Raw genomic sequence first — 288,358 nt, forward strand, 5'->3', positions numbered from 1 at the left:
AAACAAGCATGTGGTCAGCCACAATTTCAACGCCAACTTAATGTATTACATTTACATCAGCAACATTCATGTGAAACTAGAATGTATGATCAAGTTCGTAGGTCAACTGAGGCTCTTCAGTGAGGGGGTTGGATGAGAGCTCCGCAGACCTCGGCAGAACTCCACAGAGCCCCAAGGCTGCTAGTGGGGGAGGAAGGAGTCAGCTCTAATGCAATATTTAAAATCCAGACCTTGTGAATGCCCTGACGCCATAAAAAAGAACAGTCCCATCGTATCATCGTCCACGATGACTCATACTATCCATGCATTCTCTTGACATTCTCTGTGAGGCTGGAGGCCGGCGTTGACAAACACGCATGCGGTGACATGGAGGAATACACAATGATGCACAGTTTGAACAACAAAACACACGATAGAAGCCTGGCAGTGACTGGAAATGGAACAGTTTGGAGAGTAGTAGTAGTTGGTGAAGACTAAGGCTGCATGGATCTGAGACCAAGATAAAATTAAGACTCTGAGGGTTTGAGACTGATTTAAGACTAAGTCGATGCCAAGTCAAGACTAAGACTGTAACGAAGCCAAGAGCCAGTGAAAAACAAGGGTTTGAAGGGTTGAGACCAAGTTCAGACCACAAATTTCAAAGTTTTAACTGAATTAAGACAAGAACAAAGACTGGTTTATTCCCAGACCGCCATCTACATTTGGAGGGGTTGAGATTGAGTCAATACTAAGACCAAGGAATGTTGAGACCAAGTCAAGATCAAGTCTTTGAGGAAGTTGACACCGATTCAAGACCAAGACCTAAACATATTGAGACTAGACCAAGATTTTGATGTGTTGAGCCAGAGTCAAGACTAAGACCAAGACAGGTTGAGACCAAGACTCTAAAAAGGTGAGACCAAGTCAAGAGTAAGACCAAGGCAGGTAAAGACAAAGTCTTTGAGGGTTTGAGACTACATCAAGTCTAAAACAAAGGCAGGTTGAGTCTGAGCAAGACCAAGAACAAGGCAGGTTAAGACCAAGTCAAGACCAAGATCAGGTTTAGGCTCATATGATGATCATATGATTACACTTGTAGCATTCTACAAAATGTCATGAAGGCTGTGATAGCTACAGTATGTTCACTTCCTGTATTTGTAATGGCCAGGCGTCCCAATACCTCTGCCCATGTAGTGCAATCTGTGTTGTTTAGAAGCAGGGTCATTTGACATTTTTTTAGAAAGTGCAGCAGCAAGCTTTCCGCACCAGTTTTAGCAGTACTGCGAGAGGTCCCATCACGCCCAGAAATAGCAGCCTGCATGTTTTGTGAGAACTGATATTTTTAGCATTTCCCGTGCTGAAAATGGCTGTTTTGTGGCTTTATCCTCTGCGACAAGTTGCTCTCTTTATGGAAGCAGTAATCACAGCGGTTCCCTGCTGGTTTTCACCATGCTGGCAGCAAACCCCGGAACGGCATCGTCACACGGACTAACAGATGCGACTAAAAACTGAGGCTAATTAAAAATGGTGACAGTATATTTAGCAGTGCTCCAATATAAACAACATTGGCTGATGAGGCAGTGGCGTGTACGCTCAAGCGATCAATCGAGCCAAGTGGGGGAAATTCTCATCATTACAGAAATTACAGCTTTTCTGCTCAATCAGGCAGCATCTCATTTTGGGAAGGACAAAAAAAAAAAGCCTGTGGGGAGGCCGCTGTGCAGTGTTATCATGTGGCGGCTATAAATTGTGACTGTTGCCACAGGACTCTGAAAATCAACTTTACAAGAATAACTGTTGATAATAAAAGTTGGGAAGATGCCAGGTTATGTTAGGTGACACTTTGAGGAGTTGAATCCAAGACCAAGGCAGCTTGAGACCAATTCGAGACCAGTTGCCTCATTTATCAAAGAGTGCGTAGAACAGGTTCTAAGTTTGTTCGTCGGGCTGGAATTTAGAATGTGTGTAAGTACAAAGGAATCTGTATTTATCAAAAAAGGTGACACCTGTCATGTGCACACCAGTAAGTAATGTGTGTTGATAAATTCCACCTGTTCTAAACTGCCATGTTCGTGCACATTCACCTCATTTGCATTCAGAAACACCTCCAATTGACCATAAACTGTACGGTAGCAGCAATCCCTTTAAGAATGCGAGGACGGTCTACTTCCCTCTCCGAAATAATGGCAACGAGGACGGAGAAACATTGAGGTACTTGAGGAATAGGCCAAAAAAATACTGTTTGGAGCAATTAATGCAAGTGTTACCAAGAAAAGGGAAAAAAAAACAAAAAACGACTGCTGTTAATTCTGTTGGATCAGAGAAAAAGAGCAATCATGGAAATAAAAAAATAAATGGTTTGACTTCAAACGCAATGCAAAAAAACATCTTATCTTTAATTAACTGAAAGAGGACAAGCAAGTTATACTGAACAAAAATATAAAGGCATTTTTCGTGAGCTGGACTCAAAAGATCTAAAACTTTTTCTACATACACAAAAGGCCATTTCCCTCGAATACGGTTCATAAATCTGTCTAAATCTGTGTTAGTGAGCATTTCTAATTTGTCGAGATAATCCATCCTACCTCACAGGTGTGGCATATCAGGATGCTGATTAGACAGCATGCTTATTGCACAGGTGTGCCTTCGGCTGGCCACAATAAAAGGCCACAGTGAAATGTGTAGTTTTGCTTTATTGTGGGGGTCTGGGGTGTCAGAGAACCAGTCAGTATCTGGTGGGACCACCATTTGCCTCACGCTGTGCAACACATCTCCTTCGCATAGAGTTGATCATGTTGTTCATTGTGGCATGCGGAATGTTGGTCCACTCCTCTTCAATGGCTGTGCAAAGTTGCTGGATATTGGCAGGAACTGGAACACGCTTTCGTATACGCCGATCCAGAACATCTCAAACATCCTCAATGGGCGACATGTCCGGGGAGCATGCTGGCTATGCAAGAACTGCGATGTTTTCAGCTTCCAGGAATTGTGTACAGATCCTTGCAACACAGGGCTGTGCATTATCATGCTGCAACATGATGATGGTGATGGTCGTGGATGAATGGCACAAGAATGAGCCTCAGCATCACGTCACGATATCTCTGTGCATTCAAAATGCCATCAATAAAATGCACCATAACATACGCCTGCCATACCATAACCCCACCCCCACCATGGGCCACTCGATACACAACGTTGACATCAGCAAACCGCTCACCCGCACGACGCCACACACGTTGTCTGCCATCTGCCCTGAACAGTGAAAACCGGGATTCATCCGTGAAGAGAACACCTCTCCAACGTGCCAGACGCCATCAAATGTGAGCATTCGCCCACTCAAGTCGGTTACGACGACGAACTGCAGTCAGGACGTGACCCCAACGAGGACGATTGGTTGGGGAGATATCTCCGCAACAGTCTCCTGGAGACTAGCAGTGTTGCCATGGAGTCGCGATGAAATCGAACATGTTCAGTCTCAACCCCTCAATGTCTTGGTCTCAACTTTTACCCACCTAATCTCCGAACAAGAGCAAAAAATCATCCTGCAGTCTTGACAAGCCCGAGATGATTTGTGTTCTCGTTGGGAGATTGCGAGAGCAAAGGTCGAATAATGACACTGAGTTTCCTTCAGCCCTTTGAGTGGCGTAACATGCCGAATCAAGCTCCATTTGAGTGCATTACAGAGAAGAAAAAGAGAATTGATGCTCTTCATTTTGCGAGCTTTATGTCCATAATTTCTATTCTCCGTCCTGTCGACTTGTCCATACACAGCATCTCATATCTCACATGGCCTTGGCCAGTGCCGGCCATCTCAGCCTTGGAGGTTAGTCATAACTTGCAAAAGATATCTGGCAAAAGAAAATAGAACATTGCGGCTCACTTTTACGAACGCGCAAAAACAATAACCTAAACACTTCAATGAAATATCACTCAATATAAATCATGATAATGGTTGTGAAAAGCTCTTCCGTGATGTGTTAAAACCAACATTACATTGGTGTTCTCTGGAACAAAAATTTACATTTACTACACTAACCGGAAGTTTAAAAAGGCTGTTGTTTTTTCCATTTGTTTACATGACAACGGTATTTTGGGGATGGAAAATATTAGGTCTCAAAGTGGAAGTTTTAAACAAATCTAACTGTTGTGACAATGATGTTGGGTGACAACTTTTTTTTTGATAAAACCATTAAATGAAAGCCATATAAACAATGTCGTTTATTCCACTTGTGCAATGATAACAGTGTTATGAAGCTGCCGTGTAAACACGTAGATCACGTAGCCTCGAGTTGCAACATCCGCCTCGAATCAAATGTCAAGCTTGCATCTAGCGTACCTCCGAGCGTTTTTCATGGCCTCCTTTTAAGTTCAAAGTGGGTTTCGCCCCGCCTCCCCATGCCTTCATCTCCTTTTGGGTCGGACCAGATGTGACCTGCACGGCAGAAGTGCTGAGCGAGGGCACCTTTCCTGGCAAATGGAAAGAGTTATGGTCTACTACGTGGAACACAAAGAGACAGAACACCTTGGAAAGGGACTCGGATCCAAGTCTGAAATCTGGTGTACAGAAGGACCTATTTTAAAATTCTTATTATGATTAAAACTGTGTGTGGGCAAAGGAAACAACTCCAGCAAAGGTCTTGTGGCTCCCTCCTGAAACTCATTTTCACCATGAAGACGTTTGTGCCACGACCCCTTGATTAACACAAATTCACATTTTGCAGATTATACACAATGCAATACCCTCAGGCACTTTAGAACAGTACCATCAACTGGTGTTTTTTTTTTTTTCATATTCCCCCCAAAAGTCACAAAACCCCTCGAGCAGAGTTGGCTTATCCCCTTTACTCATCAAAATCAAGACGCAGGTCAGAAGTAAACCCGTGTTTTGTCATGCAAATCTACAAATTAAACATTGTGAAAAATAGTGTCGAAAGTCAGACGGTTAGCTCTGCGGCATTCATGGCACATCAGTCGCATGCCATCGAGAAACAAGAAAGTGTTGAACGTTGGTGTCAGAAGTGGGACGGTTAGCTGTGAAGCATTCTGAGACCAGGATTGTTTAAGTATATCATGTAGTTGTTGAGGTCAGAATAATTACAAATTATTTTTTTGAGAAAAAATATATATAATTATAAAAATATAATTTTGCAGTAATGTTATATTATACAGGTTGTACATTACCATTCATTATTTAGTGAAGAACGTCTTTCAAGAAAGGCAATAACTATCCAGCCATCCATTTTCAACACCGCTTATCCTGGTTAGGGTCACGGGGCGATGGAGCCTATCCCAGCTGATTCGTGCAAAAGGTGGACTACACCCTGAACTGGTCGCCAGTAAGTCACATGGCACATATAGACACAGACAACCATTCGCACCCACATTCACACCGTCACTGAGTGGAAACTGAACCCACCCTGCCTGCACCAAAGTCAGAGTGTACCACTACACCATCAGTGACCTGCAGTAACTAGTCTGCTTATTATTTCTTTGTACGATGGCGTCACCTTCTGGTACCCACGTGCAACGGGGTCACTATTCCAAGCAGTGGCACATAAGTGACTCTGGGGTGCGCTGCTGTTTAAGGACAAATGTGAGCCCATCCTAGTTCTGTTTTTATTTTGCGTTCATGCAGAAGCCAGTGGATGGAATTTGGACTAGTGAAAGGAGAAAAGACAGGATGCAGGGAGTGGTGCTTTGAATCGAATCAATTTTAATGCCAAACATTGGGGAGGCGGATGGGTGTTGACATTGTTTGTGAACTTCCTTAAATGTTTTTGTGATTGATGCAAAACCAGCTCGTTTCCCATCAACGCTGGGATTTCGTCATGTGTGTCAAGTCTCTTTCGAGTCAAGACAAAAAACCAAAAGGAAGGATGAATGAAGCAAATAAATGTGTGTGGTTTTTTTTTTTTTTTTTTACAAAAGTCTCATGGATTATGACACCATAGAGCCTCTGTCACACTAATTAGCTTGCAGTTCGTAGTTTTGGAAGTCACCAATCCCAAAAGGCCTACTAATCTGACATGCTACAGATGCCCTTACGGTAAAGCATCCCACTTCTGACACTATTTGTCAAGGAATTCAACATACAGTAAATATGAACCTGGGTTTCTTGCTCTTGGTCAGAAAAATAACTGTAAACTGACCACGCTCAATGTTCCGGTAGCCAGATAATTACAGTACAGCCCACTTCTGACATAATTTGTCACGTACCCTGGCCCTAAGATTTCAACCCAGGTTTACTCAGTTGAATACTTGTACGCTGACTACAACATTGCAGAGCACGGCAAAATAACGTGGACAATGACAGTGACGGCTACTCTGTCACAAATTATGATACCCGAACCGGATTAGCAATGCAGAAAATAAACAACGTGTTGGCGAAGCTACTTATAGGAAGACGAGCAGTCAACATCAGACTTTGCATAAGCTTTTGCCAGCAGGATCCGTGATTGCTGTCGGATTTACGACGGTGACCCAGCATGAATTGGGGATCTAAAAACAAATGGAGATGCGACACCATCCTGGTATAAAGATGTGTACATCCTCCCTGACCACATGTCTGTCAACAGACACACGCGGCATCTTTTTGACAGCTGAGGTGACTATTTGAGGATTTTCTTCTGACACAGCAGCTGGATAGTGTCCATCTTTCGCTCTCGCTCAACTGCAGCATCCTCTCGGCTATCACAAATATCACAGCTCTAATGAAGGCCTGTGTAGCAAGTAAAGGTCTTGCACAGTCCTGAGGATAGTATTAGCTTGGACCAGGGGTGTTCTTTTAGTAGTTCTTTAAGTTCTTCTGATAATAAATTTAAAACAAGCCCCGCATCAGAAGGTTACAAAAAATATATATAAACTGGTTAGAATGTCAGCCTCACAGTTCTGAGGAGCGTGGTTCAATCCCCGGCCCCGCCTGTGTGGAGTTTGCATGTTCTCCCCGTGCCTGCGTGGGTTTTCTCCGGGCACTCCGTTTTCCCCCCCACATCCCAAAAAAATGCATTAATTGGGGACTCTAAATTGCCCGTAGGTGTGAATGTGAGTGACAATGGTTGTTTGTTTGTACGTGCCCTGCGATTGGCTGGCAACCAGTTCAGGGTGTACCCCGCCTCCTGCCCGATGATAGCTGGGATAGGCTCCAGCACGCCTGCGACCCTGGAGAGGAGAAGCGGCTCAGAAAATGGATGGATGGATGGAAGATATCACAGTACTTTAAAAACGTGAAATAAAATGAAAAAAGTTGAATATTACAAGATGTGAAACTTTGTATTTGAAATTATTTTTCTTTTGTAATGTAAAAATAGTTTCAAAAATTGTCAAATTATGTTTTTATTTAAAATTGATGAAATATAAAAAAAATAAACATTGATTGATACAAGATCACACAATCTTTTAAATTAAAAAACTACATACATTTTTAATTTTACAAGATGTACCATATTAATAACTTTTTGCTATGTCATATGTATGTTTTTTTTTTTTTTTTTTTTTAATGTCTCCTACACTGCTTATAAATAGTTACGGATAGTCAGATTTTGGGTGAAATTGCAGAATAAACCAAAAATGCACTCTAAGTTACCTACTACAGGTGAACTTCATTTAACTGTCACTAAACTTGACTGCACTGTTCAATGTTTCAGTACTTTTCGCACAACTTGTTGTTCTCTAACTTAGCAGCACAGCAGTTTTTATTTTTTATTTTTATTTCCAAGGATGTCATCTTCTATGCCTTTTAGTGAGTGACTCATCCAGGCCCTCTGTATATCTTTTGCCACCTGATGATGACACTGTGACTGTCTAAGCTCAGTGGCCACTTCCCACTGAGCACATCCTGTTTGAAGCCTCGAAATGCCGAGGTACTTTTGATCAATTGTTAGCTGTCGTCTTGGTATCGTGATCTCAAAATGTGAACTTGTGAAATTTATTGGCCCATTCATGGATGAAATGTCTGTTGTGAATTTTGCCATTCAGCTCCTTATTAGAGAAGAGCAAGTTGTGCAAAAAGTACTGAAACATTCAACAGTTGGATGTTCAGGTCAGAGAAAAAGTATATTTTATGTTCATTATGGAAACCAAACATCCCAAACCTTTTGAGAGTAGTCTATGTTTTAACTGCTCAGCACTTCTTGACCAACAGTCATTTGGGTTGGTTTAAGTAAGGTTATGAGCCCCCCCGCCCTCATCTTTCCATTTTTCTATATTTGGCCCTTGATGGAAAACATCTTGGACATCCCTGTCTTAGGTGAAGGTGCTTATTTTCACAATAACAGCAATACAGCACAGCATAGGTCATGCTCACAATTGGCGCTTCTTGGTCATGTTCATGCTAGCTACAAGCTATTATGCATTTAGCTATGTTATTTACATTAGCATCTGCTTGGTAAATTGAATTTGTTTATGGAACACATTTCCTGTTCTACAGTTATCATCACACACGTCCTCTTTGTCTTTGTAATCCTCCTATTTCCTGGTCTGTGAAGCTCCTTTGATGTGTAATTCATTTTGATCGTGACGGATAAAGAGCCAATCCTTAACGCTAACGAAACTACAAAGCACAAACAGGGCTATGAAAAACGGTAATGCAATAAGGAGCGGCGAAGACAAATGACCGCCTCCTACAAAGTTGACTGGATACCACCTCAAATGTACGCATGGTGAAAACAACTGATAAACCTTCTTTGATATAGAGTGCTGACTGCTGAGTCATGTTTAGTCATAAATCCCAGTGTTGAAAGGCCACTCCTAAAAGCCTAAACGAACAGTAAAAAGTCTCAAAAAAAGCAAATACATATACGTTCCTGCAGCCTCAAGTGACCATGGTGACCTTGTCTGGACCGAAATGAATTAATTCTCTAAACATATGCATCCACATTCCTGTAGCGGCTTTCGTGAATAACGATGCTGGCGTTTAGGTCATTTGGGTGCTTTGAAATAATTTGGATCGCTGAGTGCAAAAGGATTTGCTCAGGCCGAGGTTAAATGAACCAGTATTGAAGAGGGATTTTTATTTGATCTAAGGTTAAATTGGGATGCTTTACGACTAACATAGTAATCGCAAGAAAGTCCCACACAGAGAAAAATGAATGGACTGTCATGCCTTTTGACTGGCAGTATCTTAATTGAATTGTGCGAAATATTACATTTAATAAGGTTAATAGAGTTTACCGTCAAACCACCTACAATGTTTATAATGGTTTACACCAGACTACTATAACACTTTGGGAATCACCACCTTATGAAGACCAACGATGCGTTTTGGACTCTCAAAAGGATATTTGGTCTCTTCAATCTAGAGGCCGTAAGCTGTACATGTGAAGACTTTGAATAGAGGAGTCTGCATAGCCAATAAAACAATTTGGAATGTTCTGGAAAAGAAAGAAACTACTGGTGTATTGAGCAACAGACATGGAACAGGTTGGCCAAGGCTATCAACAGCAGTTGATGACAGAAACATTGTGAGAGTTGTGAAGAAACACTCAAAGACAACAGTCATTGACAACACTGCCAACCTCCACAGGGCAGGGGTCAGGGTATCAAAATCCACTGTTCGAAGAAGACTTATACAGGCCATACCACAAGATGAAAACCACTCATCAGCAAAAAGATTTTGCAAAGAAGTAGAGAAATGAGCCACAAAGGTTTTGGAACAAAGTTTTATGGACTGATGAGACCAAGATGAATCTCTACCAAAGTGATGGAAAGGCCAAAGTATGTCGAAAGAAAGTATCTACATTTGATCCAAAACACACACGCTCATCTGTGAAGCATGGTAGAGGTAATGTCATGGCTTGGGCTTGCATAGCCGCTTCTGGAACGGGCTCACTAGTCTTTATTGTTGATGTAACTCATGATGGTAACAGCAGAATGAATTCTGAAGTCTACAAAACCATTTTGTCTGGCAATTTACAGAAAAATGTATCCAAACTAATCAGGGAGATGCTTCATCATGCAACAAGACAATGACCCAAAACACACTGCCAACACAACAAAGGACTTCATCAGGAGGAAAAGTGGAAGGTCTTAGACTGGCCAAGTCAATCACCGGACCTTAACACAATAGAGCATTTTACCTCCTGAAGAGGAGAGGAGGGGAGAAACCCCCAGAAACAAACAAGATCTGAATGAGGCTGCAGTAAAGGCCTGGAAAAGCATTTCAAATGAAGACTGCAACAGTCTGGTGAAGTCAATGGGTCGCAGGCTTGATGCAGTTATTGCAAGTAAGGGTTATGCCACCAGATATCAAATGTTATTTACTTTAAGATAATTTAATAATGTCTGTTCCAATACTTTTGCTCACTTGAAAAGTGGGTGGCTTCCAACAAAAGGTGCTCTGTCCCAAGTTGTTGAACACATCTAGATGTAAATACCATGAAATAAAAGCTGGGATTCTGAACTTTTGTCGCATATTCATCTTTTGATCTGAAACCCAAATATCTTCAATATACAACAAAAACAAAGGATTTGACCTTGCCGTTCCAATACTTTTGGAGGGGACAGTAGATATCTGCAACACATATCCAGTCTAGCTGTAAAATGTTAAGCGGGCCTTGCCCTACCCACAGACTGTACTTTTGCCGAGGTCTGGTTTATTCAGTCGCTTCCTCGCACGAGACAAACCCGCTAATTTCAGCCACACAAGAAGTTGGCTGCGTAAGGTGACCTTGAATTCTTGATCATTGTGCCTTTTGATGGATTGATGTCGCAGTAAAAATTCCTGGGAATTTTTTTAAATTGTGAAAAATATGAATGAAGAAAGTCCCATTTTAACTGACTGAAAGCTAGTGTATTTGATGCGCTCAAGTGATCAAAGAGATCACATGAGAGTCATGAGGTTCTAGTTCTCTCATAGGCCCGACAACTTAAACCTCCATGCCGGTCGGCGTCGCTGTCTGACGGCTACCGTCCTCCCTCCCTCCAAGGCTTTGAAGGTTGAACGAGGCAAAACACAACTGGAGCAGTCGGCGGCGACCTGGCGCAACAAGCCTGGAAAGAAGCGACCGACGCGACCCACTCCAAGGCGGTCTGCATCGCGGCTCACCCTTCCCTGAACTGACCCCGCCAAGGTCCTCCTCCTCCTCCGTGGGTGTAGGAGACGGGGGAATTACCACCGCACACGGACACTGACTAGCAAACCCATTTGAAAAAGTTAGCGTTTACTCGGCGATGAGACAAAATGCGGCGCGGTTGTTTCGCGGCTACACGTCAAGGTCAGAATCTGAGTGACGACGACGACGCCGCCGCTTCGCGAGCGACTTTGTCCGGAAGGGGACGGAGAGGAGGCGCGGAGGGGGATGCCGCTGCGTTTCGTTTGTCTCCAGCATCAACGATGACACATTTCCCCGGAGAGGACGTCCGCGCTTGCTGCTAAGTCACGCGGACTAAACTTGTTTAAAAGCCCGAAGAAACACCGGAGACTCGTTCTGACTTTTGAAATTGTCGTTCGTGTATTGTTTTACGAACCTCCTTCTGTTACCGCGACGTTTCCTGTTTCCACCCTTCCACGGCCCTAGGCTGCTCACCTGGCGAGCCAAGACTCTCAACACCGGCTAGCTAAGCGAATAAACCTCCCCTGGTTCCACGCGTTTAGACACGGTAGGTTCATGTGGCGAAGTTCGAACCAACAAACGGTCCAACTTGCTTGAACTTTAAACGAGCACCCCCCCGACCCACAAAAAAAATGTGCCCGCGAAAAGGCTCGCGTCACCCGGGCGGCTTCGGGAGCAGCTTGCCGGAGCGAGGGCTCCTCGTGCTGCTGCTGCTGGTGCTCCTGCAGGGTTCCGTGCTGCCTCTCGGAGCCGCCAGCTCACCGGACGTGGGCCACCGAGACGAGTCGGACGTTCACGTCGTGGCGGAGGAGAAGCACAACTTCACCAAGAAACCCTTCCCGGTCCTCAGCTTCGAGTACAAACACATCCAGACTCCCTTCGAGATCTCCTTATGGGTCCTGCTGGCTTCGCTGATGAAATTAGGTGAGTTGTTTTTGTGTGTTTGGCATTCATGTTTGTGTTCAGTAGTCACATGGCGAGCTGTCATAAAAGGTAGGTACACTTTTACAATAAGATCTAATGCAGCTATTAAAAAAACACACAGATGATATGCTCATTAATTATTCATTGAGTTACAGTGGTATAGAAACTGCACTGCATCATACTTGTTGACCTGACTAAGATATAAAAGGCTCAACTGCTGTCTTTATGATGCAGTATAGTTCCACATTGCTAAAATAACACAAGAAACTCTTCTAGTAACCTTGTATTATGTTGAAAAATAATTACATTGATTATGTTGCGGGTCATTTTGACCTGTACTGTGTAAATCCAGTCAAAACAGTAAAAAAAACCCGGGTTAAACCAAGTAACAACTTTATTTTAGATTGTGTAAACATTTAGAAAAGAGATATGCAATACATGTTTAATTCCAACACTATATTTAAGAACGATTTTAGTTAAAGTTTTTCCCTCTTTACAAACATTTGTTTGTTTCATTTAACTTGCCCATTTTCTCAGATTTTCAATGTTCTACATTTTAAATGTTCTCCACATGATGGACAGAATGTATCTGTGTGCTTTCTGCAGATGTAATTCTTGCATTTCACACAAGTAATACTTGTTTTACTGTCCTCTCGGGACGGACAGACCTGGCATCTTTTCCGTTTCTTTACACCTGTATCCACTGGATCCATTGCAGGTTGGTTGGATGACTTGAGCTTGACCTTTTCAATGACAGCTGCAGCTGCTGGGGATCGAGCTGGCCTGGCTCGGCTCTGGATCTTGGGAATGACGAGTGCTTTGCCGGGTTCTTCCAGGAAAAGCCGACGTCGGTGTAATTTTCCGGCATTCCATCGCTGGTTGATTTCAGTCCGCAGGACATGCGCATTGTAAGCAGACACATCCACAATGTTGTAGAAAATCACCAAGGGCCAACGGGCAGTCTTGCACTGGCAGCTGTATGTTGCTGTGACTTTGTCCAGATTGTCAACTCCTCCTTTGGTGGAGTTGTAGTCTAGGATCATTTGTGGCTTCATGTCTTATCTTGTGCTCACAGATCCATCTGTGTGCATTATGCTCATTACAAGAACATTCTTGTTTCTCTTTGGGCAGTATGAAACAACTGTTGCTTTTTCAGTGAAGACAAATATTGAGGAATGCAGAAGTCTGCCCTTCATCTTCAGAATTTCACTGGGAAGTTCTGGCTTATTTCTTCTGACTGTTCCTAACATAGTCAGCTTTCTCTTCTGAAGTTCATCTCCAAGGCGGTAGGATGTAAAGAAGTTGTCACATGTGATGTTATGACCTTGCAGCCCTTCACTCATCTCCAGCACCACACTCATCCCCTGATTCTTCTCAGATACTGCTCCAGTTAGCTTTCCAGTGAACACTTGCATATTCCATGCATAGCTAGATTTTGCATCACAGGCTGCCCATATTTTGATGCCATACTTGTCAGGCTTGTTCGGCATGTACTGTCGGAAAGGACAGCACCCCCTGAATGGAACAAGGCGCTCATCTACGGTAACATGGGGACCAGGATTGTACAACAAAGGTTTGACCCATTTATCCCATACATCTCTGATCGCAGTTAGTTTGTCTCTTTCACGTCGACCAGCTCTGGTGTCGCGGTTGTCAAATTGGATCACACGAGAGATCATGAGAAATGTCTCCAGAGAGATTGTTGCTCGAAAAATTGGCCTTCCATTCTCTTCATTCCATAGACTTGCAGTTGCTTCTCCCTTTGACCTGTACACTCCAGCTAATACCAGAATTCCAATGTACGCATGCAAGTCAGTCTGATCCAGTGGCTTCCATTTCTCTTGAAATACACGCCTCCCTTCCAAGTTGGTCATGTCCAATATAATCCTCTCTATTGGTGGGGATATGAAGAGCTGAAATGCTGATTGCATACCATCAACTCGTGTGATAGCAAATCTTGTAGGACCAGGAGTCATTTTGATGACATTGGAAGATGACAGTCTGCCTCGGCTTTGGTGTGGTGATGTTGACCATTTTATATGACCATCTTTAGATGCCCATGTCCCATCTGTGGATGATGATTGCTGCATTCCTTGATTTTCATCTGATGGCAAGACAACGGCATCCTCCTCCTCGTAGGAAAATTGACAATCTGGATCATCAATAACATTGTCCTCTGTCTCTGAAACATCCTCTGTCTCTGAAATATCTTCCTCTGCATCACTATCACAGTTCAAAATCTGTGATAAAGCTTGTTGAGATGTAAAACTTATGGAGCTAAGTTTTGGTGCGTTCGTCAAAGAGTTTACACGAGAACAATAACAAGGACAAGGGAGAGAAAGTTCCTCCTCAACACACACCTGGGTCTCTGGGTCTGAATGGCTACTCAGAGGAAATCTAAATAAAGTACATAAAAATACATGTTTAGTTTGGATCTGAACAGCTACTTTCCCCACATTAAAGTGTGCACAAAATGACCGCAACATCATCTTTGTATACAAACTCTGCACAGACATTCCACTACACATCAGGTTGTTCAGATTTTGCACACTAGTTCAAGACCCTAGATGAGGAAAAGTCACAAAATTTCATGAAGAAAAAAAAAAGGATAACCAGTACTTTGGCCAACACAAAAACTGAAATGGGTCAAATTGACCCACAACATAATACAAGGGTTAATGTGTTTTGTTCTATGCATTTTTCTTGTTTTAAAAAACAGCATTAATTTTTGGGCACCACCACTTTCCCTCCTCGCACATACCAACTCGCTCCACTTGCAAAGCCGCTCTAAGTAAACCATTTGATTGGCTGAGTCGGGTCACATGGGATAAGTTACAATGCACAAGGAAAAAGTTACAATGCACATGGAAAGCTGTCACAAAGTTGCACATGTTGAATTACAGCAGGGCAGTATGGTGGTCTCGAGGTTCGTCCCTTTTATACCCTTATCACCTAAAGCTTCAATGGTATCTTTTTGCAGCATAGGATGGTGTTTGAGGAGCATGTCTGCACCACAGTTCTGAGGCTCTGTGTTCCAATTTTGGCCCCCGCCGTTCCAGTGTGGAGGTTGTGTGTTCTCCTCCTGGTACTCCAGCTTCCTCCCACATTGCAAAAACATGCATGATCGCTTCCTTGAAGACTAAATTGTCCCGAGGTGTTAGTGTGAATACTTCTGCTCATATGGAACACATTTAGAAAGGAACTGAATTAATGGAACAGCTTAAACTACTTTTTCAGCATCTTCATGTGTTAAAAGATGACATTGTGTTAACAGGTAACTTTATAGACTTTTATAAAGCTGCTGAATCAGCGTTTTAATTGGCCGAGCCGTGTCATGTGGGATGAGTTATGATGCACAACAAAAGCTATCGCTAATACTGCCGTAATTCCACTAAACGTGCGCATGTTAAATTACAACTGCCTCACAGTTCTGGGTTTGAATCTCAGGTCTGGGCTTCCTCAGTGGAGTTTTCTTGTTCTCCCCTTGCTCGCATGGGTTTTCTTTGGGTATTCCAGCTTCCTCCCATGTTATAAAAACTAGGCTTTACACGATCAGGATTTTTGGGGCCAGTGAATCAGCAAGTTTAAAAAAACGATAACCGATCTGATCACGAGATGGAGGAATGTGTCTATTTAAATGACCTGTTCATTTACTGTATATACTTGTGTACTTAATTGCTAAAAAAAATTATATTTACAATAAATAATGTATCTTTGTTCCTCTATTTATGCCAGTGAGGGATGCTGACAGACAGAACAAATGAATGGTCTTCTATTAGATGGCAGGAAGTAAATACAGTAATTCATGTGTCCACTTTTGGTGACATTTTTGTTTGTTGGTGTGCCGTGAGATTTTTCACTTGTAAAATATTTTCCTTGGTTCCATAAAGGTTGGAAATCACTGCTCTCGTCACATCGTGTATTCTAATCAGTCAGGTCAAACCAACATTACATGACAGAAATAATGGGTGCTAACTTACTGTAATTAAATTACTTTATTTTGAATTAAATGACTTCACTCACGGTGGTCGACTGGTTAGAGCATCTGCATCACAGTTCTGAGGACCGGGTTTCGAATCCCGGCCCCGCCTGTGTGGAGTTTGTATGTTCTCCCCGTGCCTGCATGGGTTTTCTCCGGGCACTACGGTTTCCTCCCACATCCCAAAAAACATGCATGGTAGGTTGATTGAATACTCAAAATTGCCCGTAGGTGTGAATGTGAGTGCGACTGGTTGGTTGTTTAAATGTGCCCTGCGATTGGCTGGCAACCAGTTCAGTGTGTACCCCGCCTCCTGCCCAAAGATAGCTGGGATAGGCTCCAGCACTTCCGCAATCCTTGTGAGGATAAGCGGCTTGGAAAATGGATGGCCGGATGGACTTCACCCACACCGAAACTTTAGAGGATGATTCGACAGAACGGCGGCATGTTTACGTACAACCGTTAGCGCTAGCACTAGCTTGCTAGGCTACATAACGTTTTTGTTGCCTGCTTGCGAGCCCTATCATATTAAAAGTACGTGAACATGCCTCAAGCAAGCCTTAAACGAACGTCCTCTCCTGTCCTGAGCACTGGTGACCACCAACACACGGTTTTCCCCATTTTGTCCTTATAATACAAAGTCGATGCACTCCACTCTTGTTGTCGTCTCCACGGTAACGAGTGTATCCTGTCGCATTTGAGTTGACAAGATAAAGCCCAATGATCTTAAAAAACGGGATGTGGTGGTATTGGAATACAAGATTTTATTGCAGTAGTCTGACGTCGTGCAATCTTGAAAGGGCAAATTTGTCTTGTCGTCTGATCCGGCGGGCATTACGTGTTGTCTGTTCCACACTTCCAATGTGTTTTTTTTGTTTTTTTTATAAAATAACTTTATTGGCCGTCAGATATTTACAGGACTACGCCAGAAGATACGCGACAAGGCTAAAAATAAAACTAGCTTTTGGTTTCAAATATACTGTGCACGATGGCGACGCGGAGTAAATGTCTTTTGCGGAGCTGATCAATGATTGGCGAATTATGACATTAAAGCCGATCCACATAAAATGCTAATTATCGGCGTAAAGTTGAATAAAAACATCCATGTTAGGGGCTTTGAAGACAAAATTGTTGGAGCTGTGAATGTGAGTGTAGATGCTTGTTTGTCTACATGTTCCGTGCAATTCGCCGGCGACCAGTCCAGGGTGTAGCCCGCATCTCTCACCACACGTCAGCTGAGGGCAAGAGCTATAGGAAATGTATGGATGGGTATTACGAGGGTTGATGGTCTGGGTCTGTTGTCCGCCAATTGAGGACAATGCGGTCTAGGTTGCGGTTTGAATCACAATCACATGCTGGAAAGAGAGTAGAATGGCTTATCCAGAAGCAGCACAATGCTGATAATTCACCCAGATAAAGCACATCTTTGCTGAATGCAATGTTACTCAGATAACAAGCCTGTCGCAACTCTTTGTTTACTGATGCCAAGATTGGACTTGACAGATAAACTGACGGAAAAGGCCAAACTGTTAAGCTTCATTGAATTTGCTGAGTTCAGTTGTTCTCTCAAGAGGTTAAAATCTTTATTGATGATTGCTGGTGACATGGAGAGGACTCCTCTGTGCTTTTACAGTTCAGCAGAGTGATGACTAAGCAGCCTTTATGCGGTCTTGGGATGACTGAGAGCAACAGTTTGACTTAATATCACAGCAGTAACAATAATAATAATACTGTTACCTCAGGTCCGCTAGAATTTGCCTCAAATAAAGTTACGCGTGGTCCTTCCGTCATTGTCCTAAATAGAGATGCAACGATATGAAAATATCTTTTGCGATTATTGTGACCAAAAATATCACAGTTGCTCAAGGAAATGTAAACAAAACAATCACAGATATGTGCACCTTAAGCACTGTAACACGCCTACGCACTTTTCATTTGTTAACAATTGTAAACTATGGCAACCAAAATACATTTTAATGCACGCAAGATCCGTAAATACTGTAAGTTACAGCAGAGCACGTGACGTCGATCTCTTGGTTGGTCACAAGAATGTAAACAGATTTGCTTTATGGCCTAGTGAGTGAATAAACGACACAAATAAACAAAATGGAGCAAAACAAGTATTTATTGATAACTGTAATAATTAACTGGATAATCTAGCACAGTGATTCCAAACCAGTTTGCTGAGGGACTTTAGGCTACGTTCACAATGCAGGGCCTGATGCCCAATTTTTTAAAGTCAAGTCAGATCTTCTTATGTAGTCATTGAAATTAAAAAACAAATGTGACTTCTACTGTGAACGAAATGTTTCTGTGAAGTGACACACATACGCACAAAATGTTACATTGTGCATGCACACAAACACGAGGTGGTGTGTTTTTACGGAATTAAATATGGCCCCGCGTGTAGGTCGCAATTGTGGCAATTTCAAGGATTTGTGCTTGAACTGACTGGTCCCCGGCTATACATTTATCAGTTCTAAACCATATTCTTTTCACCACTGACTGTTTTCTGCTCCTTTGTCCGCCTTTGCTTGTCATGAGTGTCTGTTTTGTCAAACAATTTAGAAGTTTTTTTGGCTTTTTCATGACATATAGGTCGGATGAGTGCGACCTGAGCATCCAGACTGTACTCATATGTCAACATACAAAAAGAGGCCTGCGTCTGACTTGGAAAAAATAAATAAATTGTACTGTTTACATTGACATCAAAAAGTCAGATACATGTCACATTGGGCAAAAATGGAATTGACCTGCAGTGTGAACATAGCCTTAATGTGCTATGAGAGGTCATCGTGTGTGCCAAGAGAAATTATCCAATTTCACTTAACTGATGTGAAAATTATTGTTTGTTTTTCTATTTATACCAGCAACGTATCATGACAACATGAACAATTAAATGCTCTTCCACTAGATGGCAGAAGGTACAATTAAACCTGTGTATCCACATGTTGTCATTCATACAACAGAATAAAAACTTTTTTGTTCCTCTAAACAGGTAAAGATTTCACTCTTAAGTAAATCTGAGATTGAGATTTTTTAAGCATACTTTTTGTGAATTTTTGATGGTAGTGTGCTGTGGGCTTTTTGAAGTGTAAAATATGTGCCTTGGGTAAATAAAGGTTGGGAAAAATTAATCTAGCAGGCTACAACACACCAGCACTTTTAAAGCACAACTCAATTACAAAACAAGACACTAGCATACCAAACTGAAGACGTATCCTTTAAGAAAGGGTCTAATCTGTTAATATCCCACCTGTTGATATGATGAATTTCAAGCATATCAATAATGTCTCTCTTTATCCTGTTAGTTGACTATGCTATTGCTAATAACACGCTGCGTCACAGTGTCTGAAGACGAGCCGGCGACAGAGCTGTTTACTCTGAGACTCTATTAACAATATAAAATGCTAACTGTTAGAATTTGTTTTCAGTTTTATAAGTAAACTGTTTCATCCCTAATCCTAAATACGGGATATGCGCAACCAACTTCTGCATCTGCACTTTTGTAGAATATCATAACACCCCATTAAACAACACATTCATGTAAATGCTGATGCTGTTCCACTCACGGGCTGTTGGTGACGGTAGCGTGCAATACGATTTTTACAAATACAATACCACGCACACCAATCTTTTTTCAGTCGCTCCCATCCGCTGGATCTGGCGGGCCACTGCGCTGTGTGACCGCAATGTAAGCGGACTGTATTCGATTCAAATGAAATTCAAACACCGTAATGTCATAGATAACAGTAACCAAAGAGAAGGCATATAGTTGTTGACAAGATGGTGGACGCAGAAGGCTGGAAGAGACACCAGTGTGACTGTAGACTGACTGACTGGTGGCCGTAAGCCTCCAATTAACCCAGGAAGGCAGGAAAATGGGATGCAGGTAATTGAATGTGGCTGCTTCACTGCTCGGCCAGGTCCCCGTGTCGGCGCCTGATGGACCCCTCATCTCTTACGTGGCTTGAATGCGCCATCCACAGTCCATTTATCTCCTTGGCCACCCCTGTCTGTCTGTCTGCACATAAACAGATATAATATATAATTCCCAATCTCTTTAGCTAACCTCATTTCCACTTGCTGCAGCTCCAGTAAATTACAATTGTATGACAAATGCCACAAAAGAACTTTAGATACTAAATCATCAAAGTGCCTGTGTGTATTGTTCAGTTTTGTGCCACTCTGTTTTGCTGTAATCATATCCAGTTGATACCAGAACATTATCTAAATGACCACCTCCTCCTTTTTTTGTCTTAAATTATTAATAAACGTACACAACTAATGAGTAACATTATCGCCGGCCATATAATATGCCCTATCATGACATCAAATATCTAACAGAATACAGATAACATTGAAAGCATTTGAAAAATACCCTTCTTCTGTTCTTGTCTGACATATTTCTTTTCTGTTATATGTGGACGTTACAATTAACCTTAAGAATGTCTTATTTATATGTTAATAATGACACTATGCTTTTAGCTGCTGACATTATAATTACGTGGAATCTTGGCTGGTTTGTATTCCAAGCATCACTAGAATTTGAATGTTAAATGCTGAGATGCTATCGCCAAGCCAAAAAGGCTTTAGACTCGAAAAAAATGAACTGCTGGTCAATACAATACAGCTCTCATTCAAAATCCCCAGATAGTACTTAAATATACCCACGGGGAGGGGGGGAGGTGCTGTATGATCAAGGATAACAACAAATCAAAGAAATCAATGTGGAAATCAGATTAGATGCTTGGTAAGGGCTTTGAGGCAAGAACACATGATCATTGAAACATTATTGCTCCTCCCCATGGTCTCATCTTTGATCTTCTTGCATCGCTCACAAGAAAAAGTAAAACATTTTCTAGTATGTGTTTGGGAAACCCCAGACAAATCACACCTTTTGTTCTTTTGTCTTTTAAAAATGTGTGGAAGAATAATATCAGACAAGTTGAAGATGAATTGGCCCTCACACACCTGTGCCAGTAGTTTTATGGCATGTCATCAAACTTTGCCGCCACCATCTGCCCACATGCAAAGACAGAAAATCACCCATCCGTCCAGTGTATATTGTTAAAATTTAGTAGCAATGATACCAAATCTCTAGGGCAAGTTTGTCTTTGAAGGAGCCCTGGAAATTACCAAAAAGACATGTCCACCAAATTTCATGTTGCTATGTGGAACTGCCTTCTGGGGTAGATATTTAAAACACTTCCATACGGCCTATGGAAAAACCCCTGAATATCCCCCTTGGCTTCCACTCACATAAACGTACTGTAGCTCAAAGACTAATAATGTTTTGCGTAAGAGGACCTTGACCCGGAAGCTCTCGCTAAGTTAAATGATTACTGCTGTTGTGGTTGAGTCCAAAGTTAAATGACTATTGGCAGACCCATCATCGTTATCCTATATTTTGTAGCATTGTTATCTCTTTAACATATGTGGGAAAGATTCCAGGTTAACCATTTAAAGCCTCACCCTTGGCAACGCGCAAGTCGATTTAGATGTGCTACTTATATTTGAGATTAATCTTTTTTATTTATTTTTTTATTTTTTATTTTTTATTTTTATGAAACAATGTCTAGAAGTGAGATTACATTATTTAGGTTTAGAATGGTGTTCTTATGCTGCTGCTATCAAAAGTCCTTAGAATGGTGTTCTTATGCTGCTGTTATCAAAAGTCCATAGCTGCAGTTTTATGCCGAGTGTTTAGTGTTTACTGTAGTATCAGGGATCATCATCTATTAATATGCCAGCTGTTTAGCCATTATTCTGCAATGCAAACCAATGCCATTGTTTTGCAACTTCAGGAGCAAAATGGTACCTATCAACCAAAAACTCACCCCTTAACAAAACATATTTGACACACGGTCGGTCATGTTCAGAGCTACTCTTTGAAGCACGGTCGATCGGGCTCAGAGCTATTATTTTACAAATTGTTTATAGAGCTACACAGATGGTCTTTGTCGGTCATGTTCAGAGCTACTCTTTGAAACATGGTCATTTCATGTTCAAACCATCTTTTTGAGACAGCCGGTCATTTTCAGAGATGCTCTTTGACACATTTGTTCATGTTCAGAGCTATTTTTTGAAACATGGTTGGTCATGTTCAGAGCTACTCTTTGACTCATGGTTGGTCATGTTCAGAGGTACTCTTTGAATCATGGTCGGTCATGTTATGAGATTTGACACATGGTCAATCATGTTCAGAGCTACACGTTGACACATGGTCTTTGGTCGTCAGAGGTACCGTGACACTCAGTGCTATTCTTTTGACACAGTCGATCATGTTTAGGGCTACTCTTTGACACACTGTCATGTCATATTCAAAGCTACTCTTTGGCACTGTTGGTCATGCTCAGAGAGGCTCTTTGACGCTCAGTCGGTCATATTCAGAGCAACTGTAATACATGCCAAATCAGAGGTACTCTTTGAGTCATGGTTGTTCTTGTCCAGAGCTACTCTTTGACACAGTCATGTTCAGAGCTACTCTTTGACACATGGTTAGTCAGCTTCGGGGTTACATTTTAACACGGTCAGTTGTGTTCAGAGCTACTCTTTGACATATGGTCGGTTGTGTTCAGAGCTGCTTTTTGACACAGATTACTCATTCATGTTCAGTGCTACTTTTTGACATAGTCATGTTTAGAGCTACTCTTGGACACATGGTCGATCATCTTCAGAGTTATATTTTGACACGTAGTCTTTGTTGGTCATATTCAGAGCTCCTTGAGATTCAGTGCTACTCTTTGACACATGGTCGGTCATAGTCAGGGCTACTCTGACATTTAGAGCTATTCTTTGACATGTGGTTGGTCATGTTCAAAGATGTGTTCATGTCCAGAAAATGCGTTTATTGTTTGCATCACCAAAGAGTCTGTGTATGTGTTGAGCTTCCAAGGCGATTCAGCCTGCCAGTAGTGTGCAATTAATCACCTAGCAACCAGACATGGCTCCTGACCTTCTGTGCAGTGCATTGCTTAATGGATGAGCCGTTACCCTTTGGTTGGTTGTAATAACCTCGCTGCTTGAAGGCTCCCAGGAGGGAGTGAGGGCCAAGGACACTAGCGTGGCGGTCATTAACAAGCAGCAGCCAGGAATGACGAGTGAAGTTGGGGAATGTGACCACCTACGTTCTACACTTACCAAGAGACACTTGAGACCGTTCCTTCATGTGTGTTGTTGTACACTGCAACTTATTCAGTCTCCTGTGTTGTGCTCTATAGCCCATGTCAAATGAAGGCCAGTGTTTGAGTCATGCAGGAGAGATGAAACAATGTGTCATCTGTCAGCCCTCAGCTTCGTTTTGGCCGCCGACTGAGATTCCTGGAGGGTTTTAGGAAAATTCCCAAAGGTTTTTTTTTCCCGGTGAGCTTGCATAGTCTTGTCTTTGTTAGGCAGCCATAAATTAAAATTTGTTACTTAATGTTTAATTCCTAAATCCAGCACTGATAGCGCTAATGCTGGAAGCAGTGTGGTTAATGAGTTTCTTTATCCAGTGGGGACTACTCTGTGTTGTCCACAAGGACTCCACCACCGTGTATCATTTCATTGTTTGCATTGTGAGGTTCTTTGTGTGCGCTTGTATTATCAACATTTTGCTTAGCAGTATTACTTAGTGGTTTCTGCTTGGGTTAGTTATGTGGGCTAGGCTAACCATTCAAAGCATTTGTATTCAATAGGAGATGAGATCAACTGCAAGAACAGTGAATCATTTAGCCATCAGTTTTCTAAATTGCTTAACCTCATTAGTTTGGAGCTTCAGTCAGTATACCAGTTGACTTTGGACGAGAGGTGGGGTACACCTTTGATTGGACAACCATTCACACTCACATTCTGAGTTTGGTCCGCATATCTGGCAGTAAGTTTCCGATGAGGCTTGGACTCCGCCAAGGCTGCCCTTTCTCACCGATTCTGTTCATAACCTTTATGGGCAGAATTTCAAGGCGCAGCCGAGGCATAGAGGGGGTCCAGTTTGGTGGCCTCAATATTGCATCTCTGCTTTTTTTCAGATGATGTAGTTCTGTTGGCTTCATCAAGCCATGAGCTCCAACTCTCACTGGAGCAGTTCGCAGCCGAGTGTGAGGCGGCTGGGATGAGAATCAGCACCTCCAAATCTGAGACCATGGTTCTCAGTCGGAAAAGGGTGGCGTGCCCTCTCCAGGTCGGGGATGAGATCATACCCCAAGTGGAGGAGTTCAAGTATCTTGGGGTCTTGTTCACGAGTGAGGGAAGAATGGAACGGGTGATTGACAGGCGGATCAGTGCAGCGTTTGCAGTGATGCGGACTTTGTATCGGTCCGTTGTGGTAAAGAAGTAGCTAAGCCGAAAGGCGAAGCTCTCCATTTACCGATCTATGTTCCTACCCTCACCTATGGTCACGAGCTGTAGGACCGAAAGAACACGATCCCGGATACAAGCGGCCAAAATGAGTTTCCTCCGCAGAGTGTCCGGGCTCTCCCTTAGAGATAGGGTGAGAAGCTCGGTCATCCGGGAGGTTCTCAGAGTAGATCCGCTGCTCCTCCTCATTGAGAGGAGCCAGATGAGGTGGCTGGGGCATCTGATTCGGATGCCTCCCGGACGCTTCCCCGATGAGGTGTTCAGAATCAGAATCATCTTTATTTGCCAAGTATGTCCAAAAAACACACAAGGAATTTGTCTCCGGTAGTTGGAGCCGATCTAGTACGACAACAGACAGTCAATTGACAGAGAACACTTTTGAGACATAAAGACATTGACAAAAAAAAAAAAAAAACAGTCACTGAGCAGTAAAGCTAGTTATCTGGTAATGCCGGTACTTTTTTTTTTTTTTTTTGACAATTGTGCAAAAAGATGCCGAAAAAGGAGTCCTCTAGCACTTAGAACAGTTCGAATGACTAATATTGCAATAGTCCGGTGCAATGACCATTGTGCAAAGGGCGCCGAGACTTGGAGTGTATGCGGTTTAAAGTGACGAGTAGTGCGATAATCTGGGACAATGTTGGTTGTGCAAATGTTGCAGATACTCCTCAATCAGTGTGCAAATGGAGCAGATACTACTCTGGCATGAGTGGCCAGTATTGGTCAACAACAGTCCCACCGGGAGGAGACCCCGGGGACGACCCAGGACGCGCTGGAGAGACTACGTCTTTCGGCTGACCTGGGAAGGCCTCGGGATCCCCCCGTAAGAGCTGGATGAAGTGGCTTAGGGAGAGGGAAGTCTGGGCCTCCCTGCTAAAGCTACTGCCCCGCGACCCGACCTCGGATAAGCGGTAGAAAATGAATGGATGGATGGATGGATGCTTTGATTCCAAGTGACAATGCGTATGTTTATGCTGGATGTTTATGTTTAGCCTGGGGTACATTATTCTTTAGTCTCTTAAAAGGCCACGATAAGGTTTGGTCTAAGCTCCACAAAAGCACAGAGACATTCTTTTGATGCTCGCTGATTTGAAGGTAGGTACAGGACTTGTGGGATATACTGACACCTCGGCAGTTAGAGCTCTGTAGATGTATAGATATCGTTGTGTTTTGCATGTGGAACTACTGTTTTGATAATGGTTGTAGCTGTACATCTTTGCGTTTAGAATTGCATGACTCAAAATACTACTGCCGTCATATTCACATAGTGACTTCCAAATACGCATACCCGTCGCTTTTAATTCTACCATTACAGTGGGCTTTCAATGCCACTCTATTGAGGCCCATTTTTTGCATCATGACTCAGGGCTTTGACGTCTCCCTTGCCAAAGTAACTTGGTACTAGTTCATTATACTTAATAACACTCAGAGGAATATCTTTCCATCAGGCATCGTGAGCCTCTTTGTCTTCATTTTCCAAGATCACACTGCAAGACTTTGAAATTCAGCAACATCAGAACACGTAGACTTAAATCAATGAGATCTGTTACTAGCAATCCTCGGGGTGCCTGCTGTTAAAATACGTGCCTAATGGCTATAACAAAAACATTATGCAATGTACTTTTTTTAAAAACATTTTTAATAGTCCATATTTCTTTTAAAAGCAGCTAAAATGCATGTTGTGAGGCCACTCCCAGTTGTTTGTTTTCATGGATTTTGCAGGGAAAAGTTCACTTTGTCCTGACAAGTGTGTGTGCCAATTTGCTCTTCTGACTGAAGTCATAAAGATCCTTCCCATCAATCACTTCCTCAATATGAGTAATAAACAATTTGTATTCAAACATGCAGTTTTTAGTCGCTATCAATATATTTCATTGTGCTAATGTGCTTATAGTATTTCCCTATAGTAGCGGTGACTCAACTTTTGCGTACAGTGGGAGGTGACTAGCTGTGTCGTCACAACATTCTTGTTTTTTTTCTTCTCTTGGCACAACTTCCCTCTTGGCTTAACTTGCTCTGTTTGCAGATCTTTTGTTTCCTTTTATAGAAGAGAATCATATTTCACATGTAACAGGCTAAATAAACAAAGCCCCCTGATCAATGTGCTAATACTAGAAAGCTGAGACTAAAGATTGGCTTGTAATTACACTGCAGGTTTCCAATTGAGATTTAGTGCCCCTGTCTGGTTTTAATTTACAAGTGCTTTCAAATGACCCATTTTCAATAACCCGAAACAATGATTTATTTGGCTTGGACTGACTATTCACTGCGTTTGTTTAGATACAGGCAACCTCCACCTTACTCACGCTTGTTTTCCTTTTTAATTAATCCACTGTAGTTTTCATTTTGTGCAGAATATCACTTGTATAGTAAGGCTTGGGGGTTGAATCGATAGCGACGCATCGACTTTATTAATCCACAATGAGTCAGTTAATTGTCAATCACATGTTCTGGCGTTAACATCACGGACACCTCACATAAAGCAAAATAAAGCAACAGGTGGTCGGTCCGTGCAGCAAACTAGTAGCGGTGCCTCAAGCGTGTGGAAATCTGTTACTGAAAATTAGGACGGTCACTTGTGAAATATGTCAAGTAAAACAAAAGCACAAGTGCTATGCATGCTCATCTGAAAAGGCATCCGCTAACTCTAGCTAAAGCACAGCCTAAATCTCTCATCAGCTGTGAATTAGTAAATTCACCAAATGCCCTCCCGTAACAGAAAAAAGACATAATATACTGCAGCGCAGGGCGTCACTTGGTTTTATAGATAGGAGGGGCTTAGCCCCCAGGAGATGCACAGGATATGAGCGAACGTAGCATTCAACCACAAACTTCAAAAACAGCTACTGTAAATAAGACTGAGATTGTTTTTCAATTGCTTTAACAAAGATTCAATACCGATACTGTGTGAAGCTTTTAGACCACCATTAGATCCATCTAGGGCTGTCACTATCGAGTCTTTTTAGAATTTATTCTCCTATTTGATTATGGTCGAATCATCTAAAACCCCAATTCCAATGAAGTTGAGACGTTGTGTTAAACATAAATAAAAACAGAATACAATGATTTGCAAATCATATTCAACCTATATTTAATTGAATACACTACAAAGAAAAGCTATTTAATGTTCAAACTGATTAACTATTGTTTATAGCAAATAATCATTAACTTAGAATTGTATGGCTGCAACACGTTCCCAAAAAGCTGGGACAGGTGGCAAAAAAGACTGAGAAAATTGAGGAATGCTCATCAAATCAGAATCAGAATCATCTTTATTTGCCAAGTATGTCCAAAACACACAAGGAATTTGTCTCCGGTAGTTGGAGCCGCTCTAGTACAACAGACAGTCAATTTACAGAACACTTTGGAGACATAAAGACATTGACAAAAAACAATTGTGCAAAAAGATGAAGAGTCCTCTAGCACTTAGAGCAGTTCGAATGACTAATATTCCAATAGTCCGGTGCAATGACCATTGTGCAAAGGGCGCTGAGACTTCAAGGAGTGTATGCGGTTTAAAGTGACGACGAACTCAAGTCAAAAAATTGCCATCTTATTGTAATGGAATTATAGGTTAGGTGTTTAAGAAGACTTGTTTGGAACATCCCACAGGTGAACAAGCTAATTGGGAACAAGTGGGTGCCATTATTGGGTATAAAAGGAGCTTCCCTGAATTGGAGATTCACTCCACTCCACTCGTTGCCTGTATTAATGACACCTGTTTGAACTCGTTATCAGCATAAAAGACACCTGTCCACAACCTCAAATAGTCACACTCCAAACTCCACTATGGCCAATACCAAAGATCTGTCAAAGGACACCAGAAACAAAATTTTAGACCTGCACCAGGCTGGGAAAACTCAGTCTACAATAGGTAAGCAGCTTGGTATGAAGAAATCAACTGTGGGAGCAATTATTAGAAAATGGAAGACATACACTGATAATCTCCCTCGATCTAGGGCTCCACGCAAGATCTCACCACGTCGGGTCAAAATGATCACAAGAACGGTAAGCAAAAATCCCAGAACCACACGGTGACATCGTGAATGAGTGCAGAGAGCTGGGACCAAAGTAACAAAGGCAACCATCAGTAACACACTAAACCGCCAGGGACTCAAATTCTGCAGTGCCAGACATGTCCCCCTGCTTAAGCCAGTACATGTCCAGGCCCGTCTGAAGTTTTCTAGGGAGCATTTGGATGATCCAGAAGAGGATTGGGAGAATGTCATATGGTCAGATGAAACCAAAATAGAACATTTTGGTAAAAACTCAACTTGTCATGTTTGGAGGAGAAAGAATGCTGAGTTGCATCCAAAGAACACCATACCTACTGTGAAGCATTGGGGGTGGAAACATCATGTTTTTGGGCTGTTTTCCTGCAAAGGGACCAGGACGACTGATCCGTGTAAAGGAAAGAATAAATGGGGCCATGTATCTTGAGATTTTGAGTGAAAACCTCCTTCCATAAGCAAGGGCATTGAAGATGAAACGTCGCTGGTTCTTTCAGCATGACAATGATCCCAAACACACTGCCTGGGCAACAAGGGAGTGGCTCCGTAAGAAGCATTTCAAGGTCCTGGAGTGGCCTAGCCAGTCTCCAGATCTCAACCCCAGATAAATCTTTGGAGGGAGTTGAAAGTCTGTGTTGCCCAGCGACAGCCCCACTACCCCGCCTCTCGCTCGATGTCCGCTGAGATTGGCGCCAGCACACCTGCAACCCTCGTGAGGATAAGCGGTTAAGAAAATGGATGGATGGAGGAAGTTAATGTGGTGAGCATGTCACTTACGCCACACTCAATTGCTTGTTTAGCAGAGTTTGAGTCGACTCCTCAGATGGATCTGTAGTTTGTCTGGTCACTGTGGTTTGGTACCCGGTCCAAGTGCTGAAAGGGTTTTGCTGGTCGCCGTGACAACCAGTCACCTTTTAATGTAATGAGCCAGTTCCCCATAGATGCTGACATTGAGTTATTTGTAGCTAAATGCCGGTTAGCCTCCAGTAAAGATCAGTGTTGAAGTACCTTTAGAATAGACAGTCATGCTTATGATAGCTTTAGGGATTACTTGTGTAATTCCCATACCACGCATCAGATTGCATAGGAAAACACATATAGTTCCTCTTATCAAAGGCTGTCTTTCAGTGCAGCTGTCTGCTCAGTTGGCGGTGCACTCTGTGTAAGAACTATGAAAAGACAATCCTCGGCCACTGACATGTTCATTTCGGAAATTCCAGTTGTGCGTTCCCGCCACAGACATTGAATTGTTGGGCTTGCACGCTCGAACAGTAATAGCGTTGTCTCTGAGATGTAAATATAAACAGCTCCCTCCCCCGACCTCAGACTGCTTGTATTCCCATTAAACCATTCCTCATGTCTTGCTTGGCCTCACTGTACTACGAAGTGCACTTGTAATGTGGGCATTGATGCAATGTAGTCCTTGTCCAAAACTAGAATGGCACTAGCCAAGGTCTGAACTATCTTAATATGGATCACAAGGACATTGTACATTCTTAAGATACTCCCCAACAAATTGGCTTGATTTTGTCATTTAGCTTTCATTGAGAATATATGCTTGAATGGAATCCTAGAATCATAATCCAAGGGCATATCTCACCACAATTTTTGGCTTCACAGAAACTGCCCCCCAAAGGCACTTTTATCAACGTTGTAAAATGTATACATGTTCTGGAGCAAGGCTGACTGACTATTGATAAATATTTAATGTACCACCTTGTGTGGTATTTTGTCTTGCATTATTCATATTTGCGTTATCTTGTGGATCACCCCTGGACCACGTGCAGTATATATATTTTTTGTTAGCATTTGGTATTTGTCTTCCCCCCCCCCCTTTTTGTTTATATTCTGCATTTAAAACCTATAATGAAAACATACGTTACAAAAAATATAGAAAAATTTTTTTTTTTTCTAAAAATCTGGCCTCAAAATGTTTTTGGAGTAAATGATGAAAAATGGTTCTGTAAAAAAAAAAAGCATACGTGTTAGGTAGGTAATAATCAATTATCCCACTAATTGATTGATAGAAATTAAGTCGATTGTGTATATAATTGACTGGCCAATAACTTCTTCAATCAACTGAGGCAAGATGGGAGTGCACTACTCGAACAAAATGAAACATGCTAAGGCCTGCTTCCACATTGTGGCAGCTCCTGGTGTTGAAACAGGAGTCCAGAACAATCAGAGTGATTCTACCGTTTTGCATAATAATAATAGTCAGTAACGTAGATGCCGATAGTCTAGGAAAGACTTTGACTATGAGATTGACGTCGCTTTCTCTTTTAAGTCCTTTGTTCCTCTCTTGCGTTGGTTCCAGTTGTCCTGTTTCCTCATTGTGTGGTTTGATTGTGTAACTTTTAGCACTGGAGTGATGGTGTCTATATGAAACTAATTTCCTTCCTTCCCCCATAACCCAAAATTTGGAAAATAAAGAGAATCAAAGCTGAAAGCAATGATGAACGGGCTTTGGCACCCCCTTTTTCACGGTGAGCAATGGCTGTGAGACACCGCTGGGTGACAGTATTGCTGTGTAAGCAACCTCCCGTTCCCTTTCTGTTAGTTTGTCAGGCTTCGTTAAAAGCGTGAGTAGATTTACTTTACTGTGGTTTTGTTATACAGTAATCACCGCATATTCTTGGGTCACTATTCCCCAATTTATCTCGTCACATTTTTTCCTATCCCTACCTATTCGCTGACAAGCTCGCCCATTTTGCTCTTTGCTCTTTCTGAAACTGAAAACTATAAATAGGAATTAGTGTCAAAGAAGTATGCTCAAGTGATACATCTCTGAGAGATGCACTCTATCTGAGAGAAAAGTGTTGAACGTTGGAGAGGAGTTAAGTATAGCTTGGGTTGTTCGTGAAAGTTAGTCTTCTTCACAAGTGCATGATGTCGCACACTTGGGTTGTATTTTTTTAAGGCAAATAATGGGTTATCTATTTATTTTTAAGAGTAAAATGTGTTTGAAAGGATATTAAACTATTTCAGTTCATAGCTCATAATTAAAAAAATTTAACTAAGTTCACTGGTCCAAAACCGAACGAGTTCAAAACAGGCTATTACCCTCAAAATACTCTTATTTCATTTCCCCATTGTTGCCGCCCATTCAGTCCACACTAGAAGCTAGCTACAGCTTTCAACCTACAATCTCAAAAACATGACGCAAAGCTTGTTGCTTGAATGAAGTTTTTTAAAATGAGGAATTAAAACAAAAACATGACTTTTGTCCTTAATGTGCCAGTAAAAACACGCAGAACAGTATGACAGCAACGATGGTGAAAGGACATTGATAACTTTCTATTCCTTGCTGCTCTGGCTGACTATCCATCCATTTTATTTGACCGCTTGCTTGTCCTCACTAGGGTCGCGGGCTGCTGGAGCCTATCCCAGCTATCTTCGGGCGCTGGCTGACTATATTAACAAAATAATTGATCTATTCTAATATTACAAAACAGAATGAATTCCATATTATCAACAGTGTGATCGTGCAGTGTTTTGAATAAAGCATTCTGATACAAATGCAGTGAAACCTCAATAAAACCAACCCTGATATAATGAATATCTGATAAAACGGACCGTCGAGACTGAACAGTGTGTCTGAAAATAGTTTCTATTTGTCACTTAAACTGCTGTTGACAAAGTCTGTTAGTTCCAGAATTGGCTGCTGTTATTTACTGGCACTGTGGCGCAACGCAGGCAGAGAATCAGACTGAAGTATTTCCGGGTCACAGGTGTACAATATGATTAGATCAAATTCCAAAAGAGGTGCCTCCCCTGCCTATGTGGCGGCCATGTTGAATGTGGTGCATTGACGTGGCGGCCATGGTTGATGGCTATATCTATTGTCTCTTGTACGTAGAGCACTGGCAGAGAGACAGTGACATGGCGGCAGTGTTAACTCTGAGGAATACAAAACAAGTCTCTGGAGTCCGGAACATGCTATTCTTGGTACAGTAACATTTTTGTTTTTGTCAAGCCGCTTGCCTTTGGCAACTGATTTGGAACTAGGAACCACACTAATTCCTCGCGGCTCATAAAAGCAATTCGCCTATGATGAGTACTGTGCGTCAACAATGTCACCATGACCAAGCACACGGGCATGATAAGTTTGGTTAAATGTGTAACTTTCAAACATTTTCAAGCTTTTTGTGTTTCACAAAAATTTCATACTGTACTCAGCGTTTTAGGCCAGCGAAAAAAAGCTACAAAAAATATATTTTTTTTACTGTACAGTAATATGGGTGCATATGACTTCAAAAAAAGTGCTTCATTGGATCGGACAATCAGCTATATCGGATGACCACCCCATGAGCATGTACTATCACTCAAGGTTTTATGATCGCGATAAGAGTACCTATAAAAATAGGTTTAACACCGTTTGGGAAAGTCAACAAATGGAAAGCCATTGCTGCAAAGTGACGAGACGAGCAAGCTCAGCAGGAATTGGGCCCAATCCATGTGACGTAAAACACTACCTCGCTTGCTCGCACAAACAAATCAACCGTCAAGTAAAACAAGCTGCTAGCTAAAGATGATTGAACAGCAGCAGGGCGGGGCTAGCTATCAAAACAATGCAAATGTAAGCTCGAGTTTCAGGGGAGTGTTATTAACGCCACTATTTTCTTCACTCTAAAGTTGGCGGCTAAACTGCAGTGTTAATAATATGAAAAAAAAGACGTGTGAAACCTAAAATTATTATTCATTATTCATAAAACGATAAGCAAATGTGTCGGCTGTGCCATATGGTATGTAAAATATGACCCTGACAACCACCAGATAAAAGATTATTTCATTACTTGGAACGCAGTCAAAATTGAATTTGTTTGGAATGAGGAGAAGATTTGGATATTTTCCTTTCCTTTCTCTCACTTCATTTTAGAAATCTAAATCATCGAGTTGTCACGCCGCTTTGTCAGGTTTGTCAATGAAACATGTTTTGGAATCAGTTTTCATAAAGTGATAGTGTCACAATGTGTCACACGCTTCATCTCCTCTTGACAACCTTGGGCTTGCCGAGCAGGGCATGTTATAAAGCTTTGAGCCACGTGAAAGGGGAGCACAAAGTGTTTGCCTGTTCCTGCAAGCAATGACTCTTCACAACATTGGTTGGTTTGAAATCGTAGTGTAAGGAAATGCACACACATTTGTAATTCTAATTTTCAAAGAATTACTTGATATTAATGTCTTAGGGCAATGATTCTCAGTGTGGTCTCCCCTCTAGTGGTGTGTGACAGAATTACTGCTCAAGTACAATTGGGTTGTATTTAGCTTTCTAATACAATGCATTTCCATGTAATCTTTAAGAACTGTTTGTTTTCAAATTTACTGTATTTAGGTACATTTTTATTTAACTTATGTGCAATTGATTATAATAAAACCACTATTCAAGTAAATTTATTTTACTTTCCTAAGTGCAGTGCTAACAATGAAACTGTGTATAATGTTACATTAACTTAAAATAATAATAAATATACTTTTTATGGGTAAAACCATTCCATGTCATGCAAACGAGCCACTACTGATGACCGAACGAGGGCAAAATAAAAAATAAAGATTAACTCGTGGACCCAGTAGCATTTCTTCACCAAGTCACTGACTTACACGTGTCGATTTGTAGTGGATCTGTGTATGTGGCACATGCACGGACGCAGTGCCAGAGACAAAATACCCTTTTGTCCTCAATACTACTTACTACCTGGCGTAACTACTCGCATTCAGTATTTTATTTTTAATTTCTCACTTTTTTTAAAGCCTGTTGAAGCACGTCATGAAAAGCGCAACAAAATACAAAGAAAAGGGGGAAAAAACATTCATGACAACTGTAACAACAAACAACTCTCCCATAACTGTAATAAGAAATGACTGTTGCTCCTAGCTTTGTCTTTCTCATGTTCTTATTTGTTTAATAGACTTTGTTTTGAGGCTGCCGTTACTTTTGGAATAAGTGTCACATAAAGCCAAAGAAAAAGCACCTTCAATTCTTTGAGGCGGTACCCTAAAGTCTCAGACGTTGTGACTTCTGAGGACCTATTTTTGGGTGAATTCTGATTTGTACGACTTGAGAGGTGCTCCATTCTAACTCATTCACTGCCAGCCTTCCCAGTTAACAAGGATATTTGACTTCTAAAGCCGTCAGTGGCAGTGAATGTGTTAATTTAAGCATTATATTGTGAAGTGAGTCAATTTTGCTATTATACCATGCTTATTAACTCCACCTTTTGCACAGATTTTTTTTTTATTCCGCTTTTCTGAGTTTCTGCAATGGCTTGACAGTTGCAGCGTTACAGCACCACCTGTTACTTAATCAAGCCTTTGACAACCTGTGAATACATTTTCAACTAGTGTAAATTAATGTTGTGTTTTACAACTACCTGTGTACATGTGGAAATCACATTCATTAGTTCCCATGGGCTTCCACCGAGAAAACTAAATGGCCTTTTTGAGGGCTTTCCAATACTACTCAAAAACAAATTTTGCAGGTCTGTTCATGCTGGTAAACATTTACCACTTTTTAGGGTTTGTGCGCATCAACCCCCCTCGCTCAGTAGCCCCCTTTTGAATTTTTGCATTTGTTAGACCTACAAAAAAAGTTTCAAGAATCCATACCATAAAACACACAGGAAGTCTTCCATTTTGGTTTGAATTTTAGGTTCATTTTGGCCATTTCAGGAGGTCCTTGAAAGAAAAGCTTTTTGTCCCATTACTACCAAATTTGAAATAATCTTACTACACAGATGGAGAATGCTATCTTGCCAATAATTAGTTTTTGTCATTGCGAATGGCAGAGTATTACAAAGTTTGACAACTTACCATAAAACAAAAAACTGATTTTTAAATTTTTTTAAATCAGCCCCAGAAACCAGTTTCACACAGCAACATGACTTTCAGTAGGCCTGTCTATCATGAGCAGACCCACAGAAAAGTTTCAATAACCCATGTCATAAAAGGTACACAAAGGCTCCCATTTTGGTTTGAAGCGTCCGTTTTAGGGTCATTTTGGCAATTTCTAGTGGTCCTTCAAAGATTAACTTGTCCCAGAGATTTAGTCCGACTGCTACCAATTTAGAAATATACAGTACTAAATACAAACACCGCTGTCTTTTCCCAATCTCCTCAGGTTTTCACCTCATTCCTCGCCTCCCTGGGATCGTGCCCGAAAGCTGCCTGCTTATTCTGGTGGGCCTGTTGGTGGGCGGACTTATCAAACTGGCCGGCCAAAAGGTGCCGCCAGTGCTGGACTCAAACTTGTTCTTCTTCTGCCTGCTGCCGCCCATCATCCTGGATGCCGGCTACTTCCTGCCCATCCGCCCCTTCATGGAGAACCTGGGCACCATCTTGATGTTTGCTGTGGTGGGCACGCTATGGAACGCCTTCTTTATCGGCGGTCTGCTGTATGCCGTGTGCCAGATCCAGCCCAACAATCCATCGGACCTGCACTCGCTGGAGCTGCTGCCCTGTCTGCTGTTTGGCTCCATCATCTCGGCCGTGGATCCCGTGGCTGTGCTGGCCGTCTTTGAGGAGATACACATCAACGAGCTGCTGCACATCCTGGTGTTTGGTGAATCACTGCTCAACGACGCTGTCACTGTGGTGAGTAATTTCAATCGATAAAGGCTTATTTCTACTTCTAACCTTCATAGAGCATTTTTGGACCAGATTTTAATGGTGATAGATGACCACAACACACCTTTTGGGGGACCAAGACCCGTTGCGAATAGTGAAAAAAATGCAAGTACCGGTAATTGCTGATACAAATAGTTTAAACCCTAAATAATAGCCCAAACTTTGATCCCACAACATATTGTTTTAATCTCATTTTCCAACAATTAACCTTACAGAGTATTTAATTCCGAAAAAATGCACTGGTAGTGCGCATGCATGTCGCCTTCGCAACCTGTAAACATATGACCTGTCAAGCAAAAACGAGACCGCCGTCGTTTGATAGCTTGAGCTTTTTAATAAACACTCAGCAGTGAAAACATACACATGGGGTGAAGACTGCAACCTCTGCTAACAACTTTGGTTAAATCTAGCTTCTCCCTGACATATAAAGAGCCTAGAAGAGTTAAAATGTATCACTTAAACATACTTCCTACTTTCCGATTACCAAGGGATTTAGGGCCATCTTGTGGAAAAAGCTAAGGATAGGCTCCACAGAAAGGAAAGGGGGAAAAAAAAATAAAAAACGCGAGTAGGTGTATTTGTGAATAAAAACCACAAATAGGTGGGGTTCAAAATAATTCTATTTCAAACCTTCCCAAAAATTCATAGTGGTAGATGTCAACAATGCATCTTTTGGATTTTTCTCATGAGTTCCAATTTTCCAAGAGGGCAAAAGTAAAGTGGAAAGTTGAAGCACTTCTTGATTTTCCAATAGGAAATGTAAAATAATCTGGCAGCTCTTTTGGGGTATTTTCAAAGGAGCTATGTTTTGCGTTTTTTCACAAATGAAAACAGTTAGGTGTCTTAACATGTCTGACACCCTGGTTGAAATCATTTGGTTTTATTTGATGGTTCTGTCTCATGCCCCCTGTATTGTGAGGCCAAGAAGTTGGATACTTGTTGAGCCATGTCTAAAAAAAAAAGCGAGTACGAACTGTGAAGCGCACGCGGGCCCCACCCAATGACATCATCGATTGTATTTTCATTCATGGAGGCTGAACTTCACCACTGCCAAATTACACTCTAGCGGATCAATGTATGTGGTGCATGCAGCAGACACATCACCAAACATAAATATTGATGTTGACAACTTTGCGGAACGTTTCGAGTAAATCGGTTTTACGACAAGGCTATTTGCTAATTGGTGCAACAATTGCAGGCAGCTCTGCTTACCTTTTTGCCGTCACATTGCTCTTTCATTAAGACAATGGCTGGAGCTAGAGGATTGCGCTTTTTAAGTAAAGTTTTTAGGGCAAGTCACGTTTGAAACATCAGTCATTTTGACGTGTGGACTTGGAGAACCCCTCGGAACGTCGGCCCATCCGAGTTTATTGGATATTTTTAACTGAAACTTGTCAGCCGATCGGAGAAGGGATTACCGAGTAGCTGACAAAAAGAAGGGTTCAAGGAGATTTGTTAAAAAATAATGACGCTATTCTGTTTTACTCAAATTAGAAGTTTATTTTACCAGATTTTCTCAAGGCCATATCACACAAACACGTTCCCCAAAAAGGATTTTTGTTTTTTCCCCCCACACAAAAAAAAAATATTTTTCCTGACCCCAACATCTAATTTTCAAAATTATTGCATAGTACTCAGGTTGACGTGGTCATTCCAACCAGACTCAGCATTTTGACAGATTGTCATTTTTGGGAAATCTTGTCGTATTGCCAATTTGATGCTCGCAAACCTGTCAATCTCAGGATACAATCTCAGTTTCACTGCACAATTAGAGTGGCATCCCTAACATAGAAGGAAATACAGCATCATCCATCCTTCAAAAATATTTAGAGATGCAAACTATTTTCATTCTTGCCTTGTAGGTGCTGTACCACCTTTTCGAGGAGTACTCTGGCGTGGGCACAGTGACGGTGCTAGACGGGGTGCTGGGTGTCATCTCTTTCTTCGTGGTGGCGCTGGGTGGCATACTGGTGGGCGCCATATATGGCATCCTGGCGGCCTTCACCTCACGCTTCACCTCGCACACGCGTGTCATCGAGCCGCTCTTTGTCTTCGTGTACAGCTATATGGCTTACCTGTCGGCCGAGATGTTCCACCTGTCGGGCATCATGGCGTAAGTGTGGCGTCTGTTAAAAAGAAATCCAGTTTGACATATGATCCCTTTAATATTGCCTAATGTTTTGGCAACTGTGTTCATGCCATTGGTGCACTGCTGGACCCTGCGTGAGTTACTTCATGTAGGTTGCATTTGCAGCACATACTTGTGAAATGCGAAAAACATTGTTTACAGTATATCTCATCAACTTGATTACTTACTCCACATCCGTCCACTTACTATCTCCAATAAGTAACAACTTGTGCAATAGTGTTTGTTTTTTAACTCATACAGATTTTGTTTCAGCAAGGATAATTGACACATTTTCAAAAACAAAAACATTTTAAATGTTTTTGATATACATTAAACATGCCCACTTCAAAAATAGTACTATGTATTTATTGTATTTTATTCAGTGTTTTTATTTTTGCATTTTTTGGGAGTGGTGTTGCTAAAGTAACAATCTTCTGCTCAGGGTCAAATTGACCCACTGACTTAACATCAAGTCTCATGAGTATTTGTATGAACAAAATGACAAAACAAAAAACAAGAACACGACTTGTGTATCTGTGAGTCTCCATGTTTAGAGTGAATCAATTTCAACCCAGAGGCCTATTTAAACCGTGGGTCAATTTGACCCGGGTTGTTTTTAATGACGCAAACAGAAACGGAGACGGGGTGTGGTGGGAGGGAGTCAATAAATATTGTTCATTTTATTATTAACTCAATTACTCTTGTTCTTCACCTCTCACGAGTCATGTTCACAAATTTTTCATTTTAAAACGCATAGTGACATAAAATGAAATAAAATACATTATACATGACATTTTTACATTTATTTTTATGGAGAGATGTTGACAAATTAATGACACCACTTTTGTTCACGGTCAAATTGAACCGCTGACTTAAAAATCAGTAATAATAATAAGTTTGAGTCATCCAGTGCCTTTCAAGGGACCTAAGGAGACAAATCATGAAGGTGTACAAACCGTATGAATAAAATACCCAATAACAAAATAAAAGCTGAGCAATAGGAACATGTGTGTCTATGAATGTCCCCATTTAAAACGGGTCTATTGCACCCGCAATATAACTCGAGCCTTCTAAGGCTGGAGGATTTAGTCAGAAGCAGGAAGGTGTAGGTATGATAGACAGTCTCCCCCGGGATGTCACGGCCAATGCTTGATACTCTGCTCCAAGGGCATTCTTAGCCTCTCATCCCTATTGCACCACCTGGATTTCTCACAGTGTTTTCATCTGTTTAGAATGGGACAAGTTATCAACGTAAATCCTCTGCTTTCTTTCCTGCGCTCAAATGAAGGCGAGCAGCTGTAGAGGTGTATTAGAGGATGCTTTGATGGCTTTTATTCTTTTGACATAGTACAACGGTAGACTCAAACAGAGAAGTGGTTAGCAGCAGACGAGAACGGGCTTGCGAAATAGCATGTTGTGGAACTCGAGATGGGTAACCAGAGCCCTCGGGACAACATGTATTTATTATAGCGGCAGGAGGTGTTCCCCTCCTGTAGGTAAATTAGAGGACAGCCACGAGAGGAATATAGATAAATACATACTAGAAAGGTATTTCCACTTAGCTCCCTTAGGAATTGAATTGGAATTCACCATAATGCTTCTTAATACACCCCAGTGGAGCATAGCAATCCCCACATACCATTGGTTTTACACAATATGGCATTGTTATACTCCATAGTCTCCACTTTAAAGCACTGCTCCACTTTCTGCTTCTCGAGGATACATAGCTAGAAATGACAAAAATAAGCACATATCCTGACCTTAGCTGAGCTGTGCCTTAACTCTGGATTCGGCAGTATGATACTCTGCAGTCTCCACTTTGCTGCAGTGCTCAGTTTTCTTGCTGCCCTTTTCTTGCTGCCCTCAGAAAATATTTTTTTCATGACACTCTGCTACCTCCAGGTTGATTGCGTGTGGGGCGGTGATGCGGCCATATGTGGAGGCCAACATCTCCCACAAGTCGCACACAACCATCAAGTACTTCCTGAAGATGTGGAGCAGCGTGAGCGAGACACTCATCTTCATCTTCCTTGGCGTGGCCACCGTGGATGGCAAGCACAACTGGAACTGGACCTTCGTCACCGTCACTGTCGTCCTGTGCCTGGTAGCGCGGGTCATAGGTAGGTTGGCTTTTCATTGTTTTAAAGGGGGCATATTATGGAAAGTTTACTTTCTAATGGTTTGGATACAAATAGTTGGAAGGCCTGCCCACCCATTAAGGACAAAATTAAACAACCAAGGACATCTTTTGTTATTTGCCTGTTTTTGAAAATGCCTGTGAGTGAACTGTTCTGAATTGAAATGTCATAATTTGGCCAATTTACATAATACGACTCATGACTTGGCAGCTAAACTGGGTGAAGATCTGCAACTTTCAAACGTCATCCAGACTACACTGTCTGAAAAACTTTAAAGGCCAAATAAATGTTAAATTCAGTTGTAGGAGGGTATTTGTGTGTGGTGAGGTGTCTACTGCATGCGCCACATACACAGATGCGCTACACTGGTGAGTGAGACCGGACAGCTCCCTCAAAACAGGCTAATTTCAGCTAGAATCAAAACATAAGGTGTAAAATAAATCTTTTATCGTCCTATTTCTGAAAATGTGTCTGTAACCGAGCCCTTCTGCACTTCCGTCCCACTTTTACGAAACAGTGTGGCTCAATTACCCGGGCTTGAGACTGCGACCAAATTGGTTGACTATGTGACCTTTTTTTCAGCTTGTGCGATTAAAAATTTCATCTTGTCGCAGTTTTAATGGTGGAAAGTCAATTTTTTTACACTGCAGTCTCTCCTCCTGTATGCTCCTGAGAGAGAGAGAGAGAGAGAGAGAGAGAGAGAGAGTGAGAATGAGCGAGAGAGAGAGAGAGAGAGAGAGCGATAGAGAGAGATTATGTTTATAGCATGATATGTTCAAAGTTAAAAAGCCCAGACTCTATTAAAGAGGATTGTCTAGGAAAACAAACTATAATTAAAATGAAGTGCATTAATTGCAGTAGTAATGATTTATCCATGTTCTGTTTGGGGCTATGAATTTTAAATCAGTACATTTAAAAATTTTTGTTATTGCTAGTAAATACATTGCATAATAGTGTGACACACAATATATCAACCTTTCTCCTAATAATCATGTCAACGAACTCCTGAGATTTTCCTGTCATAGTCCCAACATTCAAAGTCTACATTCAGTTCTAGGCTCTGTGCGTTCCTCGTTTCTTTCTGCCGAAGAACCCGCTTTCCACCTCTTCTTCTTCGACTTTGACCCACAGTAGCTGAATTTTCAGCTGCAGGTTGACAGCGCCGGTGGCGGACGTTGTTAACCCGGGCCACGACCGATCTGTTATGGAATTCTTTGGATGAACGCTCATATTTGTTTGGCAAAGGTTTAAGCCGGATGCGTTTCCTGACGCAACCCTCTGCATTTATCCGGGCTTGGGACCAGCCTACAGCTTGCACTGGCTTGTGCCCCCCATAGGGCTGCATTCCCTCTAAGTCGAACAAATGATTAAATAAAAGCCTTTGTTTTGTTTTGTCTTTTTTTAATGTTTATTTTTTTATGAATTGACCTGTTTTGTCTGCCACTACTTGTTACAGACAAACATTTTGTTCATAGTAAAATATTTTGCAAATGTATTGTCACTCTTACTGTTTATTTAATACAAAACCATAGGATGCCATGGTCATGCTGTGCCTCCTCAAGAACGGTGCAAACAAACTGAAAAAGTTAGTCGCACCAGTGCCACTAGTGCAAAAGTTAGTGTACAGCCCTGAATTACTGTTCATAATATCGTCCTTCCATATAGAGTTTCTCCTCCTACGACTTGTGCTAAGATCCAGAGCTACTTTCAAGCAACTACTGTGTACTGTCTGAAACACTATCATGCAAAGGTACTATCATGTAGAAACAGGTGCAACCCCCCTGCTATGACATCATCACAAAAAGGTGTGCAGAGCTGCATTGTTTTGTTGGATTCACAGATTAGCGTTAGCTAACAGCGCTAGCGTCCTACAAGTGGCACATACTTGATTGCTTGGTAAAGTTGTGACTTGGTAGCTCAGCGAAGATCCAGAGCCATTTTCAAGTGACAACACTTCTGAAAAATTATCATGCAGAAGGCACCCACATCAACAGTTTTAGGTTCTGATAAGCGGCACATATGGCTAGGTGAAGTTGTTGACGTGGTGTGGTATATTTGAGTTTGCCGTGCACTACATACACACAGCGTAGTGCATGAAGTGCTTCCTCCTTAAGTGAAAATGCTTTTGTTGTCTGAATGTGCCCTCACTTTTTTTTTTCCAATTTGGGCTCATCTCTCGCAAGTAGATGCGGCTGTAGTCGGGGCTCCACCCTTGGTCATCATGCCAACAAAAGCAAAACTCGCCATTGGTCCAGCAGTGAATGTGGTGGGGAATACAGTCGCTCACTTAGACCCCTTAAAAGAGGCTAATTTTAGCCAGACGAGAAATGGGGTGAACTATAATTCTTGATCTTAGGGGTATTATGACAAACAAAAGTCAAACATCTGTCATCACAATGCCAAGGAAGTGTTTTAAATGGTGTAATAAAGCCATAATATGTCTCCCTTGAAGTTCTTGGCGAGCAACACATTTCATCCATGCTAAAGGGAGATGAATCTGTGTGAGCGCATAATGGTAATGAGGTGCTAAAAGGCCTCATTATGTGACCGAGTGTGACTGGAAGCAATGCTGAGTATTTCCTCTGCGACTCAGGGACGTTCTACTTCCTTTTGGCGGAGGATTCTGGAGGCGGGACGTGCAAGCATGATTAGGCGTGTTGCATCACGCCGGCGTATGTTACCTGACTGACAACACAGTGAGTCAGTAATTTCGCTGAGTCATTAGTTTGTTAGGGTGGTAAAATACCCTAAATTACCAGGTGTGACTTTCATTCTGAGGGGAAAACACACAAAAAACCTCGTGTGAATGTATTGGTCATCTATTGGGAACTCCCTACATTTATTTTTTTTATACCCCAACCAGGAACAAACAAATGTAATATTTGTTTAAAAAACAAAACTACATAAAGAAGAAGGAACAGTTGGCACCCATATTTTTCATAATGCCAATTACCACCACCTACAGGGCCGGAGTGGTCCAACATCTACTGGCTATTGGCAAAAAACAAGCACAGTACTGAACCATTTTAATATCTGGTCACCTGGCATAATTACACTGTCTCCACTTTGCAGCAGCGCTCTGTTGCTGCCCTCAGTCTCCTCATAAACACAGATTTGGATGAGTAGATTTTTCATCGCTGTGTAATACAATTTGAGGATATATGATGAGAAGTAAAACTATAAACACACATGCTAACAGTATCTTAGCTGTTGCTGAGCCCTCAACGCCCGTTTTCTTGCTGCCCTCAGTCTCCTCAAATGAAATGTAAATATCGAGCATGAAAAAAATGCATGATACCATCGTTCTCCACTGTTGTTATTCTTAGTATGTCTGGTTCTGAATGACGCCTTCATTGCAGTGTTGTTTTCAGTATTATCGTTAACTGATCATTCCAACGTTTGTTTTGTGTTCTTCACAGGTGTGGTGGGGCTGACGTACATCATTAACAAGTTCCGCATCGTCAAGCTTACCACCAAAGACCAGTTCATCGTGGCCTACGGAGGCCTGCGCGGGGCCATCGCCTTCTCCCTAGGCTTCCTGCTGGAAGAGAAACACTTCCCTTTGAGGAACATGTTCCTCACCGCCATCATCATCGTCATCTTCTTCACCGTCTTCGTGCAGGTAGACATGAAGACGTGTGAGTAATCCTGACAAAAATAGCTCGGTTAAACTGTGGCGAGAGGTTCGGGTTTGAATTTCAGACAAAATGACAGGGGCTTAAATAAAATTCATGAGTTTGCTTCCCTTAGCTCACAGGTATCTTTATGTGGCAATTGAAAGCTTGCCACAATTTTCCCTTTCTTTTCTCTGGTCAACACTCGTTATCATAAATAATAATACTAATCAAATGCGTGGCAAATATTTAATATGATGGGTCAGTTATTAGTGTTCCCACACAAAGCGTATTTGGTAAGGAACAAGAAGTGTTAACTGCCTCGTGCTCTAACCACACACCTAGTCCGTAAACAAACACAGTGCTGCTTAGCTTCTGGGCAACAGATGTCTGGCAAGCCAAAAGTTGTTTTTATTAGAATAGTACAAACACAACTTCCAGCGGCACTTAAACAGCCTCTCGGGCTTTCTTAAATAGAGCTCGCAAGCAATGACAAATCATTTATTAGCAATTTTATGGACTGATCATTCAGACTGTTACAGTTGTAATTGTCTGAATCGATTGTTTCCTTAAAAAGATTTACTATTGACGTTTCACTTTTGTCATGGTCTGTTTTGGTTTGGGTTGTGTTTAGTTTTGTTCCATGTTTTCCAGTGTTCCGTGTTAGTTGTGTGCTCATTTAGTTATGTCCACCTGTTCTCGTCCAACCTTCTGCCTTGTGTCGACCAATCAGCTCGCTCCAGCCACTCTTGTCTTGTCCAGGTGTTCCTCGTTGTCTCGTCAATCTGTTTGTATTTAGTTCCCTGGTTTCTATCACTTCTTGTTTGTTCATTGTCAATGTGGCATATCATTGTCAGGTGTCATTGTCCCTATCTGTTCCAAGTCTTACGCACCAGTCATAGTTTGCTTCCAGTTTTTTATATTCAAGTGTTTCTTTGTTACTTTGGTTTGGTTGTTATCTGTTGTGGGACTTCGTTTAGTTTTGCTTTATCCATGTTCCTTGTTTGCCCCTTTTTGGAGATTAAATATTATTTTTTGAGACTCCTGCACTCCTGCCTTGCCTCCCTGCTTCCCTGAACGTGGGTCCCCCACGTTTTTGCCTTGCCTTCCTCGCCTTCAACAACCCCAACCGTGACAACTTTTCTTTTTTTAAATAACCGCTTTGAGTTGTTAAACTGCATTTTAATGTCATTAAATCTGTCCCTCTTCACACAAAAGATATGCAGTTTGTTCCCAACCGAACCTTGAATTTAAAAACCAAGGTACGTTCCGAAGTTTTTTTTTTTTTTTTTTTTTTTTTTTTTTCTCCCTCTCCCTGTACCGTTGCATCCGGAGTGATAATACTTTTGTGGTTTTACCATTAGAAGCAGCCTCTTTAATGCAACCCTAATTACTTTGTGGCCCAAGGTGAAAACAAGGTAAACATTCCTTCCTTAGAATACTGCATCGGAGGCCATTTTACCTTGATTCCTTTAAAGGTCCTGTATTTTGGCTATTTGGAGGAGCTCCATAGAGGAACTCTCTTAACATGGACTTAGTATAAAAGTGTCAATTTCATTTAAAAAAAACAAACATTTTTGTCATGAGAGTGTCCAGAAAAGGCCCCTCTGACATCAACTTCTGTTTGGTCCAGTTTTGTATCCGCTTTGTCCATATATGGCTAAGACCGCCCCCTTTCCTCTGATTGGTTGCCTCCGTGTAGAAGACCCACTTGTGAGAGGACATGTGTTTATGTTGACAGTGCTCGCTCGGGAGCGGAAAGACGGAGATCTTCGCTAGTGACGAATTCGAATGACCTGATTTCAGGCCTCTTGGCAGAAAAATGTCTGAAACTCAGGAATGCGTTGATGATTTAAATTCATATTTCACATATTTATTGAGGCACCATAGAGACAACATTGCATCCCAAAAACTAGAAAAAGTTGGTTTGGCAAAATCAGGCCTCTTGGCAGAAAAATGTATGAAACTCAGGAATGCGTTGATGATTTAAATTCATATTTCACATATTTATTGAGGCACCATAGAGACAACATTGCATCCCAAAAACTAGAAAAAGTTGGTTTGGCAAAATAGGTCCCCTTTAGGTGTTGGCTGACTTACTGACTCCACTTGTAAGGTACACCCCTCACTTGTTGTTGAAGAAACAATGCGTGTTTAATATCCTCACCATGTAAGTTTAGTTTGCTTAGGCTAATGGATGTTATAATGCACTCCAGGCTCTTCTACTTAACCTGACAGCCAGTTTAATCAGCTCACTGATGTGACAGAAGACAGCAGATAAACGCCATCCAAATGGGTTCATCCATCAGTTTGATAGACAAAATGATTGCTCTGGCGTAACCATTCTAAGTTTGCTTTAGTTTTTGTTTGTAGCATAATGTGAATCAGTGATTGAAAACAAAGGGTAACTTCCTTTTGGTTGGTCTCATCTCAGGGTATGACCATCAAGCCTCTGGTGGACCTGCTGGCAGTGAAGAAGAAACAGGAGGCCAAGCGCTCCATCAATGAGGAGATCCACACTCAGGTACATCTACAGTAAAGAACTCTTTATACTCCCGCGGTCGCACGGCCAACAACGCCCGCATTGCATCACATGACTGACGAATTGCCCCGCACGGCTCCTCTGTGTAGCTTGCCGCGCATCCGACAACGTTGAACGCCACGGAGATCATCTCTCGCGATTGGTCCTTTTTAGTCACATGCTGTGATGACGTACCAGCGTGCCCATTGGTTCTACATACCATCTACGTCGCCAGCCTTCTCGATCGATTTTGCAGCATAATTAAACTTATCATCTGGTCATCTAGTTCCATTTGTTCTGTCGTGGTCGCCATTGTTGTTGCTTTGTTACTGAAAGGAAAGTAAAAATGGCTACTGGAAGTAGCAAAAAAGAAATGCAAAGGAAACTCCACCCTGTGGTGTCCTAACCAATACCAGCCGTAGCGACACCGCCGACTTGGAGGAGAACTGCAGCACACTTTCAAAACAGCGCGCGTGGGTTGCGCTCAGGTATAAAGGCCAACTACGCGTGAGACAGCCGCAGTGACATCAGCGCGGTCGTCGTCCGCGTGAGTGTTAAGAAGGCTTAAGGGTGAGGGTCAATGAACACAGCATGTGAGATTACGTACTGTACCGGGATGGACGTGGGTATGCGTCATAACGAGTGGATCTAAAATGGTCCATTTGGTGTTAGATAAACAATTTTTACAATCAGGAGCGTCATTATGCTCGAAACACAGGTTGAACTGACAAAAAATAACTAGTAAATAGAATCTTAATATGAGCTATGATAATCTAATGGAATCTATACAAAGGTAGATGTATGCTTTTATTAAAAAGTATATTATTTCCGACAGGCCGAATTTGGTTATTGTATTACTGATGCTTTAAAAGGCATGAACTGTTTAACACTTGACATGAACATTTTTCATAAGGTCAAAAATTGTAATTATACAGCACGGCGGTCACATGGTTCATCTATCTGCCTCACAAGCAGGAGATCCAGGTTCAAAGAGCTGCATGAACACATTCAATGTGGAGTTTTCATTTCTTCCCCTGCTTGCGTGGGTTTTCTCCAGGTACTATGACTTCCTCCCATATTCCAAACACATGTAAACTTCTCGAAAGAAAGTAAAAGTGTGTGTGAATGCTTATGTCTGTATATGCCCTTCGAATGGCTGATGACCGGTCCAGAGTGTACCCCGCCCCCCACCCCCAAAGTCAGCTGAGATAGGCTCCAGTTAAAATGGATGGATGTAAAATGTATAATTAAAAATGTCCCCTCAGGCAAAAAAAAAAAAAAAAAAAAAAAAAAAAAAAAAGCGCTTCCTAGTTTCTGGCTTGGGTCGTCAAATTTAGAGCACTGTACCCCTTACAGGTATTTTGTGGTACTTATGTCCATTTACACCTTCATTTCAGGAAGTACTTCATATTTCGACAGACGGTTGCTTAAGCTTTTTTTTTTTTTTTTAAAAGCAAAATACCTTGTTGCGACTTGTCTAATACAACCTGAACACACTCCTCCTCTCCACTGTTTTTGGCATATAAATAATTGTGTGCGTGACCGCATTTTGTAGCATGAGTCACACACACACGCAGGCACACACTCACACAGGCACACACACACACACACTCACACACGTACGTTTACAAGGAGTCACCCTTGCTTTCCCTTAACCAAAATAAGAGCTTTACTTGCACATGCATGAGAGCTGCACTGCTGCAAGGCAGTCTGTCAATAATGCAAACTGAAAATTCCATCTTGACACTAATAAAACATGTCACAATGACGACAACAGAGTACCACTTTTATTCACTACACACAGCGCTCACTATTTTAGAGAGACCCGTTTGAGAAGACGAGACATAACCGTTGGTTGTCTAGTGACAGTAATTTCTATTTTGATGTGTTAAAGTCTTAGCAACAGTCAGAGAGCCTCAACTGCGAGCTGAGCAACAAACAAGATGGCGCCTCCCTGTGTGGATGCCTCGGTTACGCAGCTCTCTAGTATTGTTTTTGTTTTTGTGTTTTTCGTTCGTCTTTGGAGACATTACACGACTCACTTACACAAGGGGAGACTTGCTAACTATCAAGGAGGCTACTCCGGACTTTCTTTCACCAACTTTCGCAAATCCGCTCAGTTTTTTCCCTGAGTTACTCACCGGAGCAGCAACCGCGGTCTTTGGCGCATGGAAACGAAGGCGGCGCCACAGAGGCAAGCGAGCCGGCATCTAGGTGAAGCTCCGCAAGAGAGGATACAGATTGCCGTTTCCGTCGAGCCACCTCGCGAATTTATGCTCCCTACCCAACAAAATGGACGAGCTTCATCTTCTGATAAAGACCAGTAACGACTTCGGACGTTCCGCCGCCATGTGCTATACGAAGACTTGGCTTTGTGAGGCTGTACCCGATGGCACCGTCATGCTTCCCGGCTTCCATCTTCACCGGGGAGACCGCGACATGGAATCATCGGGGAAAACAAAAGGCGGTGGGATATCCTTCTATATCAACGAAAAATGGTGTACGGACGTCACTGAGCTCAGCACATACCACAGCCCGCATTTAGAGTCGCTGTTTTTTAACTGTAAGCCATTCTACTCGCCTCGTGAATTCGCATCATTCATTCTCGCTGGTGTCTACATTCCGCCTCAAGCTAACACGAACGCCGCACTTCTAATGCTCGCCGAACAAGTAAACGAAATTGGGGAAAAAAAACACCCGGACTCACCCCTCATTATTCTCGGGGACTTTAACAAAGCTAAACTCAACCATGAACTCCCTGAATACAAGCAATACATTGACTGTCCTACCAGGGAAAATAACATTTTAGACCACTGCTATACTACGCTAAATAACACATAATGTGCCAAACCTTGTGGTGCACTCGGCTCGTCTGATCACTGCTTAATTCACATCATACCGACCTACAGGCAAGAACTTAAATGCGTGAAGCCTACAGTGAAAACAGTGACAAAGTGGACCAATGAAGCAACAAAGCAAAGATAGAACTTCACAGCTGTTTAGACTGCACAGACTGGAATGTCTTTGAAAATTCAGCTGGCAGCCTGGATGAATATACGGGCACTCACATCCTGTATTAGTTTCTGTCAAGATGTGTGTGTCCCAACAAAGTCGCACATTCAATAACAACAAGACGTGGTTCACTGCCAAACCTAAGCAACTTCGCCAAGCTAAGGAAGGCGCATATCAGAGAGGGCCCTGTATAATCGAGCTAGAAACCAGCTGACTAAAGAAATTAACATTGCAAAGAGAAACTATGCAGCAAAGTTGGAAAAACAATTTAGCGCTAACGACTCTAAATCAGTCTCGCATGTATTCCAATCGCTGACCAATTACAAGCGACGATCACCCCAAGCTGAGAACAATAGCACACGAGCCAACGACTTGAATACCTTCTACTGTAGATTTGAAAAGGACACTTTCAAACCCCACACCCACCCAGCCGCACCACTGACCACAATCACACCACACACAGACTTCTGCGTTAACCATCCACGAACAGGATGTGAGACGCAAAGCGGCAGGCCCAGACCATGTGTCCCCATCCTGGCTCAAAGTCTGCACGGACTCCAGTCTTCACACAGATCTTCAATAGATTTCTGGAACTGTGCAAAGTACCATCCTGTTTCAAACGCTCCACCATCATTCCAGAGGGGAGACCGCCTCATCCACACGCAGCATCAGCACTGGGGCACCCGAAGGTTGTGTCCTCTCTCTGTTGGTCTTCTTTCTCTACACAAACGACTGCACCTGAACACACCCGGCTGTCACTGAAGTTGGCAGATGACACATTGTCATCGGCCTCATCAAAGACTGTGACTAGTCTGCATATCGACAGGAAGTGGCGTGCCTGGAGCTGCGGTGCGGCCGACACAACCTGGAGCTGAACACGCTCAAGACTGTAGAGATGATCGTGGACTTCAGGAGTCATCTTTCGTTACAGCTGCCCCTCACTCTGTCCAGCTGCCTTGTGTCAACCGTCGAGACCTTCAAGTTCCTGGGAATTACAGTCTCTCAGGACCTGAAGTGGGCGATAAACATCAACTCCGTCCTCAAAAAGACCCATCAGAGCATGTACTTTCTGCGTCTTCTGAGAAAGCACGGCCTGCCACAGGAGCTGCTGAGGCAGTTCTACACAGCGGTCATCGAATCAGTCCTGTGTTCTTCCATCACAGTCTGGTTTGGTGCTGCTACAAAAAAGGACAAACTCCGACTGCAACGGACAATCAAAACTGCTGAAATGATTGTCGGTACTCCCCTACCCACCCTTGAGGACTTGCATGCTGTCAGAACTAAGACAAGAGCATGCAAAATACTCTCGGACCCTCCACATCCCGGTCACCAGCTCTTCCTGTCTTTATGTCTCAAAAGTGTTCTGTCAATTGACTGACTGTTGTCGTACTAGAGCGGCTCCATCGACTGGAGACAAATCCCTTGTGTGCTTTTTGGTCATGCTTGGCAAATAAAGATGATTCTGATTCTGAAAAAAAAAACACGCAAAATGGGCACGTGTTGCCGGTTGCATTGTTCCCATAATGGCTCCAGACAGCTTATACACTGTCTTCCAAATTATGATTTAAGTTGAAAAAGCATTATTGTTCTAGCTTTTCTGGAATTTTTTTTTTTTCTTCATTATTATTTTTTATTAAATTTTTTTAACATATTGTTTCTCCTCTCTTTAGAGCACTGATATCAATCACAGGCAAGTTTGATAATTAGTTCCCTGCTGAGCCTAATTAAAGGAAAATTACTTTCGGGGAATGTTGAAAATGAGGATATTCTTCACGATTAAGTGAGTCACAGTTTTAGGCATATTAAGGAAAAGGGATATTTTTTTCCTGATGACATGCATGCAATAGTCCAATGCCTCGCAAAAGGAGTGAAAACACTGGACAAGAAAACTGAGAACGCAAAAGATTTAGTTTTGACAAAGGCTAATTAAGGAAAATTTTACTGACAAAGAAGCACATTCACAGCAATGGCCAATTTAGTCTTCAATGAACTTTGCATGCATGTTTGTGGAAAATGGGAGGAAGCCAGAGTACCCAGAAAAAAACCATGCAAACTGCACAAGCTGAGATTCGAACCCCAAACCTTAGGACTGTGAGGCAGACTTGCTGAACCACTTGTCACCGTGCTCTCCAAACATCATCTCATGCTTCAAAAATATACCGTTGAATATTTTGCTGCTAAGTATAAACAGAAGAATACTAATGGTGTCGCCGCCATCATTCCCTGACCTCAACCCTTTTGAGAACTGCTGGGAGGCCAGTCCTATAAATTGAAATGATTGACGGAATCATTCTAAAATTTCCATAACAGTGGAAGATTTTTTTTCTCATAGGATGGTCTTGTTTTCTTCACATTTAGTTCCTTGATCACCTCCTGACCGGCATTGAGGACATCTGTGGACATTATGGACATCATCACTGGAAGGACAAGTATGCTTTTCAATCATTTAATGGACATTCAAAAACATCTATACACAAATGGTAGGTCCGGTGTCTACAGCATATTGACAAGAAATGGCATCCCTTTCCCTCTCCTTCCAGGCTAAACCGCTTCAACAAGAAGTACGTGAAGAAGTGCCTGATCGCCGGCGAGCGCTCCAAGGAGCCTCAGCTCATCGCCTTCTACCACAAGTTAGAGATGAAGCACGCCATCGAGCTGGTGGAGAGTGGAGGCGGCGTCAAACTGCCCTCTGCCATACCCTCCACCGTCTCCATGCAGTGAGTACAAAGTCGTTGGCCATAGATCAGACGCATCCTGGAAAAATAGCCCCTGACACCAGTTTCACCAATCAATACAAAATTGGGTGGATGTCATCATAACAAGATGCACAAAAAAAGTCCCAAGGACCTCAGTTTGAAATTGAACAGGAAGTCGTCCACTTTGTTTTATTTAGCAGCCCCTTTGAGCGAATTCCAGGGATTGTACTTTGACAAACTCCTTCTAGTGAACTCGCCCAAATGAGCCCAATGATTGAAGTATCCTAGAGCAGTTGTTCTCAAACGTTTTACACCAAGTACCACATAAACAAAAAAACTGAGCTCTATAAGTACCACCATAATGACCATATTAAAATACAGTAGGGTAGCAAGCCCAAGTGTTCATCAAAAACTAGAGCATTTTTTTTAATTCCTGAAAAGTATATTTTATAAGCCGCTGTAACATGCAGGGTTTGAACATTAACACTGTGTTTAAATATGGGAAAATATTTTTTGACAGTGAGGATGAGCGGCACGGAAAATGGATAATAGCTTAAAAACAAGCAATTCGTAAGGACTGAATGCTACTGTGTTGGACTAAAAAGTTAAATACAACTGAACTGTAAAGGGAGTGATTATTTGGCGTACCACCAGAGGAAGCCTGGATACCACTAGTTTTACTAGTACCACACTTTTAGAAGCACTGTCCTAGCGAAATGGTTGATGCAAAATTGCAAGAATTTTGCCCAAGTTATTGGATTTAGCAGGCATCAAAACTGTAGAACACATAGAAAAGTGTGGCAAAGAGAACAAGATAGATCATCAAAGACTCAAACAGTCAATAAAAAAAATTTAAAAAAAGTTGTTTATTCTTCTGGGCAATCACGGCCCTCATGGGTCACAAAGTGTTACTACTGCGTGGCTGCAAGTTCCAACGGTGTGATAAAGTTGCACATTGCTCCCCAGCTGCTCCTTGTGAGCAGTTGAATCATTTTTCACTGACTGAACGTAAAAGTTTAATGGATGAGTCTATTCGACCATCGCGTTGCGGTCGATAACACAAGATCCTACGCCGCCAAAAGTGAGAATTATGAGCTAACATTCAGTGGGATGATTGTGTGACGCCATGTGTTTCTTACTCGCATCTCAGAAACATCCAGCCCAAGAAGCCGCCACCCGCCAAGCCCAAGGAGCGTGCTTTGCCTCAGCTATCCAAAAGCCGGGAGGAGGAGATCCGCAAGATCCTCCGGAGCAACCTCCAGAAGACTAGGCAAAGGGTAACGCTACTCTTACTTTGTCTTTATCATCCCTGAAAGATGGAGTGTTTTCTTCCTGCTGTCATTTAATGATCAAACTCCGGGAAAAGCAGTGTATTTTAAGATTCATCCAATTTTCTATTCCTCAGCTGCGCTCCTACAACCGGCACACCCTGTTGGTTGATCCGTACGAAGACAACTTGAGTGAATTCCTCCTCAAGAAGCAGAAGATGATTACACTGGATAAGAAGGTATGCCGAGGTTCCCTTTTTTTCCATTCATATGGGACTGCCCAGAACACTGTCCTCAACCCCAACGAAACTCCTCTGGGATAAAAATTCCAGCAATTTATAGAAAGTCTTCCTCGAAAAGTGAAAGCTGTTGGTGAGATTGTATAGGCCTAATTAGTGGTCAAATGGTGTGGCAATGCTTTTGTCTGTAACACACTGTTGAAATTAGGCTTAAAAAGTGGGGGAAAGGGTAATGAAATGAGAAATAGATTACTTAATTTAAGCAAAATGGTGTGAAACGTAACGTAAACATTTGATTTGGCAAGATTTCTTCAAACAAGTAAAAATAGCTAACCTCAAACACTGCCAATTATGTCTTTAAGATAGTGTATATCTATAACTATGGATTTCTAGTATTTCTTATATTTAAGCTAATTTTAAACATAACCAATAATTAAATCTCAGTAACAAGTTAGAATACCTTAAGATTTGTAACGAAAAAACAAACTACTTGAAGCAAGTGAAATGCTCTTTCACAAAAACCGCCCAGTAAGGATTTTTTGGGGCAGCGGAGCAAGCATATGTTGCCTAGATTTGAGATATTTAATCTTGTATTAGATATCAGTTTTTTTAGCGAATGTATCATTTTTTTGATGGTGTAGCAGTTAACAAATATTGGCTCTTTTACACAGAGATCCCGAAAAATTGTCGCATCAGATCGCCTTTCACATAGAACCCAACACCCCGTATCTGCATTTTTCACTCAGAAAGGGGCTACTTAACTAAAGCCTCTTTTAAATAGAGATCTTGCAAAATAGCCACAACAGAGTGTCTTACAGAAAACCCAGCAAAGACAGGCTATATATCTCAAAGGCAGGTAAATTCCCAGGTTGACTTCAACCCTTCGGTCCGTATCGGTACCTTTAATACACCGAAACCATACAGCAAAATAAGCTGAATTGGAACTGTAACAGAAACACTGGGATTTATCCACCTGTACCTTTAACGCAGAACCCTTGCAATTGTGTGTCCTGTCACGCAGCAATACGGTATCCTGCAATGTCAATTCAAGCATTTGGTGCAACTGCGACAATTTAAACTTCACACCCGTCTGGCATTGCAGAATGCCTTAACACACAGGCAGCGGGTCGGCTTTATCCCCTCATTCCGTGTTGATCCTGTTTACGGTGAATCCTCACAATTCGCAGGGAAAAGGGAGTACCCTGTCGCTAATAGTGTAAACCCATGAGTAACACACCATGAATTATACCCAACGACACCACCAGGATTCCACCAGGTGGCGCCAAGATGATTTATTTTTGTTTTTGTTTTTATTTTTATTTTTTTAGTTTTTTTGCTTTGGCCCAAGCAAAAAAGAAGTGATTTTCAGTAAATAATAGAGGATAGATTAATGCAAAAAATTGGTGTTTTTGAAAATTCATGACATCTGAGCCGCGAATATTTGGGCTTCACTGTAAATAGAACAGTGAAAATGCTGGCTTTTCTAGGCAGTGTTAAAAAAAAGAAGGGGGAGGCTTAAGTTGTGTTGACCGTAGAATTTTGATCCACACAGAGGGCCAAGATATTAATACGAATGTACTAATGTCCTTGTCTTTTTCCAGATCCAAAACATGAATAACTACCTGACTGTGCCTGCCGCTCCCCCCGACTCGCCGACCCTGCGCAGAGCCAGACTGGCCTCAGGTAAACACATCCATCTGTGCCCCCCTAAACGCAGTGTAAACACTCCCGCTTTACCGCGCCGCTACGCGCACACAGGGAGCATTCACACGCACATACCTTTTGTTTGCTTTATGGTCACACAGCAATATTAATAATAATCTCTGCCACCACAACTTTGTATACCACGCAAGGTATTTCCCCCCCCGCTGATAGAACTATGTTTGCATGTAGCGGCCGCCATGTAAACCAGAGTGTGGTCTCATTTTTTTAGGCAGAGAAAATGATTTCAAACCCGCTCGGCAGCAGAAAGCGGACACCGTCGGTCCAGGTATGTGGCCAGAGGAGTGACGATAATAACCCCTCCTGATGCAACTAGTCACCATCACCAGAGCCCTAACACGCATGCCTCACATGTGCTGCTAGTTAACTACCCAATTAGTTTGTTTCATACTTTGAAATTATCCCTAATTTACAATCCCTGCATTGTGCATTGTTTTTTTTCTTTTTCTTAATGGTTTTGTTGATCTGGTTTTTGTCCTACACAGAGAATGTGTTCATCTTTCGTGCGCACACCGATGGAATGACTGTCCCCACGCACACGAGTATTTAAAAATAAATAAATAATTCAAATGAATCCTGGGCCGCATAAATGGTTTTAGTCCACATGGATCGTTTTGTTTTGTTTTTTAAACAGAGAATCAGGTTGTCTGCTAGCCCCTGGAAAAAGTGACATAATGACAACGTTGAAATGGAACTTAACAATTAAACACAAAAACTTGTTGTGCGTTTTGGAAATGTATTATGCAGTGGTGCCTTGAGACACGAGTGACCTGCTTTTAGAGATAGCGATAGAGAATGTCTGTTGTCGTACTAGAGCGGCTCCAACAACTGTTTTTTGGACATACTTGGCAAATGTAGATGATTCTGATTCTGAGATACGAGCCGGCATATAGGCTTTTTTATTTTTGCTTTGATTTGTGAGCATAATTTGAGATACAAGTGCTCACTTCACAACAAGCAGCAATTTGGTATTGTGAGCAAATCTTTCAAAAAGAAGCTTCAAGCTGTTTAAAGCCTCTCTGAGTTAAAGTTCATTGCCAAACTCAACATAAAACAAAGAAAATTACACGTTTGTGTTTAAAAGCAACCACATAGCTTTGCTTCACTGTGGATAAGTCCGTCAAGCTTAATGCTGACAAATAATGCAAAACGCCATCGACGGGCTAACGTATAGCATCGGTGTTGTGGTGTTATAACCCTTTGAGCAATGAATATTTGAACACAAACTGTGGAGCAGCAAGTAGACAAATATAATATGTTTTTGGGGGGTGAGGCTGGAACAGACTAATGGTATTTCTCTTCATTCCAACAGGGAAAGATGATTAGAGATGAGTGTTTTGAGTTGTGAGGGTGGTCACAGAATGATGTTAACGCCACTGTACAAAAGAAATTGATTGTTTTTTTTGAGTGAAACCATTAAAACACATAACCATATCAACATAATTAACAAATACGAAAAATAAAGAAAAAGAGCACACTGTACTGAGCCACATAAGATCCAAAACAGAGCTGCCAAATGTTACGGAATGGCCATATTTTGTTACGGAAATCACTGAACCTTGACTCATTATGGCCATAACACTGATTTTTCCGGATATTGGGGAAAAAACAAATCTGCATCTGAGATTATCGGCGTGTCCACATTGAACAGTTGCTTGTTGCACACTATTTTATTACGCCCCCGGCTGCCAAGCTGCGGGGCTAAAGTTCTCTTTGCATCCGGTGTCGACGCATTGTTCACATTATTACAACTATTTGTGGTATTAGGGGACCAACTGACATAAACCACTTGACCGTAACATTTAACAACTATACAACGGCGCTAGACGCGCTGGGAAATCCTCTGAGAGTAAGCCGCAATGTTTTAACGATGACATCATAGTTGACATCGTCATAGCGGCTTGCTATCAAAGGATGTCCCAGTGTGCCATTGTATACTTGTTAAAATGCTGTTTTAAGTAAATTAGTTCCCTAATCCCATAAATAGCTGTAATAATGTCAATGTTAATCAAGTTTATGTGTGTTTATTCCCCCTCTGCAGTTTTTGTTGTGCGTCTTAACAATTATATCTATATATTTTTTTATTGTTATCTGGCACCAGGAGTGAACATGTTATCCGGGCACATGACTTCTCTCGCTTTCGTGGCACAAGCCTGATGTGCCAATGGTCATGTGGGAGGTGGAAAATACTTCCATTAAGCTGCAGTGTTAAAATTAAACAATAGGGTGTGCCACTATATTAAATACATTAGAAGAACAAGTAAACCTTAGTATTAATAATATTACTGATTAAAAGTGAGTAGAAAAACAAACTAGGAGAGGATCACTGCTAACATTAATTGCATCTAAATACAGTATATAAATGTTTAGGGGCGGCACGGTGGACGACTGGTTAGAGCGTCAGCCTCACAGTTCTGAGGACCCGGGTTCAATCCCTGTGTGGAGTTTGCATGTTCTCCCTGTGCCTGCGTGGGTTTTCTCCGGGCACTCCGGTTTCCTCCCACATCCCAAAAACATGCATTAATTGGAGACTCTAAATTGCCCATAGGTGTGACTGTGAGTGCGACTGGTTGTTTGTTTGTATGTGCCCTGCGATTGGCTGGCAACCAGTTCAGGGTGTACCCCGCCTCCTGCCCGATGACAGCTGGGATAGGCTCCAGCACGCCCGCGACCCTAGTGAGGAGAAGCGGCTCAGAAAATGGATGGATGGATGGAAATGGTTAGGGAGTCATGGGTACGCATTTACATAGAGGGGTTTACCTGATTTTTAGAATCTATTTTGGGAGCGCGCATTATACAGGAGAAATTAAAGTAAATGCTTTTTATTAAAAAAAAATAATAAAAAAACTAGCTTTCTGTGTGGACCCCAAAAGACTAAAAAGGATTGAAAGATGACATTAAAAAAATACTCGTTTGTGTGGACATGCTTTGAGAAATGGCGCCCCCATCGACAAGTGTTTCTTTGCCATTTTAACACTCTTGCACCCCCGCAGACCCCCAAGCCTACAGCATGAAGCCAGCGTTGGACAGCGTTCCCACCATCCAGGTGGACCTGGCCTCCCCCCAGTCACCTGACTCGGTCAACATGTTGGACGAGTTCCAGCAAGCTGGCCAGGCGGCGGCGGAAGTGGAGGAGGGTGAGGAGGATGGTGGTCTGAAGATGAAGCCGCCCGCCAGGGCCAACGAGCACCACAAGGCGGGTGAGATTGACCCCAGCACCAGAGAGAAGCTGATGAGGTACCTGAGTGACCCCGGGCCCCACGCAGAGGATGAAGACGAACCCTTCCTGCCTTAAAAAAGTTGTCATATGGAGGAAGGTGCGTGCTTCAATGCTCAAGCCGAATCGCCAAAAATTGTGAGCTGAAAAAAAAAAAAAAAAAAAAAAAAAAAAAAAAAAAAGAGCCATTAGTCCTTTTGTCGTCATCACTCTTTACTTTTAAGAGACACAGTCACGGTTACTAGACATTCAGGAATGAACTATGCATTACCAAAGGGACTGTTTGTAGTTCTTTTAGATGATTACTTTTTGTGTATAATATCAATGGGCGAGATTCTCAGCTGGTCCCAAATCGAACGTAATCGCACTCATTCTGTCGCTTGAAATCACACAGGACCTCTTGCCACATATTTTTGCCTTATTTTGTGTCACTCGGTGCATTATTTTTTTTTTTTCAGCACTGGCTTTTAATTTCAGGGATCGCCAAAGTATTTCAGATGGTATTAAGGAGTATTATGGTCACACATGAAGGAAAGTAATATATACGACGAGAATAAAGGAGCAATCTTGAAAATTATACATATGAGAAAAGATTTCTTTTGAGACTCAAGTTGTATTTTTTGGGGGGGAGAAAAAATAGCAACTTGGTGAGAACAGTAAGATTTTATCAAGAATAAGGTCATTTTAAAAAAAAATAAAACTGTTGAAAATAGAGCAAGGCATGTTAAAATAAGACGTGTTAAATTGCGACTTCAATCACGCAATTACCATATAATTATTTTCCCTTGAAAAAAGTAATACTATTCTTTGTAATTTGACTCCTTTTTTGCAATAAAAACTTTTTATCGAAAAATAATACAACTTGTGAACCCCAGCTATTCACGCATTGAACAGCCCCTGCAGCAAATTGTGAAAATCCATAAGTAATTGCGTCTAGACGCCACAAGATGGCAGCAAAGCACTTAAAGCAGAGACCATCATAGAGCATCAACACCATGCATCTAGTATGTACTCAATCAATCATCAACCTATGTTACATAAAGAGTGATATTTCATAGTTACGTTCAACACAAACCACCTTCACATGAGGCTTGTCATTAGTATTAGTTACCATACTCTGCTAAATAACATGCTAGCACAGACAGACACGACATAACACATGGGAAACGGTTACACTTCACACAAACGCTGTTACGTCATTCAACTCACTTTGTTCTGTATTTCCATATAAATGTTAAGGAATACAGGCAAGTGGTAACGGCAAAGTAGACTACCCAGGCTATTAGTATTAGGTGCATTGGAAGAGAAGCTAAAACATACATTCACTTTTGATGGAGCACGAGGTGCATTCAAGGACCGCCAACAAAACAAGAACATCAAATGAAAACAAAAAAAAGCAAGCCCCCCCAAGTATTCTAGTACAACCTCAATTCCAATGAAGTTGGGACGTTGTTAAAAATAAATAAAAACAAATCATGTTCAACCTATATTTATTTGAATACACTACAAAGACAAGCTATTTAATGTTCAAACTGATAAACTTAATTGTTTTTAGCAAATAATCATTAACTCAGAATTTTATGGTTGCAACACATTCCAAAAAAGCTGGGACACGTGGCACTGCATCAAAAACCGACATCAATGTGTAATGGATATCACCACATGGGCTCAGCAACACTTCAGAACACCAATTTCAGTAAATACAGTTCGGCGCTACATCCGTAAGTGCAACTTGAAACTCTACTATGCAAAGCAAAAGCCATTTACCAACAACACCCAGAAACGCCACCGGCTTCTCTGGGCCCGAGCTCATCTAAGATGGACTGATGCAAAGTGGAAAAGTGTTCTGTGGTCCGACGAATCCACATTTCAAATTGTTTTTGGAAATTGTGGACGTCGTGTCGTGAGGAAAAGAACCAATCCGGACTGTTATGGACGCAAAGTTCAAAAGCCAGCGTCTGTGATAGTATGGGGCTGTTTTAGTGCCAATGGCATGGGTAACTTACACATCTGTGAAGGCTGCCATTAATGCTGAAAGGTACATACAGGTTTTGGAGAAACAATGCTGCCATCCAAGGAACGTCTTTTTCATGGACGCTCCTGCTTATTTCAGAAAGACAATGCCAAACCACATTCTGCACCTGTTACAACAGTTTGCCTTCGTATTAAAAGAGTGCGGGTACTAGAGTGGCCTGCCTACAGTCCAGACGTGTCTCCCTTTGAAAATGTGTGGCGCATTATGAATTGTAAACTACAACAACGGAGACCTCGGACTGTTAACAGCTGAAGCTTTACATCAAGCAAGAATAGGAAAGAATTCCACCTACAAAGCTTCAACAATTAGTGTCCTCAGTGTCCAAACCTTTATTGACTGTTGTTAAAAAAAAGGTGATGTAACAGTGGTAAACATGACCCTATCCCAGCTTTTTTGGAACGTGTTGCAGCCATAAAATTCTAAGTTAATGATTATTTGCTAAAAACAATCAAGTTTATCAGTTTGAACATTAAATATCTTGTCTTTGTAGTGTTTTCAATTAAATATAGGTTGAACATGATTTGTAAATCATTGTATTCTGTTTTTATTTGTTTAACACAACGTCCCAACCTCATTCGAATTGGGGTTATAAGATTGTGCCTTTTTTCCTCCTTAAAAGTATTTTCTTTAAATATGAATAAGTTTTTATCTAGAATAAATAAGATACGAAAATAAGGTTAAGATATTTATTTTGTCATTCAGGTCAAGTCAGGCGTTTTTTTTTTATCTTGGAAAATATTTTTATTCTTGAAAGATGCCAGTTCTGTCAAATATATATATGTGTGTGTGTGATATATTTATTCATCTTCAGTGTGGCCCTAATACTCCTTCACAGGTTTATACTCCATGGTGGGATACTGTTTAAAGTTGGACGTTTTTTTTCTCGCTACCATTTTAGCAGGATGTTGTTTAAAAACTCCTCACTTTCCGAATTTCACAGAGGGGCAAAAACAACGAATGTTCTGATGTCATCCATTGTGCGCCTTTTTTTTTAATTTAATTTTTTTTATGGCCCCTCTGACGTTAAATATGTGTATTTAATGTTGAAAGTAGCTCCCTTTATAAGTCACTCCAGCAAAGCTAAACAATCAACGCTCGCTGTATTAAAAGTGGACACGCACATTTTCTTTGCTCGCTCTTCATCACTGTGCAACGGGATAATGACTTGAACGGGAATCCGTGCTTTGAAGACTGTCTGGTCTGCACGGCTAAATAATTAATACAGTTCATCATAAAGGGGTAGAAGAAGTGTGTGAAAAATATGTATGTTAATTCTATTTATGAACCCTTTAAGATGACATTAACATGCAAAACGCTGAGGTGACCTGATATCAAATGGGGACATTAATGAGTGCATGTTTTATTGGTGTAAGAAGTTCCTTTGCACATGGTCGTTATACAAAGGAGTACTTAGGGCTACACTGAAAAGAGGGGGAAAAATACCACCAGAAAATATAGTCAAAATATTACAAGTCTATTTTTGAGTAAAACGTTGTGATTAAAAACAAAAAAAAATGCTTATAATGTCACAAGAAAAAGTTAACATTATTCTCGCCGTTACAACTTCATTCTTGTTACATTATGGCTTCTTTCTCAAAGTATTGCTATATACTAACATTATTCCTGAACCAAAAAAATATTTTTTTTGTAATATTATGACTGATTAATTCTATACAATTATGAAATTTGTGTCCTCATAACAGTATGACTTTTTTTTTTTTTTTGAGAAAAAGACTATCTCAAAACAGCGACATTTAGAATTCTGAACATTAAAACTGTAATATCAAGTGTAGTTTCATATTGTCTTGTCATGTCATTAGGATTTAGTCTCATTTTATTATGACTTTGTTTTATATCACCAAAATATTCTGGGGAAAAAGGTTATTGTCCTAACATTGCGACAATATGATCATTGAAAAAACATGAAAATAGAACCTTTTGTTTGTGGGAACGTTATAATAATCTAAAAATGTTATTCCCTAGTCTTTTTCTCAACTCTTACAACATTACTACTACTACAATACAACTATGTTCTCGTAACATTACACCTTTTTCTCAAGAAAAATGGGACTTACCTATGAATACTGACTCTCGAAATGTTATGACTTTATTCTGATAATTATACAACTTTTTTTTAAAAATAATAACGATATTTTTTCAGACAAAAAGTGCATCTTTATTCACTGAACATTAGTTTTTTTCTCATAACATTACAATTTTATTCTTGTAACATTAGGACTTTTTTCTGAACAAAAAAAGGCCTTGTCTTGTTCACAGCAGGAAGTCTTTTATCAAAATACTTTTTCTCATAAAAATGACATTTTGGGGGGACAATTGAGCTATATACAACTTTATTCTCTGAACATTCCAACTTTTTTTCCCTCTTAATTATGACTTTTCTCCAAATTATTGACTTTATTATCGCTACTTTTTTCTTGTGCGTTTAGTGTAATTTCAGTGTGGCCCTACTTCTCGTTTACATTGCAAAAATAATTTTTTTTTTTTTTTACATCATATCAGCGGACGATTAACAACCTCCTTTGTCTGTGTACTGTTGCGTCAAACAAGTGCCAGTTAGAAAGGTAACGCAACCCCTGACGTAGACGTGTAAGCGCAATCCTATGCTAAATTCACTTGATATTTTTCCAAAGTGTCTTTATTTCACGATGACAAAAGGGATATTTTGGTAGCAGAACACATATTTCCAGGCCAACATTCGGCTCCTGCGAGGCAAATGTTTGGTTTCGAAAGCCATAGAGCATGTACAGAGAACGATATTTCATCCTCTTTTGTCATCTAGTTTATGTTTTTAACTTTTCGACTTTATGGAATGTGGACTTCATTCAGCAGCTCACCAGCATTTTTACTACCGCTTTTTCTGTGTGTTTAAAAACATTTATGTGCTTTTCTATTATTTGCCTTTTGATTTATTGAATGTCCATCGCTGCTTTAAACGCACGTATCAGTCTCCAAAGTACATTTTTTACTTTGCATACATATCTGCATTGTAATAATACATATATTGTGCTTGACATCTCATGTTTACATTGCTCTAAAGGCTTAATTTAATGTTTATTCATTCAGAATACAATGTATAGCTAGTTCATGCTGGGAATACAATTAAAGATCTTGAAGGTTCTTTAGCTGACATTGGAGTTACAAATTCAACTGGATCCTCGTCATGTAGTTTAATCTTGACGATAACAACATGATTTTATTTATGGTTGCTTTCACACTAACACGCTTGACTACGATTTAATCCAAAACTTGTTCAATTCTCCCTAGGAATTTTTTTTTTCTTTCCCTCGTAAATTGTGAAAACGCAAACCAAAGCCCCCTTAAATCAATTTCTCAGATTATTACGACTTGAAAATAAAATTCTAATTACCATCTTTTCCTGTATTTAAAAAAAAAAAAACAAAAAAGCCTTAGCTTTGTGATTTCTTGGAAGTAAAATTGCTACTTTATCATCATGACATTTTCTTCTTTTTCACGTCTGTTCAAATAGTTTTCTCAACAAAAAATACAGCATTTTTGTATTATTACCACTTATTCTTGTAGCTTTGCCTTTTCCCCTCATTTCTGTTGTAATTTTGACATTTTCGCTACTTTCCTCTGGGGGGGAAAAAAAGAAAAACTTTATCATGGGTTGAAAACACTTAACGGCTTAACTTTTGAATATTCTGACCTGATAATAATATTTTGTCTTTCTTTCACGTAACAGTACTGTTATTAATACGTTATTTTTGCCATTTCGACTTTTTCCATTGACTTAGTCAAAATCGACAGCTTTATCTTGATGGAGAAAATGCAGCTTTATTCTAGGATACCTATTAATTCTCTGTTAAATTGTAAATTACAATTTTCTCAACCCAAAAATAGATTTGTATTCAATTACCACGTTATTTTTTTAACACTGAACCTTAATATTAACGACTTTACTCCAACTTTACTCCTTGTAATATACTTACTTTTTTCAAGTAGCTTTTTTCATTTTTTTTGGACTTATCATTTACTCATACAAAATGGACTTCAGACTAGATTTTTTTTTTGTTTTTGTTTCCTCCTCCTCTCTTCTTCCCTCCCCCTCTTCACTTTTGACTGTGTGAAAGGAAACCAAATCCAGGGGGGGGGGGCTTATTTTATCAGACCATTTGGACTAGAGAAAACCAAATATATTCAAGTAGGTGAAAATTAAATGCATATATTTGATAATAGTATAGTAGTCAGTTACATGCAGTATGACTTCACCCACCCAAAGACTTGATTTTACACACCCCTCAAGTTACCTCGCAGCGCTCCCAACGATGCATCCTTTCTCTTTGCCGTACTAGTTTCACGACTCCACCACGAGCACTTTAACGGCGCAGAAAGAACCTTTATCTCCAAACGACGTCAGCCAGAGCAATAAGTCGTGTTCACATCACTTCATGACTGGTCTTAAAAACAAGGGTGGTTTTAGCGGGAGCCTTTTCCACCCACTAGGAAAGCTGTTCTAAACTCATGATATACTGTACTTACTACTACTAATACTTGTCTTTAAAAGGTTGTTTTGACGGCATTTCCTGTGTGAAAATTATTATTTTTGATATACGTTAAATGGAAAAATGTACATATACAAATATATAATGTGTGTATTAAAAATGTATAGTTCTAATGTATATAAAAATAATAATAATTAAGCGTGTACTTCCCTGATGATTTGTTTTGTTATGATTTTGTTATTTCCATTCCTGTATGAACAATCGCTGTCGAACTAACACCTAACAAAATATATACCAAAATAAAGGTTTACATTCTAACCCTGCTGTCACCGTGCCGTCATTTTATGATGTTTGGATCTTTTATTTGTCTAACACAAATGAAAAACAAAAGACAAAACAGCTATTTTTTTGTTTGTTTGTTTTTTTTACTACATTGTACACTGCAAACCTGCAAAACCTTACCTTGGGAATTATTTATTTCTAGTCAAAACATCTTACTGTATTTATTTTTGAGGCTGTTTAGACTTTTTCAAAATATTAAGCAAGACAAAAAAGATGTTTTCAAATACAAGATCTTATTTTAAGAATCTTATCAAGTCAATTCATACTTATTCCATTAGTGGATGTTATGACTTAAAGGACAAAAGCTATTGTTTTCAAATATTGTTGTATACTTGTTGAGGTCGTTTTTCCAGTGTACTCAATTGTCATACCATTACAATTTATTGTCGTAAAAGTACAACTTCGTCTCAATATTAAGACTTTATTACATTTTTTCATTACATTACAATTTTATTGTTGCAACCTTACAACTTTATTCTCCTAACATTTCCAATTTGATTGGTGTGAAACCATAATTGTATTGTCCTAACTTTAAAGGACTTAGTTCTTGTAACATTCCGACTTTTGCTTGTAACATTGCAACTTTCTTCTCCTAACATTCTGATTTTATTGACGTCGCATTCCAACTTGCTCTCGTAATATTACCAGTTTATTCTCGTAACAATAAAACTGTTCTCAAAAGTATATGACCTTTTTCTGGTGGTAATGTGATTTTACTGGAGTAAGTTTACAATTTATTGTAAAATTACGATTTTATTGTAAGATTGCAACTTGTAACTTTGTCGTAACCTTGACTAATTGTTATTTTTTTTTAACTTTACAACTTAATTCTAGTAATGTTCCGATTTTGTTGTTGTGACATTTTGAATCTTTCTCAAAGCATCACAAATTTGTTCTCCGAACATTCTGATGCTATTGTCATAATGTAAGGACATTTTTTCCTCATAATATTCCAACTTAATTCTTGTAACGTTATGACTTAATTATGAAAGTATTAAAAAAAAAAAATTTTGGTAATATAATTCCATAATGGTAACATTACAACTTTGTTCAAATAATTTTATTTTTGTTGTCATAACATAAATGTTTGTATTATTGCAGCTTTTCATACGTTAATCTTGTAACAATACAAATGTGCTGTAACATTACTATGTCAAAAAATTACGACTATCTTAACAACGCAGCTTCTTTTTCATATTTCTTTATTATTGCCACCTAAGCATCTTTTGTATAACATTGTGACTATTCTCATAACATTACAATTTTATTGTTGTTAGCTTAAAACTTCTCCAAACATTATCACTACTAAAAGCTTTTTTTTTTTCCTTGCAACTTTAGTCTTGTAACATGACTAAAATAGACAAATTTGCTGTGATTTTCACAAAACTTATCGTAACATTACAATTTCAGTGTAATGTGAATTTTTTTCTTGTATTACAGTTATGACTTTCATCTTGCAACGTTATGATTTTATTTTCCTAACCTTAACAAATTTTTTCTTGCAACTTCACAACTTTATTTTGGTAAGATTACAACTTAAATCACATATTATGACTCTTGTTACATGAGTACTTTTTTCATAACATTATAAATTATGAAACAACACTTTATTCTAAAACCCTTCATTTATTTTCCGAACATTACATTTTCTTTAAATTTACAGAATAAATTATTTTTCTTTTATGACTATATAACACAGCTGCTTAAAAAATACTATAATGAATCATATTATAAATATTTCTGTTAAATGTTGCATTGAACTTTTGTCTTTGATTTCCTATAGAATGTCAAATTGCCTTGTGCATGTCAGTGCTAAAGTAAGAAAACATCCCATGCCTCCCAAAAAGCAAACATTTCGATGACGATGTTTTTCGGCACTTGACACATTTTCCAATTGCATTTGTGGAGTGTAATAACTGATTGTTTTGCCTCATTGAATGTTTTGTCAGTGCTGCCAAAAGAGCTTAGCGAGGAAACGGCTTCCATTGGAGTCTAATCCAAACTCCCAATGACTTGTATTGTGTTTCTTAACTGGCTTGGCAAACACTCCACATAAATAATATTGTTTGCAATGGATATGATTACGCCTCACAATGTGGATCATGCAAATGTGTTGCATTGCTTTCTATCAGACCCTCTGGGTGGCATATTGAGGAGTTCAATAACTTCTGTACTGCAATCATAAAAAAGAAATAATAATAAATCATAGGTCTACCTATAAAAGGGGCTGCATTAAACTGTCAACACGGTGGTGCAGTAAATGGACTCTTGTTTATGTGACTTCCACTTAAAGATTTTTTTCCTTAATTTTCAACCTTGGAGGACAGAAGATCGTTTTCCTTCCCTTGCAATGCCCATAACAAGCCTGCAGATGGCGATGTGTGGCCACGATAAAAACAGTTCCCTGCTTTAAATCGAGGACGAAAAGCAAAGCGGCGTGTTTAATCAGCGTGTGTCATTGGCCTCCAATTGCGTTTGTTTGATGGCCTGTTTGCTGTTGCATCCACTCTCATTTACATGCACCACGGAATCCTCCAAGTACGCCACTGATTGATGGCTTTTTAGAAGTCTTGTATGCACTATTGGAAGGAATGTTTTTCTGTACCTAAAACAAGGTATATTGCTATTCTATTGCACTGTGAGATGCATGGAGAATAGAGGATAACCCGTACTCACTGCCAGCCTTGTATAAAGTACTGAAGTAAAGGTACAGGTCACGGGAAATTTAATTCATCTTGTCAAATATTATTTGTGTAAAAGTCTTAAAATATCTGACATTTGCTCTACGGAAGTATAAAAGGTCAATTTCTGCTGTCACGTGTATTTATTAGAAGTAAAAGTACAGTGGTGTCTTGAGATATGAGTTGAGTTCCGTGACCACGCTCGTAGCTCAAAACACTCATCTCGCAACTCATCTTTCTCCATCGAAGTAAATGGAAATGCGTTCCAGCCTCCCGTAAAAACCTCACATTTTTTGTACAGTAATGTTTTTAATATAGAAAATCACATTCTACCAGTCATCAGCAACTCATCTACGAATAATGTAGATATGCGCATCTGTTATAAAAATGGACAGTGTGCCGACCACTGGGTTAGAAGATGTTGCGTTCAAGTACAATGTGTAAATAATAATAGTGAAATACATAATAATTAATGATTATAAACAAATAATTGGTAAATAATAATTAAATTATAAAAGCAATTTCAAAGTGAGTGATTTTCATTTAATTACATAATTATAATAATTTAGTTAAACTAAAGAATTTTATGTATTTTACATAGACATTTGACCTCATCTACAAATAACCTGACCCGTGTATCTGTTATAAAAATTGACCGTTTTTCCGACCACTGGGTTTAGAAGAATGAAAATATTAGTAACAGTAAAAACATTTACATATACACTATAACAATTTTATTGACTTTATTTACCCATTTTATTTTAAAATAATAAATACAATTTAAAATTGAGTGTCTTGGTTTTATTTTAAGTAATTACAATTGAATTAAAAAATATATATATATATTTTTTTAACTTCATCATGAATGACCTGGCCCATTTGTCAGATTCAAATATAAAATGCGGTCCCTTGAGTGAAGAATTTGCCTTTCTCTGCTTTGAAGTGTTTCTTTTGGGAGCGATGTGTAAAACCCGGTGCTCCCGGCTCCTCTGGTTTACTATCGCGTGCTAATGTACAGCAGAAACCAGGGCCCCGCAGGGAATATTATTGATCTTCCTCCTCCTCCCTTTTTAATGCGAGCATGTTTGCAGAGCCGACTAATGGCGAGCCGACTTTAGAACAGTAGATCGTGGAGTGAAAGTCAAGGAACAAAAAAAAAAAAAAATCAAGCATCACATAAAACGGAGGCCTCCCGGTGGACTGTGCATCCTTCTTGGCCCCCGTATGTGTCCTGCTAATAAACTAGCCTGCTGTTACACACGATCAGTTGCGCCACCATGTCTACACGTGGACGCCATGTTGTCAACATTCGGATTAGGCGCAAGGATGACCGGAATTATGGATTGTGGATGTCTGCATTAAAGCTGTAGTGTGTTATTGTGAAGGACGGACTTTGGGGCAGGGGGGGTGCAGGCTCAAATTCTTGTCTTGTCTGGCATTAGGTGCACTCAAGCAGGAGTTCCTGGGATCCATAAAATAACATATTACAAACTAACATATGTTATATATTGTCATTTTAAAGAGTGCATCCCTAACGGGCGGACAAATAAAACGCTAACCAATTGAGCCACTGAGAACTGGAGTGGGGTACCTCATTTTTGTCATTTTACAGGAGAGCGATTTAAAGATTTATGGCTGCAATAAAATCTGTAGGATTTCTATTTCAGTGATTTATATGACAATGGTTACTTCTTTTGAATAGTTGTTTTTACAGAAATTGTGGTTTTGCTCAGATCTGAGGATTTTCCCAAATAGAATTATTTTGGACTTGGATCATATGGCTTGCACTTTTACCCTCAACTGAAATACTGTCATCATCATTACTTTCATACATTGGATCATCTATGTAGCCTGAAAGAAAAAAAAAATAGGGGTCTAAGTCCTCATTGCACTGGCGCCCAGGCTAAAACACTACTTACTTTCTGAGTCTTCTATCAATCTCTGAATTTCATGTTCAAGAGGTAAAGTATGGTTTCCTGGGCTTTGCCGTCTTTGGATTGGGAGTTGGCCCCGTGTTGCACTGATACATCAGGAAAAGTGCCGAGTGCAATCAAAGACTGCCTAGCTGTTAAAATTGGAACTAAACCTTGTTTTAGACAAGTATTCATCTGGAAGGGAAGCCTTTTCTCTAATCATCGCTGCATTTCATTTCAAAATGGCACAAATGGAGCGAGCACTCTTTAGTTCTCAGTGGCTCAGTTACTACCGTAGCTTCTGGCTGATTAAAAGATCTACAAATAAATATACAATCCGTGGATGAATAGTCCCCCCCCCCAAGAACAAATGGCATATTTTTAAAAAGTATTTAGTCACATTTTTTAAAGAGAATAAATTCATCTTTTTCAGACTGAAAGACACACAATTACAAGGATAAAGTTGTTTTTGGAAATCTATTGTTAAAATTGAACTTTTTCCCTTGTTAAATTTGGGCTTTAATATAATATTGTGACTTTATCTTACAAAAATACGACTATTTCTGTCAGATTATGACTGTTCATCGTAATACGTCTTTGTTCTTGTCCGTATTACGACGTTTTCCCCTTGAAAACAAATCTGACTTTATTCTCATACCATGAACACTTTTTTGTCTATAAAGAATACAACTTTTTTTAAATCATAACCAGGAATTATTTCTAAAAAATGGGCAACTTTTCAGGGATACACAATGGTTTCTTTGTTTAAGTGGCATTAGCATTAAGAGGGGGTCCTTGGAAAAAAAAATTCAACTATAAGGGGTCCCTGGACCATTAAAAACCTGCACTAAAGTCTTGAACGGATGCACCTGCTAGTTGCTACATGAATACAGGAAGTGCAAATGTGGACATTAAAACCAGTTATGATAATATTAAGAAAATCATGTGCACCTGACGATTACCAAAGCAACTTTCACTCTTGTTGTCTGGGTTTTATACTGTACATTTGCCACCATTCGCAGGGATAGGGACAGAGCCTTCCCTTGTAGAATGAAAAACTGTGAATAATAGACACTAACTACAGCGTTTTTCATTATAATTGCCTATATTAACAATTTTAACTGTAAATGCACCAAAGCTCTTTAGTTCCCATTGGGTAAACACACAGCGGTCCTCGAAAAGCTCCCACTCCCTTGGTAAAGTTCCTGCACTTTCAAGAGTCCGGGAACCTTTGGGACCTGGTCTGCAGACCTCCAATATGTCCAATTGGAACCTCTTATTTCCAGGAAGTACCAAGAATGAAAGGCGCCTCGAAATGGAACTGCAGCCCCTTTTCACAAGACTTAACCACACACACAAAGTCTGTGAATAAGTAATAATATCAAAATAGTTGCAGGTGCCCTCAGGGGGCTTCTGGTGAAGCAAAACAACAGTTTGTAGCCGCACGCCAACAGTCATTGAAGAGCGTTTTCCGTCCTTGTGACCAGCTGAAGGCTGTGTGACTAATGGATTTACACTAATGTGACATAATGAACATTTGTTTCGAGGAAGAAAGTCTCCCTCACAGTTCAGGATTCTGGGTTTGAATCCCGCTTTGGGAAGCAGGAAAGCTAGTCAGGAAAAGGGCCAACAAGGTAGGTCGGAACGGGACAAAGGAATCGGTGATAGAAAGCATTCAGGTTACGTCTGCCTCAAAGTTCTCGGTTCTGTGTTTGAATCCCGGCTCGGGAAGCAAGAAAGTAGCTAATGAGGGAGATTTAAGGAAGAAAAAGGACAAAAAAAGTAGGTCATGGGGAAAAGTGAATCAATTACAAGTGAAAAGGAAGGAATGGGGGGGAAAAAAACAATAGTCAATGTTATTATTATTATTATTTTTACTTAGTAAGTTTTTGACTCAGGCAAATATAATTGTTTTGATTGGGATCAAATGAAAATGTAAGGTTACATAAGTATAAATTAATTTAGCTATTAGAAGATAGTAATTTCTTTAAAGTTGGTCTAACCAGTGTATTTTATATATATATATATATATATATATATATATATATATATAGTTAGACCCTAGATTCTTTTGCAGTTCATCGACACACACTTGTTTATTTGAAGGTGTTGTATTTGTATGTCTTCCTTCTTCCAGCATAAAAGCATATCTCTCTCTCTCTCCCTCCCTCTCCCCCCCCCCCTCTCTCTCCCTCTCCCTCTCTCTTCCTCTCTCTTCCTCTCTCCCTCCCTCCCTCCCTCCCTCCCTCCCTCCCTCCCTCCCTCCAGCGGTGAAGGGAATGTGGATGCTCCGGAACCCGAATCAGAACCCTCCTCCGCCTCCTCTTCTTCCCCCGGCTGTGTTGTGATAAGCCGCTGCGTGGATCCATCAAAGGCATCCGAGCATCCCACTGGATCACTGAGTAAAGGAGGAGTAAGGGTGGGCTTCAATCCCCCTCTTCACTCGCGCTCTCTCTCCTTCTTCTGCTGCCCCAGCACCTGAGTTTGTGCAGTGTTTTTGCTCCACATCCTCCAGGCGAACCTCAGCGGCGCGAGAGAGCCGAGCGAGGCGCGGCTGAAGCGGCTACGAGCAACGGCGTGTCCCCCGCCCCACAGAGACCCTGTGGAGGGGTTTGGATATTTTCCCTTTTTTGTCGTCGTTGTTGTTGTTGTTGTTTATCGAGTCGGATAAGTTACGGTGGGACTTAAAATGCAGGCTTTCTTCCGTAATTTTCTCCGTTCCGTACCATCTGCCTATCGGCTCGCCGCGGCGTGCTGACGCCGGAGAAGGAGGGCGAAGAGCGGCTTGGCGACGAGGAGGAGGCGCCCCCCCCCCCCCCCCCCCCCACCCCTTTCCGTGAGCTCTGATGCTACAGCTGGATTCATGTCATCGTGGAGGGATTATACACCGATGAGAGTTTGTTATTGATAATTGTGCGTGTGTGTGTTTTTGTGTGCGTGTGTGTGCATCATGCATCTGCACACAACTTTGTCCACGTCTTCTCTGGTTCTGTTTTCTTAAGACAAGAGAGACAGAAGCTTGCAAGAAACAAACAAACAAACAAACAAACAAACAACAACAACAACAACAACAAAAACGCCGGTAGCATGCACCAGAGACGCTGCAGCCCGTCACTAAAGAGAGCCCGGGGTGGTGGGCTTGTGTTGCCAGCTCATTGCTAAAAAAGCTCAAGTGTTGCCTGGAAGCCAGGCCTTGTGCACAACCAACCAGCTGTGTGGTGAGAAAGAAAGAGGGAAAAAAACAAACATCTGAAGACTCCCAAACAGAAGAAGAACAAGTTGAACCAGATGGTGTTCCGAAAGTTGCCCGGCGTGTCTGCGTCAGGCATGGGGCTGCGTCTGTCGCAGAAGTTCGTCTTCTTGCTCTTCCTGTCAGGCCTGGTGACCCTTTGCTTCGGGGCGCTCTTCTTTCTGCCCGACTCGGTGAGGCTGAAGCGCATCTTCCTGTCCAGGAGCGAGAGCCAGCCGGCGACAGCGGCGGGTTCCGGCATGGCGGAAAACGATGCAGGTGAGCGCCCCAAGCGGCCCCGAGAGCAGGAGCCCCCGCGGGGGGTGACCTCCACCAAGGGGGAGAGCGGAGTCGTCGTGGCGGTCGGCGGCGGGACGGGCGGCCGGGGCGGCGGCGGAGGAGGAGGCATCGCCAGGTTTAAGGGTCTCGCCCGAAAGATGCCCCCGTCCTACGACGCCACCGAGGAACGTCTGGCCGGCGAGAAGGCGCAGGAGGACCAAACCCCGGGGTCAGAGAAAGCTTCCTTGCCCGACTCGGGCGCCGCCTTCGCCTACAAGAAGTTCCGCAGGTGTCTGCTGAAGCCGCCCCTCGGGAAGGATGGCGGCAAGCCCGGCGACCCCGAGACCAACGAGCGGCGGGAGAAAGTCAAAGAGGTGAGAGCCGATGTTTTGTGTGTTCACGCCATCGGACGGGTTTCTCTCCATGAGTTGTCAAAACAACACAGCAGATAACAGAATTAGTAATTACGATCCTGTCAAGGCGGAGGACGTTCTGTACGTCTTTTGTGGACTCTGTGGGCCACCAAAGACTAAGCGATCCGCTGCCAATTCCTGTTGCGCATCCAATAACGGAGCTGCAAGAGAGACGATAACCGTCCCCAAATGATCACAAACAGCATGTGACCAACCTCCCAAGGATAAAACATCCCAGATTGCTATTTTTTTTTGGAGGGGGGGGGGGGGGGGGGGGGGGATCATTAATGTCTTATACTTAAAAGTGACATTTAATTCTTCCCACTAAATAATTGCTAACAGTGAAGTAAAATAAAAATTGAAAGCAGCTGAATGCTTCTACCTTTCGAGCAGTGGCCGGCAGCCATGTATCGCTCCAGGGACCAAATCCAGATATCAGGTACCCGATATCCCCCCAGGTTCCATTTTGGGACCCTTGACATTTATGGATGTGTAATATACTGTACAATGAGTCCCTCAAAGGTTCCACTTTAGTACACCTGACGTTACACTTGTACAGCTAGGGAACACACCTTTTACTATTTTTGGAAAAGATACAAATGCTTGCCTTAGAGTGCAGTACTTAGTCGTGTGTGGTACATCGGAGTACAATGCACCTTGAGGAAGCTTGTAGTGTACCTCACTCACATCAGTGGGCAGTGGCAAAGGTGCAAACTGTTACCAATACTCAACCCTAGGGCCTCGATTTGTGGTGATTGTTTGCCAAAACAGCCCCCCTACCGTACCCCTCTTAACAAAGGTGAACACTCACGTATGCTTTTAGGGGTACTCCCCCTCAATGGTTCCACTTTGGTACCCCTGGGAGCATACCTTTGACCTTTTGGGCCGTGCAACAGGTACAAATGGTTACCTTGTTGTCCAGTAATTGGTAATTGGACCTGTAGGGAACACGGGTGTGTAATGTACCGTGACGGACCCCGATTGTACCTTTGTTTCTGACACCAAAAAGTATGCTTTTAGGCATTAATAAAAAGTACAAATGGTTTCCTGTAATTAACTCTGTGGTTTAAATTTTTGCCAATCCACTATATGTGGAAGGTCACTTGACCAACCTGGAACACGGAATATCTGACTTCCTGTGCATGCATTGCTAACGATCGTAACTAGGATTGATTACATGACTGTTTTGAAACCGATCTTGCTAAAATGTTTGTTTTCTTTATGGCTGTTGTCTTCGGACAAAGTTAAATACATGTACTGTATATCATTTATTTATACAAATATGACCTCACGCACGTAAACATGAAGCTCAAACAGCGTCTGTAGTTATCGTTGATGGCTCTGTGGTGACATCTTTTGTTTAAAAAAAAAAAAAAAAAAGACACTGTAGATGTTTAAACTTCCTACAGGTGTTTTGATACGGTCCCGTTCCCCACTGGGCCTCGGAAAAGGTACAAATGATTACCTTGGGGGCCACATCGGTCTGTAGTGTACATTGAGGCACCTCGATTGCATCCCTGTTTTTGTCACCCAAAATACTTTTGTCATTGGGCACGAGGAAAAAAGCAATAACCAAGACTTTCCCCTGTGGATAGGCGTTGGGTTTGTTGTACCCTTAGACACAGAAAGGGAGCCCTACTTGTACCATTTTGAGCCCTGGAAAAGGTACAAATGATTACTGGGCGTAGATGGTACCCAGAGGGGCGGAACAGGACCCCGAATGACTCCACATCTGTACCTACTCAAGGCCGAGCGAGGGGCTGGTGGGGGGCGGTTTCACGGGGCGGAGGGAGGGTACTAGTTTGAAGGGCAGCCATTGGCTGCCGTGCAGCCTTGTGACTTGGCTAAAAGCCGGCTTTCTCTGCCTGACACCCTCTCCCGCCGCGACACATGCCTCTCTAGCCCAACGGGGACGGGGCAGCGTGATAGCGGAGGTGTCGGCGGATGGCAATGGTCCCCGGACCCCTTCTCGCGTGCGCCGACCTCTCGGTGACTCAGAGCTTCTCCTTTGCACATAAAATGTCAGCGTGACTTTGCCCGTTAAGCTGAGCTCTGCGCAAGTTTTTCGTTCAGCCGCCGGCTCTGGTCATCTGAGGCTAAAGTGATTTTTCTACCCCTGCACTTCTGTTGCCAATTACATTTTTTGTTTTTTGGAGTGATTTCAGCCCCTTTTCGAAGACACTCTGCTTGCTTACTTGCGCAACTTTCTGTAGTGTTTTCCCTTCTGTCTGTCCTGATTCTCTTTTTTGGTTGTCTCTTTGAGGGCTTTGCCACAATTAAAAACTCACTCAACAACGTGAAATTTGGTAGGCATGTCGATCATGAGTAGACTCACAAAAAGTGTCAAGAAGCCATGCCCCAAAAACACAAAGGAAGTCTGCCATGTTTGTTTGAAGCAGTCATTTTCTCATTTCCAGGGCTCCTACAAAAAGGGAACTCGTCCTCCAGATTTACTCCCAAAGAGCCTGCTTTACCTTTGTGAGCATATCTAACATGAACACACCCACAAAATAAAGTCATGAAGCCATGCCTGAAAAAACAAGACCAAACATGAAAATTCTGCAATTTTAGTTTGAATCTGCCATTTTCGGGCTATTTTGGTCATTACCAGAGGTCCTTCAAAACGGCAACACGTCCTAGAGATTGTGTCCAATTGCTACTAAATTTGAAATGGACAGATAGCAGATGCTAAAATGTCAACTGTTTTATATATCGCCATTGCGTGATGGCAGAGCATGCCAGTGTAATTTGATGAGTCACTGTAAAAACAAGAAGTTGTAATGCCTCCACTCTAAAATTCAGCTCCCAAAACCTGTTTCACTAATCAATATGAAATTTGGTAGGCATGTCTATCATGAGTACACCCACAAAAACGTATCAAGTAGCCGTGCCCGAAAAAAACACAGGAAGTCTGCCATTTTGATTTGAATCTGACATCGACGAGGAACACCCTTTTTATTTAAACTAGTGCTATGTACGGGTCTTCTTTGTTTCTTGTACATCCAGTTTTACATTTGCCGCTAAGACATTAGGAAGGATTCTCACACTATTGGCTGCCACCAGTTAGTAAGCAGCCCCAACGCTTTCCTCCTCCATGTGTGAAACAAGGGACATTAATGGCCAGCTCACACAAAGTGACCGCCCGCCGCCAGCTACCCCAGGGGGATAACGGGCCGCCGCTGCCAAGCGACTATTGTGCAGTTTGCACGTTATTTGCTCAAAAACCGGATGAAGATAAGTTTAAAAAAAATAATAATAATTTCCTGTTCCTATTGATAGTCCTGTGATGCCCAAAAATACAGAAGTACGTTGAAGGTTGAAATTTTGCCTGAATGTGTCTGCCAAAGTTGAAGCAGTTTTTTGTGAACAAACAATTGAGTAAAAGCTGCGACCTTAGCTTCCCGCGCTTGCCTTAGTTTGTCATTTGTCATGAAAATTTTAAAAAGTTTTATGTGAGTTTTTACATGACATTTGTAGTTGATTTTGTGTGACATTAACATATTCAAAAATGTGGGCCATTAAATTTTAATGGTTTAATATAGGAGTGCTTTCTTGAAACGTTCCCTGTACAAGCCTTCAGGCCCTCATTGTCCTGCGACGGTGTGTTGGAAACACACACACAGACTGAAATGTACAAAAACACAGAAATACAAAGTGTGTTGGTACACATTACATTATACATTTATTTTAAAATTTAAAAAATCCCATTATTTTCTAGAGATAAATTGATGTATTTTTAATGTATTACTCATTTTATTTTTATTTTCATTTTATTGATATTTTTATTTATTTTACTTATTTATGTTTGTATATATTAACAGATATCTCTATTAATAAAGCAATAACTTAAAAATGATGTATTCATTTAGTACATTGTTTTATTTATTCTTCTTTTAATGTATTGATCTTGATAAATATAGTTGATATTTTATTATAGTTTTATAATATATTTAATATAGTTAATAAACACATTGGATATTAATAAAATACATTTATAAATGTTATCATTTTATATATTTTATATGTAGCTCTATACTAAAAAAATAAATTCAAACTAATCCGATATAGTTGAAGTGGTGTTGTTATAATCGTCCACTTCACTTGGCCTCATTTTTTATTTTTTTTTTATGATTTACTTCACATGCAACACTCTGGAGGAGGTCAAAGTGTAACCCAAACAATATCAACAGAGATAAGGTGGCCATAACTTGAAAACTACAGTCTTAAACATCCCCCTTAAACAGTCGGAATAACCAGCCAGGACACTTTTTTTTTTTAACACTGTGATCACCCTGTAACCCTCGTTCCCCACGCTCCCGCTGAGCCGGAACACATATTGCCGCTCATCTTCTTTTTTCTTTTCTCACCCTGGCTGTGCAAATGTCAAGACGTCTCAGAGGGCACCCGCCTTGTTCTTTCTTGCCTGGGCCACAACTGGGGGGGATTGGGGGTCTTTGCAACCTGTCATGCCGTCCACAGCTGCCTCACAAGAAGAAATTGACCATTAAATCTTGTTTCTGTGTGCAATTAATGCGTCTCTTTACACCTCACGGTCATGTGTGCACATATTCACGCCTGAGATTAATAACATTAGCAGTATGTGGTGTCAAGTGGAATGCAAATTGTTGATATTAAGGTGTAATAACAATCGATTTTGTGGAATTGATTGTTGATGAATAATGTCTTGGAATTCAAGGATGTAACTCAACTAGTTTTCTGTCTAAAGAAGCAGAAACCGTTGACGGGAAGCTGCTACATGCCAGTGTTTTTCTGCTTAATGCCATACTGGTATAGAAACAGGAGTTCAGAACATTCCGAGAGCACTTAAAGATGAACAATAATCGCACAAAAATAGAAGTCAATAATTAATTTTCCCTTTTAAGGCCATCAACGAAAGTTGACCTCACATGAAATGACTGATAAAGGAATGGTCTTAGCATTAGCATTAGCTAGCTTGCGTTGCAGTTCAGTTTTTGTATTTATTATTCTCATTAGCATAGAGACTAGCTTGAAGGCCTCGCTGTGGGAAAAAGACAATTCTCAACTCCACCTATAGGAAAAATGTAATGGGATGCCATTTAAAGTTGTATTTGAATTTCCACTTGTCAGCACAATGGAAATTGTCGAATTGATCGTCAAATTGTCAATGCATTAATCCGTTAGTTATCATTAAAATTTTTAGCATGTACGACAGTAAGAAAAGTGCAACTGAATGCCACTTCAAGTTGGAATTTCTATTCATCTGCACAACGGAAATTGTCAAATTATCACTCAATCAATAAGGTGATTTCCAAACTATTGGAAATAATGCAATAAGATGTTACTTTAGTCATAATTTATATTGGTCTACACAAAGGAAAAACTGAGCACCAAATTGCCAGTCAATTAATTAGTTAATTTTCTTTGTCGGGCACCCGCCTCTAGGAAAAATGAAATGGAATGCCACTTCAAGTCAGAATTAGTATTTGTCAAAACAATGGAAATCATCAAGCTGCGTCTCAAAATGTCAGCAAATGAATCAGTTAATTGTAATTTTCTCAAGCACTTGAAATATTTATTTGATATTACTTTAAATTGCAGAAAACGCTAAGACAGTTGTGTTTTTCCCTTGTTTTAAATGTTCTGAACTCCTGCTTCCACGCTCACGTCACTATTAATCCCTCCTGTAGTTCTGCCTTGGCGGAGGTCTAATGTCGATGAAGCCCTTAGCTGACGCCAAATTAGAATCAAAATCAGAATCATCTTTATTTTGCCAAGTATGTCCAAAAACACACAAGGAATTTGTCTCCGGTAGTTGGAGCCGCTCTAGTACGACAACAGACAGTCAATTGACAGAGAATACTTTTGAGACATAAAGACATTGAGAAAAACACTGAGCAATAAATGCATATAATCTAATCTAATATCATATAATATAATAAATACATCGTTGGAGCATAATCGTTCCCACAAGTAAAGTCCTCTTTCATTTTCCAAATGTGACTCATCAAATTAGTGCTGAGTAAAGAAGAAAGATGAAGTGGATACTTGTTATTTTTGTTGTTTTTTTTTTTATGGCGTCGTGTGCTAATCAGTATGTGTAGGTGGAAATATGTAGGGGAGGGGGAAAGAGGACACAGTTGGATAAACATTTGTCTGTTCTTTCAAGCAAACATGTGCTGTACAGCACCGAGTAACCTGCACGTACGCAAATAAATGGATTCAGGTTGTTTGTTTACACAGTGCAGATCCGAAAAGACCCCAAAGGCCAAAATGGTCACTCTGTGTCCTACATTAAGACATTTTTCCCTGTTTTTCTATTTCCAATGTTCCCTTTTTTAGATTTTCATATGTATTATATATTTAATTTGTATATTTTTAACATTCATTTTAATATTATATATGTATTTATTCATATTGTTAATTTGTTTTCAACAAGAATGTATTTATGTATATATATATATATATATATATCATATGTTTTAATTTTAATTAATTATTTAAAATTACTTTTTAAAAATTTTAATTTTTGTATTTATTTGTATTTTAAAATTATTGAATGAATTGCGTTATCTTTGTTTTTAGTTGTTTTTGTATTCATTTACTTTTCATATTATTTTTGTATTATTTTAAAAACAGTTAATTACTATTTTGTCTTGACAATTTATCATTGCGATTATTATTATTATTATTTTTGTAGAATACAAAAAGTAGTATCTTCGGCAGCAGCCCTGCACAAAGAACTTGTTTGGCTGATGAAGCGCTATCTTGGCATAGCGGCCCGTTTCCTGAGGCGTTTGTTGTTGGGTGACATTGGGACAGGAAGAGGAAGTACGTGGGTGTGGGCTGACATCTTTTTTGAAATTTTATTTTGGCTATACAGCACTTTTCACCCCAACCAGCCCGCTCTCTTCGCCATACAGAACTAATTTCAAAACATTTTTACCCCATGGGAAAGAGTGCAACATGAATTAATCCTGTTTAAATTTCAACGTTCCTAACAGCTATACAAGTATAGAAGAGAAGTTAACCACTCAATAATAAGACTAACATGAAGTAAAACTACTCAACCTTTTGTAGACAACATTTTTGTTGTCCTTTTCATCTGCCATTACCCTTTCAACTATGTGCTATGTATGTTAGCATCTGCTTACTAAACTTAGTTTGTGTTTTTATTTTTTAGAATCAGAGAGAAGAATAAGAAATTGAAGACACAATACAATATACCATAAATACAAAAAAATATAGGGCGGCACGGTGACAGACTGGTTAGCACATCTGCTTCTCAGTTCTGAGCAAGAACTACGGTGACCTTAAGGGTACAGAATTGCTACTTAAATGGATTTTAAAAAACAAAATGCATTAGTTTGTGAAATGTTTTCATTTCAAAATTTATGTAAATATGTTAATATGGGCGGCACGGTGGACGACTGGTTAGAACGTCTGCCTCACAGTTCTGAGGACCGGGGTTCATTCCTCGGCCCCGCCTGTGTGGAGTTTGCATGTTCTCCCCGTGCCTGCGTGGGTTTTCTCCGGGTACTCCGGTTTCCTCCCACATCCCAAAACATGCATGGTGGGTTGATTGAAGACTCTAAAAATTGCCCGTAGGTGTGAATGTGAGTGCGAATGGTTGTTTGTTTATATGTGCTCTGCGATTGGCTGGTAACTAGTTCAGGGTGTACCCCGCCTCTCGCCCGAAGATAGCTGGGATGGCCTTCAGTACGTCCGCCACCCTAGTGAGGATAAGTCGTTTGGTAAATGGATGGATGGACCAAAAATATTGTCTTTATACGTTTTTTTATTTTTTATTTTATTATTAGACTATATATTTAATTCATTCTATTGCTCATGTTGTACTGAGCAGCTGAACACTTTCCCATGTCGCAGTTCCCCTGACAACCTAGGAACCTCAAGAAACCCTATATCCTGTTCTATGGTTCTCGTGATACTTTTCTTCTTTGCCATTCCTTCTTATGATGGCAGTACCTTAAAAAAAAGCCAAAGAAAAAGCAAAATTCAGGAGCTTTTATTAAGTTTTAATTGACATTTGAAGCATATTTAGCCAGAAAATGTTCCCAGAAAATCAAAATTGTACTACTTTAGGTTGCGTTTTGCTTTGTTTTGGGTTTTTGTTGCACATGCTCAGATTGATGGCTCATAAAATGTCTGGCAAAGTCAACTTTATCTGCAATATGAAAAACACATTGGTGTTTTTATTTTTACGTCTTCCACATCGTTTGGGTTGTTGTAAGCATTGCGTCACGTAAGCAGCTCGCAGCCTTTTCCTGGTGACGAGGCCTGGTAAACAGATTGCAGATGTTCTTCCATTTGTTTCCCCCCAACAATAAAATCTTTTTTTCCCCCCCCTCAAACTTCTCATTTAAAATCCGGCCTCAGCAGTTTGTTTCGCAACTTGCAGCCTCCCTCCTATTTGGGATTCCAGCCTGAGGACTTTTTTTGCGTAATTCCCCAGTAAAAAAAGGAAGGAAAGTCTTTTACAAGGCTTATATAGGTGCAGCTCGGATTTCATCACCAAGACTCCCCCCATCCCCGCCACACTGTGATGTTGCAATAAGTTCCACGCAAAAGCCAATTTCTCGAGAGGGGGTGTCTCTTGCTGACATAATGGGGTCATTGTGAGGAGACCACCTAATCCCCCCCACCGCACCTCTATGTCTGAAGGCTCTCCATGACGCTCTAAAACAACATGTTTGATTGTGTTCCATCCTCTCTGCTAAGATGAAGCCTAAAATATGTTTCATCCATCCATCCATTTTCCTCCGCTTATCCGAGATCGGGTCGCGGGGGCAGCAGTTTCTTTTTTTTAATTTATTTATTTTTTTAATATACACTTTTCAGTTTTGTAGACTATGCAAGCAGGGCATGGCATCACGCTTGTGCGCAGCCTAGAACCGAGGAGAGAAGTCCCGAGTCGGCATCTTGGAAGTTCTCGGAGATGACGGGAGATAAAATATGCACAAGTTTAAAAAAAAAAAAACAACAAAGCCAAAAAGCTTTATTAACTGGAGCATGTGTTCCTAATAACGAGTCTCACGAACCTAATAATGTGTCCCGTGAGTCACCCAAGCATCCGATTGGATCGATGGTTAATCAACAGTTTGCACATACTCATTAATCGTGTTTAAAGACCTCGCGACACCGACCAATCGTGTCCTTTTTCTGCCACCGGTGCGACTATCTGCCATCTGACCTTGGAAGAAGAAATCTTTACGGGACACTAATGAGTGGCCAGCGCCACCATTTGATTAGCCGCCTAATTGCTGTAATAATGAGCAAATACACCCAGTGATGACTGAAACTCCCTTTATAAGCGCTCGGCTAATGAATGGCTATTAGCTCGCTGGTGCTGAAAAAGAAGGAAAAGTGGGGGGGAAGTGTGGGGGAAAGGGGAGAAACTCTGAGCTGTGTGGCTTGGTTTTGCGGTGACCACATTAAAGATAGTCAAAGGCCTAGCAAAATTGTCACGGTCTGATGTCACAACGCTGTTATCATAAAGTCCAATGACCTGCCATGGCCTGGCAGCTTACTCGAGTGTCGCCTAGAATCAGAGAAAGTCCCAAGCCTTTGTAAAAAACAAAACAAAACAAAACAAAACAAGGGTGACCACATTAAAATAAGGTGTTATCTGATGTGGTTGAAATGTTAACCAACAGCATGCTCAAGCACGGCCTAGAACCCAGGATAGAAGTCAAAGCCAACGTTCGAAACGGTTTTGTCCTTGGTTGTAGGTTAATGACTTGAGAAAAGTGTTGTGGTCTGATGTCACAACACAGCAATCATACGGATCAGTGGATATGGACGCGGTTGCATGGTCAAGCGCAGCCTTGAACCCAAGAGAGAAGTCGAGAGGCAGCGTTAGTGCATTCCAAGGGGAAAGAAAAACAATCAAGGGGGATCACATACAGTAAAAGGCAAAAAAAACAAAACATACCAGGGCATAATAGTATGCTCGAATACGGCCTAGAACACAAAAGAGAAGTTGAGAGCCTGCGTTAGTGCGTTATTTAAAGAAAGAAATAAGAATGACCACCTTTAAGTTTAAAAAACAAAACAAAAAAGGAGAAGATCCTAAGAAAAAGAGCTACCAGGGCATGGCAGCATTCTAGACATGACCTAGAACCCAAGAGAGAATCCAGATACAATGTGTTCTAAGGGGCTTGTAAAGGGGATTCGTCTTCCATTATAGGTGTAACACTTAACTAAAGTGCTGCAGTCTGAAGTCAAAATACAGTAATCATACAGACTAGTGGTCAACCAGGACCTGGTATCATGCTTGGCATTTTGGAAGTCTGCCTAGAAAAAAAACAAGAGACAAGTCCAGAGTCTACATTCTATAAAGGGTTCTTCCTTGATTGTAGGTCAATGGCTTAACAAAAGTGTTGTGGTTTGATGCACAACACAGTGATCATACGGACCAGTGGCCATGGCCCCGGTAGCATGCTCAAGCGTAGCCTAGAACCCCAGAGAGAATTTGAGAGACAGCGTTAGTGTATTCCAAAAGGGAAAAAAACAACAACAGCAAACAAACAAGGACAATCACATACAGTCAAAGGCAAACACAAGGCACATAAAAAAATGCTACTGGGCATAGCAGTAGGCTCCAGCACAGCCTAGAGCCCAAGAGAGAAGCTCCGAGCTAGTGGTCAAAACTCAAAGACTTAACAAAAGTGTTGTGGTCTGATGTCACAATTCAGTAGTCATACGGACTAGTGGTCTACCAGGACCTGGCATTGTACTCGAGTGCCGCTTAGAACCCAGGAGACGGGTCTAAAGTGAATCTTCCAAAGAAAATCAAGAAGTACAGATATTGTGCTAGAAGTGCAAGTGAGAACCAGGCTAGCCCCCCATGTCCCCTCGCCCCCTTTAGGCCCACTCTTACCCATTGAACACAGCCATGCATGTTGTTTTCTGACCAATTAGGCATCCATAAAAGCAGAGCGGTCCGGACCCGCCGGCTGGGGGTACTCGCAGTGTGTGCTGCTTGCATCTAGGCCAACTTCTTCCTCGCCTCTCTCTTTTGTTGACGGGGGCCGCAGACAGGGGGGGTGAAGTAGTGGGGCGAGTGGGAGTCAGTATTTTTTGCTAACATTCATTGTAAAACAGCGAGAAATAAAGGACACCTTGCTAGGGTATATGGCAGCATGCTCGAGCGCGGCCTTGAACCCAAGCGAGAAATCCAGAGTCGGCATTAGGTCGTTCTAAAAGTGTTCATTTTCCATTGTAGGTCAAAGACAAAGTGTTGCGTTGTGATGTCACAGCCTTGAAAAAAAAAAGTCAGGGGTTTAGAGCCAGCGTTAGTGCATTCTGAAGAAAAAAATGAACGAACAAGCGTGACCACATTAAGATGAAAAAGGTAAAAACAAAAATGAACAGTAACACACTACCAGGGCATGGCAGTATGCTCGAGTGCAGCCTAGAACTTAACAGGGAACCCCAGATCCATCGTTCAGTGCATTCTGCAAAAAAAGAAACAGACACGGGTGATCACATTAAAGGTGGTTAAAGGCAAAAACTAAAAAAGAGAACTCTACCTGGCCATGGCAACATGCTCAAGCATGGCCTGGAACCTGAGAGAGATTCAGGGCCAGCGTTGTGCATTCTAAAAAATCAGCAATTAAGGATGACCACATTAAAGGTGAACATGCAAAGCGAAAAAAGACTTTTGTAAAAGAACACGCGACCAGGAAGTGGCAGCATGCTTGAGCGTGGCCTAGAACCAGAGAGAGAGAGAGAGAGAGCGAGAGAGCGAGAGAGAGAGAGAGTGATCCAGAGCCAGTGTTAGTGCACTATCAAGAAAAAACTAACAAGGGTGACACCATTAAAGGTGGGGAAAAAAAGCAACAAAAAAAGGATACATTTTAAAGGCGCACAGCAGCATGCTTGAGTGTGTTCTAGATCCCAAGAGATAACTCCAGACCCAGTGATTGTGTGCTCAAAGGACTTCTTTCTAATGTCACAACACAGTCCATCCTACAGACCGCTACTGTATATTTAAGGGAAATACTCCACAGTCTCCGCTTCACTGCAGCGCTTCCGTTTTCTCGCTGCCCTTAAGCTCCTCAAGGATAAAGTTTGCCTCGTGTGCTTGTTAGCTTCATGCGTTCAATGCGGCACGGGTTTTGCAGTTTGAACGTGTGTAATGACACAGTTTCACAACAGGAAGTGGGTGGTTTCGGGCAGGAATTCAAGTGTCACAAGGCATCAGAGGCGATGTTTCATTTAAGCAGATGTCAGAGCCGCTCAACTTCTTGCCATATGCGAGTCTTTCTGGGCTAAATTGGATTATTATTATTTTTTTTTATTGTTTGCATGTCGATGCGTTGTTTCTGTGGAATAATGAAGCCACTGGTAACCAGACAAAACTTTTCTCAACATTCGGTACTGTGGTTAGATTAAATAGCTTAAAAAGCGATAAATACAATTCATTTATATTTGATTCTGCTGTCAAAAATATTTGTTCCAATATAGTAATAATATGTGTGTGTGTGTGTGTGTGTATGTATATATATATATATATATATATATATATATATATCAGAGATAGAAAATATATTTTCCTCTAGTTTGTTAATCTGGAATTTAAATAAATATATAATTGTATACATTTGCATTGGTTAAAAAAAACAACCTTCCCCAAAACTTCTGACATTTATTTTGCCTTAAATCAGATAAGCAGTCATAGTTTGTTAATCAATTATAATTGTAAATTTTAAAATGTCCAAATATAAAAATTTATAAAAAATAGATAAAATATCTGATTAAATATGAACTTCACCAGCAAAAATAGTGTATTTGCTTCTGATATATTTTATTAATTCATTAAAATTATATATAAACAAATTAAAAACCAATCATCCATTGACTTAACTGCCAAAAGTGTCAATGAATCAACTTGCAGATGCAACCTGAAATGTGCACTAACCTGCAGGATGCGCGGGCTCTCTCTGCGTCTTGGCTTTGTGTTCAAAGTGGTCCACATGAGAGTCATGCAAATGATCCAATTAGACGTTTTACATGTTAAGCGGAGCCATCCGTCTTGGCGGTAGGAGAGGACCTCCCCCCGAAACATGCCAGTCAGGTGGGCCAGAAGCTGCGCTATAATGAGCTCTTCTGGACTGAAATGTATCTCCACTAATAACCTATAGAGCAGAACCAGGTCAGGGTTTTCATTTTTCAGGAAAACGATCAAGAAACCCTCAGTATGTTCTCTTACAATGGAAAAGTTGAGAATGCTTTGGTACAGTATATTTTTGCTCTTTTCGAAGGTAAAATGACAATTGATGTGTTATCCAGAGAGGTTGGAGGGAAATTAAATGGTCCCTGAAAAAGGGTGCCTTCTAAACCAGAAGCTTTTCAGTGTTCAAGCTAAACGCCTGGAAAAACATACAATTTCAAGCACATACTGGCGCGTGTCTTCATGTGACTACCATGTTATTCATATGCCTGGGTTATGGGGGTGGGTGGCAAAACAGAAGCCAGCTTTTTTTCTTTTTTAGCAAAAACATATGTACAGAGATTTCTGGCACATATTGGCTATGTCTCATAATTGCCTCCTGTATTCCTCATAAAACATATACGGGGTTGGGTGGTAATACGGAAGGACGCGTTTTCTTACAAAGAAAACAACATTTAAAGCCTTGGCAAATATTTGCAAACATCCATGTAGGCATTTCTGACACAGAGGCTACTTGCCAGTCATGTGTGTGACAACAATCTGTTAACTGTTATTCATACTGTATGCCAAGGCTACAGCCTAAGGTGGCAGGATGGGAAGGAAAACCTTATCTTACAAAGATTAGCATTCAAGCCTGGCAAATTATTATTATTTTTTTTGCAAAAACATACATCCAGGAATATGTGGCACATAATTGGAATGTCCTACATGTGACAACAATCTCTTGTAGTTTTTATAGGGCATATGTGGTACAATGGAAAGAAGAAAGGAAGCCTATTCTTCGAAAGAACACATTCAATCCCAGCAAAATGTTTGCCAAAACATGCTTGCAGAAATTTATGGCTTGTACTGGCTCTGTCCTACATGTGACAACAGTCTCCTGTAGTTTTCATGTGGGGTAGAATGGCAAGTCAAAACAAAGCCTTTTCTTATGGAAGAAAAACATTCAAGCCCAGTACAATGTTTACCAAATCATGCATGCAGAGATTTCTGGCACGTACTGGCTATGGCCTACATATGACAACAAAACATATGTTTTTTTTTTTTTAAGTTTGTCTACAGTTCTGCAAAGACCATGCAGAAATTTCTGGCATATGCTGCATTTACCTGTTGAAAGAGGCTGCGTTTAGCTTGTTAGCCAAAATGCTAAATGTTATGTTACTATCCATGGTGCAAGATCAATCTGAACCCAAACAAAGGCTGTTTTACAGTTTTTTTTACTGTGAAGTCTGAAGAATTCGCATGGTAGTTGTTCGAAAAAAAGGTCACGTTTGTTATCTGTGAACCAAAGGCAGCGCGATAGATCGCGGTTATCGACGCATGCGTCGGGCCCCCGAGGCATCGGATATCGATAGGTTTGGCCTGGTGGCTAACCGACGGCAGGTCCCGACTTGTGTGTAGCCGCGGCGGCTAAACGCTTAGCTACTTTAGCTAATTCGACAATGTCACATGCCGAGATAGAGGAGATATAATGTAGTGTAATGATTCAGCGTTTCAGCGCGGTCGCCTCAGTGTTCTCCATTAACGCAGCAGTGAGCATGCTTTGAAGAGCTGGATGCAGCAGAATAGGGAGGCGGTAGCTAACAGATGTGTGCAATTAAGTGTGTACTCGTGTCAGTGTGCATGTGTGTTGTTTGTCTACCACGCGGGAGTTTAGAACTTTAGATCGTCTGCTGACTGGAGTCATTGAAACCTTATAGAGGGGATACAAAATGTACATGGCCCTGTTAAAGTATCAAGATTCGGTTTTTTCCCCACCTTTAAAGTCTTCTAAGACCAGTCTGTGTCCAACCTGTGACAACAATCTCCCATGTTCTTCATATGTCTGGGCTACAGGGTAAGGTAGAAAGATTGAAGGAAGACTTTTTCTGGTGAAGAAAAACATCCAAGCCCTACATGTGACAACAGTCTCCTAAATTTTAAACTGGTAAAACAATCAGTGGTACTGCTATAATGATTAACATCCATTTCATCCAAATAGCCAAAAACATACATGAATCAGTGGTAGTGGCTGTGTCCTACACGTGACAACAATCTACCAGAAGTGGAGTAATACATTCTTACTGAGGAGTAAGAGCTCCATGAAAGGAAGCTATAAGAATTTTCTTTACAAAGACATACAAGAAAGAATTTCTAGCACATACTGGCTGTGACCTACATGTTATAACAAACTCCCTGTATTCTTCATATTTCCGTAGCTAGAGTATTGTGGCAAGATGGAAGAAGGACGTTTCTTACCAAGAAAAACAGAAGCATTAACATGCATGCAGTAATTTCTGACAGACAGGCTCAGTCCTACATGTAACAACAATTTCCTGTATTCATATGTTTGGGTGACAGGATAAGGTGGCAAATGGAAAGGAAGAAGCTATTTTCTTATGATATGATAGAATGGCAAAACAGACATCTTAAAAACAGCCAAACCCAGTCAAAGTTTGAGTAAAAAAACACATGCAGGAATTTCTTGCGTGTACTGGCAGTCTCCTGATTTATTATTATTCTAAAATCATACGGTGTATAGCTATCTTTAGGTAGGTTTTGTTCTGTCTCTATCTGGATTACGGGTTACCCCGGCAACAGCCCTTCAGACAGTCTGAGAAGAATGTGGCCGCCAGGCTGCGATGCGACTCCAGCGCTTTGGAAGCGGCACGCTGGCTGGCATGAATTCGAATGCCGTTTGCTGTCACCGAGCCAACTCCGCCGTCATCCGCGTTGGCCCGCCGTCCTCTGCCAATGGCAGCTCGTCTCCATCAAGAGCCCTCACTCTCTCTCTCTCTCTCTGTCTCTCTCTCTCTCTCTCTCTCTCTCTCTCTCGTTTGTTTTGATCGAAGCTTTCTCTTTTCTGCTTTGTTAGCTTCCTTTGGCTCACTGCGCTCACTTGTGTGTGAAAAGTAACAACACAGGTCCAGCTGCTGGGCAAACAAGATAAACAAAAAAACCTTTTGCATATGCTAAAAATCTCTTCAATGTGCCCAACATGTGACAGCAATCTCCTGTATTCTTCATATGCTGAGGGTCTGAGTTAGGGTAGCAAGAAGGAAGAAAGCCTTTTCTTATGAAGAAATAGACCCTAGCCCGCTAAGTACATGTGACAACAATCTCTCGTTTTTTTTTGCTTTTAATTTATATCTACGAATTTGAATCATGTTGACTAAATTAAAAACCCATTCTGATTGAATGATGAGAAGAAATCTAATCAGAGATGCTGCAAAGGATCCTACAGCAGCATGAAACGAGTTGCAGGAATTTCTGGCACATAACGGCTGTGCCCACATGTGGCAGCAATCTCCTGTATGCTTCATATACCCACGCTACAGGGTCGGGTGGCAAGACGGAATTAAGCCTTTTTCTCTAAAGAAAAACATCCAAGCCCTGTAATTTTTTTCTCCAAAACTCTACGTGCAGGAATTTCTGGTATGTACTGGCTGGGTCATACATGTGACAACAATCTCTCACATGCTTCATAAGCCTGGGCTACGTGGTAGGGTAGCAATCCTGAAAGAAGCCTTGTCTCCCACAGAAAAGAAAAAACAAAATCCTCACCTGCTAAATACTGCCTTGTTCTATGTCGTTGTGACAACAATCTCCTGTATTTTTCATGTTTGGTTGACAGAATAGGGTGGCAAAATGGAAGCATTTTTCCAGCTAAAGTTTTGCAAATAGATACATGCAGCAATTTCTGCAAATGTTGATTTTGACTGGAATGTGAACCTTTTGGCTCTTTATTTGTATTGCTCAAATAATAAGTGCATTTTGCAGAATACAAAAAAGTAAATCTCACCCCTCAAGAGTTTCATGTGACTTCCTGAAATGTCACATGTATTGCTCGTATAATACCAAGCAGCCTTAACCTATGTTGCAATGTGTTATGTTTTTGGTTCTGCTGTGTGGTGGCCTTACTGTTATTCCTGCAGGGGTTTTTGACCGCCAGATAAACTTACGTGCAACTAAAATAAGGCAGTTGGTTACCCCTGCCCACACACACAGAGGAGTGTAAAGGTCACATGATTAACCCTGATCAGATGAGCTGAGTGTGATATTAGCTCTGATGATTCAATTCTTGCGTGCATGGAAAAGCTCCTCGGTTTCCTTTTTTTTTTTTTAAAACCTCACGCGGCTTGACATTTCAAAGTTTGGCGTCCTTAAATATCTCCGTGTCTCTGCGTTACTGCCATGGCACGAGGGTCAAAACGTGTAAGACTCAGTAAAGCGCCGACCTCACTCGAGGCAAACAAGTGTACATCTTCATAGATGGGGATCTGACACATAATGGCTTAGTCCTACATGTGAAAAGTTTGTCAACAATCTCCTGTGTTCATATTCCCATGCTACGAGTAGGGTGGCAAGACAGAAGTATTTTTCTTACTGACTGAGTGAATAGAAGAAGCAGGGATGCTTTCAGCAGCCTGAAAATAGGTGCAGGAATTTATGGCAAGTAATGGCTCTGTCTACATGTAACAATAATCTCCTGTAAACTTCTTCTATTCCCGGGTTATGAGGTAGGATAGCAATTTTTTTGGAAGGAAAACATCCACTCTCACATTAACACTGTAGGGCCAGGAGGAGGTAAAGATTTCTTGGATCCTGTACCTTCAGGCATTTTTTTTTTTTTTTTTTTTTGTTAGGCAGAGGCTTGAAGTAAGTAAGTAAATTAAAAAGGATTTATTTCAGTAAGTGTGTGAATCGTGCTGAGTGAGCGGCTTTATGAGGAGTCTCACTTGAAAATATTGAGATGAATAGGATATGAACACGCCTACAAAATAGGCCTCTTGCGCCCAGTAAGGAACAGGAAGCACCATTACTAATTTGCAGTTCCAGAGGTGGCGGCACGGTGCTTAGACCGGTTAGAACATCTGCCTCACAGTTCTGAGGACCGGCGTTCAACACAGGCTCCACACAGGACCCGCCTGTGTGGAGTTTGCATGTTCTCCCCGTGCCTGCGTTGGTTTTTTCCGGTACTCCTGTTTCCTCCCACATCCCAGAAACATGCATGGTAGGTTGATTGAAGACTCTAAATTGACCGTAGGTGTGAATGTGAGTGTGAATGGTTGTTTGTTTATATGTGCCCTGTGATTGTCTGGCAACCAGTTCAGGGTGTACCCCACCACTCGCCCGAAGATAGCTGGGATAGGCTCCAGCACGCCCGCGACCCTTGTGAGGAGAAGCGGAACGGAAGATGAATGAATGAATGAGTTCCAGAGGTTTTGCGGTAGTTCACACATCGTTTGCAGCTTTTTCTAGTGTAATTGTTCACATTCAATTCCCCAAAGTTGAATAAAAAAAAAATTGTGGATGTGTTATGTTTTAACATTTTACATGACATTAGTTCTTGTCCTTTGTGTGGCAACAGTCTTCCCATATTCTTCATACGCTTTGGTTCACGGGGTGTAGTAGTAGTGTGGCAAGACGGAAGGAAACCCTTTCTTACCAATGCAAACGTCTGAGCGTCTGAAAAGACAGCCAATGAAGTTAGTCAGTTATGTGACTTTAGTGGTTGTGTCCTTACACATGACAACAATCTCCTGTTCGTTTCATGTGTTTAATAGGTTTTTGCAAAGAAAAACATCAAAGCCAAAAATGTCACTGAAAAAAAACAGGCCAATGACAGCACAGTCAGACAGATTTACTTGACTTTAGTGGCTTGTGTCCGATGCGTGACAAGAATCTCCCCATTTCTTCATACGCCTTGGTTCACGGGGTGCAGTGGCAAGACTGAAAGAAACCTGTAGAAACAATACAAACATTCAAGCATCACTAAAAAGTTGACCGGAAACCTATTCTTATGATTATACAAAACCAAAAGTCCTGGCTGTGTCCTACATGTGACAACAATCTCCCATATTATTCATATGCTTGGGCTGTGGACAACAATCTCTCATGTCTAATATGCGTTTACAAAAAAACAACAACATATTTTTCATCACTGTAAAACCACCCAATGATGGTGTAGTCAAAACGTTTTTATATGACTTTTCTGGCAGTGTCCTACGTATGACAACAATCTCCCATTCTTTTTCGTCGAGGTAGGGAATCCTTTAATTGTAAATAAAAACATCAACCATTACGAGTTAAGTCCCATATGTAAAAACAATTTCCCGTTTCTAAAAAGTCAAATGATTTTTTTTTCAGCACTATAAAACCACCCAAGAAAATACCGTCGGACAGATTAGAAACCCAAGCTACAGAGACGGGAGTAATATATGCTGACTGTAAGTGATATTATTATGAGTTCTGGATGGATTTGTTTTTGTTTTTTTGTTTTTGACAAATTGAGTTGTGATATGGATAGATTGTGAGCGGGTGTTCACATATGAGGGCGTTATCTTGGGGGGTGGTCGGAGTGGTTCGTTGTTAAGATTCCCCTACATCATCATGGCCTACGTGAATAATTCATGAGCAGGCAACACGATGGAGAGAGTGTACGCTCCTCACCGATCCAATTGCACACGTCTCGCTTTGGATTTCGCATCACCGCCTCGTCGGTTCTTCCCGACTCGTCCTTCTCCTCTTCTCTTCCACCCTGTCTGTCCTTCTCCATATCGCTCTCTTGCCTCGCCGCTTTCATCCGCCCTACGTCTTGTTCGCACTCACCGGAGCATATTGGAAAAAACGCAAAGGAGACGGATCGTTTTCTTTCATGTCAACCCGACTCGCGTCATTCGGCCCCGGACAAAAGCAGACGGACGGCCCAGGCGAGGTTGCGCTGTTAAGATTGCAGATTAGAGGCCTACGCTGACTCATTCTCTAATGTTGTAATGTGGACCTTTATCATCTCGCCATGTGCAACACGTCTGGTTAAAAGGTGGCAAAAACGAGCTGTGTTGCTTTAAAGGCCACGTTACTTTCCATTTTCATGATCTCAGGACATTTTACCATTTTGAACACGAATGAGGTGTTTTGTACTGAATTCAACTTTTTAATACTCAAATTTTAGGAGTGAGGAAAAATCTCCATTCATTTATTACTGGATAGTGCTTGTGCTCATTAGGGTGACGGGTGAGCTGGAGCCTATACCAGCTGACTTCGGGCAAGAAGCACGGTACACCCTGGACTGGTGGCCAGCCAATCGCAGGGCACACATTGTATAGACAAACAAGCGTTCACTCTCACATTCACACCTAAGGACAATTTAGTCTTCTATGAACCGGTTTGTGGAATGTGGCCGCAAGCTGGAATAGCCAGAGAAAGAAAACAAGCAAGGAGTGACCAAGCAAACTTCATACATTAACGCAAGAGCTCAGATACAAAGTGGGGGAAAAATAAATAAAAATGGAGCAATTAAGGTTCTGTAATGCCCTCGCATGCGGGCAAGGAGAGACGTTTATTGAACGGAACAAATATTCAAATACACATAATAAATGACAACATTTGCAAGGAGGAGACGCCGACTCTGAAATAACCAGCAAACCCGACTAACTTCAGTACCTGATGTCACTCTCTAGGCCACACCCCTTAACCCATTCACTGCCATGAACGTTTGAACTTGTCAACTGGAATTCAATCTTTTTCTGCCACCGAATATATATTTGTCAAGTACATTTTTCAACATGAAGGTGTGGAAGAGGATCTTTCCCAGCTTGTCTGTGAAATTCAAGCTTCTACATAACTGTAATGACAAATAAATGCCAGTAGATGACAGAGTTGCATTGCTTTAGATTTGAAATCAGCACTGCTTTTGAATCAAAAATTAAGATTAGGGGTGAATTTTGGCTTGTCACGTGGATTATGAGGGAGGGAAAGGCCAACACGTTGGAATTCAGACACATTTAGGCACCTCACACTCGAACAGAGTATGTATATTTATGGTAGAAACAAGTAATTTGTTGTGTTTGTGTTGCAATCGTAAGAAACGATGATGCACTTCATGGAGTCAATGTCAAACGGCATGTAAAAAAATCCACTGATATTCAGCTCGAACCATGCGGTGAGTCAGCATCGCTCGTGGTGCGTTTCTCAGTTGTATATCTGTAAATAAATTATTTTGCCATCAAAAGCCCTTTCTTAGTCTTGGTTTTGTTTTATTACTTATGGTGTTACAAAAGCAAAAATAATATCAGTGTCAAAGTCACTGTTCTACATGTCATGTTTCTTTTCACAAAAACACTCGTTTCTCACCAAAAGCAGAGAATGTTTTTTGTTTTTTTTGTTTTTGTCGAAACCATCCCATGTTCTACTGCTGATTACCGGTACTAAAGAACGGAAAAAGCTAGAATCAAATGTGTTTTCACGGTGAAAGAAAAGAGTCTACTCTTTCTTTTGGTGCGTTCGGTGCTTATATTGGCACAGAACACAATATTCTGTGGGTCTTGAATGAGCAGTCAAAATGCTCTAAAACGTCTGACAGTCAGTAGTAGCACACGGTCAGTAGTAGGCAACAGTCAGTAGTAGCAGCAGTTAAAGCAACTTTCAATAGCTTGTCATCGCATCTCCATTGTGTTGTGTCGGATATCGCGTGCACAACGACTTGCCGCAGACAGCGAGCTGCTGATCAATAAGCGCTTAGTAGGCTAACACTCCCACGCTGCTGCTAAAAGAAACGCTGAAGAAAAAAGAAAACAAAAGGGCCAAATGGAGGACGAGTCGTTGCCAAAGGCTTTATCTCCTATCGAAATATCCCAAAGTAGCAACTCTCACAACTGCTATCTTCCTGCACACGGGCTCCTTAGGCTGACCTGCCAACATCTTAAGCCGACCACACTGTTTTCTGTTGTTTTCATTCAATTAGGCCTCTGATAAAAGTTTGTCATCTTCTTTTTGGAGGCCTCAACATGCCCGAAAGCTCACCAGTTTTTGCAACTGCGTGTATCCTGGGTAAAAAAGAAAAAAAAAAGTATTTTAGCGGTCGTCATCATGACCCTCTAAAAGTCACTTAGTGGGACCCATGTGTGAAGTTAAACTAGACTGCAGCCGTTTTGTACAAATTCCAGGGCTCGCACTTTGACAAACAGCTACCAGGGAAGGGAATTCGTCCAAATGAGCCCCAATCAGAAGTGGGTATCCTAGACAGATGGTGGCCGGTCGAGGGCAAAGACTTTTTTTTTTTTTCTTTTCTCTATGCCATTAAATGTGGCCAGAGCATGGCTTCAAAGTTGGATGACTTTGCAGATTTTTTTCCGGAATGTTAAAAAATGAAAAAACAGCCCTCAACACCTGTTTGACAGATCGACAAGAACTTGGGTGGACATTTCCATCATAGCAGGACACCTTGAAAAAGTCTCAACAACTCATGACTAAAATTGAAAAGGAAGTATGTAATTTTTTTGGGGTCGGCTTCTAAGGCTTTGGTGAACCCCAACATGGCAATTTGCTCTTATGAGCTCCAATCGGAAGCATCCTAGAAAGATGGGTGATGCTAACTTGCATAGCTTTTTTGCCTATGCCATCTAATGTGGGCTGGGCAGTGTCAAAGTTTGATCATTTCTTTCCCAAAAAGTATAAATAAAAAAAAATAAAAAATAAATAAATAAAGTAAGGTCAGACACCAGTTTGGCCGGTCAACATGAATTTAGTTGGACGTCTATTATGACGTGCATGAAAACATCTCAAGAACGCACGATGAAGATGCACATTTTTGTTTCAAGTAGCCATTTTGGGTGAATACTTTTGCTTTGACGAACTCCTATGAGCAAAGAGTAGTGATGTCTCCATTACAGAGAGCAGAAAAAAGCCTAAACAACGTTTTTCAACAAAAGCTATTCAATTGGAAGTTGCATTTTTTCCCGGGTTTCCAATCATAATTCACGATGAGAAACAGCTAACATCTACAGAAGAAGATCATTTTGTTAATGTAAACAGCAGGAGTGTCGTGATTAGGATGCAAAAGTACGTCTGGCAGCGCGCGTGTTTGCACAGGTTAAAAAAAATCAAAAAAAATCCAAATAATAAAAAAAAATTAAAGTCTGCACATATGTCTTGGATGCAGTTTTAGCTTGAGGAGAGTCACCTCAAAGTGTTGAGGTCAGGAACGCGCTGCAGGGAAAAAGGGTGATCTTGTAGCTGCACTGGTAGTGGAATTCAGGAAAAAGACATATGGGGCATAAACAAGACTGTTACCGTGGCAACCGCTGCTCGGTATGTGCCCCTGACAAAAGAGGGAGCTTTATATGCAGATGAACCAGGACAGCAATATAGTCGTTATCCAACACAGAAGGGAAAATACAATTTTAGTTTGTGTCAAGATTTTGATTTTAAACTCCAGTTTCACCTGACATGAATAGTACGTACCGGTCACATTGTCCAATATTGGGCCAAAAATGCCAAATTAGTATTGGCACGATACCAAAATTGTGACTAAACTACTATACCCGCATAATGTACCTCGATACACGTACTGAAACGAAAACTTCAGTAAAACAGTGTAATAATAGCAGACAAAACAACTTCAAATTATTTTTAATTTTTGATCTGTTCAAAATAATAGGATACTAATTAGGATACTCTATAAAATAAAATACAAACCGTACTTTTTAAACATTTTAAAATCTTTTTGCACAAAACATTGAACACTCTTAAAAAGTATTGAACATTTGAAATATATATTTTATGTTTTATTTGCAGAGATACGGTTTTACATGTGTATAGAGTATGCAATATATAGGTAAATATATGTTCGATTATATACCCGCAGGAGCGTGACAACTTGTAGGCATTTTTTGTCTGTACTATATGTCTGTTCTTGCCCGTATGCCGAAAATGCCGCTGCCCACTTTATACACAGAGTTAGAGAGTAGCTGCATTAAAAAAAAAAAAAATATTTTTTTAAATTGATTTACTTATTTTTAATACCAGTACTGAATGTACCGCGGTACTTTTTTAGTACCGGTACACTGTGCAACCCTTTTCCAAATAAAGGCCTCCCCCTCCCTCATCTGCATTTGAGTAAAAAAAAAAACACCACCAGCGGTGATAAAAGGATAAGAGGTTTAAGGTCTGCTGAGCTCCCAGCCAAGCGAGAAAAGAAAAATCACTGTTTTGTTCATTTTTACTATTCAGTAGCACTTTGGCTTTCATATTATCACATGTACGTGACATAACAACTAATTTCTCTCATTCCGACTCAAACATTTCCTAGCTCGAAAAAAAAACACATCAGCTAACTCTTACTTAACAACATAAATAGTGACTTATGATTAAAATGTGGCCAAAATGAGAACTGGTAATGATAACAGTGTGTTTGTATTGAGTGGTTGAAGTTAAGAAATGTGCCACTGCGACATATTCTGGTTCACGCCAAGTACTTACGTCTTATCACTTGATGGCAACGTATTTCTCTGTGCAGGTAGAGCGTTCAGAGGCCAGCCAAGGAGAGGTGGGAGTGATTAGGTGATGGGGCAAACCATTTTTTAAAAAATAGGGAGCTGCTTGCTTTTTTTTCGGTCTCACATATTTGTGCTTTTGATACGGCGACCGACTCATCAAACGACCTGAAAGTGGAAGGAACTGGTCTTGTCTTTCTCATGTCTGGTGGCAGGAAACAGGAAGTTGAGTCAGCATGGTCAGCACCATCGCTCGTTTATCAGGGTCGGAGTTCGCCTCGCAGTAGCACCCATCCAAAACAAAAACAATACAAGGATCAGGAGTTTCCCACCGCCTGTTATTGACGCTGCAAAAATGCTTTGGAAAGTGTCCACTCAGCCCTTCCTAGTGGTTGTCCCACCCCCCAACATCGTCCCCCAGGTCTTCTTTTATTGGACAACACGGAAAGCGATGGAGATTTATGAGTCATGTGTCGGCGTGGAGAAACATTCCGCATTTCTTAGCTAAAGGCGACCTGTAAGTCACTACTCCTTAAATCTGTAATCGTTCATCACTCCAATCTCTCTCTCTCTCTCTCTCTCTCTCTCTCTCTCTCTCTCTCCTTCACTCTCTGTGTCTCTCTCGTCGACCTCATAAAGAGGCAGGCTTGATAACCTTGCACACGTTTAATAGAGTTCCAGTTACTCTTTGTCCAGAAAATTGTGTCCACTCTCAACTTGAGGCCGTCTTGTAAAGTGATAAGAAAGTTCGGTCAACACAATATAGTGCGGCACGCAAGAGGTTATTACCTCCGCCGAAGGGGCTGCTGTTAGTTTGGGTTTTAGTTTGCAGGATTATAAACGCGATTGCAAAAAAAAAAAAAAAAAAAAGGGCTTGACCCATTTGTACAAAACGTTGCACAGGGAATACATTTTTGTATATTTTTTCCATAGTTTGTTCACTATTTAATAAGTGGCAATGCACAGACATCCGTAAAGGCTGGATCAATTTCATACTAATATTTACCACCAAGTTTGGTCAGAAATTAAAACAATTCAACAGGAAAAGTTCAGTTTTACAAGATATCTGCGTGATTTGTTTTTTAATGTTGCTGGATCTCTGTGATATTTTTGCAAATTATGCACAATCTGTGTTAAAAGTATTATTTATTTATTATATATTTTTTTTATTCTCTGTTTTTTTTTTTTTTTTTTCAAATTACCTAGGATATCTGTGTGAATTTTATAAAATTCTCCTACTGGCAAATATTTTTTCAATTTTGGGGAGTCTGTGTAAAAGGTTTTCTTAATTTTTTTTTTCATGATCCCTGAGTCAAAATATGCTCTTTTCATTTTGCAAGATCTCTGCAAGATGTTTTGCAGGGTCTCTATGTAATATGTAAAAAAAAAAGTAAAAAAAAAAAGGTTTCGGATCACTGTGTGATAAAATTTCCCCCCAGGATTTCTGAAAGTTCATTTTAAAAATGATTTTCAATTTTACAGGATCTCTGTATGAAAGTATATTCTTTACAACATTGGCCTCTGCTGGATACTGATTGGTCCACTCAATCGTGACCAGATGCCTACAGGCAGTAACAGTAATAATGTTCGTGCAGATTGCAGGAGCAATGCAAAGAAAAATAAATGGAGGGAAAGCCGTAAAAGACAAGTGGTGTAGCTTCCTTGCAGGCGTGTCGGTTAAAAGCATGTGTCATGCTCTCCTCTCCAGGCATTACAGACTGATCGTATCGTGAGCGCGGGGAAAGCAGGAAAAGACGCGTCTGCCCCGACTTGTTTGATTGTGGAGCGTTTTCATGAGTCAGCGCTCTAAGACATTGTTCACCTTCTCAGCACAAGAAAGACCATGACTCAGCAACACGCGCTCGCACATTCGCTCACACAGGGGGCCCAATTTGGTCTGATCACCGCCACAAATGTTTCGGCGGCGGCGTGAATCAATACGACAATTTTCGGCCGTCGCCGGGCTGACACTCAGGTTATTTACTCAGGTGGGATGCGGATGAGATTGTTGGTCGATACCTAATCCTTCCTTGAAATGCAACCCTTCATGCTTTCACTACCTCACTTTCGCTCTTAAAAGGCAGTCAAAATGGATGATTACCTCCACCAAGCACAGAGTTAGTGACTGGATTGCGAAGCTACTGCACGGGCGATTTTCACGCAACTTTGTAGAGTGGTGCCAAATGTACCAAGGGAGAGTCGTTTTTCCATTTTGCCCACGCCCCGTGATGCAAATGGTTTAGTCCTAACCGTGAATAATTAGTTTCAATTCTGTAGGATCTCTGCATGACAATACTTCCTTGCCATTATGCGGAATCTGTTTGAAACCTTAAATGCAATCTTTCTGAATCTCTGTGAAAGTTAAACGTTTTTCATGTAGGATTTAAACCCTACCCCAGAACGCAAATGGATTAGACCCATCCTTTAACGAAGAAGTAGCCTGCTAATTTATGATGAGCTAATTTCTTTCTTTCCTTTTTTTTTTTTTTGTCCTGTTCGGCTGTCAAGCAGAATGGAAGATCTGTATCCGTTTTATGCAGTTTTGCTGTGTCATAGTGGAGTTTTTAAGCTTCCGCTGTGGTTTCTTAGTATTATAATTGAAGTTTATTGAGAATCAGAGTCGAACAGAACACATTTTCGAGGGGAAAGAGAGAAACGAAGACAAAAGACAAAGCACTAATTGTAAACAGGATGAGAAAAGTAAGTCATTACATGATCTACACCAATGAGACATTAAATATGAGGGTTGCATGGGGCTGGAGCGCTAAACCCTGTGAGGGAAGGACAGGACAAGCTAGAACAGGACAAGGGTCGTGAACTCGGCTGTACAACTGAAGTGTGGTGGGATTGATTATGTAAATTATAAAAGTCTATAGGACGAGAGTATGAGTGAGGGGATACACAAGCAATTTGCATATTCATGAGTTATTTGTCGCAGTAAGTGAGTGACCCCACACCCAGTGAAAGAGTCCCAGAGGTGTGCGCCTGCGGAAACATGCAAGTGAATTGACACCGTTTCGCATGCACAAAGACTGACAGAAGTGTCGTGTAATTGCTGTGCCCGCACCGCGGAGGCTGAGGACCCCACCCAATCAATCGAGGGGCGGGATCGGGCCCAGGGGTCCACTTGAGAGCAGCCCAGTGGACGGACATTAAACATCTGAGAACCATTTGGGCAAACATTCCCTTGATCAACAATGGGGAAAATTGATTGACTTAACAGAATGGGAGAATTTCTCTGATTGTTCTGATTTCCTGCTTCCATGTTATATATTGAGCATTATAATGCTGCCACGGAGGAGTTAGCAAAGCTTATGTAACCCAAAGTTGTTGCCTTCTTTTGACAGCAAATTTCAGATACATAGCTATTCCTGGAAGTTTCCGCCATCCCGGAATTTTAAAACCCCTCCTGTCAACTTAACTTGATGTCAACGGTCCTTTCAACTTTGGATTTGCGTTGACGTATCCTGGCAATTGTCCGAGTCACCGTATGTCAGCCTTTCCAACCTCCTGGCAGATGATTTGGTAGCACCCGATGTCAGCACAGTTTACGCCGGATTGACTGCCACACCCACGCTGAAGCACCGTTGTCATCTCCGTTGCAATTACGACGGCAAAGTGGCCCATTTGCTTCCCGGCCGGAATGACTGACAGCCGGGACGGGGATGAGGAAGTCGGGTGCCTTCGCTTCTTCCGGCGACATGCCAGCGCAGCTAAATTGGCTAATGGATGTTGTCAGTCCATTTTTATGAAGTGGTGCACGGCTGGCCCCGTGAGCTGAGGTGGGCGAACAGATGTTATGCGCATGCAGCCAGATGCTCTCACATGAACTCCACTGTTATTTCTGACCTCTGTGCTAACACCCACCCCCTCCCTCCATTTCATACAGTGGTAATTGCAAGTCAGGAGCGTACGACTGACCCAAATATATTGGCTGAGGCACTCACTGGGACCGACTGATTGATTTGATTGGTTAATCAATGGCGATTTATTTCTGGGCCGATACAACCGTTCTTTACTCGAATTCAAGTCAGAAAATGATGAAAATACACACTTGAAAAGCTGGAATTAGAGGCTTTCCAGTTGTTTTTCGCAAAAGATGACAACATTAAACGACAGCTACGGTTTTGTTCCCACTTTAAAGGACATAAAAACCTACGTGAGTATGTGTAATTTCACCGGAGAGCAGCAATGCGCTTAGCCCGCGTCTACCAGTCGTGGTGCCCGATTCTTCTTTGTCATCTCCTGAAAGCAGGCCTGCTAACCTTGCTAAAACGTTATCAGAATGTTATGAAACATTCCCTGCCAGCAGAGTTCCCCATATGCCAACCATTTTAGAGCGTTTTGACTGACCTTTCAAGAGTTTTGTGTTCTGTGACAATATAAGCATTGAAATGATCATAGAGTAAACTTTCTTCTTTCACCTGGAAAAATTGCCCCTCCATTCCCCCTCTGTGAAACTGCACTCACACACAGCAAGACGGCTGAGATGGCCGTTGTGAAATGGGCTTTCGGTAAATGTTTACGCTGCAGCAGCCATGAGACTCTTATTCTGCTTGTTTATGCCTCTGGCCGTCGAGCATCTCATCAGCAGCCTGAGCCGTTTGATAAAGTCCATTGTCTTCCTATTTGTGGCCAAATCGTGGCATTTGGATGGACACGGGCGGAAGGACGCGACAAGCTGTTAAAACAGCCGAGTCTCTGCGAGAGGAAAGATAAACACGAGACGGGGCCGAGATGACGAGGCCGCTCCGTCTTTAAAGAGCCGCCGTCGCCCGCCTTTGTGTCCTCTCGGAGACGTCTCCCTGCGGCGTGAACGCGCTCGTTACGACCCGACACCGTTTTCTCGTCTGCGCCTGTCAGCGTCCAATCGACAGAGCTGACAAAGATGGTCTTTGTTTTACTGTCTGCTCAGAGAGGAGTGGAGGGGGTACCAGGGGGGCTTACATAGCCAAACAAAAAAAGCAGGGTCACTTCAGCATGGGCCTGACACTGCAACCCACATATTAGAGCAACGGACTATGGGAAATATCACAGGGAGTAGAAAGAGGAGTGTTGAAGTCCACAAGCCTCACATCACTGCTGCTTTTGTTGCGACCAACCCCCTAGCGAGCAACATTTAGCTTTAGCTCTTATTTGTGGTGGTTGCAGGGCAGCAGATGGCACTAGCGGGCTTAAGCCCCTTTCTCACTGCCTGTCAAAGCTGACTTTTCCCGTGTCGCTGGGGTGTTGAAGTCCACCCACAAAGTTTCTGGATTCTGAAGTAGATTCACAGGTGGGTTGGCAGCTGTCTGAAAGGGGCTTTCAGCTATTTATTTATTTTTATCGTGTTTTTCAATTGTTGCTTTCGTGTGTGAAAGGCGCTGCTAGCTGTTGCAGATGACCTGTAAATGCTCCAACTTCTGAGGTAATATCGGAGGCATTACAGAGGCGGCAAAGGGGCTTCACACCCCCTTTTTCTCAGCTTTTTTATATGTTGCCTTTCTGTGTGAAAGATGGAATGGGGTTTTCAAGTTAAGTATTCACTGATTTTATTACAATTAAGTACAATTTAAGTACAATACAGCCCCACATGGCGGCACGGTGGACGACTGGTTAGGGCGTCAGCCTCACAGTTCTGAGGACCGGGGTTCAATCCCCGGCCCCACCTGTGTGGAGTTTGCATGTTCTCCCCGTGCCTGCGTGGGTTTTCTGCGGGCACTCCGGTTTCCTCCCACATCCCAAAAACATGCATGGTAGGTTCATTGAAGACTCTAAATTGCCCGTAGCTGTGCATGTGAGTGCGAATGGTTGTTTGTTTATTTGTGCCCTGCGATTGGCTGGCAACCAGTTCAGGGTGTACCTGAACTGTACCTGAACTGGTGAACTCCTGCCCAATGATAGCTGCGATAGGCTCCAGCACACCCTCGTGAGGAGAAGCGGCTCAGAAAATGGATGGATGGATGGATGGACAGCCCCGCATACTTGCGGTTCGACATTTACAAATTCCTCTGTTCCTGGAGGAACATATCCCATTATTTGCAGAAATCCCTGCTTATTTGCAGTTTAATTTTTTTTAGTTTTTTAGTACACGCATGCCTGCTCGTCAGGTTCCCCGATGCAGAACTTCACCCTGGACTGTTCTCCAGTCATTCGTAAAGGAATAGTAATCAATCCCATGGCACTACACTGCGAATTGCCCACTATCAGCACATTCTGTCCAACCGCTCTCATCCCTTCATTGTGGCTGCCGGTCATGTTTGGCTAACGTGACGACCGGTCGCTAAAAGGAGAGTCTACCACGGCGGCTCTTGGCAGGATTTACAGGCGGACGCGGGGGTAAATGTGTGAATGAGTCCGTCTGGAGGACTTTCAGTTAAGCCCTTTCCACTAGGCCAGTGGCTATTAGTCTGGATGTGTTTTGTTTGTTCTCCTCTTTTTGGCCCCTGGGTACTGAACACCAAAGCCACAGATAGGAGCAAACATTTCGCCTTAATAAAGGTGGTGGCGCAATATCACTGGAAGATGATAGCACTTAGTCACAATGCTCTCATCCACTACGGTGCCTGTTTGCTGGGTATTTTGGTCTTGCTGTGATATGCTGTGATGTACAGTCTTGGATACAGTGCAGTAAACAATATACCCTACGTACAGTAGTTAATTAAATTCTATTAAGAAAATGGATAAAGGTGTGGGGAGGAATTTATTTTCACTGTTTCGAGTTGTCATGACATTAACGGAAACCATTTTATTTTATTTGTTATTTAATGAATTTTATACATTTATTTAATTTTTTTGCTCTTCGAGTAAAGTAAATGAAGAATCCAAATGCAAAAGCCGTCAATCGCCATTTACGCGAAAATAGAGAGCGATTGTAGTTCTAGTACTCTCCCCTGTTATTATTTTTTTTATTCACAAAGCATATTACTTATCATTATCAACGTGATTTTGTAGTTATATGAAAATGTTGGACTTCTTTGTTTTTGATTTTGCGATTAAATGAAAGACCTGTTTGCAAGACCTTTTCAATAAAAGTAGGTTTTATCCAAATTTGCCCTTTAATTGCGTAATACATACTAATTTACCATTAATCTGTAAACAGTAATTAAAAAAAAGAACAAATTCATTTTAATCAATGCATGAAAAATTCAAATGCGGATTGAAAGATTACTACTGGATTTTTTTTGTCTTCTGCTATTTTAAATTCTTCAATTGTTTTATTTGATTTTCACTTATTTTATTATTCTTTGCTTGATGCAATTTTGAATGTTTAAATGATCTTATTTTAATCATGTTTTTAAAATTGTTTCATTTCAAATTAAATGTATTTATGTATAATTTTGCCACCTAAGCAGAGTAAATGCAGATTGACAGGATTTTGTAATGTTTTGCCTAATGCTATTTAAATGTTTTCATGTTTTCATTCTTTCAATTTATAGTTATTTTTACATTTTAATTTGTATTTTCATATAATTTGTATTAATGGTATATCTTTTTTAAATTTCATTATGTTATTAGTACAATCATTTTGGAAATTATGGTTTTTATTTTTTTCCCATCCATGGAAAGTAAATGCAGATTGACAGAAGTTATTTTAAATTTTTTTATTATTGATTTAATTTAATCAATTTATCTTAAATTCTGATTGACGGGCTGTTATTGTCTTTTCTCTTGACAGGCCTGTAAGGGCATTGAGAAGGTGATTACATGATCATTTCCGTTGTGTATTTTGGAGCATTTGTTGTTAAAATAGGCTTTTTTGAGGACGCTTGTGGGGGCGGGATGTGACAAGTTTCACGTTGACAATAGGCATATACACGGTTAAGCCTTAGCTGCTCCTTTTTACGTGTTTCAAGATGGAATGCGTTGTAATTAAGGGGCTGGATTGGTGGATGTTTGCACAACATGAATATTGATGAGCGTGGAAAATAACACGGGCGGCAGTTCATTTAGTAAAGCGTCATGGCAATTCATTAAAATGTGATATCAGTAGGGGCGCTCGCTGCGTGAAACAGCTCACGGAGGAGTGCTCTTTTATTTTTATTTTTAGATACAATCTGCTTGTCATGCGCACCCAAACGTTGCTCATTCTCCTGATTAAAAGAAACGGGTCACTGCTCTTGAAATTCCCACGGTGCTCAACGCTAACTCGCTCTTCATTTTGTCTGATGCCTTTGATTCTGATGTGCACTCATCAAGTGCGATTAAAGTGAATCAAATTTTGAAACTGTTTCCCAAAGGAAATTATGGAGGTAATCCGTTACAGTGGCAAACCGTCGCCCATCTGAAAACATTGATTATATAAGCAAAATTTCACATTCCAAACTGTCCCTGGAGATATTAAATGGAAAAAAAACCCATCAAGAACACAAAAATCTTTGTTTTGATTTTGCTTTTTTGTTTTCGAGAAAAAAAGCTAAAGAAATGTCACCCGCTCAATACAAATAAACGCCACCCTCAAATAGTTAGGTACATTATAGGGTTGACTGTGGAGCTGATTTGAACTCTGATGCTAGCCAAAACAGCACCACTTAAACAGTCTCTCAAAAAGTCACAACAGGCTGAAGAAAAAGCACAAATACTAACGTAGATTCAATCTTTCGATGCTCGCTAAACTGAGGCTCAAATTCAACGGCAATAATGTGTTTTCCTCAAATTATGCTGGTCCCTTTAATAGATGCTCTGCCCCAATTAGTTACCAAGTCATCTATTTCACAATAATCACCACTTCCGAATCAACGACTCCCCTTTTCCTTCAAGAAAAAAATAAATCTCAGATCATAGATGCGTGGTTGGCTGTGAGTGTGTGCATAAAAAAGGTCAGAGTTAACAGCTAGTGTGTGGACTAGGGTTTCGGGCTGATGTGGCCGCTTTAGAGTGCCTCATTGTCGGCCATGAGTGCGTGCATGTCGCGGAGAGATCGTGGAAGAGCAAGGGTAAAACAAAAAAGTTTGATGTGACAGCTAGCGTGTGGGATGGGGCTCATGGCCACTTTAGAGCGCCTCGTTGTTGCAGCGTGGGAAAGCCCCGTGACAACCCAGTGGGATGCATTCTAGCCACCGGGAGGATTTAAGCCGATATACTTTCACAGCTCAAACATGTAGTTGTGAGTAGACATAAGAATGATTCTAGACAAAGTAGCATCCATTTTTCCATATTTGTCAATTAATTTTTTGACCGCTATTTGATTTACAGTTGGCAGTTGAGCACCCGATTTTGAAGCCTTGTTTTATATGCAGTACTTAGCGATTCTTCCTTTTTTATTTTATTTTTTTATCATTCAAATTGGCGGCACGGTGGACGACTGGTTAGAGTGTCTGCCTCACAGTTCTGAGGAGCGGGGTTCAATCCCCGGTCCCGCCTGTGTGGAGTTTGCATGTTCTCCCCGTGCCTGCATCGGTTTTCTCCTGGCACTCCGGAGAAACATCCTCCCACATCCCAAAAACATGCATTAAATGGAGACTCTAAATTGCCCGTAGGTGTGACTGTGAGTGCGAATGGTTGTTTGTTTGTATGTGCCCTGCGATTGGCTGGCAACCAGTTCAGGGTGTACCCCGCCTCCTGCCCGATGATAGCTGCGATAGGCTGCAGCACGCCCGCGACCCTAGTGAGGAGAAGCGGCTCAGAAAATGGATGGATGGATGGATCATTCAAATTTGGAAGGGTTGTTAACACTCTTATGGTGTGTCATTTAGAAGACGCATTTACACATTTTGACTGTACAGGGACTTTAAGGCTAAGGGGTTAGGATTGAGTGGTTAACGGTTAGGCTTTATGGTTTCAGGCCTCTTTATACTCCCGCGCTCGCGCGGCCGCATCGCATCACGTGACCGACCGGCCCCTCTGCGTAGCTTGACGCGCATACGGCAAAAATTCTTGCTGCGTGTCAAACGCCGCGGAGATCATCTCTCGTGATTGGTCCGTTTTAGTCACATGCAGTGATGACGTAGTCAGCGTGCCCCTTGGTTCTACATACCATCTACGTTGCTGCCTTCTCGATTTTTCCAGCGTAATTAAACGTATCATCTGGTCATCTCGGTCAATTTGTTCTGTCACGGTCGCCATTGTTGTTGCTTTGTTCCTTGTTACTGAAAGGAAAGTAAAAAACGACCACTGGCCAATGGCCAAAAAAATTAAGAGGCAACTCCATCCTGTGGTGTCCTAGCCAATATCAGCCGTCGCGACACCCCGACTTGGAGGTGAACTGCAGTACATTTTCAAAACTGCGCGCGTGTGGGTTGCGCTCGAGTATAAAGGCAAAATACGCGCGGGACAGCCGCAGTGACGTCAGCACGGTTGCCGTCCGCGCGAGTATAAAGAAGCCTTTAGGGTTGCGTTTCCGGTTGTGGTTAGGTGTTAGGAGCAGTACCATCACTGAATTAACACCTCCCACTATCACTTGTCCTTGAAGAACACAAACTAATAGCATGTAGCTGCACCTCCCACACATATGGCCACACACATGGGCTGGCTGCTCACCACAATTAAGTGCAGCCTGCAGCCTCGCCTAACCAACTGCTCTAATCCCCTGCATGCCCCCCCACTCACAACATAAAACATGACGAACGGCAGAGGCCTTTCTCTTCATTACCTGGGCCCACATCAAACATATTGACTGATAAGAAAGGTGTTACGACGCACTCGCTTATCGACAGCCTTAACTGTCCACATCGAGCGTCTGTGCTATCGTGTTTGATCCCCGACAAATTGCAGATGCCGTTGATCGCTGCACTTTTGAACCCCCCGCCCGCCTACCTACTCTGTGGTGGTGGGCGGCTGCGGAGATTATCCGACAGACAGCGCAGATGATAGCGTTATGTTGCTGCACGATGCGCTCGTTTGCATCCAAATCTTCATGACTGTCAAATGTGTCCCCACGCTCGCTCCCAGGTTGCACGGTGTCTGTTTTCAACTTTTCTGACCCACAACACAACAATAGGGTTAAATTTGTCACTGAAACAAGAACCCTGCAACCTAGATGTTGAAAATTTCCTTGTTGTTTATCAGACATCATGGTGTATAATTAATTTTTTGGAAGTCATGTAGGCCACGTTTGCTATCGCTGGCGGAGGTTTTGGGCCCAGACATCGTAGCCAAATGCAGAAGTTGTCGCTTACGCTTTCAACCTCCTTGAACTTTTGTCTACGGGGGTGCAGTTTCATTATCGTTTGGCCATTTCATTTCCTGGAAGTTGTACCTTGTTATGCGTAAAAAAGCCTGCTCGGGCTTGTTGGCTGCTTTTCTGCTTTCCCTTCTTTTTTCCAAGCGTGATGCATGGAGCTTGTCAAAGACTAGAGTGAAGGGGAGGGAGTTGGAAATAGAAAAGATGGTCGAGATAACCTCAAGTTCAATCTGTGCTTCAAGATGTGGCGGATTAAGGAAAATAGAAGAAGAAGGAGAAGAGTTCCAGACGCTGACATTTGGTTTATCTTTGGCCTCTTTTGTTGTCGTTCAGCACTCCTTCTGAGACGAGAACTAATTCAAGCTGCAAGCGGTGATGAACCCGGCCCTGCGCCGCCTTTCCATGGCGAATCCTCCAAATGTTTAGCGAACGTCGAGGTCACCCACATTAGATTTAAAAAAAAAGCTCCAGCATTTAGCGCCATCCATCTGACTTCTTCTGATTGTGTCTCATTCCAGCAATTTCCGGAGGGCACCGGTGTCAAACTCAAGGCCCATAGCTGTTCCTCTGCTCAATGAACAGGCGAGACATTTTCAGATGGCTGCCTCACTTAATTTGCAGATTGATGCCACCACCAGACTCTGTGTGCAGTCATTTAACGTAGTGACAACTATGTACAAATCAACAAAATATCAGTTCCAAGATCAGAATGAAAGACAGTGAAGCATTCTCTTGTTTTTTAGAAGCACAAAGAAAATTACGTCGTTCTGCTTGACAAGGGAGCTAATCTAAGATTCAAAATTTCAGCTCTGTTTCTTCTTTCTGGAGCTTTGGCTTGGTTTGCCTTGAGATCCAGGACTTTTGGGTGTTTTTTTTTGTTTTTGTTAAAATAGGTCAGTTATGTAAATGTTTTTGTTGTGTCCTGAAGCTTTCTTTCCAAAGGCTCAGATCAGTAATAATAGTATTAGTCGTCGTAGTAGTAGTAGTAGTAGTAGTAGTAGTAGTCAGAGTACTTTCTTCCTAGCTTGAAAGTGTAGCTGTGTAAAAATGGAGTACATCATTGCAGTGTGTCTACTTCATGTTGCTTAGTAAATGCGTTTGTTATTTTCATTTCAGGAGAAAATATTTACAGAAATTGGAATGTTCCTTTACTTGAAACAGAAATTACAAGCATATAATTTCAGTCAATGTCTTACTATAAATTGAAAAATAGTTGTTTACGATGCACCGACAGCCCGGGTCAGATCCCGAGAAAGAACCACTTTCCTGAAGGCGTCTGTCTCCCTTCAGCGCTTCATCTCATTAAATGGACTCTTATGCTGTTTTAATTAACATTGTTCAGCACCATACTATGTGTGAAATGTTGCAGACTCGGCATCCTGGAAGTGGGATCCCCCCATCTGTGGTCCCTTCTCAAGGTTTCTTCTTTTTCCTCGAATGGGGTTTGGAGTTTTTCCTTGCCCGTTTGGGCAGTGAGTTAAGGGGACGTCGCCGATATTTGTCAACTGTGGGCCTGTGAAGCTCTTTTGTGATTAAGGGCTATACAAATAAACTTGACTTGATCTGACGACTATATTTGGTCTATAACAATATATAAAACAATCAATTGCCTCAGACAAGTTTCCGTCTGAATTTCGTGTTGATTATCTTAACTAATATTAGGTCCAATTGACTGAGCTCTGCGGGGGTCATATTCGGGACCACTCAAATACATCCACTTTCACCAAGATAAATTTGCTTGCAATAAACACAGCATGCTGGGACTCGCCAAAAGGCCATTCATTTGTTGGGAGAACTGCAATAAAAACGACTCCAAGAAGTGTTGAATAAATGTCAACACCACATTTACTGCTCACATTTTCTGCAGTTTTTATCAGAGGAATGACGCATAATCTTGTCTAATTGCGCCTAATCTACCGCATGCAGTTTACTCGACAGAAGCTATTTGTGACCGTCTCCAGGCCACGCGGTTAATGCGATGCTCCTTGTGTAATATTGCTCTCGTTTTATCCTGAGCCTTCATCACTTCCCCATGTTAATATTTTATAGTGCAAATGCATTCAAGGGAAGGAAGGCAGTAGATTTACATATTTGCATTGATATTCTATTCCCCTGGAAGCAATCTATCTTTTCTCTTGACTTAATTGTGTGACGTCTCTAAGGTATCAGTGTAAGTATGATGCGCTTTGGGTTGAGGTTAAAACTATTCATTAGGGCCTGAGCACCAGGCAGTGTTTATTATTATTGTTACGATTAACACAATCACACATTTGTGTGTATCTTTATGAAAGACAGTTTCACCGACTGAAAGGTTGTAAAAAGAAATGTGTCCATTTACAATAATAGGAGCCATTTCCATACTGTTTTGGGCCGGTCCCTATTCCACTTCCAGATAGTACCAGTATAGAGACTAGTGAATTCACAAGGAATTCAATGCATCAGACGCAAAGACAGTAAAAAACAGCAAATCCAACAGAAAGAAAACAAGCATCTCCTACGTTTAGTTTAAATTTAATTCAAGAAGAGACTAAGGTTAGCAAGGAAAACTGAGCGCTGCAGCAAAGCGCAGACTGCGTCCAGCGCAAAGGCACAGCTAAGCTAACATTAGTTTGTTTATTTTAGTTATACGAGATCAGGTAAATCTTCAAACACCCCTCTACAAAGGTACCTAAGTGTATTTTTGTAAATCGCATAGTTATGGTTGAATATTTTGGAACATATTAAAATGCAATATAATCCATGCAAAACGTAAGTGGACTGTACCGCTTGGGGGAATCGCAGCATTACTCTTGTGACTCCAATAGCTCTGATTGAATCACATGTCCGCAACATAGCCAAACCCGAGCTATGACCGCTAACATATTGTAGCAGGATCCGCAACCAGACATAACGAAAGGCTAATTGTAATTAGCAGGTTAGCCGGTTCGATGAATGGCTGTTGTTGGTCACAGTCGCACTTTCCTGTGGGGAAAGTCTGAGGGTAACCACTCTGGAGGCATCATCAGCATACAGGAACAATGAGAAAATGAGCGTGTGTGCGCGCGAGCATATTTTCCTTGCATCACTCATTCTGTCTTGTGTGTGTGTTTATGTGTGTACTACTTCACTCCTTCCTCGAAAACCCTCCAGGGTGTCAAGTTCATCCCTTTTCTTAAAATCAATTACAGAGAACGTAGTTATTATTATCAGAGGTGGTTGCAATCACACAATAGAAACTGTGCACTTAGCTTAGCTTAAGGAGAAGTAAACAGCTATCCTTGGGTAAGATTATTTGAGCATGAAATGGTTTCAGAAACACAAATTGAGACCAAAGCATTACAATACAGTACAGTTATCGAGCTACTGAATAGGGCTGCTAACAAATTGGAGGGGGAAAAAAAAACATGTTGCTGCATCCGGCACAGGCTGTCTTCAACTTACTTCTCGGTTCATTGAGGATGACGAGCAGACAGATCCATCGATCCATCCATTTTCTATGCCGCTTATCCTGTTCCGGGTCGCTGGGTCACGCTGCCTGCGCTGTAAGTTGAATGTAACAGACGGAAGCAACACAATTCCTAAATGTGCACCTTTATCCATATCATTACCAAAACTGTAATGTATTGATTGGAGGCTCTCGTCATAACCACAACTAAAACGATGTCAAACCTTTGTCTAGATCTGGATAAAGGAAGGGGGTGGGGGCGTCGTTTTAAAAAAGGATGTCCAGACTTGTCTTATGCTCAAGTTCCACCAGTGGCACACCGAGGCAGACGTACTGTAGGCCCCTCCAGCATGTACTAAATCTGCCTTCAGGCATCCTCCTGCTTCAGACGTACCCACAACAACAAACCGAAGCAGCAGAGGTCTAGGAGACATCCATTATGAATAGACGCCATGCTTTCAGCAACGTGGAACTCAACTTTTTTAATTATCCCGTGCAGTGATCCCGAAATTTCCATCCACGCACACGGCAATAACAACAACAACAACAACAATCTGCCAGCATGCTGCTGTGTTTACCCCAAACAACAACCTCTGCTCCATTTTTTGCTCGGCTTAGCATGTTCTCGGCGGCAGGTTATGCTTCATATTTGTTGGAAATATACAATACTGTGGAAAACCCATAGGCTGTGTTGTTTTCACGACTGTAGCAGGATTACGCTTGGGCCAAGGACCCCTTGAATGTTGTGGTTAGGATACTAGAGCTTATTTTCCTTGTTTGTGGGTATCAATGGAACTGTCCATCTCGTAGGATCAAGATGGTACAGTCTGTCTGTTCTAACATGAAGGTGGCTCGGTTATGTTCCGGGGCTTGATTTGCTGCTTTTGGCACAGGGTATTTTGATGCACAGGGATGTCTTGATGATTGCTTTTTTTCGTCCAACACAGGGTGTATTGAGGCTCAAGTAACACTCCTAGAGTTTACACTAATCACAAAAGTTGGGCATACTTGGCCTTCAGGTGACATTTCAGAATGAACCTAAAATGCATCAACCAATACATTTCCTGGTTCAATTACAATTGATATTGAAAGTCCTCTTCGTCATGTTCTTCACGTTATGACATAATGAGACCGAGACGACACCTAACAGTTGATCAACAGTCCCTCGCCATTGCAAGGCATCAAACGGGATGTTCTCAGAGGGAAGAGGCCACTGAGCTTCGAGTTGTAAAGAGTCATTAGCAGGGTGCAACCCTGACACAGAGAGACTAGAAGAGTCACAGAAAAGCATAGAAGTGGACATCAGTGCAAAATTATTTGTCAAGGCATGTACAAGACCTTAGTGAAGGTCAGATTAAGTACACCTATAAAGCTTATAGTGCACTTTAGGTTCATCCTGAAATTTCATCCCAAAGCCCAATATCCCCAACTTTTTGTGAGTAGTGAACAGTATATAGTGTGAAGTAACACCAGCATCGTCTGTGTTATTGCCCTTAGGAAGGACTTGATGAAGTGTCTTCTTAGGCGAACGTGGCAAGTCTTTAACCTGGACCTAGGTGATGAACCGTGATGCACTAAAGCAACTCCTTGCACCCCCCCCCCCCCCCCCCCCCCCACACACACGACTATCACTATCGACTGCTCGGTCTCAACTCAAGTCCTCCTTAGCGAGGCCGTGCTGACCCAACACACATTCACACCCTCGCCCTCTGCACCTCCCTCCGCCATAAAGAGCCCCCCGACTCGAGCAGTCTATTCCCTTGATGGATACGGTATTGACTTTACGGCCTCTTGCTCTGTCTGCACGAGAGCCGACATGGTTGGTTTCTCGCATTTGGAGGAAGTTAGCTAAAGCAGATGGATGGGAGCAGGCATCCATAACTCTCATTTGGTGTCTGTGGCCCCGGAAGTTTTATGGCCGCCGGTTTGATGGGATGCTGAGGTGGGAGGTAGGGGGGGGGGTACTCAAAAATCCAGCATTCACGTTTTAATGTGTCAGCCGAGGATGAGGAACAGCTGGATAAATATAACGTTTCTGGCTCCCAAAATTTGGAATGGAGATGCGATTAGTTGGAATCAAACTTTAATGATGCCCCAAAGCAGTTTGGATGATGCTAACTAGTGCAGCCAGAACCTTTGCTTGTTTTAAACTTGGTTTTGTGGACGATTTCCTGGGAACACACACCTGTCGAAACCTGTCTCCTTCCTCGGGATTTCTGTCCATCACGGCAAGAATGCTATTCATTTTGGAAAATAACCTGGTGTTCTTTTATAACAGTGGTGTCAAACTCAAGACCCCACCCACTATGTCACGGCATGGCCCACGAGGGACCGGAAATGAGGGTGCAACTTTGGACCTTTTTTTCCAGTTCAGGTCGCACTCCAGTTTTGTGTTTCGGTGCGGTTTGCTGTCCCTCCGCTATCTTTGAATTGCAGTTCATTTCTATTTTGCAAGGCGATGAGAGGAACAATCATGTTGATTATTCAACGTCATGGTCCTACCGTGCTCAAGCACACCTCTTAAGGTAATCACTTTCCTGACTTTGTGTCATATTTCTAGCCATTGTGTGTGTTTGTATTTTGCAAGATGGCTGGAAGAGCTACTGCCTTGATTATGCAGCAGGAAATTGTTCTGTGCCTGAGCACGGCAGGGATGGCTCACACTCCATGCCGATTTTAGGTGTGGGTTAAAACTCGTTGCAACTTTGAACTGGTTTCGTGAAAATGTAGGCCTTCCACCGTTTTTTATCGGTCCTTGCTTTGGCACAGTTCCACCTTCCTACCCTGTTTATGGATACATAACAATCTTCACTTTCAGAAGTAAAACGACAGCAATCTGTACTAAGATAACAATCTTTAAAGCAGTTCTTGCTCGAGGTACACTAATGTGACGTTTACAAATCAGACCATAACATCGAGTGGAAAGTGAAACAAACCAGTTCTGCTTGTGAAACTGAATCCTTTATTCACAGGGATGTTATGAAGAGAAAGGTTACTATTTTAGTGGGGCTGAACTTTAGACACCCCTGATTTATAGGGAACTGTGCTGTACTTGAGCGTGGCAGAGATTTAGAAGTATAAGGAGTTGCTGCTGTTTGAAATGCTCCTTTTAGGTTAACATGACGTTTTAATACTGAGTATTTGCTTGTGTGAGCCTGCCGGCGCGTCCACACCCACTGTTCGACTATCAACACTGCTTACCTGCCCGTCACGCAACTGATAACTTTGCAGAGCCTGCTTCACTTTTTAGCTTGCCAAAACTTCCCCCGTGTGCGCTTTGTAACACCCTTTAATTGACTCATTTGTCTAAATAGCAGTGTGTCCCCTTTAACGATATTGATGGAAGCCGGCCGAGGAGGCACAGGCTGGGCATTTGCTTTTTGATTTTTTGTGCGGCTCACACCAACTCTTAATGGTCTTATTGGATCAATTAGAGGGCCATTCTCTAAAGGCGCTCGGTAACTCATGATTTGGACAGCCTTCATCAGCTTATTGGACTCGTTAATAGGTTTAGTCAACCTGCCTGTGTGTGTGTGTGTGCGCACGCGCGTTTGTGTGTTTATAATACTTATTTATTTTGTGAGAGAGGGGTGGTCAATGATCAATACACATTTAAAGTTGTTATAGGTGTGAAAATGTTTCCTTTTAAGTGGCATGCAGGAAGGAAACACTTGCCTGGATTGGTGTTTTTCAATGATATTTGTCCGTTTGGTCCACTACTTTTTTTTTATTGCTTTCCCGTGTGTATTTTCAGCTGAATACAGAGTAGTGATTCAATTGCCAATTTATTTGTGTAAATAATTTTAACATAGCGAAGGTTTGTAGTAATTTCTTTACTTTTAGTTTGATCTCTAGCTCTCCTATGTGATGCAAAGTCTCTCTCCAAGTTAGTCTCTCCAAAACGTTCTTTTGCAAAGTTCAACCTGCTGAATCATCCGTCTGTAACAAATTTAGACCTTAATACTAAGCTAACACGTGATAAATGTTGAAATAATTAGTTTCACGCCAAAATGTTCATAAAATGGTTGTAGCCCTAATTGCGTTAACATGTCAATGTTGATTTCTATATAACGTTAATATTATTCTAATTGCAATGTATTTTTGCCTTCATGTCTTGGTGTTTGATATTAATGTATCACTGTTATTCTGAAATTAAAATACGAGGATTTATCATGAAGTATACATTTTCTTTATTTAGTCCTCTGAAGATCACATGGTAAATAATGTGACTGAGAACCTTAGCTTTTCTATTTAATGAGTTTCTTTTTCTGCTCAGGGGTCACTGAGCGGCAGTTCGACATGAGCGAGCGAGGGGATGCATGTTTCATCATTGTTTGCACTGTCGAGGCTTATCTCCCTCTGTTAAAAAGCCTGGTGTGTCGGCGTGCAACGCTGCAAACAAGATGAGACCAATTCAAAAACGGAGCTCATTTATTGCGTGCCAACTCCCACTCGCCTCCCCCGTGACTTGACGTAGCGCCTTGAGAATTAGCACCGTTTTGGAGTTATTGCATACATTTTCTCTGCTCTTCCCATTCGTTGTTGTTTTGATTTAAAAGTGCCCCGGAGTCAGTGTGTGTACTCAAGCAAAAGTACAGTCGCTCATTCGTGTGAAGAAGGTGTTATTAAAAGCCACTGGATGCGTAGTGTGATGTCTCTGCATGTTTGTGCGGTGCTAAAGCGCCTTCGACGGCGCGGCGGGATCAAGGCGCTTTTCGGTTTCCTACGTTCTTTTGTACCGCGGATTCCGGAGCGGTGACTCACATTTCTTTTATCTTCCGTATGTTGGAAATGTGGCCAGCTAGGATCCAGACACTTTTGGGGATCTTGAGATTTCCAAATGGGTGCTGTTTCCAGGCCTGGAAGGCATCTTTTGTCATCATTTAAAAGTTCAGACAAACGAGCGAGATAGAAGGGAAGAAGAAAGCAAAGAGGAGGAGGGAGGAAGGAAGGGTCCCATGCATGTTCACAATTCATTTGGCTCATCTTCCCGCACCCGCAGAGGGCCACAGAGGCTAGTCCGACCTGCTTGTACCCTGTGCGATGCGAATGAAAGTAGACATGAACACCCAGCATGGACATTTTGGATCTGTTGGGAGGCAAAATAGCCTCATTTCCCCCCAAGCGGTTTGGTTTACTTTGATACAGTATGTACTTTTTGACTTGTTTCATGGCAAAGAGTCCCGAAATATCAGACCTTTCCTACTTTTCAGCATGCTTGTGCTGTCGTAGTTAATTAGTAGTAGTCAATTAATCGTTGTGTTACTTACAACTAGGACTCTAACTAATGATTATTTTAATGATTATTTTATCGATTAATCTGTCGATTATTTTTCGATTAATCAATGAATCTGATAAAAAAAATTAAAATTGCTTTCCATCCCTTAATTGAAAAAAAACGACATTATTTCAAATGGACAATGCAGAAAATGCACAAACCTATTGATTATGACTGAGTTACTGGTTTCGTGCGTAACATGTCAGAAAATAGGCAAAAATGTTGATGATTGTTTTCCAAAGTAAAAGCAGATGCTTGCAAAAGTCTTATTTTGATTAAACACAAAGATAATCAGTCTACCTTCATGGAGAACAACAGAAATCTGACCATATTTACTGTTGAGAGTCTGAAATTTGAGGATTTAGACAATTTTAAGTTAAACAAAGTCTCTAAAGTATTACTAGAATATCAATATAGTCGATTAATTTTATAATCGATTTATTTGTCAGTTAAATGTTGCACCTTTATGTTGTACCAACGGCATTCTGAAGGTCCCTATTGTTGTCCTTTGTTTGCTGCGTGGCCTTCCTTTTCCTTTGTTTGAACTAATCCACTGTGTCAAGCACCCTATGGTGTCATCACCTACATACGTTGTTTGTATAGCACAACCTACTGTACAATAGAAGGGCCAGCTAAAAGTGTAGCACGAGGTGAATGATGATAACCGCAGGCTTCTTTTATTTACCGCCTCACGAATGCTTCCCCGCGCCTTATTTTTGCGCTAATGTGCAACTGGCTAATGTAACACGCGTGCGTGGACGCAGCCCTTTTGAGAACACGGATGTATTGAGACTCCTTTCCCGTCATCCATGTCGCGCTCATTCGTCCGCGTTGACTATACAAACTCTCTCTGTTTACCCGGCGCCCTTCTGGACTGTAAATTCCAAACAGCTTTCATACGGTCCAGTACGTGCCGCCAGCAAAACTGAGAGAATGCCCAGGCTGTGTGCGTTGTAGCGGGTGGACGGAAATAGCCGCCGAAAGGTCAGCGCTAGCGTGCAAGGCGGAAAAAAATGGCTTTTTTTATGTTGTTACTCGTTTGTTTTGCTATAATTGTGTTGAGACGTAGTAGCAGTGGTAGTTAATCAAGTGGATGCGCCATTACCCTTCACCCAGAAGAAAATGCCTTGATGGAAAAAACTGATTCATCTGGAGCATATGCCCAAGTGCTTTGTTATTAGTGCTTATCAATTTGAGGTTTTGTGTGCGGAACATTTTGGTTGCATTTTTATTAGGAAGAAATTCCCATTTTGTGTGTTTATTGAACTAGTCCGTAGAGTAAAAAGTCCACGCCACGCTTGGTCAAGCACGATATAGGTGTAACATGATGTGATCACATCTCTCCATTATTAATCGAGGCCTCAAGCTGTTTGTTGCCACAGTTCAACACTACTGTCAAACTGAACATAAAACGAAGGGAATTACATGTTGTGCATTTAAAACGACCACTTCGGTTTACCGTATGATAGTCCATTTACAAACAATGCAAAAATGCCATGAACGGGCTAACAAATTGCATTGGTGTCACAGTTTTATAACTCTTTAAACAACGGATAGTTGAAAATAAATGATGGAACAACACATAGACAAATAATATAACAATACCCACAGGCAAATATTCTGTATTCTCTGTGAAGAACAAGTAATATAACTACTTCTTGCTGAGGTGTGACCGTCCCCCTGTATATCTATAATGCTCCCAAGTGGCCAAGGCGCACACATCAGCACAATGTCCATCGAATTAAAGCAACATGCGTGCTTGCAATGCACGTTCATATAATAACTGTGATCGCTACTCTTACCAGTAATTAATGACAATCACCAGCTTGCACATTCAAAATCATTTGTGAAGCTCTGCAAGTTAAATGTGGGAATTGAGGGAATATGAGAATTGGACAAAATAACACTCTAGAATATTGTGCTTTATAAAAACGAAGTAATAACATAATTAAATGGAATGTGCAGTTTGTGCATCATGATTTATTCATTGTGGCTCCGTTGGGTTGCAGGACTTGATCGGGGGGGGGGGGGGGGGGGGTAAGTATAATACGGTCATGCAGACACAAATAAAGAAGAGTTTCACACCACATAGATGCTAGTCGTTTAGTCCGTTTATGATGTTTTGTATTGTTTGTTAGCATCAAGCTATGCAGACTTATTATTATTATTCACTGTCTCTACCAAACTGCCGCTAGTTGTGAAGTGAGTCAAGTTGAGTTCACTGCCACAATACTGTGCTTGCATCTCAATTTTGTATTTTTTTTTTGCAAGTCAAAGCAAGAAAAGGTATCTTGAAAAACTCAGTCGGGTTACTTGTTTCTCGAGGAGGCACCACTGTACTGTAGTTCCTTGTCATTTATTCATAATAACCGCCTCCTTGCACCATAGAAATAAACAATGACTAGAACGAATCCAGAGTCTAAAAATAAACCACAGCACTGCTTGTTCCCATATAGGCACATGCGCAGTCAATCAATGTATGCATCAGATGATTATGCTTACGCCTGTTGCAATAATTACTATATCGACTTATTATTCAATAAATAAAATGGATAACGATAGTTTTTCTGGGCTGAATAAATGGTCATTGCTGTGGTTAGCCGACAGAGTTGGACGGCTTTGTCATTAGCCGCTACTGGGCTCATGGAACTTGATAAAAACAACTTATAAGTAGTTAAAAACAAGATGTCCGTCGCACACGAGCTCCGTCGGGAACCGCCATATTTACGCCGTGGGTAAACAATGACATCGCCACACTTTTACGTCCAGACGAAGCCTCCGAAGACAGAGCTTGTCCCGACGATTCTGAATGACATCTACACGGCAAATATTTACTTCTGATCTGTTTGCCAAAAAGAATATTCCACCCCTGTGAAACTGAGTGAAATTCCATTTGGATTCGGCCTGTTTATTCCGATTGAGGTGTTTATGCATTTTCATGTGGTTTGACCGATATAAACCGATTATAATTGGAATAGAAGGCTCCGTGTAAACCAGGCTAGTCTTGCAGCTCTTTATTCTTGAGTTCAGACACAGGCGGATCCATATCACAGAGTAAAGAAAAACTATTTCATAGGGAAACATGAAAGGAAATTATAATAATAACAACAATAATGATTTAAAAGCAAAAAAAATAAAATATGATAATAATAGAAAATAATAAGAGCGGGCTTTATTTTTCATGATTTCAGAGGCATTAAAAAAACAACTAACAATTTTGGGAAACAATATCGTCTTAGAATTGTTTTTATCGTGACAGGCCTAATTATGCAGTTCCACATTGTACCAGTTATTAATAATAACCATCAACTTGCGCAATAGAAATTAGCAGAACAATTCCAAATGATCCATAGATCCATGGCGTCAAATAAAAACGTCCAATGCGCGCACATGGTCGTACGCAATGTACGTGTCACGTGATTATGCGACCTCTCGCTAGTTATTTATGACCTGCTCCTTGCATAAAAGAAATTCACAGAAAGAGTAGAAATAATCCTCAGTGTCTGAGATAATCAATCTGCTCTAGAAAGAAAACCTCGCTTTGTCTCATGTAATGACGTATATCTGTGTGTCTGTGTGTGTGTGTATAAGCTTGTCGCCATGTGACTGTGTTAGTGTGTCGCCAGAAGCTCATTCTGTTGCGACATTTAGGCATATTCTTGCGGTGGCAGTGGTCAAAGCAAAAACATGTGCTGGCTTGATTCGCATGTTGCTCGACGAGTACCAATCGCCCTCCTTTTAATCCGCACGGGCCCATCTGGTGTACGCATTTGTGTGTGTGTGTGTGTGTGTGTGTGTGTGTGTGCCACACTGCCCTCATTCAAAACTCTCCCTCCATATTTCCTTAAATCCTCCCAGCTTGCTGTTTGACATTGGCCTCCCTCCCTCGCTCTCGCCCCCTTGTGACATTTTCATCAAGCCACACTTTTATTGTCTCTTAAGCCGCCCTCTCTCTTTATTACACTTGTCCCTCTTTGACCTCCCTTTTCATCCTCGCTAAGAAGGTCGCCGTAGGCTGAACGACCCCCGGGTGTCCCTCGTAACCCTCTGGTGCCATCACATACTATCCCATCGTGGCAAAGCATATTTCACATATGTTCACTCAAAGAAGGTATTAGGGAAGGGACAAGAAAGGTAACTGCCTCACGCTCGAGCCACACGTAAACAATTTGAAATAGCATCAGGCTAATTTTAAATCAAAGCGGAGCAATAACAAACGCGATTGTGATTAGCATAGCATATCATAATAATTGATACTGTTCAAACTGTTACTCTACTAGAATAAAATAGAATGCCTTTTAGTGTCACTATACTCATGTACAGTGAGATTCAAAGCAGCTCCTTCTCCAGTGCAGACATGTATGTAAAATATAAAAGAAAAGAAAAAATATAACAAAAATGAAAAACATAAAATAACAACAACAAAGACAAAAAAAAGAAATAAAGAATAGAATTGTGGTCTCAGTACACTGAATATTGCACAGTAGATGGATAAAGGAACCATGTGGTCTGTGTTGTTGTTTCCTTGAAAAGAAGACACACTATTAAATTTTCACTTTTCTAAAAAGAAAAGATTGCTATAGATGGTTATACTGTGTATTATTAAATATTTATTCTGTAATGTACTGTACATTTTGAGCAGCACATTGATGGTGTGGCTGGCACATCGGGCTCACAGATGTGAAGTTCTGGGTTGGTATCTCTGTTCGGGGCTGCCCGTATGGGGTTTGCATTTTCTCCCGGTGCTTTTTTGCGTTTTCTCTGGGTATTCCAGCTTCTTCCCACAATTGTAAAAAAAATTATTTGAGATTTATTGAAGTCTCTAAATCAGGGGTTTCAAACTCATTGTAGTTCAGGGGTCACATACAAGCCGAATTTGATGTCAAAGGGGTCGGCCCGCTAAAATTATACCATACTTAATATAACAACAAGGGACACAATTTTTAAACATTTTCCTTTTGTTTTTAATGTTGAACAAAACAAGTACATTACAAAAGTCTTCAGATTTAAGGACATTTTAAAAATCATTTTACAAAACAACCTCAGATGTCTTTTGCTTCAGTTTGTCACCTACATGTGTGCAAATAAGGCACAAAACAGGTATTTGGAACTGAAAAAATAGTATTGCACTTTAAAATGGAATCCATTTAGGAAGATCGAGGAATTATTGTCATTTCATTTTCCACATGAGCATAATAATTCTCCAAATCATCCATAGTCCCCACCACCACAATGTCTTATGTATTTTTTTCCCTTTCAAACTCATCCTGTGGACTGGACTGTACACCCGAGCAGTCTTGGCCCACGGGCCATATGTTTGACACACCTGCACCCATTGGTGCGAATGCTCGTGTGCCATGCGATCAACTGGCGACCAGTCCTCGGTGTATCCCACTTCTCTTACCACAAGTCAGCTGGGAGAGGCTCCAGCTCAGAAATAAATCTAGAAATCTAGTACTTGAGAATTGACTGCTAGCAGGTTTCAGATGTTTTCTTTTTTATTTTATGTGCTTTGCATTTTTTCTGAGTTCATTTTACGCAATATGAACTGAACTAGGATCTTAAAACCAAGTTATGTGCCGAATTACGATTTATGCCTTAGTCTTCCACCCCGACTAAGAACTGATTCTAATACCAAATTTCCCGCAAATAGTGTCTGGGCATGGACATACGTTTACTCAACTGCAGATGGAGGTGAGGTATCAATTATGGAGTTTCCGCAGATCCTTAACAGGTTTACATTGGATTTTCTAAATGTCAGGCCTTAATTATTAGGCGTGTAACGCTATTAAAAAATAATCATCGGTACATACCTTGGTTTTAAGGCCATGGTTCGGTTCACATTGTGTTCGGTAAGGGAACAAAATATACAACCACAAACCTTTCATAGCATAACAGCTCAAAACATAAATAGTTTGTCTTCATCTTAGGTAATGAACAATGCAGACAAGTGCAACAGCCTGAGGGAACAAAACTACTCCAAAGTGTCTTTCCCAAAGACAATAACTCCTTTGAGAAGCTAGTGACATGACACTTAACTCACTGCTGCAGGTTTATTTATGCTACATATTAAAGGGTTAACTGTATGCCAAAAATCACGGTTTCAAAATCATGGTTCAGTTCACATTGGCTAAATCCAAAACTTTCAAATTCCAAAACATGTAATCTTTTCTTTTTAGAAAAATGCAGCATGAATAGTTTGTCTTCTTTTAAGAAAATGAAAAATTGCAACACGAACAGGTTGAATAACAGACTGCATTGTTATGGTATAAAAACACCATTCATTGTCATTTGTTATTGCTTTGGCAATCAGACGTGTAAACAAGTTTGACGTACAACCAAAAGCATGTTGGTAGCCAGAGGCTGAGCAGCACTGTATTCGATTACGGCATAGACGTGTGACGAAAGCGCCATGGAATTACACTTGCTGTCCTTCATCAAATGTTTTCTATGTGGGACCTCAATACGAAGGAGTGCTTTCCGACGGAGGGTGGGGAGATTACGGACTGATTCATATGTCAAGGGGGATGAGGTTAATAGATCTCGGAGGGCCGACAAAGGAGGAGAGGCAATAGCCGTAAAGTAAAACAGTGGGATTATCCAGATTTAATGGAGCAAATCAAGCATCCCACGGTGTGGCAATCCGCTTCGTGTCCACCGCATAGATTTCCATCACAATGATGTGCAGCGGGGTCATCTCGGACAAGTGGTTCAGGCCTTGAACATGCTCGTATACCATGTCGTTTTAATGGCATGCACTGTAGCTGCTGATGCACGTTATGAAGTGATGCAGTGGAAGCGCCACAATCCCTTCTGGGGCACTTTGTTTGCCATCTTGATATCGTCCATATCTTCAAAACGGGTCCCTTTCATGAAATCACACAAAGCCAGGTTAGGGGTGTAGCGTGGTTGCTCCGGCATGGCGACGTTCAGGAACTGTCAGATGCTCAGGCCTTTTGGCATCTTATAACTTTGCCAGTGTCTTTTCTTTTTTAAAAAAAAAAAAAATATATTCTGCATATGCGTGAACTTAAATCAGACATTCTAAATTCACCGTGTTAAAATATCGTCATCGAAGCAGCGGGCTACTTTACTACAGGGAGAAAAATGTTGGATTTTAAAATTATTTTAAAGAACAGCACACATAATTTATCTTTGAAAAAGAAGGTAGAAGCAGGTCACTTATTAAATATTCATCAACCGAATATTTTCTTTTCCTACCCCCGCGGCAACAAGGTTGTAATTTAAGGCTGGAACTGATTAAATGTAAGATTAGAATAAATTTTATAACCCTAATTGTTCCAGTAGCTGACATTTAAAAAATGTATTAGAATGCCCCACTATTTTAATTAACTAACCCTAACCCTATTAAAAAAAGTTTTTTTCCCAAACAAATTCAAGCTAAATAATATTTATATCAGCATCAACCTAAACAAGAAAATGACTGGATGTTGCAGTTATTATCTTACTATACGATTTTGTTTAGTTCTCCAAAGCTACGCCTCCAAAACTTTTAGCTAAATTATTCTGTTTCATGAAACAAATGTAGTTGGATTGTTTTTTTCTTTTAATGTATATAAACAAAATGTGCCGGCACAGTGAGCGACTGGTTATCACATCTGCCTCACAGTTCTGGTGACCGGGATTCAAATCCCGGCGCCGCCTGTGTGGAGTTTGCATGTTCTCCCCGTGAATGCGTAGGTTTTCTCCGGGCACTCCGGTTTCCTCCCACATCCCAAAAACATGCGTGGTAGGTTGAGTGGAGACTCTAACTTGCCCGTCGGTGTGAATGTGAGTGTGAACGGTTGTTTGTTTCCATGTGCCCTGCGATTGGCTGGCGACCGGTTGAGGTTGAAAATTGAATTTTTATTTATTCTTTTTTTTTTACCCAACCGTACAATAAAAAAAATAATTAATAATTTAAAAAATATTTATTAAAGAGTTAGTGTGAGAATTATTTTTAAATATTTCAAATAGATGATTAAAACATAACAAAAATCAAGCTCCTTTAATATTGTTATATGTGTGGCTATCTAATAAACCCAAGCTATCAACTAAAATTTTATTTCAAACCAATTAGTGATGTTAGCTGTTACCCATTTTAAAGCACCAGTAAGTAAAAACGTTTTGGTGCTCTGATGCTCCTTCCAGTGGTGAATGGTAACAAAGACATAATAAACGCTACCTTATCATAAAACATTTATTCTTAAAAGTGATAATAGTCTCGTAAGCATTGACGCTATGACAACCAAATGTTCTAGAAAGACCTCGGTTGCCATGGCAACAACAAAATCCTCTTCTTTTATTACAAGTCACTTTTTAAGGTCATATTCCAACATAATGCTGAATCATGAAGTATATATCTTTCTTTCTATCTTCTATCATTTTAACATTGTTGTTTCTCGGCGGATTTATGCGACCGGCCATCGATCACAGAGGACAGGCCTCTCTCGTCCTTCAGGCCGCGATGACTATCACGTGTAAACCAACCTGAAAAGGATAGTTACGCAACGAGACGCCTCCTTGATGAATGCCGCGCCGCGCGTTAATAAGCCAAAGTAGCCTGCTGACCTCCTTTCCTTTCGTCAATATGTGACTCTGCTCTGTCTGACGGGAGGCCTTTTTATTTGTGTGTGTCTGGGTGTGTGTTTGTTAATTTGTGTGGATAGTAGAGTGGGAGTTCTGCATGTTTTACACCAGGAGTCATTGCAATCAACAGCCAGGTTGATTACGTGGTGTTAGAATCAAGGATTCCCAGACTACCAGGGGCTAAAGCTATAATCTTTTTAGGAAAGGGCTACATCAATAGTTTGTCGTATTCTTAGGAAACAAAGTGCAACAGTAACAGTTTGAACAGTCTGAATTGTTGCGCAATTCAGCACCACTCTGTTAGTTTACGGAGTTGACGTTATACTTGACCTTCCTGATCTTCTTGGCTACGGTGGCTCGAAAAGTAAAAAAATGCTTGAGAAAAAAAAAAAAAAAAAAAAAAAACTAGTCCATGAAAGGCAGCACGGTGACCGACTGGTTAGAGCGTCAGCCTCACAGTTCTGAGGACCCGGGTTCAATCCCCGGCCCCGCCTGTGTGGAGTTTGCATGTTCTCCCCGTGCCTGCGTGGGTTTTCTCCGGGCACTCCGGTTTCCTCCCACATCCCGATTGTCTGGCAACCAGTTCAGGGTGTACCCCGCCTCCTGCCCGATGATAGCTGGGAAAGGCTCCAGCACGCCCGCGACCCTAGTGAGGAGAAGCGGCTCAGAAAATGGATGGATGGAAGGATAGTCCACGAAATATCTACAAAACAAAACAAAACGTATTTGACTATACCCGTGTGACAAATTGATGACACAGACTCAATTTGTAGACAAGAAAGGACTACGGCAGCTCGAACGTTGCTCTATCACAATATCATTGTTCGGAAAATATCGCAATGATATCACAAGTTACTGTGCGATTCGCACCTCGAGTAAACAGCCCCTGAAAGGATTTACGATGTTTGACGGTGTGTTGACGGTGTTCTGACATGTTTTCCTATCCTCGGCAAAGCTTTGAGTCCCATAACAAATTCTCGTCCCGTCGCCTTCCAAACGAGGATCCGCGCAAGCGTGTCCGCCAATTACCGCTTTCCTCCGACGCCCCTTCATTTTGTCACCTGGAAAGTGTGTGTTATGAAACTGAGCTCAGCATTTTCACCACCAAACAGCTGCTCGGGGAGGAAGGTCCTGGATAAATTTCCCAGGTGTCTCTGTGTTTCCCGATGCAGAGCGACCGTGCACCCCCACCAATCCTCAATTCTCAGCACTCTCTTTAATTAGCGGCCTCTATAATTGTCTTTGTTTTACTCGCCCAAAACATTTTTCCTAACCTTTTTTTTGTTGTTGTTGAAAATAATTTTGCGTAGGTGTGAATGTGAGTGCCTGCGGCACGGTGATCGACTGGTTAGAGCGTCAGCCTCACTGTTCTGAGGACCGGGGTTCAATCCCCGGCCCCGCCTGTGTGGAGTTTGCATGCTCTCCCCGTGCCTGCGTGGGTTTTCTCCGGGCACTCCGGTTTCCTCCCACATCCCAAAAACATACATGCTAGGTTTATTGACAACTCTAAATTGCCCGTAGGTGTGAATGTGAGTGTGAATGGTTGTTTGTTTCTATGTGCCCTGCGATTGGCTGGCGACCAGTTCAGGGTGTTGCCCGAAGATAGCTGAGATAGGCTTCAGCACGCCTGCGACCCTACTGAGGATAAGCGGTACGGAAAATGGATGGATGGATGTTAGTATGAAATCAATACTTCTTAATGACACAGACTGAACTCGAAGATGAGTAACAACTATGGTGTTCCTACAAGTCCAAAATAGGTCTCGAAATTGATTTTATGTCAAAATTCATATATAATATGACAATGAGTTCCCAAAGGTTTTGATCAATATGAGCTAGAGCTACAGTGGCCCTTAAACTGCAAAATTATTCCTCAAGTTGATCTAAAAAAGATTTTGTTAGTTTAGGTAAAATACATTATTTAACATTTTTATGAATATGCTCATTTGACTGTTTGATATATATATATATAACTACACAGATTACATAAGTAAGAAAAATGGGGGCCCAAAAGGTCCAGAATTGGTCTTTTAATTGATAAAAAAAAAAGCTAAATTAGTTCATGAATCACTTTATTTCGAATAATTTTTGAATATTCTAATTTGACAACACACTATTGTTTATTAAACAAGTTCCCAACAGTTTTGACTACACAAATAAGAACTATGGTGGCCCTAAAGGTAGAAATCATCAAATTTTAGAACAGCCATGATTTAAAAATATGTGCCATCATGACAATAAAAAAAAACAAAGCGTCATGTTAATCAGTCGGTGACCATAAATAACAAACAAGCGGATTCCAAGTTTAGAAACACTTGACTTCGGAAGTAAAGTTTTCTGCAATCCATTTAACAACAAAACAAAGTCATCATCTTGACCTTGTTTGACCATCTTGCCATTTACGTGTTGTTCAAGGATTTTGGGAGCACATTAACGTCACAGTGTGTCTACACAACAGGGTGGCCCCATGATGAATGGACTCTGTGTGCATTCGATGCCATTAACGAGCACAAAAAGCAGCCTGCTGACCTCATTTTTTGCACTGCTGAGGTTCCTAATGAACATCTGACCCTCTGTACGCTTTTTTTTTTTTTTTTTATGCCACCTCACATTGCATTGGAACGGATTGGTTGCATACTTTGTGTTTAGTTGAGTCTTCAAGATGCTTGTTGTCGTCCTTGGTTTGCCGCCTTGACTGATGAAGACGGAAATAATTCTAAGTCGGGAGTAGCAGGGGTCAATGAACCAGTGCAGTCTGTGATGGGATCAGCCTGGTGGGTTGGCTGTATTTTGGCATGCTACAATACGTCACCTGTGTCACAGGATGTGATTGAAAAAGCTTCTGATTCAGTTCTGTGCGTGTGTCGTCGTGAAAGATGGCCGGCAAGGGAGAAGGCCGTGCAGATTTACCGAGGGGGGAAATCAATACGGTGATTGAATGACTGACTGTCATCTCGGCCTGTCCCTCCCGAAGGTGGAATCACCGGGGCGGAAAAAAGTAGCGTGCTATCGCAGGTTATAAATCCCAATCGCTCTCCTCTGTATTCACCACGTGTTTGGTATGCAAACAACCCTTACAACCAGCTTCAGATTTCTTTAAAGTCAGTGTGGGGTGTGGCTTTGAGGTTTTGGTTGCTTTGAGTAGCTTTTTCAGTATGAAGAGATGCAAAATTGCAGCATTATTTAACTTCCCAATGGAGTGAGGAGAAATGTATGGAAATTAATGCTGCTTGGCAATGAAAATAATTGAACTTACCAGAATTATTTTTTTTTTTAATGTAAGATAATTTACAGAAAAAATGTGAACATAATTCACAGTAATTAAATGGACTATACAATTATATCATTGAATTTACAGGAATTAAATGGAATAAAACTCAATAAAGGCATTTACAGGGAAAAAAGTGAATAGAAATGTGATTAAAGGAATTTACAAAAACGAGATGGAATACAAATGTCAATATAGTGGATTTTACAGCAACTAAATGGAATTCAAATGTAATAATAATTGATTGATTTAAATGAAGGCGGCACGGTGGTCGACTTGTTAAGCACATCTACCTCACAGTTCTGAGAACCAGGGTTCAAATACCGGCCCCGCCTGTGTGGAGTTTGCGTGTTCTCCCCGTTCCTGCGTGGGTTTTTTCCGGGCACTCCAGGTTTCCTCCCACATCCCAAAAACAGGCATGGTAGGTGGACTGGAAACTCGGTTCGGGTGTACACCCCGAACCGAGTTTCCAGCCAATCGCAGGGCACATGCTCTTAAAAACAAGAACATTGTCTGCGACCCTGAGGTTTTACGGCAGGCTGTTTCACAAACGCGGGCCATAGAACTGAAGCCCAGAAGATAGCTGGGATAGGCTCCAGCAGCCCGCGACCCTTGTGAGGATTAGCGGTAAAAGACAATAGATGGATGCATATATGGATTTAATTGAACATATGAACACAGAACAGAAAATTCTTTAAAATAATACAAAAAAAGAAAATTGAAACAATTGAAAGAAAGGAAAAGAACACACATTTACAGGAATCTGTGGCACTAAAAAAATTTGAATAGAAGAGAATTAATAAGAATTAATAGGAATAAAAATGTTACTTCAGCAATTTACAGGGATGAATTGGATTTTTCAACTTTATATTCGTGAATTAACTGGAGTAAAAACTGAATATAAAGGAAATTACAGGAATGGATGGGACCCAAAAAAAAAAAAAATGGGCTTGGTTTAAATTTAAACTATGAATAAAAGGGAATTTACAGGTATGAATGTCAATTTTTAAAAATGCATTATAACGGAATAAATGTTACGGTGCCTGTTTGAATGATCGGTGTGAAATAGGAGCACTTCGTCGCAGGTCTTAAATCCCACCGAGATGGTGACCATGAGTGGTGGTGTTCAATATTATTTGTGGAAGAGCTGCAATCAGATCTCTTTTAATCCACTCACACTGGACACTTGAATAAGGACCCCTCCATCTCACAATCTCTTGCTGATGTGGTTACCGGGGAAACCTTCCTGTAGCTTTCCATAGATCACACGTGTCTGTGTCAGCAGTGACCGCCGCTCCCTCGGGGAGGGTGGGGAGGATGCATGCGGAGGTCGTCACATTTCGTTGACATTTCCCAGCTGGTGGTCGCCACATCTTGTTTTTGTCAGTTTCAAGGTACAGACGCTGATGAAGGAGAAACATTAATATAATATTAACTCATCCTATTCAAGGTCTCAAATATTTGCCATTAAATGTTTGAATAAGTAAACATTTTGCATAGAAAATGATATACAGGTAACTGTTGTTTATAGCAGAACTTGTAAAATGTGTAGTGAACCTTATTTTTTAACAATGATTTTTTTTGGTGGTATCGTAATCATTACACATTTCTCAGAAAAAAGCTGCTGATGAATCCACCCCTCATGCCACATTTCGTGTTTAATGGCAAGCCATTAAACTTTGCTGCCATGCGCTACCCACATGCATCAACAAAACATCCAAGTCCTTGCAATTTGGTGTCACCCATATGTCAGTATTTGAAGTTCAAATTTGGGAGCAATCAGACAAAATCTCTCGCAGGAGTTCTTTGTAGGACCCCTGGAAAAAAACATAACAACCCTAAAATCACAGCTTCAAACCAAAATTGAAGGCTTTTTGTCTCTTTCCAGGCAGGGATTCTCGGGACTATTTTGTGGGTCTATTCAAGCTAGACCTGCCGACCAAATTTCATGTTCCTAAGGGAAACTTTGCTGACTCATCTCATCGACACAACACCGGTCTACGACCAGGCACATACAGTGTCTGCTTTCATTCTAGAAGGGCACACAAAGCAATTAGCAATAACTGTGTTATTTTCCTGCCATCACAGAGCAATGTTTTTTTACGACCCCCCCCAGGAAGCTATCTAAAGTGGCAGAGGTGACCCCCCCCCCTCCCCCCCTCAGTGACAGGGGGAGGCATTTACGCCTTAAGAAACCCTTCAGCTTGCAGCGTCCCACCAGCCATAAAGAGGCAAACATACGTGTACGTCTGAGGGCATGGCGGTGAGCACTAAAAGGATGAAACGTGTGTTGCATGCAGGACATTTATTTGGCGGCGTTTATGACACTAAAGAGACGCCTGAGGTGTTTGCTAATCACAGCAGGGGATGAAGGTGATCGCACTAGTTTATGCAAGGGTCTTTAAAACAACATTGCACGCCACTAAACTGTCACATTGGCCTTCATGGATAACCCACATCATGCCATCTTTCTTCTTGGAGTCTGCTTTAACGTGTCAGGAATGCTGCCATTTATTCACTGCATATGTTTAATATGCAAACTCGTGCCACTGCCTGGCTTCAAATTCAGTATGGGGGCGCAGGGCTTTGAGGGTGTGTTGCTTTGATTTAGTCAAATTTAAACTGGATTGACGGGATTATTTCTATCTTTTTCTTGTTTTCTTTCGTACAAGGTGGCAGTTATTAATTTCTGGAACGAGTGGTAAAAACACATGAATCATATGACAAGAACATTAAGCTTTTGTATGTGCCTGCCTGTATGTGACCATGTGTGCATTGGAGTTCAATCAATCAATCAATCAAAGTATTTGTAAGTTCTTTTCGTGCAAAAAAATAAAAATAAATAAATAAACAACACAAAGGGGTTTACATAAATCAGAATTTAAAAAAATAATATCAACCTGTTGCTTGTCCTCAAGGACACAGACACACATGTACACACATACAGCTTAAAAATACTACCGTAATGACCTAATAACCTGAGGCTTAGTACAGAACATTCAGGAGAGGAAACACCATCCCAGGGAGCTGTTGCACCAGTACTGGACCTTAGTCTGCGGCAACAGGTCACCGGAATGGGGCCCCCGGTGCAGCCGTGAAGCGAGAGCTTTCACCTACGGCGAATGGGGACCCCAAGAGGCAGGACCACGACCACGGCCCATCACAGCTCCCAGTTCAGAGGGCTCCGTCTGAGGAAGCACTGGAAACAGTAAAATATTAGTAAAGGATGTTCATCAAACCTAAAAATATATAGACTGAAATGTTAAAACATTAAATAACAAACCTAAAAATATAAAAGCAGGTTAAGTTAATATACAATAAATATTAATGAAAGAATGAAGAAAAATAAATAAATAAATGCTAAAATATAAGTAAGTAAGATGTAGGTGTAAAACTACTAAATTAAAAAGGTGGGTCTTGAGCTTGCTCTTAAAAACAAGAACATGGTCTGCGACCCTGAGCTTTTACGGCAGGCTGTTTCACAAACGCGGGCCATAGAACTGAAACGCTGCCTCACCGTGAGTGCGTTTCCTGACGAGGGTTGACTAAAAGGCCAGAGACCTGGAGGACCTCATTCCTCGTGACGGTTCGTATGGTAAAAGGAGTTCTGAGAAATAGGAAGGCCCAAGACAATGAAGACATTTAAAGACCTAAAGAGAACCTTAAAATCAAGCCTGAAACACACGGAGAGCCAATGCTCCCGCCTTCTGGTCTTCGCCAGGACGTGCTGCCGAATTCTATAGTAATTGTACACTTGAAATACTCTTTTTGAGAAGACTAGAAAGCAGGGCAATACAGTAATTATTCAGATTACTGATAAAGGTATGCATTATTATTGACCTTAGAGAGCAAAGGGCGGACTGCGGCTGTATTCTTCAATTGATAAAATCCTTTTATTCAATTATTATTTTGAATGTGAGGGATGAAAGTTAGCTCAGAGTCTAAAATTACACCCAGTTGTTTCATTTGTGGGGTGGAATTTAAAGATAGTTCCCGTACTTTGGTTAAAGGTTTTCTCTCTGGGCTTCAGGACTGATGACTAAAACTTCAGTCTTCAGCCATCCATCATTTGTTGTCTAAAATACAGTTTAAAAAAAAAAAAAAAAGCATCCCCTGGACTGGTGTCATCAGGAGACACAGAGATTACAGCTGCGCATCGTCAGCGTAGCTACGGAAGTTCACTCAGTGACTCCTAATGACAATGCCAAGAGGGAGCATGTACAAATTGAAGAATAAAGGGCCTAAAATGTAACCCTGAGGCACACCATGTTACTTCATAGATTTTCGAGCAGTATGTATCCAAGCTTACCATAAAGGTTCTCTCAGTGAGGTAGGGCAAAAGTTATTTGACATGATTATTTCTTATCTTTTGATTTATTTGTACTATGCAGAGTGGCTGTTAACATGAATAATTGTCCCTGACTTTTAGATGTGGATTATTTCTATTCATTTGTATGACTTGTCTCCGTTACACACGATACACTGATTGTCGATTATTTCTTTACTAACTTATTTCTTTAGTTTTCTATTGTGCAAGTTCGCGGTTAGTTACTACTTATCAACCATGTTTTTTTTTTTTGTTCATTCGCATCAGGCCTGCAGGTTTGGAAGAAAGAGTTGAGCTAAAAGATTGAATTTCTCTTTGTCTGTGACATTTATTCCTTGCTGCACTGCAGAGTTTTGCTGTGTCGTCGGTTGAGGTTCAGGATGGCGCCTCTGTCATTATGTTGCTAAGGACACCTCTGCAGGGTGAAATATGTTTCTTGCATTTGAGATTTTTTTTCTTTTCATCTCTGTGTTTTCTCAAGTACCACCCAACAACCTCACTCTCTGTCTCTGTCACTCTCTCTCTCTCGCTCTCTCTCTCTCTCTCTCGATATATATATATCCCTTTTTTCGTATAAAGTGTCTGAAGGATTCTCAGCGAGGGCACAAAAGCACACAGAATGAAACATTGGACAAGTAAATCAATAGAGAAATGTGCTTAGAAAATGCCAGTCTCTTGGGTCGCAAACGTGCTGTTCATGTGTGTAGATTGCATTGGAAATAAACACCTACCAGGAATCAAACAACTGTTGTAGGACCATGTTCTACTACATGTTATGTTTTAATGCTATCAAAGAGGTTGTTCGACTTTGTGTGCGGACTAAACAGCAAATGATCAGAATCAGAATCATCTTTATTTGCCAAGTATGTCCAAAAAACACACAAGGAATTTGTCTCCGGAAGTTGGAGCCGCTCAAGTACGACAACAGTCAATTGACAGAGAACACTTTTGAGACATAAAGACATTGAGAAAAACAGTCACTGAGCAATAAAGGGTTGCTCATTTTAAAAAAAGAAAATGTAATAATTTATCAGTTTATAGATCAGGACTGAGCTTTAACTTTGTAAACTTTTGCTTTGGAGGCCATTAGACAGTGCAGGTGTACCTAATGTTGAGTCCTGTGAGTATAATATCTTTCCAATGTATTGCACGCTTTCACATGCATGACCCATGGGAACATGCTTTTGTCCATACCAGCAGAGCCAGGGCATAAATCTCAAGCAATGTAGTCACCTGCCGGCAAGATTGCCCTCCATTTGCCAGAATGCTTCATTCTTTCTCACTTACACTATACTGTGGCACCCTGTAGGCGTGATCACAATAGCCGCATCGATGGCTGTGATATATTTTTTTTCTTGAGGCTTATCAGCTTTTTGCAGGAATACAACGCCGGGAAGAAAGGATGACAGATACGTCCCATATGAGAATTGACAATTTTGTAAGAAGAAGAAGGCGACGGTGGGGTGTTGCTGACAACAAGTTTTCAAGCTTTAGTCACCTAAACTATGTTATTCAACCACACTGAACTCAAACTCAACATGAGGACTACGTATTTAGATTAGCCATTGACATTGTCATAGTTTTCCCTAATAAGCCATGGGAAAAAATAGCGATCAATTTATGAATATTAAGTCAAGTGGTATCTTGAAGTTCGTTTTTCTTTGGTGCCCTAAAGTTCAAGCAAAGACTGTCATCGTAACTGTCATTTTAGCCAGCAGCAGGGTGTATTCAGGCTTTTTGTTGCTTTTCGCGACACTTTCTAAAAGGATAACGGTTTGTCAGAGTTAGCCTTAAGGGCAGAAAAGACTCCGGTGGTGTCCAGGTTTAGAGCTGTTATAGGCTTTATTTTGGTAGTTTTCTACTTCCCGTTTCTGTTCCATTGTCGTTGGCTTGAAAGGACTCTCATCCAGACTCAGAATTGGCTAGCTTTTTGTTGACAAACGACTTAGATATAGATCATCACGTCCGTGATGTTCGGCAAGATTTAAAATTGTACGTTCTTTTTTTTTTCAGCTGCTTCGTCATGCAGAATGGAGGATCTGTATACCTTTTTATGCCGGAGCAGTTTTTCTGTTACAGTTTTATACACTGCCTCTGTGGTTATTTGTATTATCACGGATATTTATTGAAAATTGCGTTCGGACAGAACAAGCGTTGAGAAGGGACAGACAGAGACAAAAGAGAGGACAAAGAGAAAAACAAGTAAATACAGGAAACTAGTTGTAGTTAAAAAAAAAACATACGACAACTACATCGTTACCGTGGAGTTGGGTTTTATGCTTAACAGTAGTGCTACACCGTGAAAGTGAGGGATAAGACCATATAGAATAGGACAGGAAAGGACGGGGACAGACAGGATGCGAGCAGAAGAGGCCAGGGGTGGTATTTTACACTGCTGATGTTTGTGGACATGTCCTACATGTGACAACAATCTGCTGTATTCTGCATTGTGGGCTACAGGGTAGGGTTAGATTAGTGGTCCCTTTTCTTTTGGAGTTCTATGACTGTTCAGTAATACAGGTTCAGGATAAACTTGTGCATGGAGTCCTAGTTAAATAAACCACAGACCTTTATGGGGTGTTACCTCTAGATATACATCCTTAAAAAAATAAAAATACAAAAATAAAAATACCAACAAAATCAACACAAAAAATAGGGAATTTAAAATAATCTATTTGCTTGAACAATTTACATATTCAAAATAGAGAATGATGTTGTTGGGAGGAATGAGAGCTTTAAACGATTTGATTCATGCTTACAAGCACGATCGCATACTGGAGGGCAAAAGTTCATATTGCAGAAAGAGGAAATGTGCGGAGTCCTCTAAGAGTCTATGCGCTTGTTTGACCGCACTCTCTTGAAATACAAAAGGAACAGATGTATTTGTTTCTATTCTGATCACAACTTTCCCCACCTTTTCAATTTTTTTTGTAATTGTAAAAACCCGGATTTTAGACAATATCTAATCAATCTATCGAATCTAAAATGCCAACAATAACACTGTGAACACAATGACATCGAATAATCTCAGTTGGCAGATTAAATACAATCAAACACAATTTTGCACGCAAAAAGTGAAAGTGCTCACTTTCAACTTCAGTAAATGATCTATTTGACCTGTTTTGCCAAATGCAGGCGTTCATTGTGCATATGCCCTATTGGCTAGAACATGGATGAATCCTTCATAGACCATTAACGAAATAGACGGACAAATGATGGCAATCCAGGCCTTCTTGTTCAACATTTGTGACTTCCGACTCCAATTTGTAGAAACTTCTCACAGAAGAGTGGAAGCTCTGATTCTTCAATTTTCACCTCTGATCGGTGTTTTGTCCTTTATAGTAGAAGGCTTACCAAGGAAACCGACCAACAGGAGATGAAACAATCGGGAAGGAAATTGGAGCTTGGGGGGGGGGGGGGACGTCAGGGGAATCCAAAGCGAAAACGAAAAGCGGACACGCGCAACGAGGACAAAAAGGAACAGGAAGCAGGACAAAGCGAAACACTCAAACAATTGTCGTGTTAAAAAAGGCAAGGCGGACCCCTCTCCTCGTCTCTATGGGTCTTCTTTAATAGCGTTGCCCGGTAAAGCAAGAGCCTGCAATTTCTAACTTATTCGGGCCGCGCTCCCAGGATGCATTTTAGGGGCTAAAATGGATTGAAACTCAGGCACAGGAAGCTTTTCCTCGACGTCGAATGGATTTAGCGTCTGTTGGGGGAACTGGGCAAGAAAAGGCGATGGATTTTCTGTGCCGTAAAAGTTGTGATTCTTTTACAGTCATCATTTAAAATCGCATTAGTCGTGTCCTCTTTTATTGTTAACTCAAAGGGTTCCTTAATAGCGCCATCCTTAAAAACCGAGACACTTTTTCAGCGTCAGGCAGGCTGAATTAGCAGCCAATCAAATATTTCCTTGGTTTGTCTGTGGTCAAGTCCGTCCATGCAGGAAAAAAAGCTAAAGAAGCATTTTATGATGTTAACTTTGACAAGAGGGAGTTTCAATTAAAGTGATGGCACTCAAACCCGGGCTTACAAATAAGACAGGTCTCCGTTGACTCGCCTTTCAGGTTCAAATGGAATTCGGCGGATGCTCGGTGATCTCAGGAATCAGTTATTAGAAAGTAGAGTCCCAGAGTGGCTTCTATTGCTGTGAGATAGTAGGTACCACAGAGTCTTGAAGGTGATTGGTTTTTGGGACCTTCACAGTAAGGAAAGAGTCAGCCTTGTAGTTTTCAGATTTTTATTGACGACAGTATCAAATGTGTTTGTAGCCCCTTTCCACACCCCCTTCCTAGCAATTCCGCTCATCAAAAATGTAACAGACAGCGAGTGGTTAGCAAGTCAGCCTCACAGCTTGGAGGGTTTGGGGTTCAAATCTTGACTCCGGCCTGCCTATGTGGAGTTTCTCTGTTTTCCTCTTACTTGTCTGGGCTTTCTCTGTTTTCCTTCCGCATTCCCCCCCCAAAAAAGTAATCTTTCCAATATTGTGGTATTCTTCCCATTACTGGCCTAAATATATACAAATAATTATTTGTTTGCATAGTTGTTAATGAGTTTGTGGAGAACAAACTTAACTAACTCATCAGTGGACACCCGCTCCGCTCTATGCAAACTTTGTAGGTAGACAAACAAGCGAGTCCATTGCTCAAGCATTAAAAAAAAAAAAAAAAAAAACGGGCTCTTTTCCCTGACTTCGGACTTTGCGAATTTCATTAAAGTGACAGAACGGTGCTGTCAAACAGCTGCGACAGGTTGACTGATGTCCTCTGTCGCTTCAAAGGTGACGAATAGGAAATTTAAGGAAACTTTCCTCCACCTGTGTCCACACAGCTCAGCAAAAAAAAAACTAAACAATGTGATCTTCCAGTTTTATATTCGTGGCATCTAAAAGTGATAATAAATGTAAGAAGAAGGGTTCCTTCAAGAGGATATTGCTTCTTATCTGTGCTTGCAAAAGGCTCCATTATCAAATTAGACTTCTGATTTGTTTTGTTGGTTTTTGTGCTTCAAACAAAGGGAAGTAGTTTGTTTAGAAGATGAGAAATTGTGACAACCTGAGGCACGTTCACACCAAGTGGTTCAGTTCGGTTTGGTTTGCCACATTCAGAAATCCTGGTCAGAGATGGTAATAAGTAACAAAGTACAAATATTTTGTTACTGTGCTTAACTCGATTTTTTTTTAGGTATCTACTGATTTGGTGAATGAGTTGTCAGCCTCTCAGTACAAGTACTATCCAAGTTAATAAAGGAGGGAGAGTGCAGTGATTTTATTTTAATTGTTTTTATTGTGCCTCGTTTTCAAAACTGGTAATGTATATAATTGACACCAAAAGTTTATTTTCACTTTAATTTTGTACTGAACTACATCTCAGTTCTTTTTTTTTTTTTTTTTTTTTTTTACACATTTAAACACACACAATTGTCACTTGCAGTTAGGGAGATCGCTATGCCTACACCCCGGAAATGCATCTTCCCTTCAAATGGTCTGCTGGTCTGGCTGCTTTAGACTGCCTTGTTGTCAGTCATAAGTGTGCGCATCCCTTGCAGAGAAAGGCGGAATAGCGAGATTAAAAAAAATTATTTTAAGTCAGACTCGACAGCCAGTGTGTCGACAGGGGCTTGGCGTTGACATGGCCGTTTTAGAGCGCCTCGTTGTTGCGGGGTGGAAAAGCCCTGTGACGACCTGGTGGGATATATTTTAGCCACTGGATGATTTAAGCGATATATTTTTGTAGTTTAAACGTAATCTGTTGGCATAAGGAAGATACCTTTATCTTCTGATCTAGCATCTTTCTTGAGCATCCATTTTCCCAGGTTTTAGTGGTGGTTACATTTGACAGGTGAGCGGGGCGTGGTTTCAGCATGGTTTCAGCAAATTCAGCAGACACGCCATCAGTGTCGGAGAGTGGAGAGAGCGACTTGATTTTTCACAATTTTGAAGCGTCCTTTTATATACTATGCGATTTTATTCAGAAATCAGGAATCGTTTATTGCCATGTTATATACATAATAGGAATTTGTTTTTGCAATGTAAGGGTTGTGTATACATACTTACTGTACGTCATAAAAATATAGTGCAGACAAAATGTGACAGTAATAACAACAATTCGTGTAATACTGTAAGTGCAAGTGCCAAAGTGGAGTTGGGTTGATTAATCATTCAAATTTGGCAGCGTTATTATCAACACTTTGTGGCGTGTCAAATTTAGAGACATTTTCACTTTCAGGTGAATCAGAACTTTACTTTTTTTTTTTTTTACAGTATCTGTACAGCTAATTAAGTACAGGGTGTGAGTAATTTTGTCACTTTTGGTAGGTGAATCGCAATATAGTCAGGGAACTCTGTATTTGCACCTTACACTATATAAAAAATAATAAATATACTATATACTGTATATGAGTAATGGGCAGTCAAAGAACGAGCATGTTTTTTCTGGACACTGTGTAATTGCTCCGTGTGTTTGAAAGACTGAAAAGGACCAAAAGGTGCACTAAGATTTGGACAGGCGAGTTTACTGCAGCATGTTGCTGAGTCAGAATGGCCTTCAGAGACCCACTCAGTGCTGTTGTGGGTTGATCGGTCAGGAAATAGCAGGTAGAGTCCGAGTACGGGGAATGGAAGGCGACACGGGTGGGTAAGTTCGTAGCCGCAATAGTTGGGCAAAGCTGATTGTTTCCTTCCTGCAGAGCTATTTTGACAGTACCCCAGCATGATTTATAGTCTTACCATCCACCCTCGGATAAAAGGGGCCTGTCTGGCTTGAAGCAAACATAACAAGCGCATTACAGAATGTTCCGGCGATTGTCAAGTGCATGAGGGCTTGATAAATATTCATGCAGCACCCCTCGTTCCAGTGGTAAGAGTTGACCCAGGAAGTCAACGACTCAATGAAATGCTCGTGCCCCTTGCGCAAAGTGATGCCTTGAACTTTCACAAACTGATTTATTTGATTTTTTTTGTTTTGTTTTTCGTGATTTATTTTCTCATTGATTTATGTTCTCATGCAGTTATTCATAGTAGATACAAAAAAATAATAATTGGGAGCTGTTGTGCAAACATGTTTATATCACAATCTAAAACAGTTCTGATGTCTTAAAAACATGACTGTGACATACATTTATCAAAAAACTAATAAAAAGGATTACCGGTAAGAATTCCAGTACACCTTTCACCAGGGTTGGCCAAACTTTTGTGTAAAAAAAAAAAATATATATATATATATATATATGAAAATTAAGATGTGTATGTAAACATATGCATTTTTAAAAAAATAATAATGACAAAAAAATAAATATACCAGACTATAGACCTATCCAGTAACTGTCGGCCATTCCAGAATGACCGTCAACCTAACCAGACTGAAACTCATTATGTAAATTAGCCAAATTGTGATGTCATGTTCAGAGCGGCTTGGTCACTGACACATTTTCAGAAATATGCTGATAGTAAAAGATATAATTTCACACTTGATGGGTGGGCATGCTCTCCAGAGACCTAACTATCTGTGTAGAAGACATTTTTAAAAAGTAAATTTTCATCATATGTATCCCCTTTAACGCTGATAAACTCCATCGTTGGGCGTTAAGCACGTAAGATGTGTTTTAATTAGATGTCCAGAAAAATGCACACTGTAGTAATTTTGCTCTCCTGGGAGTGTGTGAGTGTTTGTGTGGGAGCCCAGCTGTCAGTATCATGCTGACTGTACACCAGCACAGATTCCCACACTGATTGCTTTGGTCATTAGCAAGAAGCAGAGAGTGCGAATCATCCAGACTGTTCGAGCAACAAAACGTGTGAAATTCATCAACATCTTTTATTATTTGATGCAATTCTTTATATTCTGACCTAACAGGATTCCTCTGGGAATATTGCGCTATATTGAGTGTTGCTGTTGGGAAGATGAACAAACTAACTGATTGTGTATTCTTCGGGTGACACTGATGGTGCGAATCTTTTCAAATTTGAAGGCTGTGTCAAGATAAAAGTTGTCTATAATATGAAGGATTGGAGGACGTGGCACTTGCGGATTGAGTGGCTGTGATGTTTCCTAAAAATGGAACTCTGGAGCCACGCTGACTTTGGCAGGATAGGAGAGGGCCAAAGCTGAGATAAATGTGCCCGCCCGCCGTGTCGTTTCTAACCTTGACTGGAGAACAGCCACGTTTACTGAATACCAAAATCATAGTCATACTCATTTCTCATATTTGGAATTCAATGATGGCTCAAAATGGAGCGGTAAAAGATTTAACATTTACAGCTAATTCTTCACAGTTCTACCAAAGTAATAATTTTTCTGCATTCAGTGATGTTTGATGTGCTTTATGTTCAAGATGACTCTTTAAATAATAAAGGAAAGTCTGACCTTTTCTTAAAGCACCAGGATCCATTCTGACTCTGGATGTCCAGTGACCATTCCAGACACATCTAGATTGACTGGTTATCAATCCAGACTCACTGGCAACCAATTTAGACAAACAGACGACAGTCCAAAAATTGACTGGCCACCAGTCAAAATGGACTGCCAACCAACACAGACTCAATGATGAGCTTTCCAGATTAACTGGAAACCAATGCAGACTCATTGCATATTTATTCACTGACTGGCGACCAATCGAGACTGACTGGTGACTAATCCAGACTAACTGGTGACCTATCCATCCTACCTGGAGACTGTTCCATACTGCATGTCGATAATCCAAGTTGACTAACGACCTTTATCCTGGCCAGTGACCTTTTCAGACTCATTGGCGAACAATCCAGAAACACTGGTGACCACTGACTGGGAACCAGTCGACACTGCTTAGTGACTATCCATCCATCCATCCATTGTCAACACCGCTTATCCTGGTTAGGGTCGCGGGGCGCTGGAGCCTATCCCAGCTGACTTCGGGCGAAAGGCGGACTACACCCTGAACTGGTCGCCAGTCAGTAGCAGGGCACATATAGACACGGACAACCATTCGCACTCACATTCACACCGTCACTGAGTGGGAACTGATCCCACGCTGCCCGCACCAAAGTCAGGCGAGTGCACCACTACACCATCAGTGACTTGCTTAGTGACTAATACAGAGTAATTTGATACCAATCCATATTGACAGCTGACCAATCTAGATTCATTATTGACCAGTCCAGACTGAATGAAGATTAATCGAGACTGACTGGTGACTATTCCAGACTCACAAATTGCGTTCTCGTTCATAAAATTTCATGTGAGAAATCCCGAGTTTCTCTGCAATGCCCATCGCTATTAGAGACTGGCTGGCTGCACTCCTGAGCAACATTAATCGTCCTTTGACTTAATTCATTTGCAATGCTGCTTTGATGCGTTGTCTTTCATCTGGAGATCGCCGGTCCGTGACTTCCTTCGGTTTGAGTTTGTGATGATTCATTTTAATGACCGCCACTATGTTCTCTTATTGATCCACTGCAGGCCCGAGCAGCCAATTAGTTTGAGCGCAGCGCTGTCGGGTCACCTCTGCGGCGGTTAGTGGTGATGATCCTCACCCGCCCTCACTATGATCTGCTATCCTGCAGTGGTCGGAAGTAACAGAGTACAAATACTTTGTTTCTGTCCTTAAGTAGATGTTCCAGATATCTGTACTTTCCTTCAGTATGTATTTTTTGACTACTTTTTACTTGTACTCCCTACATTTGAGAACAATATATTTACTTTCTACTGTTTACTTTGTTAAAATAGACTCGTTACATCTTTCAACCTCCGCAGATATGATACAACGTAAATAGAGAGAGATGAAGTTAACTGTAGTTGAGATCTTGTTTGATTGAGATCTTGGCGACTTATAAGGCGAAATGTGAAAGAAGGAGAATTAATGACCATGACGTGACAGATTCGGATACACAAGATGTTCCCCATCCATGGCCTAATTTAAGAGAATTGTTTGAAGTTATTGGTTTAAAGAATGATTCCTAATTGGCAAACAAGACAGACATCGATTCCATGCTCACGGGAAACCATTCAACTGACTGGTGACCAGCAATGCTGACTGAATGGCAACTATTGTAGACCAACTCGGGGCCAATCAAGACTAACTGAAAGAAATCCAGAGCGACTGCCGACCATTTAGACTCAACGCTTGACAATCCAGATTGACCGGGGACCAGATCCAGACTCAGTGGCAACCAATCCACACTAAGTTTCACCCAGTCCAGATGGCCTGACAACCATTTCAGACTCACCATTAGTAACAAATCCAAAATGGACTGGTGACCAATTCAGACTGCACCTTGTCAAAATAGGCTTGTTACTTTTTTCGGTCTTCACAGATGATAACACAACTAAATATGACAAACACAGTGAGATAAAGTCAACCACGATTGAGAATTTGATTGATTGTGATCTTGAGGGCTTACAAGGTGGAATGGCGAACCAGGTAGCATTAACAACCATGACACAACAGATTTGGAGAAGCAAAATATACCTCACCCATGGCCTTATTTAAGAGAATTGTTTGACGTTACCGACATCAAGAATGATGGTTATGCGTGAGCTTCTGGCATTTAAAAATTATCTTTCAAATCTCCAAAAACAAGTAACGCAAAAGTGTATTTTTTCAGTTCTTATCATGAGCTAATTTAGCATCTTTTTGTCAGTCAGCTAGGTTAGCAAAGCTATGGGAACACATTTGTTTTGGCACAAAAGCTTTTTTTCCCCCCTCTCAATACAAGCACTATGAAAGTTAGAAGGAAGCTTGTGTCAAGTTATTAAAACAGATACTATATACAATTGACAGTAAAACGTCATCTTTACACTTTTTTTTACTTTTAACTTACTTCAAACTTTTAGAGTATTTTTGTATTTCTACTTAGAGAATGGGAGTAGTTTTGGCACTTATTATTACTGTATTATTTTCTCACCCAAAGACGATCAAATGCCTAGCCCTAATAATGATCGATTTCATTTGCTGCTGCAGTCTTCTCTGTGATGTGCACTCGGTAAGGACCTTCAAAGAAAGAACAAGATTTCTGACTTTTTTTTTCTAATCAGTTCTTTGGTTTCTGTTTTTAAAGCTGCCAGAAAGCTTGAAGACAGGCTGAGGATATATAAAAAGAGAAATTTGACATTGTGGTGTTCTTTGATTGGGTGAAGCAGAACATTGTGTCGGGACGCCGTCACACTCGCTTATGTTCTTTTGTCCCCATCTGGCATCTCCCGCAGATGAGGTTATGAGGTTGTGGTTTCATCTCAGTCTAGTTAGTTCGTATGATTATAAAAAAGAAAGAAGAACAAGCATTGCCTTTTTTGTTTCAAATTTTTCTTAAGATCATCATAAACTGCAAATTAAGAAGCTGATTTGAGCTCAGTTTCAAGTTTCATCGTGTGATATTTGTCACATAGTTTATTAGGGGGTAAATGAGAAGTTATTGGCAGAAGATGAAGATCTGATCCATACAGTATGATTCCAGACTGACTGGTGACCAATTCAGACTCACTGGCGACAAATCCTGTATTTCTGACAACCACTCTTGACGGACTTGTCACCAGTCCATATTGACGGGCGACAAAAACAAATTGACTGCTGACTATTCCAGACCCATTGGTGACCATTCCAGAGTGACTGAGGAACGATCCAGACTAACTGCAACAAATCCAGATTGACCACAGGCCATTTCCAGGCTCACTGATGACTGACTGGGAGAAAAAAAAAAAAATCGAATAACTGCTAAATCAACTTAGAAAATAGGTTGACACAAAATTTCTGCCTCAAAGCTCCGCCAGGACCCTAAAAGAAAAATTTCTGGAACCCCGAACCATGTTTGTGCCAACAGAACCCATGTTTCACATGGACATTTATTGCAGTGTTGGGCCACTGATAAAGTTTTCCAAAAACGTCTGTAAGTGATTTTTGAGACTGTTAAATGTGTAATGAGTGAGCTGAATGGTAGTTAGCATTTTCTTGACCTAAAATGGTAATCGTTAGCGCACTAATGCTAATCATGATTGCTAACCATCTAGCGTTTAGCATTTTGCTGTCAAATTCTGTAGTCCAAATTTATACCATACCCTGTACCAACATATGCAGTTGAAGGATTGAAGTCCATCCCTCTTAAATAGGAATAAAATGCATGTTAGTAGTGGGAAAAAAAAAAAAAAAATTTTATTTGTATTTTTTATTTTTAGTGATAGTGGGGAGGGGGCGATTATTATTTGATTAAGCGATCAATAATCAATAGGAGAATCGATTCTGAAAAGATTCGATAGTGACAGCTCTACTGGCGACCAATCCATACTTAGTGCCAACAAATCCAAATTGACTGACGGCCTATCCACACTCATGGCCAACCAGTCCACACTGATCTGGATTTACAGCCAACTCACTCCAGGGTTCGGTTCAGTCAGTCTTGGGATGTTTTGAAGTGACGAACCATGAAATATTCCTGCGGTGAGGCGCACACCGCAAGTAATAAAGCATCACTCACCCGGTGTGTCGATGACGATCGGCATCACCGATTGTATAATTTTGACAGCAACGGAAGATTAGAAACGGTTCAAAACTGATCTCCCATCTTGTGTGGACCAATTAAGTGTTGTCTTTAATCAAGTAATTTCGAGTGAAGTTTTTAATGGCTTCGGGATGAATGTCAGTCCTACTTTATTTCAGAATGCGGCATAATTGCACGCTTGTCCTCTGCCACATTGATCAATAAACTATCATTCCTGTCGCCTGGAGCTCGACAAATTTAATTACATGTACGCTTCGTCATTTTGCTGACGTGCGTGTGTACGTCTTTGCTTTGCAGATGATGAAATTTGCCTGGGACAACTACAAGCAGTATGCCTGGGGCAAGAATGAGCTTAGGCCTTTAACCAAGAACGGGCATATTGGCAACATGTTTGGTAAGTGTTCCTTTTTATTTTATTTTTATTTTTTTACCTGTCCTGTTCAGCTGCATCGCCATGCAGAATGATGGATCTGTATGCCTTTTGTGCTGGAACAGTTCTGCTGCGCAACAGGGGAGTTTAAAATATTTCCTCTGCTTTTTATTATTATTTTTGAATCATTCTGATGTTTATTGAAATTGCAGCCAGACAGGAAAGGGTTTTAGGGAACAGACCGAGGGACGGAACGGACAAGGGAGATAGGGGTGTGAAACACAGCAGACCAATAGTTAGACAGTCTAGATATTTGACTACAAGTAATGTTACAAAGTCAAATGGTGTTCTTATTTGTGGACGGGAGGGACACCAGGTGAGGACATAAAACAACTAACCAATACGACAAGATAAGAGAGGACAGAAAAGGGCAGGGCAGGATGTGGGAAATGAGCAAGGCAGTGCTACTGATGAGTGGTACAGTGGGATTTTTTCACTTTTAGAATGTCTAAACACCTGTAAGAACCTGTGAGTTGATATCTTACCACAACCTGTGTTATTGGTAGTGGTCCCAGCTCAAGCAATTCAAGCCTATACTCTAGGGTGTCTATGGAACTTGATCACCATATCACATGCATGTCAACTAGAGTACGGAGTTGCTGTGCCAGTAACTTTTTTTTTTTTTTTTTTTTTTTTTTTTTTTTTTAAGTGTGGAATGATCTTTTTCAGAATGTGTTTTCACTCACACTCACTAATTTCACTCACACTCACTAACATTCTCAAAAGAGAGCTCATGTCACAGCAATTCCAATGAGACGGACTGAGAAGACTGACACGCAAAATAGATCTTTAGTAGCTTTTAGACCAACACTGAAAGTAAAAGAAATTAAGAGGAATTTAAAACTTATCAAATAACAATGTTATTTGACTTTTTATTTATTATTGACTTAGTTTTTTCTTTTAGCGCTCTTAATAAATACAAATATAGGACTGATCCTTTGCTAGATTGAGACTTAAAGTTATTTAAAAAAAAAAAGGAAAACAAATGGGGCAAAATCTAACATATATATTTTGCATGTTTCATGTTCAAGGTTTAAATAAATAAATAAATAAATCAACCGCAGCCTGTACACAATTTAGTGTCAATTTATTGACACTGATCTTGTAGAAATTTAGTAGGAGATATGCAAATAAAATGAAGCACAATTAGGGCAATGCTACAATATCTTTGGGGGGGTTGGGGTGGGACCATGGGGGGCAGTTAAATAAAATTTAAAAGAAATTAAAAATAATATTTTTTAATGAAAAATATCAACATTTTCCACTGCAGCTAAGGATTTAGTATGTTATATATGAAAAACTAAAAAGACCAATCAATTTGGATGAAAAAAACAAAAAGAAATGAAAAGAAGAAAAAAAAATAATTTTAGCGCTTAAATTAATAAAGTAATAATAATTTAAAAAAGGAATTTATTTTGTTCCAAATGTTGTAATGGGATTCAGTGGGATTCATAGTGGAAGTTGAGTTGTCAGAAGAAAACCAAGTGAGGGGCCGAATCGGTGAGAAATCCCTCTATAATAAAAATCATATAAGATGGTAGTAAGATTCTTGAAACCTGGAGTCTTTTTGTCATTTTGGCAGGATTCTGATGCTAGAAAGCATTTACCTCGGGTAAATATACGATTGGAATATTTTGGTAATGCAGTGGACCATCAAAACAACTTAAAACGTTATTGGATTTGAGTTATGTTGAAACCTTTGAAAACAGCTCTTAAGACGTAGGTTACCATACCCGTCGAAACAGAATTTTTTTTTTTCCTAAAACAGGTCTCGAAGAAGAGGTTACCATATAAATCTCAACAATGAAAATCTGTTTTGAAAACAGATCCAAATACCAAGGTTATACCATTTTAACACCGAAAAACGCTTTTTGATGAGATGAGTATGCACCCTGTTTAAAGAATTCCTCATTTTTGAACAGTGGAGAATACCATAACTGTCTAAACCCTGAAAAATGCAGCTACTTTAAAAATGGGTCTCAATATGGAGGTCACCATACTCATCTAAGGCTATGAAACCCGTCGAAACATTGAATAACGCATCTTTTTGGGAATAGCTCTAAGAGTAGATGTTGCCATACCCGTCTAAACACTGTAAAAAGCAGCTTTTTCTTTTAAATGTTTATAAATGTGGAGCATGTCACAACCAGGACCAGGAAGCTTTTCTTGCTAAGACACTCTAAAGGTCTTTGGCCAAACATAGGCATTTGTTTTTGTACCAAACAAATAATTGAAAATGGCTCTAAATAATTGTTTTTTAACACCAACAAAAGAGGCAAGCGGAAATCGAAAGCAATTAAATTAGCCTCATAGAGTTTTTACATTCTTGCCTTGTTTATGTATTCATAAATTGACTGATCGATGGATGTCTTATTTTGAATGTACGAAAACAATTTCACTTTTGATGGGGCCAAAGGTTTCACTTCTTGTCTTCTAGCTGCTAATTGTCTCAGTCGACAACGTGCTAAGCAGCAATAAAGTCAGAATTGCGCATCTATCCACCCTCAGAACAATGTGTATTTCCATAAGCTGTTGTTATATATCTGAATAATGCATCTTTTTAAAAACGCATCTTAACAGCAGAGGTTACATACTCGTTTTTACACTGTTATTACATATTCTTTTCAAAAACAGGTTTCAAAGGGGGAGGTTATTACACCATTCTACAATCAAAATGCATAGTTTTAAAAAATGGGTCTACTGGCGGCGGTAATACGAATACTAAATACTGTAAATGCATTTTTTTTCCAAACAGGTTTAATAGCAGAGGTTACCAAACCTGTCTGAATACTAAAATCTTTTTAAAAATGGGTCTCAAAACAGACGTTACCTTGCCCATCTAAAAACTGAAAATGCATCTTTTCGAAAATAGGTTGAAAAGTCGAAAAAGTGGATTTATCATAACCATCTAAACACTGAAAATGTAATGTTTTAACACAGGTCTAGTGGCAAAGTTAACCAAACCTGCCTAAATACTGAAAAGTGCTGATTGTTTTCTTTTTTTCTATAACGGCTGTAAAAATGGAGGTCATTATACCCATCTAAACGATTGAAAGCCACAACTTTTTGGAAATGGGTCTAAAAGTTCTGGCTGCCAAACTCATCACAACACTGAAACGCATCATTTCAAAAATAGATCTAAAAGTGGATTTACTGTACCATACTAAACTACACACTGAAAATATCTTTTTTAAACACAGGTTGAGTAGTGGTTACCAAACCTGCCTGAATACTCACAAATGCATCTTTTCTAAAATGTGTTCAAAAGCTTCGGTTAACATACCATTTTCAACACTGAACAAGTTTTTTTTTCTAAAAATCTAAAAAAGAGATTGTCATACGCATCCAATTGTTTAAATAATCGTTTGTTTTTTAAAATGGTTCTAAAAGTGAAGGTTACCAAACTCACCCAAACACTGGAAATGCCTCGTTTCGAAAATGGTTCTAAATGCAGATTTACCAAATTTGTCTAAATACTGAAAATGTATTGTTTTTAACATAGGTTTAGTAGCAAAGTTAACCAAACCTGCCTAATGACTGAAAAGTGCCTCTTTTTTAAAATGAGTCTAAAATATTAAGTTACGATACCCTTGCCCACAGTGAAAAACTTTTTTTTTTCCTAAAACTGGTATAAAAGTGGAATTTATCATAGCCATGTAAACAATTTAAAAACACATATTTTTGAAAATGGTTCTAAAAGCAAAGGTTACTCAACGCATCCGAACACTGACACCGCATCGTTTCAAAACTGCATCTAAAAGTGTAGGTTATCATACCCGTGTGAACATTGAAAAACAAATTTTTGGACAAAAAGGTACAAAAGCTGTGGGTTCCATGATCATCAAGACCCTGAAAAACATCGTTTTCAAAAACGCATCTAAACAAATCGTAAGATCAAAGTTTTCACCTCTCATCTTTTAGCTGCGAATTGCTTTCATTGACAAAGCGTTAATCAGCAATAAAAGCAAAATCCATCCACCATCAAAACAGTATGTGCACTTGCATAAGCAAATGACTTTTTTTGCACTTTCCCGCTTGTTGTCGTGTCCCCGAGAAGCGAGCGACAGATCCAAGAAAGGCCATCATACTACTTAGCAAATGTCACATTGAAGGCGGCGGAAGTTGGGGGGACATTGTGGCAAGTCAGGCATAAAATATGCTCCTGTGTTTTTAAATGTAATCCTCGAGAGTAAACACGCAAGCGGGATGATTGGATTCCACGAGGAGCCACAGAAGGCTGTCGATACGCAGATAAAGACGCCGAGAACATTCGCGCCTCAAAAGAGAAAAAGAAAAAAGATGTTCGCCGCAGCCTGTCGAGCCTCAACCTTGTCTTCTTCTCGCACGACTTCCTCTTTCCATTGCTTTGCGATGTAACGCTCCGGGCCCAATCTTGTTATCCTCCCTCGGAACAAAAAAAAACGTAAGAATACGTTGACTATTTTGAATACATTTTATCTTTGTAGCGTATTAAATATTAAGTTGTGCTTCAGGCACCTCCAAAGAGGAAAGGAGGTTTAGGTTAGCAGTGGAACGTTGGGTGTAGGGACAGTTGCCCTGTGTGCCAAATTTTTAGGACTGCAAAATTTCAAAAGTAAAAAAAAAACAATAAAAAACTGTTTAGGGCAATATAAAAGTTTAAATGCACACCTTGATGACTTTCTTTTCTTCTGAAAAACATGCCTAACAACTGAGTTTATCATACCCGTCTGAACAATGAAAAATCCATCTTTTAAAAAGAGAAAAGAATAACGTATCATTTTCAATGACGAGCCTGAAAAAAACTTACCACATCCTAAAACGGTTCTGAAAGTGGAGGTTACCCTATACAGCCTAACACGAAAAAAAATAACGCAGCTTCTAACAAACAGGTCTAAAAGTGGAGGTTACTATACCCCTCTAAACAATGAAATGTATCATTTTCGAAACTGTGGGTAACCATACCTTGTACAAACACATTTAAGTGAAATTAAAACTTGCAATACCAGTCCTCATTTAAATGATTGGCGGGGCACCAATGGCGATGAGGTCATGTTGTACGAGGATTTATACCCGTACAAAAATCTAATCAGTATGTTTACCGTGTACGCTGAGCTCTGACGGTCATTTCTTTATATTTAACTTTCATTCCGCATAAAGACCATAGAGGTCATGTTTTAATCTGTTTCTGATGGATTGTCTGTCTGTACGTCGGTGGGATTATGAACGGAAAAACAAACAGATCAATTTTAAAATGAGTTTTGGAGGAACGGTGAATTTTAAATACATTGAATTAGAGATGTAAAAAATTAACAGACTCATCAAATAAATCAACAATTATTTTGATAATTGATTAATTGTTTTAGCTTGTCCAAATCCTTTGATTTCAGCCTTTCAACAGTAAATCTCTGAATTCTGTAGTTCTTCATGAAATCAGTGATTATCTTTGTTTTTAATCAAAATAAGACATTTGTCGACCATGATTGGTATTTTTACCCATTTTCTGACATGTTACTATGAATAACCTGGAGCCTAATTGACATGTATTTGACCCTGAAGCAACCTCAACTAGTAGCCATTCGCATTAATCAGTGCTCAAAAAGTAGCTCTCAGTTTGTAAAAGGTTGGTGAGTACAAATCACTCCCTCTTGTGTGATATTGATTAATTGTTGCTTACTTGATTTTGTTTAATCATTCGTACCAAATTAACAACAATAATCGGTTAATAAAAAGTTATTGGAATTTTTTAAATAAACTTCTATGCGAAATATTTTTTATCTGATTATTCGATTACTCAATAGAATAATCGACAGCATACTGGACTCTAAAAATATTTGATCATGACAGATCGGGAGTTTTCATGTCACTTTCTTAGGTATACTGCCTATAAGCTTGAGGTATGGTGACCCAAAAGGGTAAAAATTCTCAAAAGCTGACTTGTTTCTGGATAACTAAAGCATTTATTTGACGTGAAGTAGTTCATAGCCATCCAGGGACCAGATCAGTTTGGATTTGCAACTGTCAGTGTGTTCACTCAATTGTGAAATTTAGCATTCACCGCTGCGTACCTTCAGCTTGTGTTTTTTTTTTTTTTAGCATTCGTCACTGGAGCCCAATACACGCAAAGTGCTGTTTGCATACAAAAGCAGTTCGGCGGAACATTAGCAAAAGCGGGACAGTCTGTTGCTCTTGGGTGCCTTTGCTGCACTTTTCTCAGTTACCAGCCTGGGAAACATCTTGCCAATTAATCCCTCAAGTCAACTCTTCGCTGAAGTCGGGATTTCATTGTTTTTTTTTTCCTTGCTAAGCTACAACAACAACACTGGTGGACTCGAGAGTCGACAACTTCACACTTTTAGACACTTTTAGACACCAGGTGCCTCATGTACAAAGACTTGCGTGGATTTCCTACTAAAACATGGCGTACGCTCAAATCCAGAAAACGTCGTACGCACAAAAATATCCAGATGTATGAAACTCTGCGTGCTCATGAATCCAAGCACATTTCCTTCGTACATTCCAATCATCGTGGAAATGAGCGCACATGTTGGAGTAGCCGACTCCTCCCTAGCCACACCCACATTTGAATATGCAAATCAAATTTATATGAGCCCTGCACCTGAGATCCCAATCTCTGCATGATCAAAAAAAAAGGAAAATGAGCAAGGTAATGAAGAAAAATAATTTTTCTGAATGTGTTGTTGCTTAATGAAGTGGAGGTGGGCAAGGACTCGGAATTCACTTAACCAGTGTCTTTAATGAATCCCTGATATTTGTGAGGACACCTATTAATTAATCAAGGCGATCATTTATGCCACCTATGCCATCCATCCATCCATTTTCTGAGCCGCTTCTCCTCACTAAGGTCGCAGGCGTGCTGGAGCCTATCCCAGCTATCATAGGGCAGGAGGCGGGGTACACCCTGAACTGGTTGCCAGCCAATCGCAGGGCACATACAAACAAACAACCGTTCGCACTCACATTCATACCTACGGGCAATTTAGAGTCTCCAATTAATGCATGTTTTTGGGATGTGGGAGGAAACCGGAGTGCCCGGAGAAAACCCACGCAGGCACGGGGAGAACATGCAAACTCCACACAGGCGGGGCCGGGGATTGAACCCGGGTCCACAGAACTGTGTGGCTGACGCTCTAACCAGTCGTCCACCGTGCCGCGCCACCTATGCCACCATTACTAAATACCATACATACAACTTTTACAAATGAACCTTTATCTCATAGGGCTGTGTGTAGGTTACTGTATGAACACATTTGTTGTGAGTTATGAAAATACATGGTATTTACCTTGGTGGTAATCAGTCACCCACATGTGCTCCCACCACCCCTGAGAGAACAGCGTCACCCATGATCGCAGCGATTCTCTCCTCGAATTCCTCCGCCTGTTTTGGGCACACTTTGGCAGTGGGCAGCAGTCCTCCGCTTCACATCCACCTCAATGTCTGACCACTTTCTTTTTTTTCTGACCCCACAGCACTGACAGCCACACACATGCTGTCCGATTCACTCGTCTTTCGTGTGTTGTTAACACCCGAGGACAGCGTGCCAAAGAGGATTTTCTTGCGCGCCTCCACTTCACCTCAACTTCACGTTCAGAAAAATTATTTTTCCTCACTGCCTTGCTCATTTTCTTTTTTTTCTGATCGTGCAGAGATTTGGATCTCAGGTGTAGGGTCAGTTTAAAAATTATTTGCATATTTAAATGTGGGCACGGACAGGGAGGGGGTCTGCTACTCAAACGTACATTCAATTCTATGTTGATTGGGATGTACGTAGGAAATGTGCTTGGATTCATGCGTACGCACAGATTCATACATCTAGATATTTTTGTGCTTACGACGTCTTCTAGATTTGAGCGTACGCCATGTTTCAGTAGGTAATCTTTGTACAAATCTTTGTCTTTGTACATGAGGCCCCAGGACTCCTCATAGTCGCTGGCCCAGAAAACTAATTTCTGTTTTGCTATCGCAGCATGCTTAAAAATGCAAACCGGAGTTTCTTTTTCAATGTGTTTCTGGAACTAAATCACCAATGGGATAGCGTCCACATTGTAGCTCCGTTTTGGTGGCAAACAGTATAATCCCGGCCCCGCCTTTGTGGAATGTGAGTGCGACGAGTTCAGGGTGTACCCCGCCTCTCGCCTGAAGTTAGCTGGGATAGGCTCCAGCACGCCCGCGACCCTAGAGAGGATAAGCGGTACAGGAAATGGATGGATGGATGGATGGATACTTCTGGTCTAGTCTAATAGTGGAGGTTACCATCTACAGTACAGTATGTCCAAACACTGCAAAATGGATCTTTTTGAAAACAGGTGAAAAAAGTAGAGGTTCTTAAAAGGGTCGAAAAGCAGAGTTTATCATACCCATCTAATCACTGACAATGACATTGTTAAACAAGACTAAAAGCAGAGGTTACCATCAGGGTTGTCGAACTCGGGGGGGAAAAAAGGGAGAACTGTCCCAGGGCCCTGGACATTTTGGGGGCCCCTGGTTGTCTGGTAAGGGGCCCAAAGCCCTCCCTCCCCGACGACAAATAATATCTGTAAGAAAAAGTACATCCACACCCCCTAATATCTGTAAGGAAAAGTAAATATTTAATAAAATATTTTTAAATATGGTAGGTTGATTGAATACTCTAAATTGCCCTTAGGTGTGAATGTGAGTGTATATGGTTGATTGTTTGCATGTGCCCTGTGATTGGCTGGTGACCAGTTCAGGGTCTACTAACACACTAACACAGCCACATACCATTGCAGATGCTGGCTTTTGAACTTTGCATCCATAACAGTCCGGATGTTTTTTTTTCCTCTTTGGCCCGGAAGACACGACATCCACAATTGCCAAAAATAATTTGAAATGTGGACTCGTCGGACCACAGAACACTTTTCCACTTTTCATCAGTCCATCTTAGATGAGCTCGGGCCCAGACAACCCGACGGCGTTTCTGGGCTTTGTTGATAAATGGCTTTTGCTTTGCATAGTAGAGTTTCAAGTTGCACTTATGGCTGTAGCGCCGAACTGTATTTGTAGTTATATAATTGGAGAACCTAAATTTCCCATGGGTTTAGTGTTTAAGGTTAGGGCTTAGGGTTAGTTACAATCAATAGTTAATTATCAAATCTGAATTGTTATTCCCTACCCTTAACCCCTTGTCATGGTTAAATTATGGTTTAGGGCAAGGGATTATTAGGGCTAGTATTGAGACTTTGGGATAAGGCTCAACCCTAGGGTCACCTATGACCTTTTTATCCCCCACCCAGACTCTCCCATCTCTTGTGCATATATCCCCTTCTTCCTTCTTTTGACATGGTCCATTTCCTGTCCTTTTCACAGGCACTTGTTCATGCTATCCCTTGTCCCTGGTCCTCTTTTGAAGAGAGATGCCTAAAAGGATCCGAGATCTGTTCATTCTTGTGTCTATGTCATTACCCTCCTGGCAAATAACATATTAACCCGAGTCCAGCAGATGGCAGGGCCAATGTTTGCGATTGTGAGGAGGAAGAAAAAAATAGAACACTGCAATCTGCCACATAGCTGCCCCCTCCCACACTAGTGAGATTTACTGTGCAAAATGATGAGAGGGTTCGGGGGCCACATGCTGCTGAGACCTACTTCCATACACGGAGAGATTCTCATCGGATCATTAAAGAGCAGCAGGGCAACATTTTGCTGAGGCATCTCCTCGAATACAAAATCAGAAACTGCACTAGTGAACCCTTCACCTTTTCCCCCCGTAGCGTGCCTGGTGACCGTTTAAAAGCAAACGTTTATTGGCCATTCCCAAGGGCTCTTCACAAACTGCCTGATAGCTGCTCTTAGATGATGGAGTGCAAGGTAGTGGAAGAGGGGATGACTGGGGATTGTGACTGAGCACAGATCGATGGTCCAAATGATGAAGTCCCCCCACCCACACACACACTCAACAGTACTTATTATTTTAGTCATCTCTAGCTTGTTCCAAGTTGTTGAAGTGTAAGTAAAATACTGTAAATACTTAAGAGCAAATAGCATTGCAGGATTAAGGCAAATGAAGTACAGTGGACCCCTGCATACTCGCAGTCTGCCACTCCTGGATTCACTTATTTCTGATTTATTAATTCAGGGATTATTTTTATTTTCTTCCCCTTTTTTTCATATTTCTTTTTTGGGGGAACCAATCCCAAAAACACTGATTTGCAGTTTATCCCCGTTTATTCAAGAAATTTGGGGGTTTGACAATTTAATATATATTCTTTTAATGCAATTATAATGGCATCAATTATCCATGGTCACTACATTTTTTTTCAGTTCTGGGTAACCTTGCCTAGTTTTTTTTCTCAACCGCTGTAAGTTCACCACATATCTTAGTTTGTACCATTTCAAGCTATTCATTGGACTTCAACTACTTGACTTTCAATTTAAAAAATAAAAAACTGGAAAAAAATGGCGTGTTCTAAAACTGTTGACCGGTCAAAAGGCACACTCTCCAGACTTCAACTTTAAACTGGTCAAAACAGTGAAAGCAACACAGTGCCACAGAGTTATGGGAACTTCCACAACAGAGTTGGGAAGAATTGAAGAATATTTTATTTCCATTTTAGAGCTAATGTTCGGCTGTTATATATGACCAGAGTGGCTACTTTAATGAGTCAAAGATTTAGAATACATTTTTGTTTGTAGACTGATTCCATGATATCCTTTGTAACTTTAATAGTTTTTGTTCTGTGCTTTCATCCATCCATTCATTCTCAACACCGCTTATCCTGTTCAGAGTCGCGGGGTGCTGGAGCCTGTCCCAGCTGACTTTGGGCGAAAGGCGGACTACAGCCTGAACTGGTCGCCAGTCAGTCACAGGGCACATATAGACACGCACAAACACACATTCACACCGTCACTGAGTGGGAACTGAACCCACGCTGCCCGCACCAAAGTCAGGCGAGTGCACCACTACACTCTGTGCTTTCATTTCAGAGTAAAATGAGAAATTGAACTGCAAAAAATCCAATTTAAAAAAAGCAGGAAATTTTAGGGCATTCTAAAACTTTTGACTGATAGTGTACGTGTTGTGTTTTACAACATTTAACTATATGTATCATGTTGAATGTAATGTGCCAAAATGTGTGCGACAAATGAACGCTACGAGTCATTTACGTTATAGTAATTGAATGTGACCTTTCTTTTCCTTCACCTACATGACACGTCCCCTCCTCTATGGGTTTTGACTTGTGAGGGCGTACAATCCAATACTTGGTGAATTCTGCTTCACAGTGACAGTGTAAGACCCCCCCGCATCAAATAAATTGAACACGAGGTCGCTATGAATGCTTAGCCCGGCCGCCGAGATAACGCCATTTGCCAACACCATATCAGAGCGAAGCTGTTTTCCATATTTAAATTGGGGAAGATGTGCGATCCAATTAGAGCAAAGCTTATTTACATGATGAGAAATCCATCCGTTTTAACAGCCATGCTTAAAAAGACCAACTCGACTTTCTGGAACATTTTCAACCTAAATTATCTTGCAAACCCAATAAAAGGACATCCATCCATACATCCATTTTTCATACCGCTTTGACTCAAAATTGCCCGTAGGTGTGAATGTGAGTGTAAAAGCTCCAGCACGCCTGTGACCTTAGTGAGGATAAGCGGTAAAGAAAATGGATGGATGGATGGATGGATGGATGTTTCGTATACTGTCCTATTGTATCCTATATTGTAACCTATACTACCCTGCCATATTCTGTCCTATCCCATCATATCTTGTCCAGTTGTATCCTTTCCTATTCTATTGTACCTTATCCTATTATACTGTATCGTAACGTAGTGTTTCGTATCTTCTCCCATCTTGTCCTATTGCATCATATCGATCTTACCCGTTGTTTCTTATCCTATCATATCCAGCCTTACCCTGCCCTAAAGTATCATGTCCTATGGTACACTGGTATTGTAACCTAACATACCCTGTCCCTATCACAACATCTTATCCCATCATAACCTTTACTGTCTTTGCCCTATTGTATCATATTGTAGATCGTATCTTATTTCTTATCATACCCTGTCATATCCTATTGTATTCTATCCTAACATATCATTATCCTATCTTATAGTAGTGTGCCCTATCGTACTTTATCCTATCATAGCGTTTCATATCTTTTCCTGCCCTAGTTTGTCCTATAGTATCATACCATATCGTGTCTGTCATACTTATTGTATTGTACCCTGTACTGCTGTATTATATCGTATCCTACCGAACCCTGTTCTATCGTATCTTATCACATGGTGTCATATCATAGCCCGTCCTTCTGAAATTATATCCTATCGAACTGTATCATATCCTGTCCTATCGTATCATATTATGCCATACCCTGTTCTATATTATCATATCGTACTCTGTCCTACCATGTCAAATCGGATATTGTCCTACTGTATTATTTCAATCGTATATTATCATACCATGCTATATATCTAGTCCTATTGTATCGCAAGTTACACTAGTTGCTCCCATAATTCCATTGTCTTGAAAAAGGCTTATAATTAACATCACTAAATTTAATCTGAGAAAAACTCATCTATCCATCCATTTTCAACACCGCTTACCCTGGTTAGTGTTGCGGGGCACTGGAGCCTAGCCCAGATGACTTCGAGCGAAAGGCGGACTACACCCTGAACTGGTTGCCAGTCAGTCGCTGAGCACATATAGACGCGGACAACCATTCGCACTCACATTCACACCGTCACTGAGTGGGAACTGAACCCACGCTGCCTGCAACAAAGTCAGGCGAGTGTACCACTACACCATCAGTGACCTGAAAAAAAAACCGAATACTGTTCTTCGGGCGGCACCATCCAGTGTCGAAAGTAAGTACAACGCAGGCAAGCTCAAGCTTAAGATTCTGATACGGGCTGTGAATAATTTCACTTTTAGCTACGGGAAACCACCCACCTGGTGTAAATCATTGCTCAGTATGTGTTAATCATTATTCCAATCATCATCCAGTGTTGAATATATACCATAAAAAATATACAAAATCAGCACTTTCTGCTTGACAACTTAACAAGGCAATTTTAAGAGGGTATGAATGAGCTCTCTGTATGGTGTGCACGCACCAGATAGCCATTTGTCACTGAAATGCAGGTTGCTATGGAGACAGATGATCTCTTGCACACAATGACAGAGGAGCCCATGGGATATAAAAATGGATGGCCCATCGACGGAGAGCGGGCATATGGTAACGAGCCTTTCGCTCCGCCGGCGGACTGTAATGCGGCATGCCGCCTTGATAGGCAACATTTGTGAGGCGCTTCCTTTCAAGCTGCTGGTGAGAGATGGTCGCCACTACCTCACTGTTCTCGCAAACCTTCATGGCGGGCCCCTAAAAACTGGGAGCCAGGCCCATTGAGAAGTAATTGCCAAGGAGGTGGAGGTGGGTGGTGGGAGTCAAACCTATGGCACTGAAGGCGGCAAAGATGGCAGAATGTAATTGCTGGTGGACGAGGTTGCCAGTTGAATGCTTTTAATATGAATATTTATCATGAAAACCTTTTACAGAATATTAGTGTTGTAGAGAACCAAGTGCAAGTCTTCACTAAGGTTTCTAGACCAAGGTAAGACCAATAATTTGAGGCACAGTACTAAGACAAAGTTCATTCCAAGACTTTTAGGCATCCAGACCAAAATGTTGAGGTGTTAAAGGTCCTATGCCATCAGATTTTCAATTATTTTTTTTAATTTATTTTTTTTATATATAATCTTTGATGTCCTTTGGCAGCACGGTGGCCGACTGGTTACCACATCTGCGGACTTGGCTTCAAATCCGGCCTCATCTGTGTGGAGTTTGTATGTCCTCCCCGTGCCTGCGTGCGTTTTCTCCGGGCACTCCAGTTTCCTCCCACATCCCAAAAACATGCATGGTATCTTAATTGAAGACTCTAAATTGCCTGTAGGTGTGAAAAGTTGTTTGACTTCAGTCACGGGGAGAACATGCAAACTCCACACAGGCGGGGCTGGGATTCGAACCCTGGTCCTCAGAACTATGAGGCAGATGTGCTAACCAGTCGTCACCGTGCCGCCACATATGAAACAATCTGACAAAATATGATACACTAAGATAGGATAGAGTAGGAAGAAGATGCATTGCAATTTAATTGGTTAAATAAAAGGTGACTTTTTCATTAAGCGGCTGTCGTTGGCAAACATTTGGATGTCTGATTTACCGCTTACTCCTTTAATTGGAAAAACTGGCAACGTGAAGCAAGTCACAGACTAAAAGAATACCAATGTGGAGCTGTCGTTCGTTATCACCGCCACCAAATTTGTCCTCTTTCTTTCTGGGATTACAGCAAGTCCCCCTCAGGGGAACATGGGCCCGTCATCAAGCCTCTGCGAAGGGATTATAGCCAAAATGATGAAAATCTAGTTGCTAAATGTATGACGAAGCTGTTGGATTATTGGGGGGGGGGGATTTTGCTCCATTTTACTGTAACGCTTCCATGGCAGGCTGATGTCAACGAGGGTGAGGGTCAAATGGACTCAAACCACTTGATGTTTTTCCTTTGACGGCCTTAAATCCCATGTTTGCATAATCTGATCAATGATCAGTCTGCAGTGACGTTATCCGGCGGGGAGATTCGCAAGAGCGGTGACGTCACGACGACCTGAGACATGTCGTCGTAATCAGTGTTTGGCAGCTTTAATCACCAGCGTTTCCTGCCAAGCGCTTAAGCTGGTGGCGGTTTTAGCCGATTATTAATATACTCAACTTTATTTAGAGTTGCTTCAGTGCACCCGGTCACATTCGGTCACATCCGTCCCAGTCACATCTGTTCATCTTTTTATTCATCACGTTTTTGACTACAATCTTAACACTAGTCATTTCTGGTTAATAATAATTTATCCTAACTCAACATTCACTCATTTAGAATGTTTTTAAAAAAATAATAATGATATATATGGTACGATAGGATATGATAGGTACAATAGTTATAAGATAGGACAACATATTTCAGGAAATTGTACAATATGTTGGGATAGAATACAATTGGTTCGATAGATACGATGATACAATACAATAGGACAGCGTACGATAGGACAGCGTACGATAGAATGGATACGATAGGATAGGGTACGATAAAGATAAAATAAGATAAGATAAAATCGCACAGGATATGACATGGTACAATAGGATACCATCAAGTCAGTAAATATGATATGATGAGGGGGTAATCCTATCCCATCATATCATAAAGTATACAATTGTGGTTGAACCGATCAGTCACCAAGTCGACTTTGAAGTTGACTGCTATTATTTCGTTTGACGTCATTTGCCCTGAGTCCAAAACAAGTCCAGAAAACGGATGCTCCTCACCATGATACTCCTCATTTCCAATTTTTGCTGTACTTCCTTCTCTCGACATTACTCCTCTCGTCAGTTCACCGAAGGGATTTCAGGCTCCCGGGTGCAGGGTTCGCTCACTTGTTAGTTTAGGCAATTTAAGGAAGCTTTAACCATGTGTTTGCCCCATGGTGGTTGGCTGACCGCACTTTGAGAAAGGGGTTGATTAGTTATGCAGCAGTGCACAAATTTTAAATTGTAAATATTGCCGACAATCAGGTTAATTTAATCACGATCAAAAGGTGATTTATGTGCAGCTCCATCCATTTGGTCAATTTCCAGTTGACTTTCGATTCACGTCTGCAGCTGTCGCCCGACAATAATGCTCTTTGGAAGAACGAAATGTCAGGGCAACAGGGCGACACAATCTTGGTTGTAGCGGAGAATAGGGGTTAGCCTCACTAGCTTTGAGGGATCGTCTCTAAGTCTTAAAATGTTCATACCAATGGGAGGACGGTGCTGGCGGCGGGGGACAAGAGCAATGGAGCAACGTGAACTCCATCTTTGGCACCAAGATGTTATGTCCGGTAATGCAGGACAACATCTGTTCTAATTTTTTCTGCGCTAGCATTTTAGCAAAACAATACCACACCTCAAGACTCTTGTCCGACCGCTGTCATCCAGTCAAAAACTCAGTGTTCATCCATCCTCTGCGCTTGGTAGGGTTTTTTTTGTTGGGTTTGAGAAGACAGCCCCCAAAGAACTCATTTCGACTCATGAGTACTGCGAAATTGTGAATTATTTAAGGTTTTGTGATTGTGTCTGGGCAAACGTTTCCAGGCGAGTTAATTTGGAGGTACATTGTAAAGGATGCTAAGTGACTCAGTTCTGATACAACTGCTGTCATGGCGACATGCTCATGCTCATTTTGTGTTTCCGTCCTGTTTCATCAAGTTTTATGTTTGCAAATATTCTCAACAGACTGTAGGCACTTACATCCTGGTGAAACCTTATAGCTGGTAGGGTAACCAACAAAAAATCTCAAGAAGCCATGCCTGGAAATATGGAGGAAGTCTGCCATTGTTGTTTGAAGTGGACAATTTATGGTCATTTTCCCTTTTTGCTGGGATCCTTCAAAGGCAAACTCCATTTTGAATTGTTTTTTTAAATGCTACCAAATTTGAAATAATTGCACTATGGGTGATGCAGAATTGTGAACAAAAACTCCTTGTGGCTCCTGTCTGACCAGTGTCATCACCTAAAGCTTTGTCAGATTTAGCTCTTAATATTCAGTCCTATGTATTTTCCTTAATAATAGTCTTAAGATAATATACACTGTTTTTTCTATTTGACAACTTAGTCTGTTTCTCTTAGAATTGTCATAGTCTGGCGAGTCACTGCACACCCACCGAGTACGAATGTGTTTGATTCCTGGAGCAAAGACTTGACCGCCTGACCTCAGCAGTCCTGCCGTGTCTCAATCCCCTTCCCTTTATTGCCGCGCGCTATGTTTTGCCAGCGTAACAATTCCAAGTCGGGCGTCCGCGGCGGAAAAAGGCGGGAAGAGGGAAAGGCGGTGGCAGAATTACAGGGCGAAGCTGCGTGAAATGAATTCCTTTTATCCTGCCAGGCTTGGAGGAACTTTTGCACCTCGGTCGACAGTCGGAGCCGCACTTGATGAAGTGAGGGGGAAGGTGGGGTTAGGTAGGTCACGGGTGATACCAACTCCCCCCAAGCGCCTTAGAAGGGAAGGAGGGTGATGCCGCAATCAAACGAGGAGCGCTTGCCGCCGTGGAATTGGGTTCATGTGATGCTGAGCGGTGCGGACAAGTGTTTCTTAGTAGGCTAACCGACATTCCTCAAGGCGATAATACGAAATATTTTTGATTTCTTATGCAATTGAGTGTGAAAATGAGGCGAAGGGGATCCGGGGCTGTAGCTTTCCATGTTCTGACTAAATTGAATCTCAAGCTACTTGCTAAAATTGAATCGGGAATGTTAGAAAGTGAATCCTGAGAATATGTGAAGACTGAATGAATCTTGATGGTCTCTCATGTCCATAAAGTTTGTTTCTTACCTTGGTAGAGGGCCTTCATTGAAGTATCTTGTCACTATCCTTACGCCAAATATATCATCACTTTGAAGGTTTTTCACACTCAAAAATTCAACAGATTTTGCATCTTGGTGAAAAAATAAGTTTGGAAGGGATTGCAGGAATGATTACCTCTCAAAGTGACTTGTCGCGGCCCCTTTATTCCACTTATCAACGTGAAATTTGTTTGGCATGTCTCTCACAAGTAGACACAAAAAAGTCTCTCGAACCCATGCTGTAAAACAAAGAGGAAGTCTGCCATTTTAAGGTTATTACACCTATTTCCAGGGGTCCTTTAAATACGAAATTTCCATAAAGAGTTTGTCAAATGGTACAAATTTGTACTAGATGGCTGGATGACACTCAATTGTAAAGGTATTGAATTTTTGTCACGGTGAAGGCGGAACATTGTAGGAAAATTTAAAATACCCTTTTAAAGTATTTTCCCATAATTAAAACTCACCAAATTTCGCAGGCGACGTCATCTTGGTGAAAATTTATGACTGGTCTGGTCAGGTAGCAAGGCCAGATTTTAAAAAATTATTAATAATTTTAGCCCCCAAAGACAGTTTCACCTTGCAACATGAAATTTGGTGGGTATGATTATCACGAGTGGTCACATTAAAAAAAAAAAAAAAAGTCTCAAGAAGCCAAGCCTGAAAAGACACAGTAAGTCTGCAATTTTGGTTTGAAGCTGCCGTTTTGGGTCCACTTCGTGTTTTTCCAAGGTCTTTCAAAGATGATCTAGAAGATCTAATTGCTACCAGGTTTCAACCACGTATAGTAGACAGATGGGTGACACTAAAGCATTTTAGTTTTAGTCATTGTGTGTGGGTGCAGGATGTAAGTGAAATTTGATGACTCACCATGAAATTCACCAATAATTGCAGGCGCATTCATCCTGGTGCGAATTTTCTTAATAATTTTGATAAGGATTCCTAGCAACCTCTGCATTAAAAAAAATGAAAAAATGAAATATGAAATGTGGTCGGTATGTCTATTATGAGTAGACCCACAAAAAGGTCTGAAGAAACTATGCCCATAAAGAAACTATGCCCTCCAAAGTTCAATTGAGTTGAACATCTCACTGGAGGCGACGTCGCAGTGACTGCCGAGACTGATCAGTCACAGCAACTCCGGCGATCAGGTGACCAAAATATTCCTTGAGCTCTCACCGGGATGATTTTGTTGAGACTCTCCTGACAAGGTGACAACCAATTCACCCGGAAGTCCCAACAGTCCGTGTATGCGTGTTTTCAAATACGGACATGGAAAGTTAATATTGATTGATTGACTGTTAGCTATGCAGAGAGCGAAGCATTGGATTCCTAGTGTAATTTATTAATTAATAATAATGAATTGCAAACTTGTTCAGCATTTTTTTTATTATTTTTTTTTTATTTACACAAATGGGCCCTAATTCATATATAATTTCCAATACACACAGCCATCTTTTATCAAAACATAAGTACAGCCTGGAATTCAGCAAATGCAGGATGACTTATGTATACAATAGGTTAGCCTGTCTAATGTCAACAAAGCCACAACAAGCACACCAGCCGTGCACACACACCCCCGGACTGCAGGCTGGCCGAGTGACTCGGCCAGACATAGTGACTCTGGCTCATACTGCAAAATGTTTTGATGCATGCGCGAATCGTCGACCACACTGGAATCTGGTGCTCTTTGCACTGCGCACACCAGCTCTATGTGCAGCTCTGTGTATTTTAGTCTCAGGGACATCTTGGAGACATGCTGGAGACTTGAAAAAGTCTCCAGTTCTCCAATGAAATGTCACTGGTCATCGGGGACAATTCCCCGGTGACCAGGCTAGTCTCCAGGAGACGCAACCAGCGGAGACTCGAGTCGCCATCAGGTCACCAACTAGTCTCCAGGCCAGTGAGCTTGGCCCTGAACAACACTTGGAATTTGGGGAAAATTCCTCCCAATTCCACATAGCAACATGAAATTAGGTAATCATATCTATCATGAGTAGAGCCACAAAGAAGTCTCAAGAACCCATGAATAAAAAGAACAAGGAAGTCTGTTATTTTGCTTTGAATATTCCATTTTAGGGTCATTTCGTGTAATGTATAGTACTTTGAAGGCTTGCTGCCGCCTTTCAGTCTTTTTAGCCTAATCAGATCTTCCGCTTTTACCTCCTGTCAGATTTTGCTGCTCAACAAAGCATCAGTTGCATGCTGACCATCGCTTCCCCGCCGTCTCCCACCGCAACGGAGTGTGTGTGTGATCGATGCACGGGAGGCTTATGGATAGCGGGGAGGACGCGAGCGCTCAATAACACTGTGTAATCTCATCGGAGAAACTGTCATATAGCCATCCTGACATGCTCGCCGCACTTTCCCAGGGCGTCAAATTAGACGATTCGATTGAGGTGCGCCGACTCTGGAACGCCAACTCAAATCAAGTCCGGGGCGTTTTGCATTTGGTATTAGCCTTTGATTAAGTTAATGTGTGCAAGACGCTCTTCGGTGTTTGATCACGTATCGATCCGCGGTAAAAGCTCCCGGTCAGGGACCAGTTCAGCGTCAGCTTACTTCTGCAGGTCGCTGATGAAACCGCAATCAAAAGTGCGAGTAGAGATAAAGCAGATAATACATTGTAAAAGGCTTGACTGGAAATATGACTCTAATCACTCAGTATATCTTTCTGCATCGTGTCACCACTCATTTAAACACAAATTGCCATGAAATCAATGACTGTGATTGAAGTACAAGTCTTTTGGACAAATCCATGTGGTTCGCTCACTCTGAGCACCAGGCGGTGTGAAAGCCCTCTTGGAATTGTGTTTAAAATTGGTGTTCCCAACAATTCATTGCCTTTTCAGGGGGCTTCAACATACCCAAAAATTTACTAATTTTGTTAATCCAGATCAAATTTGATGCACCCATCGCCAACATTACACCGGAAACTCGGGTCGGAGTTAAAGAAGAAGAATAAAAAATTAGACCTTGACACCAGTTTCACGTCTTTCATAACATGCCACACAAAAAAGTCTTAATGACTCATGCCTGAAATTGAAACGGTAGTTGGCAGTTTGGGTATTAACCGTGGGCGAGTTCCAGGGCACATACTTGATGAACTCCTAAAAGGGAATTCACCCAAATGAGCCCCATCGGAAGTAGGTAAGCTAGACAGTTGGCTATAGCTCATTTGTGAAGCTTTTTTGCCTACACCATCTAATGTGGGCGGCGATTGTTGTCAAAGTGTGATGATCCTTTGATGATTCTCACAAAGTTCTAAAATATTTGCCCTCGAACATCAGTTTCACATATCAGCACGACTTTAGGTTGACATGTCTTTTAAAACAGGACGCACAAAAATGTCTCAAGGACCATGACTGACATTTTTGCTAATTTCACTAACAGTTGTTTTCAGGTCTTTCTTTACTGCTCTCATAAATGTTTCTGTCATCAGCTAGCATTGATGTATACCTGTATGACATCTGTTACACCAGCGGTCTGTATCTTCTAGAGAACATTCCAAATGGTTGTTTTGGGTTAGGGTTCTGATTGATTTGACTTGTTTGTCACCCATCGACAGCTCTTTGGTGTTAATGTTGGTTACACCATAAGTGTAGATGTAGTCGTCACAGACATAACAAAACTCTGAAAATGAGTAGGCTACCTCCATTTTTATAATTGTGCGGGAGCGAGATTTAAAGTTTTATAGCTGCAAAAAAAGATGAGGGGATTTATATGTCGGTGATTTATATAGCAATGATTACTTCTTCTAGATATATGTTAAGACAGAGATTGTGTTTTTTGTCAGATTTGGGCATTTTTTTTACTGTAATGGACCTTATATGTCAAAATTGGAACTAAACCTTGATTTAGACCATTATTCATCAGAGAAAAAAAAAATATTTTCTTTATTCATTTCTGCCCATAACTTTAAAAATGACAAAAATGGACAGTCCACTTTAGTTCCGAGTAGCTGAAATGTAAAAAATTAAATGGCCTACGGCTCCAATATTTTTGGAATGTAGTCTGTCGCCATCTTGACTGATGAACACAATGACATTCCTCACTCTCACTCGCAGTTTTCCCAATTGATCTTCTTAATCCCACCACCGCCATAGTGGTTTGTTTTTTTTATCCACCCTCCGAAACAGCCCCACGTGTCCTGAATAGCAAGCAGCTAGCCCTCGCTAACGCCACACTGACTCATCAATGCACTAACCCCGCACCCATGGTGCCAGACAGCATTAGCGCTAACAAGACACCCATTGCCCCCGCCATTGATAATTGGATGGCGGTTACCACTGGCAACAATGATGAGTGCAAATCCAGACATCTGCATCAATTAGCATCACCCGCAACACCAAAATGTACGACTTACCTCACCAAGGCATCCAATACATGAAGATCCCGTATGTCAATGTGCAAATTTCATTTTAACATTTCCAGACACTTCGTTAGGTAATCCTGCACAATCAGGACTCGAGGCGTATCAAAGATGATAATGTTCTGTTTTGAGAGGTACTCACTCAACTATATATTTATGATGCTTGTACCAAGGTCGCGTAGGCCTTTAAAACCCCTGAATGTTTCCATTACACTCAAAGGCAGACATATTGGTACAGCTCTTTTCATGACCTCCGTCAAGCACCAAATGGGGGCTGGCGGAAATGCTGCTCCAAATCTTTTGTTTTAGCTGTATTTCCAAATATATATATTTTTTACATTCATTTTTTGAGGTTTTTTTTGTTTTTTTAAATTGATAAATTTACAGTATATTCCCTTTTCAGTGTTGTATAATGGTATTAAAGTTTTAGGTGTATTCATTTTTATTTCATTTTATGTATTTTACACAATTTTAAACAGGATTTTTATTTAATTTAATTTGTTCATTGCTTTTATTATTTAAAATATTTTCTTTTCTTATTTTTCAATTGAATTTCCTTTTATTGATTACAATTATTTGAATATAATTTTTTTTATTACATTTTATATTGATATCATTTTCATTTATTTTAAATTGTATTATTCTGTTCACACAGAGGAATTTATGCCCTTCTTTCTCCTCCATTTTATTATTTTGTATTCATTTATATTTTTGTTTACTGTATTTGAAATTATTCATTATTATGTTTTAATATGAAATATTGATAGAGCAATGAGGATAAGCGGTAAAGATGATGGATGGTTTCTTACATTTTTAAAACATAATTTAAACAACTACTACACTATAATTTACTTTCAAGTTAAAGTATATTATTTATTGCAAAATGTAAAATTATATAGTTATGATTTAATAACTTTTTTTCATTATTGTGTTAACTTGAGTTTAGCCATACTATGATATACTACTAGAGCAATCTGCCCCCTTCCTTGGCAGAGGTCTGCGCTCTGAGAGCCATTCTTGTATTGGATGTCTGTATGTTGTGGGTGTGTACCCGATGTTGTGGCCTGCGAGTACTGTATATCGTTACTTAACCTTACATACTGTATGCTTGTTAAGTGTTAATTTTCCACCACAGATAGCAGTTTGCATCTAGGCTAAAAAAATTTGAATTTGGTCTGATGTGACCAAAGCACCTTTTTCCACATTTGCGGTGTCCTCTCCGTGACTTGTGGCAAACTGCAAACTGGACTTATTATGCTTTTCTTTTAACAATGGCTTTCTGATTGCCATGCTTTCATAAAGGCCGGTTTTGTGGAGTGCATAACTTAGTCATACCGTGAACAGATTCTCCCACTTGAGTTGTGGATTTCTTCAGCTCTTACAGAGTGACCATGGCCATCTTGGCTGCTTCTCTGACCAGTGTTCTCCCTGCTCAGTGTCAGTTTGGTTGGACGGCTGTGTCTTGGTAGATTTGCACTAGGGCTGCACGATATTGGTAAAAAAAAAAAATGACATTGCAATTTTTTTTTTCTTTTAAACCTGCAATATATTGCAATGTCAAATAATACAGGATCAGTGTCGGGAAAGTTCATTTTCTTCGCGAACGAGTTCAAAGTTCAGTTCATCATTCCCAAAATGAACTGTTTCAGTTCATAGTTCATAATTGAAAATTTTGAACTAATTTCACCGGTCCAAAAACAAACTAGTTCATAGTTCTTGAGTTCCTTGGGCTTCATGATGCTGTTGTTCAGCTTGTGTCCTCTATCGAACCACTGAGGCCTTCACAGAATGGGTGTACTGAGAGTAAATGGACTCTATTAACTAATTAGGTGACTTCTGAAGGCAGTTTATTGCACTGGATTGTGTTTAGGGCAATCAGAGTACAGAAAGCTGAATACAAATGAACACCACACTTTTCAGTTGCTCAGTGACTCTCCGTAATGTGTTTTTATGTTTTTATGTCGCAAAAGTATTTTCTGTCAAATGGCTGTTTGTTGTCATTCTAGAGCGGCTCCAATTATCGGAGACAAATTCCTTGTGTTTTTCACATACTTGGCAAATAAAGATGATTGTGATTTTATATATATATATATATATATATATATATATATATATGTCAATTAAATGTTTTATAAAAAATTATATTTAATTCAATTCTTAAAAGAAAGTAAAAAATATATTAAATTGCGATTTAATTAAAATGTTGAATGTTGAATGAATGTAGAAAATATCTTTCAAAATGTCCATCCATTCATCCATTTTCTGAGCCGCTTCTCCTCACTAGGGTCGCGGGCGTGCTGGAGCCTATCCCAGCTGTCGGGGTACACTCTGAACTGGTTGCCAGCCAATCGCAGGGCACATAGAAACAAACAACCATTCACACTCACAGTCATGCCTAAGGGCAATTTAGAGTCTCCAATTAATGCATGTTTTTGGGATGTGGGAGGAAACCGGAGTGCCCGGAGAAAACCCACACAGGCACGGGGAGAACATGCAAACTCCACCCAGGTGGGGCCGGGGATTGAACCCGGGTCCTCAGAACTGTGAGGCTGACGCTCCAACCAGTCGTGCACCGTGCCGCCTCTTTCAAAATGTAATTTAGTTTATTTCTAGCAAGTAAAATGTTTGTTTCATTTTAAATGAAGTAAATAAAAATGTAAATGTAATAATGTCTGCGATTGCCTGGCAACCAGTACCCCGCCTCCTGCCTGATGACAGCTGGGATAGGCTCCAGCACGCCCGCGACCCTAGTGAGGAGAAGCGGCTCAGAAAATGGATGGATGGATGGATGTAATAATGTGATTGTGTATATAATTGACATTAAAAAATTTTTTTTTAATGAGGTTTTAATTGAGATAAATGAAATAAAATATATTTTAAAATAAAAACTTGAAAATTCTATTTTATTTATTTTTGTAATTAATAAAATGAACAAATCTTTTTTTTAAACTATTCATGGTAATATAACATACTTTACATAATACATACATGATATCGTACTTAAATAAAAATACCTATCAGAATGTAATTTAATTAAAATATAAAAGATCCAAATACAGACTCTTCAAATATTTATTTAACTTAGTTCATTTTTATTTCCTTGAATTTTGTAAACTGTGGCTGTATTAAGCAGGAACTGGTAATCCCTGATTCAGCTCAGGAGTGGGTCAAATTATTAGGAACAACCAACCAACCACTGCAAAATGACCCCAATAATAAACATGATGTAATGTAAATGCTGAAAATAAAATAAAACACTAGTCACAAATATAACACACGGCATCCTTAAAAGAAGGGATCAGGGAGGGTGTATGTAGCCTTGCATGTTTATTACAGCGCTTGTAAATTTACCAGAGCAAACATTTATTAGCCTGGCTCAGTCCCATGAGCTCTGTCCATTTGTGTCAAAGGGCTGCAGAAAGAAAGAAAAAGAAAAAGAAATGCGCTATTGGCTCACATGGGCGCCCGGAGAACAAACATTGATGGATTGATCTGGTCTGTCTGTCCTGGCGCTCATCAATATTCTTCACTTTAGGATTTTTTTTTCCTCCTCATATATAATTTCCCACACGTCTTCCTGTTAGTGCCTCGGGTGGCCCCAAAGTGCTCAATAAGCAAATAATCACCTGGACAACAAAAAAGAAGCAACGTTAAATAGAACCTTGCAAGTCACCCTCTGCGTAATAAGACTCAAATGAAGTCAAATGACCAGTTCACTGATTGCATGGCTTGTACGGTGTCACAGTAACTCAACTCAAAATTTATTTCTAGAGCACATTAACTGTAGCTGTAACCAAGTAAACTTAGAAAAAAATAAATGTAAAAAAAAGAGTTTTTTAAAAATTAAAACACAAAATATATTTTAGATACATTTATCAATATTCCGATCATTTTTACCTTCAAGGTACTCAAAGCACTTTCACACTCTCTCCTCATTCTCATCCTCTTGTTTAAGGACACTTGGAGATGGTCCAAATGATAAAGCACCTGCACAGACAGCTCGTTGATTATTATTATTAAGAGAAATTTACGTTAAGTTGCTTTGACTCTTCCTCCCTAACACGTGACTTTTGAGCAATGACGACCTGGTATATTTTATTGATTCGTATACAGATGTGACTGTCTTGCACAACAGCATTAGCCAGCTGCGGCGCTGTCGGTTATAAATCCCGCCGAGGCGACACTTCGTCACTTTGTCTCGTGCGTTTCCAGGTGGCCTGAGGGGAGCATCCATCATCGACTCGCTGGACACACTCTACATTATGGGACTGTTGGACGAGTACAACGACGCTAAAGAGTGGGTTAGGAGCAGCCTGGACCTAACCTCGGTGAGACTGCCACTTTTACTTTTTTTCACGTTTATGGTCACTGAAACAACATCTAACCCTAATCATGCTCAATTTGCTGCGTCAACCCAAAATGGCAGAGTTCCTGTTCAGTTTCCAGGACGGGTCCTTGAGACTTTTCTAAGAATCTTTTTATGACAGACTCACTTTTGCATTGTTTGGTGAAACTGGTGCCGGGGGCTACTTTTTCTAACCACTGTGCTCATGATGGGGCCACCATGAGCCAAGTTGTAGTGGCCCTGTCAGAACCGGTACTGGCCCCAATTTCAATGATTATTTCATATTTCACAAATTTATACTGTATGATTTAAGCCTTAAAAATATATTACTTCCATGTACTTAGTTGTTTGCATGTAAAAAAGCAAGAACGTGTTGATTTCATCGTACAGTCGTCTTTTGGTATATCGCTTTTTGTGGGTTCAGTGCATTGCAGATTTTTTTTGTTGCAGACATCGCAGCTTTTATTCGCGATATGACGGAATTTTTCTGTGATTATTTTTCCTCACAGACTGTTACTGCTGACTTGCGTAGCAAAAAAAGTGCGTGCCAGGAGGAAAGCGTGCTACAAAGACAGATTGTCTGCATGATGGTTTTATATATATATATATAATACAAAAAATGCTTGGTTGCTACTTTGTGGATTTTGTCTATTGCTGGAGTGGTCTGGAACATAACCCCCGCGATAAACGTGGGTTTACTGTATTTATGTATCCGTCAGTCTGTAAAGTATGTAGTAGCCCGTCACAGTGCCATACTAGCACAGGGCCATCGGGCCACCATTCATGTCGGACCCTGCTAATGTTCCGAAAATCATCAAAATTCGACGCCATGCTCCACGCACATTAGATGGCATAGACAACAATGAAACACATCTTCACTCGGATAAACACGCTTGCAAACTTCATGTTTATTCACACAGTGTTTACTTGCGCTACTGCCTCTAAATGAGCTCGTCAACATGACACTGTGAGCAGGAACAGGAACAACAAGGTAAATAAAACAAAAAACAATGTTTTGCCTTGCTGTTCCTTCCACTGGCTGCGCTCACAAAGCATTCCAAGAGGATGATGTCATCAGTATCGTGTTCTCTTCTCGAGTTTTGTTTTCATCCTCATATCACAAGGCTTCGCTGTAACTCAGATCAACACAAATGATAGCCTCAAAAATGAAAGCCCATCGATTTTTTTTTTCTTCTCCACCTTGCCGCACTTTATTATAAAGTCCATTAATAAGCATTGCCCTTTCTAGGGTTATTTTTTGTCGATAGTGTGTCAAGCTCCCGTTTACCCACATCGCTCAATAAGAACCTTCCGAATAGAATTATTGTCTTTTCTTTAAATTAGTAGCTATAAAGGCTGATTAGATAAAAACATATTTTAATTTAATTAATTCTATTTAGTTAAATACAGGCGGCACGATGGATGACTGGTTAGCACATCTGCCTCACAGTTCTGAGGACCGGGGTTCAAATCCCGGCCCCCCCTGTGTGGAGGTTGCATGTTCTCCCCGTACCATCGTGGGTTTTCTCCGGGTACGCCAGTTTCCTCCCACATCCCAAAAACATGCACGGTAGGTTGATTGAAGACCCTAAATTGTCCGTAGGTGTGAATGTGAGTGTGAATGCTTGGTTGTTTATATGTACCCTGCGATTGGCTGGTAACCAGTTCAGGGTGTACCCCGCCTCCTGCCCGCAGTTAGCTAGGATAGGCTCCAGCATACCCGTGACGCAAGTGAGGATAAGCGGTGTAGATAATGGATAAATGGATAGTTAAATACAATTAAAATGTACAAAATAAATTTAGAAGGTAAAATCTTAACATTGTGATTTAATTCAGTTTTTAATTAATTGACATAAACAAAAAAACACATCAAAATGATGACTTTACTATTAAAATATGTATTCATAAAATGAGAGCTCTTGAAAATATGAGTTCATTATTTTTTTAATTAAAGAAAAATATTTGCATGAAAAAATACAAATGAATGAGATGCTGCCAAATATAATGATCTTTATGCGTCCTTCTTCGAAATCAGTAGGTAAAAAAAAGTTCAAATGTAATTAGAAAAATAAAAATAAAACCTATTTCAATTTAATGCAATTATCTTTTTTTCCAATAGAATTAAAATGTACAAAATAATTAAAATCACTGATGGTGTAGTGGTACACTCACATGGAGGGTTAATTGAAGACTCTAAATTGTCCGTATGTTTGTATGTAAGTACGAATGGTTGTTTGTCTATACATACTGCATGTGCCCATCGATTGGCTGGCGACCAGTCCAGGGTGTACCCGTCTCGCGGCCAAAGATAGCTGGGATAGGCTCCAGCATGCCCTTAACCCTAGTGAGGATAAGCGGTACGGAAAATGGATGGATGGATCAAATTTAAGAAACAATTTAGTCCGCAGATATCTAATCTACATAAATGTAATAATTTCATGATATTAAGAACATTTTTTTACATATAATTACAAGTAGTAATTACAGTAGTAAGTATCATGCCGACAAAATTAAAAGGTGAAAGATAAATGAAATTCCAAATTTCACAGTGTTTCTTAAATGTGTAAATGTGATGTTATCATATTTTTTTATTCAAAAAATAAACTTCCTCTCAGTGTGTATGTGACACAGATTTTACTCATGATGCTGTCACTGCGTTGACACACACATTATTAATAATCATGTGTTCATGCTTTATTGTCAATTCTATGCTGACAAGGCTGACAAGTGACGTTCTTCCACTCTCTCTCGGCAGAATGGCGAAGCGTCGCTCTTTGAGGTGAACATCCGTTACGTCGGCGGGCTGCTGTCGGCGTACTATCTGACGGGAGAGGAGGTAAGATGAATAGATGTCTAACGGTGTTATCCCGCCACAGCTCTCCCCCGCACGGCGACATCCACTTCTTCCTTTTTCCAGTCCAAAGTTTGATGGATGAAAAGACTTCCTGGGAAGTGTGTGACAGTACAGTACAAGTGTGTGTGTGCACTTGTGTAAAAAGATGAACTTAGCTTTTTTCTTTTTACAAATGCTTATACGTATGTCAGGTGAAGTGGATTTAGTGGCATCTATCTGGTGTTATATCACGTTTGAGCTGGCAGTGGAAAATGAATGGAGTGTGGTTCCACAGGCTAGAAAGGTTAGCACAATATATCTGTAATTAAAGTAAAGCAAAGTAAAAGGTAAGTCGCAAAAAATGTCATAAATTTGACACATCACAGAAAACAATCTTGTTAACAAGCCGGACAAATTAGAATGAATAAACAAATCAAAAGTACGTGAAATCAGGCTTCAAAATGGTCAGAAATTGAGACATTCTTTCAGCTTCCAGACGCCGTGGGCGTGTCATTAAATGCTCTAAAAACCCCGCCTTTCCAGAACTTTCAGCTCTCAATCGTGCCTTCTTTTCTAAGTCGGGGGAGGAGAATTCCCAGTGACGCACATTGCACACGCTCTCTCTCTGAGAGGCTTTCAGTGGAAACAAGGCTGCCTCTGAGCCCCACGCTGGGACAATTTTCCCTCCGTTACCTCGGTTGAAATTCAGCTGTTAATCGCGCTGCTGTGGCTGCCGAAGGTTGCGCCGAAGGAGAAGCGTGAGGCTGACGGCCCTAGCACCGTACCTCCGGCGGCTACTCTAGCTGCTGGCAAGCCAACAAGCGGCCGCCGGGGCGGCGGATCCCGTCCGCTTCCCCACTGCCTCGCTATGCGTCGCGTGTGTCGTCACACCACAGCAGATAAACTGTAGCCCAAATAACTCAAAACGCATTACACTTCGGGGAAGATGCATTTTCTTTTTAGTTTTAGGCATAGGTTGATGGCTAATTGCATGCTATACTGGTGGCAATGGGTCACGTTATTATGAATAAGGAAGTGGCAATTACGTTGAAGGGCCAATGCATGGAATAAGGGTGATTGTTGTTTATAGTGGGGGATGGAACTCATGACAGAAAATATATGCCAGCCTGGCCCTGTCACAGGGCTAGTTTTTAGCCCCGCCCAAAAAAAATCCAGCCATCTGAGATGGTAAAAGAGTTTAAAGCTATATCTCAACCATTCACTCCAAAATTGTTCTGTCTTTGCACGTTTTCAGCACTTACCTATAATATACTTTATGTATTTAGCAAAAAAAAAAAAAAAAAAGACTAACCTGGGGCTTTAAGTACTAATACCAAATACCATACAAGCTCCAACACGTGGAAAATGTGTGACATGGATGGAGTAAGGTTCCCCAGGCTGGCAAAGTTAGCATACATACGTGAACATTATGTTGACAATAACAAATTACTAAAATGAAATATCATATACCTATACCGTAACTTCACAACACAGACAAATTAATTTGGCATGAACAAAGCGCTAATACAAATGACTGCCCGGAAAAACCACACGCAGGCACGGGGAGAACATGCAAACTCCACACAGTGGGGGCCGCGGATTGAACCCCGGTCCTCAGAACTGTGAGGCAGACGTTCTTACCAGTCTTCCACTGTGTTGCCAGGTTGACAATAACAAAGTACTAATACAAATCACCGTATTAGTTCCAAAAATGTATGTAGTGAGGTTCCCCAGGCTAGCACCATGAGTATAAATTTGTCTACATTTTGCCGATGAAAACAACGTACTAATATAAAACACAGAAATACCACACAGTATATAGCTTTGCAACACGGACAAGCGGGAAAATAATGGATTGAGGTTACCCGAACAAACCTTCATTACCCGTGAAGAGTGGTTAGAGGTCAGTGAGGCACCATAATGATCATCTCCCTGCAGCAAAGATCCCCCAACCCCAACACTCTCTCTGCTCCCACCCCCACACTGTAGGTGGACTATTTTCCAAAGCGACCACATGCTACAGCTGTGCATGAGCTAATGGAGAGAGCGCCCGCCGAAGTCTCCAATGGCTTTAATGGAAATTGATTTGAAATGTGAATATGTGTACCATCTAGCAAAATACGGTTGACGTAACCCATATTCACAGATTCCTTTCTAGTGCATTCACACATAATATATTGTAACACAGCGAAGGCAAAGAATCAATAACATACTTAGCTACAACAGACATTTGAGCAAGGAATGGAGTAACGTTTTCCACGCTAGCAAATTTAGCATAACATTTCATTTTATTCATAAATTTATGAATTCAACATACTATATTTTAAAAAGTATTCAAACAAAATACTATACTGCCAAATCATACATAATTAGGAAATGGAATGAGGCTCTCTAAGCTGTCAAAGTTAGCCTATTTCATACCATGAGAGCTGGTTTCACATATTGACATGTGCAGGCTGGCGAAGTTATTATTGAATGTCCTGGGAGGTGCCTTCACATGCTCATGTGTTAACATCAACAATAATTAATATAAGCAGTGGAATGGACTTGGTTTTTGACCATTAGATGAAAGGTTAATAGAGTGAAGTTCCCCTGTCTGCCAAACTCAGTATATTCAATAGCCTGGAAACTGCTTTTACATTGACATCCTAATATTTGTCAACAAGAAAGGACTTAGAGAATCAGTAGAAGGGACTTACCTTGTTTGTTGACCATTAGATGGAAAAATAATGGAGTGAGGTTCCTCAATCTGACAACTTTATGTATTCAATAGACTGGGAACTGCTTTTACATTAACAAGCTAATATTTCATAACGGGAGTCAGTAGACTACATTTTTATGACTGTTAGCTGGAAAATGAATGGAGTGAGATTCCTCAGGCTGACAAAGGTAGCCTGTGTATTCATTTCCACTGAGTGTGTGACGAGTGTGTTGACATATTTTATTTTTGACTCATGTTCATTTGTTTGACAGTTGTCTTGTCAGGATTTAATTTTAGCTCAGCACCTCAGGCTATTTCTATTGTTAAAAAAGGCATATATTGAGTGTGAAGAGGAAAGAGTGAAACCAAATACATGTCTTTCCTCATTGATACAAGTTCCCATGTCCCGGTGCAGCTAGTTATCTCGCTGTAAGCGTGTCATCTTTACAGATCGTCATTCGCATGGTTTCGCATCAATAACCTCTAATGCAGCTACCTGATTCCCACTCGACCATTCCTCCCGTTATTCTGCACCGACGCCCGATTGATGATCATGAACATGAACACTGACATATGGAGGTTACTTTAACGTCCTGCGGTTATGATGCTGACTGCAAAATTGATAAGGATTTGACATCATTCTCTGTTGTCGGGAACTATTTCAAATGAGAATTGCTCAAATGGTACCATGCTAACAGTTGGTATTTGAACACATGGCAAAATAGCAACTTGGGTACAAAAATCCATACGGCAGCTCGATAAGGATTTAAGCATCTGGGTTATTTTTACATAATTTGATCGATAAAGGTAAAGATGTACCCCATTGAATTTCATTTTGAAAATCAATTTATTTTACTGATATAACTCTGTGAATTATTGGTATTTGTTATCATTCAAGAGGTAATAATTTGTTCTAAGTTTAGAAAATGTTCTAAAGTCAATGAATTCATTTTCATGATTTGTAACATGTTTTCTGAAGAATTACATTTTTTGAGATACAGTGGAGCCTCGATAAAATGGACCCCGATATAACGGATTTCGGATTAAATGGACTGTCAGGACTGAGCAATGTGTCCAAAATTAGTTTCCACTTGTGACTTAAAATTGCATGCAGAAAATGGTAAAAATAATAACAAATTAAATTGACATGAACAAAGTGCTAATACAAATGACTGAAAAAACAAATGTCTTTACATGATATGGAAACATGGAATAATTGGAGTTAGGCTTAGAGCTAAATGAGGTTGACAATATCCATCCATTTTCTGAGCCGCTTCTCCTCACAAGGGTCGCGGGAGTGCTGGAGCCTATCCCAGCCATCATCGGGCAGGAGGCGGGGCACACCCTAAACTGGTTGCCAGCCAATCGCAGGGCACACATAAACAAACAATTTGCACTCACATTCACACCATGGGCAATTTAGAGTCTTCAATTAACCTACAACGCATGTTTTTGGGATGTTGGGAGGAAACCGGAGTGCCCGGAGAAAACCCACGCAGGCACGGGGAGAACATGCAAACTCCACACAGGTGCGGCCGGGGATAGAACCCCGGTCCTCAGAACTGTGAGGCAGACGATCCCAGAAAATGGGACTGATGTATTTCCAGGTCACAGATATACAATAGGACTAGATCCATCCATCCATCCATTTTCTGAGCCGCTTCTCCTCATTAGGGTCGCGAGCGTGCTGGAGCCTATCCCAGCTATCATCGGGCAGGAGGCGGGGTACCCCCTGAACTGGTTGCCAGCCAATCGCAGGACACATATAAACAAACTACCAGTTGCACTCACAGTCACACCTACGGGCAATTTAGAGTTGTCAATTAACCTATCATGCATGTTTTTGGGATGTGGGAGGAAACCGGAGTGCCCTGAGCAAACCCACACAGGCATGGAGAGAACATGCAAACTCCACACAGGCGGGGCCGGGGATTGAACCCCGGTCCTCAGAACTGTGAGGCGGACGCTCTAACCAGTCGGCCGCCATGACTAGATCCAATTCGAAAAATTCCAATTCCTACCATGCCTACGTGGCGGCCATGTTGAATGTGGGGTATTGACATGGCGGCCATGTGATGCTACTTATATCTATCGTCTAATTTACATAGAGCAGAGAGAGCGTCTTTAGAGTATGGAACATGCTATTTTTGGTAGAGTAACAGGTTTTCCTTTTTTTTTTGTCAAGCCGTTCGCCTTTGGCGACAGATTTGGAATTAGGAAGCGCGCTAATTCCTCGCGGCTCATGAAAGCGAGTACTGTACGTCAACAATTTCACCATAACCAAGCCAACTAGCATGGTAAATTTGGATGATTTTAATTCTTACCCTGTATTTAGGTACTATTTGAATGACAATTGATAAAATGCTAACATGGCAAGCTACGCAAGGTAACAGGTGGGGCTACAACCGTTAAGCTAAAAATGTTTTTGTGGCTAAATAAAACATGGATTTTTTTTGTAAACTTTGATTTAAAATTTTGTTATTTTGACTAATTTCCCAAGAGTTGTTGGGTTTCCATCCGCATACTTTTCCGTACTTCAATGGCATTTTGAACACGCCGATGTTTACAGAGAGTAGACTCATGGCTGTTGACGTCTGTCAGCTGTCAGTCATGCAGGCGTGCACGCGAGCTCCATGTTTTATTTATACTCAACAGGAAGACTGACAACTTCTTATTTTTCTTGTTGATGTTGGTCTATCCAGTGACGTAAAGCCAATCCAGAGTAGTTACAGTCGCTCTTTATAAAAAACAAACAAAAAAATGGCACTCCGTTTGGCATTTATTTATTTAAACTGATTTGGGGAATGATATTGAGCCTTATTAATGGTTTACTAAAAATGTTTTATATTTTGCCCTAGGCGGCACGGTGATCGACTGGTTAGCACATCTGCTTCACAGTTCTGAGGACCGGGGTTCAAATCCCGGCCTCGCCTGTGTGGAGTTTGCATGTTCTCCCCATGCCTGCATGGGTTTTCTCCAGGTACTTACTCCCAAAAGCACGCGTGGTAGGTTGATTGGTGACTCTAAATTTTCCCATAGGTGTGAATCTTGTGAGCTCAATGAAAAAATAAATGATTCATTTGTTGTATGAATAATTATTTTAAGTATCATTAACTAAATAACGGCACGGTGATCGACTGGTTAGCGCGTCTGCCTCACAGTTCTGAGGACCGGGGTTCAATCCCCGGCCCCGCCTGTGTGGAGTTTGCATGTTCTCCCCGTGCCTGTGTGGGTTTTCTCCGGGCACTCCAGTTTCCTCCCACATCCCAAAAACATGCAAGTTAGGTTAATTGACAACTCTAAATTGCCAGTAGGTGTGTATGTGAATGTGAATGGTTGTTTGTCTATATGTCAGAATCAGAATCATCTTTATTTGCCAAGTATGTCCAAAAAACACACAAGGAATTTGTCTCCGGTAGTTGGAGCCGCTCTAGTACGACAACAGACAGTCAATTTACAGAACACTTTGGAGACAGAAAGACGTTCACAAAAAGGACAAAAGGGAAGAAAAACGCCTTGACGCCACAAGGCTGCCATCATGAAGAGCTCTCTAATGAGTTCCTGCAATTGATTTGTTTGTCCCCACTCAAAGGCATCACACCTTTCATCAGTCTCACTTCAGGATTTCAATTGTGGCAGACTCATTTGAGCAGTAGCCAGAGCTTAGACAAAGAACAGACTTGAAAAGAAGCAGGTGACAACAGAACACTAGAAATTGAGATGTTTATTGTTATTATAATTATTTTTTTAGGCCTGGAGCAACTTGTAGTATGTTTGCATTTCATCAATTCTCATTTCAAATCGCGCCCATTCCATCTGCCTCAGTGCTTTATTTACTCATGTTGCTATCTTATAGTTTGCATGTTAGCATTCTACTTATATCAGTAGGTTCTAGCACACACTGAAAACAGCAAATCTGTGTCGTTGTCGTGAAATAATTGCAAAAGTGTTTTGAAGGAGGTGCATTCAGACAAACAGATGCGCCTGCACCTGCACATCATTTCCATAATGTTCCTGCATATCTGATGGAGACGAAGCGAGCGGTCCACATTAGCCACGTAATAAATATCAATTTGTCATGCGCGGCGAGCGGAGGTCAAGGCGCAACAAACACAAACAATGTGATTACACGGGAGGATAAGGATGCCAAACAAACATGACAACTTAACTTTCAAAAACACACACAAAGAAACGTGTCATACCGCCGCCTAGTGGTGGTTTGTTTGTACTGCTGGAGTTAATACATCCTTCCTTTTGGGTGGAAAGTAGTGTTATTTAGTACAATAGTATTTAGTAACAATTTCACACACACATTTATCCATCCATCCATTTGTTGTACCGCTTATCCTCACCAGGGTCGCGGGCATGCTGGAGCCTATCTCAGCTGACTCTGGGGAGAGGTGGGGTACACCCTGAACTGGTTGCTAGCCAATCGCAGTGCACATATGTATAGACAAACAACCATTCACACTTACCTTCACACCTACGGGTAATTTAGAGTCTTCAATTAACCTACCATGCATGTTTTTGGAATGCGGGAGGAAACCGGAGTACCAGGAGAAAACTCACGTAGGCTAAGGGAGAACATGCAAAGTCCACACAGGTGGGGTCTGGATTTTGAAACCAGGACATCAGAACTGTGAGGTAGATGTGCTAACCAGTAGTTCATCGTGCCGCCCACGTTCACCGTGCCGCCCACACACATTTAACAAATCAATATTTACTTTATTTAATTTTTTTGAAAAATATTAATTAATCCATCCATCCATTTTCTGAGCCGTTTATCCTCACTAGGGTCGCGGTCGTGCTGGAGCCTATCCCAGCTATCATCGGGCAGGAGGCGGGGTACACACTGAACTGGTTGACAGCCAATTGCAGGGCACATACAAACAAACAACCATTTACACTCACATACACACCTACCGGCAATTTAGAGTTGTCAATTAACCTAACATGCATGTTTTTGGGATGTGGGAGGAAACTGGAGTGCCCGGAGAAAACCCACGCAGGCACGGGGAGAACATGCAAACTCCACACAGGGGGGGCCGGGGATTGAACCCCAGTCCTCAGAACTGTGAGGCAGACGCTCTAACCAGTCACCCACCGTGCCGTTATTTAGTTAATGATACTTAAAATAATTATTCATACAACAAATGAATCATTTATTTTTTCATTTAGCTCACAAGATTTATCCATGACATCACACATGATGATGGATATCAATACTAAAGCTGTAATAAAATGAAATACAACGTAATTCTAAAATAAAGAAAGCCTAATAAAGACATTTGGTATAGCGAATGAAAAATAGAGCCAAACTTTAATGAGCTGGTCATCTGTTCATTGTTTTCTATCAGGCTTCAACGCTTTCATATCCTGAAACCTTTTAGCTACCTCACACACAAAACAAAATAAAAAGAAGTTGGCCTTGGCAACACATAATGGACATAATGTCTGCAGAGGCTCCTTTCATCTGGTCCAATTCTCATTCACTCAGATGCTCATTAGCCATTTTCAAGCCGCTCTTTCTCTCTGGATGCATGTTTATCTTTCTTTGTCTTTCACCCTCTCCCTCTGCGCCTCCTCGTTCTGTTCCTGGCCTACTCAATCTGTCTGTCTGTCAGGGTGCCTGTCTGTATGTCTCTCTGTCTACCTATTTAGCTAGCTAGCTATGTATCTAATCTATCCATAGATCTATGTAGCTACAGTATCTGTCTAACTACCTATTTATCTATTAAGAACACGGGAATATGTCTTGAAATTGAAATGTTTATTATTATAATAATTATTCTATCTGCACCGGTACCAACACTTAGCATGTTATCATTTGATCCATTCGGATTTCAAATCGTACCCGACTACAAGGAGAGAATCCTTATCAATCTGCCTAAGGCCTGGTACACACGTAAGGATTTTTCAAATTTTAAGATTTTTTAACTTTGAAAGAAGATTAAAAAAAATCCACCATTTAAGGGTTTTGGTCGTACTGTGCGAGACTTGCTTCGATAATCCCGACACAGAACATCACGCATTCTGTTCCACCACCGTTCTAAAATGCAGTCCTCCAAGACAGAAATCTGGATCTCACGTGAAGAAGAACAAACACTACCAATGTTGCGCTGATGTTTCCCAAGGGTTTCCAATGGGACCGGAGTCGAGAGTGTCGTAGAATGGGGATGGCGTCAAAAAAGTCTTGCTTTGGAAAATAAATCTTGCCGTTTGGGAACCCACTTAAACAAAACAAGACATCGGTTAGGACATGTTTGTTTTTATTTACTGTATCTCCCTTTTTCCTCAGTCAGGGTGCTTCTTTAATTGGCTACATTCCGTTTTACTTCACAATTCACCAGGTCATGAGTGTCATCAGCTTTCCTCACACACATAAAGATATTTGGTTGGAAATATTTGAACACGTTTAATATTTAAGATTGTCGGCCCTGACCCGTTTCGGGCTTTATCATCGTGATAAATTCATTCTTAACACACCTCTGGATAATCTTGTACAGTAGGATAATCATATAGGATAATCTTGTAAGAAATAAGATAGTTTGGCGTTTGGGGTCCTTGGTCAAGAAGGGGCAAAATTGGGACAAAAACAGCCCTATTATCTTTATATGTTTACCAGGCCTTAGCGTAACCCAAAAGGTTTGAGTTAAGTTACAGTAGATTTAGCTTTGATTCTGGTTAAAATTATGTCTTCTCAATTGTGGTAATCCCAGAATGGCGTGGCAACTTCAAGGTAGCGCCGTTATTGCGTGCGCCTATTTTACCAAGCTACCGTGGCCATTAATTAAATGAGTAAAAAGCAAGTTAGCCTACTGGTGTGGATCAATTAAAATAAATCATGAATGAAACCCTTTTCAATTATTCAACGCGCGAGCTCGGATTAACTCAAAGTCCTTTTGGAACTGCAAAGCTAGATACAGTACCCCCGCATTAAAAACAAGCACATTAGCTCAATTCCCGAGCGGCCAAGACGACTCTGATTGATCGATCAGCCACGTCATATTCGGCGTAGAGCAATTAGCTAATGGCCTTCAGTGGGAACACCGACGTCCCCTCGGAGGTGACGATTGGGGGAAGGATGAATGGGTACGGAGGGGGTAAGGGTTTTCATCGCAGCGCATATTGCTAATAAATAGCACCCCGTCTTGACGTGAATTTATCATTACGACTGCACATCATTTACCCGAGGGTAGGATGTCCTTCAGGCTGTCAATTACAGAGACCAGACATCCTTTCCTCAATAAATCTCAGACTGAGGGCAGCAAAAAAACATAGCAACATATAGACTGCAATATGATATCGCAGAGAGAGAGCTACGACACAGATAAGCTCACAATAGCATGTATTTATCTAAAACGATACCAAGGATAACAAGAAAATTGAGCGTTGCGGAAAACGGGAGAATGTGGAGTATGGTATTGAGTGTCCAGAAACAGCTTTAGAACAGCAAAGCTAACATTAGAATGCGTGTGTTTGATTTAGTTGACATTTTATCTTTTTTTTTCATTTTAAATTACTTAGAGGAGACTGAGGGTAGCAAGAAAACTGAACCCTGAAGCTAAAGGGAGAATGTGGAGTATAATATTGCAGTGTTCAGAATGAGCTGCGACACAGCTAAGCTAAGGTTAGCATATTTTTGTTTATTTTTGTAGATTTTTTTTATCCAAGAGGAGACTGAGGCCAGCAAGAAATCTGAGTGCTGCAGCAAACTGGAGACTGTAGAATATGATATTGCAGGGTTAGCTTATTGCAACTAAGCTAACATTGTATCTTTAAAATTTAGTTGACATTTTATAATATTGCACGTCCAGAGCGAGTTACAGCACAGCAAAGGTAACGTTAGCATGTGTTTGTTTTGTTGATTGATTGATTCCATCCATCCATTTTCTACCGCTTATCCGGGTCGGGTCGCGGGGGCAGTAGCTTTAGCAGGGATGCCCAGACTTCCCTCTCCCCAGCCACCTTCATCCAGCTCTTCCGGAGGGATCCAGAGGCGTTCCCAGGCCAGCCGAAGGACGTAGTCTCTCCAGCGTGTCCTGGGTCGTCCCCGGGGTCTCCTCCCGGTGGGACGTGCCCGGAACACCTCACCAGGGAGGCGTCCGGGAGGCATCCGAATCAGATGCCCCAGCCACCTCATCTGCCTCCTCTCAATGCGGAGGAGCAGCGGCTCTACTCTGAGATCCTCCCGGATGACCGAGCTTCTCACCCTATCTCTAAGAGAGAGCCCGGACACCCTGCGGAGGAAACTCATTTCGGCCGCTTGTATCCGGGATCTCGTTCTTTTGGTCACGACCCACAGCTCATGACCATAGGTGAGGGTAGGAACGAAGATCGACCGGTAAATTGAGAGCTTCGCCTTTCGGCTTAGCTCCTTCTTTACCACAACGGACCGATACAAAGTCCGCATCACTGCAGACGCTGCACCGATCCGTCTGTCGATCTCCCGTTCCATTCTTCCCTCACTCGTGAACAAGACCCCAAGATACTTGAACTCCTCCACTTGGGGCAGGATCTCATCCCCGACCTGGAGAGGGCATGCCACCCTTTTCCGACTGAGGACCATGGTCTCAGATTTGGAGGTGCTGATTCTCATCCCAGCCGCTTCACACTCGGCTGCGAACTGCTCCAGTGAGAGTTGGAGCTCACGGTTGGATGAAGCCAACAGAACCACATCATCAGCAAAAAGCAGAGATGCAATACTGAGGCCACCAAACCGGACCCCCTCTACGCCTTAGCTGCAGCCTAGAAATTCTGTCCATAAAAGTTATGAACAGAATCGGCGACAAAGGGCAGCCTTGGCGGAGTCCAACCCTCACCGGGAACGAGTCCGACTTACTGTCGGATATGTGGACCAAACTCTGACTCCGGTCGTACAGGGACGAACAGCCCGTATCAGGGTATTCGGTAACCCATACTCCTGAAGCACCCTCCACAGGACTCCCCTAGGGACACGGTCGAACGCCTTCTCCAAGTCCACAAAACACATGTAGACTGGTTGGGCGAACTCCCATGCACCCTCGAGGACCCTGCCAAGGGTGTAGAGCTGGTCCACTGTTACACGGCCAGGACGAAAACCACACTGCTCCTCCTGAATCTGAGATTCGACTTCCCGACGGACCCTCCTCTCCAGCACCCCTGAATAGACCTTACCAGGGAGGCTGAGCAGTGTGATCCCCCTGTAGTCGGAACACACCCTCCGGTCCCCCTTCTTAAAAAGGGGGACCACCACCCCAGTCTGCCAATCCAGAGGCACTGTCCCCGATGTCCACGCCATGTTGCTGAGGCGTGTCAACCAGGACAGCCCCACAACATCCAGAGCCTTTAGGAACTCCGGGCGAATCTCATCCACCCCCGGGGCCCTGCCACCGAGGAGCTTTTTAACTACCTCGGTGACCTCAAACCCAGAGATAGGAGAGCCCGCCTCAGAGAACCCACACTCTGCTTCCTCATGGGAAGGCGTGTCGGTGGAATTGAGGAGGTCTTCGAAGTATTCTCCCCACCGACTCACAACGTCCCGAGTCGAGGTCAGCAGCGCCCCATCCCCACTATACACAGTGTTGGTGGTGCACTGCTTTCCTCTCCTGAGACGTCGGATGGTGGACCAGAATTTCCTCAAAGCCGTCCGGAAGTCTTTCTCCATGGCCTCACCGAACTCCTCCCATACCCGAGTTTTTGCTTCAGCGACCACCAGAGCTGCATTCCGCTTGGCCAGCCGGTACCCATCAGCTGCCTCAGGAGTCCCACAGGCCCAATAGGACTCCTTCTTTAGCTTGACGGCATCCCTCACCGTTGGTGTCCACCAACGGGTTCGGGAATTGCCGCCACGACAGGCACCGACCACCTTACGGCCACAGCTCGGGTCGGCCGCCTCATTAATGGAGGCGTGGAACATGGTCCACTCGGACTCGATGTCCCCAGCCTCCCCCGGAACATGAGCAAAGTTCTGTCGGAGGTGGGAGTTGAAACTCCTTCTGACAGGGGATTCTGCCAGACGTTCCCAGCAGACCCTCACAATACGTTTGGGCCTGCCACGTCGGACCGGCATCTTCCCCCACCATCGGAGCCAACTCACCACCAGGTGGTGATCAGTTGACAGCTCCGCCCCTCTCTTCACCCGAGTGTCCAAGAAATGCGGCCACAAGTCCGATGACACGACCGCAAAGTCGATCATCGAACTACGACCTAGGGTGTCCTGGTGCCAAGTGCACGTGTGGACACCCTTATGCTTAAACATGGTGTTCGTTATGGACAATCCGTGATGAACACAGAAGTCCAATAACAGAACACCGCTCGGGTTCTGATCGGGGTAGGTGGGGGGCGTTCCTCCCAATCACACCCCTCCAGGTCTCAGTGTCATTGCCCACGTGAGCATTGAAGTCCCCCAACAGAACAATGGAATCCCCAGCGGGAGCGCTCTCCAGCACCCCCTCCAAGGACTCCAAAAAGGCTGGGTACTCTGAACTGCTGTTTGGTGCATAGGCACAAACAACAGTCAGGACCCGTCCCCCCACCCGAAGGCGGAGGGAGGCTACCCTCTCGTCCACCGGGGTGAACCCCAACGTACGGGCGCCGAGCCGGGGGGCAATAAGTATACCCACACCTGCTCGGCGCCTCTCACCGTGGGCAACTCCAGAGTGGAAGAGAGTCCAACCCCTCTCGAGAGGACTGGTACCTGAGCCCAAGCTGTGTGTGGAGGCGAGTCCGACTATATCTAGTCGGAACTTCTCGACCTCACACACCAGCTCGGGCTCCTTCCCTGCCAGAGAGGTGACATTCCACGTCCCTAGAGCCAGCTTCTGTAGCCGGGGATCGGATCGCCAAGGTCCCCGCCTTCGGCCACCGCCCAGCTCACACTGCACCCGACCCCTATGGCCCCTCCCACAGGTGGTGAGCCCATGAGAAGGGGGACCCACGTTACCCTTTCGGGCTGTGCCCGGCCGGGCCCCATGGGTGCAGGCCCGGCCACCAGGTGCTCGCCTTCGAGCCCCACCACCAGGCCTGGCTCCAGTGGGGGGCCCCGGTGACCCGCGTCCGGGCAAGGGAAAACGAAGTCCATTGTTTGTCGTCATCATTAGGGGTCTTTGAGCCGTGCTTTGTCTGGTCCCTCACCTAGGACCTGTTTGTCATGGGTGACCCTGCCAGGGGCATAAAGCCCCAGACAACTTAGCTCCTAGGATCACTGGGACACACAAACCCCTCCACCACGACAAGGTGACTGCTCAAGGAGGGGTTGATTGATTGATTGATTTATTATCTGAGAGGAGACTGCGGGCAGCCAGAAAACAGAGAGCTGTAGCAAAATGGAGATTGTGGATAAATATATTGCAGCAGCCAAAAGAGCTAAGGGACAGCTGAGCTTATGATAGCATGTGTGTATAAAAGTGTGTTTTGACAGGCAGAATTTGTGGGTTACATTCTTAGGGTCTCTCGGCATGTTGGTAATGGGATTTTTTTCATCAGAGAGGAGAATGAGGGGAGCAAGAAAGCTCTGCAAAGTTGAGACTGTGGAGTATAAAACTGCAGCATCCAGAGCTTTGGCACAGTTAACATTAGCATGTATATGTTCGTTTTTGTCGGCAGGTTGTAAGAGAGACAGATTGTATCCAAGAGGAGATAAAGAGGAATAAGAAAACAGCCACACTTGGAAGCCCGGCGGACTTTACCTGCTTTTGTCAATGAAAAAGTGCCTCAAACACAAATTTGTAACTGACATAAAAATGGAGCTATTATTTCGGCGACGTAATACAATTGCTCAATTGACCACTTACTGTATTTGATTGGTCACTTGTTGCTGGGTAGAATACATTCGGCTCAATCACAACTGCCCCATAAACCAATGAAAAACGGCAAAAAAGACTCAGTACATCTTAGAGTTCCTTTTCTCCAATTCTCGCTTGGTCTTTGAAGCTATCAGTCAAAGTTTTCATTCTAACGAAGCAAGTTTTTTGTTTTTTAAATCTTTACACTTTTGTCTTTAAAATGAGCACTTTTGTTGGTGAATCTTCTCAAAAGCGAGGACTGGGGTCTCTTATGGCCCACTTAAAAACATTTTATAGAGAAAACGCTCAAAGATTTTTCATGTAAGGCTTCCCTTTCGAATATTCATTATGGTATTGTAATTGTTTTTAATCAGATCATATGAAGGTCATCGCTTCATCGCGCCCTCCACTGGGATTAAAGGGTGAGATTATATACAAATGGTTTGTTATTTGGCTAAGTGATAGATTAATTGGTCTGTTCATTGATTTGAACTCTGGTTCATTTTGTTGGCCTGTTTACATTTGGTTGGACTCGCAGGCCCCCAAATTTGGCTCATTACCATCATTACCATGTTTTTAAAAATGCAGCCCCCGAAGCCAGTTTTATGTAGCAACATGGCAAAAAAGTCTGAAGAACCCATGCCTGAAAAGACTAATGAAGTCTGCCATTTTGGTTTGAAGTTTTTTGGTCATTTTAAAGGGTCCTTCAAAGACACACTTGTCCTGGAGATTCCTGATTGGGCGACACTAAATTGCAAAGACTTAAAGTCATTGCGTGTGGGCGGATTATGACAGAAAAGTTTGATGACTTGCCATGGAGCAACTTTAAAGCCATTTGTCTTCCAGTCTTCACTGAGAGTTTGAAGCAGCATGCACGCTCACCAGCGCACAAAATAAAATAGCCGCGCACCGCCACGCTGTGCTTTCTAATTGCAGCCAAGTTGCACTGTGCAAATGTTCTTTTTCTAAACAATTTTCAGCTTCACAGCGGCAGGTTTCCCCCCAAGCCCCCAGTGCCGATGGTGGAAAGCTGGTGCTCTCGGATTTCCTCCCGTAGAACAAGGGAATCGAGATTCCTTGTGCAGGTATTTAATAGGGCGTCAAATAGCCTGTCAAACGCAAGGTGTAAACCTCCTTTTTCAGCTGGGGTTTTACAGCCGTTCCCATGCTCGCTGCCATAAGATTCCCACACTCTGAAAAGCTTTTAACTACGGGCTGTTCTTTTAGTCTTTAACATTGTGTATGCAGTTTGGTTCTGGATGGAGATTTAGGGAAACACGAAAGCCTTAAAGCTGAAACTCTCACTATGGTTCATTTTAGGCCTATTCAATTGAAATGCATTTTTATTTTATATGGTATTGATAAGTGATTGTGATAAGTGACTATTCATCATTGTGATACGTGACTATTCATCCACAAAATTAATGGATTAATTGTTGCAACTCTAAATTTAACGTAATAAACTGCATGGATCGAAAAGTAACACTCCACCTCCTCCAGCTGTCTCATGCTTTTTTTCTCGCGTAGAGTTGTAGAGGTACAAGGCAACCATGGCCAAATTGTTGCGGCTGCGAAGCACATACCTCGGGTCAAAAGTTTTCAACATGTCGATAAATCACTGCTTTTGCAATATATAAATGAGCGCTATCTCTTTGGATGCGCTCTGATCTACAAAAATGAGAGGTGGACGGTTAATCCACTAATTAACAACTAATCCATCCATCCATTATCTGAGCCGCTTATCCTCACAAGGGTCATGGGAGCGCTGGAGCCTATCCCAGCTATTATCGGGCAGGAGGCGGGGTACACCCTGAACTGGTTGCCAGCCAATCGCAGTAACAACTAATCGATTATCAAATTAATCGACAACTATTTTGAGACTAGATTAAGCGTTTGGAAACACTATTTCATTTAAAATTGTCCAGATCGTCTGACTTCAGCCTCTCAACAGTAAATATTCTCAGATTTCTGTAGGCCTCCATGAAAGCAGACTGATTATCTTTGTGTTTAATCAAAATAAGAAATTTGCAAACATCTGCTTTTACTTTGGAAAACAATGATCAATATTTTGGCCTATTCTCTGAGACATTCAGACCGAATCAGTAACTGAATCATGATCAATTTATGTTTGTGCATTTTCTGCACTGTCAATTTGAAATAATGTCCTGGTTTGAATAAAGGAATGGAAATTAAAGTTTTTTTTTTTTTTTTATCCCATTCATGATGAAACAAAAACAAAAAAAACACACATAATTGTTAGTTGCAGCCCTGGTTAAATTGTTGAAAATTTTAAAATGTGAATTTATTAAGAATCATGTTTAAGTGCATGTTTTAACAGAAGGGACATTTTCACATTATCTTTGAAGAAAAAACATTAATTTATATTATTTCTTTGGACATTGATGCAAGTTAATAATTGGGGGGGGGAAATAAATGAAAAACAAAAAGTAAAACCTGTTTTGAATAATATGATTGTCATTTGCACTTTCGAAGCAAAGGAGGAAAAAGCGATTAAAATCAGAAATGGGAATTAATTTTTCAAAGCCTTATCACCAGCCCTACTATCCGATTGGTGTCGACACTGCTTATGTAAACGATAAATGCTAGCATGTTTTATTTGTTGTGACGTTGTGATGACTGCCTGCTGCTCTAATTTCTTTTTTTATTTGACAATATTTGACATTTGTCTTTGAATCTGACGCTATTTTATGGTGTTATCACAAGCCAAAAGTGTTTTTGTGCACTTTTCTTTCATTTGTTGAATTTTCATGTATGCTTAATGTTACTTAGCCGTCATGTAGTATATTTGCTGGTGTTTTGCTTGCTAATCCCAAACTGTTTACCTGTCAAGCCAGATTTCAAAGGCTTTCCTTTTATACTTGTGGAGAAAATGCTGCTTCCGCTGCCAGTGTAAAGGTGAATATTATCTTGACAAAGAGGATTTTGTGTTAACACGCCCGGAGAGTAAAGCCGTCACTTTTGCATTTTATTGTATTTTTAAATTTTATTTATTTATGTTTTCGTTTGTTTGTTTTTGGGGGGACATGACCAGAAATAGCATTACACTGCATTTTGACATTCTGAGGTAGGGGGTGGGGAGGAAGTTGGAAATGTGGGTTAATATGCACACAAGCTTAAGGCACACACTCCTTGGCGCTGGTCCCAAACGGTTGATGCGTGTATTAAGTCTGGTACTGAGCTGGCTTCTTTTTTCTTCTTCTCAGAAAGGTGAAGGAAGGCGCTTTATCAGCGAGTGCAGCCTCAGCTTAGGTGCTCCTTGACACTTTGAACACCTTCTTTATGACGAGAGGAAGCACAAGGCATATGAGGGCTTGTTTTTAAGCATCTAGTGCACTGATGGGGCTATTTTTAAAATGCATGCATTAAATTCTAATCATCTATTTGTGGCTTCAGAATGTCCCAGAAAATTCAAAATTTTTTGCAAAAGTGTATTTAAGTGTTGAGAAAAAATTTGCCCCCCTGAAGTCAGTTTCAGCGATGCACATGCTATTTGGTGGAAAACTTTATTGTGACAGGACGCATTTAAAATTCTCAAGGATATATGGCTGAATTTGAAAAGGAAGTCAACCATTTTAGTTTGTAATAACCATTTTTGGACTAATTCTAGGGCTCATATTTGTAGGAGGACCTCCAACTAGGGAATTCGCCCAAATGAGCACCAATCAGAAGCAGGTACCCGAGAGAGATGGACAACGTTGAATTGTGAAGATAGTTTGCTGTCCAATGTGTGGCTAGGCATGGTGTCAATTTTTTAAGATCTTTTGTTCATTGAAAGTTAGAAAAAAAATTAGCCTTGACATCAGGTTCACCGATCAACAGGATATCCGGTGGACGTGTCAATCATAACAAGATGCTTGAGAAAGTCTCGAGCCAATTCCAGAAATTGAAAAGGAAGTCAGCCATTCTGATCTGAAGCAGCCATTTTGGACAAAATCCAGGGCTGGTACTTTGACCAACTCTAACTCGGGATTTCGCCACAAATGAGCCCTAATCGTAATATACAATGCTTTTTTATGCCTATGCCATCTAATTTGTGGTGAGCATAGTGTCAAATTTCAAAAATACTTTTTAGAATTTTCCGAAAGTTAGAAAAAAAGCACTAAGCCCTATATAACCAGTATCACCAATTGACACCAAATTATCTGGAAATGTCTATCGTAACAAGACCCATGAAAATATCTGAAGGACCAATGCCTGAAATTGAACAGAAAGTCGGCCATTTTAGATTGAAGCAGCCATTTTGGGAAACTTTCACTTTGACGAAATCCCACGAGTGAATTCGCCCAAATGAGCCCTGATCGGTCGCAGTATCCTGAACAGATGGGCGATGCCAAAGGTTTTTTTTGGCCTACACCATCTGATGTGGTTCCATTAGCATGACAATACTGAAGATTCTCATAAAGTTAGAAAGAAATTATCCCTCAATACTGAAAGTGAAAGTGGCACTTTTTGAATTTCATTCAATTCCATTATTCGCCCAAGTGAGCCTCAAAAGGAAGTAGGTATCCTAGACAGATGAATGCTAACTTGTGAAGTTTATTTTGCCTATGCCGTTTAATGTGGGCGTCAAAGTTTTACGATCATTTCAAAGATTCGCGAGGGCTCGTTCAACGCTGCTTGCAGCTTTAATTGTTAATGTATTGTATTTACGGCACACGATGAAGCATTTGTGTGGTTTTCTCTACTCAGCACTTGGCAGAACACTTGTGACCATAAACTGAACGGAATGTCTGCCATGTTTGTTGGAGCACGCAGAAATAAGGCAACTGTCTGTAATATTCCCTCTTCCTTTGAGTCCTCCCATTTCTCTGTAGAGCCATTCAGGAGAGACATTTCCTGTGAGATAAGGAACAAAGGGTGTTTACTATCAGCTCGTCGGAAATGAAGAATACGACTATGATGAGGTTATCAACCTGTAATTGCATCCCAGGAGCTGCAGCGTTCCGCCTGGCATCCTCCTCCAGAACACGTTGATTCTCCAATGGCCAATTGCGATGGTGTTCCCTCCCGCTTTCCCGCGAGCTAATGCCGCCGATTCCTCTTCCATCCTGCAAAGTGTTCTTTCCGGCCAATTCTACGCAGCGCGTTTTTCCATTATGCCTAGAATTGAACACTTGGTGATCTCAGCATCCGATCGACGTTCCCTCTTTTGTCTTAAAGTTTTGTATTCTGTCCTAGCTGTGGCTGCATAATCACTGCTCGCTAACACCAGTGTAGGCTAATCAGAGCCGGATGCTAATTTCCCACCCTAACGAACCCGTCTCAACACCCTGATTGCATTGATCACATAAACCTGCCTCGGAACTGAGCGGTAGGGCTTGATTTTCTGTTTTTTCCTGTCAGACTCTCATAAGGCTAAAATCCCCCCTTTTGCTTCCAAGAATGTGTGGTTGCCGGATGCAGCCGGGCCAAGGCGAGTGACTGGCAAGCGCGCCGGCAAATTAGGACTGGAAATGACTTTGTTGGGCTGCCAAAGTGCGTTTCAACACCGTCAATCAGCGACTTAACACAGAAGAACACAACTGAAGCACTTCAAGATGGATTTTATGGCTTGATTAACAATGATTTGTCTCCTCCAAAGCTATAACAATACAAGAAAGCAGCATTTGCACTAGACCTCATGTAATTCTACCAACAGCCTGGCAGAACAACACATGAAATCAAAAGTGTTAGTTCAAATGTTGACATGAAATCACGACTCCACTGCAAAAACTAGACTTAACAAAACATGGAAACAAATGAAATGAAATGAAGAATATGAGTATGTTATTTAATTTAAGCAAAATGATCTGACTTAGCAAGAAGGTCCAAGAGACTTTCGCATGTGTGCTTGTGTTTCCAATACGATATTAGATTTACAAGAACCATCCATAAATATTTGACAAATTCATGGTAGTGGTAATATATATTACTATCACAGTGTCTTGAAATGAAGGTTTGCAACCAGCTACAAGAGTTAACGCATCTACAATTGGTGAAATAAATACTAAAGACTACTGCTACTGAGGAAGAGTCTAGCTAACAAGCATGGCTAACATCAGCTGGTTTCCGCTCTGAAATTACTTCACAAAGTGACGAAGAGCAGAGTCTGAAACATAAGTACTTTTACTGTTGTACTACATTTTGATTTATTTAGACAAATTCAATTTTTCATTATCTTTTTGGCGGCACGGTGATCAACTGGTTAGAGCGTCAGCCTCATAGTTCTGAGGACCCGGGTTCAATCCCCGGTCCCGCCTGTGTGGAGTTTGCATGTTCTCCCCGTGCCTGCGTGGGGTTTCTCCGGGCACTCCGGTTTCCTCCCACATCCCAAAAACATGCATTAATTGGAGACTCTAAATTGCCCATAGGTGTGAATGTGAGTGCGAATGGTTGTTTGTTTTTGTATGTGCGCTGCGATTGGCTGGCAACCAGTTCAGGGTGTACCCCGTCTCCTGCCCGATGACAGCTGGGATAGGCTCCAGCACGCCCGCGACCCTAGTGAGGAGAAGCGGCTCAGAAAATGGATGGATGGATATTTTCTTTTTGGGCGGCGCAGTGGGCGACTGGTTAACATCTGCGTCACAGTTCTGAGGACCCTGGTTCAAATTCGGCTGTGTGGAGTTTGCATGTTCTCCCTGTGCCTGCGTGGGTTTTCTCCGGGTACTCCGGTTTCCTCCCACATCCCCAAAACATTCATGGTAGATTAATTGAAGTCTCTAAATTGTCCGTAGGTGTGAATGTGAATGGTTGTTTGTGTTTGTGTGCCCTGCGATTGGCTGGCAACCAGTTCAGGGCGTACCCCGCCTCTCGCCTGAAGATAGCTGGGATAGGCTCCAGCATGCCCGTGACCCTTGTGAGGATAAAGCGGTACAGAAAATGGATGGAATTTACCAAATATTCTATTCATTATGTTGTTTAAAAATACAATAGATTGTGTTCAATGGAAAAAAAAGTTTTTTACCCAAAGATTTCAAAATACAGTAATCTCCCACTATATTGTAGTTCACACTTTGTTTTGTGTGTTTACAGTTCCATTTTTGTACTGTTTGTACAATGTTTTTTTTCTTATCCATTGGACTTGCAAAGTTTGAGCCAGAAAATTCATCCAAAATAGCTGCTACAATCCAAAGTGGCCCGGTTCCTGTTCAGTTTTGGGCATAGGTACTTTCTCGTGCATCCTGTTATGATCGACATGTGCACCCAATTTCGTGTCCATCAATGAAACTGTTGTGTGGAGCATAACATACTCCTTCTTAAGTGACTTTGTCCTGCTGGTGTCACTACAGTGGACAGTGACTTTAACACAAGGAGACCCTACTCTGCTTTCCCATCCACACTGGAGGTGAAAGGTTGACTGTTATTCAGGGCGACACAACCTGAGATGTGAGCCCCCCACAAAGTCATCCAAGGATGTCCGAAAACATTAGCTGATGTCACTCTACTGCCGCTTTGGATCGATGCAAACACCAAGGTGACTTTCACGAAGCTTGTACACTTAAGTTGCGCTCATTGCTTTAAATGAACACGTTTATAACCCAGGAGTGTCGTTTAAGGTCACATTTTTATTCATGATTTTATTGTAGTTGTTGCACGTGTTTGCCATGGTTAAAAACATTACTGCACATACCGAGATAAAAACAATTGGCTGCCTTCACCAATATATTGAGAATTTTTGACATCATTAGGTGGTAATTTTGTTCTATGTAGGGTTAATAACACATTGTTATACTCCAAAACTTCTCGCTATTTAGATGTTATTACATTGTGAATTAAAATAAAAGTGTTTTCATGTGCCAAATAAATGTATATACATTTTAAATAGATTTTTGTTGGATAAAGACATTCTTCGTTTTGTTTTATTTTGTTTAACTTACGGTAGTTTTTTAAGCCTTTTTGATGTAACCTATTCATTTAATAATTACATTTTTATAATTTTGCATTTTTTTGGGGCACATTTAGTTGTTTTTCTTTGTGTTTCAGATATTTTATTTTGGAGTCATAATATTTGGAAATACTTGCTTTTTTGGGATGCAATATTACTGCAATACTGTAATAGTTGCATTTATTTAACTTCCATATTTACTTTTTGTTTTATTGTTTACCAAAACACAACAAAAAATAGTTTGAGATGCATGCTTTTAGGGGAAAAAAATCTAGTTTTTTGGGAAAGCATCAGGAGACTTTTAAACATTTCTGAATTATTTTAATTGATTTACATATTTGCCTAATTTGATTACGTTTTCGGTTGGACATTGAAAATATTTGTTTACTTTGGTGTTCTTGTCACTTACGTAAAGGTCAGATTAAGGCATTAAATCCAAATTTGGCTTTAAGGTCCACAGCGTCAATCCAACCTTTACATTCCCATGTTTCTGTCATTATGTGGTTCAAATATATAATTTATCATACCCGACTGACAAATGTGACAAATGGGGTTTTCGTCAGAGACGACACAGATGTCACTCACGTTTCTCTTTCTGGAGAGTTTGTCTACGTTTAGCTTTTCTGCGTCACCCCCCTAAAACTCTTTCCACTGTGAAAACAGATGGAGACACGTCAAAAGTATTGAGATTGAGGCTTCAGACCGCTTAAATCTTCCATCTCCGTGGAATTGGATGCACATGCCCGAGCAGCATTTAATTTCCTCCTGTTAGCCGCAAATGGATGCCGACATCCCAAAATAAACTCAATGCGAGATGGTGAAGTTGTGATGTTATGCAGCGCAACTCTGTGATCACGTTTAATGGGAATGGAAGGTTTGCCCTTCGAGCACAGGTGGCGTTCTTTAACCAGTCAATGGGGCATTGTTGATCTCAATAACAAATATGGACGATGTAGCAGGCTACAGTATACTAGCAAAGCACGTCTTAATCAAAAGATGTCATGCTGTCTGATTACATGCTAAACCCAACATTCAAGCAAAATTGAAAGTGTTAGTGTTACGTGCGGTCTTAGGTATAGGGTTTAGTGCAAGGGTTTATAGTTTTAAGGGTTAGCAGGGTTAGGTTAGGGTTAGAAGGGACTGGAAATTGAAACATTCTTTCTGTATGTACTGTATGTTACTCGAAAACGGATGCTACAGTTGCTTGGTTACTCTTAACTTGGTTTGTGGCAAATGGGAGTGACGTTATGTATGCTGTGATCGGAGACTCCAGACCTCCTCATTCATCTATAACCGCTTCAAACAACAAAGAGCATGGATGTTTTTTAAGTCTTAATGTTTTATGGGGGTGGGGAGGGGGTTGTATTGTTTTTTTTTTTGTGGCAGTGGCCTCTTGGATAAGCGTTGGGGGCTAGATATGGGGCTAAAGCACTGGTTCTTAACCTGGGTTTGATCAAGCCCCAGGGGTTCGGTGAATGAGTCTCAGGGGTTCAGGAGAAGTCACACACACTGTGTTGAGATGCTCATACCGTTCGTTACGATGTAGCTCTTTGCGAGCAATCATTTTCAAGGATGGTAGTCATTAAAATGGAGGAAAGGAACATAATTTGTTGTGAAAATTATATTCGAAGGGCACTTGCCAAGATGAAGCTGCGCATTTCTGAACTATTCGCTGTAAGGCAACAGCAAAAGTTATGTGGAGTTACAGTTAATAATCACTGAGTTATGTTTTGTGTGTGCGTATGTGTTTTTGAGAAATACACGTTTTGTCGGTTTTGCTCTTTGAACACTGTGCAACTGATGCAAGGTTCATTTTGTGCACTAAATAAATATATACTTATACTTTGAATATGGAAAAAAAAAATCACAATTTACCCCTCTAATTATGAAGGGCTCGGTGAATGCACGTATGAAACTTGTGGGGTTCAGTATAGAGGTATGAACGAGTCGATCGTAAATGAAGTCAATTCTCAAGTTAAAAAAAGCAAAAACTAAACGCTGAGTAAGAATTTTAATTTTTTCCATTTTCAACACCGCTTATCCTGGTTAGGGTCGCGAGGTGCTGGAGCCTATCCCAGTTGACTGGGCGAAAGGCGGACTACACTTTGAACTGGTCGCCAGTCAGTCGCAGGGCACATATAGACACGGACAACCATTCACACTCACATTCACACCATCACTGAGTGGGAACTGATCCCACGCTGTCCGTAGCAAAGTCAGGCGAGTGCACCACTACACCATCAGTGTCTTAAGAATTTTCATATTCCTATGAAATGAGCTTCTTTTTATTCTTTTATATTCTTCTGCCACCACTTTGATTTGCTGTGCATCACTTCTGCGCATGTACGCATTGAGGATTCACGGATAGGTCCATAAAGTTAGCCTAAAAAAACGGGGTCATGACTGAAGGAGGCTTGCTGTTCGCCTAGGTGTCTAATGAGCTGCATAGATACAATGGAAATGGAAAAGGGGTCACAGCTATTTACTGGAGAAGGTGACTCCAGTGACAGATTTAATGGGAGAATGTTGATCTAACACGGCATGCCGTGAAGCTACAGGAGCTAGGTAGCCAGCAGGCTAGCTGGAAAGGCCGCAGCTTGGTTCGGGAGGATTTATGGCACTGGCGACAATTACAAAACATACCCGGCTTAGATTCTACCTGTGGCCGAGCTACGGCGACGGATCTTCGTGAAAGTAAGCCAGTTTAAAAGAAAAAGAAAAACATTTCTTTACGGAGACGCGGTAGCTAAAACACACCAGTCAAAAGTCAAAACATGCCTGCCTCCTCTCTTAACAGTTCAAGAGATAGTTTTCAAATAATAAAATTGGACTTCTCATTTGTTGGACTATAATTTTGGAATAGTACACGGAGTAATAAAAATCGAATTCATTCTTTGTGTTGTCACGAATAGCAAGTCAGGAAAAATATTCGAGCACTAGTTCAGTACCTCCAACAAGGTTAAGAACTACTGGGCTGAAGGTTAAAGTTAGTAGGGTTATGTTTAGAGGTTAGGGATTGGGATAAGTAAAGTCAACTTGTTTTATACAGCCCTTAATTACAAAAGAGTTCCAAAGGGCTTCACAAGTCTACAATTTAAAGAGATCAAGAAAAGGGTTAGTTGTGGTTAGGGTATGATTATAAGGGTTTGGATATGATTTAGGTTATGGTATGGTATAATATATGTTAAGACTAGGCATAGCATTAAAGATTTAGGTATAAGGTTTGGGTTAGAGATAGTGTTAGTGGTCAGGTATTTGGCTAGAAGTTAGGATCAGAAGGGTTAAGGAGTGAGGTTTATTGTTAAGTAATAAGTTTAGGGACAATGCATAAGGATATGGGTTAGGATTAGGTATACAGTTTCGGGATAGGGTTAAGGTTAGGGATAGTTAGGGATTAGGGCGGTTAGGTAGAAGATAAAGGGATAGTGGGGGCAATAGTTAATGTTAGGAATAGGGTTCGATATTGAGATAGGTTGTTAGAGGGTTTGTTGTTAGGGTCGTGACGTCACACAGCAGAACTTTGTATGCCTGCAATAGCCTTTAATGGGAATCGAACAGTTGCCCTTTGGTCACAGGTCGCATTCTTTAACCAGTCGTCCATGACTTTTTTGAGTGACGTTCCTTTCTCCGTCCACGTTTCCTTAGCAAGCAGCTCGGTTTAATTAGCATCAAAAAGGAGTCAAAGCCCATGCAATATCTATGAGCGCTGACATTTGTGGCGAAGCCGAGAATGCCCTCAGAGAACCCCTTAAGCCCTCCCTCCCCGGTTCCCCCATTCTTCAATGCTTTTTCTGGGAATATCAGATGCCTTTACTCACTATCTAGTAGGAATAGTCCTCCTCCTCGTCTCCAGCCTCCTAGACATCGGGGCGTCTTCGGATGGGTCGCTACTCTTAGCTCTCCTCTTGTGAAGAAAAGTGTCAAAATGATTCATGGTTATCGACATCACCGCTGATGCCCGTGGCTCTATATTTCTATTGGTGCTGAACTCATTGGTCTTTGTACAATTCTTTAGGACTTGTTCATTTGTCTCCGACATACTGATGTAATGTTCCAGTATGAAAACGCTGAAAACACTACTGCCCTTAGGTTAAATTCATCTTAGGTGACAAGCTCGAATGCCCTGAAAGCATGACCGTGGTCAGACATTGCCTCAGCGGGTACACAGTCAATATGGCACCACGACTACCACAACAGACCATGTTGCTCCTGCTTTCTGTTGACATGGAAACAAAATCATGATTCTTGAGGGAAAATAGGAAGCAAAAAAAACAGTTTTCTCTGGTCTAACCAGTCAATGGGTTTGTGAACTCTACTGCCCCATTAGGGTTAGGGTTAGGTATAGGGCTTGAGAATTGGGATATGAATGGGGTGAGAAAGGTTAAGGTTCGAGGGTTGGGTGTGCATGGTTTGGGTTATAAGTTATAGGTGAAAAGGTTAGGGTTAGTGTCAAGGTTAGAGGCCTAGGGTAAAAAAGGGTTAGAGGGGTTAGGGTTTAAGGGTTAAGTTAAATAAATTAAGGCTCTATCCCAAAGGATAGAGTATGTACAGGTCGATGTTTTTGTTTCAAAATGTCATATTTTGGGGAGAGGATTTACATGATATAAACAAATTAAATAAAATGGGACGAAAATAACGAAAGAAAATGCCTCGGTCCTTAGTGTCCTTTGCTACTTGTAAATGTGGCCATGTGTGTTTTTTGGCTGTCCAGAAATCTGATCTCCAGTGTACACACCTTCATTTGCAGTTGAAGATATGTAGGGTTAATGGGGTTAAGGATAGGGTTAGAGGGTTATCCCTTTTTTGCCCCCCACATGTTATGGCTTTTGGGTTATAATTAAATGGGTTAAGGAAAGGTTTAGGGGGATAGTATTGTGGGTAAAACTCTTGAAAGGATTAAGTTTAGGGTTCCAGTATTGGGATAGGGTTAGGGTTTGAAGGGTTATGGGTTAGGTAGCGGGGTTATATATAGGATTAGAAGATGGCTTAGGTATTGGGTTAGGGCATGAGCTTAGGATAAGATGGTGAATTGTTCGGTATAGTGCTCGTGATTAGGGTTATTGTTTTAGGTATAGAGTTAAGGGTTAAAGTTATGGTTAGGTGTAGGGTTAAGGGTTAGGGTGAAAAAGGGATTAAAGCTGCTCGAGTGACAGCCCCCTTAATGTGGGGAACACCTCTTGTCTCCTGGCATTTAAATATAATTTAATCCACTTGTCCATTGGCTTTAAAACAAACAACCTCCTTTCTCACAAGCTCCACTGGATTTATTCTCTTTTGACATGCCTGTCGCCTCAACCCGGCACCTGGCAGCCTAAGCTGCTCTCGCGTTTAGTTTTTGCGCCTTAAAATCGATGAGGCACATCCAACCCGCCGTGAACAACAATCCTCTTTGGCGCCCAGCTGAACCATGTGTGTGCATGCGTGCGTGTGTGTAAGAGGGGGGAATGTCACCCCGACCTCTCCCGCTGAGAAAATGAGTGAAATCACAAGATGTTCCACCCCGCCCCAAGACAGACGGGTCGGGTTAGCGCTGCTTTCCATTTGGGAACCATGGCAACAGTGTGCAACTGGAGGTCAGGGACCAATCAGACGAGAGAACGACATTGTCATTTTGGTACGTACGGGGCAATCACTCACACCTCTGCTGCAGGAATTAAGTCAACACCATATGCGTCTTGTCCTTCGAGACACTTCACCCCCTGAAATCTGAAGTTCTCCATTATGGTTTTCCAAGTCCACCAGGGATTTGTTTCTTGGCACAGAATGCTGAAGTCCGATAGAAATTCAGGGTCGGTCTCAACTAGCGTTACCATCTTCTGTAATCGGATTGGAGTGGAATTCTCAGTCTCGGAAACATCTAGTTGTAATCACACCTCCGACTTCATAGGGAATGACACAAGTGTTACATGTGGGAATGGACAGACAACCAAACAGAAAGACAAGTTAACGACTGTAAATTGAATTAAAATAACTTTTGAAGTCTAGATGTTGCGTTATCACACCCCCGGCTGCAAAGTGAATAACACGAGAGTGTGGTGTGTGAGTGCACAAACTGCATCATCCATACAAGTATAACGAGAAGCTACGTAACGAATGCAAAATACAACTAAAATAAAGTAAAACTACCCACTCTTTGAAGTCTATCCTGCATTTATAACTTGATGTGTGCATGGACAAACAACGGCATCTAAACAAGTATAAAGAGAAGTTAAATTAAAATTTTAATGAATTAAAACTGCTCAACTTCAGAAGTCTAGATACTGCTTAATACCATCCATACAAACATCAGGAGAAGTAAAGCTCTATTAATAGTAGACATGCTGGAATTTTGTGCAGATTGAGCAGAGCTGCAGATCAAGTTTTGACAGTGATTAACACTGAGTGACAATCAGTGGTGATTGACAGTGATCTACACTGTCCAACGATTGCATGGACAGCGACTTAAAAACCTGGCTTACATTGTTCAAACAAAGTAGCACTGAATTTGAAACTCAAGTTACAACGCAGTGGAAGAATGTATGCTGACTGACTTGCTTTTTTTATTCTAAATGTGAAAAAAAGTTAGTAAGAATAGTGAAGTTTGGTATGAGTTTAGAAGCAGATTTTTTTGGGTTGAATTTGTTCCTTGGTTGGACATTGAACACGATGCCGATCGGGTAGAGTTGCAGATCAGGTTGCGACAGTGATTAACACACTTAGTGTCTTGATATCGCTGACTTCAAAACCTGACCAATGTCGGTCAAGCAAAACAGGAAAGCGGCACGTGACAGAACTCCAAGTTGCCGCGCAACGGAAGAACGCATGCCGACTGAGCTCTTGAAATCCTTCTGTGGGTGACAAGTGACTTGCTGGGGGTAATTGGCTATTATACAGCAGGCTATAAAGCAATAATGATCACTCTCAGTGTTATTGTAGCCCTGCATTACACACACATACTGTATAATAGGAATATAACGATCTACAATATATGCCTCAATTGTTTCCTAAACAACAAAGTCATTGCTCTTTTTGGGTGATCAACACACAAGTGTTGAAGACCGCAATATGGAATTAATGTGCTCCAATTTAGCGCTGCGCCGCGGAGGAAGCCAATTCGCCGTCGCCGCTCGTTTGTTTTCCAAATTGTGCTTTGGTGGCTTCTTCTTCTTCTGTTTTACCACCCGGCCCCCAATCATCTCTAATTTATTGAATCTGCTTCAGCTCTCTCTCCGAAGAGGCTATGATGCATAAATTATCGAGCATACTCTTTTTTTATTTTTTTATTTTCCTTAAAGCACGAGGCTCTGGCGGCTGACGTGGGAAGTTCATTAGTGGAAAGAAATCCTTGTCACCACCGGCGACTCACTGAAATATTTACAGGAGTTATTTGTTCAAGAGCATAAAAAATAAAAATTCAGCCTACAAAATGGAAAATTGTTAAAATAATAATTAATTACAATTTAAAATTACATGAATACATTTTAAGGTAACTGGAATAATGAATATAAAATGTAAAAAAAATATTAGATACAAAGTGTAGCTTTTTATGAGTAGCTATTATTATCTGTTTACTTTTTTAATTTTATAAACTTATTTGTAAGTTTCTTTTTTACTTTTGTACTTATTTAGTGTCTTTATTATTACTTGTTTTATTTTTACTTTTAAATTTATTTTTTATTATGACTTATAGTTTCTATTTTATTCTGTACAGTACTCAAACTGAAGCGCACTTGGGTTCTATATCAGGACAGCGGTCCATAACAGACCACATCATGTCGCTTTAAAAAAAAAAAAAATTAAGGATTTGGAGTGGGCTCGTCAAAATCCGGACTTGAATCTGATTGAAATGCTTTAGCAAGACCATAAAAAGGCCCTTCATGCTCAAAAACCTTCCACTGTTGCTAATTTAAAATAATTCTGCAAGGGAAAATGGGCTACATTATCTCCATAGAGATGTGAAAGACTCATTGCCAGTTATATAAAATGCTTGATTTCAATTGTTGCTGCTGACGGTGGCCAAACCAGTTATTAGGCTCAGGGGGCAATAACATTTTCACACAGGGCTAGGTAGCTTTGAATAGCTTTTTTCCCCTTAATTAATACAATTATATATATTATCAAGGTCCTGCAGTAATGACACAAAATGTATTGCAAAAAAAAATTGTGATCCTGCAAAACTGAGAAAATCACACACAAAATAAATACATTTTTAGAGATCCTGAATTATTATTATTAGGTTTTTTTTACAGAGATCCTGTAAAGAAAATTTAAATAATTAAAATGTTCCACTAAAATGCAGTTTTATTATTAACATTAGTCAACTTCTTTTTACACTTCTATAGCTAAAGAATGTTTAAAAATTAGATCATTTATACTAGGTATTGGTAACGAAGCGATATTCAAAGTAATGGGAAAGCTGCCAATACCAGCCAGGGCAAAAAATATGACATCAAGCAAGTCCTGCTTGCCAGTAGTTGACACATCGGGAAATCATCATGTGCCAAAGAAAGAAAGAAAGAAAGGAAGAAGTCCTTGTTAACAATTATCTGTCATTGTGTCAATTGAAATGTTATGTATGAAAAGTACTAGTAATATCAGTGAGTACTCAAGAGTGAATGTTCGTACTGGTATCTGTAGCTTCGAACATCCCTAATTTTTACTGTGTTGCAGCATTTCCAATGTTAAACTACATGATTTCCCCCCCCCTCCCATTTTTCTTGATAATAACCGACAATGAAAGCATCCTTAAGGAAATGTGCTGGTTCAGACCTTTCTTTTCTCTTTGTCGTTTTTCCCTCCACGTCCCCGAGGCGAGGGCAGACAAACAGACAGAGCAGGTTTTTGCGGCTGAGCAAAAGTGGCATCCAGAGTCTGCTCGGTCGGCGGCGTCCCTCCACCGGGTACCGATGATGTTTGCTCCGCCCTCCCCGGCAGTCACCCGAGCGCTTTTGGAACTGATGGAAAAAGTTGTTTGCGTCCCACTGTGTAGCGGTCTAACAGTGACCTGTCGGCTGTCGCGTTATCAGGTGGGCAAACAAGTCAGGATGTGTGCGCACGGGGGAGGATGATGACGACGATAGCTCTTCATCGCAGGAGGACGGGTAGTCGGCGAGGAGAGTTTAATTAACTTCCTGAATTACGGACGAGGCCCACGGCGCTGTTCCTGAGCACGGCCTTTAATTTAGCGCGTGAGCAGATGCCAGCCAAGGGCCACTCGCCTGTAATTAATCATGTTGTCTAGAAACAAGCAAACTACAACCACTGACGGCCTTGTGCTACTTTTAGACACACTGGATGTGTTGTTACCTCCACCAAGCAAGTGTTGACCTTTACATGCAGCTGATAGTATGTTTCCCCCTCTCACTGTCGACAAACATCCTGTTCTTTTTAAACTGAGACCCTGCAAAATTTAAAAGTGCATTACAGAAAGTGTGCAACAAAGATTTTAGGAGAGGTCCTGCAAAATTAAAATGTAAAAAAACACAGGACCCTACAAAATTATGTTTTTACACAGAGATCCTGGGGAAAAAAATTGAAAATAATCACAGATATGCTGCAAAAAATAATTTAAAAAAGAGATCTTAAAAAAAATGACACAAAATTGCATAAAATACTTCGATCGGCTGATCAGCTTTCATGAGAGAGAGATTTGTTTTGTGTTTTTTTAAACAGCTGCAGCATGTTGTTAAAATGACATTATGTGTACTTTGTGGCATTTCCCCCCCTGTGTAGACACTTAACCATCGCACCTTGACAAACTTTTCCCAAGTTTGGTCTTTTCCTTCATCGATCTCCCGTCCATTGGTTTGCCTGTGAGGCCTTTCTTTGCTCCACTTGCTTCCATCTCTCTTCTTCAGTATCACACTTGACTCGACGCTCTTTTGTTCCCGGACACTAAATGCACTATTTGGTGATTGATGAGCCATTAGCTTGTCCTCAACCGTGGCCGTCGAGATTAGAAAGAGAGAGAAAAAAAATTGCTCTCTTAAAGACACAGTGTCCTAAATTGACCACACACACGGTTGCTATGAATGCTTGTGTTGGATTAAAGGCCAATGACAGTTTCAATTAGGTCATTTATGGTGCATAAGGTGTCATAAACAATTGATGGATGCCTGGTGTGGTACGTTGGGGTTGTTTACAACAATGTATTTTATACTAAGCTGTTTTTTTCTGTTTTGTCCTTCCAGCTATTCAAGACTAAAGTGCTGGAGTTGGGCGCCAAGTTGCTCCCGGCCTTCAACACGCCGACGGGGATCCCACGAGGAGTCATCAATCTGGGGAGGTGAGCATTAGCACCGAGCTCAAAAAATGGACCGCAGCAGTCAGAAAATATGTAAGCCGTAGCTTGGGGGTCCCCAGAATAATTTGTAATAAATGATTATGTTGTATCATTTTAAAATGTACATACTTTGAGTACATAAGAATGAACCGCTTGCTCCTCCTTACCTTAGCTTTGGAACAATTACAAGCTCTGATAAGTGACGTATCATCACAAATCTGATATCCCTGCATAAATAAAGTATTTTTTTCTCTGTTTTTTTTTAAGAACAAATGGCATCTTAATATAGGAATAAACTCATTTTTCTCTAGAACAAAAGGCGTATTTTGTTTTGAGAATATAGTCCTATTATTTTTTTAAATACAAGTGTATTTTACAGAATAAAAGGCATAATATTATGATAATATAGTTGTATTTTTTTTTAATTCACTTGTTAAAATATGACATTATTTCTTTGTTAAACGTCGACATAAATATAATATTACGACTTGACGATCTTGACTTACGATCTTGAAAATATACGACCTTATTCTTGGTAAGATTACTTATTTTTTTAAAAGGTTAGACTAATATTTTTTGAACACATAAAATACCATTGACTTACACAGATTCATCATTTTAATTTTGGACTTTTTATGAATGATTTACCTGGGTTGTCATATAAAAAAAAAAAAAATTGTTCACATTTTTCATTAGGTCAACATGGTACAGTATAGTATGGTGGTTTTCCACATGCTGTAGTTGTCCACTTAAAATGCAACAAACACATTATATTATTTATTTACATTTCATCATATTTTATTTTCAGTTTATGATATTTGTAAAGAGCAAATATGTGGTTCATTTCAAAATAATGATCTATGTTGTTAATCCCCTTTTTAGGTGAAACATCCAAGGGTACTGTTGATGCATTAATTAAAAATTCAGAAAAGTAATCAAAATGTTATCAAATGTAATCAGTTATATTACTTTGAGAAAGTAATTGAAATAGTTACACCACTATTACATTTTCAACAGGGTAACTTGTATGTACTTGCAAGTACAAAGTCATCTTCCCAATACTCTGTAGGTGTGAATGTGAGTGTGAATGGTTATTTGTCTTTGTATGCCCTGTGATTGGTTGGCGACCAGTTCAGGGTGCACCCCGCCTCTCGCCAATAGACATCTAGGATAGGCTCCAACTCAACCGTGACTCTAATGAGGACAAACTCTATAGGAAAAGGATAAATGGAACATTGTGGGTGTTTTCAAAATCATTATCAACATAGCCAGAAAACGATACCAAATATGATTATGCAAGATTTTCTAATAATAGACTTTTGAAACGTGTTTGGCGTGCTTGGCAGTTAAGGTAGCAGAGTGCTCCAGACTGAGTGTTTATGTGATTTCGATTAGGCACTAATCCATGTGCGTAAACAAAAATGGCCTGAATATTATTTGCATACATTTACAGTACACGGACTTGGATGGACTGTTCATCTGTTCCAAAACATTAACGTGTCCTGGCTAAGTGGCTAATAAACAGACAGCAAACACGGCTTCACTGACTTTAAACATGGGCTTTAGCTATTACTTACGCCCGACGCGTCGGGTGGGAAGCAACCAAGCGAGGTGGACATCTAATGGCTCATTTCGTTATCTTCTACTGAACATCACGAGCAAGAGAAGGAGGCAGGATGTTATGTGATGTCTGTGGTCATGTAAGGTGAACGAGTGACCACATACAGTGGCTACAAAAAAAAGTCTGCAGACCCCTGTTCAAATGCCAGTTTTTTGGGTGATGTACAAAAGTGAGACCAAGATAAATCATTTCAAAACTTTTTTTCATCATTTATGTTACCTATAACCTGTACATCTCAATTCAGACAAAGAAAAACAAACAAGTGACAATGTGTTTGCACAAGTGTGCATGACCTCTTTTAACTGTGGATGTGGCTGTGGTCACAATTAACTAATCACATTCAAAAATTAAATGTGAGTCAGAACACACAAGCCGCTATTTAAAGTGCCTCGAATTAAAATAAAGTTCAACCGTTCTAATGAGCTTTACCTGACTTTTTTTTATTATTATTATTATTTTGCTTTTGCTTTCTAGCGGAAGCCTGAAGGTTTTGTTCTCACACTGACTGTTATTTGAAACTGTAATTCACACCACCACGCCAGTTGTAATGGAAACGTATGATGTTGTTTTTGGTTCATCCTCTACCTTATTTTTTTACACTTTGTTCCAAGTACATGTCAACAAATGTATGTACAGTGCTTAAAGATTATGAGTCATCTACACACAAATGCAAAATGAAATCACTCACAAGAAGCTATAGTCAAAACTCATGTCCAGCTCACACACAGACGAACCAACCATGTTTCTGATGTCACTCACTAGGCCACACCCCTTAAAGGCACACGGCTTAGCCGCACAGTTGTTGAGTCATTCCAACGTACAGTAATGTTGGTTTATAAATCCAGTTTAGTTCTTGACATTAACTTTTGTTATGTTTTATTACAGTGCTCTTTTTCTTTATCAAAAACACATGGTCTTGTTTCTTAGGGGGCTGTCACGGATGAATTGAATTTTAATTCATTTCAATGGGAAATATGTATTTGAGTAAATTTGTGGTGATGTGGTGGATCATGTTTATGTAATAAGTGATAGCAATTGCCATGTTAGTCAGAATAAATTGGGGACGGCATTCCATGATCTGCTCAGTGCAGTTTCTCCTCCGTCATTGGTCACGAAGTCACTCCTTACCCTCCCAACGAATGGAACAGTAGCATGTGACACTTTGTTTATTTCTGTTTATTTAGCCTATCCCAGCTGACTCTGGACGAGAGGCGGGGTACACCCTGAACTGGTCGGCAGCCAATCGCAGGGCACATATAAACAAACAACCATTCACACTCACATTCACACCTACGGGCAATTTAGAGTCTTCAATCAACCTACCATGAATGTTTTTGGAATGTGGGAGGAAACAAACCGGAATACGCGGAGAAAACCCACGAAGGCACTGCGAGAATATGCAAACTCCACACAGGCAAGGTCAGATTTTAACCCCGGTCCTCAGAACTGTGAGGCAAATATTCAAATCCCGGCCCCGCCTGTGTGGCTTTTGCATGTTCTACCCGTGGCTGCGTGGGTTTTCTCCAGGTACTCTGGTTTCCTCCCACATCCCAAAAACATGCAGGGTCGGTTAATTGAAGACTCTAAATTGCCTGTAGGTATGAATGTGAGTGCGAATGGTTGTGTGTTTATATGTGCCCTGCGATTGGCTGGCGACCAGTTCAGGGTGTACCCCGCCTCTCGTCCAGAGTCAGCTGGGATAGACTCCAGCACGCCCGCGACCCGAGTGAAGATAAGCGGTACGGAAGATGAATGGATGGATGAATAATACATAAATTAAAAAATAATGGAGTCAAAACAATAAAGTCAATAATAAATAATATTAATAAAAAATAATTAGTTACAAATATAAGAGAGTAAATATTTATCAAAATAAATACATATTAAAACAAATCTTTTTTTTAAAGAGAACTACTTGCAGGGGCTATTCACAATACATGTAAATAGTAAAATAGCTTTTTTTTTTTTTTTCCATGTTTATGATAAATTTCCTGTACTGACGAAAAATAAACGCTAATAGTAGCCAAAAAAAATACACTATCTGCATGCACTTTGTTTTCGAATGTTTTCTGGGTCCACAACGACATCTTGTGTGCGTTGTTTGAGTTTATGGCTGCTTAGTCTGTGTGTGTTTTGCGTTCTGTTGCAGTGGCAGCAGTTGGAGTTGGGGCTGGGCGTCGGCCGGGAGCAGCATCCTGGCCGAGTTCGGGACCCTGCATCTCGAATTCGTCCACCTCAGCGAGCTCTCCGGCGACCCAGTCTACACCGAGAAGGTACAAAAATATTCAACTGAAACATTATATTATTTAAACAAGCTTTAGAACACTGGTGTTCAAACCTTTGACGCCAAGAACCACCTAAAAATACTTAGCTTTCGAATTAGCAAGATCTTAACTTGGTCTGGGGGGGAATCGAATAACTTGGCTAAATCGACTTCAAAAGTAGGTCGACGCAGAATTTCTGCCTCGAAGCTCCGCCGGGACCAAAAGAAAAAAAGAAAGTTCCGCCCAGGAGCATGTTTACGTCGCCGGAACAAATGTTTCCTACGGACATTTATTGCAGACGGACTCAATGTTGATCCACTGATAAATTTTGCCAAAAACTACAGAGGAACACCTGTAAGTGATTTTTAAGACACTATTATACGTGTAATGTACATATAACACGATGTCTGAGTAAGCTGAATGGTAGTTAGCGTTTTTTTTCCTAAAATGGTCATCGCTAGCGCGCTAATGCTACTCGCGAATGCTAAGCGTTTAGCAAAGGCTGATTTTATTATCTTCAATTCTGTACAGAGTTCATACCATACACTCCACCACCAACACATGCAAATATAAGTGCAGCCCTCAGAAATAATTAATAAAATGCATGTTATTAGTTGAAAGAATAAAATAAAAATGTTTGTCCTTGACACACACATCTCCACACACACGCATTCCGTCCTTTTTAGTGAGATAACGAGGTACTCGACCAAATATCTATAGGATAATGGATTCTAAAAAGATTCAATCGTGACAGCCCTAATTTTAGCAAACATTGAAATAATTTAGCATAGTAGGCCTAAGGATTCATCAAAAATGAGGCAGAGATTTTATTCCAAAAAAAGTATATTAGATATCGTACCTTTTGGGCATAATCCACACATTTCCAAAACAGCTACTTTTCAGGATACCAAAAAGGGAGTTACCAAACATCGCAGCATTGATGTTGGTATTTTATCTTATATTGCGATCATACACTGTTCCGCACTAACGTCAACACAATACCGTCCCAAAATCAAGTTAAATTGCTAATTTAATTTGCTAAAAAAAAATAAAATCACACAACAAATTTTTAACAAATAAGGGCTACTCAAGTGCATCTAACCCAATTATTTTCACTCAATATGGACAATCGAAGAGTTCTTACTCGTTGTGAATTTCAATATTGAGGAGCCATAATGTCACGAGGCTCCCACGGAGTCAAGAAAAGGTCAAGAAAACATTCTCATTAACAGACAGTTGACTTGTCTAATAGCGTTAACAGTTTTGCTGTCAAGCTATTTTCAACACTTAGCTCAGTTAATAATTTGTAAAAAATAACAGACCACTTGGGGACTGACCAATAGTATCGTTTTGTGAGAAAAAATTAAACTGACCAAAATTGGACAAAGGAGGTTTCCGTTCGACAGCGATGACATTATTGTAAGCCACTTAAATAATGATTCTATTACAATGAATTGCACATAAATGACATAAAAATTGCACTTAGATAAATGTTTGTAAACACAAGAGTTCTCAATGGTTAGATGCAAATGTATCATACTTAAAAGTTAAATACAACTGAATTGTACTTAACAAATGGTTTGTATTGGGTTAAAACAAAACCACTGTAACATTATGCACAGTTTGAACATTTAATTCAGATTCTTCACATACCACACTCTGTAAATCACCGCTTTAGAAGCTTTAGTTATTGATGCTTTGTTTTATGTGCAGGTGATCAACATCAGGAAGCTGCTGAATAAGATTGAGAAGCCTCAAGGCCTGTACCCCAACTTCCTCAGCCCAGTCAGCGGAAACTGGGTCCAACGTATGTACATTTGTGTCACTGTGGTTTAATTGTTAGCATATTTTCCTGAACAACCAGGACAGCGAGACATGTCCTGGTTTCTCACTATTGCTTTCCTTCTGTAACAATAAGTTCTATTTCCTGCTTTATGGTTATCGTCACACTTCTCTTTGTAATCACTGCTACACTTCTGTGTTGACATCACAAATAAAATCTCTTAATGCTTTCATTGCATACTGCAGCTGTCCCTAATATTGTGGGCATACTGTAAAACCTCGAGCTTCTCTGTGAGTCCACATTGAAATTCATACTGAATGTGATATGTCAGCGGGGGCGTACATGCGACTCCCTCGCAATGTTCTCACAATGCTGCTCGCTGGGTTTGTCCTTGAGACACACGCACGCACACACACGCACTCCGTCCTTTTTAGTGAGATAACACAGACAACTAGCAACATTTAGTCTCTGTATTGAAGCGGAATAGCTGCTTTCCAGCCCCCCTCCTCACCACCCTGATCGTTTTCACGCCTTTTCTGGTAAATCGGAAAGGATCCAATTTTACGAAGTAATTGAATTTATTATCATTTCAATAAGGCAAAAGCCGCGGGAGCTCTGCAGCCACCGCTTTGATGCCGCACATTAATAAGCAGAGCAATTGACGGATGGCTGACGGAGAGTGTTGATGGTTCAGTGAGGAGTACGGAGTGTCACCTTCACAAACGCTAGTGCAATCAAGTCCACGTGCAATGCATGCATCCAGACAATTAACTCAACAAAAAGGATTTTTGTGATGTCGCCACAGAAGTTTACCACTGATGACAAAGTGGTCAAATGTAATGATTTCCATAAAACAAGAAATGAAACTTCCTGCGGTCTACTCACATCTTTTTAGCAAAAGAGATGCAAAGGAGATTGATTGTGTGATTTATTTGAAAATTCAGCACCCTAAGCCAGTTTCATTTAGCAACATGAAATTTGGTGGGCATGTCTATCATGAGTAAACGCACAAAATATTCTCAAGAAGGCATGCCCAGAATAACACAGAAAGTCTGCCATTTTGGTTTGAAGTGGCCATTTTAGGGTCATTTTGGCCATTTCTACAGGTCCTTTAAGGACAAACTTGTCATAGTACTTTTTGGGAAAATTCAGCCCCCTTTGCCAGTTTCACTGAGCAACATAATATTTGGGAGACAAGTCTATGATGGGCGGCACGGTGACCGACTGGTTAGCACATCCGCCTCACAGTTCTGAAGACCCGGTTTCAAATCCCGGCCCCGCCTGTGTGGAGTTTGCTTGTTCTCCCCGTCCGTGTCTGTGTGGGTTTTCTCCGGGTACTCCGGTTTCCTCCCACGTCCCAAAAACATGCATGGGAGGTTGATTGAAGATTCTAAATTGCCCTTAGGTGTGAATGTGAGTGTGAATGGTTGTTTGTTTAATATGTGCCATGCGATTGGCTGGCGTCCAGTTCGGGTGTACCCCGCCTCTCGCCCGAAAATAGCTGGGATAGGCTCCAACACGCCCACGATCCTAGTGAGGATAAACGGAAGAATGAATGAAGCCTATGATGAGTAGACCCACAAAAAAGTCTTTTAAAAAAAAAAAAATACATCCCAAAAAAGACACAGGATGTCTGCCATTTAAGGGTCATTTTGACCATTTCCATAGGTTTGGATTGTCAAAAGACAAACTGATTCTTTTTTTTAATTATCATTATTTTTTTATATAATTCAGTCCCCGAAACCAGTTTCACTTAACAACGTGAAATTTGGTGGTCATGTCTGTCATGAGTAGACCCACAAAAATGTCTCAAGAAGACATGCCCAAAAAGAGATGGGAAGTTTGGCATTTTGGTTTGAAGTGACCATTTTAGGGTAATTTTGGCCATATCTAAGAATTCTGGTATTTAAACAACAACAACAAAATATAACTGACCAAAGTGATTTTTTTTTTTTTTACATGAATAGAAAATATGCAGGTATACTATATGAAGTGACTATATGACCTCATACAACTTACTGTTTGTTCCTCCAAGATCACGTGTCCATCGGTGGACTGGGTGACAGTTTCTACGAGTACCTCATCAAGTCATACCTGATGTCTGACAAGATGGACGAGGACGCCAAGAACATGTACTACAACGCTCTGGAGGTACGAACCCCACTCTACTCAAATATGCTACACAATTAAAAAGCTGTTTTTTTCGTGTCTCATTACTCCAGGCGGTGTGACCAAGTTAGTTAATAAGCCACAAGCGTGACTGAGGGTCCGCCTCAGATTAAAGGAATCCCCCCCCCCTTTCCTATCCCACCTCTTCCAGTAAACTTAATAAACCGTGTGTTAATAAGATAAAGCTCATTTACTCTGAATAGCTCATGTTTGCACCCAGGTTATACACGTTTGTATTTAATCTTGCATGTCATTTGGTTCAATAGCACACCCCAGATTTTTTTTTTTTTTTAAATTCAGACCCCGAAGAAAGTTTGACTTAGCAACATGAAATTTGGTAGACATGGCTGTCATGAGTGGACACACAAAAAAGTCTCAAGAAACCATGCCTGAAAAGACATAAGAGGTCTACAATTTTAGGGTAACTTGCTTTTCTATGTATCCTTCAAAGACAAACCAATCCTATCAATTGTTTTTGTGTGAAGATTCAGCTCCCTAAGACAGTTTCACCTAGCAACTTGAAATTTGGTAGACATATCTATCATGAGGCGGCACGGTGGACGACTGGTTAGAGCGTCAGCCTCACAGTTCTGAGGACCAGGGTTCAATCCCCGGTCCCGCCTGTGTGGAGTTTGCATGTTCTCCCTGTGCCTGCGTGGGTTTTCTCCGGGCACTCCGGTTTCCTCCCACATCCCAAAAACATGCATGAATTGGAGACTCTAAATTGCCCGTAGATGTGAATGTGAGTGCGAATGGTTGTTTGTTTGTATGTGCCCTGCGATTGGCTGGCAACCAGTTCAGGGTGTACCCCGCCTCCTGCCCGATGATAGCTGGGATAGGCTCCAGCACGCCCGCAACCCGAGTGAGGAGAAGCGGCTCAGAAAATGGATGGATGGATATCTATCATGAATAGACCCACAAAAGTTTCCAGAAGCCATGCCCCCAAGCTGCAGGAAGTCAGCAATTTTAGAGTCATTTTGGCTGTTTCAAGTGGCCCTTCAAAGACAAACTTGTCCTGGTGATTTTTTTTTTTTTTAATTCAGCCCCCAAAGACAGTTTCACTGAGCAACTTCAAATTTGGTTAGCACGTCTATCATTAGCAGCCCCACAAAAATGTCTCAAGAAGTCATGCGTGAAAAAAAAAACAGGACGTCTGCCATTCTGGTTTGAATTTTCCATTTAAGGGTCATTTTTCCCATTTCAAGGGATCCATCACAGAAGAACTTGTCTTAGAGATTTTGTGTATGCTACAAAATCTGATTTATACTAGAGAAATGGGTGATGCTAAATTGTAAACAGTTGGAGTTTTCGTCATTGTGTGTGGGTGCAACATGGAGGTCAAGTTTACCATTTTGGTTTGAAGAAGCCACTTTATGATTTTAGCCATTTCCCGGGTCCTTCAAAGGCGAACTCGCCCTAGAGATTTTGTCCAATTGCTACCAAATTTGAACATTACCTCGACAGATGGGGAAAACTGAGATTACAATTTTTGTCACTGAGTGTGGGCGGAGCATGGCAGCAAAGTTTTCCATTTTGGTTTGAGGCTGCATTTTTTGGCTATTTTTTTCCATTTCCAGGGGTCCTTCAAAGGCGAACCCGCCCTAGAGCTTTTTTCCAATTGCTACTAAATTTGTACTAACGACACTAGACAGATGGAGGATGCTAAATTGCGAACCATTAATTTTTGTTATTGCGTGTGGGTGGAGCATGGCAGCAAAGTTTGGTGACTCACCATGAAAGACTCAATCCTCTAATAACTGAGCTCCACAAACAGCCTTTGTTTAATGCAAGTCCCTTCGTGGGTGCCCACTACTGGCAGAAAGGTAGGCATGCAATGCAACTCAGATTGTATATTTGCATTGATACCCCCGTCTAGCACACTTCTTTAATTTTGGATGCCGTACAAGCATGGTGGTGCAAGAGCCGTTTTAAATTTGAATGTATTTCTCTCTTTCTCCTCCAATTTAGCATGTAATAAGGCCATTGAATGCGACATTTAAAATCCTTGTGCATGTTTAACTTTGGACACATCGCTTGACATTTAAGACTTTTGAAAGGTTTTGTCGGCTTGTTAATAGGTGCTGCTTGAAACTTTGAAGATGTGACTTGGGTTCAGACTTTTAATGTAGTAAAGTCTGAACAGTGGAACCTCTGAAGTCCAAAGCACTTGAAGTCAGACCATTTGGGAAAATTATCAAAAAATATGACTTTTATTTTGAAAGAATTAGATTTTTATATCTAAACGGGATTTTCTTTTATCTTGGGGAAATTAATTCTTGTTAAATTTTGACTATAGTCTTGTAACGCAGCTTTAATAGAACAACTAATAGAATAGAACTTTATTCTTGTATCACGACTACCAAAAATACAAGTAATGCAAAAATGATCTTAATAATACAACTTTAGTTCCAGAAAATATACCTTATTGTTGTAGCATTACCAAACAATCCTGAAGCTGCTGATTTTAATATTCTAATAAAAATCCAGGCAAAAGTACTATTTTTCTATCTTGATGATTTTTTTTTTCCTTTTTCAATTTAAAATTTAAGCAACTCAAAACAACATTAAATTTTTTAAATCATTACATTTTGAGTTTAGTCTTGTAAAAAAAAAAAAAAAAGACTTCTTACAACATTATTACATTCTTGCCTATTCTCTTTTTTTTATATGGCCCTACTACTTCTTATAAGATCATATTTTTCAATTAGTCTAACATTTTCACTTATATGCAAAAACAAATAATTTACACTACCATTTGCATATGAAATCTTCTTCCCACTAAATTCCTCTAAACCTCCAAATACATACTCTATATTTTTTGTTCAAAATCAATGCGTGGCTGCCACGTAGGTAGGTGTAGAGACATTTTACGGCAAAGCACCGCGCTCATTCCAGATATTCTCTTCGGATTGGTCTTTGGGGATGGTGCAGACAAAAGGATGGTACCAATAAAAATAAAATTGCAAAATCTTGTACATAGCGGGTGATAAACGCATTCCCTCGGGCTGCAATTATGTTAATAAAAAAACATAACATGAACGGCTATTGACAATGAGGGTCAAGTTAGAAGCATAGGTGCTAATTACAATTGCGCTGGTTTACCCTTGAGATGCATAGGTTGAGTGTGTGCGTGTGTGTGTGCATGTGTGCATACGTGCATGTGTGTTATCAGATGAAGTAAAAGCTCTGTGTGTGTGTGTGTGTGTGTGTGTGTGTGTGTGTGTGTGTGTGTGTTTATAGCAAGATAGAAGGGCCAAACTGCAGTGCAACTCATTTGGCATGACATTTAAATGAAAGTATGACGCTAATTAAAAGCGAGTGGAAGAAGCACACACTTTCCCCAATTATTCTATTCCCTGATTAGTTTTTCATAATATTATTATGAACACGTTGCTTCATTCAGTCTTGTTGTATTGAGGTAGATGAGAAACGTATTTCACTCGGGAACACAATTTTTGTTGAGTTAGGTCTGACAGTTGTTTTTAACAAATTTTTGGGTGCGGAATCCAAAACTGATCTCAGTTTTTATCTTATCACGTCATGTTTTTTAACGATAGGATCCCCGTTTTCTTAAAAAATGTGAAAAACTTATGTATCTATGTACAACCCCAATTCCAATGAAGTTGGGACGTTGTGTTAAACATAAATAAAAACAGAATACAATGATTTGCAAATCATGTTCAACCTATATTTAATTGAATACACTACAAAGACAAGTTATTTAATGTTCAAACTGATAAAGTTTATTGTTTTTAGCAAATAATCATTACCTTAGAATTTTATGGCTGCAACACATTCCAAAAAAGGTGGGAGAGGTGGCAAAAAAGACTGAGAAAGTTGAGGAATGCTCATCAAACACCTGTTTGGAACATCTCACAGGTGAACAGGCTAATTGGGAACAGGTGGGTGCCACGATTGGGTATAAAAGGAGCTTCCGTGAATTGCTCAGTCATTCACAAGCAAAGATGGGGGGTGGTTCAGCTCTTTGTGAACAAGTGCATGAGAAAATAGTCGAATAGTTTAAGGACAATGTTCCTCAACGTACAATTGCAAGGAATTTAGGGATTTCATCATCTGCGGTCCATAATATCATCAAAAGGTTCAGAGAATCTGGAGAAATCACTGCATGTAAGCGGCAAGGCCGAAAACCAACATTGAATGCCCGTGACCTTCGATCCCTTAGGGGGCACTGCATCAAAAACCTTCATCAATGTGTAAAGGATATCACCACATGGGCTCAGGAACCAATGTCAGTAAATACCGTTCGGCGCTACATCCGTAAGTGCAACTTAAAACTCTACTATGCAAAACAAAAGCCATTTATCAACAACACCCAGAAACGCCGCGGGCTTCTCTGGGCCCGAGCTCATCTAAGATGGACTGATGCAAAGTGGAAAAGTGTTCTCTGGTCCGACAATTCCACATTTCAAATTGTTTTTTGGAAATTGTGGACGTCGTGTCCTCTGGGCCAAAGAGGACAAGAACCATCCGGACTGTTATGGATGCAAAGTTCAAAAGCCAGCATCTGTGATGGTATGGGGCTGTGTTAGTGCCAATGGCATGGGTAACGTACACATCTGTGAAGGCACCATTAATGCTGAAAGGTACATACAGGTTTTGGAGAAACATATGCTGCCATCCAAGCAACGTCTTTTTCATGGACGCCCCTGCTTATTTCACCAAGACGATGCCAAACCACGTTGTGCACGTGTTACAACAGCGTTGCTTCGTAATAAAAGAGTGCAGGTACTAGACTGGCCTGCCTGTAGTCCAGACCTGTCTCCCATTGAAAATGTGTGGCGCATTATGAAGCGTAAAATACGACAAAGGAGACCCCGGACTGTTGAACAGCTGAAGCTGTACATCAAGCAAGAATGGGAAAGAATTCCACCTGCAAAGCTTCAACAATTAGTGTCTTCAGTTCCCAAACATTTATTGAATGTTGGTAAAACAAAAGGTGATGTAACACAGTGGTAAATATGACCCTGTACCAGCTTTTTTGGAACATGTTGCAGCCATAAAATTCTAAGGTAATGATCATTTGCTAAAAACAATCAACTTTATCAGTTTGAAAATTAAATATCTTGTCTTTGTAGTGTATTCAATTAAATATTAGTTGAACAGGATTTGCAAATCATTGTATTTTGTTTTTTCAAATAAAACACTCAAATGGATTAGTTACAAGCTTTGAAAACTAAAAAAAACAGCATAAAAGGAAATAGAACTTACAACGGTATGTCCATGGTTACAAGGTTAAGCAAAAAGCCAGCACAAATGTTCTTAATTCCTATTATGCTAGCTTTCTGTATGCAGATATTGATAGTACTGCCCCATTGGGAGCTGCACACCCCTCTCACCACACTGTCTCAATTGTGACTGCACAAACAAGTTGCCACGTAGCTGGAGATGAGTCCAATCAAAAGGCAAGTCTTACTCCAGCTAATCAGTGGATTTTGCCCATCTGGAAGGTAAACTTGACGTGCTTGAAAAAAACTGATTGCAATTTTGGAATCAACATGCCAATTTTAGTTTTAATCATTTAAAAAATCTAACTCTACAGAATTTTTTTAAAAAATTGTTCCCCAGTGTAATCTGCACATTTTCACTTAAACTAATGTAGTATTATCAAGTGGCGGTGGATTGCAGGCCACAATATTAGGCAGATGCACGATATTTTTGTTGACTTTACACTAGACTGGGAATCCATTTTAAAAGAGAAAGTGGTCAATAAGAAAGTCAAAATATAGTTATGGAAAAATAATAAGTAAATAACAAATAAAATACGTCAAAATACTTAAGTTTGCCTTTTATCTCTTAATAAGATGACTTCCCCCCCCCCCCCAAAAAAAAAATTACTTGATAAATATGACTTTTAAAATTTATATTCTACTGTTAATAGCTCATCTTTTTAATCCTTAAAAAAATCTGACTTTTTTCTTCGATGATGACTGTGGGAAAAAGTTTGTTTTCATCCCCGAGAACACGTTGTTCTAGTAAAACTTCAACTTTAATCTTGTATTACAACTTTTTTTTGTGGGAAAATATAATTTGTTGTTGTGTTATGCAAGTAGATGACAAGTGCATGCATTGTGTCCGGCAGGCCATCGAAAGCAACCTGGTACAGAAGTCACCCGGTGGCCTGACCTACATGGCCGAGTGGCGAGGGGGAATCCTGGACCACAAGATGGGCCACCTGGCCTGCTTCTCCGGGGGCATGATCGGCATCGGCGCAGACGACGGCGCACCCGACAAGCGCCAGCACTACTTGGACCTGGCCGCCGAGGTCACTCACACCTGCCACGAGAGCTACGACCGCTCGGGTAAGAACGCAAATCTGCGGCACGTCGTTATTTATGTTAATTTATTCAATTAGTTTGTTGATGTAGTCAAATGCCTACACACTTTAAGCCATACTCAATCGAAGTTGTGTTCCGTGAGCTTTAAGTGATAGCCGCTCAAACACGAGCGTCCTTGGCATATATTGAGTGGAGTGGAATAATTCAAGTGTGCTCAAGTGACGCTTGAGTGTCTCAAATGAAAGGCTGCGCTCCAGACGTCCTTTAAGAAAGGAAAAAGACAATGTTGTGACACTTTCATAGATGGCATTTAATAAGCAAACATTGTATTTATCGCCATTGTTTGCAACGGCCTGATTGGGCCAGTGTTTGACAGATAAACACAAGGTTTGCATGTTTGTTTTTAAATGTCCTTGAATCTTTCACACTTTCCCAGTCTTTGGCCAATAGACTGTCTTCGTTGTGCCTTAAAGTTGGGAGGGTTTGTGTAGGTTAGGGTTAAGGTTAGAGCAGTGGTGTCAAACGAACAGCCCGGTGGCCAGGCCCGGCCCATCAGGGGGTCCAATCAGGCCCATGGATTAGCGTTCTCTATGTCTTGCCAATGTTTGCTTTGTCAAATGGTATGTGTTTGCTAAATGACTCGTCGAGGGTTTTCTGAGTGTGTTGTGCAGATTTACTTATCTTTTCTTTAGTGGTAGTCGTGCTTCTGGGCTCAACATAAACAACGTTTTACGTATTCCTCATGCTCAGGGTTGGGAGGATTACTTTAGAAATTTATTCCGATACGGTTACTAGTTACCTATGACGATGACGATATGTGAGGTCATGACCGCGGAATCTTTTTTTATTCCCGATGCCAAATTTAGCAGCTGGTATTGGTAATGGTGTTTAAATAAGTAAAGCAGTGGGTCATTGGTGACGGGATAGTGAGATATTTACTTACAGTGCGGCCATAGGACTATGCTAGCTAGCTCATCCATTAGCCTCACCAGCAGTCGTGATGACTTTGGCACCGCAGCACGTACAGTACATCGAGTGGCCTGTGTAATTTTCCTGTTGCCCAACAAAAAACTATACATGCATTCCATTGAGGTCCATAGCGACCATTCACCCACTTTTTATGCTGCTAAACTCCTGAGAAGGTTCGTCAGAGTCAGCCCACTAGTTTGAGAGTGAGAGTTTGTTTTGCTTGACACTGAGTCACATGACTGAATCATGTCCGCTGATTCGGCGAATGAGGACTTTCATGCGCTTCCTCCTTTCTCTCTTCCTCCTTTGCCATCCATGCAACCGTTCGGGTGTTTTCTTTTTGAGACAGTATGAATACTCATCCATCCATCCATTTTCCATAACACTTATGTAAAATTGCACATTGTTAATTCAACGTTCACAATTATTATTGAAGGTGATATATATCGCCCAATCCTAATTAACAGTTATTTTAATAAAAGGAACTTTTGTTGCTAATTTTGTCCACTGGAGGTCACATTGATGATCACGTCTATGCCATTTTGCATTATCTATTAGCATTATGATAGCAGTAGAAGACTTTTGCAAGATGAACCTGTGTGTTTGTTTAAACATAGTGTTTAATTCTCTATTAGTTTTACTGTAAACTGGAAATGACAATAAACAGCTTGATGCAAATGCAAACCTTGACTCTTTTTGAACAACTGCTCATTATCTGCTAAATTAAACACCAAAAGCTCAGGGATGATTCAGTTACTGGTTTGTTCCATAACATGTCAGAAAATAGGCCAAAATTTTGGTCTTTGTTTTCTAAAGTAAAAGCAGATCCTCACAAAGGTCATAGTTTTATGAAACAAAGATAATCAGTAGTGGTGTCCCAATCCAATCTTTGAGATCGGAAATTGGTCCGATTTCAGCAAAAAAGGACAACAAACAAGGACTAGATCTAAAATCTCATATTTTACCACTCTTATACGAGCAGTCCATTCCATGCGCCGCTCCAGCATTTCTATCCAGCAGCGCCCGGACGGCATGCAGAGCCCATGTGATCACAACAACAGGTTGCTAATGTGCTAACATAGTAGCACGGAGTAAGCGTGAATGTTGCTTGCTTGAAGTCGTTTATTGACACTCCAGTTGAAGTTTACTGTAATACTAAGCAGACCTAACAAAAGAATTACACCTATTGAATGTCCAAATACATCACAGACTTTGTTTCTTTCTTCATTTTGGTTCACAAATCGGGTTAGGGTTAGGGTTAATGTGTTTCGCCTGGCCCTTCATGTTTTCTTTAAAGAATTGTACCCATCTTACAAATTCTGCCTGGGTAATCAAACATGAGCACAACTGTGTGTTTTCTCATTTACTAAATAAAAGTAGGGTCGTGAATTTCAAAATAAGAGCAAGTAAATTAAAAAGAAAGTATTACGTGTTCAAATAAAGTGCTTAGCTTCAAAATTATTCTTTGAAAAAAACTAACAAAATACAGATAATAATTCATGTTTTGATCATATGGGTAGAAGCAAAATCATGCATTGTAAAGAGGCATTATACATAGGTAGAAGGGTCTTCCAGAATTTCGAGGTCAACTTTGGGGGTGCCTATTATACTGGGTGCGCATTATACACGAGAAATTACATTAAGTGTTGGTATTAGGCTTCAGGTTATCATTAAGGTTAGGGTAGTTTTTGTGTTAGGTTAAATGTTATTTCCAGGTATTATGACTCAGTAATTGATCGAGTGTGAAACAAGACCGCTCCTCTGTGATTGCTTAAAATTGAAATGTCTGATTAATTCGCACCAACATCGCATTTTGTCTTCCAGCCACCAAACTGGGACCCGAAGCGTTCCGTTTTGACAGCGGCGCCGAGGCCACGGCGACCCGGCTGAGCGACAGATACTACATTCTCAGACCCGAGGTCATCGAGAGCTACATGTACATGTGGAGGCTCACCCATGACCCCAAGTACAGGGAGTGGGGATGGGAAGCTGTGGAGGTAACGACACACAACACACAACAAAGCCACAGCAATGAAATAAATAGTTACATTTTACAATCTGGATTTCTATCTTCTCCCTTTTTTTCAAGAAAAATGCAACTAGAATAAAGTAGTAATTTTAGAAGAGTGATTGTTATGTGAAAAATGTTTTATCACAAGAATATTCTTTTGGGAAAATAGTTTTAATCTAACTAGATTGATGTTTGAATAATACAAGAGCAATTATAAACCTACAAGAATAAAGGCGTGATGGTACGAGGAAAGAACTTCTACTGTTTTGAGAAATTGCGTAAACTTGCAAGAATAAAGTCATATCATAATGAGGGAACAATAATATGAAGAAAAAAGTTATCATTTAACTACAATGAAAAAAATACTTTTAAGAGAAACAGAATCTGAAAACAATAAAGTCATAATATACTGATAAATAATCTGTATTTTTTTTTCAAGAGAAAAGTGTTAATGCAACCACAAAGTTAGGTTTTAAGAAGAAAGTCACAATATAATATGACATTATTGGAATAAGAATTTGGGGGGGTTCATTCTTGTAAACGTATGACAATAAAGTCTTGAACATTGTCTTAAATAGGCATTATATTTATAAAATAAAAATGTTATGAGAAACAATTATAAATGAGAATTTTTTTTTTTTTTAATATTTTAAAACTTAAATAAATAAAGATGCAAATTCCAAAAATATATTTTAGAGAAAAGTCAAAACTAAAAAATGCAATGTTTAAACAGAAAAAGTTGAAGATTGTAACCATAAAATTTTAATATTATGAGAAATTAAAAGTCTGAATCCAACTAGAATGAAATTGTAATGTTGCAGAAATTATTTTTTATTTTTTTTCTCATTGAAATCAGTTTGTGCTTGTGCTTTAAAAATGTGAAACAACACTTGTGTACTGCTTCAAATGTTATTCCCTGGATTTTATATCTTCTAACAAAGTAAAAAGTAGTCAAAGATTGTGTTAGGTTCAAGTGGGCTATTAAAGCAACATATAATGAACTACTCACCTTTCATGCTAAACCCCATTAGCATCCCCAATTACCCTCTGGAAGTAGCGCTACACGCTATCATGCAGATTAAATCCCGGGGTGACACTAGTGCAAGGCACACTATTATTAATGTACATTAGCTGTCATCAAGAGCAGAGGGTTAGCGTGATGGATTTAGCTTTAATTTAGTCAAAAGGGCTGATCGGGCCTTTAATTAGCCAGCACAAAGGTTGAACACGAAGCATTAACGCATCAGGGTCTTGCCTAATTAGCATGCGTGAGGCATCCCTTTGTAGCTAACGCTGCGCTAATCCGCTCGGCTAGCTCGGACACTCTCCATTAGGCTCCTTTGGTTTCGCTAGGGATTTCCATTGTGCATGTACTTGTCATTTCAGGTGTTCATGCGTACTTTGAATACGATTACATGCGGAGATGATCTTTTTCATTGCAAATTCTCAAAACGATCAAACACTGACACCATGCCAACAGTAAGGGTAGATTATGCCAGTTTTCAAACTGCTAGTAGTATTTGAATGTAGCCTCATTCAACACCCCCATCTCACTAAACCTGGACAACAAAATAAACCAGAAAGATACCGATTTGTTGCGGTCGCCTGCAGCTGCAACAGGGTTCAGTTCCGGGATGGCCGCGAGCGTAGCGTTGCACAAATTTTTTGGCGGGAATGTACAATCAAATAAACATATAAGAGAGGTGATCAACTTACCTGATGACTCCGTGAGAAGGGTGACCTGACATACGCGGTGGTTTTGCAAGCTCACCCATGCAGCCGTCTGCGTATACGACACACACGACTTTGAAGTAGAGCGCTGTCCAGGAGTGATGTTACGAGACCAGCCGAGTCTTCGAAGCGTGTGTCGGGTAATGGAAGGGGCGTTTCATCCAAATGCGTGTCGAGGCTTGCTTCATTTATGGGAGAAGGCGGAAGCGATGATGTCCGGAGCCTCGCTGCCTGGCTGGACCACATGACCGATTCGGGAAGTGCTTCAGATTTTGTCATGAGGTTTGATAGCAATATAAACCCTTCATGCGGGCTCCATTTAAAATGTTGTTGTTGTTTTTTTAACACATTTGCAGTCAGCTCAGTTTGGATAAATATTTTAGAGTTTGTATAGGGTACTAGTGTTTGGATAGTGTTTATTGAGTTTATTGAGTTTGGAGACAGCTTGGACAGTGGAGAGTATAAGGGAGGGATTAAAGCTCACATGGTGCCCGATGTCACTCTGTGGTCGCGTAGGTTCGAACCTAGCGCAGGATAAATAACTATAATTTCTGTAAATCTTCGTAATGATCATCAATTTTTGACGCCATGCTCCCCCAACAGCAGGCAAAAAGGCTTCACCATTTAGCATTGCCCATCTGTACAGAATACCTGTTTCCAATTTGGGCGCATTTGGGTGTATTCCCTTGTAGGAGTTCATCAAAGTACAAGCCCTGGAATGTTCCCAGAATGGCTACATAAACCCAAAATGGCTGACTTCCTGTTCAATCCATCGGTGAAACTGGTGTCACAGGCTAATTTTTTTCTATCTTTCCTGTGGGCGCTCTGAGTGAGTTTTGAGGTGTCGACTTGGGGACCCCTAAAATGTAACACATTTTCATTGCTGTCTCTTTTTCAGGCACTGGAAAGGCACTGCCGAGTGGAGTCGGGCTTCTCGGGGATTCGCGACGTTTACACGTTGAGCGACAGCCACGACAACATGCAGCAGAGCTTCTTCCTCTCTGAGACCCTCAAGTAAGTCGTTTTTTTCTTGTAGGAAGTCATATTCTGAGTAATATCTAGTTTCTTTTAGGAGGGAATCTGAACTTAACTAAAGGTACTATTAGGAGGAAAAAAAAGGTGGGGGAAGGGGTTTCAAGAAAAATTGTCTGAGAGTCTTAGGAGATAGTTTATGGTATAGACTAGAAGAAATATGTGGAATAAATTGTATTATTTCAAGAGAAAAGGTTGTAATGCACAGTACACCATTATATATAGGCCATAATAAAAAAAATTAAAAACTACAATCAATAATGTTAGAAGAAAAAAAGTTGTAATATAACATCAAAAACAATTTTCAAGGAAAAAAAAGTCTGAATCTAACTTGAATAATTGTGTAATGTTGTAAGAAAATATAAAGAGAGATTTTTTTTAATAATGTAATGTAATGTCAATATTCTCAAATTTCTGTTGTCCTCCATGACTGCAAACTGATTATCTTTGTGTTTAATCGGAAGATCTATGCGAACATCTGCTTATACTTTGAAAAATGATCAATATTTTCGCCTATTTTGTGATGGATGTTACAATCTAAACCAGTAACTGAATCATCAGTTTTTGTTTATGCATTTTCTGCACTGTCAAATTGAAATAATTTCCTGTTTTTTAATAACGATGTAAATTACAAATTGTTTTCTTATCCGATTCATGGATTAATCAAAGAAATAATCGATTAATCAATTATTAAAGAAATTGTTAGTTGCATTCCTAATATCTACTCATCATTAACCCTTTGGTTTCAGATATCTGTATCTTCTGTTCTCCGACGATGACCTCCTGCCCCCAGAGGACTGGGTCTTCAACACGGAGGCCCACCCTCTGCCCGTGGTCCGCAAGAGCTGCCTGCAGGACCCGTCATCCACCGCGCAGGACAAAACCAAGCTCTCCGGATGAACGCCAACCCTGTCGAGACCCTCAGCGTTTGCATCCATCTGACGACGCAGCGCCAAGGAATGCGTTCAAGTTCCTTTTCAGTAAAGGGCGTCGTGGTTTCTTCACGCTGTGATTGTATATTCTATCTTCTATCATTTTCATTTTTAATTTTTTTGGGCGCACAATCAAAGACAAAACTTTAGCGGACACTTTTTCTTTCCTCTGTGAGGAAAAATGAACTCAACATGGTCAGGAAAACCACTTTGAGATTGTCGTTTTCTTTTTTTTTTTTTTTTTTTTAAATAAATGATTTCGCTTCACTGACCAAAGGTTTTCTTTCTCCCCACCACCCGCCTGCAGTCACGTCTTTGCTATAATAAGCAACGAATTGTAATAATATGTACTGATAGCTGCAGAATATTCCATTGATGTCATGTTTCTTGCTGAAACTTTCTTAAGAATCACATCAGGAAAGTGTCTTATGCATCCTGGGACCATTGTAAAAAAACAAAAATTTACAAAAAAGGACACTTTGTTTTTGTTTTTTGGCTTTTATTTTATTTTTTTTACTCACAGCCTTTCAGATAATGGATACCAAGCTCAAATGTGTTTTCCTGTTCAGTTTTTTTCCGCCAACACTGATTTTTGTTGGTTTTATCAGTACTGTACAGAAAACAATAATAATTTCTTCCTTTTTTTTGGTGATATCTCTACTCTAATTTTCAGTCGATTTGCTTCCCTCAGGTGTTTCTCTAAGAAAAAAAGGAGGAAAACTAACGTTTAAAAAAAAAGTATTAAGATTTTAAGTCTACTTTTTGCGGATATTTGAATTCTTATTATTATGACTTATTAATTGTTTGTTTTAACTTTGGTTGTTGAGTATTTTCAAATACTGGTTTAAAAAAATAAATAAGAGCTGTGCAACTTTGTACTTTTAAAAGAAGAAACGTGTTGTTTTTGTTTGTTGACTGACTTTTTAGTCATACGACTGAAAGAATCAACCAATCAACAGCAGTGCCGACCAGAAAGTGAGTAATGCAGTTTGTGTAGTCTAATTATGGGAGATTAAATTAATCAATCAGATAAATTGTATGATGGATTTTTAAAGCCACACCAAATTGAATTGAACGATTACAATAACTTTTTTTAAAGTCTCAATGTAACTACAGTTGTAATTTAATGGAATTTACAGTACTCTATAATATACTTTATAAAAACATACAGTAATGACAACTACAATAGATGAATTAAACTGTTTTTGTCACACTTTCTCCTTCAAATCACATTGTGCTGCTCACTAAAATGTGTGTGCCTTGGCCACTTGGGGGCAGTATAAGAGACATACTGTTCATGGAGGATCAGCTTCGCAGAGGATAAAGAATATATATACCTGTGGAGGGTATAGTGGGAAATGATATAAAAATATAAAATATATAAAAAAGAATTGACAGATTTTTTTTTTTTTTTTAACCCAGCACTATATATTGTGATGTGACAAAAGACATTTTTGTGACGTGAAAACCAGCACACATTTCTGTTCTTCTGGACAGTTTAAGTCAGGGGTCATATCCATGCGTCCAAGACTGTTGCCAAAGATCGATTTTCTAAACCAAAAATGTAATTCTAAAAAAATGTATATGTATATCTTTGTATGTGTGTGCGTGTGTTTTTAAGGCGGTTGGAAGCGCAGCTATAGTGTTTGTGTGAAAGCACACAGTATTATACCATGGTTAAGATGAATACTCGATTCTGATTGGCTCAGAAAATTACATAATCACCTGATAATGTATACATTTCGAACATCTCAAGTAATTCCTGTCAAGACATCATTACATTGTTCCATTGCACTGGACGCTGCTGAGGATTTGAAGGAAAAATAAAAAGACAGAATCAGCACAGAGTTAACGCTGTAAGATTGAAACAAATTTGCAGAAGAGAAGGATGAAATGAACGCCAAGAAAACAACAAAATGGGTGCTAAAATGTTGAGACACCTGACACAAAAAATTACAAACACTTCACGACTGACGCTTTTAATGACACCTTGCGACGATTTTATGCTGCCGTCCAGTCAATGAAGATTGACAGAGAGGAAAGCGTTGTCAGCCTGAGAGCTTGCATCATCCGCCACTTATAAAAACATCGAATGTAACAGGGTTAGGGTTTCAAAGTAAGTTTCAAAACAAGGGGTTAAGGTATCAAGACAAAGTTAGAATTTCAGATTAGGGCTTCAAGAGAGTTTTAGGGTTTCAAGAATGGGTTAGTGTTTCAAATTAGTTTCAAGAGAGTTTTAGGGTTTGAAATTAGGTTTTCAAAACATGATTAAGGTTTCAAATTAGGCTTTCATGAGAGTTTCAGGATTTCAATTTAGTGTTTCAAAACAGGGTTAGGGTTTGTAAGTAGGGTTTCAAAACTCGATAAGGGTTGCAAATTCGAGTTTCAAACAGGATTAGGGTTTAAAATTAAGCTTTCAAAACGGTTAGCGTTTCAAATTAGGGTTTAAAACACGATTAGGGTTTCAAATTAGGGTTTCAAAACAAGGTTCAGGTTTCAAATTAGGGTTTCAAAACAGGGTTATGGTTTCAAATTAGGTTTCAAAACAGGGTTAGGGTTTGAAAATAGGGTTTAAAAACATGATTAGGGTTTCAAATTAGGTTTTCAAAACAGGGTTTTCAATGTAGGGTTTCCAAACGGGGTTAGGGTTTCTAAACAGTGTATCAAAACTCAATTAGGTTTTCAAATTAGGGTTTCAAATAGGATTAGGGTTTCAAATTAGGGTTTTAATACAGAGTTAGGGTTTCAAATTAGGGTTTACAAACACGACTAAGGTTTCAAATATGGGTTTCATAATGGATTAGGGTTTCAAATTAGGTTTTCAAAACAGGGTTAAGGTTTCTAAGTAGGGTTTCAAAACTTGATTAGGGTTTCAAATAGGATTAGGGTTTCAAATTAGGGTTTTAATACAGAGTTAGTGTTTCAAATTAGGGTTTACAAACACGATTAAGGTTTCAAATTAGGGTTTCAAAAGAGGGTTCGGGTTTCAAATTAGGTTTCAAAACAAGGTTGGTATTTCAAATTATGGTTTCAAAATTGGTTTTAGGTTTCAAATTAGGGTTTCAAATTAGGATTTCAAAAGAGGGTTCGGGTTTCAAAGTAGGTTTTAAAAATGGGGTTAGGGCTTCAAAGTGGGGTTTCTAAACGGGGTTAGGGTTTTTAACTAGGGTTTCAAAACTCGATTAGGGTTTCAAATTAGGGTTTCAAACAGGATTAGGGTTTCAATTTACTTTTTCAAAACAGGGTTAGGTTTTCAAACTAGGATTTCAAAACAGGGTTAGGGTTTCAAAGCAGGGTTTCAAAACAGGGTTAGGGTTTCAAAGTAGGGTTTCAAAACCCAATTAGGGTTTGAAACAGGATTTTATTTTGAGATTAGAGTTTCAAAACAGGGTTAGCGTTTCAAATTAGGTTTTAAAACCACGACTAGGTTTTCAAATTAGGGTTTCAAACAGGATTCAGGTTTCAAATTAGGATTTCAAAAGAGGGTTAGGGTTTCAAAGTAGGTTTTAAAAACGTGGTTAGGGTTTCAAAGGAAGGTTTCTAAACTCGAGTAGGGCATCAAATTAGGGTTTCCAAACAGGGTAAGGGTTTCAAAGTATGGTTTCAAAACAGTATTAGGGTTTCAAATTAGGGTTTCAAAACAGGGTTAGTGTTTAAAATTAGGGTTTAAAACATGATTAAGGTTGCAAATTAGGGTGTCAAAAGAGGGTTAGGGTTTCGAATTAGGGTTTTACAACAAGGTAAGGGTTTCAAAAGTCAATTCGGGTTTCAAAAAAGAGTTAGGGTTTCAAAATAGGGTTTAAGTTTCAAATCAAGGTTTCAACACAGAGTTAGGGTTTCAAATTAGGTTTCAAAACAGGGTTAGGGTTTCAAAGTAGGGTTTCAAAACTCAATTAGGGTTTCAAATTAGGGTTTAAAAACTAGGTTATGGTTTCAAATTAGGGTTTCAAAGTGCAATTGGGGTTTGAAATTAGGGCTACAAAACAGGGTTAGGATTTCAAAGGAGGGTTTAAATATAGTTTTAGGGTTTCAAAACAGGGTTAGGGTTTCAAATTAGGTTTTCAAAACATGATTAAGGTTTCAAATTAGGCTTTCATGAGCATTTCAGGATTTCAATTTAGTGTTTCAAAACAGGGTTAGGGTTTGTAAGTAGGGTTTCAAAACTCGATAAGGGTTGCAAATTCGAGTTTCAAACAGGATTAGGGTTTAAAATTAATCTTTCAAAACGGTTAGTGTTTCAAATTAGGATTTAAAACACGATTAGGGTTTCAAAACAAGGTTCAGGTTTCAAATTAGGGTTTCAAAACAGTGTTATGGTTTCAAATTAGGGTTTCAAAACAGGGTTAGGGTTACAAATTAGGTTTCAAAACAGGGTTAGGGTTTGAAAATAGGGTTTAAAAACATGATTAGGGTTTCAAATTAGGGTTTAAGTTTAAAATCAAGTTTCAACACAGAGTTAGGGTTTCAATGTAGGGTTTCAAAACGGGGTTAGGGTTTCAAATTCGGATTTCAAAAGTCAATTAGGGTTTTGAAATGGGGTTAGGGTTTCAAAGTAGGGTTTTGAAATGGGGTTAGGGTTTAAAAGTAGGGTTTCAAAACTCAATTAGGTTTTCAAATTAGGGTTTCAAAACAAGGTTCATGTTTCAAATTAGGGTTTAAAACTGGGTTAGGGTTTCAAATTAGGGTTTCAAATTAGGTTTCAAAACAAGGTTGGTGTTTCAAATGATGGTTTCAAAATAGGGTTTAGGTTTCAAATCAGGGTGTCAACACAGAGTTAGGATTTCAAATTAGGTTTCATAACAGGGTTAGGGTTTCAAAGTAGGGTTTAAAAACTCAATTAGGGTTCAAATCAGGGTTTCAAAACAAGGTTCAGGTTTCAAATTAGGATTTCAAAACAGAGTTAGGGTTTCAATTTAGAGTTTCAAAACAGGTTCAGGGTTTCAAATTAGGTTTCAAAACAAGGTTGTTGTTTCAAATTTTGGTTTCAACATTGGTTTTAGGTTTCAAATTAGGATTTCAAAAGAGGGTTCGGGTTTCAAAGTAGGTTTTAAAAATGGGGTTAGGGTTTCAAAAAAGTGGGGTTTCAAAACTCTATTAGGGTTTCAAATTAGTGTTTCAAAACAGGTTCAGGGTTTCAAATTAGGGTTCAAAACAGGGGCTAGAGTTTCAACTAAACGGGCTTTCAACTAAACGGGGTTAGGGTTTTTAATTAGGGTTTCCAAACAGGGTAAGGGTGTCAAAGTATGGTTTCAACATAGGGGTAGGGTTTCAAATGAGGGTTTCAAAACATGATTAGGGTTGCAAATTAGGGTGTCAAAACAGGATTGGGATTTCAAATTAGGGTTTAAAAACACAATTATGGTTTCAAATAAGGTTCTAATAACATTATTAGGGTTTCAAATTAGGGTTTTAAAACAAGGTTAGTGTTTCAAATTCAGGTTTCAAAAGTAAATTAGGGTTTCAAAAAAGAGTTAGGGTTTCAAAGTAGGGTTTCAAAACTCAATTAGGGTTTTAAATTAGGGTATCAAAACAAGGTTCAGGATTCAAATTGGGGCTTCAAAATAGAGTTAGGGTTTCAAATTAGATTTCAAAACAAGGTTGGTGTTTCAAAATATGGTTTCAAAATAGGGTTGAGGTTTCAAATTAGGGTTTCAAATTAGGATTTCAAAAGAGGGTTCGGGTTTCAAAGTAGGTTTTAAAAATGGGGTTAGGGCTTCAAAGTGGGGTTTCAAAACTCGATCAGGGTTTCAAATTAGGTTTTCAGTTTACTTTTTCAAAACAGGGTTAGGTTTTCAAACTAGGATTTCAAAACAGGGTTAGGGTTTCAAAGTAGGGTTTCAAAACGGAGTTAGGGTTTCTAAGTAGGGTTTTAAAATGGGATTAGGGTTTCAAATTAGGTTTTAAAACCACGACTAAGTTCTCAAATTAGGGTTTCAAATAGGATTCGGGTTTCAAATTAGGATTTCAAGAGAGGGTTAGGGTTTCAAAGTAGGATGTAAAAACTGGGTATGGGCTTCAATGTATGGTTTCCAATTTCTCTATGTTCTCCCCGTGCCCTGCGATTGGCTGCCGACCAGTTCAGGGTGTACCGCGCCTCTCGTCCGAAGATTGCTGGCAGAGGCTCCAGCACGCCCGCGACCCTAGTGAGGGGAAGCAGAACGGAAGATGAATGAATGAATGAATATCAACGAACAAAAAAATGCCACATTTTTGAAAAGACCGGGAATTTTTCCTTGCTATATGATGACTTCAACCTTGTAAATCTTAGACTCTTAATTTTTCCAGTCATGACTGCTCCACAATGTTGTGTCCTTTTATGTTGTGCGGAGCTTCACCACATCCCCGACGAAGTACCTTGCTCACGTGTTGTACACATTTATTGCTGCATTTCAAAAAATAAATGATTTGTACACATTTGAAGGGTATATTGTACATTTTTAGCACATCAGCAGAAAGTGAGTCTTTGCTCGCACGTTGATAAACAAGCCTGTGATGTGTAAGTTTATTTCTGCACACTGTTGATAAGTGCGCATGTCGCAGTTACTTAAGACTGTAACGCGTATCCCATATGTCGTCGCTGTTGAGTTTGACTACATGACAAGACCAATAAGCGCAAACGGGAGGCATCAATAGCGGCAAATGAAGACGCGAGACGGCGGTGAAGTGACAGCTCCACTTTCCTTCTACGCAACACGATGCGTCTTTAGGGCAATCAAAGAACCGCTTTTCAGAAAGCTCTCAGATGTATTCTGGGGAAAAAGATGTTGTACAGCGGTGGCGTTGACAAACAAACGACACAACACAAACGTCGCTTCTGTGCTCCCGTAAACACATTTGGCATCATGTGACAATGGAGGAAAAAAAGTTTTCAAGCAACTCACAACTCATCTTGTTTGACAAGTGTCAAACTTATTTTGTCGGCTTGAATTTCAGGCATTCACTTTATAAATTGCCATTGTACAAAATAGTCGATTAAAAAAAAAAAAAAGCAATTTCTTCAAATAAAAAAATCGAAATAATTCTTAACATTTGCATTAAAAAGAACTATTTGAGAGATTTAAAAATAATCTTAATATTACAATACAAAATGTCTTTTTTGAGGGGAAAATCTGACAATCAAAAGAAAGAAGCCATTGGATTTGTCTAATAATTGTTATTAGATTTGTGTGCAGCATACTAGCTAAATGCTACTTCACGATGTTTACTTTGGATTATTTGCTCTCCACTATTTGACCAGAGTCTGTCGCTCTCAGAGGCCAACTTGGTTTATATTTCATTTACATTTCTTTTATGTATTCAGGACCTATACAATTTAGTGATTTTATAGACCAGTAGCAGAACTTTCAAATCTATTCTGAAGCTGACTGGTAGCCAGTGTAAAGACTTTAGAATTGCAGTAATATACTCTGACCTCTTACTTCTGGTCAGAACCCGAGCTGCAGCTGTTTAATGCTCTTTTTGGGGAGTCTAAAGACCATTACAATAGTCAAGTCTCCTTGAGATAAAAGCATTGTCGAGCTTCTCCTGCTCTGCTTGGCACATGCAACCCTTCACTGTGGATATAATCTTCATCTGCTAGAAGGCTGTATTACAACCCCAATTCCAATTAAGTTGGGACGTTGTGTTCAACATAAATAAAAACAGAATACAATGATTTGCAAATGATGTGCAACCTATATTTAATTGAATACACTACAAAGACAAGATATTTAATGCTCAAACTGATAAACTTTTAGCAAATAATCATTAACTTAGAATTTTATGGCTGCAACAGGTTCCAAAAAAGCTGGGACAGGTGGCAAAAAAGACTGAGAAAGTTGAGGAATGCTCATCAAACACCTGTTTGGAACATCCCACAGGTGAACAGGCTAATTGGGAACAGGTGGGTGCCATGATTGGGTATAAAAGGAGCTTCCCTGAATTGCTCAGTCATTCACAAGCAAAGGTGGGGTGAGGTTTACCTCTTGGTGAACAAGTGTATGAGAAAATAGTCGAACAGTTTAAGGACAATGTTCCTCAACGTACAATTGCAAGGAATTTAGGGATTTCATCATCTACGGTCCATAATATCATCAAAAGGTTCAGAGAATCTGGAGAAATCACTGCATGTAAGCGGCAAGACCGAAAACCATCATTGAATGCACGAGACCTTCGATCCCTCAGGCGGCATGCCTTCAAAAACCGACATCAATGTGTAAAGATATCCTCACTTGGGGTCAGACACACTTAAGAAAACCAATGTCAGTAAATACAGTTCGGCGCTACAACCGTAAGTGCAACTTAAAGCTCTACGATGCAAAGCAAAAGCCATTTATCAAGAACAGCCAGAAACGCCGCCACCTTCTCTGGGCCTGAGCTCATCTAAGATGGACTGATGCAAAGTGGAAAAGTGTTCTGTGGTCCGACGAGTCCACATTTCAAATTGTTTTTGGAAATTGTGGACGCCGTGTCCTCCGGGCCAAAGAGGAAAAGAACCATCCGAACTGTTATGGACGCAAAGTTCAAAAGCCAGCATCTGTGATGGTATGGGGCTGTATTAGTGCCAATGGCATGGGTAACTTACACCTCTGTGAAGGCACCATTAATGCTGAAAGGTACATACAGGTTTTGGAGAAACATATGCTGCCATCCAAGCAACGTCTTTTTCATGGACGCCCCTGCTTATTTCAAGACAATGCCAAACCACATTCTGCACGTGTTACAACAACGTGGCGTCGTAGTAAAAGATGTGTGGCGCATTATGAAGCTTTAAATACGACAACGGAGACCCCGGACTGTTGAACAGCTGAAGCTGTACATCATGCAAGAATGGGAAAGAATTTCACCTAGAAAGCTTCAACAATTAGTGTCCTCAATTCCCAAACGTTTATTGAATGTTGTTAAAAGAAAAGGTGATGTAACACAGTGGTAAACATGACCCTGTACCAGCTTTTTTGGAATGTGTTGCAGCCATAAAATTCTAAGTTCATGATTATTTGCTAAAAACAATCAAGTTTATCAGTTTGAACATTAAATATCTTGTATTTGTCGTGTATTCAATTAAATACCAATTCAACATGATTTGCAAATCATTGTATTCTGTTTTTATTTATGTTTAATGCAATGTCCCAACTTCATTGGAATTGGGGTTGTAGTAATTGATTTGATATGACTGTTGAAAGTCAGTTCGGAATCTATTAGTACACCAAGGTTTCGGACTTGGTCTTTGTTTTTTAAAGAGAGTGACTCTTGGGATTTTCTTTCAGGATTCTGCCAAAAACAATTATCTCAGTTTTGTTGTGGTTTAATTCAAGAAAGTTTTGGCTCATCAAGTTATTTATCTGTTTTAGACAGTGACACAACACCTCAATTGAACCGTAGTCATCTGGAGACACTGCAAGATATAACTGTGTGTCATCTGCATAAATATGATAGTTAACATTAAGGTTCTGAAGAATTTGACCCAAGGTTAGCATACCTGAATAAAAACACATATTTTCAGATCTATTTGAAAAATTTTGAGAAAAAAAGTTGTAATCTAACTAGAATATTGTACAAATCTATTTATGATAAAACCGCAGTATTACGAGGGAAAACCCATAACATCAGGAAAAAAGGGTTTTCCAAAAAAAGTCAAAATGACACAAGAATTTGAAAATTTCATTTTAAATTTGAAAAGAAGAATGTTACAAAAATTTCTTTCCCCAAGATAGAACAGAATTGTGTGAGGTTAAAGGTGAAATATTCTGAAAGAAAAACAAATCTTTGATGAGAAAAAAGATATATTGTTTTCAAGAAAGGATTGTAATTCAACAAGGATAAAGTTGGAATATTATGAGAAGTCACAATATTAAAAATTAAAAATTTTACCAATATATTAAATTGTTACCAAATTATTAAAAATTTGGTATTTTTCAAGAACAGTTGTTACTGAGCAATAATAGAGCAGTGGGGGGGGGATCTCAAGAAAAAATGAATCTAACTAGAATAAAAACTTTAAAAAGTTAAAATCGTAAAAGGAAAAAAAGTTATTTTTGAAGTCAGAAGCAGCAAAAAATCTAAAAATGGAGGAAAGTTATTTTGAGAAAAGTCAAAGTTTTACATTAATAAAGGTGTAATATTACAAGAAACAAAAAGAGATCAACTTACACACTTACTTGTGTCAGTAGGTGCTGCTGTTTTGGTTAGCAACAGAGTCCAAATGGGCCAAGCAGATAACTCTAAAATATCCTTGTGTGAGTGATCACATCCATGAACTGAGAAAATTAAACTTAGTTTGCAAAAGCGAACATTAGCGCCACTGAGAACGTAAGCGAGCTAACTACATTTTAAAAATGTTTTTAAGGTACAGTTAAGCGCAGAAATGAATAGATAAAGGGTGTAGCTTCAGATGGTCACACTTTTCCTGATTCATCAGTGCAACACTGGATCAACTCCCATAAAATGACCAGAAAATATACATTTGAGCATGATGACATTTTTAATGCACTAAATTTGACTAGTTTCACCCCTCACTCTAGTGCAGCTAACCAAGTCCAATCTTGCAACAGCTGAGACACTAAGAAGGAGAATGGTCTTACTCCATTTCTGACTGAAAACTAGTCTTAATCAATGTTTAGTTACAATTTAAACCTATAGGGGGCAGTCCTTTATTGCAATCTGCACTTTTCCTGACTCATAAGTGCAACACTAGGCCAACTCCTATTTCCAGGCTTCACCTCGGGCAAAAACATCTCCAAAAGTGGCTCATTTTTTAGATGCATTACATGCATTTCAATAAGTACAATTGTGTGTGTGTGTGTGAGAAGATAGTGTGGTGTGAAGAGCCACGGGGAGCTCTGAGGCACTTGTCAGAACATCATGTGCTATCGTGCCTCTCCAACAGCGCAAAAGGTGTGCCAGGTCATCCAGGCCTCGTCCGCTGGCCTGACACCTTGTCAGCGTTTGGGTGAGGGGGGGGGGGGGGAGATGTGGGGGGTGCATAATCACACGGCACTGATGCGGCTAAAAATAGATCACGTCAGCCACACTCGTTTTGGGCTCTAATATCACTGCCAGGCTGAATTTACCATGGCAGGCTGGAAATAATAGCTCACCTCACGTTAGGTTAAATGCAACAAAAGATGTCATCTTGTGTATGTGTCCTTTTCTTTTCTTTTTTTTTGATACAGAGGACTGGAGACATGTTGTCATTGACTTTAAGAGGAATCCTTCATAATCAGAAAGCTAATAATCACAGATATGAATTATTACCAGTATTGAAAAACTGATTTAGCATTCATATTTTCCCTCATTTATACTAGAATGACTACCACACAAAGTATATTATGTATTTTTATTGTATAAGCTCTATGGATAATGGTAACATTAATTGTATTATTTTATTATCTAAGTATGTAGGCTCTGTGGTCAACATTATTTAATTACTGCTTTATTTTATTATGTAAGCGCTATAGTCAACAATGATTTAATTTAATAAAAATTTTATTATGTGACATCCAAGGGGAATAGTATTTTATCTTACAGTACTTTAATACCTAATATCTTTGTAATTTGATTTATTTTTTTATGTGAAGTTTATAACATTATTATTTATTGTATTAATTGAATATTATGTTTTTATCATGTAAGGCAAATGGTCAACATTCATTTATTTTATTAATTTAGGGTTAGGGTTGATTTATTTATATTTTTGTTACGTGAGATCCATAGTGAACATGATTTTATTTCAATTTATTATGGAAGATTCATGGTCAAGATTGAATTACTTTGTTAATTTAATTTGTATTAGGTAGGCTTAGTGGCAAATTTAGTTATGCCATTTAATTATTATTACGTAAGATCACCATGCTGAACATTATTTTAATGTATAACATAAGACCTGTGGTCAAGATTTAATTTTATTGATGTAATTACATTTACATCATACATCTATAATAAACATTCATCATTTTTAGTGATTTAATTACATTTTTATTATGTACGATACTGTATACCGTCAACAGTATTCTATTTATTTATTTAATTGTATTTTATTATCTAAGTTCTATGATCAACATGAATTCATGTAAGCTCAGTGGACAAGACTAAGATTTTCTTAATTAAATTCCATTTTGTATTATGTAACATCGATGATCAAGACAAAAATTATAATTATATTGTTAGTCATGCTTTTGGCTAGTTCTTTCATTTTAGGGGTTACGTCATCAGCGTAATCCTTTGAATTAGGCACAGCTCAAGATTTTGAAAATCCACATTTTCACTGATGTTTGTGTGTTTACAATGCTGTGTCCTTAAAGAACTGTGAGGGACAATGGAGCGTTAGCTTCACAAGCACTGAGGCCTTATATGTGACAAATATAATTTTAATTGAATTAATACTAACATAGCGTATTTTACAATAATACTCCTATGTTATAATATATAATACATAATCTATTACAGTGGAGTTTTTTTCACATAGGAAATCATGTAAAGTGAATTTGTTCTGAACATGTTCTTGGGTCAGCGTGAACTGCTGCATGTTCCTATCGCGGATCGAATTGAACCATTAAAAAATTGTTTACTATTTACTTATGTTTTTTTTTGTTTCTGTTGGCCTTATTTAGATTTTTTTTCAATACTAAATTACTTGGTATTTTCCATCCATCCATTTTCTTCCACTTATCCGGGGTCGGGTTACGGGGACAGCAATTTAAGCAGCGAAGCCCAGACTTTCCTCTCCCCGGCCGCTTCGTTCAGCTCTTCCAGGGCGATCCTGAGGTGTTCCCAGGTCAGCCGGGAGATTTATTCCTTCTCGCGTGTCCTGGGCCTTCCCCGGGGCCTCCTCCCAGTGGGATGTGCCCGGAAAACCTCACCAGGGAGGCGTCCAGGGGGCATCCTAACCAGATGCCCGAACCACCTTGCCTGGCTCAAATCATGTGAACAATATACTATTCAAATAATGAAAATAAGAATTTGTACAGGCAATAGTTATAAGCCACATTTTAACATTCCCAACTGTCATCAGAATCAGAATCACCTTTATTTGCCAAGTATGTCCAAAAAACACAGTAGTTGGAGTCGCTCTAGTACGACAACAGACAGTCAATTGAGAGAGAACACTTTTGAGACAAAGACATTGACAAAAACAAAACAAAAACAGTCACTGAGCAGTAAAGGGTTGCTAGTTATCTGGTAATGCCGGTACATTTTTTTAATTAATAAAAAGACTGGTGCGAGCTGGTCCGCGCAGACTTTGAGGCAGGATGGGGACACATAGTCTGGGCCTGCCGCTTTGTTAATATTTTGCTGTTTGAAGATGCGTCTCACATCCTGTTCATGGATGGTTAACGCAGAAGTCAGAGTTGTGATTGTGGTCTGGGGTGCGGCCGGATGGGTGGGTGTGAAAGGGTCCTTTTCAAATCTGCAGTTTAAGGTATTCAAGTTGTTGGCTAGTGTGCTCTTTTTCTCAGCTTGGGGGGATTGTCGCTTGTAATTAGTCAGCGATTGGAATGCATGCCAGGGTGATTTAGAGTCGTTAGTGCTAAACTGTTTTTCCAACTTTGCTGCATAGTTTCTCTTTGCAATGTTAATTTCTTTAGTCAGCTGGTTTCTAGCTCGATTATACAGGGCCCTGTCCCCGCTCTGATATGCGTCCTCCTTAGCTTGGCGAAGCTGCTTAAGTTTAGCAGTGAACCACGGCTTGTTGTTGTTGAATGTGCGAAATGACTTTGTTGGTACAAACACATCTTCACAGAAACTGAAATAGGATGTAACAGTGTCCGTATATTCATCCAGGCTGCCAGCTGAATTTTCAAGGACACTCCAGTTTGTGCAGTCTAAACAGCTATGAAGTTCCATCTTTGATTCATTGGTCCACTTTTTCACTGTTTTCACTGTAGGCTTCGCGCATTTAAGTTCTTGCCTGTATGTCGGTATTAAGTGAATTAAGCAGTGATCAGACGAGCCCAGGGCTGCACGAGGTATAGCACGGTATGCGTTTTTTAGCATAGTATAGCAGTGGTCTAAAATGTTATTTTCCTTGGTAGGACAGTCGATGTACTGCTTGTATTTAGGGAGTTTGTGGTTGAGTTCAGCTTGGTTAAAGTCCCTGAGAATAATGAGGGGTGAGTCTGGAGGTTTTTTTTTTAATGTCGTTGACTTGTTCGGCGAGCATTAGCAGTGCGGCGTTCGTGTTAGCTTGAGGCGGGATGTACACGCCAGCCAGGTTGAATGATGCGAACTCACGTGGCGAGTAGAATGGCTTACAGTTCAAAAACAGCGACTCCAAATGCGGGCTGCAGTGTGTGCCGAGCTCTGTGATGTCCGCACACCATTTTCCGTTGATATAGAAGCATATCCTTTCGTTCCCCGCCTTTTGTTTTCCCCGATGATTCCATGTCGCGGTCTGCTCGATGAATATGGAAGCCGGGAAGCATGACGGCGCCATCGGGTACACCGTCGCAAAGCCAAGTCTCCGTAAAGCACATGGCAGCGGAACGTCCGAAGTCTGGTCTTTAACAGAAGATGAAACTCGTCCATTTTGTTGGGTAGGGAGCGTACATTCGCGAAGTGGATCGACGGAAACGCCAATCTGTGTCCTCTATTGCGGAGTTTCACTTGGATGCCGGCTCGCTTCCCTCGGTGACACCGCTTCCACCTCCATGCGCCGAAAACCGCGGACGCCGCCCTGGTAAGTAACTCGGGGAAAAAACTGAGCGGATTTGCGAAAATTGGTGAAAGAAAGTCCGGAGTAGACTCCTTGATGGTTAGCAAGTCTCCCCTTGTGTAAGTGAGTCGTGTAATGTCTCCAAAGACGAACGAAAAAAACAAAAACAATACTAGAGAGCGCGTTACCGAGGCGACCACACTGGTAGGCGTCATACAAGTGTAAAAAAATAAATGAATAAATAAGTTTATACATGTGGAACAAAGGTGGCACGGTGGCCGACTGGTTAGAGTGTCAGCCTCACAGTTCTGAGGACCCGGGTTCAATCCCCGGCCCCGCCTATGTGGAGTTTGCATGTTCGCCCCGTGCATGCGTGGCTTTTCTCTGGGCACTCCGGTTTCCTCCCACATCCCAAAAGCATGCATATAATTGGAGACTCTAAATTGCCCGTAGGCATGACTGTGAGTGCGAATGGTTGTTTGTTTCTATGTGCCCTGCGATTGGCTGGCAACCAGTTCAGGGTGTACCCCGCCTCCTGCCCGATGACAGATGGGATAGGCTCCAGCACGCCCGCGACCCTAGTGAGGAGAAGCGGCTCAGAAAATGGATGGATGGATGGATGTGGAACTGAGAGGAAACAGGAAGGAGCAATACTGTCACTTAGTGACCTTTTATAGGTATAACTATGTGTGTGTGTGTGCGTGTACAATAAGTGTGTTTATCTTAGCATGTGCTCTGTATAATTTAATTGTGCATGTGATCGTTAATATATCACATTTCCTGTTCTACCATCGCACGTCTATGCTACAATGGATACCTTCTCGTACAACAACAAAAAAGCCAAAGAAGAAACACTTTAGACGCTGGCTGAGCTAAAGTTTCACAAGATTGCGGAATTAATGCAATTTTAAAACTAAAGATACTGTTTAAAAAAAGTCCAACATAAAGGCCTCTTCTCTCATAAATGCCTCTATTGTGTGCGCTCAATGACAGCCTGTCTGGGGGATAAACAACAAGCACGTAGCGAGAATCCAAGAATGTCATTACTTTAACGACGGCATCATGCTAATTGGGCGTAAAGCCATTTTCATAAATAAAAGCCTCTTTTATATTAATTATTTTATTACAAGCGAGGCTCTGTCTGTCATTCGGGACTTATCGAAGCACCGCAATGATTCTGATGAATGAAGTCGATGGAAAGTGGGAATGCGAGGCTCATAAACAGGCCCGTTAAAAAGCCATTTGATGTTTTCAAAGCATTAAGATAAGCTAAGCTAAACTAGCGTCGGGTCTTTGCAGAGGCAGCTCACCATTTAACTGATTTAACAACTCATTTTGAACTTGACCTAAATCCAACCTTTTACAATCGCACCGAGAAATGGCACTTAAAAAAAAAAAGAATTTTTGGGGGAGTCGATTTCAACAACTGGGAATAGATTTTTGGCAAGTTCGACAGGACCGCCAAAACCGCACATTTTTCAAATTGCTAAAAAAAAAATAATAAAATAAAATACACACTTTTTAGTTTGTGAGTGCAGGGAAGCCTTCCATACACACACAAGGGGTTCCAGAAAACGCAAAAAAAAAACAAAAAAAAAACTGTACTTGTTTTTGAGGAGTTGATTGTTCATCCATTTTGTTAGGTCTGCGGCTGTCGCAAATTTTTCAAGTTGCTTAAAATAATACTTTTAGGTCCAGGAGTATTGGGAAACCTTACACAACCACACCGGGGGCCCTGGTCAGACCCAAATATGGCGAAAGAAAATTATATTTTTCGTAAAGGATTTTCAACAATTTTGACGTGTGTGAATTGCTTTTCAGCCATTTTGACAGTTTGGGGGTTTTACATTCAGAAGTGCTGAAACTTTCCATACATAGAGCCTTAGCCGGACCCAAAACTGCACCTTTTTTTAAGAGTCAATGCACAACAATTTTGACAGGTTGTCGCAAAATCACAAATTCTTCAAGCAGCTAAAAAAAAAAAAAATAATAATAATAATAATAATAATAATAAAAGGTCCACGAGTGTCGGGAAACCTTCCACAAACACACAGCAGGGACCATGGGAATCAATTTCTGGCCATTTTGACAGAGTAGTCATTTTGAGAGGTCCGTGGCTGTTACAAAATATTTTCCAAAAATGTATAAAACTCCTGGAGTGCCTTGACACCTTCCATACCAACACTGTGTGGAAGAACCCATGAATACCTAAAAAAGAATTAAATTTCCCCAGGGAAGGGAATAAGCGCAGTATTGATGGTCCAACTGCGCATAATGTCATAGTGGCTGACAATACATGCAGTACTTTCTAGGAATAAAACCTGGTGGTACTTGGCATAAAAAGTTTGAGAACCACTGATTTAATGTCTGCAGCGTCAGACTTTCAGTCTGTTTCCCGGCAACTACTTAGCCATCACTTACAATAAATAGGGGATAAATTGTAAAATCGAGTCAGTTTTGACAGCCCGCGCACCCGTCTGTCTTATCACAAAGGCCCCGTTTCATCCGCGCTACACCAGGTACCTGACGCCAGCTGCAGTCTATTTACACCGCATCGTCGTTGTCTGTGAATTTACAACACGCCGGAGTTGGAGGCGGACGACAGCTTGTTGGATTAATCAGCGCATTACTTTGACTGGAGTGGAGGGAGGTAACAAAGTTGACTGTGATTGAGTGACTGGGTGTCATTACTGGACATCAACTTGAAAGGACTCCGCCTGAACAGTTTTTTTTTTCCTCTTTTCGTTGTCACTCAATGTACTAATTGCTGTGGTGAAAAGCGAGCAACATCAGAATCAGAATCAGAATCATCTTTATTTGCCAAGTATGTCCAAAACACACAAGGAATTTGTCTCCGGTAGTTGGAGCCGCTCTAGTACAACAAACAGTCAATTTACAGAACACTTTGGGGACATAAAGACATTGACAAAAAACAATTGTGCAAAAAGATGCAGAGTCCTCTAGCACGTAGAGCAGTTCGAACGACTAATATTGCAATAGTCCGGTGCAATGACCATTGTGCAAAGGGCGCTGAGACTTCAAGGAGTGTATGCGGTTTAAAGTGACGAGTAGTGCGATCATCTGGGACAATGTTGGTTGTGCAAATGTTACAGATACTCCTCAATCAGTGAGCAAATGGAGCAGATGCTACTCTGGCATGAGTGGCCAGTATATGCAAATAGTGCAGCATGGCGAGACAACTACAGTGAGTGCACGAGTAATACATAATTGGCCCCACAGAAATGTGACAACGAACTCAAGTCAAAAAATTGCCAGCTTGTTGTAATGGAATTATAGGTTAGGTGTTTAAGAAGTTGATCGCAAGAGGGAAGAAGTTGTTGGAATGTCTACTAGTTCTAGTTTGCGTTGATCGGTAGCGCCTACCTGAGGGAAGGAGCTGGAAGAGCTGGTGACCGGGGTGCAGACGGTCCGAGAGGATTTTGCACGCCCTTGTCTTAGTTCTGGCAGCGTGCAAGTCCTCAATGGTGGGTAGGTGGGTACCGACAATCCTTTCAGCAGTTTTGATTGTCCGTTGCAGTCGGAGTTTGTCCTTTTTTGTAGCAGCACCAAACCAGACTGTGATGGAAGAACACAGGACTGATTCGATGACCGCTGTGTAGAACTGCCTCAGCAGCTCCGGTGGCAGGCCGTGCTTTCTCAGAAGCTCAGAAGCCGCAGGAAGTACATCCTCTGCTGGGCCTTTTTGAGGACGGAGTTGATGTTGTTCGCCCACTTCAGGTCCTGAGAGATTGTAATTCCCAGGAACTTGAAGGTCTCGACGGTTGACACAAGGCAGCTGGAAAAAATATATATATATAAATAATAAAATAATAATAAAAAAATATATAAATAATGATATCCTACCGTATCACATCGTTATATGTTTTGCAATTTATTTGATAAACCTCGCGACGTGTGGTATCGCCAACATCAAATCTCAAAATCGCAATTTATCAACACATGAGCATCAAATCTAGATATCTCAATGTATCGTACATGCCGTATTGTCTGTTACAAAACAGTATTGATACACAAGCATGCGATATCGATACTGTAATGCATAGTATTGTTGTCTAGTACAATAAAAATGTATACATCTAATCAAACCATATAATTGTGCAGTGATACACTAGAATCGAGGATGGATATCGCGATGTATCTTAAAGTTGTCCATTGCAAAACAGCAGAGGTACCCGCGCGCACAACACAAATCGATATTGTGATTTATTGTATTGTCTGATGCGATACAGTATAGAAAGACCAGCATAAAATATAGATATGAAGATGTATCTTATTGTTGTATGATGCGGTCAAGTGTCGTTCTCTGATATCATAGTGTTGATACACGCGCATCAGATACCATTAACATGTTGTACCGCATCGTTGTCTGTTACAATAGATAGAATGTTAATACACCAGTACGAAATATTCATATTTCAGTTTATTGTATGGTTCGTAACGTTGTCTGTTGTGATATATTATTGATACACCAATCTCAGATCTTTGATTTCACAATGCATTGTAATTCACAACTTGGTCTATTTTAATACAGTATATACAATGATACAGGATATCGATACTGCAATAGACTGTTTCGTTGTGTACTACAAATCTAGGATTGATACACTAGCCTCAAATATCAATACTGCGATGTATGTTATAAATACAGTGGTTCCTTGATTTACGAGTCAAATTCGTTCCATGACCGAGCTCGCAACGCAATTTTACTCATCTATCAAATACATTTTCCCCATTGAAATGTGAATGTGCTCCAGATGCAGTGCAAAACACCAAATGTTTTGCTATGTTTTTAATAAAGACAAATAGCAATGTATGGTGTAAAAACATTTTAAAGGGGAACTAAACCCTAGATGCCAAAACTTCCTGTTATAATTTAAATGTGCATATATTCTTATATATAGCTTCTTATATCTTCTTCATGTGAGGGCACAGTACATTAATTGATAAATGGCATTTTTCAATTCAGATGAAAAGGAGAGGATCAGAAGCTTGCTCATAACACAAATTTTGACTCTCAACACAGCAAAATTATCGACCATACGATCGTTCATAACTCAAAAAAAACATTAAGTTGCGGCACTTGTAGGTCAAGGTCCCGCTGTATTTTATAAATAGTTAATTCCTCGGAAAAAAGAGGAAACGAAATCACAGAGGAGGTGATCACAAACATACAATTGTGTACAGCTCCTTGGAAATAACCTTTGGTAATGAGCCACATGCTGCTTCACCATGGCATTGCGATCTTATCACAGGGGTCTGCTCTGGTAAATTTCTATGACATGTCAGAAATGCTAACCTAGCAGCATAGCCATGAAGCAGCAATCCAATCGTGGTTGCTAATTCCACTCTGGGGCTCTGTTCAAGTGCTAAACATGATCAATGGCACATTCAAAGGCCAATTTCTTTTCATCAAATCTTATCTGCTTTCTCTGTGAAGCCGCTACCGCCGCCACGGCCGCCGAATTGGTGATTAATGGCAATTCCCACAAGGACTCCCGGCAACGGGACGCACGGCACGGCATCTCATCATTTTGCTCTCTCATATCTCACACCAACGTCTCCGTTTGATCTCTCTGTGGTGTGAGCGGCAAATCAATGAGGATCCTCCATCATGGAGGCGGGGATGATCGGGAGCCAGGCTGGCTAATACAGTTGGTACCTTGACTTTTCACGAATCTTTTGAGTTATGAGCTGTTGCTTGGTCAATTTTTTTGCTTTGTGTTGCGAGCCAAAACTTTATTCATGATCGAGGTTTAGCTACACCGCCGCTCTAGTGGAAAAAATAAATAAAAATGGAGCAAATACGACTGTACTGTACTGTACTGTAATGCCCCCACATGTGGGCAAAGAAAGCCACAGTCGCTGATGCACTTTCAGCCATTTATTGAACGGGTCAAAAACACAAATACAAAATGAGATCATGTGCAAAGAGCTGCTGTAGGCCACAACTCACGCCCAGAGGCTCACACACATGCTAGCCGGACATTACTGACTGGGCCACGCCCCTCAAAGGCACACATCAATAATTAAATATTACAGTACATTCAGTACTGTACTGTAACCAAATGTTAAAATGAGTAGGCAGTCCAGAATAGGTGTGTTTTGCGTTTGTACGATGATGATGATGATTATTATGTATTATTATTGTTGTCCAATGCAATACAGTAAATATACACAGGCATCAAATATCAATACAGTATCGTTGTCTGTGGGGATACAGTATGGCTACATCAACCTCATATATTGTATTGATATCACTATTGTCTATTTCATTGTCTGCTGGGATACAGTGTCGATCTACCAGTATTAAATATCGATATCGCAATGCATCATACTGGTACTGAGCAGTATCATTTTCCAGTGCGATACAGTATCGATACACTGGCATCATATCGTCTGTTGTAATGTACATTTACCAGAAAACGCTGCAGCGTTGAAGCAGCATGTCGCTCATTCCCCCAAGGTTATTAAATATATATTATTATTATTAAACCAGGATTAAACTAACAAGACAGCTCTGGATGCGCACAGCACATTCCTCTTTATGCATCCAGGAATTATTCAGTAGGGCTGTCATAAATGTTTCCATAATTAATGTGATCCACGTGCAAGAATTATGCCTTAATCCAACATAAGGGAGTTTGTATACATCGTGTGCCCCCATGCTGTGCTTTCTCATCCTTTACGTAAACATGACATTATTTGCTATTATTGCGCCGTGTAAACTTTTGAGCTAAGTTCTTCACTTCACTATGGGAAGCCACATACATTTATTCGATAGCCTTGATATCCAACTTAAGGTCCATGTAATAGTAGGCTCTTTGTCCTCACTTGCAAGCCAATTCATTGCACTAGTAGATAGTGCTACTAGCAGGATCTGGAAGGCTACTCGTGTGTGACACACATCCTACCAGGTGTGCCGAGTAGTGTTACTAGTACAGCACCGTAGTTTGATAGTAAAGTGTAATTCCATACTTGTAGGCCGGAAGGTCCACTAGTAGTGTAAAAAACATGACTAGTCAGAGTCAGTCATTCTACTAGTTCGCTGAGTTGTCTTACTAGGACAAAGAGCGTACTAGTACCTGTACATGGACCTTAAACTGGACACCTCAAACAGCTTTCCATAAAGACGATTCAGTTCACTTGTAGAACGACTAGCGCATAGAATGACTGTCTTACTAGCATTTTTTTCCTCACTACTGCCTTCTATTCAAACTACACGTCACTTGTGATGCAAAACTGTCCAACAGTTGACATCTGCACGCTACTAGTACTACAAGTAAAGCACTAGATATTAACTCGTAGAATTTTATGTCTAGTCTATGACTAGTAGAGCTAGTAGCATGGAGCCGTCAACTAGTTCACAGTTTTGCCTCCCGAGTAACATGTCATTTTTGTACTAGTATGACCAAATTGTTCTACTAGTGACGATAAAGAGCATACTAGTTAATGGACCCCTTAAACTGGATATCAAGGATATCCACCACAAGGTCCATGTACTGGTCCCGTTACCATGGCAACCACAAAGACAGCGTTGTCCCCATTACGAGGCCAGTGTGTGAAAAGTGAAAGCCTGAAGTCAAGCTCCAACGAGAGATCGATGTATTTTTGCCCCTCACAAGTTAATTTCCCTCAGGTGTCTCAGCTTAAATAAACGCTGAAGGTGCCCCGTGTGGAATGGTGATGTACGGCGATAACAGATGGGGGAAACACTTTGATACATCGAAACGGCACTATACAGTATACAGTTACTGTATATAGACTAAGTGGTAATGTTATCTCTCATAAACCTACCCCGCGTGTCCTGTTTTCGTTTGTATTAAGGAGGTAAAACACTTGAATCTGCTTTGGGAGTCCTCCCCCGAAGATGATGTTTGTGACTTCCTTTATTTTCTTCTTTTCTATAATTCTTTTCTATACGACAGAATGTGAAGAAAAAATTGTATTTTTATATTTATTTTTATATTTATATTTTTATTTGCTTTCAATTGCACAAATAAAAATAAAACAATTATTTCTGTACATTGCATTTAATTGTTATTAGAGGTGCAACAATTAACCGATTAATCGGCAACTAATAGATGAGCAAATTGACAACTATTTTGATAATCGATTAATGGCTGAGAGACTTTGTTTAACTTAAAATTGGTCGGCTGTGGCTCAGTAGTTAGAGCAGGTCGTGCAGTGACCGAAGGATCACTGGTTTGAATCCCGGCTACGACTGTCCGCATGTCGAAGTGTCCTTGGGCAAGACACTGAACCCTAATTTGCTCCCAGTGGGCCTGGCAGAGCCTTGCATGGCAGCAGTCGCCCATTGGTGTACGAATGTGATTGTGAGTGGGTGAATGTGAGGCTTTATACTGTAAGTGCAGTCCATTTAAAATTGTCCAAATTCTTGAAATTTCAGCCTCTTCACAATAAATATTCTCTGATTTTACGGAATCCTCTATGAAAGCAGGGTGATTATCTTTGTGTTTGATCAAAATAAGACATTTGCAAACGTCTGCTTTTACGTTGGAAAACAATGATCGACATTTTTGCCTTTTTTTCTGACATGTTACTGACCAAACCAGTAACAGAATCATAATCAATTTATGTTTGTGCATTTTCTGCACTTTAAATTTTTGGAATAATGTCCTGTTAAAGGGATGGAAATGTTTTGTTTTTATCCAATTCATCGAAAAATAAAGAAAGAAAAAAAGAAAAAAATATATAAAAATCGACAGATGCGTCAATTATTAAAATAATAGTTAGTTGCAGCCCTAATTGTTATTATATTCTGCTTTAATACTTTGATCTATTCTTTATTCTTATATTTTAAGCACAATAGAACCGTAGAATGCTATTTTTCTCAAGTTCCCAAAAGTTGTTGCCGTTTTTTGCCAGGCTTCAACAGATTACTGGCATTTTCATTCATTTCGATGGGGAAGCATAATTTGATATATGAATGTTTTATAAGTTAAGAGTATGGTCACGGAACAAAATAAACTCCTAAGTTTACTACTGAACATTCAGCTAGGTTGCTATGTCGCAGTAATAACCATTTGAGGTCCTACGGTTATTCTACTTTTCCTAACCGGTACACTTTTACGGTGCAGCCACGAAAAGGAAAAAAAGTGAGGAGTATGCGGATGATATTTCATCGCCTCCATCTGCACTGTTGGAAGGCCATACCATAAGTACAATGCACATTTCTCCACCTACTGAACTCATTCAAGCACTAGATTGCACTGATGACATCAGTAAAAAGCTTTTACGGTAGGTAGGCTGATGGGCGATGGGAACAGATGAGCTGGAGTGGTGGTCCCGAGCCAAAGCGCTTTGGAGCATTGTGGGTAATAATCATAACAATAATAACACAGCTACTCACTCAGTGGGCGTTTGACGTCACAATGTGACCACTTAATGAGGCCGCATGGAAATCTGTGACGCCAACGCTCGCACTTTTAGTGATGGTTCGTCCCCGCCAAACCTGAATCACTGGGCAACGGACAGCAGCTTTCACAAAGAGGTCCTGCAAAATTGCAGCGTGAGAGTCATCGTAGAAGACGATGCGATAATAAGATGTCTATTCCTTTTACGCAGTGCCCAGTGAATAGGCGGCATAATTTCCGAAACAGTTGTGTGCTTCTACATATTTTGATTGTTTACTCGAGTGGAGTGCAAATGGCAACTCTGTCCAATGACGGCTTTGTATGTCACTTTAAAATGTATTTGTTTATTATTAGTTTTTTGGGATGTGGGAGAAAACCCACGCAGGTATGGGGAGAACATGCAAACTCCACACAGGCGAGGCCGGATTTGAACCTGGGTCCTCAGAATTGTGAGGCAGATGTGCTAACCAGTCATACACCGTGCCACTCTCTTTTTATCAAAGGTTTGTATTATAGTTTATTGATTTTTTTTTTATTTATGCATGTTTTTATCTTTTTTTTAATTCCCTGTTTTTTTTTATTAATCTATTGTAAATATGTATTTTGTATGAATTTAATCTAATTTACTTAAATGTATTATTTATTAACTATTTTTTATTATTTCTCTTTTTTATTCATTTTATTCTACTTCCATTTTCTATTTTGTATATATGCATTTTGTATGCCCGAAGATAGCTGGGATAGGCTCCTGCATACCCGTGACCCTAGTGAGGATAAGCGGTACAGAAAATGGAAAATGGTTGGATATCTTTTATTCATTTATTTTATATATACTGTTTGTGTGTGGTACAGAAAGTATTCAGACCCCCTTATAACACCACCACACACAAGTCACATATTTCTTTAACCGTCTGGAAGCAGCAAGGCGTGTTCTACTGGGATACAGCAGCCAATCATATCCAGGCGCGTATCCTGGAGCCAATAACATTGGAGCAGCGCGTCTTCTGCAGGAAAATGCGAGGGAATCCTAATAATGCATGTGGGAAACCTTCCCATCAATCTGTGATATGTTACGTTGCCTTTCCGGTTTGTGTCACTTGTAATTTGTTTTGGCTTTTGTTAATTTGTTTCGTATTCTTTGAATTTGTTTTCTGAAATGTTAAAGGGTTTTGTGTTTTGTTCATTTGATTTCTGAAATGGAAGTGTTTCGGTTGTTGTTAATTTGTTTTCTGAAATGTAAATTTGTTTTGTGTTTGTTTCGTTTGTTTTCTGAAATGTAAAAGTGTGTTGGCTTTTGTTAGTTTGTTTTCTGAAATGTAAATTTGTTTTAACTTTTGTTAATTTGTTTTCTGAAATGTAATTTATTTATTTATTTATTTTTGTCAGTTTGGCTGAACTTTAACTTTGATGACAAGGGCCTCAAGAATGTTTGACTTTACTTTGACGACAACACGCTACGAATGCGAGTCAGTTCAATTAACGCAACTTCCTGTGTGTCTTCTTCCAACTTCCGAATATCTTTTCCATGTAAGTGTCATCGAATTCTTCTGGCTTTCTAGCATTTGCATTAAGAGCGGAAGCGCGAAAAAGCAGCAGATAGCAACGCATGCTCACCGTTTGTTCGTGTCTCGACGGGGCATTGTTTGGAGGGAAACAACAGGCCGGAAGGGAACGAGGGGAGACAGCGGTGAAATTAATCCCAGTCGGTTTTACACTCCTGCTAATCAGATAGCAGCCAGAGCAAGAAAGAGGCGGCAAAGCATGGAGAGATTTATCTGTGCAAAGTTACAGCCGACAAACTCCACCAGGAACACAACAAATACATTTGATCAAAGATAAAAGCAGGCTTCGGTCCCTCAGATGCTTAATGTTTTATGTTGTGGATGAACCAGCAGGGGTCAGTAAAACCAATGCACTTCAAATCAAATGTTTACCCATTAAAAATAAATTTGTATTTAGGCTTATTGGAGGTAATAATTATACATCCATCCATTTATATTATCATTAATATATTGCTGGTGTTGAGCAGAATGCTTGCATCTCCAAAACCATTGCTTTTCAGGAAAAGTGTTGAGTCATTAAAATTGCATCATCAATGAGAGCAAGCCATTTTCAGCGCTTTAGATTGGGCCACGATTTGTTAAAATAACAGCCCCACATGGAGTGGAAAAATATGAAATCGACCAACATTTGGTTATAGGAGGTTTCTGCCCGACTGTGACGACTTTATTTTTTGTATACAGTAAACCACCGCTATATCGTGGTTCACGCTTTGCGTTCCACTAATTTGTGATTTTTTTTTTTTAAATTGCACGATAACTTTAAAAAAAAAAAAAAAAAAAAAAGGCAATTGATAGTACAGTTAGTCTTTCCGAGATGCAAACACCTTATTTTTTGTACTGTAGGCGTTATTTATTTTTATATTTTTGCCACTTTTTTGTCTATTGTTCTTGTGCTCGCTCTCGCTCTCTCTCTCTCTCTCTCTCTATCTCAAAATGTCCTGTGTTTAAATGTGTGTGTATTGTCTTAAGGAGTGTAGAAAGACCCTAAAACGATTTCAAGTTAAAAAAAAGAAAAAAGTTCACAATTTTTTAGAATGAGAAACAAGATTTTCAATCACAGAGCACATATATACAAACAACCATTCACACTCACACTCACACCTAACGGCAATTTAGAGTCTTCAATTAACCTGCCATGCATGTTTTTGGGACGTGGGATGTGTGTTTTTGGGATGTGGGTGCCAGGAGAAAACCCACACAAGTACGTGCTGCCTCATGCAAACCGATGCAACAGAATTGTACACATTGCAAAACAACCCAACACAACAACAACACACCACACTACACAAAACAACATGACATAAAACAACACAATGTAACACTACACCATAAAACAAACAAAAAAACTACACAAAACAACACCACAAAAAGCTTACAGTGATTCTCAAAGTGTGGCATGCATACCACGAGTGGTACGCAGGCCCCTTCTAGTGGTACGTTAAAGAATCACTCTCCAAGTACAGTTTAGTAATATTTAACTTTTAAGTAATTCAGCATTTAAGTGTTTCTTTTGGTAAAATTTTTGTTTACCCTATACGAACAAAACATTTTCATTAAATCATTCTCCAAGTACCATTTTTTAATTATTATTCATATATAGAAGCAATAAGCACAGAGTTAATGTTGAGCATAATGTTAGTGGCTTACAAAAATATTACGTATAGTTTTTAAAATTGGTCGTGATGGTGGTAATTTGTGTACAAAGTTTGATAATCCCTGTTTTAAAATATTTAAATGTTTTTCTATATGGACTCTGTATATTGCAGATTTTCACGTAAATGTACTACGTAACTCCTGCGGTGAAGGGGGAATCTCTTTGTATGTATGTGTTTTCTGGCATCATTAAAAACCCGTTTATATACGTTTTGTGCCATTTTCAGAATCAGAATCATCTTTATTTTGCCCTGTCCAAAAAACACACAAGGAATTTGTCTCCGGTAGTTGGAGCCGCTCTAATACGACAACAGACAGTCAATGGACAGATATCACTTTTGAGAGATAAAGACATTGAGAAAAACAGTCACTGAGCAATAAAGGGTTGCTAGTTATCTGGTAATGCCGGTACAATTTAAAAAAAAATAAAAATTGACAATTGTGCAAAAAGATGCAGAGTCCTCTAGCACTTTGCATTTTGAATGACTAATATAGCAAGAGTCAATGACCATTGTGCAAAGGGTGCCGAGCTTTCAATGTATGCAAGTTTAAAGTGACTAGTAGCGCGATAATCTGGAACAATGTTGATTGTGCAAATGTTGCAGATACTCCTTAGTCAGCGTGCAAGTGGTACAGATGCTACTCTGGCATGAGTGGCCAGTATCAGAATCAGAATCAGAATCATCTTTATTTGCCAAGTATGTCCAAAACACACAAGGAATTTGTCTCCGGTAGTTGGAGCCGCTCTAGTACAACAAACAGTCAATTTACAGAACACTTTGGGGACATAAAGACATTGACAAAAAACAATTGTGCAAAAAGATGCAGAGTCCTCTAGCACTTAGAGCAGTTCGAACGACTAATATTGCAATAGTCCGGTGCAATGACCATTGTGCAAAGGGCGCTGAGACTTCAAGGAGTGTATGCGGTTTAAAGTGACGAGTAGTGCGATCATCTGGGACAATGTTGGTTGTGCAAATGTTACAGATACTCCTCAATCAGTGTGCAAATGGAGCAGATGCTACTCTGGCATGAGTGGCCAGTATATGCAAATAGTGCAGCATCGCGAGACAACTACAGTGAGTGCACGAGTAATACATAATTGGCCCCACAGAAATGTGACAACGAACTCAAGTCAAAAAATTGCCAGCTTGTTGTAATGGAATTATAGGTTAGGTGTTTAAGAAGTTGATCGCAAGAGGGAAGAAGCTGTTGGAATGTCTACTAGTTCTAGTTTGCGTTGATCGGTAACGCCTACCTGAGGGAAGGAGCTGGAAGAGCTGGTGACCGGGGTGCAGACGGTCAGAGAGGATTTTGCACGCCCTTGTCTTAGTTCTGGCAGCGTGCAAGTCCTCAATGGTGGGTAGGGGGGTACCGACAATCCTTTCAGCAGTTTTGATTGTCCGTTGCAGTCGGAGTTTGTCCTTTTTTGTAGCAGCACCAAACCAGACTGTGATGGAAGAACACAGGACTGATTCGATGACCGCTGTGTAGAACTGTCTCAGCAGATCCGGTGGCAGGCCGTGCTTTCTCAGAAGCCGCAGGAAGTACATCCTCTGCTGGGCCTTTTTGAGGACGGAGTTGATGTTGTTCGCCCACTTCAGGTCCTGAGAGATTGTAATTCCCAGGAACTTGAAGGTCTCGACGGTTGACACAAGGCAGCTGGACAACGTGAGGGGCAGCTGTGGCGAAGGATGCCTCCTGAAGTCCACGATCATCTCTACCGTCTTGAGCATGTTCAGCTCCAGGTTGTGTCGGCCGCACCACAGCTCCAGCCGCTCCGCTTCCTGTCGATATGCAGACTCGTCACCGTCCTTGATGAGGCCGATGACAGTGGTGTCATCTGCAAACTTCAGGAGCTTGACAGTCGGGTTCGCTGAGGTGCAGTCGTTCGTGTAGAGAGAGAAGAGCAGCGGAGAGAGGACACAACCTTGGGGCGCCCCAGTGCTGATGCTGCGTGTGGATGAGGTGGCCTCCCCCAGCCTGACCTGCTGTGTCCTGCCCGTCAGAAAGCTGTAAATCCACTGGCAAATCGCAGGTGAGACGCTGAGCTGGAGAAGCTTGGTTGAAAGGAGTTCAGGGATGATGGTGTTGAACGCTGAGCTGAAGTCCACGAACAGGATCCTCGCGCAGGTCCCTGCACTGTCGAGGTGTTCTAGGATGAAGTCCGCATCCGCAGACCTGTTCGCTTGGTAGGCAAACTGCAGGGGGTCCAGCAGGGGACCTGTGACACTCTTGAAGTGGTCCAGCACGAGACGTTCAAAGGACTTCATGACCACAGATGTCAAAGCGACAGGCCTGTAGTCATTCAGACCAGAGATTGCAGGTTTCTTGGGGACTGGAATGATGGTGGAGCGTTTGAAACAGAATGGAACTTCGCACATTTCCAAAGATCTGTTAAAGATCTGAGTGAAGACTGGAGCGAGCTGGTCCGCGCAGACTTTGAGGCAGGATGGGGACACATGGTCCGGTCCTGTCGCTTTGTTAATCTTCTGTTGTTTGAAGATGCGTCTCACATCCTGTTCATGGATGGTTAACGCAGAAGTCAGAGGTGTGGTTGTGGTCGCGGGTGCGGCCGGGTGGGTGTGTGGAGTGAAACTGTCCTCTTCAAATCTGCAATAGAAGGTATTCAAGTCGTTGGCTAGTGTGCTATTGTTCTCAGCTTGGGGGGATCGTCGCTTGTAATTAGTCAGCGATGGGAATGCACGCCAGACTGATTTTGAGTCGTTCGCGCTAAACTGTTTTTCCAACTTTGCTGCATAGATCCTCTTTGCAATGTTAATTTCTTTAGTAAGCTGGTTTCTAGCTCGATTTTACAGGGCCCTGTCCCCGCTCTGATATGCATCTTCCGTAGCTTGGCGAAGCTGCTTAAGTTTAGCATTGAACCACGGCTTGTTGTCGTTGAATGTCCGAAATGATTTTGTTGGTACACAAACTTCTTCGCAGAAACTGATATAGGATGTGACAGTGTCCGTATATTCATCCAGGCTGCCAGCTGAATTTTCAAAGACACTCCAGTCTGTGGAGTCTAAACAGCTTTGAAGTTCCATCTTTGCTTCATTGGTCCACTTTTTGACTGTTTTCACTGTAGGCTTCGCACATTTAAGTTCTTGCTTGTACGTCGGTATTAAGTGAATTAAGCAGTGATCAGACGAGCCCAGGGCTGCACGAGGTATAGCACGGTATGCGTTTTTTACCGTAGTGTACCAGTGGTCTAAAGTATTATTTTCCCTGGTAGGACAGTCGATGTGCTGCTTGTATTTAGGGAGTTCGTGTTTGAGTTTAGCTTTGTTAAAGTCCCCGAGAATAATGAGGGGTGAGTCAGGGTGTTTTTTTTCAATTTCGTTGACTTGTTCGGTGAGCGTTAGCAATGCGGCGTTCGTGTTAGCTTGCGGTGTAATATAGACTCCAGCCAGTATAAACGATGCAAACTCACATCGCGAGTAAAATGGTTTACAGTTCAAAAACAGCGACTCCAAATGCTGGCTGCAGTGTGTGCTGAGCACCGTGACGTCCGTACACCATTTTTCGTTTATATGGAGGCATATTCCGCCGCCCTTCGTTTTCCCCGATGATTCCATGTCGCGGTCCGCTCGATGAATGTTGAAGCCGGGAAGCGTGACGGCGCCATCGGGTACAGCGTCGCAAAGCCAGGTCTCCGTGAAGCACATGGCCGCGGAACGTCCGAAGTCTTTACTGGTCTTTAACAGAAGATGAAGCTCGTCCATTTTGTTGGGTAGGGAGCGTACATTCGCGAGGTGGATCGACGGGAACGCCAATCTGTGTCCTCTCTTGCGGAGTTTCACCTGAATGCCGGCTCGTTTTCCTCTGTGTCGCCGCTTCCGCATCCATGCGCCGAAAACCGCGGACGCCGCTCCGTTGAGTAACTTGGGGAAAAAACTGAGCGGATTTTCGAAAGTTGGTGACAGAAAGTCCGGAGTAGCCTCCTTGATGGTTAGCAGGTCTCCCCTTCTGTAAGTGAGTCGTGTAAGGTCTCCAAAGACGGACGAAAAACACAAAAACAAAGACAATACTAGAGAGCGCGTTACCGAGGCGACCACACTGGTAGGCGCCATCTTGGATTTTTTCTTTTCCTTGCCATTGGTCTTTTCCATTGGTCAACAACTGATGGTGGTTAGCCATGTGTTATTTTTTTCTAATGTCAAATATGTGCCTTGACCCAAAAAAAGTTGGGAGACACTGCGGTGGTAGTAACGAAAGCACTTCTTGTCACTGGGCCAGCAGTATATGGGGCAGTGTATCCAGAAATGTACTTTTAATTCTTCATCCTTGGGGTATTTTGACGAACACAAGTCACATCCATGTTATTAAGTTACCTGAGAACTGTTTCCAAATGTGAAAAAAAGCATAATGTGTCTTACAGGCCCTAGAAATGCTCTCAAACTGTAAAAAAAAAATAATAATAAAAAAATAAAATAAAATGTGTCCCACAGTGAGCAAAAGACTCCCCAAATGCTTGGAATACAGGGCCAAAAGCTGCCAGATTCACTTGTTGTTGTTATTATTTTTTAATGGCCAAGAACCCGCTGAGCCTCAGCTCTGCCGTCACTTCTTTTTTTTTGTTTTTCTTCCCAGAAAAGATTGCACACTGGCGATAAGATGTGACAGCTCGGTCGCTGCTCAGCGCTCTGCATGGGAGACTGACGGCCACAGCAGATAGGAAAGAGGGAGGGGGGATACGTGACCTTTTTTGAAATGGATTTCTGTAAACTCACACTGGAGACCGAGACATTCTCTTCGTGTTTTTAATTTGCCAGTACACACTTATATTAAATAAGGAGGCAAGCATACCCGTGGGCTAAATAGTCTGTGTTGTTTTCAGAGGAAAAGGTCAAGTCAGACTGATGACTTGAAAGCCTTTAACAGGTTGCCAACCATATGTGGTACATGTCGTTACACAGGAAGCATGTATTATGTATGTATGTATGTATTTTTTTTAAGTATTATTATATCATTTGTGCAGATGTAAAGGACAGCTTCTTTCATAATTTAAAACAGTTCCCAGCTGTCTCAATCACGGTTTTTGTCAAAATACCTCAAGGATCAAGAATTACAGGACAATTTACATAATACACATTTTCAACCTGAAATTCACATATTTTGAGGGCGGTACTGCATCATGCAGATGAAGCATAGCTCACCTACTACTGCAGAGCCAATGCCACACTCACAGACACATTTTAGGTAAAAGGTAAATAATAAAACATCAGATTGTTTGTTTAACTTCACACATGGTGATTCAGAGACTATTTGCGTACAAGCAATTAAAAAGCATTTTTTTCAACATAAATACTTCCTCTTTAAAATAAAAATAAAATGTTGAATATCTTGAAAATATTGAAAAAATATTTTTAAAAAGACTAAGATGATTGATGGAGTGTTGAAGACCCAAGTGCAAAACGCAGAAAAACCGGAAAAGCTGGAAAGGATTTTAATAATCAATTTAAGATCAATTGTGACAGGTCAATTTAGAGCCAGGATACAGAGCAGTTCACTACTCAGTCAAGAGGGTCAGGCTTTGAAGATGGGGAATTTGTCTTGGGCCAAAGTGTTGTAATGTTCCATAATCGACAGCTAGCAGGTCAGGATATTCTCAGATTTCATTGTTGTCTTAATCCACGATTTACTGAGAGCAGAAACAGGAAAACTCACAGAAACCTCATCAGGCAGAACTCCCAGTCGTGGACAGAAAGAAGAGTGGATTCATGGGGTAGCGATATAGCGTCTTTCACTGATGGCTGTCGGACACTCTGCGACTGATTACATCATCAACAAATCCATAAATAGGGGGTGTATCACTGTGGCTAGTACAACGTGATTGGCTGTTTGTCATGACAAAATGGCAGACTGTAACAAAAATAATATATTTTTCATCAATGACGGCACGGTGGGCGCCTGGTTAGCACATCTGCCAGGTTCTGAGGACCTGGGTTCAAATCCGGCCTCGGGAGTTTGCATGTTGTCCCTGTACCTGCATAGGTTTTCTCCATGTACTCTGGTTTCCTCTCACATAGCAAAAACATGCATGGTAGGTTAATTGAAGATTAAATTGCCCGTAGGTGTGAATGTGAGTGCAAATGGTTGTTTGTTTATATGTGCCCTGCAATTGGCTGGTGACCAGTTCAGGGTGGACCGCGCCTCTTGCCCAAAAATAGCTGGGATAGGCTCCACCACGCCTGTGACCCGAGTGAGGAAAATGAATGAATGAATATTTCATAAAATGTAATCAAATTCTCCAATTCCTTAAAATAGTTATTTGAAACTTATTTTATAAATATGTTAAAAATGTTTATAAGTATTTTAATGCATGTATTTATGTGTTAAACAAATAAAAACAGAATACAATGATTTGCAAATCATGTTCAACCTATATGTAATTGAATACACTACAAAGACAAGATATTTAATGTTCAAACTGATCAATTTGATTGTTTTTAGCAAATAATCATTAACTTAGAATTTTATAGCTGCAACACGTTCCAAAAAAGCTGGGACAGGTGGCAAAAAAAAAAAACTGAGAAAGTCTAGGAATGCTCATCAAACACCTTTTTGGAACATCCCTCAGGTGAACAGGCTAATTGGGAACAGGTGGGTGCCATGATTGGGTAAAAAGGAGCTTCCCTGAATTGCTCAATCAGTCACAAGGGCCCGAGCTCATCTAAGATGAACTGATGCAAAGTGGAAAAGTGTTCTGTGTGCCAACGAGTCCACATTTCAAATTGTTTTTGGAAATTGTGGACATTGTGTCCTCAACACAACGTCCCAACTTAATTGGAATTGGGGTTGTAATTAAAAGAAGAAGAATTTCAAAGTTGTTGGGTGGGCATGCACTCCAAAGACCCGACTAGTTGTAAACAAGCTATTAAAAACTACATTTTACAAAAATATTTGCTCTGTAAAATAAAAATGTGAAATATTTGTTTTTAAAATTATTTTTAAAAATGAATGTTGCATGAAAGAATGTATATAAAAATAAACCATCGATTCACCAATAATTTTCCCAATAGTTGATCAACAAATTTTTGTCAAATTTTCACATCCATTAAAATGTTACAAATAAATGTACTGTATATTTTAGTAAAAAAAAAAAAAAACATATATATATACATATATATATATATATATATATTTACAAACACAAATATTAAAATGATTAATTATGTAAATTAACAATATTTTTACATCACAATCTGACAGAATTCTGAAAGCCTCGGTCACAGAAATATATTTGGAAAGAGGCAGCTCACAATGTCCCCTATTAAAAAATACCATTGAAGTAGCAGATTAGTATTGAGTAGACTCTATAGGAGGAACTTTCTGAAAGTCTTAGAAAATCACTCTTAGAAAAATGTCGACGTGCTTTCTGTCACGTGAAGATGGATGCGTGCTATGCAAGAGCAACTGCGAATTGCTTTGAGAGAGTGGCCTTGAGCACGTCGTGACAGATGAAGTCCGAGCAGAAGGAGTCAAAGACTTCACAGTGACCGACGTTTTAAAGACAGCTTATTTACTTGTGTGATAAATTGAGTTGAAAAAAGGACAATGTGACGCAGGCAGATGGAGAAGTCTTTTGTTCTGTTATTTACCTTGGGCTTTATTTCATTTCAGAGTTGACTGATTTTGAAGGGCGGCATTATGTGCTTTAAGTCGGCCGTGTTGTCCAGAGCGGCTAAGCGGCTTGCTGAACGTGAAACAAACCCACAGGAGAGGACGCACAGGCGCGGCGTGCAAAAAAAAGCCTGTTGCCGAATGGCTTAGTGACAAAATGAATGGAGGATGTGACGCTTGGCTGACGACGATGTGAAACTTCTTTAACCAAAACGGTGACGACTTGACAATTATTGATAATATAACTCCTGATCATGATGGACATAATCAAGGCATTTCTTATTTTGACTGAATGAGACAATATACAGAATTTCTGACATATATACAGCGTGATTGTAATCTGTGCTGCTGTGTATTTGCAATTCGGCCTTCACAAATTCCCATATTCATGGATTTTCTTTTAACCTATCCTCCATTATTTGCTGAAACTTGTCTGTTCGCTGTTTTTGTACTCAGGCCTGTTTTTGTACTCAGGACTGCAATCTGAAATCTCCACTTGCATCTGTGATCTGATTCTCTATGGTCTGCAACATATCAAATGTACAGAAGAGTGTGTGTTGGTTTCCCCTTGAGGAATTAACGAGTATAAAAAAATGTAGGATGATAAGTTTTTGAGAAGAAATGTACAAATCTCACATTTCTCTCACAGCTATCTAGTGTTGTGACCTCTACAAAGGGTCACAGATTACATTTGAAAAAAAGACAAATAGCAAGCAAAAGCATATTTGTGCAATGGAAGAATAATGTTCATTTCTCAATTCGCTTGGAAAATGGCATATTTTCTAAATCGCATCTAAGCGAATAAGAGGAATTCTGACTCTATTCATCCGTCACTGGTGGGGGATCAGTAATATGTGCTCATAAATTATTGCTCAGGTGCTTCATAGCCACAACTTGGACATTCACATATTAAGTCTGAGCTGGAAAACTAAGGTGATTTCTTACTATGAAGCCAATTTCATGGTGTATTTCCATGATTTTCATGCAGAGCACTGGCCTCACATTACACCCCCACACCACCTTCAATGCCACAATAATAATTATAATGATCACGTGTTAATTGATGTCTTTGGATAATGTCACGGCATGCACCACACAACTCATACCAGTGAACAAAATGAGCGCTTGAGCCGCAAGACACCCAACAGATGATTATGACATACAAAAGCATTGCTCATTAATTCATGCAAAAGATCACCGTAGCAAATACATAAATAAAATAAAAATAAAATCATTATGTGGCCGTTTGTGAGCATGTCGTCGAGAGACTTCAGTCTGTTTTTTGCTGTACTTATTTGGGACGACATACATTCTTGACTCCTTATGGCGGCACCTCTTGGCCTTGGCTGCTGTGTTTAATTAACTTTCCGGGATTTATCTGTCATGCGTCACCAATCAGCCAAGAAAGCAGCGGAAGATTGAGATGTTTTCAAACGGCCTTAATGTCATTGTGCTCTATTTATTTGGCCTGCTGAGCGATGGACGTTTGATTGTGCGATGTATTTGGAGCGGAGCCACCTTTGTCTTTGATACGTTTACCCTTCTGTACAGCTGCATACTCTAGAGCTTTGGTATTGTCTCAGCCCAAACAATTGTCAGTTCCAGAATATCAACAAGAAGTTCATAATCGGCATGAAAGATAGAATAGATGCAATACAGTCACAGCATATTTGGAAAACTAGTCATTTTTAGCCAGCAACAGTGAATTGAGGACAAAGAAAATTGAGTCGTGGACTCCTAAACCTAAAAAAAAAAAGCTGTGTGAAAAATGTGGAAGTAGAATCAGGTTCCTTCTTTGTACGTTAAAAAGGAACAATCTACAGACTTCATGTTTGTACGATCAATGATCTGTGGACTCCCAAAATCCGTGTTCGGGTGGTTCCCTATTTTAAGAAGGATGTGGTTGGTACCCTGGGAATGCTCAATGCTAAAACTGTGAAAGTAGAATTTGTTTTCCTCTCTCATTATGTATGATCAACAATCCATAGACTCCAAAAATCCCTGTTTTGGCACATATCTATTTTGTAACAGGACATGGTTATCACTGAAGGACAATAACGTCAAATGTTATTACAAAGATATGCCATAGTAAGGTATTGTAAGTACTTAGTTCAATAATCCACGGGCTCCCAAAATCCTGGCTCAGGTACTTCCCAAATGTGTAGAAGAAAGTGTTTGGGACCCTTGAAGAGCTAACGCCTAAAAATGTGCAAGTATAATTTCATCTTTTCTGATTACGGCCACTGAAAAATCCCAATTCGGGTACTTTGGCCCTTAAAAATGTGGGTAGAATTTCAACCCGCTTATGTTCAGAAACAGTTTCAAAGGGAATGATCCATGGTTGGTTCAATGTGGTTTGCATCTAGACAAAACTCCAAAATGTACTAAAGAAATAATATCTTGTGTACATGGACTCCCAACAGCTGTGGGTGGTATGGTACCAAAGTAGAGGACATCATAGGCTAATATGTCCAAAGAAATAGCACCTGAAAACCAAGCGTGCTGAAGATTGGATTCGGTAAACCGCCACCACCCCTGTGTCGACTGATCAATGATGTAGCTCAGCATGGGCATGGAGATACGAGCGCCGTCTGATTTGCAGAGACAGTCCAAAAGATTATTCACTGATGATGTTCTTGAAGAAAGAGTCGCTTCGTCTCAGTTTGCGGGCCGACGCCATCAAAGCGTTTTTCGCCACTCAGGGAATGCCTCCACTGGTACCAGGGCAAACGAAAAGGAAAGGCTCTTGCTCACAATAATGCTCAGGGAGGTGTGAAGTGAAACTAAGGTGCCACAGTGGGCGAAAGGTCCAACTGCACAGAGAAGCATGCACTTAATTGATTATTGCATTTTTGTCAACTTGATTTATGCGTCACATAGTTCCTTGAGGACCAGGCAGACCAGGGATGCACAATTCACTGAACAGGTCACCAGCTAAGGAACATTACAAATATTACCTTGAAAGAGGGTTGAGAGTAGGGATGGTCCTATAAATCGAAAGATTGTTAAGGAGTTGGTCGATTGTGTGGAATTGATGTTTCAAAGCATATTGAAGCACCCGACCCGTTCGTCTACTTTCTATAGCACTGGTCCTCATTAGTTTCAAGGTTTTCCTTGCCTGAATGCGGATTACCGGGCCCCCCCCTCCCTCTGGAGCCAGACCAGGGGGCTCGAAGGAGAGCACATGGTGGCCGGGCCTGCACCCATGGGGTCCAGCCGGGCACAGCCCAAAAGGATAACGTGGGTCCCCCTTCCCATGGGCTCACCACCTGTGGGAGGGGCCATAGGGGTTGGGTGCAATGTGAGCTGGGTAGGTGGCCGGAGGCAGGGACCTTGGCAATCTAATCCCCGGCTACAGAAGATGGCTCTATGGACGTGGAATGTCACCTCTCTGGCAGGGAAGGAGTCCAAGCTAGTGTGTGAGGTCGAGAAGTTCCGACTAGATATAGTCGGGCTCGCCTCCACACACAGCTTGGTCTCTGGTACCAGACCTCTTGAGAGGGGTTGGACTCTCTTCCACTTTGGAGTTGCCCACGGTGAGAGACGTTGCATGGACATCGAGGACAGTGCCTCTGGATTAGCAGACTGGGGTGGTGGTCCCCCTTTTTAAGAAGGAGGACCGGAGGATGTGTTCCAACTACAGGGGGAATCACACTCCTCAGCCTCCCTGGTAAGGTCTATTCAAGGGTGCTGGAGAGGAGGGTCCGTCGAGAAGTCGAATCACAGATTCAGGAGGAGCAGTGTGGTTTTCATCCTGGCCGTGGAACAGTGGTCCAGATATACACAATCGGCAGGGTCCTCGAGGGTGCATGGGTGTTCGGACAACCAGTCTACATGTGTTTTGTGGACTTGGAGAAGGCGTTCGACCGTGTTCCTCGGGGGAGTCGTGTGGGGGGTGCTTCGGGAGTATGGGGTACCGAACGCCCTGATACGGCCTGTTCAATCCCTGTACGACCATTGTCAGAGTTTGGTCCGCATTGCCGGCAGTAAGTCGAAGTCGTTTCCGGTGAGGTTTGGACTCCGCCAAGGCTGCCGTTTGTCCCCAATTGTTCATAACTTTTATGGACAGAATTTCTAGGCGCAGCCGAGGTGCAGAGGGGGTCCGGTTTGATGGGCTCAGTATTGCATCTCTACTTTTTGCTGATGATGTGGTTCTGTTGGCTTCATCAAGCCGTGATCTCCAACTCTCACTGGAGCGGTTCACAGCTGAGTGTGAAGCAGCTGGGATGAAAATGAGCACCTCCAAATGTGAGACCATGGTCCTCAGTCGGAAAAGGGTGGCATGCCCTTTCCAGGTCGGGGATGAGATCCCTGCCCCAAGTGGAGGAGTTCAAGTATCTAAGGGTCTTGTTCACGAGTGAGGGAAGAATGGAACGGGAGATCGACAGGCGGATCGGTGCAGCGTCTGCAGTGATGCTGACTTTGCATCGGTCCGTTGTGGTAAAGAAGGAGCTAAGCCGAAAGGCGAAGCTCTCGATTTACCGGTTGATTTTCATTCCTACCCTCACCTATGGTCATGAGTTGTGGGTCATGACTGAAAGAACAAGATCCCAGATACAAGCAGCCAAAATGAGTTTATACTTATACGATACTTAATTCATCTGATGAGGGATATTAAATCAGAATCAGAATCATCTTTATTTGCCAAGTATGTAAAAAACCCACAAGGAATTTGTCTCTGGTATTTGGAGCCGCTCTAGTACGACAACAGACACAGTGAATACTTTTGAGACATAAAAACATAAAAACACAGTCACTGAGCAATAAAAGGTTACCAGCAATGAGGTAATGCCTATACATTAAAAAAAATAATTGGGGGGATAATTGTGCAAATAATGCAGTCCTCTGGCAATTTAGAGCAGTTTTTAATGACTAATAGAACAATCGTCTGGTGCCGTGACTATTGTGCAAATGGCGCAGAGACTTCAAGTCATTTGTGCAGTTCAAAGTGACAAGTAGTGTAATAGTCTGGAACAATGTCAATTGTGCAAATGGTGCAGATACCGTACTTCTCATACACATGAGTGGCCACTATTGGTCAACAACAGATATGCAAGTATTGCACAGTGGCGAGACTACTACAGTGATTGCGCAAATAATGTATAATTGGCCCAACAGAGATGTAACTACAATCTCAAGACAAAATTGGCTGCATGTTACAATGGAATTGTAAGTTAACTCTAAGAACTTAATGGCAAGACGGAAGCTGTTGGAATGTCTGCTAGTTCTAGTTTGCATTGTTCGATAGCGCCTACCTTAGGGAAGGAGCTGGAAGAGGTGATAACCAGGATGTGGAGGGTCCAAGAGGATTTTGCATGTTCTTGTCTTAGTTCTGGCAGCGTGCATGTCCTCAAGGCTGGGAAGGGGGGTACTGACAATTTTTTTCAGCAGTTTTAATTGTCCGTTGCAGTCCGAGTTTGTCCTTTTTTGTCCTTTTTTTTGTCCAATGCTAACTGCAAATAGATAACATTTCCTGATAAACACAATACAATTGTGGTGAAGTCAGAGTTTAATTACAGCAGAATCAGCATATTAATGTATTATAATTACCATGCTGTAGCTGAACTGTCAGCAAATCTGATTATAAATTAAGGAAATTGCTTTTCCCGCTTAATTAATATATTCCGAAGCGGAAAGCACTCCTTTTTAAACTTGCGTCCTATTATGATTAGGACTGCTTTGAGTTAATCTAATAAGCTCTTATTTGAGGCCAATTTGTACAGCTCCACTCTTATTGGGCAAAATAGAGGTTAGTCATTGCAGAAGAACTGCTGATTGACCGTGATGTCATTCAGCATGTTGTATCACATTCCAAATAAATGTTAGTTATATTACTTTGTTGTTGCTTGTTACATTTAGTGTTTCTTTTAAATTGTGATTGCTTATTTGGTTCAAATTCATCTTCTGGAAGAATGGCAAAGCATTTCATATCTACAATTGATTGATTTCATGGAAAAAGTACAACGTTTGATGGAAAATAGGCCCATCCAAAATCTATCCCACATTTATCCCAAATACAAATGCTAATTGTAATGTATCCAACCCCATAAAAACGGCGTTGCTACAGCCACACTTACATCACTACTGACCAATACTACGTATTAGGTTAGTGCGCTCATCTCTCCACCATTGGGCATGGCGAGCATGGGGTCGATCCCAGGGCTTGTCTTTGGGGGATTATTATTTTTTTTCCAACTGAAAAAAAACAAAAAAAAAAACAACTAAGAACACCACTGTCTAGGGTTACTGTAACCCCCCAGAGTTAACCCTAAACTCGAATTTAGTGGAAAGTAAGCCTATGAGAGGCCCAAAATCATAACTGTAATTCAGCTAAACCTACCCCCCTAACCCTAAGGGTAACCACCACTCCACTAATCTCCACGAAAGTGACCCTAACACTTCCTACCCCAATCCTAATTGTTAATGGGTAAGGATTTGAATTACCCTCACTAGTGCCTATTAAGATGATTAGGGCAAAGGTAGACACAAAGCCTAAACACAGTACTAATATACATAACCCTAACTCTATATCGAACCCCTAACCCTACACCTAACCCCAACTTTCAAATATCACTAACTTCAGTTTGGAGGTATCTTTCCCCAATATGTTTTTCACTGTTACCCACACAAGCGTGACTACAGTAAACCGTATAACAACAACAAGCACATAGTATCTATGAGTGTGTAAACGTGAGAACCAGAAAAATATGCCCAGGGCATACCGTATCTTACATATTACCTTTCACTTTCTCTTTCTGGGGGATGTTGAAGGGGGCAGGGAGGTTGACTGGGGGGGTCTCATGCTCTAGCTGGATGACCTGCAGGGACTTAAGACAAGCAGAGAGAGAATGACTCACAAGGAGGTAAGGCGAATTTAAAAAACAAAACAAAAAAAAAAAAAACTGGGCGGAACATCCAGTGAGCATGAATAACAGGAAGCAAGGTGATAAAGGTACACCTGCACACCTGAGCAAGACCACTCCTTTCAGCTGAGCGCACCGGGATGGTCGGCGGCAGCAGCGGCGTGAAACCCAAGGCGACTTTTAACTGTTATTCTTGTGTCATGAAACACTTTGGAGGACATTTATTGGCAGAACTTTGACAAATAACCCTAAAAAAAAGAGATGTGGTCTGTCAAAGTCATTATTCTGCTTCTCTTCTGCTATGGTGAGTGTGTGTTTGTATTGTGTATCATTCATTCTGTTAATCTTAATCCAAAAATGAACAAGCAACTTCTGATTTTGTTGTTTGTTTTTTTAATCTTACAAAAAGCAAAATGCCTGGAATTATTAGCAAAGATGAATAATTTTGACAAGCCATGGATGGGAAAAGCACCGTTTATGATCAAGTTTTTCACCTGATATGATATTGATTAACTCATTACACGGCTAATAAAAATGCAAATTGTCCAAATGGACTAGTCCTATCTTTTGTCTTGCTCACCGACTGTGAGGGCGATAACGGTAATGCGCCCCGGGCTCAATTTAACAATTTACCGTTGTGAATGTGCGAGTTATTCAATAAACACTTGCACTATAAAATACAGCACATAAAGTGTATGGCTCACAGCAGTTTAGTTGAGACGAGAGCGGCAAAAGAAAAACAGTTTTGAGTTTCAGCAGAGATGGCAAAAGTACTTGTGTTCTGTACTTGAGAAAAATACAGATATTTGTGTAAAAAAAAATGGTAAAAGTAGAAGTTCTGATTCAACTCCTTCATTTGCTAATGAAAAAAAAAAAAAGAAAAAATACACTTGACCTGCTTGATTTTTTCAGAATGTTCTGATATTTTTTGATTACCAGAAGCTGTAATACACAAATGTATTTGCCGCACATCATTCTTGGAGCCGACAATGCATATAATTCTCTTAAATAAGGTTATGGATGGATATCTTCGTCTCTGATTTTGTAAAATGGAGCCTTGTGTTTCGATTATAATGTGTTTGGAAGCCCAAACCGAAAGAAAATGCTCCATATAATCACCTCAACCGGAATAAACTGTCCAAATCCAAATGGAATTTCATTTGGATTCACAGGGGTGAAATATTATTATTATTATTATTATTATTATATATAATATTGCCAAACCAATCATAAGTTAATTATTTTCCTTACTCAAGAAAAATGTGTCACGTTACTGATTAATCATGTTTGTTTGAACCAAACGTCACTGATAGTGTAGTGGTACACTTGCCTGACTTTGGTCCGGGCGGCGTGAGTACAGTTCCCACTCATTGACTGTGTGAATGTGAGTGCGAATGGTAGTCCATGTCTATATGTGCCCTGCGACTGACTGGCGACCAGTTCAGGGTGTAGTCCGTCTTTCGCCTGGCTGGCGGTTTGAACCAAGCAGACAAAGACTAGGAACTATCATCCAGACAAATGACACAAATAGACTTTGCCTCCTTTTTTCTCCTGTAGCTTCTCTTTCCACCAGCAATGGCAAAGTCTACTTTCATTCCAAGAACTTTTACAATGTGCTCCACTGGGACGCGGCGGAGTCTTCATTCCCGGACCAAAAGGTCTTCTACAGCATCCAGTACAAGAGGTTTGGAACCAGGGATATAAATATTGCATGACACACATGGATGTACAGTATGTGTAGATCCATGAGGAGTGGTGAATAAAAGTGTAAACACCCTGTTAGGTCATGTGTAATGTGGTAATTTTTACGATACCTTAAGAACAACAGAGCAATGGTGCTCATAGTAATGACTGTACAATTTTAGCTGTCTCAGACAAAAGATACATAATCATGGGCAAGGTTGGGTGTGGGAGCTAAAAAAATGGTGGTATATCTAAATAGGAACAGATTTAATGGCATGTTGACAAAAACAAACTTCAACCCGTAAGCACTAAATTCTCCAACAAATGAAAGATTTTCAAGGATAGAAAATAATATGTACAATAAGATAAAGAACATAAACATTGAATACCATTAAATATTTTCTTTTTTGAAAAGTGCAATATCTATATCTCTTTAGGAAACGAATGATGCAGACAAGTGTAACCATAACAGTGTGAACAGTGAATTATGATGCTATAATAACATAAATAATGGGATTTTCTACTGCTTGTTATTGGCTTCATCTGAAGAGGCCAAGAGAGGCTGTATAATATACTTTGTACTTTTTAATGTTTTGTTCATGCTGCACTCATATTCATGTTTTCGTAGTGCATTTTCCAAGGCACTGTATTTGTTCACAGAGTGAGAGATAGTTACATTTCCTGTCCCTCACCGAATATGGGAGAACTAAAAAAAAAAAAAAAAAAGTTCAGAAAAAAAGATTTTGAATAAGGATCCAAAATCCTGTTATACCTAGCTGCGACACACATAAAGCAAGAATTGAGAGAAATGCTCTCGCAGCGAATTGACCAATAGGAAGACACCACCGCACGACGAGTATCACTTTATAAAGAGATTATTTGTTGTATAATTATGTAAAGTAGGAGGAAAATGTCAACTTGTCAAAAACCTCCCTGATGCTATCTTCCAAATCACATGCCTTAAAATGGCAACACAGTTGAATAGACGCATGTCAGCATTTAACTTTGACCAGCTTAACTCTTTTAAAAGAACACACATACCAATGTTTAATATCTGAACAAATGTTTAAAATAAAAACATTTTAAAAATCAGGGCCTTTGCTGACTTTGATGACAGTGGAGGGAAAATGTTAAAATATTCTCAGATTGTCAGTATGTGTCTACCCCGCTTTAAATTAGTCTGCCCCAACCATTTTCTGAGCAGATTGGGGAGCAGAAAAATACTTTTAACAGACCCCACACTCCAAAATTATTACTTCAGATGGGCCTTTAAAAATATCAGTTGTGCCTTGGCTTATTTTGATTGCAAGGGAGGGGCAATCCTCAAAGTTTGGCTGACAGTCACTGAGTGACGCGGCCAAACGCGACTAAACTGGGCAATCGCATACAAATTGCAGATGGTGACTCACACCCCCACACCGGGTGAATGACCTTCCCACACATACCAACTTGCTATAACCAAACAAATGCAGCCCTTAGAATTCTTATAGGTAAACCACATTTTAAGGCGCCACATATACAGTACTGTGCTGTATTATTATTTTTTACTGAGCCACAAAAAGCAAGTTGCACTAGCCGCTGCAGCTGCATTATAATTTATAGAGACTGGGCCGGATCGCGAATAGTGAAAATCCCCGGATAATTGCCGCCTATTATAATTGTATTAAAAATATATTTAAAAACTAAATACAATTATTGAATAAGCGGGAATAAACTGCCAACGAGCATTTTGGGGGTGGGAACCAACCCCCAAAATGCAAGAAAAAAAAAAGAATATCAATTATTATAAAACTCATTCTGCATTGGTATGGCTTAGCAGTTGCTTCGAACACAGAAACATAATTTTTGTTGTGAAAGCTCATGTGATACGACATGACAGTTCTGATTGGCCGTTACATGATTGCGACACTGTTCATCTGCGATTCAAATTTTGAATTGTAGAAAAACTAGTTCCCGACAGTTGGCCACTCACGAAATGTAGTTGCAGAACCCAGCACACAGCGTGACAGTTCAGTCGTGTTCGGCTGAATCGCTCAGCCTGCTACACGGCCTACCAACCAGATAATTTCTAATCTGATTTTGTACACTCGAATGGTTTCAGTTATGATGAGGGGGAAACTTACCAGAACAAGAGTGAATGTCAGAACATCATCGCACTTAACTGCAACCTGACCGCGGAAACACCTTCGCTCCCCAACGTTTACTACATGGCACGGGTGTACGCCAACAGCCAGTTTCACGGATGCACCACCAGGTTTAAACCTATTGCGCACAGTAAGTATCGACATTCGCAAATGAGAGTTGTACGTGTGACCAGTGTTGAATGACTGATATTCTGTGTCCCTTGCAGCGACTCTGGGTCAAGCCAAGTTGTCTACAGGCGTGACGCCAACATCCTTGGAAGTCAGGGCCTTGCTTCCGCTGGGACCGGACGGCGTCTCCCTGGCGGACATCATTAGGAGAAGCAAAAAAGAGAATGTCAATACTTCCATTCAATACACCTTTCACCTCACCTCCCCCGAGGTGGCTGTGCAGGTAAATACAGTAAACTCTAACCACCTATTTGCAGTTCGCTAGTCACTAGTCAAGTCGCTAGTCACAAAGTCAAGTCAAGGAACCACCAACAGTGGTTCCTTGACTTGACTTTATTTGTTCATTGATCAAGGTCATAACTCAGTGTACTCCTGTACAGTATCAAATCAATTTAGCACACTGAAATGAACTGAAATACCAATCCATTCCAGTCCTGCAAAAAAAATAAAAAATAAATCACTAGTTTTATTTTTTTGTTACCTTTTCATTCATTCATTCATTCATCTTCCGTACCGCTTATCCTCACTAGGGTCGCGGGCGTGCTGGAGCCTATCCCAGCTGTCATCGGGCAGGAGGCGTGGTACACCCTGAACTGGTTGCCAGCCAATCGCAGGTTACCTTTTCAATAGACAAAAAAAATAATCTGTACTGTATTTAAAAAAATAATAATAAAAGACTGTAAACATAACTACATTTATATATTGTATATTGTATTTACTGTGCCTACTGGTAAAGTGTGTTGAAGTTGTGCCTTTAAGGGGCGTGGCCTAGAGAGTGACATCAGGGGCTGGTGTTGGCTTAGTTGGTCGGGTTAGTCTGGGCGTGAGTTATGGCTGACAGCAGCTTCTTGCGAGTGTTCTCATTTTGTATTTGTTCATCCCGTGCAATAAACAGCTCGGCAACTGTTGCTCTCCTTGCCCACATGCGAGGGCATTACAGTATCTTAATTGCTCCATTTTTATTTATTTTTTTATTCCCACCTCTTTTGAAGCTCGCTCGTAACTACAATTTTGGCTTGCAACACAAAGCAACCCCCCAAAATAAATAAATTAATAAATCGATGGAAGATTGAATCAAGGTACCACTGCATTTGCATTTTTTTCCCCATGTGGAACCTATCCTCAGCGATTAGAAAACTGCTATTGGCAGAATATCTGCATATTTTTGTGCTCGTTTTGTGATACCCTAAGACGCCACAGGATAGCATCACAGCCGTGGCTAATGGGAAAGTAGTAATTGGTGTAAAGGAATTATGTTGAAGCGACAGCCAAGTTTAGCCTGGGTCGTTACAGAGTCTTTGCCGTATGTCTATTAATTAATGAATGTATTTATTTTGACAAAAGATCGGTTTGAAATTATATTAACGTGTGTTTGGATCAGTGCCTTGTGACTGACTGGCGACCAGTTCAGGGTGTAGTCTGCCTTTTGCCCGAAGTCAGCTGGGATAGGCTCCAGCAGCCCATGACCCTAACCAGGATAGGCGGTGTTGAAAATGGATGGATGGATGGATGTGTTTGTGGTATATTTACAGTTGAAACTATTAATATAGAGTTATTGTAAACATTATGCAGGGTGTCAATTACATGCCCTTGGATTGAAAAATGGAAACATGGCTGAGCAATTTATTTATTTATTTATTTATTTTTCTTATGTCTCTAGCACCATCTTAGCCTATCTGCTCATCTTGTCATCAACTTGAAATCCAACCAAAGCAAGTACTGCGGCTATGTAGTCTACAAGCCTTTGTGCGAGTGGGGTCGCCCGGAGAGTGAGAAGGCCACCTTCTGCGTAACGCTACCAGGTGAGCACTGAGCAGTTCATTTGAGTGGTTTTCCTCACAGGATATGAGGTTTTAAAAAAAATAAAAATAAATGTCTTGGTTGACAACTTGTTATGGTTTTCAGACCGTTTCAGACCACAGAGGGTTCTGGTTACAAGTCTCCATTCAAACCTTTCTGGTTTGGATGTTTCTTTAGTTTGGATGTTTGTCTTCCTCATAAAAAAAAAACAAAGCATATATTAGGATTAGGGATGAAACACACAAAGCAAAGCACATCATGTCAATGCCAAAATGTAAGCAGAGGTGTAGTGTTACACTTCGGATTAGTGGAACATACTCAAATGTTTGCCAAGGTTGTCGACGTGGGGAATGGGGGTATTTGTTTTGGGGGATTTGTCTGCTGCATGGGCCACCTAAACGGTCACGGTGACAGGATTCTAGCGCCTGTTAAATCGTCAGTGTGCTGGATCAAAGAGGAGCGCCATACTTTGTGGTATTTCGACAATAGCGTGTCACGAAAATGTCATTGAATCACACAGCAACTGCTTTAAATAGTAAAATAAAACACAATGTAAACTTCAAGACTGCTAACATGAGAAAGCAAAAGTGCCTGTGACCCTTATCTCTCCTCTCTTGTCCCATTGTTGAGACTAAAGCTAGCGTGCAAAATAATCTCCTGCCCGAACGAACGTCACCGCTAACTCCAAGAATAACAATAGCTGACAAAAACAGCTTCACACTGTACACACACCAATAATAATAAAAAAAAATCTACATTCCAATTCCCTCAAGGAGGCTGTTGTGCAGTTCTCTGCAGAGATAAAGCTCTGATTTTGCACCAGCAAGCACTTCCAGACAGCATACTGCTACATGCAAGAAGAGTAACAAAGTACAAATACGTTGTTACATTTGGCCTTGATGGTTTACCTCATCATTAGGAGCTCCTTTCTTCTCTTACCTGCTTGGTACAGCAATTAGTTGTTATTATTTTCCTTTTGGTCGGGGTCTCCAGTCCTTTTTTTTGTTTGTTTCTCTGAGTTAATAATTTTTTGGTTGGGTCAAAATAAAGCTTGGGGCATTTGACCTCACCTTTTGTCTCTAGCTGGCATCCTTATCCATGTTGCAATCTCCTGAGCCAAGGAGGCTGTAAAACCTTTGTTACGGTGCTGTGTTACTTTTTTCAATCTCCGCGGATGACAAAACGACGCAACAGCAGCGACATCCAGGAATGCGAACAAGGAAGCAGTCATGACATTGACGCAACAATCAGAGAAGCAAGATTATTACCCATCCATGGCCTTATTTTTTTGTTATTATTGTTAGAAGCTAAAAGAATGATTTGTGGCGAATGTGTTGTCTTGTGCGAGTCTAAAAATCACCAGCTTCTAGCGTTCAAAACTCCTACATCTAATCTGAAAATACACACACAGGTAAAGTTTTTTACGTAGTTGTAAATGGAAAATTTAGCATTTTGCAACGTTAGCAAAGCTATGGGAACTTGTTTTAATAGTGTGGTTTTTTTTTTTGCTGTTTTTTTCCCCCATCTCAATATGATCACTATGCAAGTAAAATATTTTGTGTGCAAAGATTTATTTATTTTTTTCCATTGTGCTAAGTTATCAAAATGCGGCACGGTGAACGACTGGTTAGCAAATCTGCCTCACAGTTTTGAAGACCGGGGTTCAAAGGCTGGCAACCAGTTGAGGGTGTACCCCGCCTCTTGCACAGGGTCAGCTGTGATCGGCGCCAGCACGCCCGTGACCCGGGCGAGGATAAGCGGTGTGGAAATTGGATGGATGGAAGTTATCAAAAGCTATTGTTATCAGTATTACAGTACTATTGTCTAGAGTAGTTCTACTTATACGAGTCTTTTTTTTACACAAGTATCTGTACTTCTACTTTAATATAAAAGTACCTTCGCCACCTCTGTACATAACTGACAGTAAAAAAAAAAACGTTTTTTTTTTAAATTTCACTTTTACTTTAGTACTTTTGTACATTTAAAAAACTTCAGGTCAAGGTCAATACTTAAGGTGTCAAATCAGTCTTTCTACTTTTACCAGTTTTTTTGTGTGCAGCGGGAGAACTTTCACCACCTCTGTATGTAATTGACAGTAAAAATTCCTCTTTACGTTCTACCTCAATACATTTTACTTTCACGGGGCTTTTTTTAATTATTTTTTTTTTAAACACATCGCTGTCCATCTACAGTACTTAAGCACAGAATGTATTTAAGTACTTTTTGCCACCTGTGACAATTTTTTTATTATCATTATTAGTTTTTTTAAATTGATGTGACAGCCATTTTTTCCATCGCTCAGGTGACCACTCCAAGATTTTGCCATGGCCTCTCACGGGCGCCGCCCTACTCGCTGTCATTGTCATGGTGTCGGTTGGAGTCGTGTACGTCTACGTGAAGGGTGGGACGGACGGGAGGCCACCACGGTCATTGGTGAGCATGAGCACTCATGTTCTTCCTTTGCTGTCTAAACCAGTGTTTGCCCAACCTTTATTGCGCCAAATATTATATATTTTCCATTAGAAAAGTCTCACGGTACACCATGAAACAAAATTGTCACAAAAAGTGGACACAAGTGTTAATAATGTAGCGTTTCGCAACTAGAGGACGAACATTTAATTATTCTCTCTGTCACTGTATGTTGCTGTTTTAGATAGTTGAACATAGATTATTTGTAGAAAGTAAACAATTTCAGATTAAGTGAAAATGTTAATTCCCATGGCACACTTCATGATTTGTGCCATGGCACACTGTTAAGGAATCACTGGTCTAAAATAAACACCAGGAAATGTGTCAAAACTGGAAAATCGGGCCCCATAGCACAGGACTTTGCCAGAGTTGACGACAATGAAAGACTGTAAATATGTGGTTTTAGTCATTGCAACAGTTGTTTGGTGACTCACAAGGCCTTTCTTGTGGTGTATATTTGTGTATAAAGAGAACACAATGGAAACATTTCCTTTTCTCATGTACTGGTGACAACTAGAACAGCATTCAGTTAACCACACTGTACAGTGGTACCTCAATTTACAAATGACCTGACTTATGAGTTTTTCAAAATATGAACCGTACCTCAGCGTATATTTTTGCCTTGAGGTGTGAGCAAAAATTTGAGTTATGAGCGCTAAATAGTGGCTGCGAACTTCCTAACATGCAGCAAATAGTGGACAATTCTTCAAAAAAAAAAGAGACCATTTGATTGCTTCAAGCTGTTTATTGTCATTTCCAGTTGAATTTTAAACATAAAAGGAGAATTACATGTATATTCAACCAAGCTACATAACTTACGAAAGACTGCTAGCTTAATGCTAACACATAGACGGACTAACAAAACTAGCATCAATGTTTCGGTGGTAGACAGAGCTTTTAACAATACTCACAGACATATATTCTTTATCGTCTTCGTAAAACAACTAATATCGCTGGGGCTTACCGAGTCACTGAGTTGTGAATCTCTTCTTCATGTGTTATGTATGGCTGTATTATACTGCCTCTCGGTGGCCAAGGCAGTCACACTTGAAGGAGCACAATGTCAATAGGCACTGAAGCATGAAATCATGATGCACAAACTGTTTAATTCTTTACATTCTATTTAATTATGTTAATATTGTGTGTTTTTAATTAAATACAGTATAGACAAAGACAGCAAAAGCTCAAAGCTGACCAAAAACTAATTTAAAAGCTGTGTAAGAGAAACGGGCTCAAATTCTAAAAGGGCCGCCGGTTTTTCACCTGTACTTTGTTGCACTGTGCAACTCCAATTCAATACCAATCGACCTCTACAGCCGCTTCAGACATAGACACTAAACGACACTTGACAGTGGTACCTTAATGTATGAGTTTAAGCTGTTCAGTGACCAAACTTTTAACTCGATTTACTCATATATCAAATCAGTTCTCCCCATTGAAATGTCATGAATCTGTTAAAGGCCCCAAACAGAACAATAACACTATTGGATAAAAAAACAAAACAAATATTTGCCTTTTAGGGCCGTAGCCTAGTGAGTCAGGAAATGGCCAATTAGTCTCTGTGAGCCTGTGGATGCAAGTTTGAGACTACTGTAGCTCTTTGTGAGTGTTTTCATTCTGTATTTGTCCATTTTAACCATTTAATGAATAAGATAATAAAATAATTTTTAAAATAATATAAAATAAATAGAATAAAAATACTCTTTTTTTTCCACTTTACTTGAGCAACTGCATATCTGAAGTTTTCTGCTAAATTCAATTTTGCTAATTTTTTAAAACATGACCAAGCCACAAAATGTGCAAGTTGGGTCTCTCGTAAGTCAGGTGAATTTGTGAATAGCAAACCGCAAGAAGGCAGGCATATGTTTACTGATGGATAGCTACATAGCCAGATAGCTAGAAAGCTAGATTGATAAATTAATAGATACTTTATTCAACAACAAGGGAAACTGACTTCTCTGAATGTGTCCCCTGCCTTTTTAAAACAGGAAATACATACTGCCAGAGAACTGCCAAATTTCCAGCATCTGCCAGAGAGGAATCTGGTTATTTCCAGCGCGATGATCTCTGCTCAAAACGAGCAAATCTCTGTGTACAATTACGCACCTGTAAGGCCTAAGCCAAACGGGGCTCGTGTTGGACCTTCTGGAAACTATTCCCCGCAGAACATCCCTTGCCAACCCTGGCTGGGCGGTACTGGCTCATCGATGGGGAGGCCAAATAGCCAGGCATCCAACAGCCAGTTTTCTGTTGTCTACAGTTCTGTGGTGCCAACTGTTCCGATTGAACACAACAAGCTCCAGAGGGTACTTGTAGAAGATGAGGAAAAACCATCACCTCTCCCGCAAAGCACACCCTGCATGGACATGAATTCAGTTGGACAGCTGCAGTTGCACACGGTGCGAGACGCCAATGGACAACTTAAGTTGCCATCCCTCGCTTTCCAGGTAGAGAGCTGTACTGTGAGAAAACCCCTTCTATTGGAACTCTGTGAATCTGAAGAGGAGGCCTCAGTTTTAGATCTGCTGAAGCGCTTGGATAGCTCTGAATCGTCTGACTCCGGGTGTGTCGAAGGGACGCTAAACACGCCGACCCTGACTGACTGCAACCCAACTCAGTTGGCTCCACTTGGAATTTACCTGTGCAACAATGTACCAGCCAGAGAAGCCAATCCGGCATCAGGGTACAAACAGAACTGGATGCCTCTAGACACCATGCCAAAAAACAATCAGGACTACATGAGGAGAAACTACCCTTGGACTTTTCCTGGAGAAACAGAGGACAGGGAGTTAAATTATTATGCAGGATCAGGACAAATATTTCTTGACGATTGGGTGTTGCAAATACAAGAGTAATCCTTTACCGTTTTCACAATGTCCTACACGCATTAGATGATGCTGTTTCTGTTAATGTATCTTTCAGTGAAGTTTGACCCAGAAAAATTACGACCCAAGAACCTTCAGCAACTCCAGGATAAATGTGCCTTGTGATTGACTGGCGACCAGTCGATCGTTTGTTTATACGTGCCCTGTCATTGACTTGCAACAAGTCTGTTTGTCTTTATGTGCCCTGCAAATGACTGTTAAATCCATCCGTTGTTTGTCTATGTGCCTTCAACTTGACTGGTGACCAGTCCAGGATGTACCCCACCTTTTGCCCAAAGTCAGTTGGTGTGCTCCACTTCTCCTGAGACACTCATGAGGAGAAGCACTATACAAAGTAGATTGATGGTTTACTGGCTCTTCTGATACAGATTCACAAGACTTTACTCTTATTTTAAATAGGTAAAACTAATTGAACTGTTTTTCCCCTCTACAAATCAAGACAAAGAAGTGGCAGAAACGCAACGTTTCACAGGACTTGACAAGGCTGGGCTGGATTTGCAGACAAGTTGCACTTATTGGTGAAAAATTGGGGGGTTCCATGTTAACATTGTGAAATCCTGGAGGTGCTTATGACAGAGTTCCCTACCTACGGCGGCGACTTAAATTTGTATGGAAGTCTGAACATGCCGTAGTCTATAACCAACCTATGGTAACTAAATACGAAAGTCAGAATTATTGTAAATATTTGTATGAAAAACACTTATCGGTCAAAAATATAAAAGAAATTAAAAAAAACTTAGTATGATGGTAACTGAGCGTACCTTCTTGTGTAATGTGACCACATTTTCTTTCACCGTGCGCTGTTCGTAGACTCAAAATCAGGACTCCCTGTATGCTACTTTTATGTGAATGGAGGGCAGATGAGTGACGAGTGGAGTTTGTTCAACAAGAAGCTTGTGTCGTCGTACAAACATCACAAAACACTCATTTGCAACGTTAAAAGACTGCAAATCAATACAATCGGCTTCAACCCTGTGGACTGGTTACTGTTTAACTATAAAGGTGTACAAGACAAACCGTTGGGTCACTAGGAAGAATGGGTAAAAATTACCAAATAAGTTTTCCAGTGTGACTGACTTTTATTTTATTTATTTTTTACACAGTCTACATATTTCAGTGTTCATGACACAAAATGCATCTTCTGTTTACTGTTAACTCTGTGGACTGTTTAGTTTTTTTCATTGTTTGCTGTTCCTACAGCCCTGGTTAAATAAAGCGTGTCAACAAACTGAAAAGGTAAGGGTCAAGGTTTAAAGCAACGCTGATAACAGATATACGTTACACAATCGCTCATGCACGCGCTGTAAAGTAATGATGGGAGAGTGTGCTAGATAAAACAGGGATGTGGCTCAAAGATAAGTCAACAGTAGAAGCTGAATCTAAGGCAAGTGGACTAATTCAGCGTTGACGAAGACGTCTTACCGTTAAAGGATACTTTTTTCCCCCCACAATATGAAACCGGTCCCAGGTATCTTAAAAAAAATGTCTAACATGCTTTTGTCAAAATATCCCAAGGACTAAGAATAATAGCACACTTTACACAAAGGGTGGGAAATCCTATGGTCCACGGGCCACATACAGCCTGCTCTGTTCTTTAATCCCACCGACTGACTATTTATATACATTGAGAGTTTAGTAATGTTATTTAAAATCTCTTTTTATTTATCTCATTGATTAATCTAAAAATAATCAAAAAGGAAAATTTACATACTCTGCATTTATGAAATTGTGTTAAATAATTAGTTATTAAATCAAGTATGAACGATCTAATAACAGGAGAATCACTTTTTTCATCATCAAAATAAATAATGTTACATATACAATATTTTAACTTTTGAATGAATTGAATGAAAAGGTTTGCCGAAATTGTCCCTGTTTTTAGCTGGTGCTTCAGTCTCGTGCAAATGAGCCACTGCTCATGCAGAGTCAACGCAAGAACGACTTTGCGCTCCCGTGACAATCGGGCGGAGCGAGGTGGTTGCGTTGAGGAGCGCAACTGTGTGTGCTCAAACAGAAGTGGCAGCCCACAATAAAAAGTGGAAAAGAAGCGACAACCCATAAAGACAGTAAAAATACAGATTGTATTTTCACTGGTGGAGGCAATACCACCATGCTTCCGAATTACACCTGCCGATTAATGTGGCAGATGCGACGCATGCAGCGGACATTTGGCCAAATAAAAATATAGTGGTCCCTTGAGTTACTAATTTTAATTTGTTCTGCGACCAACTCACAACACTTAAATCATCTTATTCCATTTACTTATATGAGTGGAAATATCAATCTGTTTCAGCCTTACTCCAAAAAAACCTACAATTTCTGTGATGCTTATTTTGATGAGAAAAAAAATATTGTACTGTAAAAACATACAATTATGGAAAACATACAGTAATTAAATAGAATTAAAAAAAATATATTCTATTGCGTGTTAGCATTAACCTAGAGGAATGAAAAGCAAAGGTATTGGTTATTTAATTTCACATTTAATGGATGGGCAGGCACTCCATATACTCAACTATTTGGGTACAAGCTTTTAAAAAGTAAACTTTCCTTAATATGTCCCTTTTAAAGGCCTCTAATGTTCTAAATTTGCAGTGAAGAGTCCCCCATACTTGACATTTTAGCAGAGGACTTGTTGTATTAAAGGTATGCTGTCTTCAACAACCAAGACGTAGTATAGCAGATCTACATGGACAAGAAGTTAAAACATCATCAAGACTTGTAGTCAGAATCAGAATCATCTTTATTTTCCAAGTATGTCCAAAACACACAAGGAATTTGTCTCCGGTAGTTGGAGCCGCTCTCCTACAACAGACAGTCAATTTACAGAACACTTTGGAGACATAAAGACATTGACAAAAAACAATTGTGCAAAAAGATGCAGAGTCCTCTAGCACTTAGAGCAGTTCGAATGACTAATATTGCAATAGACCGGTGCAATGACCATTGTGCAAAGGGCGCTGAGACTTCAAGGAGTGTATGCGGTTTAAAGTGACGAGTAGTGCGATAATCTGGGACAATGTTGGTTGTGCAAAAGTTACAGATACTCCTCAATCAGTGTGCAAATGGAGCAGATGCTACTCTGGCATGAGTGGCCAGTATATGCAAATAGTGCAGCATGGCGAGACAACTACAGTGAGTGCACGAGTAATACATAATTGACCCCACAGAAATGTGACAACGAACTCAAGTCAAAAAATTGCCAGTTTATTGGAATGGAATTATAGGTTAGGTGTTTAAGAAGTTGATCGCAAGAGGGAAGAAGCTGTTGGAATGTCTACTAGTTCTAGTTTGCATTGATCGGTAGCGCCTACCTGAGGGAAGGAGCTGGAAGAGCTGGTGACCGGGGTGCGGAGGGTCCGAGAGGATTCTGCTCTCTATGATCGTTTAATAAAACTGAGATACCTGCTTTTTTCTGTTGTATAGACTGACCGGAGAAATAGTCAAATCACAACTAATCAAAGAATAGCATACTACTTTATTCTGACAAGAGCTGCAACTACTGCCACCCCGTATTTAGCGTACTTAAAAAAAATATTTCACAATTTTTAGCCTTTGGTTATGGCCAACACCATTTGTCCTTACTGCACATAGTTTCTGTGCATCCACGCCGTATTAGCTCCATTGAGATCTCCACGTAAGGCGGCGTCCATTAGCCTAGCCCCGATGAGCTGCACGGATGCATGTTCTCTCCGTGCCTGGGTGGGTTTTCTCCGGTCACTCCAGTTTCCTCCCACATCCCAAAAACATTTGTGGTAGGTTGATTGTAGACTCTAAATTGCCCGTAGGTGTGAATGTGAGGGCGAATGGTTCTTTGTTTCTATGTGCCCTGCGATTGGCTGGCGACTGGTTCAGGGTGAACCCCGCCTCCCACTCGAAGATAGCTGGGATAGGCTCCAGCAGCGCACGACCCTAGTGAGGATAAGCGCTAAAGAAAATGGATGGATGGATGGGTGGATACTCATTGTGCATTCCTGGGCATAAGTGATAAAGAAACAAGACCTTCATAAGAGAAAGTTGACTTTTTATACAGTAGCCAATGCTTGATTTGACAGCAAAAATAAATTGTATTATACTTTAGTGCTATGCACGACTGATTACCATTGAGAAATCATTAAACGTGCTCCCAGATCAAACCAAATCATGTTATAATTGGAAGCCGGCATGCAGCCGGAAGTAATCACTTTGCCAAGTGTCTTTTTTGGCTTGTTTTGTAACAAGCCCTTAATAGGGACAAGACTGGAAAGTAAGGGAAGGTTTGCCAGGGAATCGATGCAAGCTACCTGGACTCTTTGGAGGTCTGGATCTATGATTGGTTGTAGCCACTCCAAACACATTTCTCGACATGTTGATTAGACAAAATGGCCACATCACAGAGGGTTCCCACTCTCACTTGAGATGAAATGCAAGAGCGTCCGACGAGGGAATAAATGTTTGCAGGGCGGCCAGGCCAAACGCCGCCTTTTATTCATAATACATAAGCGCGAATAGGGAACAAGTATGATTGATTAATCGAGTCCTTTTTGACATTATGCCGTCCACGTCGCACCCGGACAAACTCATTACGATTTCGTACCTTGGTGCTCTGCAAGGGAACACATAAGTGATCTCAATGAATACCTTGGTGGAGGGCAGCTGAACTGGAGCGCAATATTTTTTATTTTGTAAGAAATGACTATACCAGCACCTTAATAACATAATTCCACAAAACGTGGTAGAAGGGTTGGATATTGACATTTAAAATGTCTTAAATGGGATGTGAGAATCTGTTTGGAATTATCTGAACTCCTGTTTCCATCCTTGTATGGTATAGAGCAAAATAATGCCGCCAGATGTAGATCAACTTCTCATCGCGTTTGCTTCGAGACTCGTTAATTGAACAATTCCACATTATCGACCAAATTCTTAACGATCGATTAATCGATATTTTGATTTTGCCCATTTCTGGTATAGGCCAAGAAAAAGAGTTCGAGGAACTGCCATATCATAAACTAAAGCGGACTTTTTAAATAAGTCTGTATCCTAATGTTCTAAACTCCTGGTTCCATTTAATCAACATTTCCACACAGTCGTCCGATTTCTTCACCATCAATGAATCAATCCATCTTTTGTTATGCCCATCCCTATTACAATCAAAGACAAAAAAAATTGAAAAACAATTGGTACAGAACCAGAACTTTTTTCCCCCTCATTTTTAAATGAATTTTCTCAATGAATGACAATTGTTCTTGACACTGGTTGATGTCCATGTGGTTCTAGTTTCCAAACAATTTTCCCCATAGGAAATAATGTAAAGTGAATTACGGGTAATTTCTTTTAGTCTCCAAAAAAAAAGATCTGTCGCCCTTATTGAAGTGATACAGGTAATATTTTAAGTAACAAATTAGCATTAACTTTCAAAACACAAATTAAAAGTTCATGGCTGTATCATATAGCTAAGTCAAACTCAGCTATTTTCCATGAGATGAGAATCTTTTTGTGCATGTTCTGAACAGAGCAGAATAACCCATGGCTGTAGCTCAACATTTGTTTCTTGACCATATCGAATGAACAAGCAACAATTCCACAGAATCCGTACATAACCAATTGAGTGATTTGTCAATGAATATGCCAATCCTAGTATAGGCCAAAACAAAAACAAACATTTTTGGTCTAGGTCCCTTTAGAAGTGGCTACTCCACCTCAAGGCGCTCTTGCGATCTCTGTAGAACTATATGACATCCACCCGAATTGTCTTCCTTACTAACAGGTTGCCACCCAGAAGTACCCAGGCACCTATTCTTACCAAAATGTATTAAAAAGATCAACTCAAATCTACATAACAGTCTGAAATGATTTTTTTTTGCTTGATTATTAGAGTTGGATTTTTGCACACCATCTCATCCAACTCTACTCAAGTTTAATGGAAAGCCCCTCTGAGAAATTAAAGATAGAGCTGATCCCCGGCGGATCAGGATATCTCACTAATAAA

General features: G+C 40.7%; 3 protein-coding genes across 5 annotated transcripts; all 3 read left to right on the top strand.

Annotated features, from left to right (window-relative positions):
- The first annotated feature begins 10,877 nt into the window (after positions 1 to 10,877).
- Positions 10,878 to 65,264, top strand: slc9a1a (solute carrier family 9 member A1a). Of its 2 annotated transcripts, XM_061674629.1 has the most exons (13): positions 10,878 to 11,951; positions 35,395 to 35,867; positions 37,763 to 38,013; positions 39,931 to 40,148; positions 43,586 to 43,788; positions 46,215 to 46,304; positions 51,672 to 51,742; positions 51,854 to 52,030; positions 53,160 to 53,286; positions 53,415 to 53,516; positions 55,118 to 55,199; positions 55,450 to 55,506; positions 58,232 to 65,264. In XM_061674629.1, the coding sequence occupies exons 1-13, from the start codon at positions 11,660 to 11,662 to the stop codon at positions 58,531 to 58,533; spliced, it is 2,445 nt and encodes an 814-aa protein (XP_061530613.1). In that variant the 5' UTR covers positions 10,878 to 11,659; the 3' UTR covers positions 58,534 to 65,264. The 2 variants fall into 2 exon arrangements, with proteins under 2 accessions (XP_061530613.1, XP_061530614.1); XM_061674630.1 differs by lacking the exon at positions 55,450 to 55,506.
- Positions 65,265 to 72,182: 6,918 nt separating this feature from the next.
- LOC133401525 (mannosyl-oligosaccharide 1,2-alpha-mannosidase IC) lies at positions 72,183 to 230,387 on the top strand. 2 transcript variants are annotated; one of them, XM_061674631.1, is made up of 12 exons: positions 72,183 to 73,792; positions 147,011 to 147,107; positions 173,122 to 173,237; positions 176,010 to 176,090; positions 208,608 to 208,702; positions 212,470 to 212,593; positions 214,298 to 214,391; positions 216,403 to 216,518; positions 222,637 to 222,856; positions 225,626 to 225,798; positions 228,442 to 228,557; positions 229,325 to 230,387. In XM_061674631.1, exons 1-12 carry the CDS (start codon positions 73,199 to 73,201, stop codon positions 229,473 to 229,475), a joined length of 1,977 nt encoding a protein of 658 aa, XP_061530615.1. In that variant the 5' UTR covers positions 72,183 to 73,198; the 3' UTR covers positions 229,476 to 230,387. The 2 variants fall into 2 exon arrangements, with proteins under 2 accessions (XP_061530615.1, XP_061530616.1); XM_061674632.1 differs by lacking the exon at positions 72,183 to 73,792 and adding an exon at positions 98,608 to 98,777.
- Positions 230,388 to 271,369: 40,982 nt separating this feature from the next.
- Positions 271,370 to 283,265, top strand: ifnlr1 (interferon lambda receptor 1). The gene is made up of 7 exons (XM_061675689.1): positions 271,370 to 271,542; positions 272,796 to 272,922; positions 275,023 to 275,195; positions 275,272 to 275,456; positions 276,894 to 277,035; positions 279,336 to 279,466; positions 281,491 to 283,265. The coding sequence occupies exons 1-7, from the start codon at positions 271,500 to 271,502 to the stop codon at positions 282,355 to 282,357; spliced, it is 1,668 nt and encodes a 555-aa protein (XP_061531673.1). The 5' UTR covers positions 271,370 to 271,499; the 3' UTR covers positions 282,358 to 283,265.
- The last annotated feature ends 5,093 nt before the right edge of the window (positions 283,266 to 288,358 follow it).

The sequence above is a fragment of the Phycodurus eques genome, chromosome 4 (genome assembly GCF_024500275.1).
Source record: "Phycodurus eques isolate BA_2022a chromosome 4, UOR_Pequ_1.1, whole genome shotgun sequence".
NCBI lineage: Eukaryota > Metazoa > Chordata > Actinopteri > Syngnathiformes > Syngnathidae > Phycodurus > Phycodurus eques.

Excerpts from the sequence above, each read along its gene's own strand:
- LOC133401525 (XM_061674631.1), top strand. The coding sequence starts at position 73,199 with ATGGTGTTCCGAAAGTTGCCCGGCGTGTCTGCGTCAGGCATGGGGCTG. Across the intron at positions 73,793-147,010 it reads GGCGGGAGAAAGTCAAAGAG|ATGATGAAATTTGCCTGGGA; the intron begins GTGAGAGCCGAT and ends TTTGCTTTGCAG. Across the intron at positions 212,594-214,297 it reads ACCCAGTCTACACCGAGAAG|GTGATCAACATCAGGAAGCT; the intron begins GTACAAAAATAT and ends TTTTATGTGCAG.
- ifnlr1 (XM_061675689.1), top strand. The coding sequence starts at position 271,500 with ATGTGGTCTGTCAAAGTCATTATTCTGCTTCTCTTCTGCTATG. Across the intron at positions 271,543-272,795 it reads TCTGCTTCTCTTCTGCTATG|CTTCTCTTTCCACCAGCAAT; the intron begins GTGAGTGTGTGT and ends TTTCTCCTGTAG. Across the intron at positions 272,923-275,022 it reads TACAGCATCCAGTACAAGAG|TTATGATGAGGGGGAAACTT; the intron begins GTTTGGAACCAG and ends GAATGGTTTCAG.
- slc9a1a (XM_061674629.1), top strand. The coding sequence starts at position 11,660 with ATGTGCCCGCGAAAAGGCTCGCGTCACCCGGGCGGCTTCGGGAGCAGC. Across the intron at positions 53,287-53,414 it reads TCCAGAAGACTAGGCAAAGG|CTGCGCTCCTACAACCGGCA; the intron begins GTAACGCTACTC and ends TCTATTCCTCAG. Across the intron at positions 55,507-58,231 it reads AGCGGACACCGTCGGTCCAG|ACCCCCAAGCCTACAGCATG; the intron begins GTATGTGGCCAG and ends GCACCCCCGCAG.